Source organism: Rhineura floridana, chromosome 2 (genome assembly GCF_030035675.1).
Source record: "Rhineura floridana isolate rRhiFlo1 chromosome 2, rRhiFlo1.hap2, whole genome shotgun sequence".
NCBI classification, from domain to species: Eukaryota; Metazoa; Chordata; class Lepidosauria; order Squamata; family Rhineuridae; genus Rhineura; species Rhineura floridana.
Genome location: NC_084481.1, coordinates 144,309,081 through 144,597,438, shown reverse-complemented (window position 1 = coordinate 144,597,438; position 288,358 = coordinate 144,309,081). Strand labels below are relative to the sequence as shown.

Genomic DNA, 288,358 nt, shown 5'->3' with positions numbered 1-288,358 from the left:
TCCTTTTCAAAAAGCCAGTCTCTAATATTTTCTCTGTTCCACATACTAAGTTCTCCCAGAGATGGTAAGGAATATGTTTGTAAAATGGGTGACAAAAATTTGGTCCACTGGTTTCCAGCTGTGTAATGGAGAAAACAGAGTTTGGCAAGATGGGATTCTTGGAGGTTTTCTAATTTCCTATAGTGGCCCAACAATGCAAGATGTACTCTAACAGCGATGGAAGGTAGGCCTACCTCCATCCTTAAATAGGCAGCAGGGATAACCTGGGGGAGGCCCAAGATCTTCCTTATAAAGTTATTTTGGACTACTTCCAATTGGGCTATGACCTTCTTGTCCCACCCCCAGATCTCAACCCCATACAACATCTGGGCTATCACCTTGCCTTGAAATATTTTAAGTGCAGGGGCTACCAATTGTCCTCCCTTAGCATAGAAAAATGACAAAATGGCACCTACTGTTCGCTGAGCAGTTGCCAAGACATTAGATAAATGTACTTTCCACAAAAGGGACTTATGAAAGGTGATGCCCAGGTATTTAAAGGAAGGACACTGCTCAATTAGTTGGGTATTAATTGTCCATCTATGTTTAATATTACCTTTGCCAAAAATTACTACTTTAGTTTTGTTGTAGTTTATCTTCAATTTTTCCATTTCACAGCATACAGCTAGTCTGGCCAATAAACTTCTGAGGCCAATCTCAGTATAAGAAATAAGAGCCATGTCATCAGCATACATTAATAATGAGATTGTTTGTCCGTTAAGTGAAGGGGAGAAAAAACTTTGTGACTTCATGGCCTCTACAATATCATTAATACAAAAATTAAATAAAAAGGGAGCAAGTAGACAGCCCTGTTTTACTCCTCTCTTCAATAAAATGGGGTCTGACAAGGACCCTTGTGGGCCCATTCTTACCCTAGCTGTAATACCGGTATATAATTCTATAATTAATCTAAGAAGGCGCTTATCAATATCTGTCCTAACTAATTTCTCCCATAATCGAGGCCTATCAATGGAATCAAAGGCAGAGGTAAGGTCAATAAAAGCAACATAAAGATGTTTTGTATACCCATTTGTATATTTCTGAATAAGGGCCTTCAAAATGGCACAGTGATCTATTGTACTATGTTCTTTTCAGAACCCTGCCTGTTCTGGATAAAAGAGTTGTGTTTCTACCTCCCAATCTTCTAATTTATTCAAAAAATGTCTAGCATATTGCTTAGAAGAAATGTCTAGCAAACTGATTGGGTGATAATTAGCAGGTTCTTGCCTATTGCCCCCCTTAAAGATTGGGTATATTATACTTTGTTTCCAATGAGGGGGTACAATACATGTTTTATCTATTTCTGAAAAGAGTCTAGACAGGATAGGGACCCACCAAGAATCATTCATCTTGTATACCTCTGGAGGAATCATATCTTCTCCAGGAGCTTTTCCAAGGGCCAGGGCTGAAATCAGCTGCTTACACTCAGATTTTGTGACAGCTGGCCACTCTGGCAAAATGCTTAATTCAGTAGAGACTGTTATTGTCTCAGTATGTGGACAGCTATAAATGGAGGGAAAATATCGGGTCCAACTTTGTGCTGAAATGCATGCGTGAGGCATGCTGTATGTGGACATACCACTAGCCACTAATTCCCAAAATTTCCTCTCATTTTTTTGAATTAAGCTTAGGCCAAGCTCCCTCCATTGGTCCCTATAATAAGATAGCTTCTTTGTCTTTAACAGTTCCTTATATTGGGATCGAAATTGGATCAATAACTGAATCGAGGAATCTGTCCTTTCCTCTCTAACTTTCCTCTGTAATTTTCTCAAAGCTTGTCTTTTGTTTCTGCAGTCTTGGTCATACCATCCCTTCCTTACATTATTATTCCTTCTAGGATAACAGGTAGTAGTAAGTTGAGAGCTTAACGCACTATTGATTGAACTGAAAATATGATATACATTGGAGTTGGGTTGCAATGCGAGATGCCTTTGATTGAGCATCTGTGGGGTGTTTAAGAAAGCAAAGATTTTCTCACTGAGATTAAGGCTCCATCTAAGATGCTGTTTAGCCTGAATACCACCAATATTAAAGTGCCTCACAAGGGGTACGGCCTTAAAGGCCAAAAGGGTCAAAACCAAGGGTAGATGGTCACTCTCCATTCTATTGTGAACATCAAAGGAGCTAATCTGAGAAAGAAGTGCAGAAGAAACCAAAATGTAGTCAATGACACTGGCACCTAGTGAGCTTAAAAAAGTATAATGCCCATTAGAACTATCAAAGTTGGAGCCATGGAGGCTATACAGCCTATGCTTAAAAGCCAGATTCAATAAAGATACCCCTTTTTTGTTTAATAATTTGTCCATGGAGGACCAGGACAGATACCATTCATCTTCTGGACTAGATTGCATCTTCCTAACATAACTACTTATATCTTTCCCAATTCTGGTGTTAAAATCACCAGCCAGAAGGATATTTGCATTTGGCAATATTTGTTCAGCTTTATCCAAGAGGGTTTGCAGGGAGGACCAGACCTTAAGCCGCAGATCTGGGTTCCGACCTGTTGGAAAATAAACATTAATACAAAGAATTAACCCAAAATATTTGCTATCTATCTGGACTGCCTGGATATGATCACAGTCTGACCAATCCCTTTGTTGTATAATTCCTTTCATATCAGCTGAAATCAAAATTGATAACCCACCACTTGCTCTTCCATACGAACCTAGTTTAGTGGCAGGGATATTATAGGAGCAAAATCCTGGCAAGAAAGGAGAAGAAGTATCCGGGCACCATGTCTCCTGTAATAAAACAATATTAAATTCTGACAGATACTGTTCAAAACAGGTATCCATCAATTTATTATGCCACCCAGCAATATTCCAAGAAATGGCTTTTATGAGACCTGAAGCCTTAGAAGCGAGTCAATTGGTGGTGTTCAAAATGCTGTTTTCTTGTCTCAGGGCAAGAAGACATGCTGAAGATGTTGAGATGCTATTCTCATCAAGATGAAAATCATTAGCAGGCAGCAATTTTGGGCTAACAATTAATTTGCAGTCTCCGGGTATGGCTAAATTTGCAGGCTGAGGATCTTGATTAAAATATACTCTTGTTACGGCTTCATTCTGTCCAATTTTCTGATCAGGGTCCTCAGGCAGTACAGAGTATAGCAAGTTGTCATTGTCTGGAACGGAACAGGATGGAGTCAATTTGGGCTGTTTTGGAATGGAAAGGCATGTGAGTTTACTGGAGTGTGGGTTGTTTTCCTTCTTTAACGAAGTTGTTTGACTGTCAGATTCAGAAGATTTATAAAAAATTTCTGCAGAGTTGCTGTCAGGTAAAAAGTCCAAAGATGTCATGTCAATCAGAGGTTTGGCTGCTGCTCGGGTTAGCAGCAGTGTTTGTTTTAGTTCATCCAATCGTCTCAGTATTTCTTCTTGTTCACAATTTGGTAGGGCTTCAAAAGAGTTAATTAGTCCTGTTTCTGAAGCTTCATAGAATCATAGAATCATAGAGTTGGAAGGGGCCTTGTAGGCCATCGAGTCCAACCCCCTGCTCACAGCAGGAAATCCACAGCTAGAGCATCTCCCGCAGATAGCTGTCCAGCCTCTGCTTGAAGATATCCAGCGAAGGGGATCCCACCACCTCCCTAGGCAGTCGGTTCCATTGCCGAACTGCCCTTACTGTCAAGAAGTTCCTTCTAATGTCCAATCTGAATTTACGCTCCTGCAACTTAAAACCATTAGACCTAGTCCTACCCTCTGGGGCAGCAGAGAACAAATCTGTACCCTCCTCTATGTGACAGCCCTTCAGGTACTTAAAGAGTGCAATCATGTTGCCCCTCAGCCTTCTCTTCACCAGACTGAACATGCCAAGTTCCTTCAACCTTTCCTCATAAGACTTGTTCTCCATACCGGCTATCATCCTCGTCGCCCTCTTCTGAACCCGCTCTAACTTATCTATATCTTTCTTAACATGAAGCGCCCAGAACTGAACGCAGTATTCCAGATGAGGCCTGACCAATGCAGAATATAGTGGGACTATTACTTCCCTCGACCTGGAAACTATAGCTCTGTTTATGCAGCCCAAAGCCGCGTTTGCCTTTTTTGCCACAGCATCACACTGCTGGGTCATGTTCAACTTACGATCCACTACAATTCCAAGGTCCTTCTCACACACACTACTGCCGGGTATTTCCCATCCTGTACCCGTGCATTTTGTTTTTGTGGCCTAAATGCAGAATCCTGCATTTGTCTTTATTGAATATCATTTTATTAATTTCAGCCCAATTTTCTAGTCTATCCAGGTCCCTTTGGATTTTATTCCTGTCTTCCATTGTGTTAGCTATCCCTCCCAGTTTCATATCATCCGCAAACTTCATAAGGCTTCCCTCCACCCCATCATCTAAGTCATTGATAAAAATGTTGAAGAGTATCAGCCCCAGGACAGAACCCTGTGGCACTCCACTCGAGACCTCCTTCCAGTCCGAAGCAGAGCCACCGACGACCACTCTTTGAGTACTGTTTTCCAACCAGTTGTGAATCCACCTGACAGTATTTCCATGTAGTCCGCATTTGACCAGTTTGCTAATCAAAAGGTTGTGGGGGACTTTGTCAAACGCCTTGCTGAAATCTAGATAGATGACATCTACAGCATTTCCACCATCTACTAAGCTAGTGACCCGATCAAAAAAAGAGATGAGATTAGTTTGACAGGATTTTTTCTTGACAAACCCATGCTGGCTCCTTCTAATCACAGCATTGTCATCTAGATAGTTGCCAATGGACTCTTTTATTATCCGTTCTAATATCTTTCCCGGTATTGAAGTCAGACTGACCGCCCTGTAATTCCCCGGATCTTCTTTTTTACCCTTTCTAAAGAGCGGGACGACGTTTGCTCGTCTCCAATCCTCCGGCACCTCTCCCGTTCTCCAGGATTTCTCAAAGACGATGGCAAGAGGTTCCGAGAGTACATCCGCAAGTTCCTTCAATACTCTGGGATGCAGTTCATCATGCCCTGGAGATTTGAACTCATTTAGGTTAACTAGGTATTTCCTGACTATCTCCTTATCAATCTCAAACTGCAGTCCCGACCCCTTACTGAGATTGCTACCGATGCAAGGTTGCACACTGTTCCCTTTTTGGGAGAAAACGGAGGCAAAATAGGTGTTGAGCAGTTCTGCTTTTTCCTCGTTATCTGTCAACATTTTGCCATCTTCATTGAGCAGCAGTCCCACCGTTTGCTTGGTCTTTCTCTTGCTTCGAACATATCTGAAAAACCCCTTTTTGTTGTTCCTCGCTTCCCTCGCCAGCCTCAGCTCATTCTGGGTTTTAGCTTTCCTTACGCTATTCCTGCAAGCCCGAGCCGCTCGTCGGTACTCTTCCTTGGTGATGCGTCCTTTCTTCCATTCTTTATACATGCTCTTTTTTACTTTTACCTCCTCCACCAGTCTTCCGTGTAGCCACATTGGCTTTTTCCGATGTCTTCCATTTTTCTTCCTCTTTGGAATTGTTTGCGATTGCGCTTTTTGTAATATGTTCTTCATGAACTCCCACGCTTCTTGGGCTCCTTTTTTCTTTACTCTATCTAGCCACGGGATCCTACCCATCATTTCCCTGAGCTTGCTAAAATCGGCTTTCCTGAAATCCAAGGTCCATGTTTGACTATATTCTTCTTTGGCTTTCCCCAGAATCCCGAATTCCAGCATTACGTGGTCACTTTCCCCCAAGGTACCGACCGCTTTAATTCCCGTGACCAATTCGTCCGTGTTAGTTAAGATCAGGTCCAGGATTGCCGATCCCCTTGTTCCTTCTTCTACTTTTTGAAAGAGGAAATTCATCAGTGCCAATTATTTCTTGCATCGTTTCAATATGTGTATTTAAGCCATGTCTTGTCAAGGACGCTAAAGGTGCTGGGTTACTGTGGTTTTTATCATTTGGCATGTTGCCCGTAGCATAAGGCAGAGTATCTGCTTGAGATGTTAAACCAAGAAGTGCAGTCCTTTTTTCATCTCGGAAAACACACAGTGGGTATATTTGAAAAGTAGAAAGAAAAACTTTGATTTTGAGCAGCATGCAGGGAATGGTGGGATGGTTAAAAGACAATAAAATTCGTTTGTAGCCTGTGATACTAGGAAGCCATTCAGCTACACTCAGGTCAATTGAATAATGCTGGCATCGAAGAAGTGAGCTAAGTGATAAAATAATTGCTCTTTTAGTAGACCAGCGTCCAGTGTTAAATCTGTTGAGGTTAATCCTTAAAACAACTTGGTTTGTTTGAAATATGCGGTTGTGCTTGTATGGGCTTGTCCCTTTAATAGGAGGTAAGACTGTACGCTCTGCCTGTTTTTGGTTGACCTTGGCAATCTTAGTTTGTTCTTCTGAACATTTTTGTTTCCTTTGATTGTCCTTAAACAAATTCGAGTTGGTGCCGATATTTTGAGTTACTTTAAAAGCTGCTAGCTTGTCTCCATAACTTTGCACAGAAGATTCAAGGGCTGTTTTTAAAGAGTCCACCTTTGTGTTAAATGGAAGTTAGATATTCAAAAATTGAGATTACAGTTTGTGCAGTTAGTAAACATTGTTTAGCTGCAAAACCTGTTGTAAATTCCTTTAGTGATTGCTTAACTTGCTCTTCTCCCATCAGAGATGTATTAGCAATGGGGGAAGGTAGAGAAGACAGAGGATCAATCAGATGGTTTGATTCCTCATACAAAGTAAACTCTAATAGTTGTTGTTTTTCAATTTCTGTTTCCAAATCCCAGTTCAGAGCATTATAACTGTTGGAAGTGGGGATGGAATAGAGAGGGTCTGTTTTGTTATTATTTTTACTCACAATTTTCTTGTCCTTCACATAGTCCTCAATTTTTGGCTGCTTTGTAGGTTTGGATAGAATGTGAGCACCTGGGCTGGTCCTGTTGCGTTTCTTGTTTTTCCCCATTGCTTCAGCGTTGAGGTGTCGTAGCTAAAGCCGGTATAATGTTTTTAGAACTTAGTGTTCAAATTTAGAATATCTCTTGCAAGAAATGTGTTTGTAAAATAAAACTAGATAAAATTTAAGGAGTGTAGCTAGGCTATTTGTAAAATAAATAAAACATTTAAAATCTCATGTGGAGCTCAGTAAAAAGCTGCTGCTGCTCCGTCGCCATCTTCTCCAGCAGTCTCTTCTGGAAAGGGGAGTAGCAGAAAGCGACAACTGATCACCCACCCCAAATATGCCAAAACAAATTGTCTGTGACCATGGGTAGAGTGGTTTGGGGCCTGATTTCCTCCAAACTTATTGGATTATCCCCATATCAGGTAAACCTGAATTTACAAATCATCAGGACTGGTGTTTGAGGGTAATGTCATGTGGACTACACAAATTAAATGGGAACACAAACAGCTGTGAACACACAGTAACCTCTAGAGTAGACAAGCCCAAATAGTAGGGACCAGGGACAAAGTTCTATGACTTAATAGAGGAATTAAAAACTGACAAATCACTGGGTTTGGAAAGCATCTATCCAAGACTTCTTAATGAACACAAATATAAAATTGCTCATAATTTTGAGCTTGTTCATAAATTATCTGGAGGTGGCTCCAATGACACAAATTGTTCAGGGTGGTAAGAACAAAGAGGGATTTCAAGGAGCTCCAAACTAGGAGAATGGAATTAAAATGGCAGTTCAATGGAAACAAGTGTGAATAGATGCACTTTGGGGCAAAAACATTATGACCTCACATATATGCTAACTAAATCCTCCCTCTGGAAGCACCCTATCCATATGACTACTGGTCTGGAGTGTTTGCACCTTGTGTTGGGTCAGCGGGACAGACTGGGGATTCTGTTGGTGTACCACCCACCCTGCTGCCCAACAGACTCCCTAGCTGAGCGGACAGGGGTGGTCTCAGGTGTACTGTTGAGATCCCCCAGACCAGCCTTTCCCAACTAGTGGGCCACCAGATGTTGTTGGACCACAATTCCCATCTTTCCTGACCATTGGCAATGCTGGCTGAGGCTGATGGGAGTTGTGGTCCAACAACACGTGGTGGCCCACTAGTTGGGAAAGGCTGCCCCAGACTGTTGGTTCTGGGGGATGTCAGCATCCATGCCGAGGCCACCTTATCTGAGGCGGCTCAGGATTTCATGGTCTCCAAGACAACCATGGGACTGTCCCAATATGCCATTGGCCCAACACATGTAGCAGGGCATACTCTAGACCTGGTTTTTGCAACTGGACATGGAGATGGTGATCTGAACGGGGGGGGGCTTACATCAGTCCCTTTGTCATGGAGAGATCATTGCTTGCTGAAGTTTAGACTTAGACTGCAAGGGCGGGGGATCTATTAAGTTGGTCCGCCCCCAGAGACTAATGGATCCGGATGGTTTCCAAAGGGCTCTGGGGAGTTTTCCGGCTGATAGGGCTGGCGCTCCTGTCGAAACCCTGGTTGAACTGTGGAATACAAAAATTACCCAGGCGGTTGACATGATTGCTCCTGAGCACCCTCTCCTATGTAGAGCTCGTACGGCTCCATGGTATACCCAAGAGCTGAGAGTGATAAAACAATATAGGAGACTGCTTGAGTGCAGATGGAGACGAACTCCTGGTGGATGCAATTGCACACTGGTAAGTGCCTATGGTAAGCTGTATTTAGGGGCAGTGAGGGCAGCAAAAAAATAATATTTTGCTGCCACTATCAAATCATCAATATGCCACCCAGCGGAGCTCTTCAGAATTGTCCAGGGGCTATTACATGCTGCCCGTAAGGACATGGTAGAACCATCAGAGGCCTGCTGTAATTACTTTACTAGGCACTTCCAGGATAAAATCTTTAGCATCCACCAGGACTTGTCCAGTGTTATAGCAGGTGAATCAAGCGAGGTATCCAGAGCACAGCCCTGTCCCGATTTCTTGGATGAGTTTCAGTTGGTGCAGCTTGAGGACGTTGACAAGGTGTTTGGACAGGTTCGTGCAACCACTTCTGTGCTGGATCCTTGCCCTTCTTGGCTAATAAAAGCTAGTAGGGATGGAACAGCTGGCTGGGCCAGGGAAGTGATTCATGCCTCTCTGCGAGAGGGGGTGGTCCCTGGCTGCCTGAAAGAGGCAGTAGTGAGACCACTCCTGAAGAGGCCCTCCCTGGACCCAGAAAATCTTAATAACTCTAGGTCGGTGCCAAATGTTCCATTCCTGGGCAAGGTTCTTGAACGAGTGGTTGCAGGCCAGCTCCAGACACTCTTGGATGAGACTGATTATCTGGATCCATTTCAGTCGGGTTTCAGGCCTGGTTTGGGCACATAAACAGCCTTGGTCGCCCTGTAAGATTACCTCTGTTGGGACAGAGACAGGGGGAGTGTGACTCTGTTGATTCTCCTTGATCTCTCAGCGGCTTTCGATACCATTGACCATGGTATCCTTCTGGGAATACTGGCTGAGTTGGGAGTGGGAGGAACTGCATGGCGGTGGTTCCGCTCCTACTTGGTGGATCGGCTCCAGAAGGTGGTGCTTGGGGAACATTGCTCAGCACCCTGGACTCTCCAGTATGGGGTTCCACGGGGTCAGTTCTGTCCCCCATGCTGTTCAACATCTACATTAAACCGTTGGGTGCGGGCATCTGGAGCTTTGGAGTGCGTTGCCATCGGTATGCTGATGACATGCAGCTTTATTTCTCCTTTTCATCTTTTTCAGGTGAAGCTGTCAATGTGCTGAAACAGTGCCTGGCTGCGACAATGGACTGGATGAGGGCTAATAAACTGAGGCTCAATCCAGACAAGACTGAGATGCTGCTAGTGGGTGGTTCTTCTGACCGGGTGGTGGATGTCCAACCTGTCCTGGATGGAGTTGCACTCCCCCTGAAGGAGCAGGTTCATAGCTTGGGGGTTGTCCTAGAACCATCTCTGTCACTTGAGGCTCAGGTAGCCTTGGTGGCACGGAGTGCCTTCTACCAACTTCGGTTGGTGGCCCAGCTGCGCCCCTATCTGGACAGGGATAACCTGGCTTCAGTTGTCCATGCTCTGGTAACCTCCAAGTTAGATTACTGCAATGCGCTCTACGTGGGGCTGCCTTTGAAGAAGGTTCGGAAGCTGCAGCTTGTGCAAAATGCAGCAGCCAGATTGGTAACAGGGACCAGACAGTTTGAATATATAAAACAGATTCTGCCCTGCTTGCACTGGCTGCCTGTATGTTTCCGAGCATGATTCAAGGTGCTGGCTTTAACCTATAAAGCCTTACACTACTTAGGACCACAATACCTGATGGAACTCCAACACAAACCCACTTGTACACTATGCTCAACATCAAAGGCCATCCTCTAGGTGTCTACTCGGAGGGAAGCTGGGAGGCTGGCAACAAGGGAGAGGGCCTTCTCAGTGGTGGCCCTGAAATTATGGAATGATCTCTGTGATGAGGTGTACCTGGTGCCCACACTGTTAACTTTTTTGCGCCAGGGATGATTTTCCTCTTCTCCCAGGCGTTTTAGCATGTGTTCTTAAATTGCTTAAAAAAAAATTTTTTTTTAAAGAATTTTGTATATTTGTTTTTAATGTGTTTAATTGTTGTAAACCGCCCAGAGAGCTTTGGCTATGGGGCGGTATATAAATGCAATAAATAAATAAATCCTACTCACAATGGACCCATTGGAAATCATGAACCCAAGTAAGTCATGTCTATTATCTTCAGTGGGTCTACTTTGAATAGGACTAACATTGAATAGCACCCTATAACCACCAATATCATAATGCCATTAAATATCTTTAAAGGAGATTAGACAAGTTCATGGAATATCAATGGCTAGTAATCATGATGGCTGTGTACTGTCTCCAGTATTACAGACAGCATACCTCTAAAAACCAGTTGCTGAGGAACAGGAGGTGGTGGTGATGGGGGACAGTGCTGTTGCACTCATGTCCTGCTTGCAGGCTACCCGTAGGCAGCAGGTTGGCCACTCTGAGAACAGGATGCTGGAACAGATTAGCCTTTGGCCTGATCCAGCAGGGCTCTTATATTGTTTTGGTTTTCAGTCGTTTATGGTCCACAGAAGTGCAGATGATTTACAATAAAAGACTTCATTTACCAGGTGACAAGTTTAGAGAAACAGGAAATTTCTGTGCATTTCCTAAAATAAAGATTAATTGCAAAATCCAAACCCTTCATTGTTAGCTAAGTGATTGAATTACCTGTAACGCTGCTCATTCCACCTGGGAGCTTCTACTAATTAAAGGCAATTATAAAAGAACTGGCAGTTGCTACACTATGGAGAATAAGAGAAAGGAACAGATCCCTCAGGACTTTCTGTGGTATTTATAGAATGCATTCACTAATAGGCAAAAAGCCTTGTGGTTTAAGAACGTACCTATAGCCCACAGATATTTCTACCAAACTTTAAAAAGCAGAGAAATTGGGAAGGAGCATATTGAAGGGGGGCAAAGGAAGGGGGAGGGCAGGGCAGGGCAGATTTGATGATTTGCATGCTTATAGAGTTCAATGGTATGTACTTCCGTGCAATCCTGCTTAAGGTAGGTAAAACTGACCATGGGGAGGAGGAAGAGGAAGGGGAGGGGGAAGAGGAGGGGGAAGGGGAAGGGGAGGGGGAAGGGATGGGGATTGGGATGGGGAGGGAGGGAGGGGCAAAGGAAGGGAGAGGGAAGGGTCAAGAGGGAGGGGATAGGAGGAAGGAGAAGGGAAGGTGGGTTTGATCATTTGCATACTTTTTGAGTTCAGTGGGATTTATTTCTGTGCAGTCATGTTTGAAAAGGGAAATGGACAGCCTTCAAGTCAACCAGATTTATGGTGACCCTTTGAATAGGGTTTTCATGGTAAACGGTATTCAGAGGTGGTTTTACCATTGCCTTCCTCTGAGACTGAGAGGCAGTGACTGGCCCAAGGTCACCCAGTTAGCTTCATGGCTGTGTGGGGATTCGAATCCTGATCTCCCAGGTCGTAGCCGAACACTGACCCGGGGAGGAGCAGAGAGGTTGGGGAGGGGAGGAGATTGGGTGGGTGGGCTCTGGGCAGAGGGGAAACCGCTTTCTTTTCCAAAAGGAAAACATTGTGAACAGTATCATTGCTTTTCAGTGTTTCCCCCACCTTTTTATTCTACAGCAGGCACATGTAGTCCCTCCCACCCAAATTTAAACCAAAGTTGTTCCTGGCCACATCCACACCAGGACTTTAGTTCACTTTGGACAGTCATGGCTTCTCTCAAAGAATCCTGGGAAGTGTAGTTAGTGAAGGGAGCTGAGAGTTGCTAGGAGACGCCCTGTTCGCCTCACAGAGCTTCAATCATAGTTGCTTACTGTTAAACCAATCTGGCCACTGGAGCTCTCTCAATGGAACAGGAGTCTCCTCTCAGCATCTTTCACAAACTACACTTCCCAGGATTCTCTGAGGGAAGCCATGACTGTCTCAAGTGAAATCAAGTCTGGTGTGGGTGTGGCCCCCTGATTAGCCAAGCCCAGCAACTGTGAGGCTTTTAGAACACTGACAGTTGATTCTTACTGAGCATGCCTGATGTTATAATTGCGTTCCAGCCAACATTTATTAAATTAATTAAAAAACAGCCAGGCATTTTTTAAACTTTTAAACTGCAGAAGATGAAGGTCAGAGTATGGGGCAAGGTCAGTATTAGGATTACAGGTACTCTGAGCATGGCTGATTTTTAATGAATCTCAACAGATTATAAGAACTCTCAGAGAAAAAAGTCCAAAAGGGCTCTGGGTTTTTTCCCTCTCTTTTTACACTTTGAACTCTGTATCCTCTCTGACTTGTGTATCACCATGAAAATTGAGAGGGTTGTTAAGCAAGCGTTTCTGAGTTCACGACTGTAAGTTTAGTATGGTTTTGTTTTGAAATGAGCTTATGGGAAGCATCAGAATGGCATGGGGGTATTTTCAATTTAACATTGAGGAATGTGAAAAATCCACGCTGGCTAAACCTCGTGGCTGTATAATTTGCTTGTTCTGAAAAACACAAAGAAAGAAATCGGTAGCCAGCTACATGATTCTGTGTGAAGAAGTAGAAGAAATTGGCAATCATAAATAATTAGAAGATGTTGTTTAGTCTTCCAAAACCCATAATTATACACTCATAAGGGAATTGCATCTTGCTCAGAAGAAGTCTAATTCACATCATACAGCCTACAGCAAAGCCATTTGTGGTTCTGAGGCAAAAGACCAAGTAGCCACAGAAGCTTGAAAACCAACCACCACACTTCTTAAAGCACACACCATTCTGATATATATTAGATTTGCCAACTTTTCATCCTCTGGTCACCTTTGCAGCTCTGCCTATAATGAGGACTGGCTGACAGTAGCCAATGTTAATGCTGTTTCACCTGTTGATTTCAAGCCATTAACAGGAAGAGCAAATCAGGCCGTGTTGCTCTGATAACTTTGTCAAGAGGTAAAGCAGTCATCAGTAAAAGGAAATCAGATAACAATCACAAGAATATTTTGCCTGATGACAATACATTGGTCCTATGTCAGATCCTAATACTGCTCTTCACTGATAACCTCACCATGACAGCTGCCAGGACACCAGTTTCAAAGATGGGAATGCCCAGGAGTCTCAAGCAGAACAGCAGGGGAAAGCTAAAGAGGAACAGCCAGAGACGCTGCTGTCCCACTCCCTCTGTATCTACTGTCACCTCACTCTGTCTAATAGTAGGGCTGGCCCTGTGCTCCCTTCCTCAACTTCTTCTGTCCATTTCCTTCAAGTGCCTGCCTTCAGCACCTGCTTTTTCCACAAGAGTTTTGTCAAGTCTATCAGTATAGACAGCACAGGCAGACATTCAAAAGAGCAACAATTAATATACGGTAGTAGGGTGTGCTGGCTCCATCCCTGTGCCTGCTAAGTATGTGTGTGAGCCCTTGTGCAGGTGTAATGGGTGGAAGCAAGGCGTGGCCAGGGCCAGATAATACAGTCCCAGTGCCCACATACCAGGCACATACAGTCACATAGTCAGAATGTCTGCATAGGGCTAATGAATTCCGTGCCAGCACCAGTCCACTGCGGGCCCCTGCCTCCTCCCTATGTGTACCTCCGATTGCACCACCTTGTGAATCAGCACATATGCCTACCATCACCCAAGATGGCAGTGTGGGCATGTTGATGCCCCTGCCACCATCTTGGATGATGGCAGGCATGTGTGTTAACACACGAGGTGAAGGAATCAGGCGCATTTAAGCGCCCACCAGCTGCACACGTGTGAGGATGATGTTGGCTGGGAGAGTGGAGCTTCTGCTCCACAATCTGTGCCACCATCCAGTCGCGGCCCATGACCCAATGCTGGTAGGCATTGCGGAGTGCAAGCACTACCCTCCCAGCCACAGGGACCCTTGGCTAGTGGCAGGAGCCCTGAGCCAGCTGCAGGGCCCTTGGCCAGTGCCTGACCTGGCATCCACTCGCGCTGGGTCTGAATGTATTCTTTCCTCTTTGTCCTGCAACTACACTGACTTCATTTAACGGTCATCTACACGTGGTTTAGTGTGTGTTTTGTGCTACTCACATCTCCTTTAAATTTACATTGTTCACATGATGTTACTGGCAAACAGAAGCCATCATGCAGTTTCCCCCCCGTAAATCTGTACTAACCCAATCCTCTGATAATGTGAAAAGGAAAGAAAAAAAGTCTTCATTCCATATCTCTAGTGCTTGCAGACGCATTGCTCTAACGCTTTTACGTAGGTGTGTCAATTGTTCCCCTCTCCATACCCATTTCCTCCTCCTCCTTTCATTCATTTTATTTCCTGCAGGCTGACAAGCAACTTTGGGCTGCTCTCCCCTGTTCTGCTAGCCTTTTTTATGGTGCTGCAAACACTTTTCTCTCTAACTTGTGCACAAAAGCATAACACTGCTCAAACAGAGATTTGTGTTACAGCTGTATTGTACCAGTGAAAATACAAATTATCACAGGGTTGTTTTTTAAAAAAATGAAATTTACTGGTAGAACAAACTAAGCATACTCAGTTGCCAAGTAACCAAAGTGAGTGGAGATGTTAAATTAGAGGGTGTGGTCATTAGGAAACTGCATGATTGATCTTTCCACTCAATGTGAATAGAAAACAATATGCTTGTAGCTGGAATTCAGCCCTTACTGGGGATGGTGCAAATAGAAAACAAAGGTAAAAACAGCAGTTTTAGCATATAGTTATGCTCCCATGTGGAAAAGCCCTTAGATGTTTTGTTCATTCAGATGATTATTTTTGCTGTTACAAGAATGTACTTGGTGCATGCTGTCCCCTTCCCTTCCTTTGCATGTGATAGGATGAAATATGATATTCTATTAATGGTTGGTGTTGTTTTTAATATCCTGGATTATCATCACACTATGCTTTGCATGAACCACAATTTCCTGCATTTGGACAAAACAGGAAACTGCTGTTTGTTACAAACCATGAACTGAGGCTTCAAATTTCCATTCCTTGAGCTCAAAGGAAGGGGGGTGCATGATCCAGAGGTTCAGTGTAGTGCGTCCTTGTAGCAACAAACCATATTACATCTGAATGCATCCCTTGCCGTAAACCAGGGCCCTCCCTTTACTTAGTTTCACTAGCCAGACATCTCTTCCAGTCAAACTGAACTTTCATTTCCCTCATAGATTCTACATTATTTGTCAGCAATTGCTGACATATTTGCCCTGAAGAGGTGTCATGAGATGTTCACAGACATACTGTCACAGCAGCTCAGCTAACGGCAGGGTCTCAATGAAGTTTGCTTCAAATAAGGATATGCAGCTTCTTAATTTATCATAAATAAATATGATTACTGGTAGAACTGACAGTTGGTACAGCCATCCGGAAATATGAGCATACAAACCACAAAAAAATCAGAAAGATTTAATGCTTCCTGTATCTGAACACAACAGTAAAACTAAAAGAATGAACTAAATAAAGGCTAATTTCAAAGATAAATATGTTTTTCAGTTTCCACATTAGCCCTTATTATCTTAAGCTTTTAATTTTTAATCTCTAATTTTTAGGATTTTGATTATGTCTATATGGAATGTACTTGTGTTTGGTTGTAAGTCGCCCAGAGTGGCAGATTAACCTCTGCCAGATGGGCATCTAACAAATCTCATAAATAAATAAATAAATAAATAAATAAATAAATAAATAAATAAATAAATAAATGAGCCTCTGTTTAGGTTGCTTGTCAAAATCAATGAAGTTGAGCAAGTATAAAGTGAGGCTTCTGGTTACCTCCAAAAAGATCTTGGTAGAAACAAACTGGAGTTTCAGGCACTTAGGCCATTTGATGCCACAAGCAAAACACACATGTAATGTGTGGAAAAGCTACAGATTCAGCCAAAACTATGGAGTCTGGTCCTATCTGGAAGACTGTTGTGAGTGCAAACTGGTCCAGCCTAGATGAACAACTACTCCAGGGGTTGCCAACCCTTTTGAATGAGAGGGCACATTTCAAATGTTGAAGAGTGCTGGGGCAACAGTCACAAAATGGCTGCTATGGTGGCTTGGCATAATACAAAATGGCTGCCATGAAGTGTGGCAAAATACAAAATTAGAGAATAGTCATGGTGAGGCTTTCGCATTATTGGATTTCCATAGTAGCAAGGGCTTGACCTGTTGAGTTTCTGCCTGCCACATAGCTGTTAAAGGCAAAATAACCCTGTTTTTCCCTAATGCCAACCCTAAACCAAAGCCTAAGCTGTCATCCTATACCCACTTCCTGGACATAATCCCCACTGAACATAAAGAGACTTACTTCTGAGTAGACATGTATACCATTGTATTGTAAGTTAACTACACAGTGAATTTTTAAAGAATCCCTGGTCTTTAGCTCCTGCAAAGCTGGAGACATGCCTAAACCTCTTTGCAAAGTTTTTGCATTTGCCATTTGGGATGAAGGGAATTCTTTAACATTCATTCACACTTACTGAGTACCAGTATTTCCACAAAATAATTTCTAGATGGTAGATATTATTCTACCCTGTGAACCCAGCACAGAAAAGATGGATCCTGGTTGCTAGGGTAAAAGGAAAAGTAAATGATGAAGATTCCCAGAATATATAAGATAATATTCACTAATAGGCAAAAAAACCTCACGGTTTAAGAATGTACCTATAGCCCACAACTATTTCTATCAAACTTTAAAAAGCAGAGAAATTGGGCAGCTATGGTGAATGCACCAGAGGAGCAGGAGACATGACCTCCTCTCTGAGATATTGTACTGCCCCACAAATTTATCAAAATGCAAACACTATTTGGGTTGGTCTTTCACAGTCCAATCCACATGCTGTGTAGCTTGCAAGAATTTGGTAACATGTGCCTCTGAGCATATGGTGAGTGGTGGCAACACCTGCCATCTCCAAAGATGGAGAATTATATTTTTGTATGTTTGTTGGTGTTCTTCTTACTTTGCTTCTTTCCTGTGTTACTAATGTTTCTACAGAGAATCTAAACTAGAACATTTTATTTCCCTCATTATTCATCCTAGAGATCTGTGTCAAATTTATTTTTTATTAATTTCAAAGCCTTTTTATTGGTCAATGTCATATGATGGTGAAGACAGCATTTTGTGTTTCAAATTGGAGGTTATGTTCTATTTCTATTTTGGGTGCCTTAACAGTGGAATCTGAAACTGCAGTTTGATGTAAAATCAGACAGATTCCAATATGTTGCTACTTCAGCAATGACTCTAGCTGTTGGAAAAAAAGAGGATGCATGTTTTCAGCCTGCTATGTTTAAACCACTTCATTTAAGGCAAGGTGGGCACGGTCAATTAAAAACATAGAGCACACCTAGCATTTTGCTAGAATATATTTCACCTCCCACTGTTTTATCTTGTGCAAATTGAGACTGTTGGATGTTGGATCTGGCGCAAGCAGATGCCCAGGATGCAGAACAGTATAGTGACAGGCTAGATGCCAGTTGAAGGAATGAGCCGGACAAGCAATAAGTTTTAAGAGTTACTTTACTGACAATATATCACAGCTCTCTCTGTACAAACTCCTTGACCCCCACACTCACAAGTGTCTGCTGGCCCTCTATATAGATAAGGCCAGCTGCCCGAGCCTAGGTTGCTTAGCAACGTGTCCTTGAAGATGGCTCGAGCTCTGCCAACTTTCGCTGCTAAGTCACGTAGCTCACTTGTGGAAATTTAACCTCTGCTTTCTCGGTTTAATAGCCAACAGAGACACTCCTGAGGTCCACTGGAGACTATTCTGCAGAATAGTCAGTGCCATTATTCCACAATTATGTTTGGAGTTTTTTTAGTGTAAATTTTGCAAAGTGTTGCTGTACTTCACATATTCACAGAAATAGAAACAAAAGAAAATGATTTCCTATAGGAAACTTCACTAAAATTGCAAAGGAAATCAGACATATTTAAAGTGACCATCTGAACTATATCAACTGTCTTAATAATGTTGCTTCCTCCCTGCTAAAACAAGATCAGCATAGCACATGTCTTCTTTCTATTATTTGGGCTGATTGCAGGTGTTGCCACCACTCACCATATGCTCAGAGGCACATGTTACCAAATTCTTCCAAGCTACACAGCAAGTGTATGTTTTAACCCTTTTTAAACATTTTTTTTTAAAAATGTTATTAACGCTGTTTTATTTTAATGTATTTTAAGATTTGTTTTTATGATGTTTTAAAGTGTTTTTAGTGCTTTGTTTGCCACCCTGGGATCCTGCTGGGAGGAAGGGTGGGATACAAATTAAATAATAAATAAATAAATAAGTAAGTAAGTAAGTAAGTAAGTGGATTGGACTGTGAAAGACCAACCCAAATTGTGTTTGCATTTTGACAAATTTGTAGGGCAGTCCAATATCTCAGAGAGGAGGTCAGGTCTCCTCCCCCACCGGTGCATTCACTATAGCTGCCGAATTTCCCTGCTTTTTAACCCAGGAGGAAACAAATGGGATCCTGTGCAAGTTTGCTGAGAATGGATTGATCATTTGCATGCTTATTGAGTTCAATAGGACTTACTCCCCTGCAATCATGCTTAGGATAGGTGAAACTGACCACAGGGGATGGGGAGGGGAGGAGAAGGAGGCAGGGGAGAAAACACAGAGGGGAGGACTGGGAGGGGAGCAGGCAGGATGGGGAGGGGAGGAGAAGGACAGGTTTGATCATTTGCATGTTTATTGAGTTCAGTGCGATTTACTCCTGTGCAATCATGCTTAGAATAGGTAAAACTGACCAGGAAAGGAGGGGTGGAGTGGGCAGGGGAGGAGGAAAAATTAAGAGGGGGAGGAGGAAGGGAGAGGAGAAGGAGGGGGAAAGCAGGTCTGATCATTTGCATGCTTATTTAGTTCAATGGGATTTACTCCTATGCAATCTTGGTTAGGATAGGAAAAACTGACCATGGGGGAGGAGAAGTGGGAGTGGGAAGGGGAAGGAGCATATTGAAGGGGGGCAAAGGAAGGGGGAGGGGAGGGCAGGTTTGATCGTTTGCATGCTTATAGAGTTCAATGGTATGTACTTCCCTGCAATCATGCTTAAGATAGGTAAAACTGACTATGGGGAGGAGGAAGAGGAGGGGGAAGGGGAAGGAGGGGATTGGGATGGGGAGGGAGGGGCAAAGGAAGGGGGAGGGGAGGGGATAGGAGGGGAGGGGATAGGAGGGAGGAGAAGGGAGGGAGGGTTTGATCATTTGCATACTTCTTGAGTTCAATGGGATTTATTTCTATGCAATCATGTTTGAAAATGGAAATAGACTGCCTTCAAGTCGATCCCCACCTATGGCGACACTTTGAATAGGGTTTTCATGGTAAATGGTATTCAGAGGTGGTTTCACTATTGCCTTCCTCTGAGGCTGAGAGGCAGTGACTGGCCCAAGGTCACCCAGTCAGCTTCATGGCTGTGTGGGGATTTGAATCCTGGTCTCCCAGGTCATAGTCCAACACTGACCCAAGGAAGGGGCAGGGAGGGGAGGGGGAGGAGACTGGGTGGGTGAGCACTGGGCAGAATGGAAGCCCTTTTCCTTTCCAAAAGGAAAACATTGCGAACAGTATCATTCTTTTTCAGGCTTTCCCCCACCTTTTTATTCTACAGCAGGCACATGTAGCCTCCCACCCAAATTTAAACCAGTGCTTTCCCTGCCCACATCCACAGCAGGTCTTTATTTCACTTTGGACAGTCATGGCTTCTCTCAAAGAATCCTGGGAAGTGTAGTTCGTGAAGGGTGCTGAGAGTTGTTTAACTGATAGGGTTCAAGTATATATCCCTAGACTGAGCATTACATAGGATATGGTTCCACCACTGGAAAAACCCTGCCTCTAATGCCCACTGGTAAAAGGAGTAACCTGCACCACCTAGCAGATAAATTTAACAGCCATTTCTCCCATTAACTTCTCAGGCAGCCCCACCCTTATATACATTGGGGAAAATAGGAGGCTGGCTCAGGCTTGATTGCAGAAGGGAGAAAGGGGGCAGCAAGCATAGCTTCCAGACACTACCACTTCACTGAGCCCTCCACTGAACAGCTGAAGCTTCATATAACAAAACACAGCCTTGTATCAGTCACACATGGAAAGTAAAGGGTTAAAAAGAGTTCCTTGGCATGAGTTGCTGCCATTGGTAACAGACTCGGGCTGCCCATCCAGCAGTCCTGATCTGAAGATAAGCCAAAGAAGCATCCTTTAATTTATTTTACAACAATTTTAATGTTGCATTCCTGATGTAATTTCAAACAATTTTTTTAAATAAAAAAAAAATGAAAGCATGGAAAACGTTTGAGCATTTTGCTTTCTTTGCTGTAGGCTCTGAGGACTTGTGGTTTTTTCTTTGGTTTCCCTTCGTTTTCAGCGTTGCTCAGTGCAGGCGCCAGGCCTCCCTTTCAGAAGGTACTATGTAAATACAGGTTTGCCTGTTTGGCCTTTCAAATTAACTCTTTGGAGACATAAACATCATTCTAGAGACCAGCAAAGGGAGCTTCACTCTATATTCTCTTATATTGTGTGCACAGCACTCACTGTGCTTAAATAGCTCTTGAGGTGGTTATAATTCTGTGCAATAACCTGTTTGCTTTTTCAAAAATTTCTAGTTTCTTCAGAAAATGTCTATAGCCTATGCTACTGTACTGCCTATGTTACTTACATATCTCCTATTACACATTTAAATTACAGATTTAAATTGGAAATGTACAATAGTTACTGCAAAGTTATTCTCTCAGTTTAGAAAGAAAAAAGAGACTGATGCCTAAAATCCTAGCTTAAATCTGAGTTCCTGAAAATCTGGTTTCATGCTGGTTGGATATTTGTAAAGACTCATTAGTCTTTATGCATGTAAGCCCATGCCAATGCTATGTCATTGGGCAGACGCCTGTTGAACCCAGCAGCAGGAAGAGTTGGTGTAGTCCATCTTCCCCACCACTAACTCTTAGGAACATGGGAAGCTGCCTTATCCCAAGTCAGACCATTGGTCTATCTAGCTCAGTATTTCTTAACCTTTGGGCCCTCAGATGTTGCTGGGCTACAGTTCCCATAATCTTTGACCACTGGCCATGCTGGCTGGGGTGATGGGAGTTGTAGTCCAGCAACATCTGGGGACCCAAAGGTTGGGAAAGGCTGGCCTACACTGACTGGCAGCGGCTCGCTAGGGTTTCAGGCAGGAGTCTTTTCTAGCCCTACCTGCAGATGCTCTACCAGTGACCTACAGGCCTTCACTCTTGTCCAAATTAGTCTACTGATTTGCTTACTGAGATTCTACTGTAGAAATAGCTGCTAATACTGTGCCAGCAAAATTCTATTGCCCTTTGTGGAAAGCAGTCCAGCCTGCCTTGGGTAGAACATTCAGAATAACAGTTTCAATTAAAAATGAAAACAGTGCTATTTGTATTCAACTTGACCAAAAGAGAGAGAGAGAGAAACTTTGTGCAAAGCCAGATGTGAAGACGTTTTTATCTACTACACCTCAGCCAACAATCCCGCTATTTGTGTCTCATTGCAAATTGCTGACTAGGCATTTATAAAGATTAATTCAAATCTAAAACCAACAGTATAAAATATCACTCACTGAACAGGCTTCTATAAATAAGTACATTCAGAAAGATAATTGCATACATATGAAGTGTGAACCGATAACATGCATGGGGGATATTCTGGAAAGAGGCCAGCTGCCTCCACATCAGGGGTAAATGTACAGAAGTTTACAGTAGGAAACCCGATATCATAATGCCTACATATGGAATTCATTTGCTAGGACCAGCTGCATGCCGAGACATTTAAGCTGATGTAATTCACCCTAACAAATAAATGGGGTTAGCAGTTCTCTGCCATGGAAAGAGGTAGCACTTCCCCCACAAATGAGGCAGGACTTTATCTCCATATGCGAATTACACTATGATAATGTACTAAAATAAATTCCAGATGTCATGATGTAATCTCCTGCAAAGGTCAGGAATATTTCTTCCCAATCTCCCCACATGCAGTTTCCGGAGAAAGCATTTTGGCATTAAGCCGAAGCACACTCACAAGTCAATGCACCATGATTTCCTTCCAGGTATGTATATTTAGAATCATAAACTTTGTTTCTTCCTTCTCCTTGTGAAGAGAAAAGGCCATTTAGGTTAAGCTACTAGTCTAGGTGCAGACCTTTGATACTGTGCTCTCCCGCAGAAACACTAAAAAGTTAACCAGTGGCTGTTTGCCAATATGCAAGATGGGTCTTGCGATAGTTTCCCATCTCAGGTTTCATAAATGGTAAAAGTAAATTAATTAATTTTTATAAGGTGTTTGTATATTAACTAGAACAGTGCTGATTATACACATACAAATCAATCAACCATAGTGTCTAATCTACACAATTATTATTTCAGCATCCATAATAAACAGAGAGGTGTCATGTCTAAGTTGTCACAGCAACACCTGAGTTATTCTGATCTCTCTTGTTATGACATTGGCCAGTCATTTCCAATTTGCCTAGCTGTAAATGAGTGCAAGATCCATTAGATTATCCACTGAACTAAAGAAAACCTTAGCTTTCAATAAATTAACTCATTAAGCTACAAAAACAATTATGCAGGTAGAAAGCCAGCAGGGGTATCGGGGCTTTCCAGTGTTTTGCATTGTCTGTAACATGTACGACTATCTATCTGTTGAACAAAAGTTGTGGGTGTGCCCTCAGTGCAATGAGCTCCTGACACTCCGGGAACAAGTTTGTTTCCTTGAGGCCAGGATGGCTGGCCTGGGGAACCTGAGAGAGGCAGAGAAGTTTGTGGATGAGGCCTTTGGGGACATTATAAACATTATCAGACTCCCAGGATGATAGCTCTCCTGTTATGGAAAATGAAGTCCTCAGGGAAGGAGAGTATCTATCCAGAGAAGAGGGAAACAATCCCTTAGAAGGAACCTACTCCTTAGGAGACAGGCATATATCCTCTCGTGCTGAGGATATTTCTCTGGGTGCATGGGGTGGACGGAACCGAGTAGTGGGTGATTTGATCATTAGGAACATGTATAGTGGGGTGTGTAATGAGTTTCCAGGGTGATTTGCCTGCCTAGTGTAAAGGTTGAAGAACTTGGCCATCATCTAGATAACTTGATAGATAGTGCTGGGGAAGAGTCAGTGGTCTTGGTGCATGTTGGCACCAATGACATAAGGAAATGCAGAGATGAGGTCCTGGAAACAAAATGTAGGTTGCTTGGTAGGATGCTGAAAACCAGGACCGCCAAGGTGGCTTTCTCTGAAATGCTACTGGTTCCACACGCAGGGCCAACTAGACAGGCGCAGCGTTGTAGTCTCAATGCATGAATGAGATGTTGGTCTCAGGAGGAGGGGTTTGGATTTGTTGGGCAATGGGGAACATTTTGGAATAAGCCAGGCCTGTACAAAAGGGACGGTTTCCTCTTGAACCAAGATGGAACCAGACTGCTGGTGCTTAAAATAAAAAAATGTGGCAGAGAAGATTTAAACTGGTGCGGGGGGGGGGAACCAACAGGGGCTGAGTAGGGTCCAGTTCAGAACAAATCTCCCCCTAGGACAAAGACAAAAAAAATGAAAACTTAAATGGGGTAGGCCTAGGCACTGTGAGTGGAAGGGCACAGGTTAGCAATCCAGACAGGCAAAAGTATTACAGGCCAAACCAAAAGTGCCAAAGACAGTTGAAGAGAGAGACTGAATACAAGTGTTTATATGCTAACACTAGAAGCCTCCAAGCCAAGATAGGAGAATTGGAGTGCTTGGTCATAGAGGACAACATCGATATAGTGAGCATAACAGAAGGTGATTGGATATATACTATATTGGAAGAACAGGGAAGGAAATATTGGAGGTTGTGTTGCTCTATATGTGAAAGAGGGCATTGAATCCAGTATGCTAGAAACCCCAAAAGAGGTAGAATTCTCCACAGAATCGTTGTGGGTGGTGATACTAGGTCCCAAGTGTAATTTAGTACGATACTGGGGACATTCTATTATCCCCCTGATCAAAATGCTCAGGGAGATCTTGAGGTGAGAAATGAAATCGAGGAAGCATCAAAACTAGGAAATGTAGTAACAGGTGACTTCAACTACCTTGACATAGACTGACTACATGTGTCCAGTGATGACAAAGAAGTAAAATTTCTAGATACCGTAAATGACTGTGCCTTACAAAAGTTGGTCATGGAACTGGGTGAGGGGTGGGGCAACCCTGAATTTAATATTAACAGGCACCCAGGACCTGGTGCGACATGTAAGTGTTGTTGAACTGATTGGGAGCAGTGACCATAGTGCTATTAAATTAAGCATACATGTAAATGGCCAATTGCCAAGAAAATCCAACATGGTCACATTTGACTTCAAAAGAGGAAATTTCCCAAAAAATGAGGGGATTGGTAAAAAGAAAGTTGAAAGACTGAGTCAAGAGGGTCAAATCACTCCAAAATACTTGGGAGTTTTTAAAAACACAACATTAGAAGCTCAACTGGAGTGTATACTGAAGATCAGGAAAGGTACCATCAGGGCCAAGAAGATGCCAGCGTGCTTAATGAGCAGAGTCAAAGAAGCTGTTGGAGGCAAGAAGGCTTCCTTCAGAAAATGGAAATTTTGTCCAAATGAGGAAAATAAAAGGGAACACAAACTCTGGCAAAACAAATGCAAAGAGACAATAAGTGATGCTAAAAAAGAATTTGAGGAGCATATTGCAAAAAACATAAAAATCAGCAAAAATTCTTCAAAAACATTCAAAGCAGGAGACTATCTAAGGAGACAGTTGGACCCTTGGATGACAAAGGAGTCAGAGGTGTACTAACACAGAATAAGGTAATTGCAGAGAAGCTAAATGAATTATTTGCATCTGTCTTCACAGTAGAAAATATAGGGCAGATCCCTGTACCCGAACTAACTTTTGCAGGGAGTCTGAGGAATTAAGGCAGATAGTGGTGACAAGAGATGAAAAGTTTAATAGACAAAATAAAAACTGACTAATTGTTGGGTCTGGATGGCATCCACCCATATGAGATTGCTGATCTTCTTACAAAAATATGTAACCTGTCCCTCATATCCACCTCCATACCTGAGAACTAGAAAGTGGCCAATGTAACACCAACTTGAAAAGGAATCCAAAGGGGATCCCAGAAATTAGAGGCCAGTTAGCTTAATGTCTGTCCTGAGAAAGCTGGCAGAAAATATGTTAAAGGTAAAATTACCAAGCATAGAACAGGCCTTGCTAAAGCAGAACCAGCATGGCCTCTGAAAGCGTAAGTCTTGTCTCACCAACCTGTTGTAGTTCTTTGAGAGTGTCAACAAGCATACTGATAGAGGTGATCCAATTGACGTAGTGTTCTTATTTGTTTGTTTGTTTGTTTGTTTATTATCTGATTTATATCCTGCCCTTCCTCCCAACAGGAGCCCAGGGCGGCAAACAGAAACGCTAAAAACACTTTAAAACATTATAAAAACAGACCTTAAAATACATTAAAACAAAAGAAAAACATTAAAAAAGCTTAAAAAACATCTTTTAAAAAGGGTTAAAATATATTATTAAAAAAAACACATATTAACAAGCAATTGCACTTTCAGAAAGCGTTCGATAAGGTGCCTCATCAAAGGGCTGGTTCACACGGCAAGTTACTGTGAGATTGGTGCTACTTGCATCCCCGTTTAATTCACAGGGTTCACATGATGTTGCAGGCAAAGAGAAGCTAGGATGCAGTTTTTCTCTTTAAATCTTCATTAAACCAATCCGGGGATAATGCAAAAAGTGAAGAAAAAAACCTCTCGGCTTCGCAGCATTACTCCATGTAGGTGCTTTGCTCCAATGTTTTTTGCTGGGAGGGTGGATCATCATTTTCAGATATTCCCCTTTCTCCGCCCACTAAACTCTCCATGAATTCCACTTTGTTTCCAACAAGCAACTTCCAACTGACTGCTTCTGAACTGCTGCAGCCCTTTCTTTAGCCTTTTCTCCCCCAGTAAACTGCCTTCCCTCACTCCTGTTTGTTTTCTTTCTTTCTTTCTTTCTTTCTTTCTTTCTTTCTTTCTTTCTTTCTTTCTTTCTTAAACTTTGGCATGGTTTGAACTCTTTCCACCCAAACTCCCTCAGGCTTTGCAAGTGAAGCTGAACTACCCCCATGACTTTCCCACACAGCGCCACTGATCTGCAGGAAGGAAAGGAATGTTGGGCTGCGAAGCGTGTGGTTGCATCGGCAAATATGACCTGGCGCGATAGAAACGGGGCAGCCCAGAGTGCATAACATATTCCTCAGAAATCACTTTTATGACCCAGGCTAACAACATCGGCAGCTGCACACGAGGCACTGATTTTCCCTTCCAGTTTGCTGCATGCCACCCCAGTGGAGGGGAAAAGGAGCAACTCCGGGGTAGCCTGAGCCACCTCCACATCTCCCCCAAACCTATCTGCCAATTACCAGCGATGTGACAGGAGGCACAGTCTCTCTCTCACACACACATACCCCCTCTGTCTCCAACTAGCTATTTTTTTTAAAAAAAAAGGGGTTTTACTTGGAATAGGAGGGGGGGTCTAGTCAGTGTCATGTCAATTTCATGCCAAGGCATTCTTCCCACTTCAGCCTTGAAGTCCTAACAGTCATGGGGGTTGTAATTGTTTTTTTCAAGGCAAGGGGGAAATTTTACAATGGAAAAAAAGGGACCTCAAAGAAATGGGGGGCAGATGATCCCACTTCTTTTCAACTGCCAAACTTCCAGAAGAGGTTGGGGGCAGGAGGAAGTTGAAATACTGCCCAGGTGAAGAATTTTTGCACATGCCCAGTAACTGAGCAACCAGAGGGAGTACATATGTAAAATTAGAGGGTGGGGCCAAAAGGAAACAGTGATACTAAGCCTTTCGAGAGGGATGTCGACTAGTGTGAATGGAAAGCAGGAGATTGGAAGGTAGAAGTGTGAACCTCGCAAATCTATCACGATGGCAAAAGCTGTGTCTTTAATATGAAGTTCAGCTCCCATGTGAATCAGCCCAAAGATTCCTGAATAAGCTTGGCAGTCATGGAATAAAATTCTTGTGGATCAGGATCTGATTAAGCAGCAGGAAGCAGATAGTAAGAATAAATGGACAGTTCTCCCAATGGAGGGATGTAGAAAGTGGAGTCCCCCAAAGATCGATCTGTACTGGGACCTGTGCTTTTTAACTTGTTCATAAACAATCTAGACTTAGGGGTGAGCTTTGAGGTGGCCAAGTTTGCTAACAATATTAAATTGTTCAGGGCTGTTACAAAAGGAGTTCTACAAACTGAGTGAATGGGCAGTAAAATGGCAAATGCAATTTAATGTGAGCAAGTGTAAACTGGTGAATGTCAGGGTGAAAAATCTTAATTTTCAGAGCTTGGAAAAGTTACTTTTTTAAACTACAACTCCCATCAGCCCCAGCTAGCATGGCCAGTGGATTGGGCTGATGGGAGTTGTAGTTCAAAAAAGGTAACTTTTCCAAGCTCTGTTAATTTTGCATATATGCTTCAGGGGTCTGAACTGGCAGTGACTGACCAGGAACGAGACCTTGGGGTTGTAGTGGATAGCTCAATGAAGATGTCGACCCAGTGCAGAACTTGTGAAAAAGGCAAATTCCATGCTAAGGATCATTAGGAAAGTTACTGAAAATAATAATTTGCTGATCCCCAGCCCCTTTCCCTTGTATTTTGTATCTATGAGTTATATACAAATTAGCACTCAGTCATGGTCCTGCCAGTGCAAAGATTTCCACTTGCGCAATGGGATTTTCGCCTCCTCTGCTCTCCTACAAATCAGTTTTAGGAGTTCCTCCAACCCTCTTGAGCAGATTTGGGGCAAGCACAGGGAGAAATCCTTGCGGTGATGGGATGCGTTAGTTGGATACTACCCTTTTAGACTGTAAGCCTGAGGACAGGCTGATTTTGTAAGCTGCTGAGGGGGCCTTGTTAGCTAAAGTGCAGGGTAAAAATGTTTTGATTAAATAGCTAAACAAGCATGTATGACTAGGACAACATGGCATTTCTTGTTTCTGTAGGCATGAATGCTTGGTCTAACATCACATCCCTGGCTAAAAATCAGAGAGAGAGAGAGAGAGAGAGACTGCTAAATTAGGGCTGCTGAGAGAATTTTATGTCCTTCCTTTCATCTTCAGACTTTGAACCTGACCAGGGTTCTGATGAAACAAGTCTCAGTGAACTGGACAAGTATGCCAGTGCCACCTGTTCAGTTTGAGGAACAATGATTCTTCAACATCATCATCTTTCCTCTCTGCATCCTTGGCAAAATCTCTGGTTCATGCACTGGTTATATCTTGTTTAGATTACTGCATTTCCCCCCCTGGTCTTCTGTTATCTCACCTTGGTCCTCTCTACCTTTAGTACTCTGCTGCCAAAATCATTCACCTCTCTTGCATTCTGATCCCATGACACCCATCCCCCCATTAAATTTACACACTGACTTTCTGTCTGGTCCTGGAGACAAGCTCCTTGTCTTTACTGTCAGATCCTTCCATATACTTGCCCCCCCTTTCTGTTTTTCTATCCCAATACATCACTTTGCATCTTCAATCACTTTTGCACCACAACCATTTGAAGATCTCCTGCTCCCTCAGAAGAATCTGCCCTTTTTCCTTGCTGTTCTGCTGAGCCCTCCCAAACATCTACTTGATGCCGCCTCTCTTACTACTTTCAAATCTCTCCTTAAAACCCACCTTTTTGAGGGTGTTGGGTCAACTCCCTAGTTCCCATGCCCTGCTGTGCCTCTAATTAAACCTAAGGATCACTTATTGCTTTCCTGTTTACTCTTTCCTCCTCTTTCCTCCCCTTCCTCTCTGGCTTCCCCAGTGTTGAGGTTTAGATTGGAAGCTCCTCAGGGCAGGGACTTCCCTCTTATACTCTGTAAAGCACGATGCAGTCTAATGGCCCTTGATAAATAATAAATAAAAAATAAAATAAGGAACAGGTGGCAAGTCTAATCTGGACCCTTATCATATTAAGCTGCAATCCTATACATACTGACTACAGTCTAAGTCCCACTGAACTTAGAGGCCCTCATTCTTGAATAAACCTGCTTAGGATTATGTGTTGGTTTCCTTTCCCTTCCCTCAGAGACCCAGGTCACTTCCAAATTACTTGTTTATTGAGTATTCATCCTGATTTGTTTGCATAAAGTTAGCAATTGTTGGCTGCTTATTAAGCATTTATTCCAATTTGTTTGTCGGGGAGTTACAGTACATTGCATCAGGAAATTGTTATCCAAGTCTCCAGTGCATTTTCCCTTCATTTTCCTTACTGAAAAAGGCCAGTTTGAGAATGGGTGGATGGGAAGCAGGTTTGTTGTGCAATTATGCGACCTGAGTTTGCTGGTATGCAATTGAATCCCACACACAGAATAATGACAGTCTTGAAGCTCCCCCCGTTCTTATAAAACAGCAGGTAAGTTGGCAAACCTGTGTCTGGACTGTTTCACTTTAGACTGAAGGTGAAGAGTAGAGTACTATGAAAGGTAGAAGCCATCCTTTAAAGGCAGCAGATGCCCAGGGATCCTTCACATACAATGGTGGAAGGTGGCAGTTCTGTTTAGCTAATATGCTGGAAGGTTTCATCCGAAAAAATGTTCTGTATACAAAGACAGGAAGAAGAGTAGGTAAGAATTCTTTTTCCTGACATCTAGATTTCTATGTGGTGGAGGCATTTTTATTTTTTATTAAGGAGTAGAATTCAGTCATGTGTTCTACCATCCATCACTCATAAAGGGAACCCATTTGTATGGCAAAAATCTTGCTTCATGCCATAAACTATTTGCATTCAGCTAAAACATCATCAAGTCACAGTAAGAATTTCAGCACTTCCTAAGAGCAGCTGCTGATGAATCATCAACCTCAGCGGTTTCAGAGAACCAAGTTCTGCTTTCCAGTGGTCCGAGTATCAATTAATCAAAGAAGTCAACCAGAAAACATATCACTTCCCTTTTAGTTCTAGATGTAGAACTCAAAGAACTTTTGTTTACTATAAACGGTGTACAGCCAGCAACAGTATCCAGGGATGACAAATAGCCAAAACTGTGGTACAAATCATGCACATCATGATTTAAGAAAGGGAAATCCCAAAGTTATATGAGTAGCTTATGAGGAATTAAAAACCTATCCTAATACTCCTTCGTTTTCTTTATTAAAAAGTAATTCCATATGTACAGTGTGCTTTTTAACTTGATCCTGCTAGTTAGGAAGAAAAACAGTTCTTAAGATAGCTCCCCCCCTCTAGGATGCACACCTTAACGTGGTGAGGGGGTTTGAGAGTATTGAAAAAGCTAAGAGCAATGCCGTCAGGAGTCTAGACCAAGAGGCTAGACTCCTAGCAGGGGCACCCAAGGGGGAATGGTCAAAGCTGAAACACCAGATGCATCCAAACTCAGGAAGGCAATGGTAAACCAGCTCTGAATATCTCTTACCATGAAAACCCTATGAACAGAGTATCCAAAATGGAACAAGAGATAGTGCTGGAAGATGAGACCCCCAGGTCAGAAGGCACTCACCGAGCTACTGGGGAAGAACAAAGGACAAGTACGAGTAGCGCTGTAACTAATGATGCAGCTGGGTCAAAGCCGAAAGGAAGCCCAGAGGCTGATGTGCACAGATGCAAAAGGAGAGTCTGGAGTTGTACGACACACACAAAGGAACATGGAATGTGAGAAGCATGAACCAGGGAAAGTTAGAAATTGTCAAGCAAGAAATGGAACTCATCAACATTACAATACTTGGTGTGAGCGAACTAAAATGGACGGGAATGCGACATTTTCAATCAGGCAACTACAAAATATTATATGCAGGAAATGAGAAATTAAGAAATGATGGGGTTGCTTTAATAGTGGGAAGTGATGTAGCAAGAGCAATTAGGAGCTACAATGCAAGGTCTGAATGAGTTATATCAATGAGAATTAAATGGGAAACCTATCAACATAGCCATCATCCAAGTCTATGCTCCGACAGCAAATGCAGAAGAAGAGGAATTGGAGAGATTTTATGCAGAAGTACAGGAAGAAATTGATCACACACCAAAATAAGATGTGCTGATAATCATGGGGGATTGGAATGCAAAAGTAAGGAACAGAGAAGAATTAGGAATTGTGTGGAAATGGGGCCTAGGAGACAGAAATGAAGCAGGAGAAAGACTTATTGAATTCTGTGAAGCCAATGATTTGTTTCTTGCAAACACATTTTTTGAGCAACCGAAAAGACAACTGTACACATGGACATCACCAAATGGTCAATATAGAAATCAAATTGATTATATAATTGGTAGCAGAAGATGGAGAAGTTCCATACTTTCTGCAAAAACAAGACCAGGAGCAGACTGTGGTACAGATCATGAACTGGTCATATCAAAAATCAGAGTAAAGCTAAAGAAGACCAAAAAAGCAATCATAATGCCAAAATACAATTTAAACAACATTCCAGAAGCATATAAAGATCAAATAAGGAACAGGTTTGAGGCTTTAAACTTAGTTGACAGAGAATCAGAAGAACTATGGAATGAAGTCAGAGATGTTATCAGGGAAGAATGCAAAAAGACAATATAGTTAAAAAGAGAGAAAGATCTCAATGGATGACTGAAGAAACTCTTAAAATGGTTAAAGAGAGAAGGAAAGCAAAAGCAAAAGGAGATAGAAACATGGTTAAAACCCTAAATGCAACAATACAGTGACGAGTACGTAGGGACAAAGGGAACTATTACAATAGTTACTGTATAGAAATAGAAGATGACAACAAAAAGGGTAGAACAAGAGCCCTGTTCCAAAAGATTAGAGAAATGAAAGGGAAATTTAAACCAAGAGTAGGGATGTTGAATAATCAACAGGAGAACACACTGACTGACCGAGATGAAATAAAAGGAAGATGGAAGCAATACACTGAAGAACTCTATAAAAGAGATGCCAGGATGACAGATTCATTCACGGAGGAACCATATGATGAAGAACCAGAAATTTTAGAATGCTGCTCTTAAAATACTTGGAAGAAACAAATCACCAGGAATAGATGGCATACCAATAGAGTTGCTACAAGCTACTGAGACTGAATCTGTCCAAATTTTGACAAAAATCTGTCAAGAAATATGGAAAACTAAACAATGGTCCACAAACTGGAAGCGTTCAATATACATCCCAATTCCAAAGAAAGGGAATCCCAGGGAATACAGTAATTATCGAACTATCGCCTTAATATCCCATTCAAGTAAAGTAATGCTCAAGATTCTACAACAAAGGCTCTTACCATATATGGAGCGAGACATGCCAGACGTCCAAGCTGGATTTAGAAAGGAAAGGCACCAGAGATCATATCACAAACATATGTTGGATAATGGAACGGAGCAAGGAATTTCAGAAGAAGGTGCTTTATAGATTACAGCAAAGCCTTTGACTTGATGAAAAACTATGGAATGCTTTAAAAGAAATGGGGGTGCCACAGCATCTGATTGTCCTGATGCGCAACCTATACTCTGCACAAGAGGCTACTGTAAGGACAGAATATGGAGAAACCGATTGGTTCCCCTTCGGAAAGGGTGTGTGTATTTTATCACCCTATTTATTTAATCTATATGCAGAACATATCATACGGAAAGCAGGATTGGACCAAGATGAAGGAGGTGTGAAAATTGCAGGGAAAAATATCAATAATTTAAGATATGCAGATGACACCATACTACTAGCAGAAACCAGTAATGATTTGAAACGAATGCTGATGAAAGTTAGAGGAAAGCACAAAAGCAGGACTACAGCTGAACATCAAAAAGACTAAAGTAATGACAACAGAAGATTTATGTAACTTTACAGTTGACAATGAGGACATTGAACTTGTCAAGGATTATCAATACCTTGGCACAGTCATCAACCCAAATGGAGACAATAGTCAAGAAATGAGAAGAAGGCTAGGACTGGGGAGGGCAGCTATGAGAGAACTAGAAAAGGTCCTCAAATGCGAAGACGTATCACTGACCACTAAAGGCAGGATCATTCAGACCATGGTATTTCTGATCCCTATGTACGGATGTGAAAGTTGGACAGTGAAAAAAGCGAATAAGAGAAAGATCAACTCATTTGAAATGTGGTGTTGGAGGAGAGCTTTGCGCATACCATGGTCTGCGAAAAAGACAAATAATTGGGTGTTAGAACAAATTAAACCAGAACTATCACTAGAAGCTAAAATGATGAAACTGAGGTTATCCTACTTTGGACACATAATAAGACATGATTCATTAGAAAAGATAATAACGCTGGTAAAAACAGAAGGGAGTAGAAAAAGAGGAAGGCCAAACAAGAGATGGATTGATTCCATAAAGGAAGCCACAGACCTGAACTACAAGATCTGATCAGGGTCGTTCATGACAGATGCTCTTGGAGGTCGCTGATTCATAGGGTCACCTTAAGTTGTAGTCAACTTGGAGGCACATAACAACAACAACAAACGTATCTCCTGAAGCAACAGCTAACAGGCAGAGGAGGATATTCAGCAAAAACTCACGTACTCCAGAGAAAGCTTCCACTGCAATATAAAGCACAATTCAAGGAATGCCTTCCATTCATTGGAAGAGAGGTCCTCCATCCCTTGATCTGTTTTGTTTAGCAGAAGACAACATGTACAAGCCTGACTGCTCTGGATTTTGCACTGTCCTGAGTAATACCAAGCTCTTCCATACTCATTCCGATTCTGGATGCACCCCTTATGTCTACTCCAGCTTTCCCCTTCCCACCCAGATCAACACTGCAAGCATCTGTGTTGCTTTGCCCTCATCAATTTGCTAGATTCAAAAACAGAGTTGCCAACTCTCACTCTGACCCAGCCCCCCCCCAGGTCCTGCTCCTCCATTTCTGACAGCAACCAGTTAGGCATGTGTTTCTTGGCAAGGAGATAAAATAATGGGGGGAAACTCTTCAACAAATATATAACTAAAGTGGTGGCATGAGAAGGTAATGTAAGACTTGTTCCAAGTCTTTATTTATTTTTATTTAAGATGCTTATTATATATTATATTATATTAATTCATCATTTTGTTACACACAAGTGTCTCAAAGTGACTTACAATATAAAAATGAGACCAGACCAAACCAAGATTAAAATAAAAACTTAAATACTCACCCATGCATATATATATAGAAGAAGAAATACAACAACCCCACCTAGAAAGATGAACACAAAAAGAGGACACAGACATACCCAAGTACCTCCCAAATTAAGGGCCAAAGGCCTGGGAAAATAAAAAAAACACCCTCCTCCTCCTGCCTCCCCTCTGCCCTCCCCCTCCCCCATGGTCAGTTTTATCTATCCTAAGCAGGATTGCACAGGGGTAAATCCCATTGAACTCAATAAGCATGCAAATGATCAGATCTGCCCTCTCCTCCTCCTCCCTCCCATCACCTCTTTTTGCCCCTTCCCTCCCCCTTCCTTCACCCCTCCCCAACCCCTTTCAATCCCCTCCTTTCCCCTCCCCATCCAATCTCCCCCTTCTCCCTCCCCCTCCTTCTGCTCCCCTCTCCCCCCTTCCTCCTTCCCTCTACTCTCCCCTCCCTCCTCCCCCATGATCAATTTTACATATCCTACCCATGACTGCATGAGAGCCAGTGTAGTGGTTAAGGTGCTGGACTATGACCTGGGAGACCAGGATTCAAATCCCCACACAGCCATGAAACTCACTGAGTGACCTTGGGCCAGTCACTGCCTCTCAGCCTCAGAGGAAGGCAATGGAAACCCCCCTCTGAATAGCACTTACCATGAAAACCCTATTCATAGGGTCGCCATAAGTCGGAATCGACTGGAAGGCAGTACATTTTTTAGCCATGATTGCACAGAAGTAGATTCCACTGAACTCAATAAGCATGCCAATGATCAGATGTGCCTTTCTCCCCCTCTCTTCTCCCTTCCTCCTCCCTTTTCCCTCTCCTTCCCTCTTCCTTCTTCCTCCTCCCCTGCCCACTCCAGGCCTCCCTCCCCATGGTCAGTTTTACCTATCCTAACTATGACTGCACGGGAATAAATGCCACTGAACTCAATAAACATGCAAATGATCAAACCTGCCCTCCTCCTTCCCCTCCTGCCTGCTTCCCCTCCCCCTCCTCTCCTCCCCATCCCGTGATCAGTCTCACCTACCCTAAGCATGATTGCAGGGGAGTAAATAGCACTGAACTCAATAAGTATGCAAATGATCAATCCATTCTCAGCAAACTTGCACATGATTTCTGTCAAACTTTAAAAAGCAGGGAAATTGGGCAGCTATAATGAATACACCAGGGGAGCTCAATTCCACAATTGTTTTTAGAGCTTTTTTTTAGTGTTGCAAAGTGTTGCTGTACTTCACATATTCACAGAAACAGAAGCAAAAGAAAATTACTATAGGAAACTTCAGTAAAATGGCAAAGTAAATTTAAAGTGACTATCTGAACTATATAAACTGTTTTAATATTGCTGCTCCCTCCCTGCTAAAACAAGATTAGCACAGCACATGTCTTGTTTGTGTTTTCTGGGCTGATTGCATGTGTTGCCACCACTCGCCAGAGGCACATGTTACCAAATTCTTCCAAGCTACACAGCAAGTGGAATTGACTGTGAAAGACCAACCCAAATGGTGTTTGCATTTTGACAAATTTGTAGGGCAGTACAATATCTCAGAGAGAAGGTCAAGTCTCCTGCTCCCCTGGTGCGTTCACTATAGCTGCCCAATTTCCCTGCTTTTTAAAGTTTGATAGAAATATCTGTGGGCTATACTGCAAGGTTTTTGCCTATTAGCGAATTAGTCATGCTGTCATTTCTCCCACCACTGAGTTAACTGTATATTCCCCTTCCTATTCTTCTGCACCCCTTCATTCTGGCTAGAACCTGGGATCGGTTTTGCTGCCAGTTTTTTATCATCTATTGTGGAGGCTTTGAACATCACTGGCTACTGCTTGAACTCTGCTGCCTTTGCAAACCTGGAAAGAAAATTTAATTCAGTTGTTTCTCTTGGATAGCTCATAACAAAAACATGAAGTTGATTGGTCCAATCACTCATGGAGGCCAGGGAAAGAAAATGCCATTATTGGATAGACAAAAACCCTGAGAAAGCCATAATTAGAGGCTCACATGCCAGTTGTCCATAAAGAAACAAAAAGGCATTTTCAAAGAATGAAAAAGAGAATGTGGGGGAGGTGGAACTAAACTTAAAGGATGAAAAATTAATGTCCAAGAATGAAAAATAATAAGGAAAAAGAAGGGAGAGAAATGATGTGGAATGTACATGGGGAAGACAGAGGAGAGACAGGAAAAGGAAAAGAAAAATGAGCGAAGATTAAACAGTGCATTTTGACAAGGCAAAGGCACTGTCGCCAGTAATGAAATTTTTCTGATTTGCTTCCTTCAGGTTTTATGAGCAATAATTAAGGTTTTCCATCTTTCCTCCAGCCTGGACTCTAATTAGCTGGCTGGCCCAACTCCAGCAAGGGGGGGGGCTATCCAAATCCCCACAGCAGTTATTGTAAATAGGATTAACCCTTTGGTCACTGATAGCCAAAGGAAAATACCGGGTAAATGCCTGTATGGTATTTTGGACTACGTTTGTTTCTCGTAAAACAGGGAAACAATTCCTAGCATGGGTATAGCTCTGGTATAGCTCCCAAACCCAAGCATGCCCTTATTAGCTGCTTTCCCTTATGCAGGCTGTGACACAGGCAAAGGACTCTTTCCCCCGTTCTCCCTAGAGTAAATAGCAACAGCAGCTTTGGAAGAATTCTCTAAAGTCCAATGTACATTGATGACCCTGAATAAAAAAGGAAGAATTCTTCCCTTATTTACCTATTGTACTTTTATCCTGCCATTTCTCCTGCCTGCCTGCTGCCTTTCCCTTTCCCACTGTATGTAGACTCCCATCACAAACCAAAATATTCAACACGGGAATCTACTGCTGCCATGTATGAGGGTCAGTTGAAGCACTGCTGATTATGCTGGGGGAGAAGGCATTAAAGAACCCTTTCCCTTGGGGTGAGAGCAGATGAGGTACATAATAAGGTAGGCCTATGCAAAAGCCTCTCTTGTTGTTCATGATGGTTCACATGATGTCTCAGTCAGTAGATGTTCTTGGTTCTTCGGCCTTGGCTCAATTTAAAATGTGGCTCTTGCGAAAAGTCAGCATGTGAAGATGCAGTGCATAGCGCCACACACTGTAGAAGCAGGAATATCATGCTCAGAGCAGACTGTTCTCCTCAGAAGTCTGGAGTAGGAATAGCATTACATTCCTGCACCAGCTTCCTCCTTTCATTTTCACAAGATGATTCCTGTTGTCTTCGAAAAAAGAATCAGCCGGCCACTATCACAACGAAATATTAAGAAACTTATACTCTGGGTCAGACAGTCTGAGAGGTTCTGGCCCTTCCCTTTCTGCTACCAGACGGAGCATGCTTGTGGAGAGCACAGCTGCGAGACTGCCCACTAATAAATGACACAGGCATCTGAATTGTGGAAACATTTCCAAAAGAAGAACAGCAATGCATGGGACCAGAACATAAACAATCACCACTACACAGAGTAAAAGAGGGTTTCTGTCATTGAGCTAAAGAGCTGTCAGGATAAGATTAGATAAGAATGTATAAAAAATTTGTAGCTCGTGAATCCAATAAGATTACTTCATAAGTATGTGCAATAATCCCTCCTTTTAGTTCTTACAATCTTTTTATTGTTATTAAAACTTCATTTGTTTAATTCTCCAACAGTTTCAAGACCACAAGGAACATGTACCAAAACAAGTTTCTCTCTGACTTTTTCTCTCTCCTACATTTTATAGCATTATTAAAGAAAGGAGGAGAAGAAGAAGGCTAATGGGTACAATGTTGATGACCCTAAGAACCAGGTAAAGCGTAGAGACATTCAACCAGCAGGTAGAGACATTCAACCAGGTTGAATGTCTCTGTTTTAGGAACATAAGAAGAGCCCTGGTGGATCAAGCCAATGGCCCATCTAGTCCAACATGCTGTTCTTACAAATGCCTATGGGAAGCCTGCAAGCAGGACCCGAGCACAACAGCACTTTCTCCACATGCAATTTCTAGCAACTGGTATTCAAAGACATACTACCGCTGGCGATGGAGGTAGAACTTAGTCTTATCCTCCACAAATTTGTCAAATCCTTTTGCAAAGCAATCCAAGTTAGTGGCCATCACTACATCTTGTGAAAGCAACTTCCATAGTTTAACTTTGTGCTGTGTGAAGAGGTACCAAATCTTCCAACATTCAGCTTCATTGGATGTCCCTGAGTTCTAGTATGAGTTTTCCTGAGGGAGAAAAATCTTCTCTATCCACTTTCTCCACACTATGCAAAATCTTATACACCTCTGCCATGTCTTCTTACCATTTTTGTCAACAAAAAAGCCCCAAAACCTTTCCTCGTAGGGGAGTTGCTCCATGCACTTGATCATTTTGGTTGCCCTTTTGTGAAGCTTCCCCAGCTGTACAATATCATTTTGAGGTGAGCTGAGGTGACCATAACAACATATAGTATTTTGAATTCACCTTTTTCAATAGGCATGAAAGCGGAAAGTGTTAGCTACTGAGAAGAGTCTTTTCAGTGGATGACTTGCCTCCTTTAATTCTGATTGGCTCCAATCAACAGGAAAAAGACAAGGAAGCATGTTAGAAGACTCTTCTCAGTGGCTAACACACTCCTCTTTCATGGCAATTGGCTCATAGGATGCTAGAGACAGAGACCCTGCTGGGACCCTGTTCCCCAAAAAGGTAAGGGGTCTAAGATCCCCTGAGACCCTGGATGACTACACCCATGCTTAGAAATCTGAGCTTAGTGTACAGTAAATTCAACTGAATCTATTTGAGTGAAGCCAAAAGCAGCAGTATAAGCCATCTGAATGCCAGGGGAATGACTCTGCAATGATACTAACTGCAGAAATGTGCCATAGCAAGTTAACAATTGTTCTTAAAGCTCTGGGAGATGGGGCTTTCAGGTCCACCTACCTCAGTGATGATACAAAATAAAGGATATTTTAACTACTATGTGTACTATTTTTACAAGAAGGTAAGGGCCTCCTGCAGATACCATCTTATCAGGAGGTCCATTCTGCACAACATAGGAAGCAGACCTTTAGTGTTGTGGCACCTACTCTTTGGAATTCCCTCCCCTTAAATATTAGATAGGCATCATCTCTGTTATCTTTTTGGCGCCTACTGAAGACCTTCCTCTTTCAACAAGTATTTTAAGTAGAGACCTTATCCCAGTGTGTCTGTGTTGTAATTGCTTTTTAATATGTTTTAAAAGCTTTTAAAAATGTTTTTAAGGATGTTTTGTTTTAATATATTTTAAAGCCTGTTTTTATGATGTTTTAGAGTGCTTTTAGTGCTTTTGTTTATCACCCTGGGCTCCTACTGGGAGGAGGGGCAGGATATAAATCTAATAATAATAATAATAATAATAATAATAAATTCCACAAAAGTATGTTCAGTACTTGCAAGGATTCAATCTACACCTACACTTTGGAACTGCCTGCCTGCTTATGTTAGGCAGGTGCCTTCATTGTACTGTTTTTGTCTGCTAAACACTTTTTTAAAAAAGAAAGCCTACCCAGACATGTAAAATTAACACACATTTTAATATGCAATGTTATTTTATAATGCGTATTTTTAAAACTATTTGATTTTATTTGAACATGTTTAGGCTAACTTGTTTAACATTTTCTCTCTTTTTCTTAAAGTTATAGATACATCAAAAGCTGTGTGGCTCATTAACCTCTCTATGCTTTCTAGAAACTTTTGCCCTGAACTAACACTAACTAAGCATGTCTTCGCAGCTCTCAGATGTTGACTCAGCAACTATCCCCTCCCCTGAGTCAACTTAAGTAGGCTTGGCTTTCGCGCATAAACAAAGGCTTCTCCTCAACTCCATCCGTTGAACTTCCTCCTCTGAACCCTCCAAGCGCAGGGCGATGCAGGTTGGATCTCAGCTTCCCCCTCCAACTGGTGGGGGCTATCTGTCTGCTTGAGCGCGAATTTGTGGAACACTCAGCTGGGGAACGTCAGGTTGCCAAGGCAGCATCTCTGGTGTGGGTGACGGGGAGTGTCTTATGGAGCAGTCTTTAATGGGGCAGTCTCTGATAGTTCAGGTTGCTCTTCAGCAGGGGGGTCAGGATCGGGGGGAGTTGAACTGACAGGGACTCTGGGCGCGCTGTGAGCTCTTCTCGCTGCTAGTCCTTTCCTCCAGCTCTTTGACCCAGTCCTCAGAGTCGGTGTCACCCTCGTCCAGAGCTTGGAAGTTACTTTTTTGAACTACAACTCCCATCAGCCCCAGCCAGCATGGCCAATGGATTGGACTGATGGGAGTTGTAGTTCAAAAAAGTAACTTTTCCAAGCTCTGCGGGCCTCGTCTATGCCTCCCCTCCCAACCTGGATCACAACAACATCTGATTTTATCTGTAATTTTAATGTATGTTTTATATTTTATGTGAACCACTTGGAGGTTTTGATGATTAAGCAGGATATAAATCCTGTTAAATGAATAAACGAAGCAGCCTCACCCAATAAGATGTCTCCACAGCAAAGAACTAGATACTGTGCTTCTTTCAAATTTAGTGGCCATTAAAATTATTAGTGGACTTGTATATTGTATCCCACCCTTCCCCAATCTGGTGCCCTCCAGGTGTTTTGGATTACAACTCCCATCCCCCTCACCATTGGCCATGTTTGCTGGGGCGGATGAGAACTCTACCCCAAAACACCTGAAGGCTGAGGAGTGCTGTATACGTACTAGAGATGGTAGGTTAGTAGTCTGTAGGCCAGCACCCAAAGCATTTTTCTCCCTTAGTGGTTCTAAAATGTTGGAAGACTCAGGACAGAAAATGCAGTACCTCCTGACAGCACATAGTTAAGCTATGGAATTTGATCTCACAAGATGTACTGATGGCTACCAACGTGAATGGCTCTAAAACAGGATAAAAATAAATACATGGAGGATAAAGCTATAAATGGCTATTAGCCATGGTGGCTATGTTCTACTTCCAGTGTTGGAGGCAGTATGTCTCTGAATTTCTTGGAAGCAAATGGGAAGAGTGCTGTTGTGCTCAGGTCCTGCTTATAGGCTTCCTGTGGGCATCTGGTTGGCCAACTGAGAGAACAGAATGCTACATTAGATAGGCCTTTAGCCTGATCCAACAGGCTCTTCTTACGTTCTTAACTTGTGCTGTGATTTTTCTGACCATTCTCCATCAAAAGAGAAAAGAAACTGCATTCAAAAATTATCACAGGGGAGATAAAATTTCAGTGAAACTGTCATAGGTAGGGAGCAGGAGAGAGAAAGAGAGAGAGTCCTTTCTTTCATTCCACAAGTCATCTCACCAGTGGTCTGCACTCTATAGCTTTCCAGGATGCCCACGCTTCAATTAGAGCCCAGAGGAAGACATCTTGAGGTATCTTCTCCCATAGGTCCTTTCAGATCAGAAAGTGTGGACAGGCAGGAAGGCCTCAGAGTTGTTCACTGGAAAGAAAAACATGCACACCTGCCTTGGAATGATAAAAGAAGCTCAAAACCTCACACCCACCAAAATTCTAAAAAACTTTTAAAGGTCCCTGAATATGAGCCAGGAAAAAGTGGAAGGTTTTTTTTTACAGGAGAATAAAAGTTTATAGAAATTTGAGGACAGAATTTGGCACAATCTAATCCACACAGTCGCTCAGCCAGCATCACTCATGCTAGTCTTACTGAGAAAATCAGTCAGCCTAAAACACAAGCTATGAAACTGAGAACAAGGCAGGGCAAAAACACAGAGCACTGATCAGAAATCCTGATGAGCCATTACACATGGTTGTCACTTCTCTAACATACCATACTATCTTCAATTTTGCAAGAACCAGCATCTGCAGGAAGTAAAGGTACACTTTTGCATCTACATTCTGCCAACTAGGCCATGTGATTCAAGACAAATTCTGATTGGTGTATCTAGTTTTTAAAAAATGAGGTGCTGGTACTCATACCTTGGTAAAGGTGGTGTGAGTGCTGTCACAAAATGGTTGCAATAGAGAGTAAAAATAAGAGATGCTGGTACACCATATTGGTGAGTTCCATCACAAAAAAGCACTGGATGTATCACTTTCAGGAGCCACCTTTTTCATTGTACCAAGAATAAAAATGGCATCATCGTAACGTGTCTAATACCCACTTCAAAATAGTCCATTCTTCAACGGCAAGGCACACATGGACATGGTCAGAATCCCTAGTTCTTTGAGCAAGATGTCATAAAACAATCCAGATCATTTCTCTCATGCATGACCATATCCAGGATGCTAGATGTTCTACCAGGGACTACTGGCATTTAAGTACAGCACCTACAATGCAGAGAGTAATTAACACATCAAGGGTCTCAATGGTTGGAAAGAGGCCTGGAATGGAGGTGGGGGGCAGAACTCATATAAACTCCTCTCCTCAACTGGCTTGATTTCACCCAAGCGCATGCCTTCAAATCATGCCAAATCAGTTCCAGCTTGCTTAGTGCACCAGCTGTAGCCCATCTTGAATGATAATGACTTGGCTACAGGAATGGTGCTGTAGTAACCTTGATATTGGGTTTTTGTAACACACTGTCAGGGACTTTTTTGTGACACTCTGCTGCTGCCCAAACTAAGACAATAAAGCTGCCACCACACACACATCCACACAGCTGCTAAAGAAGAGCCATGCCCAACCAAACAGCAAGTGGAATTTAGCAACCGGGACACAAGAAATCCACAAGGGTGCAAATGTGGCTGGGAGGTGCCACCTCTTCTGGCTAAAGGCCCAGATGTCACACTAGACAGAAGCAAGGTTACTAGCAAGACTTCAGAACACACACACACAGCCTGCACAAACCCTGCATTTGAAGAGCATTCTAAAACTGCAGATTATTCTAAATTTAGCAACTAGGTTTTAACTGGTATTGGCCATAGTGACTGCAAAACATCGGTCCTTAAAGCAACCTTCCCCATCTTGATGCTGCCCAAAAGTTCTGGACTACATCTCCTATGAGCCCTAGCTAGTGCAGTATCTAGAGGATACCAGGTGGGGGAGACTACCTTAAAGCTTAAGCTGGGTTAACAGTCCAATGGTCTGGGTCATGAATACCTGAAGGACTAATCCTGTATCTTTAGGAGAAGAGAAAGTCAGCCAAGTGCAGATGTTCTTGCAACACTGTAATGAGAAAAACCACAAGATGGAATTCTCCCTTCCAGATACAGGATCAGTCTCAGGCCACAACCTGGCAACCCTAGTCTTCTCCCAAGTGCATCATTCATTCATTCATATCCCGCCCTTATTCCTAGAAGGAGCCCAGGGTGACAAGAAGGATCATCATCATCTTATATTACCTGCCCTTCACCAACAGGACCAGGGCAGGTTACAGCAATTTAAAATTCAGTATTAAAAACAAGAAAAACAAATTATAGGTCCTGAAAACATACATCTCAAGTGCCAAAGGCCAGGGTAAAGAGGAGCCTTCTGTAGGATGCTCTTACCCTGTCTTAAGATAGTAATATTTCTTAATGCTATTACTGCAGTAACAAGTTAGAATATTTTGCAAAAGCAAGATGAGCACCATTTACCCCACAGGGATTGCATCAATATTAGCCACACTGGGAATTGCCAGGAAGGTTCCTGTGATGCTTTCATCACAGTTGGATTAATCATTATGCTAATTATGCTACAGAGTAGAGCCCAAACTCAGATGTGGCCTGCTGTTGTATAACTGTGTGAGAGTGATTCCATCAGATTTGCAGCCAGTAGTTCTCCCAAAACCAGACCTGTTATTGATGCTCAGATAGACTGAATGCCTCTTACCAGGTTCACTTGGTATGCTAGCTCCAGAACTTGCCCACTGTGACACATGCCCAGGTAACTTTGAGACTGGATAGCTGTAGCAGGCTATAGGTGGGAATGCCTGTAGTTTTTAACTCTTTCCCTACATAGCAACTATACAACCTAGATTCTTCAGGTAGTGTATTGATTTGTTTGTTTAAAACATTTATATCCCACCTTTCCTCAGAAGATTTAGCAAGAGAGGTAACAATACAAAATAACATTTTAAAAGATCACTGATAAACAAACATTAAAACATCAAAAATACCAAAAATAAAATCATATAAAAACCAGAGACAGCTAAAACAAATTCAGTAAAGCAACCATTTACAATTCAAAAGTCTGTCTAAAAAAAAAAGAAATGGTTTCATTAACTTACAAAAGGCCATTGAATAGGGGGAGAAGTTGATCTCTCTTGGAAGGAAGTTACGTTAGGCCTAATTTAAAGTGCAGTTTGTTTGTTGTTTTAACATTTAAAGGCTTAAATGATCTAGTTTCAAATTATCCATAGGAAGACCTCTGTCCCACATTTGCTTCTGCTTAAAATACAAGAAATTTCTTGCTTGTTTGGATAGAATACCACCTAGACCAGCATTGTTTGCAAGAATTCCAGCAGGCATTGGTTTCCAAGAAATCATTGGTCCAATATGGATTCCATCTTTTCTCTCCACCTCCTCCCACTTCCTGCTTTAAACAACAGTGGAGTCACTGTTTGCATAATTGAAATTTATCTGTGGTGGATTTACATGCACCCCCCCCTTCTGAACAGCTCTCCAAGATACACAAATCGTATCAAGATGTGGACCCAACATTCCTACCAAAAGCAATCAGAACAGATTTGAACTGCAGTTGCTACATATCTCAACATATATTTGTCTGTACACTGCACACCAAGGCAAGTAGCATTATTTAATAACAATAAAAACAAAGTTTAAAGCTTTGATTGAAAATAGAGCTTCTGCTACCTTGTGAATTTCTTTTGCTTAGACCACATCAAAGTGCCCTCTTGATAGTCTGTAGTGTAATGTATGGCAGTTAGATGAAGATGACACAGGGCAAAAGGAGGGGAATAGGAGCAGGAGGAAATGTAGTGTTCTTTAGTGCTGAAAGGGTTGTCTTCTTTTTATTAAATGTTTAGTATTAAAGGCTTCGTTGTTTTCCATCAAGCAGGCTGAATAACTCCTGGCTGAAATCCCAGACATGAATGATGCCAGCCCTGGCACCAAAATCTTTTATCCCCACCCTGCTGAGCAAGGATACAGTCAATAGAGTCCATCTACGAGATCCAAAGCCCTCATTGTGTTGCAAACCAACTAGACTAAGAATTAAGGCTGTTTTGAGAACTTTAACCTTTAGAGAAATTATGCAGGCTTCAAGAGTTGTACAGGACCTTGAATTCAAAGCTTGCTTACATTGGTCAAGAGGCAATAGGGATCAAGGCTACCCTCTTAGATGATGACAATCACCTATGCCTAACTTCACCATCACCACCCCATCCCAAATTGGTTAAGAACAGAATGTGCCATTAGTCCCAACATGTGAGAGTTATGTTCTAAACCACTGGAAGAATTGTAGCAACATGAACTGTCTGGTCACTGAAGGCACTAGGAATATGTAGGGATATACAGTTCTGTCTCTCCAAGAAATTGCACTGAAATTCTGTGTCATAGATACCAGTATGGCCATGACAATCTGTTCCTTCACTTGTTCTCTAAGTGAATGTAATAGTTTTAAGAAGGCCTGATGTGAATCCTGCATGCATTTGTCCCTGTCAAAGGAACTGGAGGAAACACCGCTTTGTGTAGAGCCTGGTCTCTTATTAGGCAGTGTAAGTTAGCTCATTTTAGGGACTGTGAAAGGGCAGCAAATTGTTATTTAAGTTATTAATATTATATTTTTGCTGCCAGGGAAGGGGAGAAGCACTTACGGGATTCTTTGCCTCAGGTGTCAAAACAACTTGACCCATCTTGGATACCACACAGGGTATTTGCTGTTCTGCCTCAAGTAGCAAAATGTTTTGAGCCAACCCTGGCCTGACTGTGGACAACGGACTGTGTGGTGTGCTGCTCTAGATGGTAGCTGGAAGAAAGCAGATAAGCACAGCAGTTATGCAGTGGTGTTTTTATACCCCTCGCATAATTTCATTTTGAGTAAGATTCAGAAACTGAACTTGCTGGACAGGGTGGGACAGGGTTAGATTAATGGTGGAATAGAAATCATTCAAATCACAGTGGAAAACTGCTGTGAAGAGAAGAGCCACTTTTCCATGGGTCCAGATGATGCAGATGTCATCAATATATCCCAAGGAGAGGAAAGATATCTCAGAATAGCAGCTGAGGAGCTCAGCCATAAAATATGTTGGCATATTATGGAGCCATACAGGCACCTAGAGAGAAAGGCCATTGATCTGAAGATGCAAGATGTCTCTAAATCTGACACTGTCATTGTAAGGAAACATTGGCAAAACTGAGCAGCCAGGTATACCAAAGCACTGTTCTGATGACTGGTAAGTAAATCTTTGCATGGGATGTTGGTAACTGGGGTTCTGTGTCCACAATTACAATTTCTGGGACAGAATGGACTGTAGTCTGTTCTCCTGCAGATAACTAGGAGTGCTGCATAGCACCCATGGGACAGAGCCGCCCGGGGCTCCTACTGGGAGGAAGGATGGGATATAAATATAATAAATAGATAAAATAATAAATAAAATAGAGTTGCCCATATATAGGCAGGCATCATTTTTCTATCAAGGAGAAAATATCAGGAGTCGGGCTTTACAACCATTGGACTGAAAGACTACAGTCTACGTCCTACACAGACTATGACTAGGGATGGGGCTATCCTGTCCCTTAAAGAAAACAGTGGAACCATCTGTTCCGTAACAGCAAGAAAGAGAAACTGCTGCCTAGAAGAATACAATGTGTATGTGAGCACTGCTTTATAAGAGCTGCTTTATTGATCCTATGATCCTGTATCCTGCTTCCAGCATCTTAGGAGGAGCTCTGCTTAGTTCCTGTGAGAGGCCCTGCTGACAGTGTCCTCATTGAGTATGTTCTGGGGCCATAACACACATTTTTCTCAGCAGTGGTGCCATTTATGGAGCTCCCTCTCTGTACAGATCTGATTACCCTCCACATTATATACATTCAGGCACTAATTTAAAATGTATTTCTTTATGTTGGCTTTTGAAGCATAGCAAGATGTCTTCATAGATTTATTTTTATTGTGTTGACCTCTTTATTGGTGGTAATTGCACTTTATGCTAATTCATATTAATATTGTAAGAGATAATAACAATTTTAACTGTGGTTTTATAATTCAATTTTATGATAACACAAGTCACCTTGGAAACTCTTTAGATGTAAAAAGGAAGGATATCAATAATCTGAAGTATTTAAATACAGGAAAGACTTCCATATCATGTCGTATGAGCCTAATTTTAACATAATGGCGTAATTGTAAAACGGATGTTTCAAACATTTGTATACTTTTAACTGAGCAATTGTGTATGCAAATTGGGGTTGCCAACTTTTTTCCTGCCTGTGTCCTTACCAGTGCAGCCTTTCTCAATCTTTCGGTACCCGATGTTGATGGACTAGAACTCCCATCGGCCCCACCCAGTGTGGCCAATGGTCAGGCATTATGGGAACTGTAGTCCAGCAACATCTAGGGACCCAAAGGTTGGGAAAGCCTGTGTAGGGTAAGCAAAAATTAAATCAATTCAGCTTTGGTTATAATTTCACTGGCATTTATAGCAGTCTGATCCCTGCCTGCCACATAGCTGTTAAACGCTGGAAACCTTTAATGAAAAGGCTTCAATGAGTTGACTCTGAAGACACCACTATACTGTACTATTCTCTTGCAAAACAATCCATTTAACATGTACAAGCATATCTTACTCTTCTTAATCATTTCTATCTGGGGTGGGGCTACTTATTATGGAGAACAGTTTTGCTATTATTGCTAAACATTTGTTTCTTTCTGGGTAAGGATTAGACCTACAGCAGTTTGGTAGATTTATAATCCTCGTAGGTCTTTTGTGGAAAGACTGGAATAGCTAATTATTCCAATATGGAGCGCTGCTATAATACCTGCTTTTATAGGGATCGTTTTTTATTTGTACAGTGTAGTAGGCTGAACATTTTTTCAGAATGTGCAGAGGGAAGGGCGTTATTTATTAGAAATAAAACACCAACATGCTTGTTATTCACATTTTTCTGTTTTATTGATAAGATTTATCACTGCAGGTCCTTCTGATTTATGGTAGAGTTAAGAATAATAAAAACTGGAGAGTAGATGGCTAGAAGACAGGTAGTGCTCAACTCACACCAAGAGGCTCAAATTGTGGTGCCTTTATTTACTGCTGCAACTGCATTAATAGAGCTATTGGGGGTGATGAATAGACTGGTGAACCTAGATTGTCTGGACCTGGAAACTGAATCATTAGACTTTCACAGTGAGGATTTTTATACCTGCTTTGCATAGAGTAGGAGTTAATTGTGTTGGGCTCAACTTGGGATGGCCAGTTTAGAAACACTTTTTTTTTTTAGATCTCTTAACATTTTAGACCCTCCGTGGTGCAGAGTGGTAAGTGGTGGTAACGCAGCCGAAGCTCTGCTCATGGCCAGAGTTCTATTCCAATGGAAGGAGGAAGTCGAATCTCTGGTAGAAGGGGTCGAGGTCCACTCAGCCTTCCATCCATCCGTGAGTACCGGGTAAAGAAAAGGCCGAGGAAGGAACTGGCAATCCCACCCCATATATACGGTCTGCCTAGTAAACGTCGCAAGACATCACCCTAAGAGTCGGACTCGCACTATAAGTGCGGGGACACCTTTACCTTTTGAAACATTTTAGAGATAATTATAATCAAACTGGGGACTGCTCATAAGCAGGGTCATAAAGGTGATAGCCATTTTATGTTGTTTGAATAAACGGTGGAAGGGCTATAGCTCAGGGGCAGAGCACATGCTTTACATACAGAAGGGTCCAGTTTACAATACCTCAGTCTATAGCACTTTAATATGTTCAGCTAGAGCAGCCTTCTTCAACCGTGGGCACTCAGATGTGGGTGGATTGCAACTACCATTATCCCTGACCACTGGCTCAACTGGCTGGAGACTGCAGTCCAACATTTGGAGGGTTTTTGATAGTTGTTGAAAACTTTTAATTTGTAACAGCTCTTCTCAAATTAGCCTATTTTATTTCTGCAGATTTTCATTCTTGTTGGTTTTCATGTCTTAGTACTGATTTTAATGATCTAGAATATGTTTTATATTCTGTTTCTTTCCTCCACTTTTTGTGCTGCCTTATTATTTAGTTGTAATGTATTTTAGATTTTTATGTATTGTTAGTTAAGAGTTGGCATTTATTGGAGATTGTAAGCTGCTTTGTGGAGGGAGTTCATCAAAGAGAGGGGTATACATTTTTAAATAAATAAAAATCTGGTGACTTAAGGTTGAAGAACTCTATGTTAGAGCGCAACCTGAATAGATTTGCATGTTTGTTCAGTTACCATGCTCATAAAATAAGTAGGTATGTGGATTGGAGTGTCAGAACTCACCAATGTTCTGTTGCTACGTTATTTGCAAATGAAAAGCCTCATATTTGACTGATTTATAGAACCTTTTTTAGCCATTTGAAAGTATGCAGTTTGGTATACATTTCAGAATTCAGTCTTTTTTGTGTTTATTCGTTCAGTCATACACACCAGCTTTCCCTAACCTGGTGTCATCCAGATGTTTTGAACTACAATTCATCTATTCCAGTGTGACTACTGAGTCAGGAATGAGGGGAGTTATAGTTCAAAGCATCTTGAGGGCATCATTAGGTTGCGAAAGGCTAGCAAGTGCAATAAAACTTTTGAGTTTTAAGTGCTTCCATGGTAGAGATGTGCTAGAATTGTGACCAATTTGGATTTGGCACTGAATTTTTCACTTATTCTTTATAATTGTGAATCAGATTTTTATGAAGTGAATTTCTGTGACTATTTTCAACAATGGATTTAAATTTAATAAAACCTGCCCCTAATATATTGATATTTGCTTTGATTTATCAATATTTTCTTTAAAAATATAATCAATTTTTTTGTGGAGAAAAAAATGAATCAGTAAAAGCAGTGGCTAAGGAACAAAGAACAAACTCAAATTGATACTGGCCTGTTAGCTCGACAGAATGCTTTTGAACTGGCACCAGCTAATGAATCCCTATTCTGTGGTGCACAAAACAGATAATTTACCAAGTAGTCACTTCAAAATACATGAATTAGGATAGGTGGAGATGCAACGCCAAACATGAGTTTGATGCTGAAAATTGCAGGGGTAGACCAGGAGTAGCCAATGCAGCACTGTCCATATCTAGTGGACTACAACCCACATTAGCCCTGAGCATCAGCCATGCTTGCTGGAGAGTATCATCTGGAGGGTTTCACATAATGTACTCCTGCCCTAGGTCTCTTATTCTTCTTAAGTTTATTTCCTGAAATGCATGATGTCGGCACATTCGATACTGGCAGCTTTTGCAGTTGACCACATACGGTTTACAGAGACAAGTACCTAGAACTGTTTTAAACAGCTTAGTACAAGGGATTCTTCTGTTCTACTGCACAAAATTGTTCCTCAGCACTGCTGTCGTCTTTTCTAATACTGTGCCAGACGCTTGCTTGCTTGCTTATTTGTTTAATTAGATTTATATCCACCCTTCCTCCCAGTAGGAGCCCAAGGCGGCACACAAAAGCACTAAAAACACTCTAAAACACAATAAAAACAGACTTTAAAATATATTCCAACAAAATATCCTTAAAAACATATTAAAACAAAACATATTTAAAAACATATTTTTTAAAAAAGCTTTAAAAACATATTGAAAAGCAATTCCAACACAGACGAATCTAAAAGGAGGCTGAGGAAAATCCACTTGACTTGATGTATTTATTCTGAAACTAGAACTTTTTCAATGCATCATGTCCACCTATTCTAACAATCACATTTTTTCCAGTTAAGACAAGCATATGCTTAATGTAACCATCTGCCTGGATGATTCATAGTAAGCCAATGTTCCTGCTAAAGGTTGTACTAGCAAATTCAAGTTGCCTGCTTAGAATTACACTTGAGAATATTTTTCTATAACTACTTGGAGAGGCTTTCTAGCTCTTATATATAATTACTAGTCAGCATCTCTGATTTTTAAAACTGTTGAAACTACAGTGGCCAATACCAAAGATGGAATAATAATTTAATACGAAGTGCAGTTTAAAAGAAGCTTCCCTGATGTTTCTACTTTGTGAAAATCAGCTTCATTGCCTCAAGTGGTATAAAATCTATTTGAAACCTAATCAAAGAATGAATCCCTCCCCACGCAGCCTACAACTTTTGCTTTCTCGTACTGGGTTCAAGGATTTCCATTAGCAGGAGCAAAACAATTTGAATGGATGTACTAAGACACATATAAGACATGTTTCTCACATTATTCTCCTACACACCATTACAGTTAAATGCAATTAGTGTGCCTTCTGGATATTTTCAAATGCGATTCCATCGTGTTTATCTTTGACTTTGATTACAGAAATACAAAATAGATAGAAATCTCTTTCACATGACCAGCTAGGTGACAGAAATGCTAAAAGAAACCCAACCTTTAAGCATTCACATTGCATACAGTCTATCTCATACAATATATATTGATGGCTTAAATCAGGCGAAACAAAGTACTGACAAATAAAACAAATGGAGCTTAGAAGTGCTTAACTTTGGCTGGATCATGCCCAGTTTTACTATTATAGCTACGTTTACATACTTTTATGTTTGATGTTTATATGCCTTTATTTTGTACGTCACTCAGAGTGTCTGGGTTTCCAGCCAGATGGGCGACAAATAAATCGAATAAAATAAATAAATACGTAAAGTTCTCTGTCTGCAGTGTAAGAGGATTTTTTTTTTTAATTGCTTAGGCAAAGGAACATGGTGATAGTGGTGGGCCATATTTGCTGCCTGCACTCAGGAAACTGGTTTAGGAGGGAAGAGAGAAGCCACAACAAACATGTCCTGTGTGGACTGCAGAGGCAAGGCTGTTTTGGCAGGGCTAGCAATGCCAATAGCGATGGGACAAGAAGCTATGATGAAGAATGGGAATGGCATCCCTTCATCTCTCTCCTGCCCATCAAAGCTGATGAACCTTTAACTGGTTACAAAAAAATAAAAAATAAACCCCAAACTCCAAGCTTCAAGTGTCAAATTCCACAATCAGCAGAATTTAACAACATGGATCAAATTCACTGCTTCCAAAATCTACCATCTTCTACCCTTCAGAAAGGCAACACAAGATTTCTTTACATAGCATTTTTATGAATAAAGAGTTTTTTAAGTCTTCCTAAAACTGAGGAGACCAGCAGGATCTTTGACCTCTTCTGGCACTTTCAAGTAGTGCAAATATTACACAAGCTGGTTTTTTTTTTTGAAGGGTTATGGTAAGGGGTGGCTTTTGGTTTGGTTTTTTTAAATAAAAAATAATAATAAAATTTAATTTTTGTGTCGCCTATCTGGCCGAAGCCACTCTAGGCGACGTACAAACTAAAATTCAGTAAAATACAATACAATACAGATAAAATACAATGAAGTCATTAATCACATCAGCATGAGATCAGTTACGGCAATCAATAGATAATAAGTATCCCAAAAAAGTTAGCCCTCCCCGGAAATCCTAAAGGCCTGTCCAAAGAGCCAAGTTTTTAAGGCCCGGCGGAATGTATCCAGGGAAGGGGCATGGCGAAGATCGAATGGGAGGGAGTTCCAGAGAGTGGGGGCCACCACTGAAAATGCCCTCTCTCTAGTCCCTACCAACCTAGCCGTTTTTGTTGGTGGGACTGAGAGAAGGCCCTGTGTGGCTGATCTGGTTGGGCGGCTTAATTTGTGGTACTGGAGGCGCTTCTTCAGGTAAACTGGGCTGAGACCGTATAGGGATTTAAAGGTTAATACCAACACCTTGAATTGGGCCCGGAAAACAACTGGAAGCCAATGTAGGTGAAATAATACTGGCGTGATGTGATCACGGCGGCAGCTGTTTGTAAGCAACCGCGCCGCCGCATTCTGCACCAGTTGTAGTTTCTGGACCATTTTCAAGGGTAACCCCACGTAGAGCGCATTGCAGTAGTCTAATCGAGAGGTGACCAGGGCGTGTACCACCAGTGGGAGCTGATGAATAGGGAGGTAGGGTTGCAGCCTCCGTATGAGATGTAATTGGTACCAAGCTGCCCGGCTCACTGCCGAAATCTGAGCCTCCATGGACAGCCTGGAATCAAGAACCACCCCGAGGCTGCGGACCTGATCTTTCAGGGGTAAACTTAACCCATTAAACTGTAGGTCAACAGCACCCAACCTCCCCCTGTCACCCACAAGTAGCACCTCGGTCTTATCAGGATTGAGCTTCAGTCTGTTCCTTCCCATCCACCCACTCACAGATTCCAGGCACTTGGACAAGGTCTCCACAGCCATCTCTGGTGAAGATTTAAAGGAGAGATAGAGCTGCATGTCATCAGTATATTGGTGACATCGCAGCCCAAAACTCCTGATGATAGCTCCCAGCGGTTTTACATAGATGTTAAATAGCATGGGAGAGAGGATAGAGCCCTGTGGCACTCCACATGTGAGGGGCCAAGGGTCTGAAACCTCATCCCCCAATGCTACCTGTTGATGCCTGTCAGAGAGAAAGGAACGGAACCACTGCAAAACAGTGCCTCCTATTCCCAATCCTTCCAGGCGATCTAACAAGATACCGTGGTCGACGGTATCAAAAGCCGCCGAGAGATCCAGGAGGACAAGAAAGGTGGATTCTCCCCTATCTAATGCCCTCCTCATATCATCCACCAGAGCGACCAAGGCTGTTTCAGTACCATGTCCAGTCCTGAAACCCGATTGGTATGGATCCAAATAATCTGTTTCATCCAAGTGTGCTGACAACTGGCCAGCCACCACTCGCTCAATGATCTTCCCCAAAAATGGCAAATTTGAAACGGGGCGAAAGTTGTTCAAGACTTGGGGATCCAAGGAGGCCTTTTTTAAAATAGGTTTTATAATTGCCTCCTTGAGGGCTGGTGGCAATGCACCCTCCTTCAAGGATGCATTTACCACCGCCCTGATCCCTTCGCCTAATTTCTCCCTACATTTCATAAGAAACCATGATGGGCAAGGATCAATCAGACAGGTGGTAGGCTTTACCGTTGAAAGCACCTTGTCCACATCCTCAGAAGGAAGAGGCTGGAACCGATCCCACTGAACCGGACTGCAATTGGTCAACTCTGGATCCTCCACTGCATACACAGCGTACGGAATCGAGTTCTTCAGGTGCTCGACTTTATCAGCAAAGTGCTTTGCCAATTTGTCACAGGAAGCCTTAGAGTGTTCCAAGGGTTCCTGAGCAGCTGGACCGACCAGGCTTCGGACCACTTTTTGGTCCATATTGGGACATGCTATGCTTTGATCACATTCATTTTCCTTCCTTCTCCCTCCCACATATGTAGCATTCCCTCTTCTCATGTTACCTTTCTGTAAATCTAAAACTAACTAGAAGCCTGAAACCAAGGAATTTGTCAATCAGTTAAAATAAAACATGTAGAATTAAACTTCCACTACCATATTCACCTTCTTCTTGGTCCTCATCACTATAGACGTGAAGTCCCAGAAAAACTAGGGGAAACATGGGCTTTCCCCCCAGTGAATATTCCTATTTTTTCCTGGAAAAATTGAAAAAAAAAACCCAGTAAAAATCGGGGGGGGGGTTGTCCCTGAAATTTCCCAGATTTTTTCTGTGCCTTCTTATCGCTACTCATCACACCTTTAGCCACAATATGGCAATGATAGCAAAATTCCCCCTACTTTTACTTCTCAAAGAAACAGCAGATCCCTCAGGATTTAGACCAGCCTTCCTCAACCTGATGCCTGCAGATGTTTTGGGCTACATCTCCCATCAACCCCAGCCAACATGGCCAGTGCTCACAGATGATGGGAGCTGAAGTCCAAGCATCTGGAGGATAGCTGATTGGCGAAGGGCGGTCTAGCCTGTAGACCTGGTAACCCTATGCTCCTTTGGCTCTCTGGTCCACAATTTTCAATCCTCCTTTTCTTTTCTTGTATTATTTCATTTCATTTCTAAACTGCCCTTCATCACACAAATAAACCCAGGGCAGAGTCCACCAAATGTAAAATTTAACAAAAACACAACAAAGTACCGAAACAGGCAAAACTTACAAGCTTTGCCTGTCTGCTCTTTTCTTGCCAATAATGCACAACCATTCTTGTTACTGGGTGCCTGGATGCACCTTTCCTCAATTCTCTCTCACCATAGTTTCCTCAGCTTTCTGAATGTTCAACCTGTCTAATTTGACCCACTTCCATCAGACATCTTGTTTGCTGGCCAGATTCCCTAGAACTCTTATATAAGAACATAAGAACATAAGAAGAGCCTGCTGGATCAGGCCAGTGGCCCATCTAGTCCAGCATCCTGTTCTCACAGTGGCCAACCAGGTGCCTGGGGGAAGCCCGCAAGCAGGACCCGAGTGCAAGAACACTCTCCCCTCCTGAGGCTTCCGGCAACTGGTTTTCAGAAGCATGCTGCCTCTGACTAGGGTGGCAGAGCACAGCCATCATGGCTAGTAGCCATTGATAGCCCTGTCCTCCATGAATTTGTCTAATCTTCTTTTAAAGCCATACAAGCTGGTGGCCATTACTGCATCTTGTGGGAGCAAATTCCATAGTTTAACTATGCGCTGAGTAAAGAAGTACTTCCTTTTGTCTGTCCTGAATCTTCCAACATTCAGCTTCTTTGAATGTCCACGAGTTCTAGTATTATGAGAGAGGGAGAAGAACTTTTCTCTATCCACTTCCTCAATGCCATGCATAATTTTATACACTTCTATCATGTCTCCTCTGACCCGCCTTTTCTCTAAACTAAAAAGCCCCAAATGCTGCAACCTTTCCTCGTAAGGGAGTCGCTCCATCCCCTTGATCATTCTGGTTGCCCTCTTCTGAACCTTTTCCAACTCTATAATATCCTTTTTGAGATGAGGCGACCAGAACTGTACACAGTATTCCAAATGCGGCCGCACCATAGCATAGCACACACATCATAGCATAGCTGCCTTCCTGACCTTAAGCACTTCAGGGAATTCTTTAAAGCCTGTTACACTTCCTTAGTGAATATTCCAACAGCGTTAGTGTCTGGACAGTTGGAATGCTGTCACCTGCTCAGCTAACCCCTGCCAGAAGCTTCATTGCAACAAGCATAATACAATTTAGATATGCTTATGGTGGCTTACTTCTGGTGTTCCACTCTCAACCTGCCAACCTGCCTTGTATTTTTCTGTCTCTAAAAGGAGACTTAATTGGTTTGAATGTTGCAATTGAAAGATTTTCAGAATGTATAGTCATCCTTTCTATGTCAACTGTACTGAACATTCTAGTTTGATTTCCATTACTTCTGTAATGGTTCCTGTGGGCGACAGTTTGGACCGTTTGGTAGGGGGTGGGGAGGGAAGATGCACAATACCAATGCCATCCTTCTTATCTTCCCTTTATTTTGTATGTCTATCCATGTTGCAACAGGAAGCACATTGGAGGGGAAAATCTCTCATGTCAGACTGTCTGTGCTGACTCACACACTGACCAGGCATGAGTAACCAAATACAAAAAAAGCAAAAAAAACCCCAGAAACAGAGTGGTGAAAATATGCTAGAAAAAGACCTAACAGATAAAATTGCAAGGAAGCAAACTCCTTTCCCCCCTAAAAACGCCACCACCAAAACACCACTAGAATTAAAAAAAGAACAACATTGTGGCACCGTAAAGTCTAATACAATTATTATGGCAAAATGTATTGATTTGCATTTTTGGTCTGTTGTGAGCCACTTTGAGCATATTTGTATGGAAGAGCAACATACACATTTAAATAATAAATGTGTTAATCTTTAAAGTGTCACAGGACTCTTCATTGTTTGTGCTGCAACAGACTAACATGGCTACCCCTCTGGAAAATGTTAGAAAAGTAAAGGCTTGGTCTAATCAGTGTCGAGCATGAATCATATCACAGGGTGTATTCAACATAGCCCTAAGGAGAGTATTCCATCAGTGCAAGCATTTCTGCTTGCCCAACTGAACATTCTTCTCCCCTTCCCCACATGCACTGTTCTGGGGATTCTCCCAATCCTCCACAGAATATTTGGAGAGGGCACAGGGCATGGAGAAGTCTCGTTGTGCTAGTGGGAATCCTTGTGCTGGCTTCTGCTATTGCAACAATGTCTTTGACTACGGCCCATAGATTTTAATGGAGGAGTTAAGCACACGTTTAGATTTCCCCCTCTAGTTCAGTGGTCGAGGACATGCTTTGCATCCAAAAGATCCCAGGTTCAATCTCTGGTGTCTCCAGGTATGGCTGTGAAAGGCTCCTGCCTGAATACCTAGTCAGTATTGACAATACTGAGCTAGGTGGACTAATAATCCAATTTGAAAGAAGGCAGCTTCCTATGTTCCCACTGCAACTGGACTCACAGCACAACCTTATGTTTACTCAGAAGTCCCACTGAGTTCAATGGAGCTTATTCCCAAGTAACTGGACAAAGGATCATAGTCTTTAAAAAGTGTTTACATTTGGCTGCAGAGAGCCACTGTGGTGTAGTTAAGGTGTTGGACTACAACCTGGGAAACCAGGGTTTGAATCCCCACACAGCCATGAAGTTCACTGGGTGACCTTGGGCCAGTCACTGCCTCTCGGCCTCAGAGGAAGGCAATGGTAAACCCCCTCTGAATACCGCTTACCATGAAAACCCTATTCATAGGGCCACCATAAGTCAGAATCGACTTGAAGACAGTCCATTTCATTTCACATTTGGCTGCAGCGTGTCCTGATAATACATTTGGTTACAGAGAGGAGTAACTATTCTACGTTCCTGTAGTTGCTAACAAATTACAAATATATGTCATGTGATCAGAACAAGACCAAGGTATTCATTTTGTTGTAGGATTGAAAAAATAATGTATACAAAATTAGACACACACTGAAGAATGAAGCTGGTCTAAACCAGATAAGCTCAACTCAGAAAATGATATTGTGCAGCTAAAACAAAAAGCACCCCCTACTTCACCAGACAGGGACTCAACCTATAGGCAAGAAGGTGTCAGTGATAGTTTTGTTTATATCATTACTCTGCTGATGCACCCCAGATACATGCTACAATCTAATTAAAGATGATTTACTTGCAAGATTACAAAGGCTGAGCAGCTGCAGGATAAATAGCATGTTATAAAATGTACTAGTGGAGAACAAACGCAATATATATATATATGAGATTAAACAAGACAGAGAATGAACATTCTGCTTTTTTTGTTTAGGATATCCAAAAGGCTGCCACCAAGGGGGTGGGATGATTAAAAAAAAAGAGCTGTAAAAATGTGATGACTTAATCAATCATGTAACATATTATCATTATCATTAAATACCCTTATATACTCCGTTGATCAATGCACTCTGCAGGTGAGGGCTTCCTGCAGATACCATCTTATGAGGAGGTCTGTTCTATACAACATAGGATGTGGAACTCTAGTGTTGTGGCACCGACACTTTGGAATCCCCTCCCCTTAAATATTAGACAGGGACCATCTCTGTTATCTTTTCAACACCTACTGAAGACCTCCCTCTTTCAACAAGCTTTTTGACTAAAGATCTTATCTCAATCTGTGTCTGTGCTGGAATTGCTTTTAAAGATGTTTTTAAAGCTGTTTTTTTGAAAGATGTTAAGATATTTTGATTTAATATGCTTTCAGGTCTGTTGTTTTTAGATGCTTTTAAATGCTTTAAGTATTTTTGTTTGCCCCTGGGCTCCTTCTGGGAAGAAGGGTGGGGATATATAATTTCTATAGCACCATATGCACATGGGGCTTGAACTACAATTCCCATCAGCACCAGCCAACATGGCTACTGGATTGGGCTGATGGGAGTTGTAGTTCAAAAAAGTAGCTTTTCCAAAGCTCTGGGCTTTCCAAAAAACAAGATTAATAGGTCTCTGTTCCAAGGAATTTGTAATCTAAAAGTGGACTAAGGTGAACACTAAGTTGAACATTCCATCAATGCAAGGATTTCTTGCACAATGGAACATTCTCTCCCTCTCCTATTCCCACTTTCCCCCTAAATCTGTTCTAGGGATCTCCCCTAACCCTCCACAGCAGATCTGAAGACAGCACAGGGCAGGCATGTTGTTCTGCTTGCAAAATTATTTAGCTGAATACTGTCCATGAAACAACAAAGGAGGGGGGGAGATGGTGGCTGGGCTAAACACGGGAAGGATATATCATTATTTGTGTTACATGTATTTCAGCTTAGTTACAAGAGGCTATTGGGACTATAGAATTGTCCCAAAGGTTCCCTAGGAAAAATAAAAGTACAGATATACAAAGTGTGTCATAAATCTATAAACCAAATTCATTTCCTTCTATTGATTTATTGCTACCATCGTTGAGCCTTTGGGAACTGGAACGCTAGAACATTCAACCAATGTATACATGAGTTAGAGGACAATTGTGGGATATTTAGAAATTTGCACACTATTTATGGAGATGGCGGGACGATTGGTGAAATACTGTACAGTGATGTGAAAAAAATACTATCAATAACAGAAGGAAAATAGTTGGGCCAGCAAAAGGGGATGTTGACGCAGAACCAACAAAGATTAAATGGTGGAGGTGCTCTGCATTTGTGAGCTGTCAGCCAAATAAGAGGGACAAGAGAAAGCAAGAAATGTACTTATGTCCTTCCAGTAAAGGTATATTGAATGAGCATACCAAGAATCAAATACCATGCTGTGACTTTATATTTCAACCAACTTTTCATCCTAGCTGTCTCTTATTCATGGTCTTTCTGATCTTCTGGCAGTTTTTATGGATTGCCTTAATTTCAGTGTTAAACAGTGTGACTGGAGGGGCAAATTTGTTCCCATCTACCACACAATGTGTTTTTATCTCTGTATCCCTGCAGTCTCCTTTCATTAGAGGGTTTTTTCAGGTGTTAATAATATAGGCTCACCAGCAATGAAATTGCCCTCCTTTTTTGTAGAAATTAAAATAATTTGATTAATCAAGGCCAATGACATGACCTTGAAATATAAATGAAAATGAAGTTGGAAAAGATGAACCAGAGCTTGGATTGCAATCAATCAGAGGGATGGGAATGAGGCTGAAAAGCGATATAGTAGACTATGAGTAAGTCACAGAATTTTCTGCTTCTTCAGATCCAGCATACAATCGATTATGAGGCTCACGAAATTGTCTTAAGTTTGAAGAACCACCATGAGTTGACTTTCTTGCACAATAGTAGAAAATAATCTTGCAGTGACTCTTCCATTTTTTTCAAAAGTTGCTGTGCAAGCACTCTGGAAAGCAATAATGAAAGCAAGATAGCTGGTGGCTCTGGCTTCTTCCAGAATATATAAAGGAGAGAGGATGTGTGCCATTCCCAATAATGGGGACATCTGGGAGCTCTAAATGAGCACTAGGGTTCATGCATCTCACACTAGATTAGACTCTTACTTGGCACTTGAGAGGAAGGAGACTCAGTTATGCTTTCCATACTTCCTTGTATTTTAGGGAATAGGTCAGGGCTGCAGAATTTTTTACCAGTTTCTTAGTTGAGCATATGTTAAGTACACAACCAAAATTGGACACAATGGTTTTTGTGTTTTTTTGCACACCATCACTCTTTCCTTATGTAGACTGTATTATCTATGCATAGACCTGCATTTCCTATACTGGTCTGGGCACATGCTGGATCTATGTAGGTTATATACAGGAACCAACTGCTTTTGAATAATCACAGTCTAGACACACCTCTACCTCTTCTCCCCCGCCATTGTGCATACTTTATCTAGGTCTGAGTTTTAGTGATAAAACTTAGTGCAGGACCTGCAGGTATACTCAGGCTAAATCCCTTAGCAGGCGTCCCTCAGTATAGACCTGTTATGAATATGCCTTTCTTCATAACAGTTGACATATACAGTCATTATATTTCCAAAAATCCTCTCAGTCTAAAATTGCCTGATGAAAATAATGAGTGAGATCCAGTGCTGCCTTTCCACTTGCAAAATGCTTTTTGATTCATCAAAGGAGATGGGGATCTTCACTGATTCCTCTTCGTATTGCAGTCGCCTATGCCACCCATTGTCCCAGAGTACCCTCTAGAACAGCATGCAAGATAGTGTAAGTAGCACGGGGTGGAAGAGTAGTGGGAATCCGTGAAAATCTGCTCCGCTCCTCTTACATTAACAGATATCTCTGCTGGGTCAAAAGGCATTCTGCAAGTGGAATTGGCTTTTACCCATAAGTTAAATGTCAGTTACATTTAATTGGCTATATTCTGTCATTAACAAAGGAGTCCATAATACTAACCATTTGTACTACTTTTTTTGAAAAGAAAATACAGGGTATCATGTTTACTACAATCATGCATTTTTAAAGAGTTGAGGGAGTAAACCTTGCTGCTACTCTGACATTCTAAGGATTGGATGAGCCCAATGTCCAGCCATTAATGATGTAAGAGTATTTTTTCCTCATGAAGCCTCTTTACAGTTCAAATGTGTTTGAAATTGTTGCTTCACAATTAACCAGGCATAATTTCTGGTAATAACCATGGGCTAGCAGCAGAAATCCGTAAAGAACAAAAGCTATAAAATAAATAATTGGACTGCTCAGATTGCCCTCTGCTGGTCTAACCCTACACTTACATGTAAAAAGTCTTAATTGTATAAGTTTTGAACAATTGCAGATGAACTACCAAGGTTTTAATCATCTAGCCCTCAGCTGAAGAAGTACAGGTCTTTAGAACGTGGGACTCTTAGAACAGGGATCTATGGGTTTTCTTTTCCTACCACTAGCTTTAATTAAAAGTAGAGTGCACTTTCTTTTGCATTTCTTTTGACAGTAAGAATTATAGGCAACTGGAGCCAGCAATGTTCAGTTAAGCCACTGTTTTTGTCTGTATCTTCCACAATACCACATGAACCTTGAAGTTGTTTATTTTTATAAATGTGTGGGTGTTTTATTCTAACAGGGAATGTTCCATCTTACAAAATTTGATTGATTGATTTGTTTATCCAGATTTATACACCCCTTTTTTTGCCCAGGCATCCAAGGGGGTTTACAAATTGATAATGCTAAAACAAATAGATTATATAGAACGCAGAGTGACAGAATCTTCTCAAGCCAACTGGAAGCTGATGGCACAAGCACCCTGGCCTGGGCTCTCTTGCTTCTCCTTTCCCTCAGGCCACACAGAGCTCTAGGGAAGATAGGGGAGGGCCACCTCAACAATTCTGCTAGGCCATGGATGATTCTGTCAGGAGTTGATGGAATGTATGCTCCCTGGCCTGGGCTCCTCGTCGTTGTGGATGCTGGGCTGGTTCCTTAAGTTACATAGGAGAAATGAGGGCATGAGGGCAGGGCTGGTGATAAGTGCAGTCGGCACAGTCAAGTCATCAATTTTTTCAGGGTGTAGGTTGTGGTGGATGCATGTTTCAACATCCCCATAAAAAAAGACCTCAGGTTGACGAAGCTCATTATGGTGTCCACCCACCTGTATGACGGCAAAAGTAGCAGACAGCAATGAGTGAAAGCTGTTTAATAAACTGTATCTTCTTACATGGATGTTTACATGCTTCAAAACAGCAACTTCAGTTGGTTTTGCAGCATTTAACTAGTTAAAAGTTAAACTAGTTGGTTCATCACAGTTTGGTGGGTAACTCAATACTGATGGAAGTATAATTGTTAACAGTTAAAACAGAAGTGGTGAATAAGGAAGGTGCTGTCTCAAAACAAAATAGGTATCTTTCTATCCTAGCTAGAACTTTCTGGATATGACTCTGAAAGAGAAACTGATCTCACTATTTGGAAAATCTTCTTTTGGACATTTCTCCAAAAATTGGAGAATTCTGCAGTCCTATCCATGTCTACTGAGAAGTAAGTCCAAACTGAATCCAGCTGGGCTTACTCACAGGTAAGTTGTTGCTATTGGACTGCACACCTCAGATTGTCATCTTCTCTAGTTAGGCAGCAAAGGCCCTGAGCAACCATAATTCTTTAGTGTAGCTAAGCCAGCTAATTGAATATAACTCTACTGTACATAGATCTCTGAGGCCTTCCTTCTGAATGCTGGTTACAAAAAATGCCTGTGCAAATAAACCATTCCCCTCAAACCAGATGTGAAAATCCTAAATGCTGATTACCTCTAGGAATAGAGGAACTGAATCAGAGATTGCTGTCTGCAAGCCTGGGAAATCAATGGCACAGTTTCCATTGATTTGTGTAGATTCGGACTGCTGGCAAAGGGCATTCCTCATTTGTTAATGAGGTCACCCTAGTTTAGTTTGTTATGGCCTGTGGTCAAACAAATAAATTATCACTTTGCCTCAGTTCAGTAGTCGTGCTGTGAAGACTCTAAGAGACTCCTAAATCTATTGATACACCTATGCATAGATAGCAATTGTTCCATTCATTAAGGTATTGTTACATCACGACATCTAGATGGGTGTAGATGCAGATGAAGATCCGTAGAATGCACTAGTGTAATTTCAAGAGCAAGAAATGTGGCTGTATAAAGCTAACCAACTTTCACTCCACACACATCTGTGGGGGCAAATCAATGCACAAATGCTGAACAGAATGCACTGGAAAGTTTGTCTGCACAAGCCCTATTTAAACAAATAAAAGGAACACAAGAACAACTGTGCTGTAGCGTCAATCCCATTGTTCCAATAGGATATGGTGAACTGAAGTAGAAGCTACTTGACTGTGGATGCCTGAATGGGGAAATGTTATCAGAAGTTATTGATTTCTTTCACCATTCTACATAGTGGTTATATGTGTATAGATTGTATTTGCATTATACTTGCCTATTGATCCCACTTTACCCACACTCATTAATATAACAACAGTAAGAACAACTACTGTATAAGAGATAATGCACTACACAACATTATTACCTAACTGTTCTTATTCTGAAAATCCCTGTCATTATTACGTACTCTTCTGAGAGTTTAGCCTGAGTTCAAGACAGAAGGTGCAAACCTATTTAAATCTGTGAAGGAGAAGCAAAAACATGATTTTAGTTTTTAGCCTACCATATGCTAAAGAGAAGGGATTTACATTGGCTTCAACTCCACAATGAATGAACCTAAATGGGCTAGTGATTATGTTATTAGAACCAATGTTTTCTGATGATATAAGCTGATATATGCTGCAGCAGATCTTACTTACAAGTAGATGTCTCTAGAAACAGGATGTTCAGTCAACAAAATTGTTTGAAAGTTGCACAGAATGCAATACAGATGGCAGACGGAGTAAGAGATTAATAGTAACAGTGGACAATCTCTAGCATGTTTTTTTAAGTAATACATTGTAAGTAAATGTATCAACCAGCTTTTTTTTGGCAGCCAAGGTAGCCGTTAAAATTAGTAAAATGCTTATTAAACATCTGTTCTAATGTGTACATTAAGTAGTTTTTGGTCAAAAAAAGAGTTCCATGTTCTCTGTATTGAAGAATTCTTTATATATTGGGAGGGTGGCTAAAATATTTTTACTTAAATCGTTCTTTTAAACTTCACTTATGCTTGACTTTTGAATGTTGGGTCCTAATTGTGCAAGTACAAAACAGCAAAGAGGCTTTTGCTGGGAGAAAGACTTAAAGGAATTGGCCAGAAATGTTTGATTTCTTTCATGAATAATTAGCAAATGAACCTAAGAATTAGCCATCAACATGTAAAAGTGCCCATTAGCACATTTCAAATGAAAAATAAATTTTACTGCAAACAGCAAAACATTCTTAAATATAATCTTCAAATATTAGCAACGTTTAATTATGCATTAGCTAGGATTAACTTGAATTAAGTCATTTTACAGGTAGTATCTTCCAGTGCTTATATAAATGGCTTTTGAGACACAGAGGGATTTTTATTTGTACAGTAAGCACATGGCCTGCACAATAAGGGACTTTGCATTCTCATAATATCCACAGTGTTAAGACTTATTAGATTTACGATATCATGCAAATTGATACACAAATGCTTGAAGCCCTGCGGACTATTCCCACCAAACCAATGATCAGTTCCCTTGAAAGCATGACATCAGGAGCTGGTAATGGGATTGTACATCCACAGCTAGAGACTTTGTCAACCTGGTGCCCTCCAGATATTTTGGACTACAACTCTCATGAGCTTCAGCCAGTGCTGCATGTAGCTTGTGGGAGTTGTAGTCCAAAACATCTGGAGGACATCAGGTTGGCAACAGCTGCAATATTATATATAAGCAAATCAGCACAATACAATTACCAATTCTTTGGTATACTGTTTTACTGTACAGTTGTTTAAACATTTTTTTTTATTATTTTTTTACTGGCATGATTATATATACGAAGTTCAATAAAAGAAAATTTTCACTGTCTGCATTTCTTTTCTGGCCATTATTATTATTCGTTTCATTTCATGATTATTACTGAAAATAATTTTGTCGTATGGAGGAAGGGAGGTTTAAAAAATGATCTGTTCCGGGTGTCAAATATGCTAGGTATGCCACTGCCAAAGCTGGAGATTAATTTAGGTGGTACAGTAGATACAACTCAAGTTCGCTAGTATTATTAATTAGTGGTTGGAGAGCATGTAACCCACCCATCTAACGAAGGAATAAAACACAACCTGATATTTTAGAGTCTAAAAAAGGAATAGGGGAGGGAAGATACATCTGCAACAGGCTTAAATTATTTTCTCTCTCTCTACTAGAACCTGTTCCTTTGTAGATATATTGGGTCCAGGCAAAGCAATGCTAGTAGCATAGCTTCTTCTGCGTGATTACCAGCCATACTATTCTGATTTGCTTTTCCACATATAAAGTGCTGTATTGTTCAGAGTCAACAGGGTAGTGGGACTTGGGACTTTAAACCCCAACTCAGCTATCACTGAGGGTCATTTGTAAAACAGGAATAGTGACCAATTGCATTTCATTGTAGTTTGAAGACTAAGAAGCGCCTTCTTGGTGGTGGTTCTCCATTTGTGGAATGTTATCCCTCGTGAGGTGCATCTGTCTCTATCATTACGGACATCGAGGAGAAATTTAAAAACAATCCTGGTGAGCCAGGCACGTGACGGCTGAAAAGTACCTGCCATAGTTACCTTCAAATTAGCAACTGTGAGGGTACTTGTTTGCTTTTAAATGTTTTTAGATATTCTAGATGTTTTTGGTTGGTTTTAAAGTTGTTTTTAATCATTTTAAACATGTCTTTATTTAAACATGGTGTTTACTGCTGCAGGCTCCTTTGGGAAGAAGGATGGGATAGAAATTTAATAAATAAGAAAGGAATTGTACACTAACACATGAATTTTAGTGTATTAGGCTTTATTGACCTTACATGCACGTTCGGTTCTGAGGGCCAGAAGGGGAGGTGGGGGGGGGAGGAGAAAAAAACACACAATTTCAGTGTAGCTTCTGGGAACAGTGTGGACAATACATTTTGCAACATGCTGCCATAACCATTTTATGAAATATCAGGTCTAACTCACCCAGTAATCCAGCATCCTGGCTTCATGAGCTAGCAAAGTAAAGCAGATACACAAGAATTGCACCATTTCTGAGGCTAGGCTGTGGAGTGTACGATGACAACGGTCAAGGTTTTCTGCAATTACTGAGGGCCAGTGTCATTGCCAGTAATAAAAACCCATACTAATTGCTAGAAACTCTGGGAATCCCCATCTGCTCAGAGGCACGTTACCAAATTCTTCTAAGCTACACGGGAAGTGGATTGGACTGTGAAAGACCAACCCAAATTGTTTGCATTTTGACAAATTTGTAGGGCAGTACAATATCTCAGAGAGGTCAGGTCTCCTGCTCCCCTGGTGCATTCACTATAGCTGCCCAATTTCCTTGCTTTTTAAAGTTTGATAGAAATACCTGTTGGCTATAGGTATGTTCTTAAACCACAAGATTTTTTGCCTATTAGTGAATTTCTCTGCTTTTTAATCCGGGAGGTAAAAAATGGGATCCTGTGCAAGCTTGCAGGGAATCTGTTGATCATTTGTATGCTTGAGTTCAGTGGGATTTACTTCCCTGCAATCATGCTTAGGATAGGTGAAAGAGACCACAGGGGATGGAGAGGGGAGGAGGGGGAGGGCAGGTTTGATCATTTGCATGTTTATTGAGTTCAGTGGGATTTACTCCCGTGCACTCATGCTTAGGATAGCTAAAACTGACGATGTGGAGGGAGACCTGGGATAGTCAGCGGAGGAGGAAGGAAGGGGGAGGAGAGGAAGAAGGGAGGAGGGAGATGAGAATGGAAGAAGGGGAAAGGCAGGTCTGATAATTTGCATGCTTATTGAGTTCAGTGGGATTTATTCCTGTGCAATCATGGCTAGGATAGGTAAAACTGACCATGGGGGAGGAAGAAGGGGAGGGGAGAGTAGAGGGATGGAGGAAGTGGGAAGAGGGGATCAGAAGGAGGGGAGGAGGAAGGAGGGGACTGTAAGGAGAGGGGAAGAGATGATGGAAGGGGCAAGAGGGAAGGGATAGGAGGGAAAAGGAGGGGAGGGATCCAGAGGGGATCCCGGAAATTACAGGCCAGTTAGCTTAACTTCTGTCCCTGGAAAACTGGTAGAAAGTATTATTAAAGCTAGATTAACTAAGCACATAGAAGAACAAGCCTTGCTGAAGCAGAGCCAGCATAGCTTCTGCAAGGGAAAGTCCTGTCTCAGTAACCTATTAGAATTCTTTGAGAGTGTCAACAAGCATATAGATAGAGGTGATCCAGTGGACATAGTGTACTTAGACTTTCAAAAAGTGTTTGACAAGGTACCTCACCAAAGGCTTCTGAGGAAGCTTAGCAGTCATGGAATAAGAGGAGAGGTCCTCTTGTGGATAAGAAATTGGTTAAGAAGCAGAAAGCAGAGAGTAGGAATAAATGGAGAGTTCTCCCAATGGAGGGCTGTAGAAAGTGGAGTCCCTCAAGGATCGGTATTGGGACCTGTACTTTTCAACTTGTTCATTAATGACCTAGAATTAGGAGTGAGCAGTGAAGTGGCCAAGTTTGCTGATGACACTAAATTGTTCAGGGTTGTTAAAACAAAAAGGGATTGCGAAGAGCTCCAAAAAGACCTCTCCAAACTGAGTGAATGGGCAGAAAAATGGCAAATGCAATTCAATATAAACAAGTGTAAAATTATGCATATTGGAGCAAAAAATCTTAATTTCACATATACGCTCATGGGGTCTGAACTGGCGGTGACCGACCAGGAGAGAGACCTCGGGGTTGTAGTGGACAGCACGATGAAAATGTCGACCCAGTGTGCGGCAGCTGTGAAAAAGGCAAATTCCATGCTAGCGATAATTAGGAAAGGTATTGAAAATAAAACAGCCGATATCATAATGCCATTGTATAAATCTATGGTGCGGCCGCATTTGGAATACTGTGTACAGTTCTGGTCGCCTCATCTCAAAAAGGATATTATAGAGTTGGAAAAGGTTCAGAAGAGGGCAACCAGAATGATCAAGGGGATGGAGCGACTCCCTTACGAGGAAAGGTTGCAGCATTTGGGGCTTTTTAGTTTAGAGAAAAGGCGGGTCAGAGGAGACATGATAGAAGTGTATAAAATTATGCATGGCATTGAGAAAGTGGATAGAGAAAAGTTCTTCTCCCTCTCTCATAATACTAGAACTCGTGGACATTCAAAGAAGCTGAATGTTGGAAGATTCAGGACAGCCAAAAGGAAGTACTTCTTTACTCAGCGCATAGTTAAACTATGGAATTTGCTCCCACAAGATGCAGTAATGGCCACCAGCTTGGACGGCTTTAAAAGAAGATTAGACAAATTCATGGAGGACAGGGCTATCAATGGCTACTAGCCATGATGGCTGTGCTCTGCCACCCTAGTCAGAGGCAGCATGCTTCTGAAAACCAGTTGCCGGAAGCCTCAGGAGGGGAGAGTGTTCTTGCACTCGGGTCCTGCTTGCGGGCTTCCCCCAGGCACCTGGTTGGCCACTGTGAGAACAGGATGCTGGACTTGATGGGCCACTGGCCTGATCCAGCAGGCTCTTCTTATGTTCTTATGTTCTTATGAGGGCAGGTTTGATCATTTGCATGCTTTTTGAGTTCAGTGGAATTTACTCCTTTGCAATCATGCTTAAGATAGGTGAAACTGACCTGGAGGAGGGGCAGGGAGGGGAGGAGCAGGGCGGAAAGGAGGAAGGGGGAGGGTAGGAGATTGGTGGGCACTGGGCAGAGGGGAAGCCCCTTTTCTTTCCATAAGGAAAACGTTGTGAATAGTATCATTGTTTTTCAGTGTTTCCCCAACCTTTTTATTCTACAGCAGGCACACGTAGCCTCCCACCCAAATTTAAATCAAAGCTGTCCCTGTCCACATCCACACCAGACCCTTATTTCACTTTGAACAGTCATGCTTTCCCCCAAAGAATCCTGGGAAGTGTAGTTAGTGAAGGGTGCTGAGAGTTGCTAGGAGATGCCCTGTTCCACTCACAAAGCTTCAATCACAGTGGCTGACTGTTAAACCGCTCTGGCCACTGGAGCTCTGTCGGGAATAGGAGTCTCCTCTGAGCACCCTTCACAAACTACACTTCCCAGGATTCTTTGGGGGAAAGCATGACTGTCTCAAGTGAACTCAAAGTCTGGTGTGGGTGTGGCCTCATGATTAGGCAAGCCCAGCAGCTGGGAGTCTGGCTTTTAGAACACTGACAGTTGGTTCTTACTGAGCATGCCCGACATTATCATTAAGTTCAATGGTAAATTTCTTAAATTAATTAAAAACTTTTAAATAGCAGAAGATGAAGGTCAGAGTATGGGGCAAGGTCAGTAACAGGAGTACAGGTACTCTGAGAACATGGCTGATTTTTAATGAATTTCAACAGATTATGAGAACTCTGACAGAAAAAAATCCAAAAGGGCTGTTTTCTCTCTCTCTTTTTACACTTTGAACTCTTGATTCCCTCTGACTATTTGTGTATCGCCATGAAGATTTAGAGGGTTGTTAAGCAAGCGTTTCTGAGTTCAGGACTATAAGTTTTGTAAGGTTTTGTTTTGAAATGAGCTTATGGGAAGGATCAGAATGGCATGGAGGTATTTTCAATTTAACATTGTGGAATGTGAAAAATCCATGCTGACTTAGTATACAGCCACTCTTGTGTCTGTATAATTATATTTCTTAAAATGATGCCAAGCACAATATAAATTTCAAACACAAATGCATTTGTTTAAAGTTTAACAAAGGGCAAGCATTCCAAAATCCATATTCAGGCATTACCCTTATCAGGCCAATCAAACTGTCACAAAATAGTGTGCAAGCTTTTGCGTTCTCCAGGACTCTTTACCAGGCTAGATGGTTAAAAAAAGGAAAACAGAGGGGGGGAGGGGAGGGACAAATTTGCTGGTGTTGAAGCCATCTGTGCCTACATCTGGTAAGTCTTAAGACACATTGTGGGAGGAGGTATCAGATACTCTCATGTGGCTCTATAGGTGCTGTGCAGGTATCAGGTTGCCCCAAGGCTTCCTGGGAAGGACAAACACATAAGAGCAGATTCCCCACCTCGAGAAAAACAACAATTAGCTGTTACTCAGTTCTCTCTCCATACTTAGGCAAAACACACAGGTTCCTGGGTAGGAGAAGAAATGGAATAAAAGGAAACTAAGTGGTCATATTAACAAAGGTAGACATTATTTTTAGATGGTGTACTAGGATTAAAAAAAGAAAGCAAATTTGAGAGCTTCATCTAGCAAGCATACCATTCTTCCTTGAAAGTTTTCTTGTAGTATCAACACTTTGTTGAAACATTCTTCAGTGTTCCATTCTAAACCCCTCCCCCCTTTTCCATGTCCACCAGTTTTGTTTTTGCTTCTGTCAGGAGAACTGTCACTGGAATTTTCACAAGGAACAGATGAAACAGCTTGGTTTAAAGCTCATTTTATTTAAAGTATGAAGTTTGTTGTACCTTTAACCATGACAGACATTTCTGTACTGTCTCATACCTTAATATGTGAAATGAGGAAATATTTGTTCTGGAGATTCTTGTTGGGAGTCCATTAATTCCATCTGAAGGCATGGGAATGGCAGCCCTGCAAATGTTTGTAGGCCAAAACTGTTGGGGATCTTTACCTATGTCTTCTGCTTTTGGGGGAAACTGTGTCTTATGACAGGGCAATGCCTGAATTTTCTTGAATAGTTCATCTTTGCATTATGAGCTGGTGGAACTCTCCCTAAATTTCTTCAGTCAAAGTGGGAGATCCCCTTAATTTAACTCATCTGCAGACCTCAGAGGAGCCCCAAATTTGGCTCTGAGCAAGCCACCTCTAAGGACACAAGGAATCTCCTCACATTTGGCCAAGCTGGGGCCACCATTTGATCAAAGTTCAGATCAAAAGGAATTCCCTTTCAAGAGATTTATTTTTGGGAGGTAGGGGAATTGCCACTAGTCTAAAGCACATAGAAAAGCTGTACTGGAATTGTCCCAATTTCATGGGTAGCCATGAAACATAGGTTGTACCTAAAATATCATGCTGTTTATCAGAACCTGTACACATGTTGAAGCACTGGCCAAGTTTCATTACATATATGTTATCTGCTATGTCTGATGGAAAACTAACACATAGCTCAAGTCAACAGCAAGAATACCATCAACAGATATTCCATCTGTCATCATATTGTATAAATTTTTGCTTTGGAAAGTGGCAAATCTTCAGCAGTGTATGTTTGCTCTAAGCTCCTAATTTGCAATGCAGTCATGAGCATGTATCTTTAGAAGATGCCCTATTCCAAGTGAATATACTTTCAATTAATAGTTTAGAATGAGAGGGCTAGTCATTTTTTACTTCAGCACATCTAATGTTGTGCAGATACATGGCTAACACACTGGATTTCTGTGATGTTCATACATATAATAGGGTTGTAATCAGGATAGACAAACGGTATGGTGATGGTGCCTCAGTTATTTGGCCAATTCCATCCTGTTTAATTTCATAATTTTCAGCTGAGCTAAAGACCGGCAAGAAGCTTGGTCAAATGTAATTTACAGTGCTGTATACTGTTTAATATGAACAGAAAGATTTGGGATGATATCTAATGCTACCTGCTCTGCTGATGGAAAACTGATCAACAGAAAGGGGAGAGAGGCCATTTTCAGTTGTCCCGTCACTCCCTGAAGCCTCCCGCACACCCTCCCCAATCTTCTGCAAGTATAGGCATAGGATCTTCGTGATTATATCAGAAGACTCCTAAAGGTTCCCTCGATTTCTGTAAATGGATTGGTAGAGAGAAGTACCTCTAAGTACCTGTAAGTACCCATATACATCTAAAAAATGACTCTTCCTAAATTTATGATAGCAACTTTATGTATTTGACCAATGTGCAAAACTGCAGTGAGTGGTTAATGCAGCCTATGATTCCAAACCATGGTCTCAGGCTGGATGGGGCTCCTGGTGGGCTCCCAGCTTGGCTAGGATAACGTGGAACAATCAAGTGGCCCCTCACATGGAAGCTTTATATATGGCTGTAGTGATCTGTGTGACTGTGGCAAGTTTTTTTTTTAAGAAATGAAGATAAAGGGAGGTCCTCATTGTGCACACACACAGGTTCAAAAAAGAGTAGAAGCAATCTACAGGTGCAACGCAAAACAAGTCTTTTGAACAGGGTTATTCTAATTTGACAAACTTGCTTCTCCTTGAAACTACTGACTGATTTTCTGTTTTTTGGACCCTTTCCCAAGGCACTATGACGCTGGCTGTGACCCTGTCAGTAGCCTACAAGCACCCCTGGAGGCAACCATAAGGAGATGCTAGCTAAACAGCCACATAAGAAACCAACATCAGCACTCCCATCATGAATTAAGAACATCTTGGCAGGTGAAATACATCAGTTATCGCTAGCATATATTAACACCACAATACAGGTTTTAAGGCAAAGTGAAGAATGTAATTGTGATTTAGTAGGGCAGCCAAGATAAAGCTACCTTAATTACAGTGTGAAAATTTGAACTTAGCAGTGAGTATGTAAGAACAGGTTATATTTCATCAGTAATTATGTAACTATGGAGATCAAAAGACTTATGGCTAGGCACTGGAAGGATTAGTGAGAAAGTTGTTTTTGTTTGGGTAATTTGACAATTGCACTGTGGCTGACAGAGCAATCCTACATGTCTCTACTTAGGAGTGAGTCCTATTGAGTTCAATGAGGCCTACTCCTTCATAAGTGGATATAGAATTGCTACTAAGATTATTGTTTTTCTATCGGAGCCATTCATACATGTTGAATTTCTGACAGGTCACTTCTATGCATGGAATTCTGTGAATCCCACAAGCATTATGTTATACGTGAAGGATAGACATGCCTTTTGTAACGTATACATAGGGAAAGACATACATATGTGTTTATCACACATGAAAAAAATATATTTGGGATGCATGCACTTTTACACCCAGACACAACTATGTCAGAAATGTAGTGTGTGAAGTGGCCCTAATACAAAATAAATCATTATGAAAATTTAGCTATATTTAAAACATACAAATGTAATCTGTGACAAAATGATGGATTAAGTATTCCCTAATTTATTGTAATTAGAACTATTAGACTTGTATTATTCACCTGAAAATACCTGACAATTCCTTATACCAGGAATGGAACCTGACAGACTGCAACTCCCATCACAGATCATGCTTGACTGAGCTGATGGAAATTGGAATCCAGCAACTGAGGGGCTACAGGCTCCCCATTCTTGTTTTCAAAGTATCCGTGTAATTTATATACAAAACCTGACTTATACTGCTGGGTACAATGAGCACCTGTGAACTGTAGGCTTTGACGGTTCTAGCTTGCTATGATTTGAATTTAGTCTGCAGAAGAATTGGAAAATTCAGCCTTTTCATTTTGAAAGACGTCAGTGTCTGCAGAATTAGGTTATGCTAAAATTTGTAGTCTTGCATACAGAATATCTGCTTGAGTCCCAATCAGTTTCACATACATTGATACAGGCATAATTGTGGGCAGGGCTGCAGCCAATGAACATAATTATCAAGTTTATCAAGACACTACAGGCAGACAACAGGAAGAACTCAAAAGGAAAAGAAGACCTTAATATTTGTTGTGTTTTTAATACAATTTGTATTTTGAAATCAGCACTAGACATTAAATTGTTATAAATAATTATACACATTTTCCCTGTTTGTATTTGTTATACAAATTAGACTTGGCCCACTATTATCCTTAACTTCTCATAACTATCATATAAGCATTACATCCATTATGTATACAGTATGCAAGGAACCAGCATAAAAAAATTCCTAGCAAAGTTCTCAGATTCACATTGCTGAATCCTAGTTTTCATTGGAACACTCTTTTTCCCTATTAAACAGCAGCATAATTGACACAGACTAATTGCATGCTGATTTCTAAGGCTGGCTAGACTTAAAAGACATTTGAAAATGTCTTCTACTTTCTTTTCTCTGAAAAAAAGTTTAGTCCTGAAGAAAAGGATAGTTTTGTTCCTTCTTACACAGATGTATCAATTCAGGCTTATTTAAGACATCTACATCTGATATAGCCATCTATTAGAGTACACTTAGCAATTGCTCTTAAACAGTTTGATATATCCAATATGTTCAATAACAGTATTTCAGTATATAAAAGCCAAGAGCTGGAAATCTCTAGAAGTCTTTCAAGTCAAGTCAAATAAATAAGCCATTTAATTGTCCATCTCACACTAAACATTTATCTTCTTATCTTTTGTACCTGGTTTTCTTTCATCTCCTTTTCAATTCCCATATCTTACCAAGATGAGGACCAAATTTTGATAATTTTAACTCAAGGCTAGGCTGACTGGATTCTCCAAATTAGCTTTAAGGCTCTCCAGAAATTTTGAAGCTAGTTCATCATCCACTACTCGACCATCACTTGACAGTGTCACGGTCATGAGCTGCTGTTGCTGAAGTTTCTCATTCCCTTCGTCATCCACAGTAATGGCAAGTTCTGTCCGAGCACGTCCCACAGCTAAGATACAGGCTTGAGGAGGGTTTATGACAGCAATGAAGCTACTGATGCCAAACATGCCTAGATTTGAAATGCTGTTGTAGGAAAAGAATGAGACAGAGAGACACACATGGAGGAATAAGTATGAGCAAGGCTTTTTGAAAACATATCTAGGAAATTTCTAACGATTAATTTGAACACAGAAAAAGTATATGCACTACAATAAACATTTGGTTTTAGAAATTTAGCCTAATGACTTACAGTAAAGCATTTAGACTAAAGAATTAAAATGAATAAACACACACACATAATAGAAATATTTCAAGAGGCATCAGGAAATTATAATTATTTGTATAAACTTGGTATCAGTATCAGCTTGCTTTTTTGTGTGACAAGCTAGAAAGAGATAGTTGGATATTATTTTTTACAATGTTTTCAGTCTGCAAAGAGTCACATCCTCTCAAGCTTCTCCCATCTTGTAACTTGCCACTGGATACCTCTCTCTTGCTCTCATTGCTAGCTAAGAAAGCAGAGGCGAGCCAGGGCTCAATGTGAACTCAGTGGGGTTTACTTCTGAGTAGAGATGTATAGGATTAACTGAAAAACTGGCCATGGAGTGCTGATACTGTACAGCAAACAAAGTAATTGTACTGCACAGTCTCTTATAGATTCTGAAATATCATGGATACAGAAAAGCACCTAAATGACCAATCTCGGACCTGACTTTGAACCCATTCATCGTTATTCACTACTGTGAATTTATCTATTTATTTCTTAAATTTATATCCCGCCTTTCTTTCATTATAGAGCTCAAGGCGGCATACATGTGGTTACCACGCAGTCTCCCATCCAAGCACTGACCAGACCGAGACCTGCTTCGCTCAGCAAGGTGGTGGCCTCATGCACCTTCAGACCATAGCCTGGGATCAAATCATAGGATTTAAGACTGTGGGATATAATTATGCCCGTTATATATGTTATTTGCATTTTGGGGAAAACAGCAATACATTCTTAGAAACATAGGCATTGTGGTTTTGCATGCCTACTCAGCCAAAGAAACATCAGAATGAATCCAAGAGGATATAAAGCAACCTTGGCAGCTCCAGGGTGGTATAAGTAAAACTGGGAAAATCTGGTAAAGTGAGAAAAATGTTTCATGGCTTCCTATGTAGGTATTCAGCAACTCTGATTTAATAACTTTTCCCTGCTATAAACTGAACATGACAGCTTTGGGGAAAAATGCTGTCGCTGTTATTTCCTTTAGCAGTTTTGCAGGACATGATGGTCCTGGAAATTATAATAATTATAATTATAATAAAATTTGTACTGAGCAGCTGTAATGAGGTTTACATACAACGAATATACCTATCATCTCTAGGATTTCTCACAAAGATCCTCAGTACAGAAAAGAAGAAAGGGAAATGGAAGCAAATAGGAAATAAAAAGCATTTTTCTGAAGGCTCAGAAGGATCTTTTTCAGGGTATAATGTTGACCCAACATTATATACACAACTTGTATTCTGTGCTAAGAAAAACAACCAGTTTCTGTTTTGACAATATATCAGATGCTAACAAGAACAGGCTCTTCCCTTCTGTAAACTGGAAAACTATACTATACATAACATTTAAATGGATTAAAACATCCACTCTACCCACAAGCAGAAAGATGAAAATATTGCTGCCTTTTATCACCCTAGCCACACGTACAAGAGTGAGTGAAGGAGTTAAGGGGGAAAGTAATCCCATTCATGTTTAGTCACAACTGTCTCTATTCTGATTTTAGTTGGTCCCTCTGGCAGAAATGACAGTGGCTCAAGTTTACAATAATTATTATATATTTAGCATTCTGTATGTGCAGCAACCTACTTGGATAAAAGAAAATACCAAGGCCAGCCTTCCTTATTCCTAACTTGTCTCTGGTTATTGTAGGGAGAGTAGAGAAATCAAGACAGGGGAGGTTCCACGGCTTATAGTCACAAAATGATTGACCAGACTCATTTGAAACTTGGCAGTTAGGAAAGGTAGGTTTGGGAGTGGTCCATGCCGAATTTGGGGTAGGAAAGAAATGGCTTATTTTGAACCATTTAAATGTTTGACAAGACACTCTGGTATGCTGATAGGCACTGTACATTTCCCCCCCATAGACTTTGTTGGAGTGTTTTTTCTAGAAAGATTTTTCTAATTGTACTGTGTTTTTTGGGTAACAGGATACCTCTTTAGATCAAGGAGACATATATGCTTTTACTCGTCAGTTGTGTAACATTTTTTTAGTTTTATTTTTCAGCTTAATGTCAATCAATACACTTGCTTAATATGCTGTTGCTAGGGAACAGTTTCTGGCCAATCCTAGCCTCTGAAAATATAGCATCCTGCTGATGCTAGGCAAGATTCCCACAGAATAGGCCTCACCCATGCAGAATTTACAGTTCAGGTTCAGGTAGGCCAGGAGGTTAGAAGCTGGGATGCCACACAGAATCCAAGGCAGAGGTGAAGCTGGAACTAACCACAGGAAAAGATACCATGCCATGTCAATACTGCCTAAATAATGTGTCTCTTAAGGGCATGGCCCTAAACAGCTGAAATTTCATGGAATCTTTAAAGCTCTTAAAATATGTTAGACCAAAAATGTTTTGTTAATTAAATATTAAACCCACTGTATTGCACTATTAAATTTGAGAATAAGCTGATGATGGACTTTTCCTCTTCCTGGCCAATTTTAGGGGGACACTAGTTCAGATACAACATAATTCTTACATTCATCTGACACATCCCTCTTCATTAAAGCTTTTCCTCCCAATAAAGGCCTATATTCTTGCTCTTCTAGGTCCCCATTAGCCTTTAAAACCTTACTAAAATGCTTGATTATGACAGGGAGAAGTTTTCTTGTTTGCTATCTCCTAATAATAAAAGAAATGACTGATCTGCTTTACAGGACTGTATCCCAATTAAGCAATATATATTAGCAGGTACCTTTATCATGAGAGCATCTTAGACATGGTTGGAGTCATCAATTATTCATTATACAGCTACAGGGTTGAGTTCAAGAATATATAAATCACTTCTCTGACATGTTAAGTTTGAATTTTTAAAATATCCATACAAATAGTTATCCAGAGTCAGTGAAAAACAATGAACAGATTTATTGTGCAATACTGTTACAACTACTAGCCACAGGACTAAAACCTGGAATGCACATCATATTTTTGTGTCAGTACTATTGCACAGCTCTCTATGTTGCTATGCTATACTGCTAAGGGGTAGGGATGTAGCTCAGTAGCACAACATCTACTTTGAAGGAAGAAGGTCCCCGGTTCAATCCCCAGCATCTCCAGGTAGGGCTGAGAGTGTCCCATATCTGAAACCCTGGAGAGCTGCGGCCAGTCAGTGTAGACAATGCCGAGCCGAGCTGTATAGACTCAGGAAGAGGACTGCCATATGCAGAAATCGCAAACTAAGGTTATGCCAAGACAATTAATTTTAGCAAAGAGTGAAATGTGAAAATGCACCCAGTGTGTTTGGGGCAGACAAATAATCTTCTCCCTGGAACAAGTTCAAGGACATCTTTTTCTTCTAACTTGCAGTACAAGGGCCTAGAGATGCAGCTTATCAGCTAGTCTTTGTGACAATCACTTTAGACACCTTTGCCTCTCACCCTGCCCCCCCCCAACAATGAACAAACCTTTAGTTCAGGGCACTTGAACAAATAGTTTAAAAAAGTCCTGCTCCACTCGCCCGTGCACAGCCTGGATGGGCAGGGTATATTTGCGGCTAAGGGGTAATGGCCACCATTTTAGAGAGGGCAGCGGTCGCGGGTCACATACAATGTACATGCACAATGCACTGCATGAGGGGGTGGAGCGACGGGCTTATTTAAGCCGGCGCCTCCCCTTCCATTCCTCCTCTTGGCGCATGACGGGAGGTCCTGGCTCGCTACCAGGAGCAGGAGGTGGCTTTGCAGGGGACCTGCTCCACAAGGAGACTGAGCTGTGCTGCCTCTGCATTGAGCTGGAAGTGCTGCGCAGGGTCTCAGTGCTGCAGGAGGAGCAGGCGAGCTGCCTCTGGGAGCTGCGGGAGGTACAGGTGGCGGCATGAAGCAGCAAGTGCAGCGCCTGCAGGCGGCCCACACCACCTTCCTGCAGGAGAAGGCGGCTTGCGAGCGAGACGCGCAGGAGAAAGCAGGGAGCTGCAGGCACACAAAAGCTGGCTGTAGGAACAGGTGCAACGGCTGCGGCAGCAGCATGACTACCTGTGCGACTTGGCACGCAATGAGGAGGCAGCATGGCATGCATGTGGAGCGGCGGACTCAGTGCGGGCTTCCTGGCGGGCCTTCCTGGGCCTGCATGGTTTGAGGGGGCAGCAGTTGGGCCTCTTCCCGGGGCTTCTGAGGGCAGCAGTGGCCTGGCGGCTGTCCCGAGAGGGGGATGGCATTCTGCCTTTGCTGATGGCCATTTGTGCTTTCCTACCAATTTTAGGTGGGTTTTTTCTGTAGTTGCATATACTAGAAGCTATTCTGCATTTGTGTCCATATGACACTCCCACACAGATTTATTACATTTATATTACACCTTTCCATCCCTCCCCATTTTACCTCGCAACCCTGTGAGGTAAGGTTAGGTTGTGAGATAGGGGTTGGCCTAGGGTTACTCAGTGTGCTTCATGGCTGGGTGGGGATTCGGGCCTTGGTCTTTCAGGTCGTAATCCTAACCTCTGACCATTTCACCACACTGTCTTACGGCTATACAAACAGTTTGCATTTTCTTAAGCATGCATATTACAGTCTAAGTTGCATTGCACTATGTGAGATACTGGCTATTCTCATGAATAAACGAAAGAAAATGTTTGTTGCCCTAGCCCTATGTCTTGGGGGCAGTGGAGGCAGCCTTTGGACCGGGCGTTGCATTTCAAGCCACCCCCACATGCCCAGGGCAGATTGTATGAGAGAAGACGGCACAGGCCTTTTGGGCCTTTGCCCCTCGATAAGGCTAGATATTAGAGTGGAAGTTTCGGCCTGTATTGGTTAATTCAACTGATGTAATTGCTTATTACTTATTGCAGATATATACAGTAGAGAATATGGGATTATCCTGTCCATCTCATTAGTTAGGCTTACAGCCTCTTGCTAGGCCCAGGCATATTGAGGTACTTCAGTCCATTACTATTATATCACACTGTGGCCTTTTGTGGGGCCTGGTGAGCTTTTTGGGCTTTCATATTTGGATAATAATAGTATGCAGAGATAACGGTTGGCTAGAAAATGTCTAGATTGCCGTATTTTAAGTGACAGTGATCCTTTTAACTTTGACTCCGACGATGCATTTATTTGAATTTTGTCTCATAGCAAAACACAGCATATGGCACTTTTATATTGAAAGGAAGTGGGTAGGGACTAGAAGGTTTAACTGGATTATAATGTGATTTACTTGGAGGATGGGAATAAAGAGGAGAGCCAGTTTTACCTAATGGGCTCTTACTCATATTTGACAGAATCTTACACCCTTATTGATCAGAGGGTCCTCCTCCGTGCCTGAGGACTGGAAAGTGGCAAATGTAACGCCAATATTCAAAAAGGGATCCAGAGGTGATCCCGGAAATTACAGGCCAGTTAGCTTAACTTCTGTCCCTGGGAAACTGGTAGAAAGTATTATTAAAACTAGATTAACTAAGCACATAGAAGAACAAGCCTTGCTGAAGCAGAGCCAGCATGGCTTCTGCAAGGGAAAGTCCTGTCTCAGTAACCTATTAGAATTATTTGAGAGTGTCAACAAGCATATAGACAGAGGTGATCCAGCGGACATAGTGTACTTAGACTTTCAAAAAGCATTTGACAAGGTACCTCACCAAAGGCTTCTGAGGAAGCTTAGCAGTCATGGAATAAGAGGAGAGGTCCTCTTGTGGATAAGGAATTGGTTAAGAAGCAGAAAGCAGAGAGTAGGAATAAACGGAGAGTTCTCCCAATGGAGGGCTGTAGAAAGTGGAGTCCCTCAAGGATCGGTATTGGGACCTGTACTTTTCAACTTGTTCATTAATGACCTAGAATTAGGAGTGAGCAGTGAAGTGGCCAAGTTTGCTGATGACACTAAATTGTTCAGGGTTGTTAAAACAAAAAGGGATTGCGAAGAGCTCCAAAAAGACCTCTCCAAACTGAGTGAATGGGCAGAAAAATGGCAAATGCAATTCAATATAAACAAGTGTAAAATTATGCATATTGGAGCAAAAAATCTGAATTTCACATATACGCTCATGGGGTCTGAACTGGCGGTGACCGACCAGGAGAGAGACCTCGGGGTTGTAGTGGACAGCACGATGAAAATGTCGACCCAGTGTGCGGCAGCTATGAAAAAGGCAAATTCCATGCTAGCGATAATTAGGAAAGGTATTGAGAATAAAACAGCCGATATCATAATGCCATTGTATAAATCTATGGTGCGGCCACATTTGGAATACTGTGTACAGTTCTGGTCGCCTCATCTCAAAAAGGATATTATAGAGTTGGAAAAGGTTCAGAAGAGGGCAACCAGAATGATCAAGGGGATGGAGCGACTCCCTTACGAGGAAAGGTTGCAGCATTTGGGGCTTTTTAGTTTAGAGAAAAGGCGGGTCAGAGGAGACATGATAGAAGTGTATAAAATTATGCATGGCATTGAGAAAGTGGATAGAGAAAAGTTCTTCTCCCTCTCTCATAATACTAGAACTCGTGGACATTCAAAGAAGCTGAATGTTGGAAGATTCAGGACAGACAAAAGGAAGTACTTCTTTACTCAGCGCATAGTTAAACTATGGAATTTGCTCCCACAAGATGCAGTAATGGCCACCAGCTTGGATGGCTTTAAAAGAAGATTAGACAAATTCATGGAGGACAGGGCTATCAATGGCTGCTAGGCATGATGGCTGTGCTCTGCCACCCTAGTCAGAGGCAGCATGCTTCTGAAAACCAGTTGCTGGAAGCCTCAGGAGGGGAGAGTGTTCTTGCACTCGGGTCCTGCTTGCGGGCTTCCCCCAGGCACCTGGTAGGCCACTGTGAGAACAGGATGCTGGACTAGATGGGCCAGTGGCCTGATCCAGTAGGCTCTTCGTATGTTCTTATGTTCTTATAGTGTCCAGACAGAATCTTCACCCTTTCCTGACAATCTTGGCAACAACAACAAAACCTTCTTTATTAGGACTCCTGATATCCTTTACCTGAAGTCACATATAGCATGCCATTATGCATTGCCACATCTATTCTGATATGTGTTGGAAACCCACTAGGAGAAATTGCAACGGTAGGGCCAAATATTGGTGACAGCAGCATATTCTCAGCATTAGTTGCTTTAGGAATTATGATATCATTTACCTGAAATCAAATATAGCATGCAAATTTTGCATTTGCACATCGATTCTGATAACGGTTTTACAACCCACCAGGTTAAAATGGCTACAGTGGGGCCAAATATTAGTGAAAGCAACATTTCTTCAGGATCAGTTGCTTTAGTGGAACTCACTGAGGGGCAATAAAATAGTAGCTGGTAAAATATACAGTAGAGTCCCACTCATACGGCGGGTTAGGTTCCAGACCCCCGCCAAAAAGCGGATCAGCTGTAGTGTGGAGGTCTGGAACCTAAGCTGTTGATCGCACCAGAGGAGGAGAAGATCAGCTGTAGCACGTGATCGGCTGTAGTGCAGGGAGCTCCAGCCACCGTGCTGCAGCTGACAGCGGTCCCCGCGCTACAGCTCATCAGCTGTAGCGCGCAATCAGCTGGCGCTGTATTAGCAGAATGCCGAAAAGTGGGGTGCCAAAAAGCAGGGCCCTACTGTACTTACTTTCTTTCTCTACAGAAGGATGTGTGAAAAATGAGGGATGGGGCCAGGGACCTTCAAAGGGGTAAGAAGCAGCCCCCAGCAGAAGCTTCTCTGGGAAAAGGGTCCCTCCCCAGTTAAGCTCGAGGTACTATGAACTTTGCTTACAGGCTACCTGGTTTATGGGGAGGCTCGTTTTGTTATGGGGTTTTCCTTTGGTTTCCGGATCCTATACTCCAACCCCTGGCTGGCCTTCACGGCCTGCAATCTTATATCTGTCTTAGTCATGGCAGCAATTGTCCAGGGGAAGATTGGTAAAGATGTACAGTGGGGCAGGGTTCTTGGCCCCTTCCTGTCACCCCCTACCTCTGCTCTCGGAATGCCACCCCGTTGGTGTAGGACTCAAACAGGCAGCTGGTGGATTCCACCTGATTCACCACCTGTCATATCTATCAGGTCAGGCAGTAATGGTTTCATACCAGATAGTCTATGAACAGTGCGCTACACTTCATTTGACATGGTGCACATCTGTGGCAGAGGTGCCTTATGGGCAAATGTAACATCTAATCTACCTTTTGTCTCTGGCTGGTACACACGGCGGATTTTGAGCTACTGGGTTTTTGCCTTTTAGGTCAATTCTATGTGGCAGAGTATTACCTATTGGCGGCTCTATTTCTCGCATGGAGCTCTTCACCTCCTTCTTGGATTCAGGCAGCAAGTGGGCTCAGAAGCAGTGGGGCACTATCTGTATGATCTGCTGTTCATAGGTAGGGCAAATTTTGGGGTGCATGTTAGCCACAGTTTATAGCCTGGCTATGTAACTGGGGGGTTTCCCTTGGCAAATGGGAAAATGGAGGATCCTGCCCCAGTGTTAACCTTCCTGGGTATCAAGATTGATTCTGGGGCCCAGGGCTGCAGGCTGCTCAAGGAAAAGCCTGAACTGTTGCAGATCAAGATCCTGGAGTTTTCAGAGGCCAGGAAAGTTTTCCTTCTGCCCTCCAGGCATTGGGGGTCTTTGAAGACAGGTTTATGATGTTATGACAGGGCTTTTACAGCCTTACCACAGGTTCAGGGTTATGGCTGCCTTATGCGCTGACCTGGCTGTGTGGCTCTCTTTCCTGTAGGGCTTCAATGGTGTTCCATCATTGGAGGGAGGATCAGCCCCGGGAGGTAGAATGGCAAGTCCATTCAGATGTGTCGGGGCATTTGGTTTTGGGGGTTGTCTTTGGGAGTTCTGGGTGCAATGGTTGCTGACCGCAGGCCTGGTTTCAGGAGGGATTGACTAGGGATTTTGCCTTTCATTAACTTTTTCCAAGTGTGTTGGAGGGTGACTTATGGGCACAGAGGATTTGAAACTCTCCTGTCCATCTTTGGTGTGATAACCATGGGCCAGGTTCGTAACTCCCTTATATCTCGGAACACTAGGGTTAGGGCCCTTGTCTGTTCCTTTGTTCTCTGGTGACTATGTTTTAATGTTCACTTTTGGGGCATGGTATGTGCAGGGTATTGGCAACAGTGTCATGATGCGCTTTCTCGGAGTCAGTTGGAGAGGTTTTGGCAGTGCGGTACAAACCGCACATTAGGGGATTGGGGAGTGGAGCCGGACCATAAGTCTATTCCTTGCCCCAGCGTACTCACCAGCTATCAGAATGCAGGAAGGGCTATGCAAAGGAGTTCAGAGCCAGTGGGGACTATGCAAAGGTGTGACCTATTCCATGAATCATGTGCCGGAGTTCCTTGTGGATGGTAGAAGTAAAAGCCTGTCTGTCAGTGCACTACGAGGTAAGCTGGCGGGGATGTCCTTTAAGGCCAAGGCAGGGGGCTTTCAGGATCATTCGGACAACTTTAGAATATGTCATGTGCTGGCCGGCTGGGAAACACCCACATACCCCGGATCCTCATCCCCTGTCACCTGACCTGCTACTGGGATTGTTAGTCAGGGGGTGCCCTGTAGTCGTCACCCTTCGAAGCTCAGTAGTTGCACACAGCGGCCCCCACACTAATTTTGAGCCTTCTGGATGGGGGAGGGGGTTGCTGGGTACAGGTACAGGTCTTCCCCACGAGCCTTCCTGTGGTCCGAGGTTAGTTTTGAGGCAGACCAGTGGTGCAAGGGTCGCACCATCATTTTATGCTGCCCCAAGATGGGACACCTACCCAGTGAGGGCGTTACAGTGTTTCTTGGATACCTGAGGCTCCAGGCTTGGTTGTTTGTTATTCATGAGGAGAGATCTCCCCTCACAAAGTTTTGGCTTAGCACCGCAAGGTCTGAGAGCAGACCCCACAGGGGTTTTGGGACATTTTCCTCTAGAATTTGAGTTGCCTGCATGGCAGTGGAGTTGCCTACCCGGCTCAGTCTATCTGGACCCAACTGTTCACAATTGTTTGTTTTTGGCAGGTTGTTGGATGGGGATGGAGCGGATGCATAGCCTACTCTGCAGCCATGGCATGATCTTATAGGCTGGCCTTGGGGCCACAAACTCAAGTTGGTTTGCAGCTGGGTCTCAGATGGTGGGCCACGGTTCAGTGGCTGGGTTAACAGAGTATGTGCTGTGATGGGCTCCTACCCATGTGTTTCCAGCAAGGTTTGGTGCAGATGGCTCCGCATGAGGTGGTCATTCACCTGGGTGGGAATGACATCAGTTACTTAAGGGCAAGGCCCTTAGTTTGTGAGGCAACGATGGTCCCTGGTCATCTGATCTGGTCAGACATACTCCCTTGCTGGATATGGCGTTGCTTGGGGGTCCCTGGGGGTGACAGTAGAGCCCGCAAGAGGGTCAACCAGCAGCTTTGGTTGGCCCCTTTTGGCGCATGGGGGGTTGGCTGATATAAGGCACAGGTGGGTTGAACTTTACAGGGCTGATGGAGTTTACCTGACGGATGCAGGGAATGACGTCTTCTGGGGAGACCTGCAGAGGTGTCTGCAAGATGTGCTTCTCAGCAGTGGGGTAAAGAGGGACTAAATAGAGATTTGTCCCCCTTTTGTGGCAGTAAGGTGCAGGAAGGGAAGTAGGTAAGGACAGCTAGGTGGCCTCCTTAGGCACCTTTGGAGGTGACTGGTGGTTCTGGAGGCCTGTCTGTCAGGGCTTTATGGCCTGAGGGCAGGATATGGGCTGCTTTTGGGGTTAACTTACCTATCCACCTGGAGTTGTATGGCCCCGGGGTGTGTGTGAAGGCCCCCTGCTCACCTACAGGGTGTGGCCAGGGTAAGGGGTAAGAAAATGGGCTTGCCCTTGCCCCAGCAGGGGCTGGTCGCCCGAGAGCTGTATGGCAAGCTGCTAGCTTATAGACAGTCCCCACACCTATGTTTCCCCTCAGCAGGTCACTTTAAGGGGTTTTGTTATGGATTTAATAAAGTGGCCCTTTGTTCAACCTAAACTGCTGTGTCTGTGTCTGATTTCACCCCTCGGCCGCAAAAGAGGCAGTCAAGCTTCCTTAGGCATGGAGGGAGGGGGTGAAATGGAAATCAGCACTGTATTCTGAACAAATATGAATGTTATTGGAGTTAAGCTGGATGGAAGCTAAGCTCATTCTGCAGGGGGGAAAAACAGATGTACTATTTGTAGGTATATCTGAATGCAGTCTATGAAAAACGTAGATAACCCAGATTCAGTACTTTACTTACACACTAACAATATTCTAGAACACAGATATCCAACTTCACTTTATACCACTACATTTTTAGTGATTAAAAATACATTTGAAATACCTAAAAGATCCTCCTTGGTATTCTTCTGGCAGCAATTTTCCATCTCTTGCTTTCTTAGCTAGAGCCTATGAAAGTCAAATCCAAACAAATTTATTAAAAATATGTTTATGTTTTAGCAAAGTAAATGTATTTGTAAAAATAAGTATGTTCTCAAACATATTTTGCTTATACATTTCCCCCCAGAAATTAATGGGTGGGGGGAGAGGTCAATTAATTCAAACAGATGCTGTAATTTGGGATGGTTAGCAAAGCTCTTAAATTTGTATCTTCTGGGAATAGGCCTTCAATGTGGGAATAGATATTTGCGTGTAGCAGAGAATTTTCCATGGCGATCCCTCAATTAGCTTTCCTCTTAAAATTCCTCAGCATGCTTTAGAATTACCTTAGTCAACATTTTGCCTTATGGACAACTTGTGTTGGTTATTCAACTGTTAGCACTGCTTTGCTTACATCCTGTAGATGTAAATAGTCATTGATTCTAACATTGATAGGAAAACTCACCAAACTATTTTCAAACCAGAAATGAGAGGAAAATATAAGACCTGCAATATGAGTCACAGCTGATGGGTGGGGATAACACAATGTCAAATCATTTCTAGTCTGAGGAATTGTGGTTGCCTTATCAGCCAGCCCTCAGGTCCGCGGCTGCTGCTATTGAATGCCAGGTTGGTTTTAAATAAGATCTCCCTTATCCATGACTTGATTGTGGGTGACGCGGCCGACATAGTCTGTATTACCAAGACCTGGGTGGGTAAGCAGGATGGAGTGGGTCTTACCCAGCAGTGCCCACCTTTGTACTTGGTTCAGCATCTGAGGGTCAGGGAGGGGGGTTGCTGTGGTCTACAGGAATCTATTCATTTCAGTGGGGAACTAAAAGGTTTGTAATCAGGACAAATTACGGATTCTGCTGGTTTACTGCCTGCCTCGTTGCCCAGCAGTCTCCCTGCCTCAGCTGGTAGAGGTGGTCTCAGAGACAGTGTTGAAGATCCCCAGACTATTATTTCTGGGGGATTTCAACATCCATGCTGAGGCCATTAATTCTGGGGTGGCTCAGGACTCCATGGCTGCCATAACAACCTTGGGGTTGTCCCAACATGTCAACGGCTCAACGCATGTGGCAGGCCACACTCTGCATCTGATTCTCTCGACCGGGCAGGACGACAGTTATCTGACCGTGGAGGATATTAACATCAGTCCCATGTCATGGTTGGATCACTTCCGCTGAGTTTTAGGTTTTCAGCACCTTCTCTCCTCTGCAGAGGCAGGGGACCTATTAGGATGGTCCGCACTCAGAGGCTACTGGATCCAACTGGCTTCCAGACAGCTCTGGCAGATTTTCCAGCTGATATGATTGGTGCTCCTGTTGAAGCCCTGGCTGATTTGTGGAATATGCAAATGGACTGGGCCATTAACATGATTGTCCCTGAGCAGCCTCTCCCACTTTGTAGAGCCCATTTAGCACCTTGGTGTACACAAGAGCTTAGAGCAATGAAACAAGCTGGGAGATGCCTTGAATGCAAGTGGAGGAAAACTCCAGATGAATGCAACCAAGCACTAGTAAGTGCTCATTATCGAGCCTACTCAGTGGCAGTGAAGGTGGTGAAGATGACATACTCTGCTGCTTCCATTGCATCCTCACTGTGTTATCCAGCAGAGCTTTTCCAGGTAGAGTGACGCCTTTTACAGTCTGACCTGAAGAAGGTGGTGGAACCGATGGTGGCTCGCTGTGACTTGTTTACAAAGCACTTTGAATATAAGAACATAAGAACATAAGAAGAGCCTGCTGGATCAGGCCAGTAGCCCATCTAGTCCAGCATCCTGTTCTCACAGTGGCCAACCAGGTGCCTGGGGGAAGCCTGCAAGCAGGACCTGAGTGCAAGAACACTCTCCCCTCCTGAGGCTTCCGGCAACTGGTTTTCAGAAGCATGCTGCCTCTGACTAGGGTGGCAGAGCACAGCCATCATGGCTAGTAGCCATTGATAGCCCTGTCCTCCATGAATTTGTCTAGTCTTCTTTTAAAGCCATCCAAGCTGGTGGCCATTACTGCATCTTGTGGGAGCAAATTCCATAGTTTAACTATGCGCTGAGTAAAGAAGTACTTCCTTTTGTCTGTCCTGAATCTTTCAACATTCAGCTTCTTTGAATGTCCACGAGTTCTAGTATTATGAGAGAGGGAGAAGAACTTTTCTCTATCCACTTTCTCAATGCCATGCATAATTTTATACACTTCTATCATGTCTCCTCTGACCCGCCTTTTCTCTAAACTAAAAAGCCCCAAATGCTGCAACCTTTCCTCGTAAGGGAGTCGCTCCATCCCCTTGATCATTCTGGTTGCCCTCTTCTGAACCTTTTCCAACTCTATAATATCCTTTTTGAGATGAGGCGACCAGAACTGTACACAGTATTCCAAATGCGGCCGCACCATAGATTTATACAACGGCATGATGATATCGGCTGTTTTATTTTCAATACCTTTCCTAATTATCGCTAGCATGGAATTTGCCTTTTTCATAGCTGCCGCACACTGGGTCGACATTTTCATCGTGCTGTCCACTACAACCCCGAGGTCTCTCTCCTGGTCGGTCACCGCCAGTTCAGACCCCATGAGCGTATATGTGAAATTCAGATTTTTTTGCTCCAATATGCATAATTTTACACTTGTTTATATTGAATTGCATTTGCCATTTTTCCGCCCATTCACTCAGTTTGGAGAGGTCTTTTTGGAGCTCTTCGCAATCCCTTTTTGTTTTAACAACCCTGAACAATTTAGTGTCGTCAGCAAACTTGGCCACTTCACTGCTCACTCCTAATTCTAGGTCATTAATGAACAAGTTGAAAAGTACAGGTCCCAATACCGATCCTTGAGGGACTCCACTTTCTACAGCCCTCCATTGGGAGAACTCTCCATTTATTCCTACTCTCTGCTTTCTGTTTCTTAACCAATTCCTTATCCACAAGAGGACCTCTCCTCTTATTCCATGACTGCTAAGCTTCCTCAGAAGCCTTTGGTGAGGTACCTTGTCAAACGCTTTTTGAAAGTCTAAGTACACTATGTCCACTGGATCACCTCTATCTATATGCTTGTTGACACTCTCAAAGAATTCTAATAGGTTACTGAGACAGGACTTTCCCTTGCAGAAGCCATGCTGGCTCTGCTTCAGCAAGGCTTGTTCTTCTATGTGCTTAGTTAATCTAGCTTTAATAATACTTTCTACCAGTTTTCCAGGGACAGAAGTTAAGCTAACTGGCCTGTAATTTCTGGGATCCCCCCTGGATCCCTTTTTGAAGATTGGCGTTACATTTGCCACTTTCCAGTCCTCAGGCACGGAGGAGGACCCGAGGGATAAGTTACATATTTTAGTTAGCAGATCAGCAATTTCACCTTTGAGTTCTTTGAGAACTCTCGGGTGGATGCCATCCGGGCCCGGTGATTTGTCAGTTTTTATATTGTCCATTAAGCTTAGAACTTCCTCTCTCGTTACCACTATTTGTCTTAGTTCCTCAGAATCCCTTCCTGCAAATGTTAGTTCAGGTTCAGGGATCTGCCCTATATCTTCCACTGTGAAGACAGATGCAAAGAATTCATTTAGCTTCTCTGCAATCTCCTTATCGTTCTTTAGTACACCTTTGACTCCCTTATCATCCAAGGGTCCAATTGTCTCCCTAGATGGTCTTCTGCTTTGAATGTATTTATAGAAATTTTTGTTGTTGGTTTTTATGTTCTTAGCAATGTGCTCCTCAAATTCTTTTTTAGCATCCCTTATTGTCTTCTTGCATTTCTTTTGCCAGAGTTTGTGTTCTTTTTTATTTTCTTCATTCGGACAAGACTTCCATTTTCTGAAGGAAGACTTTTTGCCTCTAAGAGCTTCCTTGACTTTGCTTGCATCCGCCAGGACCTCAACTCCACTGTTATAACAGATGAATCCCAAGAGGTATCTAGAACACTGCCTTGTCCTGTTGTGTTGGATGAGTTTCAGTTAATAGGGCTTGAGGACATGGACAAGGCACTTGGTTCAGTCCAGGTGACCAATTGTGCTCTTGATCCTTGCCCCTCATGGCTGATAAAAACTAGCAAGGAGGAGATAGCTGACTGGGCCAGGGAGGCAATTAATGCCTCCTTGAGAAAGGGAGTGGTCCCTGCCTCTTTAAAGGAGGCAGTGGTAAGACCACTCCTTAGGAAATCCTCCCTGGATTCAGAAAATCTAATTACTGACCGGTCGCTAATCTCCCTTTTTTGGCAAGATCCTTGAGTGTGTGGTAGCAGGCTAGATCCAGGCTCTCTTGGATGAAACTGATTTTCTGGACCCATTTCAACTGGGGTTTAGGACCAGTTTTGGCACAGAAACTGCCTTGGTCGCTCTGTATGATGATTTATGTCAGGAGAGAGATAGGGGGAGCGTATCCCTATTAATCCTCCTGGACCTTTCAGTGGCTTTTGATACATCAACCATGGTATTTTTCTGGAATGACTATCCAACTTGGGGGTGGATGGCACTGCTCTGCAGTGGTTCCAGTCCTACTTGGATGGTTGTTTTCAGAGGTTGTTACTTAGGGACTATTGTTTAGCCCCATGGAGCCTTCAATGTGGGTTCTGTAAGGTTCAATTTGATCCCCTATGCTTGTTAACATCTACATGAAACTGCTGAGTGGAGTCATCTGGAGATTTAAAGTTCGTTGTCAGCAATATGCTGATCACACACAGCTCTACTTCTCTTTTACAGCTGCAGGTGTGGCAGTGGATGTGCTAGATCGATGCCTTGCCTCAGTAATAGACTTGGAAGAGAGCCAATAAACTGAAACTTAGTCCAGACAGGCATTGTTAGTGGGTGGTTTCCTAGACCGGATGGGTGGGACATGGCCTACTCTGGATGGGGTTACACTCCCTCTGGAGGAGGAGGTAAGTAGCTTTGGGGGTACTTCTGGATCCATTACTGCAGAATTTGGCAGCCAGATTGTTAACCAGCATAGGACGGTTGGAACATATAATACCTATTCTGGCATGATTGCACTGGCTACCATTTAGTTTCCAGGCTCAATTCAAAGTGCTGGTTTTGACCTATAAAGCCTTATATGGCTCAGGACCCCAATACCTCAAGGTCTGCCTCTCCCCACATGAACCAATCTGGACTCTTGTGTTCTTCATCTGAGGCCCTTCTCTGTGTGCCACCTCCAAGGGAGGTGTGGAGGGTGTAAGAGAAGAACTGGCCTTTTCAGTGGTGTCTCCCAGCTTGTGGGAGGGACACTTGGCACCATCATTATATATTTTTAGGCACCAGGCAAAAACTTTCCTTTTTACCCGGACTTTTGGCCCTTAATTTGAAGGGCTTTAGGTATGAATGGACTCTTAACATAGCAGATCCTGCAAGACCTGTCTTTATTTGTACAGATCTGCTGTTTGTTGTTCTGATGGGTTTGTTACAATTTGTTTTAATCTTATTGTTGTAAGTCACTTTGGGTTGCTTTGCAAGGAAAGCGACTATCAATAATAATAATAATGACAATAACAACAATTTCTTCAATGAGTCAACAAAATTCATTAAAAATTACCTGTGATTTCATATAACACATTTGAATACTAGGGGCTCTGCCCCTGCATGCTTTGCACGCCAACCCCTTACCCAAGTTGGCAAGGCATGTCCCCCCTCATCTTATCCCATGTCACCAAGGCACTTTTCCCCTCCCCTTCCCCAGATCACTAAGCCCCACTCTCTCCTCCCCTCCACAGGAGCCACACTCTTCTCCCCTCCACAAGGTCCTCCCTTCCCCCAGGGGCTGCCAGGCTTCCTGCTTTCCTCTCCCCTTTGAGCGATTGTGAAGCTGCCTCCTCTTCCCCTGCCTGAGATGGGTTGCCAAGCTTCCTTCTCTCCTCTGGCTCCCTTGATAGGTTCTTCATGTCCAGGTGGTGCAGTAGGGATGCTGAAGCCTGGGGGTGGGGTGCACCCACCTGTTTATTTATTTTATTTATTTAATTTAATTTATATACCGCCCTAAGCCTGAAGGCTCTCTGGGCGGTGTACATAAAAGATAAAACAAGCGCAGTGTAAAAATACAATAAATACAATAAATCAAAAACCAAAAACAAACAAACAAAAAAGAACCAAACAACGTCCAAAATGCAAAATAATAGTGAAATACAGTTAAAATACACTTTAAAATGCCTGGGAGTATAAAAAGGTTTTCACCTGGCGCCAAAAAGATAGTAACGTCGGCGCCAGGCGCACCTTATCGGGGAGACTGTTCCACAGTTCGGGGGCCACCACTGAAAAGGCCCTGTTTCTGGTCACCACCCTCCGAGCTTCTCGATGGGATGGCACTCGGAGGAGGGCCTTAGATGTTGAGCACAGTGTACGGGTAGGTTCATATTGGGAGAGGCGTTCCACCAGGTATTGCGGTCCCATGCCGTGTAGGGCTTTATAGGTCAAAACCAGCACTTTGAATGTAGCCCGGAAACAAATAGGAAGCCAGTGCAGATGGGCCAGAACAGGTGTTATATGAGCAGACCTTCTGGTACGCATCAGCAATCTGGCCGCTGCATTCTGGACTAGCTGTAGTTTCCAAACAGTCTTCAAGGGCAGCCCAACGTAGAGCGCATTGCAGTAGTCCAATCTAGAAGTTACCAGAGCATGAACAACTGAGGCGAGGTCGTCGCCGTCCAGATAGGGACGTAGCTGGGCTACCAATCGAAGATGGTAAAAAGCATTCCGTGCCACCGAGGCCACCTGGGCCTCAAGAGACAAGGAAGGATTGAAAAGAACTCCCAAGCTACGCACCGGTTCCTTCAAGGGGAGTGTAACCCCATCAAGAACAGGATGAACATCCACCATCTGGGCAGAGAAGGCACTCACCAGCAGCTTCTCAGTCTTGTCTGGATTGAGCTTCAGTCTGTTAGCTCCCATCCAGTCCATTATCGCGGCCAGGCAACGGTTTAGCACGTTAACAGCCTCACCTGAAGAAGATAGCTTTCCTGATGGCTTTCCTGCTTGCTCTGGTAATCTCCTCCCCCTCCCACAGGTTGCCAAACTTCCCAGACACGGGTCAGCAAGCTTCCCCACCACACATACACAGGTCACCAAGCTTTTACTCCTGCACATGTGCTGCCAGCTTTCCTGTTTAGCAGGACTCACGGTAGTGATGCCATGGCCTCCCAGAGCTGTCCTGGCTGGGTGCTCCATGACTCCCTCAGGCTGCTGCCTGCTGCTGCCCAGTCATTCACTGCCCCACTCTCCACCACCCAGGTCATCACACTGCAGTTCACAGCCCCACAGACAACAGTGCCACCTTTCTGTGGAGCTGTGAACTGTGGCGTAACAGGTTCAGGGCTTACAAATACATATATATAGGAAGACATGAAAGATTTACACATGACATCACTGTCTCAAAATGCATTTTGAAAAATAAGACACTGACTAGATATGCTCGGAATGGAAATTTCAAATGTTCAAAGTTTCAAATTTATGGCAATTAACAAATAGGTCTATATTTGTGAGGCAAGTGTCACTGAGAATTTACAATATTATATATATATATATATATATTTTACTGACTTGTCATCAAGGCCATTGCAGTTTCAGTATAAAATAGCAGCATACATAGAATTCAAAGATGATATATACTACGTATCTATCTCAGTTTACTAAAACAGAATGAAATGAAATCAAAAAAGGTACCAGGTAGAAAAATACTCCAACCATTCTACAGAAACAGAAAGTTTAAGCTAGCTCCTGGAGAAAAAACCCAGCATTCTGAAATGTGCTAAGCTCTAACAAATCATAGTAGTGAGCACTGTGAGAGCTACTTCTTCTATGTGCATATGACAAAGATCAACAGAAATTTGATTTTTCACAACTTTCCCTTAAAACCTTATGTTCATTTTTTCAAAAAGAGCAGATACTCTGCCTTTTTTGTCCATTTTTTTTCACTAACCCTCCTGAAAAAAGTCATCACAGGGAGCCCAAATCCCCATGCAAGTTACATCAAATACACCTCAAGATAAGTTCATCCAATCCCAATACACATCTTAAAAAGGGGGAGTTGCTTCTCAGCACTGGAAGATCTAAACAAAGGAAAAAGCTGCTCATCTTTTCATAGGACAAATGTAAGTTCCTGGTCTACCCTCAAAAGGACCTGGCTCAGGCAAACCTCCTGGCCTCAAGTCAGAGAGAATTGAGAAGTCCCCCTATGCTAATCTCGAAATACCCAGCTTAGAGGTGAGCTGAGGTTTCTCCGAAGACATTTTTTTCTAAAAAAAATTGACATTTTGCTTTTTCTCACTTTCCTAAAATGAAGGCCACTCTTATTATTGTTGCATTTGGTGGCAGCTGCCATTTTCCACCTAATGCCCTGGAATGACACTAGAGTTAGGGCATTATGGAAGATCCAAAATAGTGGCTGTAAGATAGAAAACTTAGGGAGAAAATGAAGCTGTGCAACTAGCACTATTAATGGTGAACCCCATCTTGGCACTAAAAGGTTGGGCAGCTTCTTCCAGATTGTTCCTTAAACACTGCACAATTGCAGGAATCCTATGCATGCATTACTTGTACATGTGTACAGACATGAATGGGGCCACACTTTTAGCCCTGCACAAGCAGGTGTCTTGATTGTACAGTGCCCCTACACACAAGTAAGAGCTTGCGCACTGACCTTTCTATACAATCACACGCACATAAAGATGATATGGCATCAGGCACAAGGCTAAATGCACAGTCCTAACTCTGTACTCTAATATGCCCTTCACATTAATAAAGTGCGCACAGGGCTTCAGTTGAGGCTGAAAAGCTTCCCTAATCTTTTTTTTTAGTCACTGTGCAGGCACCAAACAGTTCCTTCAGCTGTGGATACAAAGTTTGTCTGCATGTCCTTTAGGGTTTAGGTCATGACAATATTGAGAGGGATAATACATACTTATGTTCAAAGCAAAAATATTAATCTTCACAAGCATATATAAACACAGGGGTGGTAGTGCACCTTTTATTTGAGAAATACATCTGACAGTAAAGGATGTCCCAGTAGTATTAAGATCGGATTGGAATAATAATAATAAATAATAATAATAATAATAATGATGATGAAATGAAATTTATTGTTACAGTCATTTGACCATTTCAGACAGACAAGATACAAAGACATATGTCAATAGAATAAAATGGGTACAAATAATTTCAGTATTTAGTTTGACAATAAAATAGTTAATAATTGATTCACATTAGGAACTAGTATGCAGCTATATGTTTCACCATTGCTTTCCTACGTTGAATAGAAGCAGCACTAAATTTGGCGACTGCAAATGTCACCTCAGGTGAGTAGTCTCCTAGTAAATAATCAAGATAAAATGATTCAGGTCTGCCTGGGTAAGGCAATAAAATAGGTAAAATCAATTGCTGTCTTAAATCACAATAATAAGTACATCTAAAAAAGACATGTTCATTGGACTCAATTTCTTCACCAGCACATGGGCAAAGTCTCTCAGGATATGGGATTTTATTATATCTGCCCGTAAGCACAGCGGACGGCAAGATGTTTAATCTGGCTAACATAAAAGCCCTGCGATAATTGGGTAATTCCAGGGTCGAAAGATATGACATTAAAGTACAAAACTTCGGGTTGTGTCTTTGTTTTTTAATGAGCAATAGATGGTTCTGGAAGTCAATGTCATTAAGCCGTTGTTTAACTGTCCCACGAGCAGATTCATAACCCAATTTGAGAATATAGGATAACGAGAAACCTAAAGTTAATAACTTATCATGTATAAGTTTTCCCCAAGGGGAATGAAAGTTATCAGAAAGGACATGGGGAGCCAACCCAATAGGGTTGAAAATCAGTTTCAGCCATAGAAAAATTCTCAGCTTCCATGCACAGGACTCTATAGATGGAAGTCCACATTCTAACCTCAGAATATGATTAGGGACACAAGTGGGTACACCTAATATAGTTCTTAGAAAGGAGTTTTGAATAGCTTCTAGTTTTGAGAAATTAGTAAATGTGGTAGTTTGAACACCATATAGAAGTTGCGGTATAATTTTTGCAACAAATATTTTCTTGGCCGGGAGGATGAGTTGGCCCCCTTTCGTGTAAAAAAAAGATATTAAGGCCTTTGCTGTGCGTCTAGCATTCAGCAGGCTAGAGGTGATATGCATCTGTTGTGAACCTGATGATTGGAAGATAACTCCAAGGTATCTGATGGTTTTTACCTGTTCAATAGAATGAATACCTATCCTCCAAACATGTTTTATCTTTTTTTTAGTAAAGACTAGGGCTTTGGTTTTCTGATGATTAATTGTTAGTTCCTCCTCTAGGCAAAATGATGTTAATGTCGCCAACAGTCTTTTGAGGCCAATAGGTGTCTGCGAGAGCAAGACTATATCATCCGCATATAATAAGCAGGATCTTGGAACGTGGCACAACATTGGTGGGTGTGATGAAATAGGTGCAAGTTTGGTAACTAACGCATTTATATAGATGTTAAATAATAAGGGTGCAAGAACGCATCCTTGTTTTACTCCCTTTGAGGTAAAGATTTGTTTTGTTAAATGGCCTTTGTTGCTACAGCGGACTTGTACAGAAGTGTTATGGTGGAGCCCTTGGATCAAAGTTAATAATCGCTTATCTATTCCCAAATTTTCTAGTTTTAGCCAAAGTCTTGATCTAGATATTGAATCGAAAGCCGCTTTTAAATCAATAAAAGCGGTGTATAAGGAACAGCCATTGATGTTACTATACTTAGTGATTAAATGCTGGAGAACCAGAGCATGATCACCTGGTGATCGTCCTGCTCGAAAGCCTGCTTGCTCTGGTGCTAGGAGGTCGATTTGGTTAACCCAGTCTAGAAGTTTCTTATAAAGGTAGGTGGCATAGAGCTTGCTTATTATATTGAGCAAACTTATTGGTCTATAGTTTGCTGGATCTAAATATGATCCTTTTTTATGGATAGGTATTATAATTGCAGCAGTCCATCCTTCTGGGATGACCATGGAGGTGTTGATGTTGGTAAATAGGGCCGCCAAGATGGGAGCCCACCAATTTGCGTTTGCTTTGAAGACCTCTGAAGGTATATTATCTGGTCCTGGTGCCTTATTTAATTTAAGAGTGGCTATAAGATCTAGAACTTCATCAATGGTGACAGATGGCCATAGCGGGAATTCCATTTGCGAGTCTATAGAGGCTTTCGCCATCGTGGTACTATTATGGTATAAAGTAGCATAGTACTTTCCCCAGACTGCTGGAACAATGGCACAATCCAATTTAAAGTTGGTTTTAGGCCACTGTTGGTCTATTATATGCCAAAACAAGGTTGAGTTTTTTAATCTGGAGGCCTGGATAAGACTATGCCACGTTTGTCTCAGTGTGAGATTCTTTTTTGTTTTTATTAGTTGCTTAAAACTTTTCCTAGACTCCCTAAATTTATCTAAGCATTCTTGAGATCCATATAGTTTATATATTTGATGCGTGAATTTAACTTGTTTCCTAAGTTCAAAGCATTCCCGATCAAACCAAGACCTCTGTCTGTAACTAGAGCTGGCTGGTATTTCAGTTGAGTTCCTCTTAATCAAATCTTGGATCTTAGTAATCAATTGGTAAAAGTGGTGGTAGTAAAGAGTGTCATGGGAAGCTGATATAAATTGGTTTTTGATGGTCTCTATTTCTAAAGAATTGAGACCATCTGAAATCCCCTTCTGAACTTTAGGAACCCACTTTAACCGAGGTGGGCGTATTTCCACATCCGTTATATCAAATGTTCTTTGAGTCAAGAATGGAGATTTGTTGTTACCATGGATTGTAAATATTACCAGAAAGTGATCACTTTCCGGTCGAGCCAACACTTTGCAGCAATCAATTAAAGTAAAGAGTTCCTGAGAGATGAAAATCATGTCTATAGCAGAAGCTCCCTTAGCCATAAGATAAGTTAGTTCCCCTTCTAAATCTCCTTTCGTTCGCCCATTTAGCAGTAATAAATTTAGTTTCACTGACAAAAGCATTAAATACATTCCCGCGTAGTTTATTCCTTTGTCCTTAGAGCGTCTTGTAGGGACATTCGGTGGTCCATCAAGGATGGGAGGTTCTAAATGGAATTTTGCATATAGCTCATTATCCGAGTAACCCATTCTGGCGTTAAAGTCCCCAGCTAAAATTAATACAGCTTCTGGGAATGATTCTGCTAAATTAAGCAAGTAAGCCTCTAGTTTCTTAAATTGTTGTTTGGTATAATTTTTATCTTTGCTAGGAGGGATATAGGTATTTACAATTAGATAAGTAAAACACGTGAGTTTTAATAATACTGCAACTGCTAAGCCCGAAAGGGGACTTGGGCTAAACACTTCAGCTTCTAATCTGGTGGTAACTAAGGTGCACACACCACCTTTAGCTCTTCCTCCACTGGTACTCGGGTGTGCATCAAGCGCGAAGGCTGAGTAGCCATCCAGATGTATTTCTCCTATTGCCCAAGATTCCTGTATTAAAATAATGTCGTATTTAGATAAAAAAGGTTTAACAGTTGGTAATTAAATTTTGCTCCACCATCCGGCAATATTCCACGTGACCAAATTAAGGTTCCAGTTTGGAGCAAATTTTCTTGGTCAGTTTGGAAGAGGGCATTGAGGGCTAGAATTGGAGATGGGTAAAGGTTGGGACGTATCCACTGGGAGTCTCTGCAATGATTGAATGTTAGTGTTCTCAGAAGTGGTAGTCCTATCTTTGTCTATTCTGGTTGAGCTTGATTTGATGTTTTCGTTGCTTATATCTCCCAAGGACTTTTGTGTCAATTGCATCTTTATAGTCCATAATAAGTTTTCAAGATTTGTAACTATTTCCATTTTGGCATCCATCGGCAAGGAAGAAAGTGAGTCAAGTAGTGATAGTTCTTCTGGAGTTAATTTCTCTTTATCACAAGTATATATATCTTGCGTTCCACACAAATTTGTTGGAGTCTGGTGGGTTAGTTCGGAAGGCAATACAGGTATATCAATATGTTGCGAATTTTGTCGATCTAAAATATCCAGTTTGTTTTGCACAACAGAACTGGATCTACCTAGAGCGTCCGGTATCAGACATTGTGGGGGGGGGGCACAGTTTATAAAGACCCTAGAAATTAACAAGTTATATGATAAGAAAAACTGTCTTCTGCTATAGAGACATTTTGCTATGTTATCATCATATTTTATTTTATTTATTTGTTTCATTTATAGACCACCCATAGCGAGTGGCTCTCTAGGTGGTGTACAAAAAGGTTAAAATACAAAATATCAACAATAAAATCAGACAACAAACAATAAACACAAGCAGCAACTAAAGAAAAAAATAAAAAATAAAAAATTTAAATTATAACATAAATGCTTAAAATGCCTGGGAGCATAGCCAGGTCTTAACCTGGCGCCGAAAAGATAGAAGCGTAGGCGCCAGGCGTACTTCTTCGGGGAGGCTGTTCCACAGTTCGGGGGCCACTACAGAAAAGGCCCTAGATCGAGTAACTGTCCTCCGGGCTTCTCGATGGGTTGGTACCCGGAGGAGGGCCTTAGATGCTGAGCGAAGTGACCAGGTAGGTTCATAGCGGGAGAGGCGTTCCACAAGATATTACGGTCCCACGCCGTGTAAGGCTTTATAGGTCAAAACCAGCACCTTGAATCTGGCTCGGAAACAAATAGGTAGCCAGTGCAAATGGGCCAGAACAGGTGTTATATGTGCTGACCGGCTGGTCCTCATCAGCAGTCTGGCTGCTGCGTTTTGCACTAGCTGAAGCTTCCGAACTGTCTTCAAGGGCAGCCCTATGTAGAGCGCATTACAGTAATCCAGCCTAGAAGTTACCATCCAATATCATATCATAGAATGATATTAGGGCTCTAGCAGAGACGTAGTTGTGAAAAAGATATTTTACAGAAGTAATCTGATGTACCTCTATCACCCCAGGGATTATGGAACCCAAAGTATCACATAGGTGTTGCTTTCGTGCTTGTTGGTTTAATGAACCCCTGGGTTTTGGATAGTTTGTTATGGCTATCGTATTTCTTTGTCGCACTAAGTTCCATCCAGTATTTTTAATGATAGGTACAGAAACAGGATTCTTTAGTATTTGTGGGTCTTGAAGTTGTTTTCCTTCCTCCCCGGAAAGAGGAAGTGACATTGTATTGGTATTAACAGTGTTTGTCAAAGACATAGGGTCTGATATAGCTATTTGAGGTGCAATTGGGGTAGCTAGATTTTTCTTTTTCCTCTTCCTCTTTTTCTTTTATTCTTTAGCCTTACGTCTCGGAGGATCTAGGATTTTATAGAGTTTTTTAAAGTTCATGGTATTATTACGGTGCGTTTTTGATATCTTCTGGTTTTTAGTTTTCTTGATTTGGTCACACCTACAAAGCTTTTTAGGTCTCCTGGAATTTACATTTATATCCAGTAGATGGCAGTGTTGTTCGTCCGTGGTCTGCGTTGCCCCAGGAGCTGTGCTGGCTGGTTCATTTTTGTTGTTTGTTATTGTAGCTTTATTTAACAATGAGGCCGTTAAGGTGGTAAGTAATGCGTTTGATTCAGCCACGAAGTCTGCTATCTGAATTAGCATTTGAGTAGTTGTATGTAGCCAATTTTCTTGTAAAGGAGGAGATTTCCAAGATGGTGATTGAGGAATTTCAAAGTCCTGTTGGTGAATGGATTCAGCTGGGCGACTTAGTTTTACTGAGTCATCACAGTATGAAGATTCCAAAGATGGCATTGAAAGCGAGATGCTGGAAACATTTAGTGCATTTCTTGTAGATAACAATTCGTCTTTCGAAGAAGGTCCTATAACTTGAGCTAATTCCTGGGCTAAGTTTAGGAATCCCTCGTCCTCTTTCTCTTTCTCTTTTTCTTTCTCCTTTAACATCAAACATGGGAGGTTGGAAATTGTCCAATTGTGTCCGATAGGAACAGCTAGCGGCTTCGACCTTAATAAATCAGCAAAGTTAGGTTCTATTGATGGGCAGCAGAAGTTTGTTATCTTCGTCTGCTTTGTCCATTTCACCGAGGCCGAAATTGCACTATCATCAGCCACTGGTGTAAGACCCAATTCTTTATAACATTTTCTAGTAAGAACCATTTTTGTAATCTCCTCTCATATCAGATTCAGCCTTTAGAAGTTTTATATAGGCATTGGGTTCGGAGGATAGTCCTTTAATCCAAAATGTAAAAGTATAACTTGAAAAGTAAAACAATTCAGGAGAGGAAACTTACTGCAGTCAGCTAGAGGCAGCCATCTTCCCCACCTCTAATAATAATAATAATAATAATAATAATAATAATAATAATAATAATAATATATCTCACCCTTCCTGCCAGTAGGAGCGCTGGGCAGCAAATAAAAACACTAAAACATCATAAAAACAGACATTAAAATATATTAAAACAAAATATCTTTAACATCTTTTTTTTAAAAAGCTTTAAAAAAGCTTTAAAAATATCTTAAAAAGCAATTCCAACACAGATGCAGACTGGGATAAGGTCTCTACTTAAAAGGCTTGTTGAAAAAGAAAGGTCTGTCTAATATTTAAGGGGAGGGAATTCCAAAGGGTAGGTGCCACTACACTAAAGGTAACTTTCCTATGTTGTGTGGAATGGATCTCCTGATAAGATGGTATCTGCCAGAGACCCTCACCTGAAGAGCGTAGTGATCGACTGGGTATATAAGGGGTAAGAAAATCTTTCAGGTATTCTGGTCTCAAGCTGTATAGGGCTTTGTACAGCAAAATCAGAATCTTAAACTTAGCTTGGGAGCTAATGAGCAGCCAGCATAATTCTTTCAGCAGTGGGGTGACATGTTGGTGATACCCTGCCCCAGTGAACACTTGTGCCACCACATTTTGCACCAACTGCAGATTCCAGACCAACCTCAAGGGAAGCCCAACATAGAGAGCATTACAGTAATCCAACCTGGAGGTTACTAGTGCGTGGACAACACTGGTCAGGCTATCCCAGTCCAGAAACATCCACAGCTGTCTTACCAGCCAAAGCTGATAAAATGAACTCCTAGCCACTGAGGTCACCTGGGCCTCTAGCGACAAAGAGGGATCCAGGAGCACCCCCAGCCAACAAACCTACTCTTTTAGAGGGAGTACGACCCCATCCAAAGCAGGCAACTGACAAATTATCCAAACTTGGGAACCACCAACCCACAGCACCTCCGTCTTGCTAGGATTCAAACTCAGTTTATTGGCCCTCATCCAGCCAACCACCGAGTTCAGGCACCGGTCCAGAGCTTGCACGGCCTCTCCCAATTCAGACGTTACAGAGAAATAGAGCTGGGTATCATCAGTGTACTGCTGATACCTCGCCCCAAATCTCTTGATGACAGCTCCCAAGGACTTCATATAGATGTTAAACAGCATCGGTGACAAGATGGTACCCTGCGGTACCCCACAGCACAACTGCCAGGGGCCCGAAAGACAATCACCCAATGCTATTCTCTGAAAACAGCACTGGAGATAGGATCAGAACCACTGTAAAACAGTGCCTCTGATACCCATCTCACCAAGTCGGTTCAGAAGGATACCATGGTTAATGGTATCAAAAGCCACCAAGAGATCATGTAAAAATAACAGGGTCGCACTTCCCGTCCTTCTCCTGATATTAGCCATCCATCAGGGCAACCAAGGCCGATTCAGTCCCATAACCAGGCCTGATCCCAGATTGGAATGGGTCAAGATAATCTGTTTCATCCAAGAGTATTTGCAATTGCTGCACCACAACCATCTCAATCATCTTTCTAAAGTGGGGGTATTTGTGATCAGGTGGTAGATGTCACAAACCAATGGGTCCAGGGTGGGCTTTTTAGGAGTGGTTAGATCACCATTTCTTTCACAGCAGCTGAAACCACTCCCTCCCACAACGACATGCTGATCACACCCTGGATCCACTCAGTCAACCCCCCTTGGCAAGCTTTAATAAGCCAAGAAGAGCAAAGATTGAGAGGACACATTGCTAGATGCATCGTCGCAAGCACCTTGTCCACATCATCAGGCGACATCAACTGAAACCAATCCCAAAAAGTTGCAGCAGACATTGCACTAGACATCTCGCTGGGGACTACATTAGATGTGGAAGGGGCATCGCTACAGAGGCAAGCAACTTTACCCTCAAAGTGCCTTGCAAACAATTCACAGTGGGCCTCCGAAAGGTCTAAAACTGCATTTTCCGGTGTTGATGTCAACAGACCCCTGACAATATGGAAAAGCTCCACTGTACGGTTACTTGAAATGCGATGGAAGTAGAGAAGTGGGCCTTCTTTGCCGCCCTCACCGTCACACAGTAGGCACGGTTATGATGCTTTACTTGTGCCTGATCAGCCTCACAGCACGTCTTTCACCACTTATGCTCTAGCCATTGTACAGCCTGTTTCATTGACCTTAGTCCACTGGTGTACCAAGGTGCAAACTGGGCTGCACAATGCTGGAGAGGGTGATCAGGGGCAACAGTGTCAAGAGCCCAATGTTCTGTTAAAGATATTAAAAGCAAAGGTCATTGTTATAAAGTCTCAGATTTTTGCAATCCATCCATTATCTTTATGGAAATATATTGGCCTAGCAGATACTTTGAGATTAATATTATTATATATGCTTACTTCCTGCATTATATTATGCAATATATATTATGCAGTACTACTACTACATTATGAGATAAGATTGTTCAGTTTTACATATACACAGGAGAAAAACAACTGCAATCGTTTCATTTCAGATTATGCTCCAGTGACTCATTCTAGATGGTGACAATGAGCCTACAATATTCTTCATGGATTAAGATAGCATGCATAGTTTAATAGAGAAGTGGAACACTATTAAATGTTTATCAAAGAAGAAGAAAGAAAAATAAAAGCACATGGCCCTATGGTAAGAGGTAATGAGGGCAAAAAAAATTGAACAAGACAAGACCTTCAGAACAAAATGGTCTACATTGGTCCAACTGGCAATTCATACCAAAGCAAAACTTGTCCATGCCTATTAAATTGTTTTGTTTATATTTGCTGCCCTAGATTCCTTTGAGAGAAAGGGTGGGACATCATCATCATCACCACCACAACAACACTATTATTATTATTAATTCATTTCCAGTACTAAATCTGTAAATCCATAATCATGGGCAAAGATATTCCAAAAGGTTATAAAAGGTCCCTCAGACTGGCTCAACTGGCGTGCTAGGCCAGCTCAGCTGAGCCGGGACCCAGTAGGCTCAGCTGAGACAGGCGCAAGTGGAGCCAGGTAAGCAGGCTTAAGGCCCAAAAAGGGGGGGTGCCAGGGCCATGTCAGGTGAGGGGCTTAGGCCACATCCAACTTGTGTTCAGAGCACTCCTGCAGGTCCCAATCCAGGCAAAAGTTACACTGGGAAATAGGTTGTTCTAACAAAATAATTACAATACAAGTCAATGAAGAGGGTTTACTCCCCAGTAGGGCTTTTGGGAGAGCAGGCTTTTACTTTCTTGTGTTCAGCCAGCATTCAGCCAACCCAGAGGCTTCTGAATTGCAACTGGATGCAGTGGAACTTTACGCTGGCTCCTCTTGCTCCAGCACAGCTTACACTGGCTTCCCCTGAGTTGGACTGCTCTGCCCATTTTTAACCTATCAACTCTTATTCTTGTTTCACTTAACTTGACCCCCCCCATCATTTTTTTCATTAATACAACTGTCAAAAGCTTTTCAACCATTATTTTACCTATGGGTCCTTTCCACTCATATTCATGCTGCTGGCAACAAATACTGAGCAAAATCATAGTGGTTTTTTCTTAGTACCTTAGGAATATACCTCAACAAGACTGTATGGTTTTCTAGCAGATTGTGCCCCATGATATTGTGTATCATATTACAAGATGGCCTTATTTCAGGGCAATGCCACCATACAAGTCAGTAGATTCTCCTGAGACTGCAAGTTTTCCAACAATAACATGAACCTATATTTGTGATTCATGTTATTACCACCTGGAAATTATCATGATACAATAATCTCTTAAACACAAAGTGAGAACATGAAACCTTGATTCCAAATTTTATTTCAATACTCCTTTCCAGTTGAATGCTATACCACACTCTTCTCTTGTTGTATTACATGCCCCTGATGTTATAGAATGTTAATATTCTTCCTCTGCATCCTCTTTTTTCAATAATTTGAGTAATTCAAGGAATACTGAGCTAGTACTTGTCTTGAAGATTACCAATGTACAAACCCTTGATTTCAACTGAATCAACTGCCATTATCATCCAAACACAAATGATTATAGTTGATAAACTAATACTTTTTCAAAAAGTCTTAACATCTCATTATTGATAGTCCATTTCGTTTAAATTAGTCACACATAAAATATCGCAGATGGAATTCTCTTGAGAGCAAGGGATTGTTGCTAAAAATGCAGGAAAAGGGATTGCTGCAGATTTAAACTTGTTCAAAAGCTTTAAGATACTGAGAACATTTCTGAATTCAGACAATCTCTCTCTTCTTAATAAACAAAGATGTAAACAAGCCTTGTGACCATGCTCACAACTACTTCTTTCTCAGTGCATCTGAATAAAACGTGGAAGTATCAAATTTACATAAGTTTACCTTTTCATTCAAACCAGAAATAACGGTTACAAGCTTCAGAACAAGCCCAGATCCTAAACTAGTTTTAAATTGGTTTAAGATCCTGACTTGTTCCAAAGCTGGCAAGCATATAATGTTAATTTGGATGAAGTGGGAAGCTGCAGATAATATAATATTATGCAGATAATAACTGAAAACCTCTGCACTGCGTTCAAACACTCCATGAAAGGAGAAGAGAAAAGGAACCATTTGTGGGCAAAAGACTCATTACTCTCTCACAGCTTAATCCTAACCATACTCAGAAGTGAGTCCTACAGGATTCAACATGGCTTATTGCCAGGTAAGCGGGGTCAGGTTTGGAGGCTTGGTTCTGAAACGGATATATTATTGTCTTAAGAATTCCACAAATTTTCCTTCTGTCAGCTTTTGTGAAGTTGGTGTAGTTTAGCAATATACCAAACAATATATCAAAAAGAACCTGGTGTAAATCTCACTATTCCAGTGAACTCACTGGGCAAGCCCTAGGCAAGCTTCTCTACCTCTGAGCATCAGCTTCCATCTGTGGAATGGGAATAATACTACTGACTTACCTTAAGGAATAGAATGTACAGTCTTCAATTTCTACAACAGTACTCAAAATTAGCCTCTCTCACAGGAATAAATGTAGGCCAGAAACAAAATGTATTTGTTGACTTTAATTTCACTTAAAATCCCTGAATGCCTGCCAGAAAACAAAACACAGTAATTCCTGTGGAATGGGACATCATCGCAGATGTCTCATATCCAACAGAAAGCATATCTAAAAGACACAATGTGTGTGTGTTTTGAGGGACACTATATCTTTGGCTGCAGATCTAAGCACTACTACACTCCTAAAGATTACCATGTATGGGGAAACCTACCTTTGCAGAAGCAGCAATTTCCTGAACTCCCTTGGCTACAGCATCTTTTATGATTGGTGTAATGAGACCTCGGTCTGTTGCCACAGCAATAGATATGTCTATAGATTGCAGCTGCCGGGGGCCCTCTCCATCCCAGGTCACATTTACATCTGGCATTTGCTGGAAGAAGGAAACAGAGGGAGACGTAGCTGTAAAAAAAATAATGGTGCAACAAATTACCAAGAAAAAAGAAAACGCTTTTAAATTTGTGGTGATGGAGGCATTCACATATGTGGAAACGTTTGCCTTAAGCAAGACAAGGTTAATAATAACAAAAGATTTGCCATGTGAGTCTAAAAATAGACCTATCTTATTAGCTAGCATCTATGTATACCTACTTTGTTACAAAGCGTGACTGTATACTGGAAATTGCACAGCTGCAGGCAGCCAAGAAACACATGATTTCTGAGCTGCTAGTAAATTATTAACAGACCCCAGTCCCATTGGATATCAGCCCTCAACTTGCAGATGCCTGGGAAACAAGAATTGTGACCACTGCCCCAATTGTAAGGAAGTACATATAGATTTTCTGTTCCCTTGATTCACAAGAAAAAATATGAGCTCAACATTAAAAAGGAGAAAAACTCCTATCAACTTATCCATGTTAGCAGTATCTGCCCTAAAAGCAAAACAAAATTTTTCTAATTTGAAACTTAATTTCAGAATAAAACCTGACATTAGAAAATTAGATTTCCACAGTTCAGTATTTTCCTACATTTTTTTTGTTCCTATATCCTAAAAAGCATATATAATTCCGATGCTGAAAGATGTTCTAATTAGAAGCATATACACTATTGAGTAATGGATATTTTGTTTGAGGATTTTCTCATTTTCCCCCTGCTCTGCTGCTCATGGCTTTTATCAAGCTAATGCAGATAATTTCTTTTAAAGCTGTACAGTTTTGAATTTTGATGAGTTCTACTTGTAACATTTTCCCAGTGCTGATCCCACATACGGATTGATCAAATTATATGTGTGCTTCCATTAGCAGTATTCAGAAGGAAGAACAGGATCTACTAGTAGATCTCCAGGTGCTTTGCAGAAGATTGGCAAGCATTTCTGCCTCCCAGTCGTTTAACGATTGCAACAACAAAATTATTTTCCCCACCAGTAGTGGATATAGTGTGTGGGAAAGAGTGATGAGCTTCATTCAGTTCTGATATTCAACAAATTCCAGAGCTCAGAATATTTTAATTCTAGTGTCTTTTGCACCAGGCTCTGGTTGAAGGATCTTGGCGGTTCTAGTAAAACATAAGGTAGGTTCCACAAGCCTGAAGCCTGTTCATTCCTTGCCTATAGCATGTCTATATGCATACCTAGGAGTCGCCATTGCCAAATTTCCCCTTCCACAGATAGTTCACCTTGCTCAGAACCCCCTCAATCGTATATTGTGTGCCACGTTTGAGGGGGTTCTGAGCCAGGATGTTGACAGCTGGTGCTCTTGATAAACTGGGAGATATGCATCTGGCTGTTCTAGACAGTGCAGACAGTGAAAGTTTCCAGTTTGGTTATGTTCTTAATCTAGCTTACCACCTGGATAAAGGAAGCCAATACAGGAATACCCTGCATTAACGTACGCAATGGGTCCAGAGGAAGTACGTAAACCGAAAATGTACTTAAAGTGAAGCACTACCTTTTTTCACTTGCGCCGCCACTGTGCCACCTCTCCTTCACGCGGAGCCTCAAAGCCCCGCGCTAAAGCCTCTGCTGCTGTGCTGCCGCACCTCCCAGCTGATTTGCAGTCATGCGGTCGCATCTCTTTCCACCCCCCACTGAAAGAACAGGCCACAACCAAAGGTTAAGTGTCCGTTCTTGCAAAAGGAAGTACGTAAACAGGGGAATGGTGCTACTGTAAGTATGCCTGTACTCGCGAGTGTCCGTAAAGTGAAGGTCCATATAGCAGGGTATTCTTGTAATGCTTTCTAACATCAGCTGCACTTTGTCCCAGAGGATATTGACTTTGCTACCACCCTGCAGCCCTCAGCAAAGTCTCACTTGGATTACTCTAAGGCACTCTCTTCAGAGCTGCTCTTGGAGAGTTTAAAAAGCTGCGACTAGTACAGAATGACCTGGTTTTTGACAGATGCTAACTGGTAGTAGTTTTATAAAGCCTTACACAGCTTAGGACCACAATACCTGCTGGAATGCCTCTCCCAACACGAATCCACCCGTACACTACACTCAACATCCAAGGCCCTCCTCTGGGTACCTACTCGGAAGGAAGCTGGGAGGCTGGCAACAAGGGAGGGGTGATGGCCCCCAAATTTATGGAATGATCTCCCTGACGAGATGTGCCTGGCGCCACCACTGTTATCTTTTCAGCGCCAGGTCAAGACTTTCCTCTTCTCCCAGGCATTTTTGCGTGTGTTTTTAAATCACTTTTTAAAAATGTGTTTTTAAATTTGTATATTTGTTTTTAATGTTTTTAATTGTTGTAAACCACCCAGAGAATTTCGGCTATGGGGCAGTATACAAATGCAATCAATCAATCAATCAATGCCCAGGGTCTGCCATTAAGTTTTGAAGCCTGACTTGATCGTATTCTAAGGAGCTTCTCCTTCTGTGTTGGCCCTATGCTCATTGAGAACGTTAAGACAATTCTTGCTTTACATAACCTCAAGTTCATAGAATCATAGAACAGTAGAGTTGGAAGGGGCCTACAAGGCCATCAAGTCCAACCGCCTGCTGAATGCAGGAATCTAAATAAAAAAAATCCCAACAGATGGCTGTCCAGCTGCCTCTTGAATGCCTCCAGTGTTGGAGAGCCCACTTCCACTCTAGGTAATTGGTTCCATTGTCGTATGGTTCTAACAGAAAGCTTTTCCTGATGTCCAGTCGAAATCTGGCTTCCTGCAACTTGAGCCCACTATTCTGTGTCCTGCACTCAGGGACGATTGAGAAGAGATCCTGGCCCTCCTCTGTGTGACAACCTTTCATGTACTTGAAGAGTGCTATCATATCTCCCCTCAGAGTCTTCTTTACTCCAGGCTGAACATGTTTATACTATATGTTCAGGGTGCCACATCAGCTGCATTTCTTGTTGGGATCGTAATAAAATTTACCTGTAAAAGGTAACAACAAAAAGAGATGCTAATTCAGGCTTGTTCCAGTTCTCAAGTCAGCTACAGTTTTGCGGTGTTGTTTTGCTTTCCTTGGCCTATCCAACAGAACTCTAGGGGAGGGAGGGGGAAATGTTTGTGACTATTGTGGCTTTCTGCTTTCAGATGTTGGATTATCATCCTTGCATCATTTACCTTTTAATTAAATCATTACAATTGCTGTAAACTGCCCAGAGAGCTTCGGCTATGGGGCAGTATATAAGTGTAATAAATAAATAAATAGATAAACATGCCCAGTTCTTTCAGTCTCTCCTCATAGGGCTTGGTTTCCACTCCCCTGATCATCCTTGCTGCCCTCCGCTGAACCTGTTCCAGTTTGTCTGCATCCTTCTTGAAGTGTGGAGACCAGAACTGGACGCAGTATTCAAGATGAGGCCTAACCAGTGCTGAATAGAGGGGAACTAATACTTCATGCGATTTGGAAACTATACTTCTGTTAATGCAGCCTAATATAGCATTTGCCTTTTTTTGCAGCCACATCACACTGTTGGCTCATATTCAGCTTGTGATCAATGACAATTCCAAGATCCTTCTCACATGTCGTATGGCTGAACCAAGTATCCCCCATCTTATAACTGTGCATTTGGTTTCTTTTTCCTAAGTGTAGAACTTTGCATTTATCCCTGTTGAATTTCATTCTATTGTTTTCAGCCCAATGCTGCAGCATATCAAGGTACCTTTGAATTTTGTTTGTCTTCCACGGTATTAGCTATGCCCCCCAATTTTGTATCGTCTGCAAATTTGATAGGCACACTCTGTATTTGATAAGCACACTCGTTGTTAATAAAAATGTTGAAGAGCACAGGGCCCAAGACCAAGCCCTGTGGTACCCCACTAGTTACTTCCACCCAAGTTGAGAAGGAACCACTGATAAGCACTCTGTGAGTACGATTCTGGAGCCAACGGTGGATCCACCTGATAGTTGTTCTATCCAGCCCATATTTAGCTATCTTGCTAATCAGAATATCATGGGGCACTTTGTCAAAAGCTTTGCTGAAGTCAAGATATATGACATCCACAGCATTCCCACAGTCTACCAGGAAGGTTACCCAATCAAAAAACGAGGTAAGATTAGTTTGGCAGGATTTGTTCTTCATAAATCCATGTTGGCTCCTAGTAATCACCGCATTGTTTTCAAGGTGCTGACAGATTGACTGCTTTATAATCTGCACCAGAATTTCCCCAGGGATTGATGTTAGGCTGACTGGTCTGTAGTTCCCCAGATCCTCCTTTTTGCTCTTTTTGAAGATAGGGACAATATTAGCTCTTCTCCAGTCATCCAGCACTTCACCAGTCCTCCATGATTTCGCAAAGATAATAGACAGCGGTTCTGAGAGTTCTTGAGCCAGTTCCTTCAATACTCTAGGATGCAGTTTATCGGGCCCTGCTGATTTGAACTCGTTCAAAGTGATTAGGTATTCCTCAGAGCTTAGAAAAGTTACGTTTTTGAACTACATCTCCCACCAGCCCCAGCCAGCATGGCCACTGGATTGGGCTGATGGGAGTTGTAGTTCAAAAAAGTAACTTTTCCAAGCTCTGGTATTCCTTGACCATTTGTCTATCAATCTCAAGCTCCAATCCTGCCCCTTCTACTTCATGTTTCCTAGGAGGGTCACAGACCCTTTTTTGGGAGAAGACTGAGCTAAGTAGGAATTGAGGACTTCTGCCTTTTCTTTGTCATCCGTTATCATTTTGCCATCCTCACTGAGTAGCTGTGCCACCATTTCTTTTCTCTGTCTTTTACTATGGATGTACTTGAAGAAAGCTTTTTTGTTGCTTTTAGCATCTCTCGCTAACCTCAGCTCATTCTCAGCTTTAGCCTTCCTGAGACCATCCCTGCAATGCCGTGATACCTGCCTGTACTCTTCCTTTGTGGCCTGGCCTTCTTTCCACTTCCTGTATGTGTCCTTTTTTGTTTTCAGGTAATCTCTAAGCTTTTTGTGAAGCCAGATTGGCTTCTTCTGCTGTTTCCCCTCTTCTTTCTTTGTTGGAATTGCTTGCCATTGCACTTTTAGAATTTCCTTTTTTAGAAACTCTCACGCATCTTGGACTCCTTTTCTCATTAGGGTCGCTTGCCATGGAACTGTACTTACAATTGTCCTGAGTTTATTAAAATCAGCTTTCCTGAAGTATGGCTACTCTCAGCTTTTGCTTCTGTTAAAATCAAGAATTCAAGTATGGTGTGGTCACTTTCCCCCAAAGTTCCGGTAACTGCCACTTCATTCACCAAATCATCTCTATTGGTTAGAATCAAGACCAGGATAGCTGATCCTCTGGTTGCTTCCTCCACTTTCTGTAGGAGAAAGTTGTCTCGAAGAGACTGGTGCCATTTGATGATTTGGGTTGGGGCAGTCAGTGGTGGCTGGACTAAAATCCACTCTGAGTAGCATGGTATTGCTAATTCATCATCTCAGTTGTCATGGAGAAAGGATCTCTCCTCCAGGTCTTTCCCGTCAAGATCCATTCCTTTGGACTTCTCTTGTGCCCATCCTTCTCACCCACATTTATTTATTTATGTATTGCTTATTGTAAATTGTATTGTTTTTATTGATGTATTTTGTATTTGTGTTTTTTGTAAGACGCCTTGGGGGCCTTTTGGCCAAAAGGTGGGGTAGAAATAAACAATAATAATGATAATGATAATAATAATAATCTCCAACACAAGTCAGAAATTTCTTGGAGGGGCTGTGTTGGGCAGAATTTGTCTCCCAGCAGACACCAGGATAATTGAAGTCCCCCATTAGTACTACATCATGCCTCCTTGAAACATTGGCAATTTGCTTTTCAAAAGTTACATTCTCGTCTTCTCCTTGATTGGGTGGTCGGTAGTAGACTCCAAGCACCACATTCCTTTTATTACCTGCCCCATTAATTTTAATTTTAATTTAATTTTATGTTCACCGCCCAGAGAGCTATTGCTAGTCGGGCGGTATATAAGTTTTAAAAATAAATAAAATAAATATAAATCCAGATACTCTCGGTGGAACTACCAAGCTCATCTTCCTGTATTTCTGTGCAGGGATATATATTTTTAACGTATAGCGCAACTTCAACTCCCTTTTTATTCGTTTTTGAACAAGTTATATACTTCAATTACTATATTCCAGTCATGGGAGTCATCCCACCAAGTCGTAATTACCCTCCTGTATTAAGAGTTCAAGTTTGTCCTGCTTGTTTCCCATGCTCTGCGCATTAGTATACAGACATCGAAGACCATGTGATTTGGGGCTTGGCTTCCTTACTACATTTTTCTGAGGACTGTTACTGGGCCCTATTAGAGCCAATCTCGCTGTTCCTCTTACTGTGCACAAGCCTTCATCAGTTGTTATCACCAAGTTTATGTCTCCCTTCCCCTTAGGATTCAGTTTAAAGCCCTTCTGATGAACTTCTCCATGCTGTGGCCAAACACATTCTTCCCAGTCCTTGTGAGATGCAACCCATCACTTGCCAGCAGTCCATCTTCCAGGAAGCTTAGCCCACAGTCCCAGAATCCAAATCTCTCACATCGGCACCACCTTCATAGCCATTCATTCACACGGAGTATTTTTCTTGCCCTTTCTACTCCTCTTCTAAGTACTGGAAAGATGAATGAAAAAACTGTCTGGGCCCCAATGTCCCTGAGTTTCCTTCCCGGAGCTTCAAAATCTGATGTGATTTCTTCATAGCTCCGTTTGGCAGTATCATTTGTTCCCACATGGATGAGAAAGGGATATCCATCGGTGGGCTTGATGAGTGATGGCAACCCTTCCATCACATCTCTAATCTGTCCTCCTGGTAGACAGCATACCTGGCGACTCCACGGATCGGCTTGGTATACTTGGGTTTCAATCCCATGCAGTAGGGAGTCTTCCACTATTAGTACTCTTCTCTTCTTGTTGTGGGGTGTGGTTTCATTGCCCCTGCTTAATTGAGCTTTAGCCTCTTGCTCGTTGTCACACAGGGTCTCCTGTAATTCTTCCACTACAAGCTATTCTCTAGTCTCATCCTCAAGTGGTTAAAAGCAGTGCCATAGTTCCACTGGGGAAGAGTGTCTTCTAGCTCTTCTGCTCCTGTCACCCTTTCCCATGGAGTTTCCTCTACTTCGCTATTCCTCTGCAAAGCAGTCTCCTCTTCTGCTACCACATGCTGTTGCTCTTCAACCTCCACGTCTCTTTGCTGCTGCTGTTCCAGTGTTCTGTCTAAGAACTCCTCATCTTCTCTTATAGTCCTCAGTGTGGCCACCCGCCGTTCCAGGCCTCTCACTTTTTCTTCCAATGCCACGAGTTGCACTTGTTGCACGTGTACGCCATGTTGTTCTCGGGCAAGAAAACAAACTTGGCACACACCTTGCAGGTCACAACCACTGGAGTATCCTTCCCATTCATACTCTCTTCTACCTTTTGTTTCTTTCTAACTACTTGTTTTGGAGTGGCCTATGCTTTGTCCTGTCCTACTTCAGGGTAAACTTGAGAGTCCCACTGGTATGTGGTGCACTGTACAAGGAGAATTAGTAATTTATTTATTTTTAGGGACCTCCCCCTTGACCTCCCCTGTTGAACTCCTTTGTCAAACTCCTGTTTGGTCGCTCTGTTCGCTCTCTCTCTGAAAGCTGGCTTGCTTATATCTCCTCTCCTGCAGACCAGCTGAGACAGTTCCCTCTGCTCTGCTCAGTTAGGAGTCACGAAACAGAATGAATGAAACGGATCAGAGGATAGATTAGTGGATGCACCTTTAGAAACTCCTTCCTAGGGAGATCCATCCAGCCTCTTAATTTTTAGTGGTGGTCTTTTTATTCTGCCACGTTTATAGATTTTGGTTTAGGTGATTTGTCACCTGCTGTTTTTATACTTGTTTGGATTTATGCCTTTATTGTTTGTTATTAATAGCATGCATATTGAAATTTGACAGCAAGCTGCTCTAATTTGTTCTATTTATTTTCTACAAACTGGCAGTCAAAGCAGCTTCCTATGTGGCATGAAGGCAGATGTTCACAGAGGAGAAAAGCCAAGTACTCCATTAGATAGGAAGTTCCCTGGACTCTGGTCCAAAATGCATTAGGTCAAATTGGTTTGAAGAGAAAGAAACTTGGGAGCATGAAGAAAGGAAATTAACTGTGGAGTCATGAATGTTTGCATCATAAGATCTGAGGGATATCTGGATTAAATGGAATCCTTCCTAAGAACCCTCCCTAAGAGCCATTCCTAAGAAGGTTGTCAAAACAATCTAGAGCTGTATGACATAAGAACAGTATTAATACAAATGGAAGCAACATAGAGAACTATACCCATTAAGTTGCCTGCAAATTCACAACAGTAAATAGAATACTCTGATACACAAAACAACTCTAAAACCAGGAATTATTTAGTTTCAAGGCATTGTCCACTGAGAAAGCTTATTTTAAAAGAAAAGTAGCAATTATTCAAGTAGCAAAGCTACACATAAATGCCACTTCTACAGGCAATTTAAAAATCATTTCCAACTGTCTGACCACATTACAGTGTGAATGTATGAACAGTTTGATCTATTTTTTATTTAAATTTATGAATCGCTTCCTATGAAATATCTCAAAACAATTTAACAATAAAAACGACAACAACTTCAAAATCCAATGCAGATACAGGCTGTGATAAAAAAATGTCCACATAAAAAGCTTATTGAAGAATGAACCTCCTGATGACTTAGTATCTGCAGAAGGCTGTCTCGCCCAGAGCACAGTGATCAGTTGGGTACATAAGGCAATGTTTTAGCTATCTGGTTCCAAGCTGCATATGGCTTTGTATACCTGTAAGTATACCTTGAACGTAGCTTGGTAGCTAACCAGTAGCCAGTGCAGTTCTTTCAGCAGCGGTGTAACTGGTTGTTGTGCTTTCCTAGTAAGCAGTTGAGCTGCTGTGTTTGGTACTGTGAAAAACTAACTAGGCACAGGGTTGCAGACCCTCTATAAGTGTTGCATCATTGAAATACAGACCTATGCCTAATTGCATATATATGCAAGTCTAATTTAAGAAGCTGTGGACCTCGGCAGATTTTTGAAATATTTGTAAAACTTTTTTTTTTAGCAAACCCGAACCACATAATATCCTATGAAGTCAATAATTATGGGGTCAATTCTCTCATGATGCTCACCCCCTTTTATTTTTTTTCAAAAAAAGATGCTTAACTTACTAAGTTAACAGCAGTTCAATTTATTCCTACAGAAATGAATAAAAGTGAACTTGCATACCAAATGCTGAAGCTAAATGGATTCATTCTATACCCCCAGACTTTCTCAAAACTCTAGGGGGTTAATTCTCCTCCAAATTGGCGTTATCTTGAATTGTGTGTGTGTGTCTGCTATGTGCTTTCAAGCCAATTACGACTTATGGTGACCCTATGAATCAGCGACCTCCAACAGCATCTGTTGTAAACCACCCTGTTCAGATCTTGTAAGTTCAGGTGTGCGGCACAACTGCTGACATGAGTGAGACCCTATCAGCACATAATACCTCTGCTTTGAAATCTGCACTGGTTGCTGATTTGCTACAAGGCCAGGTTCAAGGTGTGCTCTTCATGTTACGGGTGCCACATTACTTCTTCTGCTCTTGTAAGAAATCAGTCCTTTAGTGTGGCAGCACCTACGCTTTGGAACTCCCTGTCTATTGACAGTACACAGGAACCTTCATTGTACTCTTTTCAGCACCTGCTAAAAACATTTTTGTTTAGGCAAGCCTACCCAGGCATGCAGAAGCTATTGTGTTTTTTATCGGTTTTTAACTAATTGTTGGTTTAATTATTTTGAATGTTTTTATATGTGTGGGTGTACTGCCTTCAAGTTGATTCCTGTCTTTATTTATTTATTTATTACATTTATATACCGCCCCATAGCCGAAGCTCTCTGGGCTGTTTACAGCAATTAAAAACATTAAAAACAAATATATAAATTTTAAAACACAAAAACAATTTAAAAACACAATTTAAAAAAAATTAAAAACAATTTAAAAACACATGCTAAAATGCCTGGGAGAAGAGGAAAGTCTTGACCTGGCGCCAAAAAGATAATAGTGTTGGCGCCAGGCACACCTCATCAGGGAGATCATTCCATAATTTGGGGGCCACCACTAAGAAGGCCCTCTCCCTTGATTGATTGAAACTTTATTTTTACCCCGCCCTTTTTCCAAACTGGAACTCAGGGCGGCTTACAAATAAAACTACATGTAGTTAAAAACATAGAAAAACATACAATTAAAATACAATTAAACTATGCACATCCTTAAAACCATAAAAGGCACTTAAAAATCTAAAAACAATTTAAAATAATACAGATAATGTAAAACAATAAAACAAGCCTTGTAAAGCCCAATTCTAAATACCTTATATCCCAAAGGCCTCTCCCTTGTTGCTATCCTCACAGCTTCCCTCCAAGTAGGCACCCGGAGGAGGGCCTTAGATGTTGAGTGTAGTGTACAGGTGGGTACATTTCAGGAGAGGCATTCCATCAGGTATTGTGGTCCTAAGCCGTGTAAGGCTTTATAGGTTAAAACCAGCACCTTAAATCGAGCTCGGAAGCATACAGGCAGCCAACACAAGTGAACCAGACTGTTGTTGCCAATAATTTTATTGTCTTAATTCATTTTGTAAACCACTTTGAGATTTTTTACAATAAAGTATATAAATGTTGTAAATAAAATTGTTGTTGTTATGTGCCTCCAAGTTGATTATGACTTATGGTGACCCTATGAATCAGCGACCTCCAATAGCATCTGTCGTGAACCACCCTGTTCAGATCTTATAAGTCCAGGTCTGTGGCTTCCTTTATAGAATCAATTTGTCTCTTGTTTGGCCTTCCTCTTTTTCTACTCCCTTCTGTTTTTCCCAGCATTATTGTCTTTTCTAGTGAATCATGTCTTCTCATTATGTGTCCAAAGTATGATAACCTCAGTTTCATCATTTTAGCTTCTAGTGATAGTTCTGGTTTAATTTGTTCTAACACCCATGGTCCATGGTATCATTAACCATTTTAAGAGTTTCGTCAGTCATCCATTGAGGTCTTTCTCTCTTTTTACCTAGAGGTAATGTCTTTTTGCATTCTTCCCTGATAATGTCTCTGACTTCAATCCATACTTCTTCTGGTTTTCTGTCAACTAAGTTTAAAGCCTCAAATCTGTTCCTTATTTGATCTTTAAATTCTTCTGGGATGTTATTTAAATTGTATTTTGGTATTATGATTGCTTTGTTGTTGTTCTTTAGCTTTAGTCTGATTTTTTATATTACCAGTTTATGATATGTACCGCAGTCTGCTCCTGGTCTTGTTTTTGCAGAGAGGATGGAACTTGTCCATCTTCTGCTACCAATTATATAATCAATTTGATTCCTATATTGACCATTTGGTGATGTCCATGTGTCTTTTCGGTTGCTTGAAAAATGTGTTTGCGAGAAACAAATTATTGGCTTCACAGAATCCAATAAGTCTCTCTCCTGCTTCATTTCTATCTCCTATGCTCCATTTCCCCACAATTTCTAGTTCTTCTCTGTTCCCTACTTTTGCATTCCAGACACCCATGATTATCAGAGCATCCTGTTTTGGTGTGTGATCAATTTCTTCCTGTACTTCTGAGTAAAATCTCTCCAATTCCTCTTCTTCTGTGTTTGCTGTTGGAGCATAGACTTGGATGATGGTTATATTAATAGGTTTCACGTTTAATCTCATTGATATCACTCGCTCAGACCTTGCATTATAGCTCCTAATAGATTTTGCTACATCACTTCTCACTATTAGAGCAATCCCATTTCTTCTTAATTTATCATTTCCTGCATAAAATATTTTATAGTTGCCTGATTGAAAGTGTCCCATTTCCATCCATTTTAATTCACTCACACCAAGTATTGTAATATTGATATGTTCCATTTCTTGCTTGACAACTTCTAACTTTCCCTGGTTCATGCTTCTCACATTCCATGTTTCGATTGTGTACGTCATACAACTCCAGACTCTCCTTTCGCATCTGTGCACATCAGCCTCTGGGCTTCCTTTTGACTTTGACCCAGCTGCGTCATTAGTCACAGCGCTACTCGTACTTATCCTTTGTTCTTCCCCAGTAGCTTGGTGAGTGCCTTCTGACCTGGGGGTCTCATTTTCCAGCACTATCTCGTGTTGCATTTTGGACACTCTGATCATAGGGTTTTCATGGTAAGAGGTTTTCAGAGGCGGTTTACCATTGCGTTCCTCTGAGTTTGGATTAGTCTGGTGTCTCAGCTTTGACTATTCCGCCTTGGGTGCCCCTGCTAGGAGTCTAGCCTCTTGGTCTAGATTCCTGACGGTATTGCTCTGAGCTTCTTCAATACTCTCAAATCCCCTCACCACATAAAGGTGTGCATCCTCATAGTGCAAACTTGTAACATCGAGATCCTAGTATTTCACCAAGGCACTTTTTGGTTTCTATTTTGCTTTCTCTTCTGGATCTCTATTGGGATTCATTGTACCACAATAGCTTCTGTGTTAGACTACTTTTTAGACTATGGTATCAAAACGTTTTTCAAAATGGAACCATTTTGGGGAAAAAATCATAACCTTGGTTTCTATTTAGGACCCAAGAGCAGTTTGATATTGAAAAAAAATGGTGGAGAAGGATTACAGGCAGGTCCAATAAATCAAATGCTTTAGGATCTTTTCCGGATAGAAAAGCTCACTGAAATAGAAAATGCCTCAAGTCTGCAGTTTTACCTCATTACTTATATTAGCAGTACTTGTGTGATAGGCATGAAGCTGGATTCTAAAAAGAAAAGGAAAAAAGAAAACACTACCAAAAACAGTTATCACTGATGGGACAGAAAGAAATATCAGGCTAGGATTTATTAGTAGTTAAAGGACAAAACAAAAATGTAAGAGAAAAATATCTCAATGTTCAGTTTTCTCTACCTATTAGACATATGGAAGAAGACCCCTTCACTTATAATGCTTCTTACATGGATGACAAATAGAACTACATCTTTCTTTACAGGAGTCAGTCAGCTGTCTTAGATGAAGTGAACTGGAAAGCCCAAATTAATGCTAACAAAATATATGGAGAAATATTTTTTTTGCTTCCTCTAAGCAAGATGTCACATCATTATGAACATGGTATTTATTGAAGACTCTATGAATCCTATTCAACAAGATATTACCCCACATATGATTCAGCTTGCATAGCACTAGAACTGGGCAACAGGGAAGCATCAGAAGATTTGGCACTTGATGCTACTATGTGAACATAAATCAATGTTCGAACTGATTTGGGATGGGAGGAGAAGCATTCATTCATTCATTCGTAACTGGCTGCACAGACAGATTGAATATAGGCTACTAAACTGAGGCTTAACAGAGGTAAGACAGAGCTGCTGTTGCTCAGTAGAAGAGCCAAACTGGGAGTGGGGTCCTGTTCTGTTCAAACGCTGCTCCTGGATCCAGCTTTGCTCCTGGATGCCTAGGTGACAGCAGTGAATAAGAGTGCTTTTATGTCACTCTAGAGCAGCCTTTCCCAGCCAGTGTGCCTCCAGATGTTGTTGGACCACAACTCCCATCAGCCTCAGCCAGCATTGCCAACGATCAGGAAGATGGGAGTTGCGGTCCAACAACATCTGGAGGCACACTGGTTGGGAAAGGCTGCTCTAGATGGTGTGCCAGCTTCAGTCATTCCTGAACAAAGTAAGTTTCCTTGTCAGTGGGATGCTTTTCTGCCCCGCAAGCACTTTTGTGCCTTATGAATTCCCAAGCACCTCAGCTGTAATTTTGAAAATGACTGGTCAAATTCTAATACAGAACAGTTTTAAATCTCCATTACAGTCAGAGAGTTGGAGCAGAGAAAGAGTAGGATTTTAATTTGTTGGCATTTTGATAGCAGCAGCTCAAGTTACACAAATATTTGGGGTGGCTGCTTAGAAATGCACCATGTATTAAATATGGCCTGCTTGAAATACCATTGCAGGCTTCAGTTGTTTCATGAGTTAACTATCACCATGCCCATCAATTCCCCCAAATTTCTATATGCAGCAGAATACAATATATTGTTAAAGAATGGTTACTTACTTTGAGGGTAACTGCTGTTGCCTTTATAATAAAGTCATTCACTGATACTTTAATATTATCTGTACAAAACAGAGAGAGAAATTAAGATGTATAGCTTCAAAGTAAACAGGTTTCCCCCCAATTTGTACTATTGATACTAGTGTTTGAGATAGTCATTAGAAGAACAGAATGACCTCTTGAAAAACAGATATTCAAAAACCTTTAGCAGTTCTAATTATTTATTTTCATAGTAGGAGTGCTTGTTTTAAAAAAGTAAAGGTGTCCCCGCACTTGTAGTGCGAGTTGTTTCCGACTCTTAGGGTGACGTCTTGCGACGTTTACTAGGCAGACCATATATATGGGGTGGGATTGCCAGTTCCGTCCCCGGCCTTTCTTTACCCCCCAGCGTATGCCGGGTACTCATTTTACCGACCACGGATGGATGGAAGGCTGAGTGGACCTCGACCCCTTTTACTGGAGATTCGACTTCCTCCTTTCGTTGGAATCGAACTCCGGCTGTGAGCAGAGGTTCGGCTGCGTTAACGCCGCTTACCATAAATCTGAAACTCAAAGCATATTTCTGCCATTGCTATAGGGAATTAGCAATTTGGAAATGATATGCCTTTAAACTGAGAGTATATAAAGCAGAATACTTGAATCCTCCATGGCAGAGGTAGTCAACATGGTACCCTCCAGATGTTGCTGGACTCCAACTCCCATCAGCCCCAGCCAGCACACCTAACGCCAAGGATTATTTATTTATTTATTTAAATATTTATAAATTGCATTTTTCATAAAAGTATATCAAGGTAGTATACATAGGGAGGCACGGAGAACGATGACTAGAGCTAGGGCCTTCTCAGTGGTGGCCCCCGAATTATGGAACGCCCTCCCTGACGAGATACACCTGGCGCCATCTCTGTTATCTTTTCGGCGCCAGGTAAAGACCTACCTCTTTGCCCAGGCATTTAAAAAATTTTAAAAATTGAATTTAAATTTGAAAATTTTTTAATTATGTTTTATTGTGTATTGTATTTACATCCACTTGTATTTTAACCTGTTTTATTATGCTGTACACCGCCCTGGGAGCTTATCGCTATAGGGCGGTTTAAAAATGTAATAAAATAAATAAATAAATAAAACATGATACAATTAAAAACCAATAAAAACAATAATGAAAGCACCATAAGTACTGCATCGGTTGGAAAAGAAAATTTATATTAAAAGGCCTGTTTAAAAAGCTCAGATTGCGGGAGATGCCTGAAAGAAACAAGAGGTGGTACCTGCCAAACCTCTATTAGTAGGGAGTTCCACAGGGCAGGGCTTGTCACACTAAAGGCTCAGTCCTTGGTGGAGGCCAACCAAACCTCAGGGGCATCAGGAACCAGTAAGAGTGCTCCATCAGAAGATCTCAGTGATCGAGATGGAACATAGGAAGTCAGGCGCTCCTTAAGGTACTTTGGGCTCAAGTTGTTTAGGGCTTTGTAAATTAACACAAGTACCTGAAACCTGGCCTAGTAGTAAACTGGCAGCCAGCACAGCTCTTTCAGTAGTGGGGTAACATGTTGCAAGAAATCTCCTGTGAGCAGTCTGGTCACTGCATTCTGCACTAGTTGCAGCTTGAGCACCAGATACAAGGGCAGCCCCACATAAAGGGTATAATTGAGTCTTGAGGTTACTAATGCATGGACCACTGCAGTGAGGTTATTACGGTCCAGGAAAGGTCGCAGTTGGTGTACCAGTCGAAACTGGCAGAAAGCACTCCTGGCCACAGAGTTCACTTGAGCCTCTAGTGACAAAGATAGATCACTCCCAAGCTGCCTACCTGCTCCGTCAGAGGGAGTGCAACTCCATCCAGGACATGCAATTGATGTATCTCCCAGACATAGAAACCACCCACCCACAAGGCCTCCATCTTTCCAGGAAAGAAATTAAATGTTTGTTTATGACATAGCTTAGAATACATGACACATACAAAGGAAGAGTAGTGCTGAAGTGTAAAATGGGGGAAAGGTACCGGTCATTCAGAATAAGGAATACTGTTATACCAGGATTATTTATAGCAATCATATTAAAAATAAACATGATCTTAAATGGTCAAAAGCTTCAAAGATACTGGTAGATTTGTAAAGCATTTTGAAATACGGTTACATGCAATGGTGCATATGTAGAATTCTTCCTGCACAACTGGACTTCCTCTTCGTCTCCTCATGTGCCTCCAAAATATGCTCTGGAGGATCCTCCAACCCTCCACAGCAGATTCTGAGGGAGTGGGGGAGGAAGTAGTGGTAAGTTCTGTCGCACAAGGTGAAGTCTGTTGTGCAGGGGAAGCAAAAGTGTTGAATACAACCCAAAGTAATGTACCAAGTGTATGTGTTAGCCATAAAATATAATGTATAACAGCATTCTGGATTAAAGCAATAAGAATTCTCGACAAAATATAGCACATAAATCACTTCATATATGTCTCTAATAAAACACGGTTGATGTGCATACTCTTTTGTAACAGTATAGAAAAATGAAATATCATTGTATTTAACAGAGCAGAAATTGATATAATACTGCCATGAGTTCAAATATTTATGGTAACATCAGGACAAATTTTATCCATATTTTTTCTCTCTCTTTCTAGTAATGATTAAAGTCTATCCATACCCATGCTTACTGAGCCAAAAACCACACACACAAAAGCAAGGAGTCAGCAAACTCAAGGTAACCCCAACCTTTGCAGATTGTCAAAAAATATTTTGGGGAGGTAAACTAAAGGACAGATTCCCCCAAAACAGCCCTGCTAAGAAGTTAGTGGCATGGAATATTGAGCTCCAAAAAGTACCAAACCAAAACAGAAAAGGTTCTCAAATTATGGAAAAGCAACAAACAAAATCACAGGATCCCCCCAAACACTGAAAATAGTGTATGATGGGCTGGACATTCAAACGGGTGACATTTATTGTGATATATACTTAACATTCTTTTTATTCCATTTCTTAAGTGTAAAAATCAAATTCTTCAAAGAAATATAGATATCTACTACAATGTACTAACATATAGCTTGTATACATATATAAAGGGGGAAAACACACCAACACAAAAAATAAAAAATGTTTTTAAAATATAATAATATTTTTTAAAAGGAGGATTAAAAAAATTGGAGAGTTACTGAGATTATTGTAAACTTTAAAAAGCACAGAATATAATACTGTTTAGAATATAATTTCTAAACAGAGATTTAGACATTCACTTTTGGTAGAAGGGTTTAGCTACAATAAATTCCAAGTACCACGTAAAGACATCCCTCCATAAAGAGACATGAGTCGATGATGGATAAAATTATGCTTATTCGCTGCTACATAGCTTATAAATATTTTTGAAGATAATCTGTCTATAAAATTCTGCTCAACAGTTTTGAAAAGCCAAACAAGAGACTATAAGACCATCTACAACTGCCATGAGTGAGGAATTCTCCATTTGTTCTGATTAAGCCTGAAACAGCATGAAATCCAGGGGACCTCATCATAACAATTTGTAGCATCTGGATATATTGTTGTAATTGTTGCACAACACTGGCTACAATCTTTGTGTATATATATGTTTATTTCACATATAGTTTTGTCTTGCTTTTTCATAAATCATTTTTATATATGATTTTCATGAATTTTATTGTTTTGGTGTTCCTGTGAGTTTGTTACTTTTCCATAGAATGTTGAATAACCGGAAAAAGAACACTTGGCAACTGGAATGGAATAGCTGAAAAGAGAAGAGGAATCACATATATTTTTTAAAAGGCAGAAAGAACCATATTGTTTTCTGGATATGTCACTTCCTCGTTTATACTGCAAAGCTACTTTAAAATGTTCCCATGAACAGAAGTGAGAGCTGCCCATATATGTCAATGGAGAAATCATAGATTTATATGTACCTGAAATTGGGCATACACATGTGTCAACCCACTCCTCCCCACAAAAAAAGCCAACGAAGACTGTGACTACTGACTGGCTGATGCGTGTGTGTTGGGGATGGGGTGTGCGTGGGTGAGAAACTGAGGTAGACTGAAAATGGAATTATGTGTCAGGAAGTCTGAACAGAAACACTCCACACTACAACATTTTGTCTGCAGGTCCCTGCTTGTATCAAATCCAGAGCAATGACAGTTTTCAGTTTTTCAAATGTTTGGCTTTAGAACTATCTTAACCCTTATTACAACTACCATAGATAGGAGTAATAGAATTGAATTTGCATTTAAAACAATTCAAGTGTGTTACCAAGGTGGCCAAAATAATAACTAGTTAATATTTAGGGTTCCCAGGTCAGAAGCATCCCAAATCCTGAGATTTCAGGGGTGGGCCCGAGTGATGTTACAGGGGCGGGCCCGAGTGATGTCATCAAGCATGATACATTAAGCATCAACCACAGTTGCTTGGAGCATACAGTTCAAACAAAAACATTTCTCTGATTGGAAATTAAGTCAGAAATCTTAGCTAAAAGATGGAGCCTGGGTAGGGAACATTTAATTTAGCCTACTTGCTTCCGGCAAGAAGGGTTTAAGTGCCCTCAGGCCAGGCCAGTCACCAGAAGGCCATTGTTGGAAGAAAGGAGCCTAGTGTTGTGGAGAGGCTAGATGGGAACACTCAGGAGTAAAGATGGATGCCCCTGAAGGCTGCAATTCTAAACACACTTACTAAAGGACTAAGCCCCATAGAACTCAGTAGGACTTACTTCTGAGTAGATATAGTTTGGATTGTGCTGTTGGTAAGACTAGGGATCCTCTGCAAAGATGTACATATCCAAGCAGGGTTGGCAACCCCCTGCCTGGAATTCCCTGTCCCTATCTTTTAACATGGCTGCTCCAAGCTTCTTTACAGATTTGACCCTTCACTTCAGAAAGAAGTCTGAGAAATGAGTAAGAGTAAGAAGATTCTCCACCTTTTTCTATCTACCCTGTGGGCTGCTATAAACTCACCTTGACAGCCAACCCAATTCCAGTGAATAATAATTGACAGAGAGAAAACACACACGGTTTGCTCTACCTTCATAGGCAGTGGTTTGGGAACAACAACAATTCCAGCCACACTTCCCAGTATGTGAATTCTCTTTTACCATTATTGGACAAGAAACAAACCATCATGCAACCAACAAGGTGCATCATCAGTGGGTTTAAGGGGGTTGAGCTGAGTGCATGTAATAACCACTGTTGTTGCTTCTATGATGTAAGGAAGTGAGGTTAAAGATAAATGAAATGCAAATCGAAAAAGAAAAACAAAAGTCTATGATTTCCTAAACGCAATACCATATTAACCACAACAAGATTCCATTGAATAAGGCAGAAAACTCAGCATCCCATAATCAGTCAGGATTCCTAACCAAAAACCAAAACTAAAAAAATTCTGGCAGCCAGTCAGCCAAGGTCATAGCAATCCCCATGCAGCACAATCTGACCCGGGGGCTGCAACTAGTGAAGAATGCTGTGGCACAACTGCTGACACAAGTGAGACCCTATTAGCACATAACAGCTCTGTTTTGAAATCTGCACTGGTTGCTGACTTGCTACAAGGGCAAGCTCAAGGTGTGCTCTCCATGTTACGGATGCCACATTACTTGTAAGAGATCAGTCCTTTAGTGTGGCAGCACCTACACTTTGGAACTCCCTGTCTATTGACAGTACGCAAGCATATTCATTGTACTCTTTTCAGCACCCGCTAAAAATATTTTTCTTTAGGCATGCCTACCCAGGCATGTAGAAGCTATTGTGTTGTTTTTTTATCAGTTTTTAACTCATTGTTGGTTTAATTATAATTATTATTGAATGCTTTTGTATACCTGTCTTTAACTGTTTTTGCCAATAATTGTATTGTCTTAATTCCTTCTGTAAACCACTTTGAGATTTTTTACAATAAAGTGGTATATAAATGTTGTAAATAAAATACATGAGTCACTGTGACCCTTGTGCTTCCTTCCACTTTTAGGAACAAAGCAATCTGCCTTTTACCGACTCAGGCCATTCGGTACCATCTAGCTCTGTACTGATGACATGGACTCGCATTGGGTGTCCAGGATTCCAGGCAATTCAATAAACAACTGAAGCACATGAATCACACCACAGAATCATGGGACCTGTAGTCTGTTAAGGGTGGTGGGAACCATAACTGTGAGGGGTAAACTACACTTCCCAGGATTCTTTAGGGGAAGTCATGCACTTAAATGTGAGTTGGATGTCTTTTAATTGTATTGTGTGGACCTACTTAAGAAACTTTGCCTGCATGTAAATTGTTTTAATTAATTTTGTAAAATGGAAGTGAGCTATGAAGTTTACTGGGTGACAATGGGCTACTCATCATCTGTCAGCCTATCTGCCCCTCCAGATAAAAACAGAGGGGAACCACGACACACACACCCAAGGAAAAAGGGCACACTTAACATGTACAGGAAATAATCATGCACAACCATAATGTGAAATCAGATGCATACTGGGAAATAGTATGAAGAAATATTTATGTAAGTATGACAGTCAAAGATGTTTATTACAGTAGGGCCATGCTTCTCAGTGCTATGCTTTCCAGCGTTCCGCTAATACGGCAGTGCCAGTGGGGCAATCAGCTGTAGCATGGGGAGCTCTAGCCACCACACTCCAGCTGACAGCGATCAGCTGGAGCGTGCAAGCTCCCGCACTCCAGCTGATCGCGCACTCCAGCTGACAGGGATTGCTGTCAGCTGGAGCACAGTGGCTGGAGCTCTCCACGCTACAGCTGATTGTGCGATAAGCTGTAGGGTGGGGAGCTCCTGCGCAACAGCTGAGTAGGGCCCCACTTTCTGGCAGTATTCGCTTTTTGGCGGGGGCCTGGAACGGGAACATAGGGCCATATGAGTGGGGCCCTACTGTATTTACACAACCTGTAAAGATATTTATAGTGCAATCCTATGTTTGTTTACTCAGATGCAAGTCCCAATGTATTCAATGAGGCCTATTCAAACAGGGAATCATGCACAGAACTACAACCTCAACTGATAAGGAACTTCAGTCATCCATCCCAAAATTCAGAATCATCCCACTTTAAGCTGCTTTGCAACTGTTTATACTTGTTTTATGGTTATTGGATTTTAAAGGGATTTATTTTTTATTGTCAGCTGCCTTGGTTTCCAGTCAGCAACCCTACCTCACAGGGTTATTGGAAAGTCTCCATATATGCACACACTGAAGATGTAAAAATACATACACTCCATAGAATAGTCTATTGTCAAAACCAGTTGGTCATTGCAAAACATTTTTTAAAAGAGTAAGATCAGTACTAGTTTCCTACATAATAATAACCTGTGATACGTTAAGTAAAAAATGGAAAAAAATGGAAATGGACTGCCTTCAAGTCGATTCCGACATATGGCGACCCTATGAATAGGGTTTTCATGGTAAGCAGTATTCAGAGGTGGTTTACCATTGCCTTCCTCTGAGGCTGAGGCCTGCCTAATTGCTTTAAAAATAGGATTAGAGGAGGAGAGAAAGGTTTACAACACAAACACAATCCTTTGCTATGTTCACACAAAAGTCCCATTAGTTTACAGCACAATCCTAACCTTGTCTACTCAAAAGTAAGTCCTATTGAATTCAATGGGGTTTACTCAGAGTATGTGGGATTAGCATTGCAGAAAAGCGAGTATTGGATTAAAGCTTCATATTGGGAAGGTTTTCAAAACACTGTCTTCTTCAACACTCCAGGAAAATTTAAATTTGTTTGACTCCTGTACACAGAAAAAGACTGAAAGCTATATAATTATTCAATTTATGAGATTTTCAGATAAGCAGGGAAAAACAATAGTTTTCTGGCTTTGCAGTGGGGTCTAGGTACTGCCTGGAGGTCAACAAATCACAACCCTGACTTCACTTATTGGCTACAAACCTGAAAAGGTGGGGTTAGAGCAGCCAGGTACGAGGTCATTTAACAAACGTTGCAGGGGGTGGCGGCTGACATTTTGATGTATATCTCATGAACCAGATCACCTAGAAACTTAATTTTGTTTTAAATGAAAGCTGAGAGTTTGGAGATTAAGGTGACTCACCCGGAGAGGACCCCAAAAATCCAGAGTCTCTGAGCGAAAACCAGAGACCTGGCAACCATATTAATAACAGTTTTCAAACATGAGTAATAATGAGTAGAAAACAATAAATCTTATCATTAACACCAGTTCAGATACTTCACTTACATAAATATATAGATTCCCAAACCTGCCTTATCCTTTCAGGTTTGGATAACATAGGGCAGCTCTAGTTCTGGTTACATGTACTGAATAAAAATGGGTAGCTCAAGTCTACTAGACCTGTTTGGATCTGTACAAAATCAGGATTACTGTTCAAAATACCAACTCTATACAAAAGAATGCAGATTGCAGTTACCACCACACCATCGTTACATTATGTATAATACAGGCAGGTGGATAAACTGTGATGGATTCACTAATAGGCAAAAAACGTGCGGTTTAAGAATGTACCTATAGCCAACAGATCTTTCTATCAAACTTTAAAAAGCAGAGAAATTGGGCAGTTATAGTGAATGCTCCAGGGGAGCAGGAAACCTGACCTCCTCTCTGAGATATTGATCTGCCCTACAAGTTTGTCAAAATGCAAACACAATTTCGGTTGGTCTTTCACAGTCCAATCAAGTTGCTGCGTAGCTTGGAAGAATTTGGTAACATGTGCCTCTGAGCATATGGTGAGTGGTGGCGATACCTGCCATCTCCAAAGATGGAGAATTACATTTTTGTATGTTTGTTCTTACTTTGCTTCATTCCTGTGTTACTATTGTTTCTACAGAGAATCTAATCTAGAAAATTTTATTTCTTTCATTATTCATCCTAGAAACCTGTGTCAAACTTATTTTTATTAATTTCAAAACCTTTTTTTGGTCAGTGTCGTATGATGGTGAAATTGGAGATCATGTTCTATTTCTATTTTGGGTGCATTAACAGTGGAATCTGAAACTGCAGTTTGATGTAAAATCAGACTGATTACAGTATGTTGCTACTTCAAGAATGACTCTAGCTGTTGGAAAAAACAAACTTAGGTTGCCCAAGATGCATGTTTTCAGCCTGCTATGCTTAAACCACTTCATTTAAGGCAAGGTGGGCATGGTCAATTAAAAACATAGAGCACACCTAGAATTTTGCTAGACTATATTTCACCTCCCACTGTTTTATCTTGTGCAAACTGAGACACTCCTGATGTCCACTGGAGACTATTCTGCAGAATAGTCAGTGCCATTGTTCCACAATTATTTTTGGAGTTTTTTTAGTGTAAATTTTGCAAAGTATTGCTATACTTCACATATTCACAGAAATAGAAGCAAAAGAACATGATTTCCTATAGGAAACTTCACTAAAATTGCAAAGTAAATCAAACATATTTAAAGCGACTATCTGAACTATGTCAACCGTCGTAATAATGTTGCTTCCTCCCTGCTAAAACAAGATCAGCACAGCACATGTCTGCTTTCTATTATTTGGGCTGACTGCAGGTGTTGCCACCACTCACCATATGCTCAGAGGCACATGTTACCAAATTCTTCCAAGCTGCACAGCAAGTGGATTGGACTGTGAAAGACCAACCCAAATGGTGTTTGCATTTTGACAATTTGGTAAGACAGTACAATATCTCAGAGAGGAGGTCAGGTCTCCTGCTCCCCTGGTGCATTCACTATAGCTGCCCAATTTCCCTGCTTTTTAAAGTTTGATAGAAATAACTGTTGGCTATAGGTACGTTCTTAAACCACAAGATTTTTTGCCTATTAGTGAATTTCTCTGCTTTTTAATCCGGGAGGTAAGAAATGGGATCCTGTGCAAGCTTGCTGAGAACGGATTGATCATTTGCATGCTTATTGAGTTCAGTGGGATTTACTCCCCTGCAATCATACTTACGATAGGTGAAACTGACCACAGGGGATGGGGGGGAGCAGGAGGGAGGGGATGAATGGCAGAGGGGAGGAGGGGAAGGGGAGCAGGAAGGAGGGGGAGGGGAGAAGGACAGCTCTGATCATTTGCATGTTTATTGTGTTCAGTGGGATTTACTCCCGTGCAATCATGGTTAGGATAGGTAAAACTGACCATGGGGGAGGAGCAGGGGGAGGGGAGAGGGACAGAGAAAGGGAGAGGGAGAGGGGAGGGGAGCAGAAGGAGGGGGAGTGGGAAGGAGGGGATTGGAGGGGGAGAGGCAAAGGAAGGGGTAGGGGAGAGCAGGTTTGATCATTTGCATGCTTATTGAGTTCAGTGGTATTTACTGACGTGCAATAGCACTTAAGATAGGTAAAACTGACCATGGGGGGGGAGGAAGGGGAAGAAGAGGATTGGAAGGGGATGGGGAGGGGATAGGAGGGAGGAGAAGGGAGGGTAGATTTGATCAGTTGCATACCTTTTTATTTCAAAGGAATTTTATTTCTGTACAATCATGTTTGAAAATGGAAATGGACTGCCTTCATGTTGTTCCCGACTTATGGAAACCGTATGAATAGGGTTTTCATGGTAAACGGTATTCAGAGGTGGTTTTACCATTGCCTTTTTACCATTGCCTTCCTCTGAGGCTGAGAGGCAGTGACTGATTCGAACCCTGGTCTCCCAGGATGTAGTCCAACACTGACCCTGGGGCAGGGGCAGGGAGGGGAAGACCCTTGCCTTTCCAAAAGGAAAACATTGTGAACAGTATCATTGCTTTTCAGCATTTCCCCCACCTTTTTATTTTATAGCAGGCACATGTAGCATCCCACCCAAATTTAAACCAAAGCTGTCCCTGTCCACATCCATACCAGACCTCTATTTCACTTTAGACAGTCATGGCTTCTCCCAAAGAATCCTGGGAAGTGTAGTTAGTGAAAGGTGCTGAGAGTTGCTAGGAGACACCCCGTTCCCCTCACAGAGCTTTAATCACAGTGGCTGACTGTTAAACCACTCTGGCCACTGGACCTCTGTAAGGAGAACAGGAGTCTCCTCTCAGCACCCTTCACAAACTACACTTCCCAGGATTCTTTGGGGGAAGCCATGACAGTCTCATGTGAAATCTAATTCTGGTGTGGGTATGGCCCCCTGATTAGGCAAGCCAAGCAACTGCGAATCTGGCTTTCAGAACACTGACAGTTGGTTCTTACTGAGCATGCCCGGCATTATCATTCAGTTCAATGCAAAATTTATTAAATTTAAATAAAAATCAGGCAGGCATTTTTTTAACTTTTAAACTGCAGAAGATGAAGGTCAGAGTATGGGGCAAGGTCAGAGTATGGGGCAAGGTCAGTAACAGGATTACAGGTTCTCTGTGAACATGGCTGATTTTTAATGAATTTCAACAGATTATGAGAACTCTCAGAGAAAAAAGTCCAAAAGGGATCTGCGTTTCTTTTCTCTCTCTTTAGACTTTGAACTCTCAATTCTTTCTGATTGTTTTGTTTATCACCATGAAAATTGAGAGGGTTGTTAAGCAAGCGTTTCTGAGTTCAGGACTATAAGTTTAGTAAGGTTTTGTTTTGAAATGAGCTCTTGTGGCTGTGTAATAATCCTTCTTTAGATTATAGTGAACTTCATTATGTCCTGCTTATGTAAAAGATTTAGGCTGAAATCCTATACACATTTACCTTGCAGTATCTTCCACTGAATGCAAAGAGAGTTACTCCTGAGCAGTCACCCAAAGGATTGGATTGTTAAAGTATGTTTCAGACAGTATTTGACCTGCTTTATTTTGAGAGTATCATTTTCTGTGTAAATCAATAATTTGGAACAAGGAACATAATTTCCCAGCATATCATAAGAAAAGAAATAGGAAGGTAGCCTTTAAACAAGCACACATAGAATAAAACAGGAAAAGCAACATACAATTGTTCTACCAAAACATAGTTGACAAAGGCTCACACCTCACATGTAATTACCATGTAGTTTCCCATTTACATTTCCTTTGGGGGGCTTGGGGGAAGCATTTAAGAATCACAGAGGTATATAATAAACAATTTATATTAACCTTAATCTTTTCCAGTTACCCATGACCTTGTTCAAGCTTCCTAATAATTCTTCCAGTTTGCCCCAACACTAGCAATAAGAAAAACTAATATAACTACCATGCTATAGAAAAGTTCTTATATATGCCACAGAAATGTCTTGCTGGTAACCTGAAATATGGAGCTCGCTCTCTCCTTTCCCCCATTTATAATGCTGTCAAGTGTCTTGTTACAGGAGTTCAAAAACAAAACAGAAACCTCAGTAGGGTTAGCTTTATATTGGAAAACCAGAATCACCATATGAATAAACTGTACCTATTTAGAATTCTAATGGAAGACTTTGGCCTTCGCACAATCCAAGGCAGCTAATTGAAAAGGTAACCTTGAAATTCTTCAGCCAAAAAGCAAAGCCAATCATGTGACGAACTTCGCATTGGATCTTTTGGATTCTTGTTGCAGTTGGGAATATGGCAATATCAAAGCATTTTAGCTCTTTGCAAAGGCAAAATCAGTGTTTCTGTAAAATTAAATCAAAACCCTTTGCCTGTGACATGACATCTGGATGACCCTGTTGACCATCAAAATTAATATAACCAAGATCAGTGCTAAATGCCAGATTGCAAGAGATACACACACACACGAAAAATGTAGCTTTGTAATTTGCTTCTCTAAGGTTTAGAAGACAGAATTTCCCTAGGCACCCAGTCTCCCTCAAAGAAGAAAGCTACTAATTTAGATCAATGCTGCTGACACTATTGTACAAAACACTTTAAACCAGAAAAGTTAAATAGTAGTAGGAGCATGATAACTAGGGTGGTATTTGTATCTAATAATTAGCTCAGTTCCACAAATATAGACAGCTAACGTTGTGGGAGGGGGAGATCTGCATAGGCAGCCTAGTAGAAAGAAAGCGTAGCAAAAGAAAAACTTCCAAAGTGAGCCCAGCACACAGGAGATCTATCACAGAACCATAGAATAATAGAGTTGAAAGGGCCTATAAGGATGCAGGAATCCAACTAAAAGCATACCCGCCAGGTGGCTGTCCAGCCACCTCTTCCATCATCCTTCACCAAAGGGGTTACAATAATATAAAATACAATATTAAAAGCAGTTTAAAATAAATTACAATCACAACCAGAGAAGGCCTTAAAATGTATTACAGTAGGGCCCCACTCATAGGGCAGGTTAAGTTCCAGACCCCTGCCGAAAAGCGGATCAGCTGTAGTGCAGAGGTCTGGAACCTAATCTGCTGATCGTGCCGGAGGAGGAGATCACCTGTAGCACGCTACAGCTGATCTTCCCCTCCGGCACGATCAGCTCGAGCGCGGGAATCTGATCGCACCAGAAGAGATCAGCTGTAGTGCGCTACAGCAGATCTTCCCCTCCTCTGGCGTGATCAGCTCGAGCGCAGGAGTTTGATTGCACCAGAAGAGGAAGAGATCAGATGTAGAGCTCTACAGCTGATCTTCCCCTCCTCTGGCGAGATCAGCTGGAGCGCGGGGAACTCTAGCCCCCCCTCCAGCTGATCGCCCCGCTGGCGCCATATTAGCGGAACACCGAAAAGTGGGGCGCCGAGAAGCAGGGCCCTACTGTATCTCAAGTATCAAAGGCCAGGGTGAAGAGGTTCATCTTCAGTATATGAAAAAAAACTGCATAATGAAGGTGCGAAACACACCTTCATGGGGAAGGAATTCCACAACTTAGGGGCCAGCACCCAATTAAGCTGTTTTAAATAAGGATTATATGATATCTAAATGGAATTTCAGCCAATAATTTGGCAGCTGTAATTTGGACCAGTTGAAATTCCATGTACAGAAACAAATGTATTCAACATAAGTCCAACGTCTTTCAGATCATAGCACTTCGCCAGTGACTGTATTCAGGAAAATATATTTGCTTGACTCTCCTAATATTATGTATTCAGATATATAGTCCCTCTGATGGTCCATTTGTTGTCCAAAACATCTTGCATTTTAGCTGAACAAAAATTGTCTCTGTAGTATTCTAAGGTGGCCTTTGCCTTTCTAGTGTAATGTCTGTACATAAAACATAAAACACCAGCCTCCAGAGAACGGGAAAAAACCCTCTGTGTGTGGAGCTGGGGAGGAAGAATAAACCCACAACTCCCAACAGATCAAGTGGAGGGAGAGGAAGAGGCTTGGTTTGTTTCTGCACCTGTCTGCTGAGTAAACCCATACATCTTGCGTCCTGTTCTGAGTGGGAGATTGAGGCAAAAATATGGCTCTCTATTTGTGCCTGGCAAGTGCCCAGCAAAGAGAAATTTCTGGAGCAGGAGTGGGGTTTATCCCATCTCCTCTTTGGCTCTAGATTCAGAGGAAGTCTCAGGCTCCTTTCACTCACCAGAATCTGCATCCCCTTGCCATTTATTTATTTATTTATTTATTTATTAAATTTATATACCGCCCGACTAGCAATAGCTCTCTGGGCGGTGAACATAAAACAGCATAAAAATACAATAAATAACAAAACAATACTAAAATACAAGCAACAATCCAACACAATAAACATTTTTAAAATTAAATCAGTGTAACTTAAAATGCTTCAGAGACATGCCTTGCCTTGGGACACAGCATCTTCATGAGAACCAACTCTGTGAAAGACTCACAAGTCTTCCTCAGGAAGGCAGAGAAGGTACTCTGCTCCAAGAGACTAATACATCTCCCTCTCCTTCCTCCCATCATTCATATATATAAAAATCACTCTTTCCCCTCTCCCTAATAAAGAGTATTAAGTGGGCAAGAAGTTTGCTTAGTTCCAAGATACGTTTTTTCCTCTCTCTCCTTCATGGAACAGCTTCAAGCAGTTGCATTCATCACCTGTTATACTGTAACCAATCAGAGCCATTAAGATCCAGATGCTTATTCAAGCACATACATTTGTCTAACGTGTGACACTGTCAAACGTGTGACGACTCAGTCTGCATTCTGAAATCTGAACATTTTTGGTCTTGTATTTTAAAAAACACTGCTGTTGCCCAGAAGATTCTGGCTTATCACCTTTTACAAAGAACCACATTCCCTCAAGGCCTACCTTCCATGGGGTGAATGCCAGAGGTGGCCAGGGCCATAACGAAGTGGGCATGTCCAGAGCTGGTACTGGGATATTAACAACTCACACTCTCAGTGCACCTGTACATTTCCCCCTGGCAAGCAGTGAGGCTTGAAAAAAGGCCTTGTATTGGAGTGTGTGTGTGTGTGTGTGTGTGTGTGTGTGTGTGTGTGGCAGCAGATTGTGAAGCATAGTGAGCCTCATCGAGCCCAAAGGCTAGCATTTCTACATCCCTCCACATTTCTTCACAGCATGCAAACCTTTTAATTTATGTCTAATTTATATCTAAAATGTTAACAGGTAATTTTGAAGTGCTTAGTCCTTTTTTAAACAGGGCATTTGAAGTAATACTCTCAATCAGGGAAGCAATTTTATCCTCTGTGTTTAAAGTATTAAGTAATAGCAGGGATGCAGCACTTCCAATTTCTACAGAAGATTGTTACAGCTAAAACAGAATTAAGAAATCAAGGCAGCTGAAATGGAAATATGGGGAAAGTGAAATTGTTTTAATCAATTCAGTGACTTGCAGTGTGACAGGCTGTAGCCTGCACTGTGAGAAGATGCAAGCAAACCAGCCTTTTCTTTCTGTTAACGTCACCACTGCCACCAAGTGGATATCTTTTATCTTCTGACTGCCTCCACTCAATAGCTCGTTAACCATTTGGACTTTTAACCGCCCCAATCTACTCACTCTTATCAAGGAGAGTGGTGTAGCATTTCGGCATGCGGTGAATAAACCAGCCCTTAGAGCATATTTTTCCAAAACAAACTATGCTTTTACTGAAGGTTTTAGTAAGCAACAAGTTAAGAGCTTTAGAGCTAAATGTTTTTGGGGAGGGGGACCCCTAGTTTTACAGTGACCCATAAGAGCAAAGAGAGATTCAATCCAGCTAGACTATTTCCCTAACTAAGCCAATACTTTCACATTTGCATCTCTCAGTACAGCTTCTGCGTCCCTTTTCTAATCACGCCTTTCTCTTGCAGTGTCCAACTGTGCTCGCTAACACTTTCCAGTGGTCCAGCTCTCTTAAAGTGTTTCAGCCCTATCTCTCTCTCTTGCAGTTCTTCAACTTGTCAGGTCTCTAAAGCAATAACTTAACTACCATATTTTCTAGCTTGACTTATACACTCAATCCAAAAGCCTTTTTAGCTAATCAGGAGGAGACTAGACCCCTGGTTAAGTTCCTATTTCCTCTTAATTGCCAGGTTTATTTATTTAGACTATTTCTCATCTGCTTTTTATTTCTGCATAATCCTTAAACAGGGTACAATTTAAAACCACAATACAATAAAAACTCAAATCAAATCTGCTGTGCAGAAGAACTTCCACAAAAGGTAAGTATTTTATATCAACTAAACAGAAGGCCAAGTAGTGAAACAGTTTCATTCCTTCACATGATGCATGGATAAAGGTTAAATTAATTGAATACTACCAACTTCTAGCCAGGTTGTTAACGGAACATATAAATACCATCCATCCACCACAGAATACGTAGAGCAGCTGAACAGATAGGAGATCAGGATAGGATAGGATCGGATCAGGATAGGATATTCATAGAATATGAAACACAACAGTTTACAAACAATAATAATTCACCTTTTGCCAGTGCTTGCCTTAGTTTCATAACAGCACCAAGGTCACAATCTGCAGTTGCATATGCATGAGGTACAGTAGTTTTAGATTCTGTTAATCTCTTAGCAATAACTCTTCTAATATTGCTAGCAGCGACTTCAGTGAATGCGCCCTGCAATAAAAACCACACTGTACATATTAAATTAAAGGAAAGCAAGTTCAATGAAATATATTCATGACAATAAATGACAACCTTTAAAAATGAAAAAAGATGGATGGTGAAAGTTGGGTTGATCTCATCTACCCCAAACAATCTCTATCATAAGGGTTTTTTTCAGATGAATTCTCAGGTTTTTGGGGTTTTTTTGCTTGACACACATTTTCTTTTTATTGTATACTGCTGACACAACCAATGGGTGTCTTTCTCCTAAAGGTGTTCTGAAGCTCACCCCCCTTTTTGCTAGTCTATTTGTCCCCTGCAAAAATGGGGAGAAAGTTTCAGCAACAAGATTCTGTGTCTCCCACATGCTGTTTTTCTTTTCTTTTAGTGCAATTAAAAAATAGCCTCATGGCTCCCAGTGGCTTCTCAGTCAACCCTATGTGTTTTCTGGAGTGTCTGGGGTGTGTGTGGATTTAGTTACAGAAAGCCATGAGGGGCTTTTTTAATAGCAGAAAAAGAAAAACACTGGGCATGGCTAAGAGTCATGAGGTTCTTTTTAAAGTGCCTCCATCCCACCCACCAAAAAAGGAGGGAAAGAGAGGAAAAAATGCAGCAGGATTAGGAAGCCTTGAGAACTGCAACGCTTTCTTAAAAAACTGCAAAATAGGGGGAGTAGATTGGGACCTTGCCCACCTCATAACCTTTGCCACAGTTCTACTCTTAGTTTCTTTAGGAAGGATGCTGCTATAGGCAACATGTTCTGCCTTCCTTCAACAGGGATGTGATAAGAGTCTCTCACAGATTATGTCTCTGATTCTTCCTTGGCATCTCTTGAATCTGAGTTTGGTACTAAAATTATTTATCTATTTATCTATCTTCTTCCTGTTTCCCATCTAAGTCAGCTTGCTTACTTAATATTGTGCAAACCTATGGAGTACTCAGGATTAGTGTGCTGTGGTACGTCAGCTATTTGTCCAGTTCTTTCGGAGAGGGAGCCGCTTTGTCCATGTGGGTGACTACTTTGTCTTCAGCTCTCATCTGTGTGGGAATATGACACAAACAACCCACTATCCAATCCTCTGTCCAACTATATGAAGAAGATACTGTAATCTGAACATGAAAATCCCTTCAGTAACAACCTGCCTCTTATTTTAACTCACATTACCATGTTTTTTTAACATATATGAAAAGCGAAGGGAAAAAAGTAATCCTGTCATAATTATTACCATGGAAGCAGGTCGACCAGGGACAGAAGTGGCTGGAGCTGGAGGACGTGAAGCAGAAAGAGGTGTGGTTGCTGATGGTGGGGCTGAAGGTGCTCCAGCTTGTGGAAGGAGTGAAGACACCACCGGCTTCACTTCCACAGGTTTCCCCTTCTGTTTCTGCTCTAAAAGCTTGAGGGCATCCCTGTCATTTAAATGACAAATAGGTTTAAGATACATTTTGATCCAATAAAATGGGGAAAAAGATGAAGATTAAAACAAAATCTACAAACATAAAACCAAATTAACCACTCCAAATTAAAAATTAACCCTCTGATGCTAATGAGGTTGCTATTAATCCCAACAACTGTTTGAAATATTTGTAAAACGTTTTTAGCAAACCAGAGCCACTTCCTACTCTGTATAATCCTCAACAATTCTGGGGTAAGTTGTCCTGTGATGTTTCATCTCCCTCCCCCAATTTAATTTTTTTTTAATTTACTGAACTATCAGCATTCTGATTTACCCCTATTAAAATAAATGGGAAAGTGAAACTACCAAACACCCAAGCTTAAGCAGGGGTCTATTTAATCCCCCACAACTTCTCAAAATAGAGAAAATCTTAGCACTTTGCCTGTATTATACATTCAATTTTTAGAAATGTTACAGTTTTGTAAAACTATTCTGTACATTCCTGAACATAAAGAATTTTTTTTTGTGATGCGGGGCTTTGGGGTGGCACTTATTAAGTTTAAGAGATGACTAAGAGGTATTCTTGCTTTCACTCCCCCTCCCCCCAAAAAACCCTTGTGCAGCTCTCTGCAGTCTCATCGGTACTCTGTGCTTCAATGTATTCTCCAATGGCAGCATCTCTAGACAGTCAGCGAGGTTGCTTTTGCAGCACCCAAGAGCAGCATTACCGTAAGTCCTTTTAACTTAAAAAAAATGTTTTGCTGCTGTCTATGTACTCCAAAGGCAGTTTCTCCCAACTGTCTCTGGGTTTTCCAACTGGGAAATGCATTCCAGGTAGTGCTGGCAGTGGTTGAGGCTGCACTGAGCCATGCAAGGATCATGGGTTTTTAAGTTAAAAGGAAGAATACACACACAGCTTGGCAATCTCGTACCATTAATAAGGTGAGCACCACACCAAAACCCCAAAATGTTCACTATAATTTATTCTCCCTGTCATGGTCTCCCACCCCTACAGGCACGGAGACCCTTACCCTCAATGAACACACCAGGTTAAATAGAAGTAGCTTTATTAAAAAATATAAGTGCACATCAAAATATAGCAGCAAAACAATCCCTCAAAACCACACACCCAAACAGGGGTTTAGGTATACATAAGAGAATTCACACACACAACAAGAAAATAACAACCTAGCTAGCCTGTCTACTTACTTAGGAGGTAGTTGGTTGTAATCTCATCTCTCCTCAGAGATAATAGCATCAGAGACAAAACAATGAAACCCTACGTAGGTGACCACCAGCAAGATGGACACCCATAGGCATCATCCAGGGAAACCTTCCAGAGGGAACCTCTCCAAGGGAACATTTCAGAGGGAACAAAGGCTATGGGTCTCAAACCCTATACTTAGGGAAAAAGAAACCCAATGGTCCAGAATTAATTAACCAATCAGGGGCTTTCTGATGTAATCCCTTCTCGATGCTTCTTCATTTTTTCGCGCCTTGCAGGCCCCCCTCCCAACTGTGTTCTTAACCTTCACTGGCCTGCATGTCCTTGAGTACCAGGCTCTCACTGATTAGCAAAGATAACCAGGTGTTTCTATTCAGGCCTCCCTAACTGCTTTCAGCTGGAAACGAAACTTAACGTTTTTGCCTTTCCAGAGGCCTGTCTTCTGACAAGATGTAACTCCCAGAGTTCTTTGTACTGAGCCATGATATTAGAAATTAGATTTAACAATTCATAAAAATTTACAATTTCATGACACTCCCCATTTTTATTAAGTCTCTTGAAAGCAATCTCTCTTTACTCTCCTATTTCAAAGGAGATTGCTAAAATGCTAAAATGGGATAAGAAAAATAAAAAAGAAGATTTTTTTTTAAAAACATTTAAATCAAACTGTGGGGATCAGAGGGAACTGTCTCCCACGGAATTACTTTCCTTTCCCCTAGTGCAGCCTTTCCCAACCAGTGTGTCTCCAGATGTTGTTGGACCACAATTCCCATCTTTCCTGACCATTGGCAATGCTGGCTGACGCTGATAGGAGTTGCGGTCCAACAACATCTGGAGGCACACTGGTTGGGAAAGGCTGCCCTAGTGAAAGCCAAAAAACAAAACATCAGCTGAAAATATCAGAACATCACTAATTCTTTTTGGGGGTATGCTGACCCCTTTCATTATTTACAACAATCCTCATTTAGGAATGTTTTGGTTTCTGTTTTGTTTTCTCTTTTGTTAACATTGTGGGTTCCACAGTCCCTCAATACTTTGTGTGTTAAGACCATGGTTTTGGAATGGGATACTAATCTTTTTTTTTCTTATGTGGAAATCATTTTGATATCAATTGTAATCTTTATTTTCAGTTAGGACTTTACAGAGCGGTCCATTGGATCCCAGTACAGATGGATTCTGTCGAAACCATGATGGTGGAGGGTTAAATTTGTAGGTTGCACCCGCAAAGTCATTGCATGAGTGAAATGGAACTTCCTCTCCCTCTTTCCCTGCCCCAAACCTCTGCATCCCCCTCAAATCTGCTCAGGAAGGTTGGAGGAACCTTTAAAATTCCATATTACAACTCCATGCAGTGACTTCAGAATGCCATCTTCATTTGCAGAGGCATATATGTGAAACAGCCAAACTCCAAGCTTCCACATCCAAGTTGGGGGGAGGGGAAGAGTAGAAAACACCAACATTTCATGTACTTCTTCCAACCCCTGCATGGAATTTTGTTTTCAGATTTTCATTTAGCCCTGGAGGTATATGCTTCAGACAAACCCCATCTCATATGAACATGGGAAGTTAATGCATGCCAACTTCTTCACCTCTGAGTGAAATCCATGTATAAATTGGGTTGGGAGTGAGGGGTTGGCAAGAAAAAAGCTGAAAATCTCACAGTGATGTAAGTTAGTATTGCAACACTGTTTTAAAAATGTAAGACAAAAAGAACAGCTGGCAGCTGTTCCGACTGTGGAGTCGGAAGCAATTTTGGGTGGAGTCGGAGTCGGTAGAAATGTACCGACTCCAACTCCAAAATAAATTTTGATTGACAATTTTTTTTAAAATATAAATTCAAAATGTCAAAGAAGCTTCCCATGAAGTCAGCTGTAGTTGAGCATTTCACCATAACTCAAGATGGAAAACATTTTGTGTGTCAGTGTATGACACAGGACCCAGATGAAGACAAATGCTGTGATGCCAAGATCAGCGCATATTCAGGCAGCGATAAAATGCTCCTATGAGAGCTTCCAATTTAAAAAGACATTTACAGCCCTTTCCAGGGCTGTGGAGTTGGAAGCAATTTTGGGTGGAGTCGGAGTCGGACAGTAGAAAAATAGAGGAGTCGGAGTTGGGGTCGAAGGTTTGGTGTACCGACTCCACAGCCCTGGCTGGCAGAAGCTCTGCTTTTTATATCATAAGACTTAATACTTATATAAAAAAGTCCTGGATTAGAAACCTGGGTGGAAAGTGAACATACTTAATCCACGACTAGAATTTATTAAATAGGAAATGAACACATTTTTTCATTTCCTGTTCAAGAAAAGTCTCCTTGCCCTGTCAACACTTTTTCTAGACTTTACTATTATTCTCTCCAGGAATGTAATACAATATATGCAGAACATATACTATGTTCAGTACAAACTACTGGTGAAGTCCCATCAGAGAAGAATAAAATCGCGAGGGAGATCTATGCTGCCAGCAAATGTACTAATGTCATTTTCATGGTTAGAAAAGCAGAACCACCTTTTCTTTTTTGGGGGGGGAGTTTTATCTTATTCGTTATTTAAAAAGACTTCAGATGTACAGAATTTAAACAGGTATTTTAACAAGTTAAAATATTCAAATATGATTAATTTTATTTATAATATTAATTTTATTTTAATATTTATATTAATCCAAGGTACCATAATTTTGCAACTTACATGAATGTCCTCTACCATAGGGTGGACAGACTTCATACTTGTGGGATGTACGTTATTTACTGGAACACAGAGATTCGGCTGGTGCCAGGACCAAAATAGTGGCTCAGAAGGGAAGAATTAAGAAACAATGGGTCTCTTTGCATGGCTCAGACCAGCAATTTGTTTTCTGTACCAAAGTGAATTTGCAATCCTTTCACACACAAATCCACTCCTGTTTCCCATCATCCCTGGCCATTGGCCATGCTTGCTGGGGCTGATGGGAGTAGTAGTTCAGCAACATCTGCAAGGCCAAAGGTTCCCCACTCCTGAAGTAGATGAAGAGTTACTGAGGCAACCTGAACCACTGTTATTCCCTCTCTACACTGAAACAGTCTTAAGCTTTCTAAGCTTACATCCTGGTTTGGATGTAACACTGAAGTCACAATCATAGTTAGTTTCCTCTGTGCACTAGCCCAAAAAGATGCATTCATGGTAAACCATTAACTATGGTTTTCCATGATGCGTGTGAATTGGGCCAATCTGTCTTATCAACAGCTACCAGTGATGGACCCTCAGTGTGCAGAGGCATTTACTTTCAAGTATCAGATACTAGAAATAAACAGGAACAGAGTGTTGCTGGCTGTAGATAGCAACAGACCGCCAGACTAGATAGGACTTTCCTTGATCCATATGTGTTCTTAAGGCAACTGTATTTTTTTCTTATTTTGCTCTGCAGTACATTCAAGTAAGTCAAGCCACCATACAACTGTATTTGTTAAAGTTGTCAGTGGAAAAAAATGTTCTAATTTACATAGTTTTATTTTGGTGGGTAAAGAACTAAAAGAAGCGCAAGCAATTATATTAGAGTGTTCCTATTATGGAATAATGGCTATTTCAAAAGAATGATATAATAAAGCCATAAAATTTTACAATCTTCAATTTTTTAATTTAAAAAGCCATAACTATTTGAACAGAAAAAATGAGCAGCTTAAAATAGCTGTTAGAAATTTTATAATGTTAGCTGTATTATTAATAGTTTTTTTTATTCATACAGATTTGCAAGTTGTGGTTGAAATGGGTTTACAACCTCATTTTCATTCTATAAAATACCATTAACAACTCTTTCATACCATTACCAGCATCAATGACTTTAGAATAATTAACATATTCAAAGCACTATATAAAATCTTAGTAACAGTAATAAACAACAGGGTATAACAGGACAGGCCATTTGTCAGCCATGAAGATGCCTAAATGCACTGAAAATATACAGCATATATACATCTTCTTTTAGATGCTACAGTCACCCATAAAATTTAATTGCTTCCCCTGCAGCTTGCATGGATAATATATGGCTGGTAGTTATGAATTAATTTATTTGTGACATGCAGTGCTTTAGTTAATAATTATGGGAGCAGATCTGGCCCATTAAAATCAATAGGGTTTTGCCACCAATTTCAATGAAGTATGAAGTTCAGCTGTAAACAACATCTGACCTGCTATGTGCACTTATTTTTGGCAATTCTTTTCTTTACAGAGAAGTGCTGCCTTTACAGTGCCTTTTATCAGATGTTCTCCAAGTATGCTCTATATAGTTTAGCTTTAAAAAAATTCTACATCAGCAACAAAAAACCCCCAACTACACGTCTTCCTTGTCAATGCAAAAGGTGGGGTTATAGCCTAATACTTGGGGCTCAAAAAATATGGAATGCACATTCTAATTTTGTTTCCAAGTTCAGTTGGTTTCCAGGGGTTCTTATATAAAGAGGGCAAAGGTCTTCTCTGCTTTTTAACAAGACAGAAACCGCTTTTCCTGAAAACATAGCTTAGAATGGACAGATAATGGACGTATTTTCCAATCACAGTAAAACCCAGTATTATCAAAAACAAACACAAGATCACATTAGTGAAGACTGCGTAATAATGTGCAAATGAAGGCTTCACATGGAATCCAGTTCCATTTCCAAAATTAATTTGTGAGATTCAATACAAGAGGTTTAGCTACATGCAGTAGTTAAGATGTCACAGCCTATAATTCAGTTTCATTCAAAATTGTGTCTTACTGCCACCTGCAGTTCTCAGAAAAACCAGGCTGGTAATTAGCTACACCAACAGGCCTATGTGACTGTTTTTTTAAAAAAAAATTTTTTAGTAACCAGTCATTTTAATGATTGTTTTGTATTGTTTTTAAATGTTTTATACCAACCTGATGTTTTGCAAGTGGGCAGTATATAAATGCTTGTATAAATATATAATAAAATGATTATCTAGCAAAATACTGTCAGTAGGATTAGCAACGTAGTGTGAACAGAACAACTAAGACTGTCGTTTTAGGAACATAAAGAACAGAACAGACTGCAGGTCACCAAACAGGAACCCAGTAGTGGAGCTTTTATCACACTGAGCTACATTTTCATTGCATTCAAATAAACAAAAAAAGGTGATATTTGCCTTGAATTCTAACATTTATACCATCCCCCCATTTTCCCATTATTTAAAGTGCATCTGGTCTTGTCCACAAATCAAAAAGCCACAGGCAGACTTAAACTCTTCACACAACTACATAAGCAAACAGCCTAAGGTAAGCTCACAGCAGTTTCTGTTTGGATGCCAGGCTAGCTGGATAGATTTTCCAAGTCATAATTAAGTCATACAGTAGTTTACTTCAGGCAGTAAAGCAGTATCACCCCATGTTTACACAATTAACAAATTCCCCCATTGTTACCACACAAGTAGTAATTTTACTATTGTCAACTGAATATACGGAAGTTAGAAAGGTATCACACTAACTTCAGTCTCCTCGGCATCTTCAACCAATAACATTTAGAGATCTGAGTACAGTACCAGCACAAAGACTGTGAACTGGATTCTGTAAACAACATTCAGGCAGTAGAGAGCTGTTACTGCTATGGCTACTGATTCATGCATGTATTGTGACTCACTCTCAAGTAGGCAACTTTGCCCACATTTTATGTCATTTATTTTAGGGTTCATATCTTTTCCTACCAATAATGTCTTACTGAAAGCATAACAATTCTCTAACCTATCCAAATAAAATATTTATTGCAGATCCTCTTTATAAGAAGTTATACACCAGATCCATTTACTAATAAACTCAGATACACCAGATCCATTGTTTTAAAAAAATCAAATACCTATTCCTTGCAGTACAACTAGATGTGAGAAAAAAGTTGAAAAACTATATAGCCCTTCCAGACTTTGTCAGGTTTCCAAGGATCACGATTGATACATATTACTTAGTCCAGAAAAAAAACCATGGTTCTTATTATAAAATATCCAAGTATCACCTGTATTCATATTAAGACTATGACCAGAGTCTAAAGCACTGTGCAATTAATTCCAATCACACAAGGGACTTTCAGCTTGCATTTCCCAAAGAACAGATCCCCTTGCCATGCAAAAACCTACGAAACTTTCAAAGGCATTTTATGATAGAGCTGACAAGGGATGGGGAGCATGGAGGAGGAAGAGAGGCTATTAAAAGTGCAATAACGATAGAAAGAAATCCCCCTACCCATGCTCAAGACATTGGTTGCATCTAAAGCAGCTTTTTAAGATCATATATTAATCAATTATAGTTCATATATTAATTATGTAAACACTGGATAGCTGATCAAAAAGAAAGACTGCCAAAAATTCTAAATAAAGTAACATTGCCCAATTAACAGAGGAAACTTTGGGGATTATAGTCTGGTTAAAATGCAGATAAAATATTTGAAATACTTTAAAGTCTACTTAAATGTGCACAACAAATAGGCAAGATCTATACCAAATTGATCAGGGTATTATAAACAATACATTAATTTCTGTTTTTAACAGTGTTGTAAATTGCTTGGAGACCTTTGGATAATAAGCAACTAACAAATCAAATAATGATGGATGATGATGATGAAAGAAAGAATTGTATGCCTAATTGTATGCTTCACCTGTTGGGTATGCTTTAACTTGGATTCCTGCACTGAGGAGGGTGTTGGATTTGATGGCCTTAGAGGCCCTTCCCAACTCCTATTCTATGATGCTAATTCCTAGATACTCCCCAGGAAATGGTCTGGACATGGTAGTCCTTTGAGTTTTGGCAGCCCTTTGAGTTTTGATAAGGGCAACCAAGGCAAAAATAATTGTTAAACGTATCAGAATTTGAGTCATTCCTTATCAATAATGCCCACATACTATACTAATATTAACTACCATTATCAAAATAAATGGACACAGTTTAAGAAATTATATAGCTTTATATACTACATAAAACACTGTGTCCACTAAATGAGAAGTTAATTGTGTAACAATATGCTAACAGATCTAGCAACCTGAAGGAGGAACAAGAACAAGACTTGATAGTAACAATGATGAATCAAGGTTTTTGGCAAAGGCCAGTATGAATATATTTCAGTGAGCATCATTCTCCAGGACAGAAATAAGAACTAAGCTGTCTGAGGCAGCTGCCTTGCTATGCATAGTGGTAAGGCCAGCTTTGAGAAATATTTATCCTGGATCAGCAAAGTACTATGTACAGGCATATCCCACTTAACGTTGCTTCACTTAACGTTGCTTCACTTAACGTTGCTTCACTTAACGTTGCCTCGCTGTAACGTACATGCTCCATACGTCCCCATACCCCGCTTAATGTTCACGCGCTTGCAATAGCGTACATTTTATTGGCATGACGCTGCTGCCATCTAGTGGTGATTGCGTGCAGTACAAGTGAAGACAATTGCTTCACTTAAAGTAGATTTTATTTATTTATTTATTTTATTTATTAAATTTATATCCCGCCTTATGGCCAAAAGGCCCTCAAGGCGGCTTACAAAAACACGAATATAACACATCATAAAGCATAAATACAATAATGCAATTCTCAAAATTAAATAACAAATAACATTATTAAAAGAAAAGAAAAAACATTTAAATGTGTCACAATAAGAGAACCAAACACTTTATAAAAAGGCCTAGATAAAAATCTTCAATTTCCCAGCAAATAAGTAGCATTTTTATTTTTAACATATAAATATACACAGTATATAAGTAGCCAAACAATAATAATAAACAACAAACTAATGAGAACATCTCAATAAATATACAATTAAACAATCCCCACACACTTCACAACAGTGTTTAACAAAAATATGCGATAGTCCAAATAACAGCAAAAATGAATCTCCAAAATTAAATCTTGACCCCCAAAACAACTAAAAAACAACTAACCCCAGTAGTCTATAGACATCCCGAGCAGCAGGTTCACGCACACATACACACACACACGGTCTCTGGCCCCTTCAGCAGTTGCTGCTTTTGTAACTGGAGAGACAGGGCCACGCCCTTCCAGGCCAGGTGGAAATCAGCCAGAAATGCAGGGAGCAGGTCTTGCAGAAACTCACACAGGTAGATGGTCTCTGGCCCCTTCAGCAGTTGCTGCTTTTGTAACTGGAGAGACAGGGCCACGCCCTTCCAGGCCAGGTGGAAATCAGCCAGAAATGCAGGGAGCAGGTCTTGCAGAAACTCACACAGGTAGATGGTTTTCACTTAAAGTATACTCTCCGGTCCCATTGCGAACATTAAAGTGGGGTATGCCTGTACTTAGATATGGTAAAATGCAGCCTATGTTATTTCTAAATCTCTATGGAAAGGAATCCTAGACCACTTATAGATAACTCAGTCTTACTTATTTAATAGCATTTAATACCACCCTTTGATTTTACCTGCACGGTAAATATCTTTCCAGCCAACATTCAAAGTGGTTTATCCAAACAGAAACACTAAGCTAGAAATTTCTGCACACTGTTACTTTTTAAATGGTAGCTATCAGTCAATGTGTCCCTCTTATTTACCACAATGTGTAATTTTACAGTGATGATTAAGCAGCAAGTTCCTCTTTTTAAATGGACTATTCCAAGACAATTTATTCTGCCCAAAGAAGTAATAAGGGTAGGTGTTTGCATGTGTTTGTTTTAAAGGCATTTCTCTAGCTGCACACATTTCCTCCACTCCCGTAGCAAAATGTGTGATACATCTCCATGGCTACTAGGAAAAGTTAATAAGATACCTTTGTGACCTAGAGGGTTCCCACCTGCCATGAACTAGTTACATACCATAATTTACAGTTACACTTACCTAAATATTAAGCTTCCTGATAATGAGCTGCTATTACAAATCCACACAGCTCACTGTTCTGTCTAAATCAGGTCACAGTGTGAACTAAACAGAAGCTGCACTGTTCTTCATTGTTTTTGTTTTAATGTATATACTACTAAACCATTTAAATCTAGGCCTTGACTTAGTATAGGGCAGTTTAAAATTTTTTTAAACTTTGTGCGTCAAGAAGCAGACAATTTATTAAAGAGAAGAAAAAAGAAGCCTTAATGGCTTCCTATCAAGGAAGCTGTAATAGATCTCCTGCATCAGAAGTGGATTGGACTAGGACTTCCCAGGAGGATCCCTCCGCCTGTGCAGCCTCTGAGACGGCTCCCGTCTTGGATGAAACTTTTTCAGTTTTAAATCCAGTCAGAAGGGTCTTTTTTGACGGGATAATTTCTTCCGGATAAGGAAGAAACGTGAGATTTCCCACACAGCTTTGTTGTGATTGTTGGAGACTGGAACTCGTCAGAATTGTCTGTGAAAGAAGGTCTTCCAGCAGCTCGGACGGAGCGAGGATTTCCAGCTAGCTCAGCTAAAAAAGTGACCCTTTTTTTTTCCTTAAAAAAAAACGGCCTAACAGGCAAGTATTCTCCTGTCTACACTTATTCCTTTCTTATCTACACAGCTAAAGAGATTTGTCAAGGAACCAGCAATTAAGAAAACCTGGGTGAGCCAAAACTTTCCTTTTCTTTTACTCACGGAACTAAGGGGGAAGAAAATAAAAATAGCCTATCTTTTTTTATTGCAAAAAGCTGACATGGAAAATAGCATTATAAAGATTACAACGGATGAGGGTTTTCTTTTTGATTTATAAGACTTTTGTGTAATATATGTCTGGGACTATTTTTTCTGATCTACTTTTCTTTTTGACGAATCTGCTCATTTTTTCTGCTACTAGTTATTTGGACGCTGTGAACTAAAGCTGTTTTTGCACTTCTGGGCATATAAGAGATAAGGGCTGTCTAGAGTGTGACGCCAGTTGGTTTGAAAGATTAACTCCTTTGTAACTGGATAAAGAAATAAACTGCTCTTTGCTTGGGACATTGAAAATTGAAGGAGTTTTGTTCCTTTGGCTTTAAGAATGACAATTAAGAAGATTATGGATGTACTTTATCTTTAGACATGTTTCAGAAAATAATGAATGGGATTAACTCAATAAAACAACAACTGAGAAATAATAGTCAAGCGTTGAGAATTGAATTTGATGAAATGAGACAGGAGCTGAAAGAAATTCAGGATTCTATGAGAAAGGAGAATAAAGATGGATCTGGAAAACCAAAAAAGTATGAAAGAGAAATTAAAGGCAAGGTTCAAACTATGGAGATTGGATTAAATATGGATATGGAAAAAGATTTGGATTTCCTGGCTGTGATGGATCCTGGAGACAAATATTACGGTTTGGAACTCAGCGCTGTCCCTGAAGGAATTGAAGAGATTGGAGATAAAGATATTATCGGTTCAAAAAAATTCCTGGACTGGAAGGATTTGATGGAACTTGAAATGGAGAAAGCTAACAGAATCAATCCCTGTTTTGTGTCAATGGAAAAATCTTCAAGAGATGTGCTAGTGTATCATATAAAAAAGAGGAACAGAGATGCGGCTTTGCAACAATACTTCAGTGATACGTTCGGAACTGATGGCAAGAAAATATCTGTGAAAAAGGAAATTCCTATCAGACTCTTATTATATGACTATGACAGCAAGATTATTGGGCGCGTAAAGATGGAAGATGGAACCAATACGGATAATGGAAGAAGAGCGATTTGAAATTACTGGATTTAGTAGACTTGATGAGTTGGATTAATTGACATGTTTATCTAGAAAAAAATTGATGGACATATATCTCAAGGAGTGGAAACTTCTCTTTGACTTTTTGTGGAAGAATAAAATGATATGATGTTAATGAGATTTGTAACCAATTAAGATAACCGCTGGAGGAAGGTGATTTTATAATCTATCAAGATACAGGCTTGTTATATATTATAGACTTATAGCTGAACTACGACAAATCGGAAGTCAATTTTTTATATATATATATATATATTTCTTTTTATTGTATTAGTTATGGATTTGTGTTTTTTCTTTTTGTATTGTTTTGGTTTTGAAAATCTGAATAAAAATTAATTGAAAAAAGAAGAAGGGGATTGGACTAGATGTCCTTTGAGGAACCTGTGATGTTCCTGTATTAGTGTAAATAGGGTAAGTGCTGTTTGTATAGGAGATACATGGTAAGTAGAATGAAAGAGGAAGGGGGAGTGAATGGGCAGTAGAATGCTGGATGATTGGCTGAATGTTTAAAATGGCTGACAGTATAAATGGAAGGATGTCAGGTAAATCTGGGTGGATGTGAGGTGGACGTTGGTGAATGTTAGTGGGTTGTTTTGGTGGGTTTTGAGAGGAGATTGTGTGGAGAGTTGGTGGATGTGAGGAGAGGGTGGAGTTCGGATTAATACTAAGACCAGTACCTCAGGAATAGATGTAACCATATGCTTAAGTGCCTTTTAAAGTAATCTTGTTATCTTTGTTATTCAATAAATACTTTTGGTTTACCAAAGGCCTGATCCTTGGCTGGGGTTCCACAGACCAGAAGGGAGGGTAAGGTAAATACCAAGGCTGAAGAGTGACAAATGGTGGCAGCGGGGAAGGGAAGAATAACACCACAAGTATTCAGAGCAAACCAGGATTATCTGCATTGATACAAAGGGATTGGGACAGCTTAAGCATGCAGTTACAGAAGTAACCTGATAGAGAGACTCAGGCAGAGTCTCTGGGAATACTGGTTATCGGACGTGACTGGTGGTGCTGCCTAGCAGGGGGATCTGTTGAGGTCTATGCTAGAGCGGGGAGAGAAACCATAAAAAAGGACAGTCCGGACTGGTGGAGTCCCTGGTGGTGCCTAGTGACAGGCAGTAACCACGAGCAGGTAGGAACCTGACAGGGAGAGCCAGGGAAGGGCGTCACAGGTGGTGGCAGTAGCGGTGGGATACGAACCAAAGAGAGTCCCAAAGACACGTGGTGACAAAGGAGACTACGTCACAGGTGTTGGCTGTAGCGGTGGTACGAATACTAGAGAATCCCTAACAGTGGTGTGGCTAACAGAAATAACAAAACAAGATTATTTGTGAGAGTGACTGGCAAAGAGTGTGTGGCAAAGAGTGAGTGACCATGGCTGAATATATAAAAATGAAAAGAGAGGAGCTGGTGGAGAAGTGTATAACATTCAATTTACCTCACAAGGGTAAAGGGGTAGATGAATTGAGGGTAGCACTTATAGGATTTGCAAATGCCCAGCAAAAACAACCTGTCAGGGAAGAGACCCCAGAAGGATACTTAAGCAATCCCGCTTATATAGAGTACTTGAGAGAGAAGTTGAAGATGGAAACTGAGAGATTGAGGATGGAAGCTGATGGGAAAGATAAACAGCGAGAGTTAGAAACTGAGAAGTTGAAGATGGAAACTGAGAGATTGAGGATGGAAACTGAGAGAATGAGAGTGGATGCGGAATTACAGGCAGAAAAATTAAAATTGGATAGAGAGAAATTTCACTCTGAGGAGACAAGGAAAGACAGAGATGGAGCAAAAATAAAAATTACTCCAAAGGACTTTGCTGTGTATGAGCCTGGTCAAGATCCTCAAATTTATCGCACAACCTTTGAAAAGGCAGCTCAATTGTGGGGGCTACCTGAAGATAAATACATGCAGTATTTATCAAACTTGATCAAAGGGGAATTGGCTGAGGTATACCAATATTTCCCCTCAGACAGGCCCGTCACCTATGCTGAGTTTAAAGAGGCAGTATACAAAAGGTTCAGACTGGGACCTGACTACTTTAGAAAATTATTCCGAAACTGTCAGATCCAAGCAGGGAGGTCTTTTGTTGAACTGGGAGCAAAGCTGATGGATATATTTGGGAAGTGGATGAGTAGTGCCAAAGCCCAGTCAGTGGAAGAGGTGAAAAGCCTCATGATACTGGATCAATTATACCATCAGTTACCACCAGAAATAAGGCTCCTGGTCAAAGACCGTTCCCCTACATCGGTGCAGGAGGCTGCAGAGATGGCGGATCACTTTGCCTCCAATAGAACTGGCTGGGTGGGGAAAACATCAAGAGATTTTAAACCCAGACTATATAATGCTGGCAGAAGGGATGTGGTACCACAGCGAGTGAGTCCTCCAGTAAAATCTGAAGGGCACAGGACACCCCAGAGTGGATCTGTGTACCCTAAAACAGAGGAGAAACTATGCTACAAATGTGGTAGACCGGGGCACCTACGTTTTCAATGTGAGGTTGCCAACCCCATTAGTAATCCTGCTCAGGCAAGGGCAGTAAAAATAGAACCAAAAGATTTAACCACAAAAAAGGTTCAGTTCTGCCAGATAAACTGGACAGAAGTAACAGACCTTGATTCAAGTCTGAGAGAGGAAGTGAGTGTACAAGGGGCAAATTATTGGGCATTGCTTGACAATAGTGCCGCTCAGACGTTACTGAGGCCAGATTTAATAAAATCTGAAGAAATATTACCTCAGGAAACGGTGAATATCCAAGGAGTGAGGGGTCAACCAGAAAGCTTGCCTGTGGCCCTGGTGAAAATGGCGTGGAGAGGCCGAGAGGGCAGATATAAAGTAGGCATTAATGCCCAACAACAAGAACCAGTGATACTGGGAAGAGATGTTATGGGGGCACAAGGGAAAATATATGTGGTGACCAGACAGCAACTTGGCAGAGAAACAGAAGCCATGTTAAGGGGGGCTGAAACAAACAGGGTGGAATCTGTTTGTGAGCCTCAGGTCACCATAGCAACCCTTGGAAGGCCTGCTGAAGGAGACAAACTGTATCAACTGGTCTCTGGGGAAGAGACAGAGCATTTCAGAGAAGAACTAAATAAGGATACCAGTTTGAATCAAATAAAGGAGCAAGCCCTGACCCAACAGATTCCTTTCACTGACAAACTGAGGAATCAAGTTGTGTGTGAAAATGGGATTTTATATAGACTGTGGATGCCTGCTGAGAGAAAGGATGAATGTGAACCAGTGAAGCAATTGATAGTACCTAGCAAATACAGAACCAGATTGCTAGAGGTAGCCCACGATGTCCCATGTGCAGGACATCTGGGAATAAAAAAGACCAAGAGGAGATTGGCTGCACACTATTATTGGCCAAACATCTCCAAAGATGTAAAACAACATTGTCTATCTTGTGGTATATGCCAAAAGGTGGGAAAAAGTGGAGTAAAGACTAAGGCACCCTTAAAGCCCCTTCCCATAATTGGACAACCCTTTTATAGAGTGGGAATAGATTTGGTGGGCCCTTTTTCCAAACCCACAAGGCATAGCAAGAAATATCTAGTGGTGGTGGTGGATTTTGCCACCAGGTACCCAGATGCAGAGGCACTAAGATCTGTAGAAGCCCCTGTAGTGGCAGAGGCTTTATTAAAAATCTTTATGAGGCTGGGTTTCCCTCATGAAGTGCTGATGGATCAAGGCAGTGTATTCATGGGAGAAGTGATGCAATGTATGTGGAAATGTTGTGGTCTAAAACATCTAAAGACCACTACTTACCATCCCGCCACTAATGGGCTAACAGAGAGATTCAATGGGGTTTTGAAGGGCATGATAAGAAGCTATAAGAACATAAGAAGAGCCTGCTGGATCAGGCCAGTGACCCATCTAGTCCATCATCCTGTTCTCACAGTGGCCGACCAGGTGCCTGGGGGAAGCCCGCAAGCAGGACCAGAGTGCAAGAACACTCTCCCCTCCTGAGGCTTCCGGCAACTGGTTTTCAGAAGCATGCTGCCTCTGACTAGGGTGGCACAGAACAGCCATCACGGCTAGTAGCCATTGATAGTCCTGTCCTCCATGAATTTGTCTAATCTTCTTTTAAAGCCGTCCAAGCTGGTGGCCATTACTGCATCTTGTGGGAGCAAATTCCATAGTTTAACTATGCGCTGAGTAAAGAAGTACTTCCTTTTCTCTGTCCTGAATCTTCCAACATTCAGCTTCTTTGAATGTCCACGAGATCTAGTATTATGAGAGAGGGAGAAGAACTTTTCTCTATCCACTTTCTCAATGCCATGCATAATTTTATACACTTCTATCATGTCTCCTCTGACCCGCCTTTTCTCTAAACTAAAAAGCCCCAAATGCTGCAACCTTTCCTCGTAAGGGAGTCGCTCCATCCCCTTGATCATTCTGGTTGCCCTCTTCTGAACCTTTTCCAACTCTATAATATCCTTTTTGAGATGAGGCGACCAGAACTGTACACAGTATTCCAAGTGCGGCCGCACCATAGATTTATACAACGGCATGATGATATCGGCTGTTTTATTTTCAATACCTTTCCTAATTATCGCTAGCATGGAATTTGCCTTTTTCACAGCTGCCGCACACTGGGTCGACATTTTCATCGTGCTGTCCACTACAACCCCGAGGTCTCTCTCCTGGTCGGTCACCGCCAGTTCAGACCCCATGAAAGTATATGTGAAATTCAGATTTTTTGCTCCAATATGCATAATTTTACACTTGTTTATATTGAATTGCATTTGCCATTTTTCCGCCCATTCACTCAGTTTGGAGAGGTCTTTTTGGAGCTCTTCGCAATCCCTTTTTGTTTTAACAACCCTGAACAATTTAGTGTCATCAGCAAACTTGGCCACTTCACTGCTCACTCCTAATTCTAGGTCATTAATGAACAAGTTGAAAAGTACAGGTCCCAATACCGATCCTTGAGGGACTCCACTTTCTACAGCCCTCCATTGGGAGAACTCTCCGTTTATTCCTACTCTCTGCTTTCTGCTTCTTAACCAATTCCTTATCCACAAGAGGACCTCTCCTCTTATTCCATGACTGCTAAGCTTCCTCAGAAGCCTTTGGTGAGGTACCTTGTCAAACGCTTTTTGAAAGTCTAAGTACACTATGTCCACTGGATCACCTCTATCTATATGCTTGTTGACACTCTCAAAGAATTCTAATAGGTTACTGAGACAGGACTTTCCCTTGCAGAAGCCATGCTGGCTCTGCTTCAGCAAGGCTTGTTCTTCTATGTGCTTAGTTAATCTAGCTTTCATCATACTTTCTACCAGTTTTCCAGGGACAGAAGTTAAGCTAACTGGCCTGTAATTTCCGGGATCCCCTCTGGATCCCTTTCGGAAGATTGGCGTTACATTTGCCACTTTCCAGTCCTCAGGCACGGAGGAGGACCCGAGGGACAAGTTACATATTTTAGTTAGCAGATCAGCAATTTCACCTTTGAGTTCTTTGAGAACTCTCGGGTGGATGCCATCCGGGCCCGGTGATTTTTCAGTTTTTATATTGTCCATTAAGCTTAGAACTTCCTCTCTCGTTACCACTATTTGTCTCAGTTCCTCAGAATCCCTTCCTGCAAATGTTAGTTCAGGTTCAGGGATCTGCCCTATATCTTCCACTGTGAAGACAGATGCAAAGAATTCATTTAGCTTCTCTGCAATCTCCTTATCGTTCTTTAGGACACCTTTGACTCCCTTATCATCCAAGGGTCCAATCGTCTCCCTAGATGGTCTCCTGCTTTGAATGTATTTATAGAATTTTTTGTTGTTGGTTTTTATGTTCTTAGCAATGTGCTCCTCAAATTCTTTTTTAGCATCCCTTATTGTCTTCTTGCATTTCTTTTGCCAGAGTTTGTGTTCTTTTTTATTTTCTTCATTCGGACAAGACTTCCATTTTTTGAAGGAAGACTTTTTGCCTCTAAGAGCTTCCTTGACTTTGTTCGTTAACCATGCTGGCATCTTCTTGGCCCTGGCGGTACCTTTTCTGATCTGCGGTATGCACTCCAGTTGAGCTTCTAATATAGTGTTTTTAAACAACTTCCAAGCATTTTCGAGTGATGTGACCCTCTGGACTTTGTTTTTCAGCTTTCTTTTTACCAATCCCCTCATTTTTGTGAAGTTTCCTCTTTTGAAGTCAAATGTGACCGTGTTGGATTTTCTTGGCAATTGGCCATTTACTTTTTTTTTTATCATTAATTTTTATTCAAATTTTCAAAGACAAAAAACAAAACAAAACAAAAATAATTAAACAATGAAATAAAATGTTGACTTCCGATTTGTCGCAGATCAGTTATAGGTCTACAATATATAACAATCCTGTCTCTTAGATTATATTATAAAATCACTTTCCTCCAGTAGTTATCTTAATTAATCATCAAATCTCATAAACATTACTTTATTCTTTCCACAAAAAGTCAAAGAGAGGTTTCAATTCCTTGAGAGAGAGATCTTTCAATTTTTCTCCAAATAAACATGTCGATTAATCCATCTTGTTCAAATCTGTTAGGTCCAATAATTTCAATAGCCATTCTTCCATTATCAATGTTAATTCCATCTTCCATCTTCAATAATCCTGTTAAGTCCAGTAATTTCAGCAGCCATTCTTCCATTATCAATAATCCTGTTAAGTCCAGTAATTTCAGTAGCCATTCTTCCATTATCAGTATCCCATAATAATCTTGTTGTCATAGCCATAGTCCAAATAAACATACAGATTAATCCATCTCATCAAACCTGTTAGATCCAATAATTTCAATAGCCATTCTTCCATTATCAATATTAATTCCATCTTCCATCTTCAATAGTCCTGTTCAGTCCAGTAGTTTCAGTATCCATTCTTCCATTATCAGTATCCCATATTAATCTTGCTGTCATAGCCATAGTCATATAATAAGAGTCTGATGTGAATTTCCTTTATCACAAATATTTCCTTGCCATCAATTCTGAATATGTTGCTGAAATATTGTTGTAAAGTCATATCTCTGTCCTTCTTTTTTACAAAATGCACTGGCTCATCTCTTGAGAATTTTTCCATTGTCACATATCTGTAGTTAATTCCATAGATTTTTTCTATGTCAAGCTCCATCACATCATTCCAGTCCAGAAAATTATCCAAGACATTGATAACTTTATCTCTAATATCTTCATTAATTTCTTCAGAGACAACGTTGAATTCCAAACAGTAAACTTTGTTTCTATTATCCATAAACTCCAGATCTTTTTCCGATTCCACATTTGTTCCAATCTCCAGGGCTTGTATCTTCCCTTTAATTTTTCTTTTCTCATCTCTAATCTCATCAGTCTCCTCTCTCACAAGATCCCCTATTTCTTTAAGCTCCTGTGTCATTTTGCCTAATTCAATTTTCATCTCCTGTCTACCCTGTCTCAGGGTTTGTTTCGTTATCTCAATCTCATCCATTATTTTCTGAAACATAATTTCTTCCATGGTCTCAGCCACTTTCCTGATTGCCATTCTTAAAACCACAAAAACAAAAATTATTTCAGCCACAATTGGGTTAATATTCCAGGCTTGATGACATCACAGTGTAGACAGTACAGCCTGCCTTAGCTCTTATTTGTTCAGGAATACAAAACAAATTTAGTTCCCAGCTTCAAAACAGTTAGTGGCGTCGTGAACAAGTAGATTCGTCAAAATGAAATAGACCAAAAAGAAAATAGTCCCGGACATATAATACTCCAAAGTTCATAAATCAAATTTATTTGTTTTTTTTCCCCTCCTCGAAATAGAAATCCCTCTTCCGTTTGTATCTTTAGAATGCACTTCCAGGCCAGCTTTTTGCAATAAAAACAAAGATAAGCTTTTTCAATTTCTTTCCTCCTTAATTTCGTGAATAAAAGAGAAGAGTTATAACTCACCCAGAAATTCTTTATAGCTGATTCATTGACAAATCTCTTTTTGCTGCAACGATTTAAACCAAGTGAAAAAAAAATAGAAAGAAGGATGCTTGCCTGTTAAAGTCCGTTTTTCTTTGAAGAAAAGATAAACGTGTCGCTTAATCAGTTAGAGCTTGTTGGAAGTCCGTCCGGCATTTGCTGGCTGAACCTTCTCTCATAAATTAATGAAATCCAGTCCTCCCAACAAAAACAGGCTTTTGTGGTTAATCTCTACGTTTCTCCCTGCCCGGGAGAAAATCTTTACCAGTCAAAAAGAATGTTCTGACTGATTTTAAAACTGAAAAAGCTTCTTCTGAGATGAGAGCTCGTCTCAAAAAGCAGGCACAAGCGAAGTCACCCTTCCCGGAAGTCGGCAATTGGCCATTTACATGTATGTTTAATTTAATAGCACTATGGTCACTGCTCCCAATCGGTTCGACAACACTTACATCTCTCACCAGGTCCCAGTCCCCACTGAGGATTAAGTCCAGGGTTGCCATCCCTCTGGTCAGTTCCATGACCAACTGGTCTAGGGAATAGTCATTTAGAATGTCTAGAAATTTTGCTTCTTTGTCATGACTGGAACACATATGCGGCCAGTCTATGTCTGGGTAGTTGAAGTCACCCATTACTACCACATTTCCTAGTTTGGATGCTTCCTCAATTTCATATCTCATCTCAAGGTCTCCCTGAGCATTTTGATCAGGGGGACGATAGATCGTTCCCAGTATTAAATCCCTCCTGGGGCATGGTATCACCACCCACAACCAGGCCACACATCTCCCCATATCACACTAGAGTCCCTAATTAACTAAACTAACTCTCCTGGTCTCATTAATAGACTCAATAGTGTTATGTCCTTGTCTTTTCACAAAGGTAAAAATTGCACAGCCCCCATGCCTTTGTTCCTCAACACAGCAGCAATATATGAGCAGGGACTAGATGGTGTGGTCTTTCATTGTTCCTCTGTTGCCCCAGTTGTTGGACTATTCTGCTGCCCTGCACCTGATATTTCACATGCCCTGCTCTCTCTCATTCTGCTACAATTCTTAAAAGCTCTGAGAGTAACAGACACATGGGGTGGGGTGGGGTTCATCTGTGCTCAGGATAATCCTGTCATTTCTGTAGTGCCTTGAGCAGCTACAAACACTGACCTGCCCTCGCTAGAAATTAGGTATTTAACATTAACTAACTAACTAACTAACTAACTAACTAACTAACTAACTAAATTTATATCCTGCTGTTCCTCCCAGAAAGAGCCCAGGATGACAAACAAGAACACTAAAAGCACTTCAAAACATCTTAAGAACAAAATACTTTAAACCATTAAAACAAAACATCTTTAAAAATGTATTAAAAAGTAGTTCTGACACAGATGCAGATTGGGATACAATCTCTACTTAAAAGGCTTGTTGAAAGAGGACAGAGTTTAGTAGGCACCAAAAAGATAACAGAGATGGTGCCTGTCTAGTATTTAAGGGGAGGGAATTCCAAAGTCTTGGTGCCACAACATTAAAGGTCTGCTTCCTATGTTGTGTGGAACAGACCTCCTGATAAGATGTTATCTGCAAGAGGTCCTCACCTGCAGAGTGCAGTGATAGACCGGGCATATAAAGGGTAAGATGATCTTTCAGATATCCTCGTCCAAGCTGCACAGGCTTCGTACACCAAAGCCAGAAGCTTGAACTTGGCCTAGTAGCTACTGGGCAACCAGTGCAATTCTTTCAGCATCAGGATAACATGTTGGCTTTACCCTGCCCCAGTGAGCAGTCACACCGCTACATTTGCACCAGTTGCAGGTTCCAGACCAACCTCAAGGGCAGCCCCACAAAAGCAAGGCTCCACCTTAGTTTCATGTTAAAAACTAATCTCCATTAAAGGCAACACAGAATGTAACTTATCTCAGAGTTCAAACATGGCAGAATCTAATAACTATTAGAAATATTTCCAAAATAGCTTTCAATATCCATTCAATTAGGCATCAAGTCAATCAGAACATCTACCTAGCACTAACCCTTCCCACGAATTGGATGGAGAAATACAGAAACAGACAGAGAAACGGGTGAACAGATGACATACTCTTTAGTGAAGATGCTTCGAGGACCTGAGGGTGTGCAACTGCTTGCATCAAGTCCGTGTCTCTCCAGAATGTTGCGAGCAGCAGGACTTAACCGAAACCTAAAGACAAAGCAAAAAGTGCATTAAAGGGTCATGTAAAGGAATTTATATACCATCATCCTATATTCTATTTCCAGTTCAAGCCTATGAGTGCTGTCACTTCTGTAATCCAAATTGTTCACCGCCCAGAGAGCTATTCGCTATGGGCGGTTTAAAAATGAAATAAATAAATAAATAAAATTAAAATAGCAACAGCTATGCACAAGAGGAAAGTATCAACAGACTCAAGTAAAGTAGCCCTGAGGTTTGCAGAAGTCCATATACACAAAAAAATCTTTAGGACCCCATCCCCTAACAGTCCAATGAGTGCTGACTGCCTCTTGTGGGGAGGGCTGCAAAACCAGGGAGAAGGGGACATGGAACGGTGTGGCTGGAAGCCTGAACAAAGAACTTCACACTGCGACATCTTATCGCAGAACCCATTTGTATAGCCTAGATCTGACTTTTGATGGCAGTTCATTCTAGACATTCTTAAAGTGTCAAAATATTCCACTTAATTGTTAAGAGGTTTGTTCAGGTTTTTCCACTTTGCAATAGCACAGCCTGAATACTAAACATATTTAATGTAGCACCCAACAAGGAAAATATTTTATCAACTTGTTATTTACATATAAACAAACTTTAGAATTCCACCAATACTTGGATCATCTTTGTATATGGGGACCTATTTCCAGATGAACGGATTCCTAATTTTATAGCAGGGAACTATCAAGTTTTACGTCCCTTGCTATGCCTAGTTTTGAATATTTAGGAGTTGGTTATTTTTGCACAAATAATTACACCACCACTGGCCAAAAAAAAAAAGGGGGAAAAAGGAATGACTAGTAAATGAACAAAACTCACTATGCATTTCCAGCCCCTTACAAGGTCAAAAAGTTGGGAGTAAGTAATATAACTTTAAGAAGACCTACCATCACAACCATATAGCTGATATTTTAAAATGAAGAAAATAATAATGGGCAACGTCCCTTCCTTAGAGAGTTGCTGCCAGTCAGAGCACACAATATTGGGCTAAAAAGACAGCTTTATTTGCAAGTACCAGGTTTAAAATAAGGTAATTCTACCTCAGGAAACATTTTAAAGCAGCCCTGAAGTTTTAAGCTACCCTGTCCAGTGACTGCTCTATTCATCTTTTAAAACGTCACTGTGCCTTCTTGCAGGCTCACTCAATACAATATCTATACTGCCATTCCCTGCAATGTTTGATCAACCAAATGTCAGATCTCAACTCAAAGAAAAAGTATATCTTTGTGTCTCCAAGTAATTCCAAAAAGATATAAACCCTTCACCTCAAGGACCCCTTGACATTATAGGATGCCCCATCATGAAGAACATCAAAGCCCAATTACAATATAATTGGTCTCTTATTTCAATGCCTTCTACCATTTCTTCTACCTCCATAATTCATGGTAGACATCCTCCATTTCAGAATGTAAAGTCTTCCAATGTCATGCACAGTTACTAGATGTTCTACAACTGTAGGATTATTTTCCTCTCTCTCTCTCTCTCTCTCTCTCTCTCACACACACACACACACACACACACACACACACACACACTTTGTGTAACATCTTGCCTGATGAAGAGTACTGGAGAACTTGAAAGCTTGCCTCTATTTTATGACATTTTGGTTGGTCCTAATAAAGGTACTGCCCAACTGTGAATTTGAGCGGTTTTTTTTCTTATGGACTGACCCAGCTACCATTGCTTTTTATATTACTCTACTACAGCTAGCACTACTAATACCATTGTTATTGCTGAAAGTTTATAGCTCCATTTAAATGTAACTGGTCTTGTTGTGACTCCCACCAGGCAAGAGTGGACGGGCGGGGGTGAGACAGAGGATGAGGATGCAGACTGGAACAAATCACTTGAGATTGGCGGCGGAACAGACTTAGAGGGTGCCCCGACAGCACCCACAGCTCCAAACCCCCCTGCAGGAACTCAGCCAGGCCCGTCAGACGCTTCCCAGCGGGGAACACCTCCACCTCCCCTGCCTGAACTGTCAGTTAGCAGCCCCCCTCCTTCGGAGGGGGAAGTCGAAAGACTGGCCAAAGCTTCACTCTTGCTCCGCTCTTGGAGACAGTCGAGGTGGGAATTTCAACAGACTCAACTAAGGAGAAGCCTTTGTTTGTGTGCGCACTCCCAAACGACTTAAGTAGACTCAGGGAGGAACCCAGTTGCTGACTCAGTGTCTATAGTCGCAAAGTCATGCTTAGCTAGTGCTCGAGAGGAACTAAGTTCCTAGAAAGAGTAGTTAGTTTCATGAGGCGCTCTGCTTTGCAACTGTCTATTACTTTAATAGAAAGAGAAAACACTACTGTCGAGTCTGAGTGTCTCAACTTCGGGCAGGACAGGTCTCTTATTTCAGGATTTAAACCAACGATTCTTGGTTAAGGATTCCTGCATCTTCATTCACAAGTTGTATACATTTCCCCTTTTTATTTATTTATTAGATTTATATCTCGCCCTTCCTCCCAGCAGGAGCCCAGGGCGGCACAGCATGCAAGTCTACTCTTTTTGTTATGGCTTAGTAGCAACCCTGTTAGAGGACACTAAATTTTGTTTTCCTCAAGCACTAACTTTCCGTGGGTTATAAACTAGCAGTGAAAGCATTGGTTTCAGAAAGTATACAGAAACTCACTGTAGTTTTCCAGGATGGTGTTCTACTTTTTGCACCAATGATACAGAAGCTCTCGGGGTGGGAAAGGGAGCTGCTGTTGCTGCTGCTGGTGCAGACAAAGAAGGTGCATCGCCTGTGTCACTTGGTATTTCAACTTGCTTCCAGTCTTGTCCTTCTTCTACCAGCAATCCAATTAGTGCACCCAAGTGGACATTTTTACTGCCTTCTTCCTTCTGAAATGGAGGGCGGAAAATCAGGCTGATGTCTATACCCTTACACATAATGTAAATGTTTTCTGCTCTAAAGAGAGAAATATGCTCCTTCCACCCAGCAGTATCACCATCCCAAATACTCATTGAAGTGGGTAGGATTGCCAAGCTCTGCTGGCTATCCAGTAAAGGTGTCAGTCTTACTCTAAAAGCTAAGAAAGCCAAGTATATTCTTTAACAATGAACCCAAATTCTGCAAGAGAGTCTCATATTATACAGTTAGTGTTAACTACTGCATGCTCCTCAAGTTAGTTATCAAGTTAATTATTTCAGGCTGCAATTCAATACATGTCTACTCAGAAGTAAGCCCCATTGGGTTCAATGGGACTCACTCCCAGGTAAGTGTGTATTGGATTGCAGCCTAAGCCAAGAAAAGCTGTAGCATGGATGCTTTTACAAAGAAACCCATTTCAGGCTGCAGTTCTAAACATGTTTATCCCATTAAACGTATCCCAGGTCTCCCACTAAACTCAGTGAGACTTACTCCCAAGTAAACCTGGTTAGGATTACAGCATCAGACATCCAAGACAAGCTTCACTGATAGTCTCCAGAACATGCTTACTGAAATTCATTGTGACACAGTAAGATCTACTTACATTCTAGGAAGTGCTTTTATCTTGTCCCCAGAAATAGCAGATAAAGTGGTAAACCTGTGTCTGGGCTATACCATATTACATATTGATGTCAGATGATTGATAGGTGGTCAGCCCAGCCCACCTTTCACAATTGGCCTGCAAGAGGTAGGAGGGACGAAAGGATCCAGTCCACAGGGGTGATCCAGTTCCCCACCCAATATATAAGAAAGTCATTTGGCAATACGTCATTTGAAATTAAAAGGAAACAGTCCTCAAAGATTAAAAAAACTATTCACCTTAACAGTACTTTCACTGGCACTTTCACATGGCATAATAGTAGGTATGTGTATCATGAGAAAGAAATGTAGTAGAGATTCAACTGATTAGTCAGCTCATATGCCAAAGGCATATGGAATAAGAAAGTTATTCCTACCATAATTTTAGCCAATATGCCATCATCACTTGACTCCATGGTAACCACTGCTTTATCCGTTTCAATTTCACACAATGCATCTCCAACATTCACTGTTTCGCCTGTAAAAATCAAGATAATTCAAGATTTCTGATCAATTTATTTCAAAGCACTGAGGGGGGGAAATTATAAAACCATATGGCGTAACAAATTTAGAAGCAGTGAGATTTTAAAACACAGTCAAGATATAATAAAAATGTCAATACTAGTAAGAAATTATTGGAAAGTTCAGGGAAACTCCATAATATACAGTGAGCTATAAAAGCAGTTGCAGAGACTTATTACCCGTTTTTACTGATGTCAGCTTAAATCAAAACCAATCCATCTCCCATTATAATCTAATGTTATTTATTTATTTAATTGATTTATATCCCGCCCTTCCTCCCAGTAGGAGCCCAGAGCGGGAAATTTTGTATATTGGGAAAGTGGCGAGGGTTATAGACCAAGGCCTGGAGCTGCAGTAAATAGGAAGAAACTGAGCACCCTCATTGCCCTGATCAGTTGCAGTTTTAGTCTTTGCCAAGTCCACAATTTTGACAGTTTCCAGGGAAGAACATCAAGTAACAAGGTGGTAAATCTACATAGGAAGAGGATGACAACATGGGAAGTTTCAAAAGCTAGATGGTAGTATGCACGAACTAAAAAGATGAGGGGAGCGATTAAGGTGCAAATCTTTTAAAAAAAAAACAGTTAAGGATAAGGTAAGGGATATGGACCACTAGCCGATTCAGAATAAGCCAAATTCAAGATTGATTACAAACCTAGACCAATCCAGACAGGTTAAAGGGGATTAATGGCTCCATCTGAATTAGCAACAAAAATGTAGGCAGAGAAGCCCAGAGAACGTATTAAAAAGGAACACAAGATCAATGACTAGCAGGAAAAGAGAAAGAAACCACTGTAGGCTCAAGGGCCACGATCTCAAAGAGAGAAAGAGACTGAAGTTGTCAAGCTTGCAGATCCTGACCTACATGTTGAAGGGCCACTATGAATACAAAATGTCTGGGAATAGTGAAGGATTCATGAGGACAACACAACAAATTACTATCAATGTAGGATCCCAGGGGACCTTCCTCCAGTAACAGGCAAGATATTCTTTAAGTGATACATTATTTTGAGCAGAAATTTCAAACGACTGATATTTTAACTCATAATACCATTTTTAGATAAGCAATACTCCTGTGCGATCCCCCCTCCAAAGAGAACAAATGGAGGGCGCCGGTATTTTTCAAGCTCAGATTCTTTCAACATCTCCTCAACCAAAACAAGTTGTCCTTTTAGAAATACATCTTTCATTTTAATAATGAAAGTTTGTGTGTGGCAGTAGAAGCTTTCATGTATCTCTGAAATGGAATAATTTAAATCAGCATTTTCTTCTCAGTTCAAGAAGATCATGTCTGCTGCGTTATGATAACAGACCTATGAACTCAGATTCCTTTGTCTATTGAAGACCAGCTGGATGCCAGCCATTAAAACTGGATATAGCGGGAACCTGTAGAGGTTCTTGGACAATTCTAGGGCCAAAACCATCCAATACACACCTTTTCTTTACAGCACTGAAGAAACAAAGGCTTGATTATATTACAACTTTGCATGCAATGCAGTTTTCATTAATATATGAAAAAGACTTTTAACAGACAAAGGAAACAAAGTGACTTGCCTAAGCCTTAAATTGGGTTTGTCTTTCTTTCTTTATGAAACACTTAAAACACTGAGCAATTATGGTGGCAGTGTAAAATAACTGTGCTGCTGAAATGAAACACACACGTGTCTTTGTCTTTTGCTTCCTCTATTACGTTTATGAAAAGCACAAAGAGAGGATATTGAAAGAGTGTGATGTCTGTATTTCAGGTGCCTTGGGCAACAGTTAAGCAGCAGCCACATGCAAACTTCTTTCGGTATTTGGTGTCTGCAAACATTTCATTTCAAGGAAAGGAATAATAGTCTACTTATCTGCTCAATAAAACACCTGTAAATGCCCCCCACCATTTCTCTCTTTCCTTAAATGGAGCCTGAGGAATTTCAGAGATTTTACCATTATTTTAATACATTAGCCTCATATATCAAAACAAAAATTTTATTTATTTATTTATTGAATTTATTAGTTGCTCATCTGACTGGCTGTCCAGCAACTCTGGGCGACGTACAAAATAGGCATACAATACCTAGACATTAAAAATCTAAAAACAATGAAGATAAAATCTAGCCAACCCCAAAAGCCTGCATTTATCCAGAATGTCAAACAGAAGAGATGTGCACAGATCTGTGGTATCCTTTTGAAATACAGATAATGCATACTTGGAGAACACATGTGGAACCATTTCAGATGCATTGCAAGCATTTACACTAGAGGTTTAGAACTATTTTATATAATACAGGAACAAACTGAGAAGGTACTGTCATTCTGTACTACAACTACAAAGGCAGTCAATTTTAGAAAGATAAACAAGAAAATTCCCCACTTCCATAACAGAAATTGGGGTAAAAAATCTGAACAAGTTATTGCTAATCAATAACTTGATCAACAATAAATAAGTTTCTAACTCCTTGGTTACCTTATTAAAAATAGCAAAAAAAACATGTAGCTGCCTTTTATAAATTAATCATGTTAATACAAATTTTAACAGACCAAGAGTTCAGACTATATTGGCGTTTTCCCTCCATTAAGTCCTCTTTAAAAATATAAGTGAACTACACCGATTGAAAGCCTTCAACATGTCTTAATAAAGAACAGCTATCTTTAGGTGACAAGGATCAGGAAGAACAGTGGATAATGTATGACCCCAAATATCATTTTGTTAAAAAGTTAGACAGTCTTTTTTTAAAAAAAAATTCCTAATTTAGAGATGGCACCAGCAAACTGATAGAATTTTTCAAAAACTAGTTAGCACTAAGGATAAGTAGTTATTATTAATAGCATATGCATGGAATAGGCTATTAGAAGCCGAAAGAATTCATGCTAAAAAACTATAAAAAGGCAGGTCAGATTTTGTCATTCCCTGCATTTAAGAGATACCTCTTCCTACCAATTGAGACCTGATCTACACATGCTGCATACCAAGAAGGACTGATATGGTAGAGTCCAGTGGTGGAATGGGCAGAACCAACTCAGAATAGACATGGATGGAAAATCACATTTTTAAATGCTTCTTCATCTAAAAAATTCCCTGTAAGATTTTTTTTTTAAACCTCTAGCACAACCTCCCTCCCTAGTGTGTTAAGCGTTTTACTTGCAGGGAGGGTGGTTGTTTTATTTTAAACGTAAGAGTTTTCAAATATGGTATCTCAGGATTCTACCATCTGTCCTGCATGTGGGTTGGAGCCCAAAATTCAGTTAAGTTGGTCTTGCAGGTAACCAGAGCTAAAGCAAATAGCAGTTGCCTCTGAACAAGTAAAACAAAAGTGTGTGCGTTATGTGCCTTCAAGTCGACTTCTGGCGACCCTATGAATCAGTGACCTCCAAGAGCATCTGTCATGAACCACCCTGTTCAGATCTTGTAAGTTCAGGTCTGTGGCTTCCTTTATGAAATCAATCCATTTCTTGTTTGGCCTTCCTCTTTTACTACCCCCTTTCGTTTTTCCCAGTATTGCCTTTTCTAGTGAATCATGTGTTCTCATGATATGTCCAAAGTATGATAACCTGTTTCATCTTTTTAGCTTCTAGTAATAGTTCTGGTTTAATTTGTTCTAACACCCAATTATTTGTCGTTTTCACAGTCCATGGTATGATCAAAGCTCTTCTCCATCACCATGTTTCAAATGAGTTTATTTTTCTCTTATCCGCTTTTCTCACTGTCCAACTTTCACATCCATACACAGAGATCGGGACTACCACGGTCTGAATTATCCTAACTTTAGTGTTCAGTGATACATCTTTGCATTTGAGGTCCTTTCTAGTTCTCTCATAGCTGCCCTCTCCAGTCCTAGCATTCTTCTGATTTCTTGACTATTGTCTCCATTTTGGTTAATGACAAGTCCTTGACACGTTCAATGTCCTCATTTTCAACTTTAAAGTGACATAAATCTTCTGTTGTCATTTCTTTAGTCTTCTTGACATTCAGCTGTAGTCCTGCTTTTGTACTTTCCTCTTTAACTTTCAACAGCATTAGTTTTAAATCATTACTGGTTTCTGCTAAGAGTATGGTATTGTCTGCATATCTTAAATTATTGATATTTCCCTCTCCAATTTTCACACTATCTTGATCCAAACCCGCTTTTCGTATATGTTCTGCATATAGATTAAACAAATAGGGTGATAAAATACACCTCTGTCTCACGCCCTTTCCGATGGGGAACCAATCGGTTTCTCCATATTCTGTCCTTACAGTAGCCTCTAGTCCAGAGTATAGGTTGCGTATGAGGACAATCAGATGCCATTTCTTTTAAAGCATTTCATAGTTTTTCGTGATCTATACAATCAAAGGCTTTGCTGTAATCTATAAAGCACAGGGCAATTTTATTCTGAAATTCCTTGGTCCGTTCTATTATCCAACGTATGTTTGCAATATGATCTCTGGTACTTCTTCCCTTTCTAAATCCAGCTTGGACAACTGGCATTTCTCACTCCATATATGGTAAGAACCTTAGTAAAACAAATTCACTCAGTAACAGTCCAAAGCCTTAGGCCAGAACAGGCCTGAAGGGTCAGAAGAGCAAAATGTGTAGCAGTTTTGGTAGCCTGCTAAAGGCTTGCAGGCACAGTAAGCTTTATTTAGGTATAAATCAAAGTGTTTTAAGTTGTATCCAACCAATGTATACATCTTTCAATAGAAAATATCTGAAGCGCAAATGGAACAATGGAATTTAATGGATCTCTCTTTTTCGCAATGTATATCACCCTGATTCATATTACAACCACAGCAGTCACTAGACATGATGCTGGAAATGTTCCAGAGTGTTGATAAAACTATGAATGCTAAAGCCCTATAGTAACAGTAATGATGCAATAGTAGTAATAGAGAGCCACCGTGGTATAGTGGTTAGTGTAAACTAGCACTGGGAAGACATAGGCCACATTCACACTGTACATTTATTCCACTATTGCTCCACTTTAAACAGTCATGGTTTGCTCCAAAGAATCCTGGGAAGTGTAGTATGTGAAGAGTGCTGGGAGTTGTTAGGAAAGCCATATTCCCCTTACAGACCTGCATTTCCCAGAGTTCTCTGGGAAGAAGGACTGACGGTTAAACCACTTGGGGAACTGTAGCCCTGTGAGAATAGAGATCTCTTAGCAACATTCAGCACCCTTCACAAACTACACTGGATTCTTTGGGGAAAACCATGACTGTTTAAAGTGGAATAGTAGTAGAATAAATGAACAGTGTGAATGTGGCCCAAGGTTCAAATTCCCATTCAGCCATAATGTTCACTGGGTAACCTTGGACCAGTCACTATCTCTCAACTTAGCTTACCTCACAGGGCTGTTTTGAGAATACAATGGGAGGAAGATAACTGCCCTGGGCTCCTGCTGGGAGGAAAGGTGGGATATAAATCAAATAATAAATAAAATAAATAAATAACCGCATATGCCACCATGAGCTTCTTGAATTAAAAAAAAGAGGATATAAATGTATAAGTGTAATGTACTGCTATGATTAGTTTGTGGTAATTCTTTTTGATGTACCAAGAAGGTGGCAACCGACAAGGCTGAAGGAGACAATAAATGCAGGTTTCAGCACTTAAAAATGACATTCACCTTCCTTTTTCAGCCATTTCACTATGTTTCCTTCTTCCATTGTAGGTGATAGCGCAGGCATGAGGATTTTAACAGCAGGGGTACCTTGAGAGAGAGAAAAAAAGATATCAGTCTTGATGGTATGGTTGTATTTTATTGGCATATCAGATGTAATTATACAGCCACAAGAGTGGCTGTATTCTATAGTCAGTAGGGATTTTTCGCGTTCTACCATGTTAAATGAAAATACACACACACAAACCTTTCTGGTGCTTTCTATAGTCCCAATTCAAAACAAAAACTTACAAGTCTTATACTGTTGGATTCAGAATCGCTTGCTCTACAACTCTGAAAGTTTTCTTGGTGATACACAACCCCCCCACGGAGAATCCACAAGTTAAAGTGAAAAATGGGAGAGAGAAAGACAAGAAGCCGTTTGGACTTTTTTCTTGAGAAGCTGTCATAATCTGTTGTCATTCATTAAAACTGAGAGATGACTGTAAGGTATCTGTAATCAAATCCCTGAGCTTGCCCCAAACACAGACCTTCATCTTCAGTAGGGTTAAAGTAAAAAAAAAAGGCATGGTTTGTTTTTAATTAATAGATAAAAAAATGCACTACCGTGGGTGATATCACGCAGGCGCAGTAGAAACCAGGAGTTCTTTTGTTTCACTCTCCCTCCCCCCTCCCCTTCCAGTTACTTGGAGGAAGCAGGGGAAGTCTTCTGCTCCTGTGATTGGTGGTCCACAGACATGTGACTCACACTGGCCTTCTGCTCAGCTCCCTCATGCTCTGTGTGAGGAAGCACGAGGGAGAAAATGGAGAGCCAGACAGTCGGGGGGGGGGGAGAGAGAGGGAGAGAGGGAGAGAGGAGAGAAATGGACGGTGGAGGGAGAAAGCCACATGGCAAGGATGATGGAGAAGGCAGCAGCAGAATGGAGGTGAGTGATGGTGATGTGTGTGTGTGTGTGTGTGTGTGTGTGTGTGTGTGTGTGTGTGTGTGTGTGTGTGTGTGTTCCCACCCCCGCTGTCTCCCGCAGCCTGCTCTTTCCGCTGGCTCAATCGCCCTGCCACCCCCACCCCCTATCCTTAAATGGGTTTATAAATGACAAAAGCTCAAATACTTCTTGTTTGCAGTACGTGTGGCTGTTTGACCTGTGCTCATAACATTGTTGTAGTTATTTTGAGATTGTATGAGACTCTTTGTTGCCACCACTCACCATATGCTCAGAGGCACATGTTACCAAATTCTTCCAAGCTACACAGCAAGTGGATTGGACTGTGAAAGACCAACCCAAATGGTGTTTGCATTTTGACCAATTTGTAGGGCAGTACAATATCTCAGAGAGGAGTTCAGGTCACCTGCTCCCCTGGTGTATTCACTATAGCTGCCCAATTTCCCTGCTTTTTAAAGTTTGATAGAAATAGCTGTGGGCTATAGGTACATTCTTAAACTGCAAGGTTTTTTGCCTATTAGTGAATAAATCTTTAAGCTGTGATCCTATGCATACTTACTCCTTTAAGCCCTGCTGAACTCCACTCAGAGTAGGAGGACATTGCCAGTGGCACCAAAATCCACATACCCAGAATGCAGGTTGATTTATGCTCATGGTAAAGTTGTTGTGTAAAGCGTTTGCCACAAGCGTAACTTGTAATTTGTACTGTCACAAAATTGCCAGAGGGTTGAAGGATATCACAGTAAATGTGGGCCAAGATTAAAGATGTGCTCGTGGCTGTGCCATAAGCTCAGTTCAGTAGTTATATAAATTTACCCACACCAGTTTTGGTCTAAATAATTGGATCTCAGTATATCTTTAACCTAACAACTCCTTCATAGACAACTAAAGAGATAAACTAGTATAAAAAGAGACACACAAGCACAATATTAAGTTATGCCTGCATAGTATCAAGCAATTTCTTGCTATGATCCTCTAAAGTTCCCCAAGCTTCTCTATTGTAGATTTGACATGGGGATGAGAAACGTATACATTAAGTATAATACCAAACAATATTACCAAGAAACTGAATTTTGCAGATTACATACTATTTCCTATTATGTTAGAAGTGTCTCATATATTGCTCAAACCCTGTCTAGAATCTACCCTAACTTCATTTCAACAAGTTTTAGATAAGACTTTCCCATTTAACCTAGCCTGTCAAAATCACCACTAAGTAATCATAAAGAGCTAAGCATTTTAAAAGGTTTTTTGTGGCACTGCTATGATTTTGTGTCTCATACTGATTTCAGACTGGACTTGAGCAATGCATGGAAACCCCCCCTCAAATTATACTAATTTGTGAATGATAAGAAACCACAGTGACCTGCCTGTGAAGTAATTTGACTGAGTTACAACATGGTTATCGGAGAAATTCTAGAAGTGGATCATTACATATTAAGCAAGAAGGGTAATTTAACAAGTTGTTGCAAAATCAGACCACACTGTGAAATGTGGTCTCATTTAAAAAAAACAATAATACTGGGATCAGGCACTATTTGGGTGAACATAGGCTTCTAGTAGTAAGACAGCTTTACCTACCTGATAAAGGCACATATTTTCCAACTATTGTAACAGATGGGATTTGTACATGCATACTAGCAAATTTACAGGCATTTACACGATAGAGCATAACGAAGAACTCCCCGAAGTACCTGTGGTTTATTTCATATTGCCAGTGGTCCCACACAGCACAGAAAGGTATCCTGGCACATAAAATCTAGCACAATTATACTGCGAATATCCTACACTTTAAATGCTCACTTCATAAAATGGATGCTTCTTGTATAACAATGTGGATTTGGCCATCTATCACATAGACCTTTGTAAACAAGGATTTCTAAATTTAGTAATCTGAAAGCATCTGTTGCTCATACAGTAACTCAAGATGGACATTTAAAGAAAAAGACCACTTTAAGTCAATTTCTTTGTGGCATGATTCATATGCTAGCTTGCAACAAAACAAATACTTTATATAGACATAAAAGTTTGTATCCAAAGATGCTGTTCTGCAAACAGAAAGTGTCTTTTGCTCACAAAAGGGCTTTTTAAAAAAAACCTAGTAGAACACTTCAGGAGAAAAACACATTCAAATCAAGAAAAGTTTGTTTGCACATGTACTTTCAAGACCTTTTTATAACCTACTAGAGGTTCTTCATTTTTATTCAAGTTTCCCATAATATAATGCAACTCCCAATAAAAGGAAAAGCTTCCCTACTTCCTAGTACTAGCTCTATTGTGCAAGAATTCACAGAACAATACTAGTACATTTTCTCTTTCCATTCACAGTTCTTTGGATCAAAGCAAGTTCTCCACCCTGCCCTAGATGGAAAGTGGGATCTGGTTGTAAATTATGTTAAACGCCACCAGGGTTTTATTGTAGACCAGACGTTCATATTGTGACAAATGATTTGCTGGGGTTTAGCTGCGTTATGGCTATGGTTGGTGGGAATGGTCGAGAGTAAGGTTTGTATGTGAAAGAGTGCAAAGGATGAGTTTGGAAGATGTTACTGTGGGAGAAGTATGGATGCAGCTTCTACTTGGGTAATTTTGTTTACAGTGCAATCCAATACATGTCTGTTCAGAAGCAAGCTCCATTGGATTCAATGGGACTTATTCCCAGGTAAGTGTGTACTGGATTGTAGCCTTAATCAATAATGATGCTTTATATGTGGACTTTTTCTAGTATTTCTGCATTTAATTTTTCTTGTAATTATTTCTTTAAGAGTACATTTTGTTTTCTTGTTATTTATGCTACTGTATTTGATTCTCACTTGTATTTGATTTTCATTTGCAGTTTTTTATTTTGATATTTTGTGACAGGTTGTAAACTTCGTATGAGACTTTTTCGGAAATGTAAATCAGTATAGATATGACTAAATAAAACAAACAGCGCAATTCTAACCATGTTTGCCAATAAATAAGTCCTATCAAATTCCCAGATAAGTGGGGTTAGAATTGCATCCTAAATCTTGCTGTTGCACAAGAACAAGAGGGAAAGCCCAATGACTGCCTTAATTTGCCAACCAGCCACATGAAGCCACTAGACATCATCAACAGACTACAAGAGAGGAAGGGGCCTGCCTTTAATTTTCTATTTATTTTAGTCAGTCCTTGTAGCAGGTTTGATTCTACTAGCTATCTTCAGCACTAAAATCCAACACCATAAATTCTGAAATTTTCCAAGAGGGAGAAGAGATTGACTTGGGCTTACATTGGATATTATTTATGTGTAGCCTATGAATGTGTCCTGCTTTACAGAAAACAGCCCTATCTTTTGGCAGGGTCTGTCTGAAGATGTTCTCTATTTGAAAGGCTGGCTGGTGCAAGAATGAAGAACCCTAAGAAGTAATAGCACAGGCCTTGAAGTTAGTTGTCCCTGAGCACCTGGACTGCAGGCTCAGCAGGTATACAAGTCATCTGGTCAGTCTTCCCAACTATGAGATGTATTGTTTTTCTATTTAAATTATAATTATTTCAAAAATTAACATCTATAAATAGCATGTGCAAATTTTATACAAATCATCGTCTTCTTTTCACCACTTTTTTGTTACGCAGTTTTGACTTCTGGCAATGTGTAAATGGCCATCCTATCTATGAAAGTATATATGAATGTCTGCAGATGCTGGAGGTGAGACAGATAAACACAGTGGAAAGGCACAACCTTTCTCCCCTATCTCATGTAGTTGACAGTATATATTCCAAACTTGAGAGTTAGGCCTTTGGCTCACCAGGGCTACAGCTTTATAACAACTTATTTGGGAAAAAGAAAACAAAATTTAATGTGTAACATTGCATTGCTAGTTTAGTACTGTCTCTTCCAATATGCAATGGATCTCCAGGGTCTCAGGGAGAGCCTCTCTCAGCTCTGAGCAGCCACTCCAAAGTGTTTTCACAGCTGTCAAGAAGCATGGCAGCCATGGGTGTGATGGAGCCCTTGTCTTCCCTGGCACACAGGTAGCCTCTGAGCCCCCCCTCATGCCCCCTTCATCATGAGATGGTGAGGTTACCTTTTCTCCATTAAAAGACATAGAGCTGAACAAGGAAGTTGCAAGAGTGACACTCTTTTCCACTTTCTCTTTCAGTTCTACGTGTTTTTCGAGGCTCAGGTTAATTCTATTGGACCCAACTTTTACCCAGTTCTGACTTTTACCCAGATCCTTTGGAAAAAAGAGGTGTATGCATATGCATGCTTCTTACCCAGATCCTTTGGAAAATAGAGGTGTATGCATATGCGTGCCTTCTCTCTCTCTCTCTCTCTCTCTCTCTCTCTCTGAGTGTGAGTGTGAGTGTGTGTGTGAGAGAGAGAGAGGAGGTTGATCCAGTAAGGGAAGAGAGAAGTGATCAGAGAGGGTGGTGCCCACAGCTCAAAGATCGAGATTTGCCCGCAGGGCTAAAAAGGTTGGCAACCCCAGTGAAGAAAATAAGCTGGAAATCCCCCATTTCAAACTTCATCCAAGATTTAATGTGGCCTTAGGCAAGTTATTACCTCAAACCTCCAAATGTAATGCATCTTTGTTTTTAAGTATTTGCCTGGCAGCCCTAAGCAACAAGGAATTCCATGCAGGCGACTGAGCAGGCTGGAAGAGGAGGGATGGGTATCTTTGTCCCTCTGCTGTGCTCAAGTGGGCTGACAGAGAAGGGAATCCCCTGCCTCTTTTTGCCACCTCCAACAAAGAAATGCATTGATCTGGCAGCTGGACAGCCATCTGTCGGGAATGCTTTGATTTGGATTCCTGCACTGAGCAGGGGGTTGGACTTGATGGCCTTAAAGGCCCTTTCTACTTTTCTATGAAGAAACACAGCTTTTGGTCTGTTCTCTGCCAACAGACTAGTATTTTTTTTTTTTGCAGGCTAGTAACATTTATAAGTCCTTTGTGCAGTGCTTCCTTAGTGCCCAACAAGCAGCTGTTGGGAATTTGGGAAGCAAAGAGCTTTGCAAACCCTGTGCTCAGTGCTTCCCAAATGTAATCACAGGGCTGGCAAAGCGCTTTGTGCAGCGGTCCCCAAGCACCCAACAGCCAGCTTCTCGTTGGGCACTTTGGAAGTACTGTGCAACAGAGCTTTGCAGGCCCTATCAATTGGGAATGCCTGCAAAGCTACTTTCAACTAAGTCCCGCATTACCTGCCCCGCATCTGACATCATATGTGATGTCAGGTGTAGGGCAAGTGCAGTGGTTTGCCTTAAATGGCCTCTTGGGCCGAATGGGGAGGCCTGACTGGCTCGATCAGGCCTGCAAGCTGGAAGTTCCCCACTTGGGGATAAGGCATCATGCAAGATAATTTAATGAGTTAACTAGAACCCAGGATATAGTGTTTCAATATAGCTGGATACATGATACAGCTCATAAATGCAAACTAAAAATAAAGTACAATTTATAATGTTTACATCATATTTACATGGCCCCCTTCCCCTAAGGAACTCAGAAAGATGTATTGTATCATTTTATCAGTTTTCAGAAGTGTTCTACAACATTCATCCACATATGAATGGCAAGATAAGATGCTTAATCATTTTTCATTTTAAGGCCCCTCCCCTTCCCTTCTCTCTGCTTCAGTTATGTATCTATCAGCTAGAAAGCAGCAGTTATGTTAACCGTACAGGAATGCTTGAATATATACTTCTGCCACCTGCAGGTTAAAATTAATGTAGATGCTGATATCACAGGCAACACTACAGCAAGATTACAGACAAGATACGTTAATGTTTAAATTAACACTTCTGAAAGTGATGTACCTTGCTCTTAACTGATAAAATTTGCTTTTTCTAAGAAATATAGCAGTTTGGCTTTACAATAGGGTTCAAAGATTGTCAGCTCAATTCTATGGCTTTTTGCATCATCAAAACAATATTGAGGATTGGAAGCAGTAACTGCTACTATCAATATAGCCTTGCTCATTTGTTCTGTATCCTACTTTTCCTCCAAGGAACTCAGAGCAATTTACATAAAGCAGTTACAGAACTTTGGTTTGTTAGTTCTTCACAAGAATCCTGGGCCATTCAAGTCAAATCTTACAAGAGGAACTGCTTGGGAGACCTGCTGCAGTCCATTACACATAAAAGGTGAGATTTTCCAGCTGCTCTTCCTCTCCAAAACCTTGTAATAGGGACAGTCAATGTGGTGCCCGCCAGATGTTTTGAACTACAACTGCCTTCATCCCTGGCTATTGGGAGGGCTGATGGGAGCTGCAGTACACAATTACCTGGAGGGCACCATGTTGGCTGCCTCTGCCTTATACAGAGCAGGATTAGTCCTGGTCTCTTTTCACTATTTTGAAGGCCTAGGTTTTTGCTTTTCGGCACAGAGAAAAATACATTTTGGTTTTTTAGTTTTAAATATTTGTTTTAAATTCAGTTCTAAGTTCTACTGTTTGAATTTGTATTTGTACTTTGTGAGCTGGCTCGGGAGCCTTTTTAGGCAAAAGGCAACATAGATATAAACTGTAATATAACAGCAGCAAGTACAGACACATCAAAAAACATACTCTACATTAGTAGAAGGTCATTAGGCATGTTAATAACTTAAGCTGCGTTATTCAACAGTAAACACAGACACCTGCGACCCTCCCAATCTCTTCTACAATCCTAATAAAACAAACATTCTCTCTCACTCTCACACACACACTTCAGGCTCATCCTCTGATTTCCCCATTCAATAGCATTGCCCTCTACATCACCTACTCACATCTACTACCAAATCCCAAGATCTACAGATGACTAAAAAGGGACTTCATCTGTAATTCACCAAATACTCACCCAGCAGCTTCTGGGTCTTGTGCAGAGACCGCCAACCCACCACATAAGGCAGGGAACCAAGAGACCCCCGCGGTACATTCCGGCCGAGCAGCAGCTTCACCGCTCCTCTGCTGCTACAACTCAGGAACAAGGAGGCTGCCATCTTTTCCCTCTTCTCCCCCTCCCGCACACCAGAGCTGTCTCCGTTACTGCCTGAACAGAAATACTCCCACTACGGCATGATGCCCTTTACTGCCTGAACAAAAATACCCACGGAAATAATTCCTCATCCTCATACGTTAATATGAGACTCCTTGGACTGAACGAGTGTTGTACGACACCGTAGTATTGATTTGCTATAATTAAAGAGCCAGGGAGAAGCTAAAATTTCTCCCTCTGAAGTAGATTCGCCTCCTATTGTTGTTACTTTGCCTTTAGCAGCTGCGTAATGGGTAGACAAATAACAGGTGAAACTGTTCCAATATTGCGTTTCCACGCTACATAACGTTGTGCCCGTTGATGTTCGGACTGCAGTGCAATGTTTTGTGTTTTTTTAAAACATTCAAATAAATTTGGCTGCCTCCGAATCGCAAATACTCGTAAATCGAAAAGCACATTTGCAGGTAGAAAACAATTTATTCTGAATGCTCCTATATGTAAACAAATTCATTGCAAGTAAACACATCAAGGGGAAAGATTTTAATCCAACCCGCTCCTCCCCTGCATGTTTTTTTTTTTACTTCAAGCAATTTTTGAAACGTGATTCCCAACCTGTCTTCAGAAGTGGGGCAGTTCATTCTACAGCCTCGTTCCGATTCTTGTGTTCGAACACAGCCTTACTTCATATCCTTCAAGATTGCACAGAGAAAAAGAACACTTGTGCATCAGTAACAGCTGTTTTACACCAAGGCTCATTACTTAAACTCCATCTCACATCTCCAACTGTTGTTGGATTCCTTTATAATAAAATCCTATTCTGCACTGGTTTCAGAAGCAGGGTGTATCAACAACAGTTTATTTTTAAATGAATCATAGAAAAGTAGAGTCGGAAGGAGTCAACGAAGCCATCAAGTCCAACCCCCTGCTCAATACAGGAATCCAAGTTAAAGCACACTCAACAGGTGGTTGTCCAGCTCTCTCTTGAATGCCTCCAGTATTGGAGAGCCCACCACCTCCCTCGATAATTGGTTCTATTGTCTTACTGCTCTAACAGGACATTTTTCCAGATGTTTAGTCAAAATCTGGTTTGCTGTATCTTGAGCCCATTATTCCACGTCCTGCACTTAGGGATGACCAAGAAGAGATCCTGGTCCTCTTCTGTGTGACCTTTCAAATACTTGAAGAATGCTGTCATATCTCCCCTTGGTCTTCTCTTCTGAAGGCTAAACATACCCAGTTTTTCCAGTCACTCCTCAAAGGGCTTTTTCCCCCAGTCCCTTGATCATCCTTGTTACCCTGCTGTGAACCTGTACCAGTTTAATCAAGTTAAGGAGATGTTTCATCTCAGCACTGATTATCTGCTTGTAGTTACTATAGCAGCCCATCTGGCACCTACTCCCTCCCTACAGCAGCCCATGTGGCACCTACTTTATCTTTTAGTTGCCAAATATGTTTTTAATTTCCCAGACTTCTGAAATAGCATTTAAGTGTTTTTTAAGTATATCAGTATGACTGATACTTTGAGAGTTTGTTCCTGGTGTTCAGTCTGGTTTGGATGCTCATGATGTATTGCATATTATTTTGTAAAGCACAGTATATTATTACTATTATTATGATCCATATTTATAATCCACTCTTCACTAATTATTTCATTCCCAAACCACCTAACAATGAAATAAAATAACAGAAAAAATGTATACAATATACAAAATTACAGAATCCATAAAATAAGTGCAGTAAGCAGCAACAAATTATCATAAAACAAAACTAAAAACCAACAAGACCAATTGAAATGGAAATGGGCTGCCTTCAAGTTGATCCCAACTTTTGGCAACCCTATGAATAGCGTTTTCCTGGTAAGTGGTATTCAGAAGTGGTTTACCATTGCCTTCCTCTGAGGCTGAGAGGTCCAAGGTCACCCAGTGAGCTTCATGGCTATGTGGGGATTCAAAGCCTGGTCTCCCAGGTCGTAGTCCAACACACTAACCAATTAGAATTTCCAACTGTGGTTTAAAAAAATAGGATATCCCAACCACAACCAGCAAATAGTCTTAGCAATAGTTCCCACCCTATTCATCACCTGGGGCAGCCCACTAACTCCTGCTCTGCCTCTTACCCAGAGGGCCCCACAAATCTTTTTTATGTAATACTATTTTACGAAGAACAGGTATGATGACAGGTCCTTATCCCAAGAGGCTTACATTCTAAAATAGACATGGTGAAATGAAGGCATGGATAGGCAGTTCAGTTACCCATACTTTGGGTTAGTGATGATATATCTTCTGTTATACGTTATAGGAACTAAGGGGATAGGAGAACAGCAAAGCCAGAGGGAACAGAAGAGAAGGACCAATGATTAGGAATATTAGGAGATGGTAGCTGTTATGTGCCTTCAAGTTGATTTTGACTTATGCCACCCCTATGAATCAGCGACCTCCAATAGCATCTGTTATAAACCACCCTGTTCAGATCTTGTAAGGTCAGGTCTGTGGCTTCCTTTATGGAATCAATCCATCTCTTGTTTGGTCTTCCCTTTTTTCTACTCCCTTCTGGTTTTCCCAGCATTATTGTCTTTTCTAGTGAATCATGTCTTCTCATTACGTGTCCAAAGTATGTTTACTTAAAGATTTTTATAATGTATAAATCTTTAAATAAACAAATAAAATGGAAATGGACTACCTTTAAGTCGATCCTGACTTATGGCAGTTTACCATTGCCTTCCTCTGAGAAGCAGTGACTGGTCCAAGGTCACCCAGTGAGCTTTGTGGCTGTGTGGGGATTTGAACCCTAGTCTCCCAGGTCATAGTCCAGCACCTTAACCACTACACCACACTCTCAAGCAACCCAGCATAGACTCAGCTGTATTTATTATCTGGATAGGTGGCTATTCAGGGTATGTGGAAGTGCAGGAGATTAGTACTTGTGCCTGTAAATCAGGGATAGCAAAGTGGTGCCTTCCAGGTGTTGCTGGACTCCAGCTGCCCTCATGCCAGACCATTGGCTCAACAACACCTGCAGAGCTGCAGTTCCGTATCCCTGCTGTAGGTTTAAGATTCATGGGTCACTCCCAACTCGTATTTATTTATTACATTTATATCCCACCTTTCCTCCAAGTTCAAGGTGGCTCATATGGCTTGCCCCTCCCTATTTGATCCCCACAACAACCCTGTGAGGTAGGTTAGGCTGAGAGAGAGTGAGTGACTGGCCCAAGGTCACCCAACGAACTTCATGGCTGAGTGGGGATTCAAACCATGGTCTCCCAGGTCATAGGCCAACAGTGGAGTCATTACACCACACTGACTCTCTCTGTTTGCACATCTAGGCTCTGAAGAGGGGGCAGAAACCTAATACACGTGTATGCACTCTTAACAAAACTGTAAAAAAGGTATCACAACACATGCTAAATTGCAAATTATCATCATAATTTATTACCTGCTCTTCTCACAAAGATCCCAGGGTGGGTACAACAATTTTAAAATATGACAAAGAAAATTAAAAAAAAACAGCCAAAAATCCTAACGTAGGGTTCCAAAATTAGTAACAGTAATTACTTGGATTAGTTACCCGGAAAAACATAATGTCCCTGTTACACAGCGACACTTGGAGCCTTACGGCTGCATTCTTATGCATGCTTTCTTGGGAGTAAGTTCCAACGAACTTAGTAGGGCTTACTTTTGAGTAAGGACACAAAGGCTCAACATGTAAAGCCTTCTACTACTAAAGCATCTTATGGTGGTTGAGGGCTGAGATCAAAGGCTGCCGACCTCGAGCTCATTGTTCTTCCCACACTACTCCTCCCGGTCGGCTTCAGCTGTTTTTGCAAGCAGCTCAGTAAGGCTCCTCCCTGCGCCGAGAGCGGGCAAGGGCCCGGGGTCTTTCTTTTTGTCGGGTTAAGTTTTCGTTTAGCGATATGGCTGAGACGCAGAAGCGAGGGAGCTGTGGCTGTCCGTGCCGGAATGGCCTGGATAAAGCGGAGGTAACGCGAAGAGCCAAGGAGCTCCAGTCTCTCTCCTCGCGTAGAGGAGTAAGGCGAGTGGTGGGAGGGGAAATGCGCTCTTCGCTGAAGCTCTGACCACTTTGGGAAGGGTCATACGTAGCTCAGTGGTAGAGCAGAGGGTCCCAGGTTCAATCCTCGGCGGCTCCAGGTAGAGCTGTGCGTAAACGTCACCTGCTAGAAACTCTGGGGAGCCGCTGCCAGCCAGTGTGGATAATATAGAGAGGTTATGGACCAGCGGCAGCTTCCTATGTCCACTTCTACAGTTTAGGTTGGGACATCAATCTGAAAAACAACCAAAAACCGTTGATGGAAGTTTCCTTACTGTGGCTTTAACGACTTGCATGACAATCAGAAATCCAGCAGATAAAGCGTTAATCATCAGGCTAAAAAAGACTGAATTATTATTTTAAAACTATTGTCGTTATTATTGTCAGATATTGGCATATGCCAATCAAAAGAGAAAGGGGAGAAAAAGAGATGGAGGCTTCATCAGATGAATTTTGGGCGATCATGTACAGTAGGGCCCCACTCATATGGCAGGTTACGTTCCAGACCCCCGCTGTAAAGTGAAAACCACTGTAAAGCGGAACTCATTGAATAGAATGGTGCACGATGCCCAAAAACCACTGTAAAAGAGGAACAAGCGCCATATGAGTGGGGCTTTAGTCTAATTGAGACTGCTGTATTGGCGAAGCGCTGTAAAGCGAAGCGCCGTAAAGCAGGGCCATACTGTAGCTGTTTAAAAATGCTCTACCTAAAATGAATCCAAGTTCATACCTGCTGGCTGAAAGCCCCAGTAGGGGCGGCAAAGGCAATGCGTAGCTGCTATTGTGGCTGATAAACGCACAAATATTTTGAGAGTGTAGAATCCAGCTGTGCCTCCAGTGTTAGTCAGGGGTGAGAATAAGATTATTTGGATATACTCCAGCACTGACAAAGCACCACCAGTGCCCCACCCCACATTGCTTAGAGCAGCACTTTTTCAGACCCAGACTCATCTTTTATCCAAAAATGCATTTGGGGACCCATTTCTTATTTTTTACTATATATTTGTATGGTGGTAGTGCTGCTGTTGGACCCACCTTAAATCTGTCTGTGACCTAGTAATGGGTCCCGACCCACCAGTTGCAGACCAGTGACCTAAGAGAAACAGAGCCTAAAACCTGAGCATTCCCAAATTCTGCATCCTGGGTTCTATGCAAAATGAGAATGCTGACAGGACCAAGAGCCTTTTCCTAATCTTAGGTCCCTGCCTGGTAAATGAATGGAACTTTGTCATCTTCTGGAGTCAACCCTCGAGGAGGCCAAGGGGGCTTGGGGAAGGACCATAGCTCACTGGTATCTGCCTTACATGCAGAAGGTCCCAGGTTCAACCCTGACATCTCCAGGTAGGGGACAGACTCCTTTCTGAAATCCTGGAGAGCCACTGCTAGTCAGTGTAGATACTGAGGTAGATGGACCAATAGTCTGATTCAGTATAAGACAATTTCCTATGTTCCCTTACTCAGGTTTGAGTTTTTATTCAGCTATGAAGCTTACTAGGTGGCCTTTGGGAAGTCACCAACCTACGTAGCAGGTTTATTGGCGAGTACTTAAACACTGCTGTAAGTTCTTATTTTCCATATGAGTCTTTAAACCACATTTAAAATGTGAATGCAACATGTACCATTTAATCAACACTTAGCGGATGTGCTTATATGAAAGATGCCTACAATCTGTTTTTTTGAAATGCTTCCTAATCAAATACAAATAGTTCCGTTTAAGCAGATTGGTTGTTTATGTTGCTTCTCATTCTGGGGCTGGGTGGCTTTAGGTTACAACCTTAGGCTCTCCGCAACCATGGAAGCTAAGCTAAAATCATGTCAACCTAGTGCTTGATTAATGCAGTTGGACAGACATTTCTAGCTGTATTTCAAATCATAAATGTAGGACTTCATGGGCTTTAATACTTTTATTTATCAGTGCTTGCTCATTTTAGTGTTCATTTTCATTTGAAGTGGGTTCTTCTGAGCACTATTTTTCGCTTGAACATCCTGTGCAGCTGAGGGCAAACTATGCATTTTACTCAGAAATAAAGTCCCACTGTGTTCGATGGGACTAACATAATTAAATGTATAGTATTTTTAAACATAGCAGTCAGCATAAGTGATATTCTGAAAATGCCTGAATACAGTAATTCTGTTCTGAGAAGGCCAGCTGCATAGGAATGGGCTTCAAGAATCTTAGGGCTCATCCAGACGACTGTATAATCTGTGATACGATCGCTTTGTGTGTTCATTAATTTTCCATGGTCCATACGACATCACCTGTTAAAGTGGACTTTCTCGATGTTAAATCCGCTTTGGCATTACTGCAAAAAATGCTATTTGCTTTTTTAAACCAGGAATCATCTGCTGTACCTTCAGGCGCTAGGATGCAATACCGCGGACTTTAGAGCAGGAGGCGTTCTGTGGGCGGTGCTTGGGCATTTCCCCATACCCCTTCTCTCATTCACAGCCAATCATGTATTTCCACTTTTGCGCATGTTCGAAAATGACCAGGGAAAGCCTGGGAAAACTGAACCAATCAGAGCAATGGGGTGGTGTTGGGGGGGGGGCTCTGCAACTTCTACTGCACAGATGCAAAAAAGCGCATTTGCGCAGAAGCAGCTGTTAATTTTTAGCCAGCGTGCGAACTGGGCGGCAATTGTGGTTGTTTGTAAAGACTCCCTTTTCCTGGCTGGTCTCACTCAAGTGCGACTGGTTGGTGCAGGGAGCTCGCTTTGCTCTTTCCTCCTTGCTCAGAGACAGACAGACACGCACAGGCACACACAGCGGAGAAAAGCGAGAGCCTGGCACTTTGTACAGGGCCATGGGAAGGAAAGGGAGAAGGAGGGGGGTGAAGGCAATGGAGCATCAAGTTTTGTCCAAAGTGGTTGGGAAGCCGCTCTCAGTAGCTCTTCCCTGATGCTGACGACGCCTACGCGGAGAGGAAGAGGCCGGCAGAAAGAGAGAGAGAGAATGGGGAGGAGCTGTTCTGGAGAAATAAGTGGAATTGCCAGCCGTGTTTATCTCCAGAAACGTTAATATGCATAAAGGCAGAAAAGCATACAGTTGGTTTTGCGAAATATCACAAATACAACCAAAAAACCCACAGGAATTATTGGCATATAAGTGGTTTGCTAGATGGCCACCCGCAACCATCTAAGGAGGCTGTGGAAGGAGAGCGGAGGAAGGGGTTGCTGGTGGCGAGGGCCAGCTGGGGAGACAGCGGGCAGTGATGCCAGCCCAGCTGATCGGGAAAGAGCGAACAAACAGGCAAAATGAGGACTGTCAGATGACGAACCGGTTATGGAAAATGTGGATTATCCCGCTCCGTTTGGATGAGCCCTTATTCTAGCTCTGTACTCAGCCACAGATCCAGAGTGGGCAGAACTTTTGAAAGCAAGCAAGCATTTCTAATCCAGAAAAGGATGAGTCATTTCCAAGTCTGTTAAGAAACAAAAGTTGTACCACTTTTTACTTTCATGATGAGTGGGAGAAATCATTGGTGAAATTAAAGTGTGTGTGCATGATCTGCCACTTCAATGCAGCAGCCAAAAAAATAATAAAAAAATCATAGAATCATAGAGTTGGAAGGGGCCTTGTAGGCCATCGAGTCCAACCCCCTGCTCACAGCAGGAAATCCACAGCTAGAGCATCTCCTGCAGATAGCTGTCCAGCCTCTGCTTGAAGACATCCAGCGAAGGGGATCCCACCACCTCCCTAGGCAGTCGGTTCCATTGCCGAACCGCCCTTACTGTCAAGAAGTTCCTTCTAATGTCCAATCTGAATCTATGCTCCTGCAACTTAAAACCATTAGACCTAGTCCTACCCTCTGGGGCAGCAGTGAACAAATCTGTACCCTCCTCTATGTGACAGCCCTTCAGGTACTTAAAGAGTGCAATCATGTCACCCCTCAGCCTTCTCTTCACCAGACTGAACATTCCAAGTTCCTTCAACCTTTCCTTATAAGACTTGTTCTCCATACCGGCTATCATCCTCGTCGCCCTCTTCTGGACCCGCTCTAACTTGTCTATATCTTTCTTAAAATGAAGCGCCCAGAACTGAACGCAGTATTCCAGATGAGGCCTGACCAACGCAGAATATAGTGGGACTATTACTTCCCTCGACCTGGAAACTATAGCTCTGTTTATGCAGCCCAAAACCGCGTTTGCCTTTTTTGCCGCAGCATCACACTGCTGGGTCATGTTCAACTTGCGATCCACTACAATTCCAAGGTCCTTCTCACACGCACTACTGCTAAGCCGGGTATTTCCCATCCTGTACCCATGCATTTTGTTTTTGTGGCCTAAATGCAGAATCCTGCATTTGTCTTTATTGAATGTCATTTTATTAATTTCAGCCCAATTTTCTAGTCTATCCAGGTCCCTTTGGATTTTATTCCTGTCTTCCATTGTGTTAGCTATCCCTCCCAGTTTCGTATCATCCGCAAACTTCATAAGGCTTCCCTCCACCCCATCGTCTAAATCATTGATAAAAATGTTGAAGAGTATCGGCCCCAGGACAGAACCTTGTGGCACTCCACTCGAGACCTCCTTCCAGTCCGAAGCAGAGCCACCGACGACCACTCTTTGAGTACGGTTTTCCAACCAGTTGTGAATCCACCTGACAGTATTTCCATGTAGTCCGCATTTGACTAGTTTGCTAATCGAAAGGTCGTGGGGGACTTTGTCAAACGCCTTGCTGAAATCTAGATAGATGACATCTACAGCATTTCCACCATCTACTAAGCTAGTGACCCGATCAAAAAAAGAGATGAGATTAGTTTGACAGGATTTTTTCTTGACAAACCCATGCTGGCTCCTTCTAATCACAGCATTGTCATCTAGATAGTTGCCAATGGACTCTTTTATTATCCGTTCTAATATCTTTCCCGGTATTGAAGTCAGACTGACCGGCCTGTAATTCCCCGGATCTTCTTTTTTACCTTTTTTAAAGAGTGGGACGACGTTTGCCCATCTCCAATCCTCCGGCACCTCTCCCGTTCTCCAGGATTTCTCAAAGATGATGGCAAGAGGTTCCGAGAGTACATCTGCAAGTTCCTTCAATACTCTGGGATGCAGTTCATCAGGCCCTGGAGATTTGAACTCATTTAGGTTAACTTGGTATTTCCTGACTATCTCCTTATCAATCTCAAACTGCAGTCCCAATCCCTTACTGAGATTGCTACCGATGCAAGGTTGCACACTGTTCCCTTTTTGGGAGAAAACGGAGGCAAAATAGGCGTTGAGCAGTTCTGCCTTTTCCTCGTTATTTGTCAACATTTTGCCATCCTCATTGAGCAGCAGTCCCACCGTTTGCTTGGTCTTTCTCTTGATTCGAACATATCTGAAAAACCCCTTTTTGTTGTTCCTCACTTCCCTTGCCAGCCTCAGCTCATTCTGGGTTTTAGCTTTCCTTACGCTATTCCTGCACGTCCTAGCCGCTCGTCGGTACTCTTCCTTGGTGATGCGTCCTTCCTTCCATTCTTTATACATGCTCTTTTTTACTTTTACCTCCTCCACCAGTCTTCCGTGTAGCCACATTGGCTTTTTCCGATGTCTTCCATTTTTCTTCCTCTTTGGAATTGTTTGCGATTGCGCTTTTTGTAATACGTTCTTCATGAACTCCCATGCGTCTTGGGCTCCTTTTTTCTTTAGTTTATCTTGCCACGGGATCCTATCCATCATTTCCCTGAGCTTGCTAAAATCGGCTTTCCTGAAATCCAAGGTCCATGTTTGACTATATTCTTCTTTGGCTTTCCCCAGAAACCCGAATTCCAGCATTACGTGGTCACTTTCCCCCAAGGTACCGACCGCTTTAATTCCCGTGACCAATTCGTCCGTGTTAGTTAAGATCAGGTCCAGGATTGCTGATCCCCTTGTTCCTTCTTCTACTCTTTGAAAGAGGAAATTATCAGCAAGGCCCATCAGGAATTTGTTGGAGGCTTTGTGCTTCGCAGAGTTTGTCTCCTAGCAGATATCCGGGTAGTTGAAGTCCCCCATCACTACTACTTCTTGCCTCCTTGAGATTTCGGAGTTTTGTTTGAGAAAGACCTCGTCTACCACCTCTTCCTGGCCAGGGGGTCTGTAGTAGACACCTACTACCATGTCGGTTTTATTTGTTTCTCCATTTATTTTTACCCAAATGGTCTCTACCTGACCATATATAAAGGTGTTTCAAATCCCATCACAAAAAGTACCCAGAAAAGAGTGAACGTCATAAGGTCAAAGGTAGGGAGCTGAGATCTAGACTGAAAGTTAAACAATTAGTTTCAACCAAACTTGTGACAAAATCAGAGTCATCAATAGTGAACTTCATTGGAGGCAAGTCACATCCTAGCCAAACATTTTAAAAAGCCATAATGAGACATGATTAAAGAGCCATTCCTTCAAGCAGCTGATTCAGTACTAGAAAGCTCTAAATACAAAGCTGAATTTCTGTCATCCCTTAATGATCTACAGCTATCACAGAAACTTGGAGTCCAGAAGCCATGAACTCTGATTTGACTGACCAGCTGCAAAATGATATTGGGACATGCATCTACTTTTCTCTCCATCTTGATGAGTCTACAGATACTTATTTATTACACAAATTTATTTACTGCTTAACACACAATACTGAAGTGGTGTACAACATAAAAATACACTATATCATAAAAACAATATAAAAATCTCGTTTTAAAATTAATCCACATTGATCAATGGTACATACAGCTGAGGTGACACTTCAAAAAAACCCTATATGAACAAATAAGTGTTAAGCAAGCATCTAAAATTAATTACTGTAACTAGTAATTATTGTAACTAGGGTATTGTTTTGCAACTAGCTTTCTCCCCCACAACATTTGCAACTGGTAGTGAATGATTGAGGGGGGGGGAGGGAAAAGTAGATGCCCCAAGCCAAAGGTCTGCTTACTCTGTTTTATTGACCCATTCCTGTTAATACTTTAGAGTAGATCTGCACAGTGTGTGACTTATCAAGCTGACCACAGCAGTCAGATAAATCCAAACCTCCAATCCACCATGGGAGTGGATGGGGTGGAGGTGTCCCTCTGCCCAGTCCTGCCCTGGAGCCTAACTACTGAAGAGCACCCAATGCACTTGCTGAAATGGCCAGCAGGTAGAGCCTCCTGCCAGCAGTATCCTTGCCTGGACTAGCCAACTGACACCTCTGAAAAGGGGCATTCGGAGAGAGGAGAGGGGGTGGATCTGGGTTGGCACAGGATCCACTGGATCCTGAGGTAGCCTTGCTACCATCAAGTGATGGCAATGGACCTGATCCAGGCCTTTTCACTGTGGCAGCCTGGGAGCTGATGTAGCAAAATCACTGTTTTCACCCTGGCCAGTGCAGACAGTTTTCTGTAGATGAAGCAATGGTTATACCACTCCTTTAAGCCCCAGCGCTGCTTGCCACAGGATTTGGATTGTGACCTCAGTCTGCCACTGTGGCACCATACATGGCTGGTATGGTAAGCTGTGCTTGGCGGGCCATATGTTGGCCAGCCTTTACAACTTGAACAGTAACTGTAGTGCAAGAAGAACAATCATTAAATGAATGCATTGTTATCGCTGAACAGTTTCTGTTGGATAGATTTTATGTTGAGTGTGCTTTGCGGATTTGTTGTTTGCATTTTAATGATATTGATATATCATATATACACACACACCCCAGCAAACTGGATACTGGAACTTGACCAAGCCCACATCTTCACCACTACCAGCCATATATGCTGATGAAGTTGGAAGCGGAAACGTTTTGTTAATACAATAAAAACCTCTGTTTTGTTAATCACCATTATGTTCATATATATGGCTGGTAGTGGTAAAGATGCGGGTTTGGTCAAATTCCCATCTCCAGTTTGCTAGTAAAGCCACAGATACCATACTGTCTAAATACAATAACAGTACAATAACAATAATACATAACAGAATTAAAATATCACTGCAATGCTAGTAACTCAATAATTAACAGCTCATTTAAAATATATTGAAAAAATAAACATAAAGCTTACTAATAGATCTATTGACAATACTTGACACTTTCACATCCCTAATTAACCCAAAGCTGATGGATGGCATTAGTGCCTCTAAAACTTTTATACTGAGCCCCAAGAGGCCAGAAAGCCCCCTCATACTTCTTGTCCATGCAATGGGCTATCCACACTGCTGCTGCCAAGATCCTGGTCCCAGAGGAGAGAATAGCCAGCTGACAAGCAAGCCTCCACTGCAGGGTGGCAGTGGCAGGGGAGAGAGGAACAGCAGTGAGGGACGACAAGTGGTGGTGGGAGTTACAGCAGAGGGGGAGCGTGGCCAGGGGAGGGGGCCCACGGAGCAGACGCCTTGTTCAGGGCCCTCTCAAATCTGACAGTGCCACTGTCTGCGAAACTTGCACTTTAGTTTTATAGGGTTAGTGCAAATCAGGTTGTGGGGGGGAGTTGACTGATACTGTTTCTCACGTACATAAGTGTAATTTTGTGGGCTTAAATTACTAACGTTATCAGCACAGCTGCTTTATCTATTGTTACTTCCATGGTTTATTAATGCTTCTCATTCTTGTAATAAAAAGAACTGAAAGGAGAAAAGCCCAAATTCTATTTTGGAATTTTGAAAGTTGCAGAAGTTCTGACTACGTATTGGTTATAGGTTCTTCTCTATAATTAAGCTGTAATTCATCCCCTTCCAAAAATAAAACTCGAAATTATATATCATGTGAATTATTTTGATACATTTTGTGCAAAACTAGCTAATTAAAGGTTCTTTTGTTGCTATTTTTATCAAAGCAATATAAACTATGCATTATTCACAGCATTATTTTAAATGGAAATTTGCTTATTTGGGAGTCATGATAGAAATAAAGCAGGGAGGGTGTTTGATGAACAAAGAAATTAATTGCCATCTTTTAAGCTAATATTATCCTTAATATCTGTTGGCTCAAGGTCTGCTTCAGATATTGGAAGATTATACAGTGATCACTTCCAGTTATGATTTTTATAATGTTTAAAGCACTGAGCTACACCCTTTCATATGAGAGCATATTTCCAGAAATAAAGGAAAATTGTTGTATGTGGCATGTGCCACTCCTTACTTCGTGCATTTAGTTGGTATATGTCAGTCGGTATTGCCTTCACTTTCCAGTTATTAGATTGGAAACTAAAGGCCTGTCTAATCCAGCATCCTGTTCTTGCAGTAGCCAATCAGACAACTATGGAAAGCCCTCAAGCAGGACATGAGTGCAATAGCATTCTTCCCAATTGTGATTGCCAGCAACTGGCAGACAGGGGCCAACTGCCTCTCACCGTGAGTATAGAACATAGCCACCATGGCTAGTAGCCATGAATAGCCTTATTGTCCATGCATTTCTGTAATCTTCCTTTAAAACCATGTTAAGTTAGTGACCATCACTACCTCTTTGTAGGAGCAAGTTCTATCCTCTCACCCATGCTATTTAACATCTATGTAAAGCTGCTGGGAGAGATCATCAGGAGATTTGGGCTGCAGTGTCACCAATATGCGGATGACACTCAGCTCTATCTCTCATTTAAATCTTCACCGGAGAGGGCTGTGGAGACCATGTCCAAGTGCCTGGAATCCGTGAGTGGATGGATGGGCAGGAACAGGTTGAAGTTGAACCCTGATAAGACCGAGGTACTACTTGTGGGAGACAAGGGAGGGTTAGGAGATGTTGACCTGGTGTTTGTGTTGGTCAGTGACGCAGGTTGTGAGACTCACAGACAAGGTTTTTAGCAGAGAGAGAGAAACCTGAAGCAGAAGGGTTAAGCTGTGAGAACAGAGTTCCAGACAATCAAGGTCAGTGTGGCTGGCTGAGAGTGTGATAAGGTGGGAACTGGCAGGAACTCAGAGTGGGGGAAGAAATGTCAATGGAGAAAGATGTGTCTAATGTCTTTGCCTAGTAAAGACTCTTACATGAAACTTGCCTGGCCTGTCTTATTTCTGTTCTAAACGGCTTTTGGATTCAAACCACGTCTGACCTACACACGCACTCGCCAACAGGGGTTATGGGCCCAGATTATCAGGCGTGGTAGCGGGTTCGAGAGCCAGTGAAGTGGCGTTGTTGCAGAGAGAAACAAAGCGCAAATAAGAGGCAAGTAAGAGTGGGCAAAATGGCTGTAAATCTGTCTTCCGGGATGCCGATGGAGAGGCTGAATGCTGTAAATTACTCCAGTTGGAAGTGGAGAATGAGAGCAGTTCTGATTAAAGAGGATTTGAATGATGTCGTGGAAAACCCCCCTCCGGCAGCTCCTTCAGCAGCGTGGCTGAAGAAAGACGAGAAAGCGAAGGCTTTTATTACTCTGGGGCTATCAGATTCACAACTGTTGCTGGTGAGTAATGAGCTGACTGCTAATCAGATGTGGGAAAAGTTAAGAGCCGCGCATGTACAGCAAACTGCGGGAAGCAGGCTGTGTTTAGCACGGAAGCTATATCAGATGCGTTTTACAGATGATGTGACTATGGAAGAGCATTTGGCTGAATTTCGTAGATTAAATGCTGAGCTCCAAGATCGAGGCGTTCATCATAATGACTTACAGATGGTTTATCTCCTGTTATCTTCATTTGATCAAAAATGGGACGTGCTGGTCTCTGGTCTGGAAAGCCAACCTGACGGGACTCTAACTTTGGACTTTGTGGAACAGAAACTTCAACAAGAGTGGAATAGGAGGCAAGAGAATAAGAAAATGGAATTAAAAGAGACTGTGACTGTGTCTGTACAACAACGAAATCAAAGAAGCAGGGAAGAGACTAAAACATGTTATTTTTGTGGATCACGTGGGCATATACAGAGACATTGTTTAAAGAAGAGGAATAACAGAAACTTTGAAAGTCAGAGAGCAAGCGTGAACTTTGTTTCTAAGGAGAGCAATAAACTGATTAACTCTAAATGGCTTCTTGACAGTGGAAGCGTCTAATTGCCTAATCACAGACTCTAGTTTATTTTACACTTCAAAGCCGACGCAGGAGAAGCTTTATCTGGCTGACGGATCGACTCAGGACGCGACTGCGAGAGGAATGCTGAAGATGGGTAATTTGGGGATTGTAACAGATGTATTATTGATTTCTGGTTTAAAATATAACATTCTATCAGTGAGAAAATTGGCTCAAATAGATTGTAAAGTTACATTTGAAGGGGATAGATGTTTTGTGAGAAAAGATGGTGAAATATGCATGCAAGGGAAATTACAGAACAATATGTTTATGGTTGAGTGCAAGCTTGATAAAGACATGTGTGCTTGGATAGCAGTAAATAAAGAGAAACATGATAATTGTGTCCATGAATGGCACAGAAAACTGGCACACACCCATTTCCAAAAGATACAAAACACCCCAAAATATAGTCAAGATTTGAAATTAAAACACTGTGAGCATGTGGATGAGTGTGAGGTATGTTATAAAACAAAAATGACTGTGAATCCAGTAAATAAGAGCTGTGAAAGCACGACTTCTGAACCATATCAGCTCATACATGTGGATTTAGCTGGACCTTTTCAGTGCTCAAAAGGTGGAGCAAGGTTTTATTTAGTGATTGTGGATGATTTCTCCAGATTTACACATGTGTTCTTATTGAAAAAGAAAAGTGATGCAGAAGAGAAATTAAAGGCATTCATACAGAGAACAGAAACACAACATGGGGTTGTTATCAAAAATATCAGATCAGATAGAGGTGGTGAATTTACCAGTAATTCATTTCAAACATATTTGGAAAAGAAGGGGATAATTCAAAGTCTAACTGCTCCCTTCAGCCCATCCTCCAACGGAACGGCAGAGAGGAGGAACCGGTCATTGCAGGATTCAATGAGAGCAATGCTAGCAGATGCAGATATGAATCAATCTTATTGGGGTGAATGTATTCTGTACACTGTTTATATTCAGAACCGCCTAATGCACAGAACAATAGGCATGTCTCCCTATGAGAAACTGACTGGAAGAAAACCCAGAGTGAAACACATAGAACGTTTTGGGGCAAGATGCTGGGTACATGTTGCAAAACAGTCAAGAGAGCAGGCAGGACGCATTTTGGGATTTCAGAATTCATATTACAGAGTTTGGTTGCCTGAGAAACAACAAGTAGTGTTAAGCAGAAACATAAAGGTGATAGATAAACCTTGGAGAGACAGTCAAACAGTGATCTTAGAGAGTGAAAGCAAACAGGAAGCTGCTGATGTTCCTTTCAGGCAGCAAATACCATTAAAAACTGCATTAAAAGATTTAATGCATAGTGGCAAACGTACTGTTAAAAGACTGAGAGGTGAAGACATAACAACACATGATACAGGAATGCCAAGTACTAGTGGTGCTGGTCCGAGTAAAATTGAAAGCGAAGAAGAAATGGAAATAGATATTGTCAGGAAATCAGAGAGAAAAACGAAAGGTAAACCTCCTCAGAGATTTGCATTTAATGTTACACAACAGAATAATAAAACAGATGAAATTCCAGTAGAATGGGAAAAAGAGGGACCAATAGATAAAGAAACAATGGATCTAATGTGGAAGTTTTGTGTTGAAGAATGAAATGTAATTGTATTATCAAATAAAAGTGAACAAACATGAATCTGTGAAACTTGTGTAAATAAAGAATAAAGAGAAACTGAACTGAACTGAAAATGTAAATAGAAACTGTAAGAACACAAACCATGTACTGAAATGTATTTGTGATGAAAAGTTAATGTTGTAGAAAATGTAATAATTGTAACATGAAGTTTTGTAGTCTGTAAGTCTCAGGTGGGGGCTGTTGGTCAGTGACGCAGGTTGTGAGACTCACAGACAAGGTTTTTAGCAGAGAGAGAGAAACCTGAAGCAGAAGGGTTAAGCTGTGAGAACAGAGTTCCAGACAATCAAGGTCAGTGTGGCTGGCTGAGAGTGTGATAAGGTGGGAACTGGCAGGAACTCAGAGTGGGGGAAGAAATGTCAATGGAGAAAGATGTGTCTAATGTCTTTGCCTAGTAAAGACTCTTACATGAAACTTGCCTGGCCTGTCTTATTTCTGTTCTAAACGGCTTTTGGATTCAAACCACGTCTGACCTACACACGCACTCGCCAACAGTTTGATGGAGTGAAGTTGCCCCTACAGGACCAGGTCCGCAGCCTCGGGGTTGTTCTTGATTCCAAGCTGTCCATGGAGGCTCAGATTTCGGCTGTGAGCCGGGCAGCTTGGTATCAATTACACCTTATACGTAGGCTGCAACCCTACCTCCCTGTTCAACAGCTCCCACCAGTGGTGCATGCCCTGGTCACCTCTCGATTGGACTACTGTAATGTGCTCTACGTGGGGTTACCCTTGAAAACAACCCGGAAATTACAACTTGTACAGAATGCAGCGGCGCGCTTACTTACCAACAGCCGCCGCCGGGACCACATTACGCCAGTATTACTTGATCTACACTGGCTGCCGGTTATTTTCCGGGCCCGATTCAAGGTGTTGGTATTAACCTTTAAAATCCTGTACGGTTTCGGCCCAGCTTACCTGAAAGAGCGCCGCCACCGCCACCAATTATGCCGCCCAACTAGATCAGCCACACAAGGCCTTCTCGTAATCCCGCCAACCAAAACAGCTAGGTTGGTGGGTACTAGGGAGAGAGCCTTTTCTGTGGTGGCCCCCACTCTCTGGAACTCCCTCCCATGTGATCTTCGACATGCCCCTTCCCTAGAGGTATTCCGCAAGGCCCTGAAGACGTGGCTTTTCCACCAGGCCTTTGAGGTCCTTGGGAAGGGTAAATCTCCATGATTTTGCCATCTATCATATGCTGCTAATATAATTGTTTTTATATGTATTGATGACTGTCCAGTATTTTTATCTACTGTTATTAATATGACTGCATTTGATATTGTTGTATTTTATCTTATTTTAATGTAGCCTAGAGTGGCTATTTGCCAGATAGGCGACAAACAAATTAAATATTATTATTATTATTATATTCTCTAGTTTAACTATGTGCTCTTTTCCCTGTCCTAAATCATTCCATTTAATTGGATGGCCCCAGGTTCTAGTATTATGAGAAAGGAAGGAAAATCTTTCTGTCCACTTTCTTCACACCCTGCTTAATCTTATACTCCTTTATCCCTCCTTACTCACTTTTTTCCTAAACTAAAAATCTCCAAATATAGGCACTTTTCCTCATGGGGGAGTTGCTTTAATCCCTTTATGGTGTTGGCCACTCTTTTCTGGACCAGCTATATAATATCCTTTTTGGGGTGAAGCAACCAGTCTGAACCCTGGGAACACGAGAGTCTTTGTGGATGAGCGGTTCTCGAATCTGTGAGATAGGTCAGTTGCCTGCTCTGGATAAGGTGCACTCCCTCTGAAGAAAGTATGTAGTTTGGGAGTACTCCTTGAACCATTGTTGTCATTTGAGGCGCAGGTGTCCTCTGTGGCTGGGAGTGCCTTTTATCAGCTTTGTCTAATACGTCAGCTACAGCCATTCCTAGTGACCACATGATCATTGTAGTTCATGCATATGTTCTTTGTTTTAAATTTCTGAGGTTGAATTTGTTTTTAATTTTGTACAATATATATATTTATTTTGTAAGCCTCTTTAAGACCTAGATGGTGAAAAGTGGGATATAACATTTTAAAATAAATAAAATCCAACAGCATTATGATATTGGCAGTTTTATTTTCAGTTCCTTTTCTAATTATCATGGCATTTTCCTTTTTCACAGCTGCTTCACACTAGGTCAGCAACTTCATCGAGCTATCTGCCAGGACCCCAAGGTCTCATTCCTGGCCATTTACCACCGGTTCAGACCCCATGAATGTATATGTGAAATGAGGACTTTTTGCCCCAGTGCCCATCACTTGACACTTTTTATAAATAAGAATTGGTTGTTTGAGGGACAGGAAATCTTGTTCAGGATGTAGTGACAAAGCCTGATAGAAAGCTTCAAGGAGTTATTAAAATGGTGTTAGATTAACTGAAAGCATGGTGCAGGCTGTCTTTGTGTGCAGAACACTAAGACCAACACCACCTTTCATTTTGGGAAAAAATGTTTCCATGATCAGTAAAAATGGAAATTACTGCTTGGTAAGCTTTTCATTTGATGAAGTTATTTCATGTGCGCTCTGCAGATATAAATGTCTTTTGCTCTATAACTGCTGTTCACACAGTCAACTTAGCTCATGATAAACGTGACACTGTGAACCTGCCTTCACTAATGACCTCTGTTTTAGAATAGATGCCAGATTTATCTGTACTTTAAAAATAAGGATTTCAGGTCTGTATTGCATAATAGCAAGGACAATGGATAAATGCCTCCACTTCCCTTCAGACGTTAGAGCAAATTGGCATTTTTTCCCTCCATCAATGTACTTCAGTCATGTTGGCTTAACAGTAACTCAATAAATCCTTGGTGAATCCTTTTGCAAATGTCTGGTATTATGTTGATATTTACTATAAGATGAAGCTCATCCTGAAAGATGTTCTGGTAAGATGAAACTTACTTTTGGCTTATGCAAAAGTATATCATTTTTCTTTGCAGTAAATAGTGTATATAAAAGTCAGCCTAATATAATATGGAAGGCTTCAAAGGGACTTTGATTTCATAGCAAATTCTAAAACAGTAATGATTCACAACATTAACTGGTGTAAACCCGCATAGTTGCATTACATTCAATAGAGATACTCCTGTTTGCATCAACTGTAAAGCTGTCTTGGCATCTGCTAAAATGTGGTAAATGGAGAATGACGAATTGCAGTTGTTAATGGTAATTTCAGCAAAACTCAATTTGAAAGCTATCTTTTAACTTCGGTTACTGATGACAGTTTTACTCTATCAAGCTGAATGAGTTTCATAGATCTAATTTATTTTTTCCTTCAATTTAAATGTAAATATTTAGGGAATCTTGTCAATAGTCCTCCTTTGGGAGAATATATAGCACCTCAGTTCAATGAAACACAGGCTGTGCATCATAAGAAGCTGTATTCAAATCAACCTTCTGAAATCTCTGCATAAAAGTAATAGATAGCTACTGCGATGTCCTTTGAACAGTATATCACAGGCACAGGAAACCCTCACATTTTTACCTGAAAGCATTGCAGGGATGTGTATTAAATTCCTTGGGTTTCTGTAGGCCCAATAGGTATCATGCAACACTGTTCTTCACCATGATGACTAGTACAAAACAAATGCTTTTTGTGCAGCTCTTTTCACTGTGCTGGGTAGAGTGTGCATTTGATTGGACTTTGACTATTGGTCAACAATCAGACATATGAACGCATGCGCCTCTCTTTTTTTACAACAACAAACAACAAATATGGCGGCTTAGGCTTAGGCGAAGGAGCTGGTGTTTGGAGCTCCCGCCGTACATTATTATTTTAACATCTGTTAATACTTTTAAATGCCATCTGTGTCTGTATGGGAGTGTGTCGGAGCAAGAGGATGGGTGACTGTGTTTGGCGTTACCCACCTCGCCCCTGCCCTACTAACAGAGGAATAGTGGAGCAGCGAATTGTATCGCGGATGCTAAGGGCGGCTGGAGCTGGAAGTGGAAGTGGGAGAGGTAAAATCGAAGCCGGGGACGAGCAAGGCCTTCTACCTCTTTGGTTGGTGCTGTGCTGTGCCTCGCTGCGCCTCCCGCTGCCGCCATTGCTGCTTCCCACCGCGGCTTGGGCGGGTGTTGTCTGTGGCTGCTGCTGCCTGCCATTGCCTGCCAGCGTGTGCCTGCGTTGCTGCACGCTGCCTCCGGTGCTGTGTTCTTTTCTGCGGCCTTTGTTGCTGCCGCCGCGGCGTCCTCTGTTGTCGCTGTGTTGTTGTCGGCGCTGTGTTTCCGTAGACCGCTGTGACATCGCTGGCTCTGTCGTCGGGCTCTGCTTCTTGCCTCATAGCCTGAGTCGCCTGTCGCTCGCTAGGGGTGTGGCCGGTCGTTGCTGGCGGTGGGCTTTTTTCCCGCTGTCGTTGCTGCGGCTGGTGTGTCCTTCATCGTGGGCATGGCTGTACCCTTGCTGCTGCTGCTGTCGCTGCGCTTCTCTCTGCTGTGTTTGTGCTTCATCTATGCCACAGTGGTTTGTGCTTGCCTTGGCGGCCTATGCCCCTTTGTCATCGTTAACATCTGGACTGTTCGAGGGTGGCGTTCTTTGTGGAAAGAAGAGAGGTTCAGAGCTGACGTTTGTGCGCACAGAGTGCGGGACTATGTCTGTTGTGAGAGTGTGAATTGAATGTGTGGGTGTCTGTATGAGTGTATGTTATGAGTGAGTGTGTATTTTTATCTACATGAGTTTTTATTTTTGAGTATTTTTATTCTGAGTTTTTTTTGCATTTATTATTTACAATGTGCCTGGGGAAGAGACCTTTCTATCAAGCGGGGAGACTTGAGGGGGCCCCAATTGCCGTAGTGACGGGCAGAGGGAGGTATGGTGTTATGAGAAGGACGTGCCAGGTAAGGGGAACGCGGCCCAGACATGTAGTGGCTGTGCCACGTTCTGGTCCTTCTCATACCCGCAGGGTTGTTGGTTGTCCTCTCAGCCAACCCTCAGATCTCCAGTTGCTGCTTCTTAATGCCAGATCGGTACAAAATAAAACCTCCCTCGTCCATGATTTGATTATGGACGAGGCAGCCGATCTGGCATGCATAACCGAGACCTGGGTGGGCGAGCAGGGAGGAGTTAGTCTCTCCCAGCTCTGCCCTCCAGGGTATTTGGTCCAGCATCATGGTAGATCTGAGGGTTGGGGAGGTGGGGTTGCTGTGGTCTATAAGAGTTCCATCTCACTCACCAAGCACCATGTCCATGCAATTACTGGTCTGGAGTGTTTGCACCTTATGTTGGGCCAGAGGGACAGACTGGGAATCCTTTTGGTGTACCGCCCACCTTGCTGCCCAATGGCTTCCCTAACTGAGCTGACGGAAGTGGTCTCGGAGGTATTGTTGAGATCCCCCAGACTATTAGTACTGGGGGATGTCAGCATCCATGCTGAGGCTACTTTGTCGGGGGCAGCTCAGGACTTCATGGACGCCATGACAACCATGGGGCTGTCTCAATATGTTAGTGGCCCAACACATACATCGGGGCATACTCTCGACCTCATTTTTGCTACTGGACATGGGGATAGTAATCTGGATGTGGGGAGTCTTACATCTCTCCCTTTGTCATGGTCAGATCACTGCTTGCTGAAGTTTAGACTTTCAGTGGCCTTTTCCCTCTGCAAGGGTGGGGGACCTATTAAAATGGTCCGCCCCCGGAGACTAATGAATCCTGAAGGTTTTCAAAGGGCTCTGGGGGATTTTCTGGCTGATAGGACTGGCGCTCCTGTCGAAGCCCTGGCTAATCTGTGGAATACAGAGATGACCCGGGCAGTGGACACGATCGCTCCTGCGCGCCCTCTCCCTTGTAGAGCTCATATAGCTCCTTGGTATACTCCAGAGCTAAGAGCAATGAAACAAGATAGGAGACTGCTTGAGCGGAGTTGGAGATGAACTCCCGACGAATGCAATTATGCACTGGTCCGTGCTTCTACCAAGCTGTATGTAGGAGCGGTGAGGGCGGCAAAGAAACAACATTTCGCTGCCACTATTAAGTCATCTCTCTCCCGCCCAGCGGAGCTTTTTAGAGTCGTCCGAGGGCTACTCTATTCAGGCCCACAGGACATGGCAGATACATCGGTGGCCCGCTGTAATGAGCTTGCTGAGCACTTCCAGCATAAGATCTTACGCATTCGCCGGGACTTAGATTCCCATTTTATGACAGTTAGTCCTAATGAGGTGTCTGGAGCCCAGTCTAGTCATGTTTTGTTGGGTAAGTTTCAGTCGGTTCAGTTCGAGGACGTGGACAAGGTGCTTGGACAGGTACGTGCAACCACTTCGGTACTAGATCCTTGCCCCTCTTGGCTTATAAAAACTAGCAAGGAGGGAACAGCTGGCTGGGCCAAGGAAGTGATAAATGCCTCTTTGCGAGAGGGAGTGGTCCCTGGCTGTCTGAAAGAAGCGGCGGTGAGACCACTCCTGAAAAAACCTTCCTTGGACCCAGAGGACTTTAACAGCTATAGACCAGTGGCAAATGTTCCATTCTTGGGCAAGATCTTGGAACGAGTGGTTGCTGACCAGCTCCAGGCGCTATTGGATGAAACCAATTATCTAGATCCATTTCAGTCGGGCTTCAGGCCCGGTTTTGGCACTGAGACGGCCTTGGTCGCCCTGTTTGATGACCTATGTCGGGAGAGAGACAGAGGGAGTGTAACTCTGTTGATCCTCCTTGATCTCTCAGCGGCTTTTGATACCATCGACCATGGTATCCTTCTGGAGAGGCTTGCGGAGTTGGGTGTTGGAGGCACTGCTTGGCAGTGGTTCCGCTCCTACTTGGCGGGCCGTCTCCAGAAGATAATACTTGGGGAACATTGTTCGACACCGTGGGCTCTCCAATATGGGGTCCCGCAGGGTTTGGTTTTGTCTCCCATGCTTTTTAACATCTATATGAAACCGTTGGGTGCGGTCATCCGGAGTTTTGGAGTGCGTTGTCATCAGTACGCTGATGACACGCAGCTCTACTTCTCCTTTTCATCTTCTTCAGGTGAGGCGGTCGATGTGCTGAACCGTTGCCTGGACGCGACAATGGACTGGATGAGAACTAACAAGTCGGGCGGTATATAAGTCTAACAAATAAATAAATAAATAAATAAATTGTACTGTTTAGAAAAAACTGTTGGGGTCAAAGGTCTCTTATATTCATTGGCCTCTCCTCTCCATAGGAATCATAGTGGACTAGGTGACAATCACAATTCCTGGGTGCTTGTGACTTGTGCCACTATAATTACTTACGAGTGGGTTGACTCATTCATAGCCCTAGTGCATTGTTTAAATAGGTAGTGTGAAAGGGTGTGCGACTGACACTATTCTCTTTCTGGTCAAGAGGGTTCTGGGCAGCATGGTGATGTATAGACCATGTTCAGATACCTCACCTTAATAAACAGAAATATGAATGAAGCCTTTTGCCCATTCACACAGTCCTTTTTCTCACTTTGCAATATGGCAAACAAACTAGGAGGCCTTCAATTAACTATAGTTTCTCCTTTTGCCTGAATCAGAAAACCAGCTTAAGAACAAGTCAGGACATTAAACCACTGTTTGAAGTTGGTTTAATATCTTGGCTCGTTCTGAACCTGACAACCATAGGTTCTGATGAAACAGGAAACTTTGGTTAATTAGCAACCCCTGCCTGATTTAAATCACAACTCATGAGTGAAGAGAAAAATATCTGCTTGTGCAGGCAAAAAAAAGTTGTTCTGAACCCAGCTTATTAAACCAAGATATGATAATCGAAACCATCTCATTATCAACCTTTATTTTCAAGCATAGGTTAAAATATACAGGGGGAGAAAAATGAGGGAAGCATTTTGCAGTTCTTTGCAATTCAAAATGATATTTGCAGAGATGACAAATCTGTGGTCCTCCAGGAATGACTAAACTACAAGTCCTGTCATCCCTGAACATTACCCCTGCTGGCTGGGGCTGATGAGAACTGGACCTCAATAATATAATATCTGGATTCTACCATGTTGACTTCCCTTGAGCTAAAGGGTAGGTGGTTGACCATATCTGAAATATTACCTCATGCAGTGGAGTTTAAATAGAGTTGCCATCCACTTAAAGAAATCTTTGTAAATTAATCATGCAAGTTTTGATTGAGCAAATGCTTATATATGCATGTGAACAAATAGTAATTTTGAAGAAAAAGCATTCTCTTTGTTTTTATGTAATGCCCCATGTGTTGTAGATGGATGAAGCGTGCTCTCTTGGCTGAATGAGAAGGGTGGAAGTCTCTTCAAAATAACACTGCCATTTGCAATTTCTCTAAGTACTTCTGTTTAAAGCAATTCCTTTTTTTATTTTAGAAAAGAAAGTATTCTGCCTGATCAACTGGAAACACACTTTTAATCTATCAGCTTGATCAGCTAAACACTGCAGTCTTCCTTTCTTTAAAAAAAAATAATTTTAAAATGTGCCATTTCTTTTTGTTTCCCTGTAGGAGAATCTGCATCCAAGGAATTTGATCCCAGAGCTTTGCCGCCAGTTTTATCACTTAGGATGGGTTACAGGGACTGGTGGTGGAATCAGCATGAAGCATGGGTGCGTGATGTGTTTGTGTCTCTACTTAATATCCTCTTAAGCACAGATTAACATAAGTGGAAGTAAAATGAAAGATAAAATACATGTTGAAATGCAAAGTCAACAATTAGTTTGATATCATTGCAAGAGAAGGCTGCTTAAGTCCAATACAGCAGTTCAAGAACTCTGTGGGTCCAGAAAAAAAAGCTGTCATTCTTGTATTTTTTAAAACAGTATTCCTCATACTGTCTCAGCAGTATATAAATAATCTCCACCAGCTGACAAAGAGAATATAAAGTGAATGATTCAGTGCAGGTGCATTGCTGTAAATAGATTTTCTAAAGTAACATGCACATGAAATGTTTGGCTACCTAAATTGTTCTGAATATTTGTATTTGTGGATAGCTAGCTCCGCTTAGTGGTGAAAAAAAGGAACAACAAGTAATCCGTTCCCATAAATCATGCAAGATGTGCTTGTCTGAACAAAGTCATTTTATAACGAAACATCTTTTGTCACATGGGCAGCCAATTTCTAGCCATGGGAACACATGGATTCAAGCAGATAGATACTGAGCAGTTCAAAAAAGAGTTGGCCAGTGATAGATTGGCAGTTGCCATTTCCCTCCTGCATACAGCCTTTATTGGACTAGTAGGGCTTGGAAGAATAAATGGGAAAGCCCCAGTTGTACTGGTCGCAGGGGTGGAGATAGAGGAGGCAGAAGGGGAGTTGTATTGAAAAACTGCATTCAAAAGCCATAAAGCAGCATCCCTCCAAGCATAAGTACATTACACAGAAATAAATCCCATTGATTTATGCTTTCACATGTTTGTTTGTTTATTAAATTTATAAGTCTGTAAGTTATGGTTGCTGCCTTATATGTTATGTGTACATATATGTATATCAAAAGCACTGTGTTTCCATTGCTGACAATTCTATACATGTTTACTTAAAATCAAGTTCCATTGTGTCAAATAGGACTTATTCCCTACAAGCATTTTTAGGATTAGTGCAGTGAATTATTTTTTTAATAGCCCTGAGAAATGAAATGCAAATTTGTGCTAAATTATGCAGCTAGTATGAATTAAGCAGGTGATACTTGGTTCTTAGATTTAAGAACTGTGTTATTAGATGCCTGATCATTCATCATCAAAGTGGTAACATTCTTTGATGCACCAGCTCAGTTTGGACAGTCATATCTCAGCTTAATAAGCTAAAATTGCTCACTCCTTGATGGTCTTCCGGAAACTTGTAAAAACTATTCTGCTCCGGAGAGCCTTTGGTTGGGACTGACAGTTCAGCCTGACACTGTTTAAAGTTTTTTTATCTTTTATTTTTATCTTTTAAGTTCTTTTATTCTCACTCTCTTATATGTGTATGCACATATATACATGTATGTATGTTTGTATGTGTATGAATAATGCATTTTATGTATATATGTGCATAATGCATTTTATGTATTTTAATAGTATTTTATGCATTTTAATTTACTGTAATGTTTTGTGTTTTTATTGTGTATTTTATTATATATGCCTGCGATTTTATTGTAGCCACCCTGAGTGCCCAGTTGTAGGGTAGAAGGGCGGGATAGAAATATTTTAAATAAATAATAAATAAATAAAATATGCACCATCGTTTACCTGTGCCCTCTGTCCCCATGCCTCCTTTCTTCTCAGTGTACTGCAGTAAAATAGCCTTCATTTAACTGTATTTTCTGTTACGTCTGAACCAGGAAACTATTGTTACAAGACTTGGAAATAACCAAGATCTTAAACCACCTTCAATCCATGGTTTAAGATCCTAGCTTGTAACTATAGTTTCCTGGTTTGGACATAACAAGAAACTATGGTTAATTGAAATATTCCAGGATTAATTGTTGTTTGCTGAAGAGAGAAGGGGCTGCAAGTTTCATTAATAAAATAGCTTATTTAGTTGGAATATGATAATCTGAACGCCTGATTAGGTAACTTTGACAAATTATTCCATTATTATTGTATTTTTAAGGAAAAGGAGAAATAGAGATCATGTGATGCCAGTGGGTATGAAAAGGCAGCTATAACTGAGGTCTACAGGGAAGAGAATGAATTAAGAGAATGAATTTTGAAGCTGCACTCTGACTCCAGTTGTGTCTGTAAAAAGGAAGGATCTGTCTATTCAAGTTAATTTCTCTAATTATAATATCTATTCACTAATAGGCAAAAAACATTGCGGTTTAAGAATGTACCTATAGCCCAGAGATATTTCTACCAAACTTTAAAAAGCAGGGAAATTGGGCAGCTATAGTGAATGCACCAGGGGAGCAGGAGACCTGAACTCCTCTCTGAGATATTGTACTGCCCTACAAAGTTGTCAAAATGCAAACACCATTTGGGTTGGTCTTTCACAGTCCAATCCACTTGCTGTGTAGCTTGGAAGAATTTGGAGGGAGAAATATCAATAATTTAAGATATGCAGACGATACCATACTACTAGCAGAAACCAGTAACAATTTGAAACGAATGCTGATGAAAGTTAGAGGACAGCACAAAAGCAGGACTACAGCTGAATGTCAAAAAGACTAAAGTAATGACAACAGAAGATATATGTAACTTTAAAGTTGACAATGAGGACATTGAACTTGTCAAGGATTATCAATACCTTGACACAGTCCTTAACCAAATTGGAGACAATAGTTAAGAAATCAGAAGTCTAGGACTTGGGAGGGCAGCTATGAGAGAACTAGAAAAGGTCCTCAAATGCAAAGATGTATCGCTGAACACTAAAGTCAGGATCATTCAGACCATGGTATTCCTGATCTATATGTACGGATGTGAAAGTTGGACAGTGAAAAAAGCAGATAAGAGAAAAATCAGCTCATTTGAAATGTGGTGTTGGAGGAAAGCTTTGCGGATACCATGGACTGCAAAAAAGGACAAATAATTGGGTGTTAGAACAAATTAAACCAGAACTATCACTAGAAGCTAAAATGATGAAGCTAAGGTTATCGTACTTTGGACACATAATGAGAAGACATGATTCACTAGAAAAGACAATAATGCTGGGGAAAACAGAAGGAAGTAGAAAAAAGAAATGGATTGATTCCATAAAGGAAGGCACATACCTGAACTTACAAGATCTCTACAGGGTGGTTTATAATAGATGCTATTGGAGGTCACTGATTCATAGGGTCGCCAGAAGTCGTAATAGACTTGAAGGCATATAAGAACAAATGTGTAAGTATGCTGGCATAAGTGCAATTTAAGGAACAGTCACATTATAAGTTGTTTTTCTGTCAAATGTGCTGCGATAATAAAATGCATTTTGATTAAGCAAGAATATTTTTAAAAATCATAACATTCCCAATCAATATATAATGTGCTTTTTATTTTGTCTGCAAATCCTTGTCAGTTTAGTGATCCCATGGAGTCTTACTCATTCATAAATGTACAATCCCCCCACCCCTTTGTTGTCTTTTTCATTAGATAAATAATAGCACCTTCGCTGTGTCTTCAAATACCACCTGGGTGTTGCCTGGCCCATTTAACCACTAGGTGTCTCTGCTCTGCATGATTCCAAGAAAGAGCACCAAAGTATTGCACCAATATTGTTAACAACTGCAGCTTTTCTTGCAGCCTCTGCTACACCTTCTCCTATACCCACAAAGGCTACACAAAGATTTGTGCAATATTAATTCATTTTTATTTATTTTAAATCATTTTATAGTCCCAGTGTTCCTCCCTAAGGAGATCAGAACAGCATACGCTACAAGCAGTAACATATAAACAAACAATAACAAACAACAAAACTCACAGCATGTCTTTATCTCTTCCGTTCTACACCCCTTTATTTGGACAAAAGCCCCCTGGGTGTCAGAAAACTTTGCTCCAACTTCATCTTGCTTTGAATCACAGCTTCTGTTAAGTTAACCCAAGAACATAGCATTTCTACAGCTGCTTTATGCCTACACCTAAACTTCTATAATCCCACAAACATACACACACAGTATAGATATTTATACCTGTGCAAATTAAAAGGATTGTCATGTCTTAAAATTTGTCTTAAAATCACAAAAAGAGCATTTGATATAGAGCATTAAGGGCAACCACAAGTAATAACATCTCCAAGCTTTGTCAGTACTGGGTGTTTTAGGGCTAGCTAAACCTGTGGCAATAGGTTAAACGCTGCTGCTGAGATGAAGATCATATAGAGATGGAAGAAATTATTGTACGTTACGTTGTGTCTGTAAATGAAGCCATATGCTTCATGCTGCTTTATGCCTACAACTAAACTTCTATAATTTCCCTCCCCTAGCAATGAAATATATATTGCTCCCTCTGGTGTCCAAAAAGAAAGAATTCAGGTAGGTATTTTTACTGCTGATCTCTTTCTTGAAAATAAATCTGCAGCCTTATCCTATCCATGCTTTCTTAGAAGAAAATCCCAGTGAGTTACTCCCAGGTAAATACGTATAGGATTGCAACCACAAATATGTTTAGACATTCTTATTAGTAAGAAAAAATTTCAGACACTTTCTTTTCTCATTCGTTCTGGTGGTAATTCTCTGGCCTAAACAGGCTTTTTTGTAATTGATTTAGATGGTTAAGGTATCCTCAACTAAAGAGAAAACCTAGGAGGCAATGGAGATGAATGGGACAGAGAGGGTACAGTGCACCTTATATACAAGGGAGAGGTGATAGAGAAGCCTTTATTTCTGTATGGAAGAGTAGCCATTCCTAGGACTATTCAGAGGCAGCCAATGTGACAGTCTAGTGCAGGGAGAAACCTCTTGAAGCATCATAACCAAGACACACATGTATACCAAATTGTCCACTCATTTCTCCTTTTTTTTCATGCATAGAAAAAAAATCCTTTCTGTTTATTGGTCCTTTGTCATTGACACCTCACCACTATGGACAGTCAAGAACAGTAAGGTTTTCTTCTGTGCAGCAAATTCTGTTTTCCACGTTCATTTGGCAAATGGCAGTGAAGGACCCTACCCTACTTGCCATTAATGTTATTGCTGTTGGTCAGGAACAAGAGCAGGCTATTTTACTCTTTGACTTTATATTGGAACACTGTCAATAGGGCTGATTAGGAACACTCCTTTCAGCCAATGACAAAGAAGGAATAGCCACCAAGAGAAAATCAATTCTATAAAGCACTCTTTTTCTTTACCTTGGAGGCAGGGTGCAAGAGCTTCTCCTATCCATCCAGAGTGCTGGAATGTCTAAAAAAACTGGGAAGACAGTGGCAGCAATGTTTCCTGTGATAGAAATAGGCCTGTGTTAGATTGGTCCATATCTTGTATACCGAAATGAACAAATAGATTTTAAGGAAATGTTTTTGTACCTATTGGCCTAGAAGCTTTATCTATGAACATAGTAATTAACAGAAAGTATGACCAACACAGTAAAATAATTATACAGCCATGAGAGTGACTGTATACTATAGTCAGCATGGATTTTTGGCATTTCGCAATGTTAAATCGAAAATACCCCCCATGCCATTCTGATGCTTCCCATAAGCATATTTCAAAACAAAACCTTACAAAAATTACAGTCCTGAACTGAGAAACTCTTGCTTAACAGCCCTCTAAATTTTCATGGCGATACACAAAACAATCAGAGAATCGAGAGTTCATAGAATCATAGAATAGAGTTGGAAGAGGCCTATAAGGCCATCAAGTCCAACCCCCTGCTCAATGCAGGAATCCAAATCAAAGCATTCCTGACAGATGGCTGTCCAGCTGCCTCTTGAATGCCTCCAGTGTTGGAGACCCCACTACCTCTCTAGGTAATTGATTCCATTGTCGTATGGCTCTAACGGTTAGGAAGATTTTCCTGATATCTAGTCGAAATCTGGCTTCTTGCAACTTGAGCCCATTATTCCGTGTCCTGCACTCTGGGACAACCGAGAAGACATCCTGGCCCTCCTCTATGTGACAACCTTTCATGTACTTGAAGAGTGCTATCATATCTCCCCTCAGTCTTCTCTTCTCCAGGCTAAACATGCCCAGTTCTTTCAGTCTCTCCTCATAGGGCTTGGTTTCCAGTCCCCTGTTCATCCTTGTTGCCCTCCTCTGAACCTGTTCCAGTTTGTCTGCATCCTTCTTGAAGTACGGAGACCAGAACTGGATGCAGTATTCAAGGTGAGGCCTAACCAGTGTTGAATAGAGGGGAACTAATACTTCATGCGATTTGGAAACTATCCTTCTGTTAATGTAGCCTAAAATAGCATTTGCCTTTTTTGCAGCCACATCACACTGTTGGCTCATATTCAGCTTGTGATCAACGACAATTCCAAGATCCTTCTCACATGTCATGTGGCTGAGCCAAGTATCCCCCATCTTATAACTGTGCATTTGGTTTCTTTTTCCTAAGTGTAGAACTTTGCATTTATCGCTGTTGAATTTCATTCTGTTGTTTTCAGCCCAATGCTCCAGCCTATCAAGGTCCCTTCGAATTTTGTTTCTGTCTTCCATGGTATTAGCTATGCCCCCCAATTTTGTATCATCTGCAAATTTGATAAGCATGCTCTGTACCTCCTCATCCAAATCGTTAATAAAAATATTGAAGAGCACTGGGCCCAGGACCGAGCCCTGTGGTACCCCACTCATTACTTCCGCCCAGTTTGAGAAGGAACCATTGATAAGCACTCTTTGAGTACGATTCTGGAGCCAACTGTGGATCCACCTGATAGTTGTTCCATCCAGACCACATTTAGCTAGCTTGCTAATCAGAATATCATGGGGCACTTTTGTCAAAAGCTTTGCTGAAGTCGAGGTATATCATGTCCACAGCATTCCCACAGTCTACAAGGGAGGTTACCTGATCAAAAATTGAGATAAGATCAGTTTGGCAAGATTTGTTCTTCATAAAAGTGTTTGTTGTTGTTATGTGCCTTCAAGTCGACTATGACTTCTGGCAACCCTATGAATCAGCGACCTCCAATAGCGTCTGTCATAAACCACCCTGTTCAGATCTTGTAAGTTCAGGTCTGTGGCTTCCTTGATGGAATCAATCCATGTCTACTTTGGCCTTCCTCTTTTTCTACTTCCTTCTGTTTTTCCAAGCATTATTATCTTTTCTAATGAATCATGTCTTCTCATTATGTGTCCAAAGTATGATAACCTCATTTTCATCATTTTAGCTTCTAGTGATAGTTCTGGTTTAATTTGTTCTCATAAAAGTGTAAAAAGAGAGAGAAAACAGACCTGTTTTGGACTTTTTTCTGTCAGAGTTCTCATAATCTGTTGAAATTAATTAAAAATCATCCATGTTCACAGAGTACCTGTAATCCTATTACCGACCTTGCCCCATATTCTGACCTTCATCTTCTGCAGTTTAAAAGTTAAAAAAAAATGCCTGGCTGATCTTTAATTAATTTAAGAAATATAGCATTGAACTCAATGAGCATTGGGCATGCTCGGTAAGAACCAACTGTCAGTGTTCTAAAAGCCAGACTCACAGCTGCTTAGCTTGCCTAATCAGGGGGCCACACCCACCCCAGACCTTTATTTCACTTGAGACAGTCATGGTTTCCCCCAAAGAATCCTGGGAAGTGTAGTTTGTGAAGGGTGCTGAGAGAAGACTGCTGTTTCCCTGACAAAGCTCCAGTGGCCAAAGTGGTTTAACAGTCAGCTGCTGTGATTGAAGCTCCATGAGGGGAACAGATCCTCTCCCAGCAACTCTCAGCACCCTTCACTAACTACACTTCCCAGGATTCTTTGGGAGAAGCCATGACTGTCTAAAGTGAAATGACAGTCTGGTGTGGATGTGGTCAGGGACAGCTTTGGTTTAAATTTGGGTGGGATGCTACATGTCCCTGCTGTAGAATTAAATGTTGGGAGAAACACTGAAAAGCAATGATACTGTTCACAATGTTTTCCTTTTGGAAAGGAAAGGGCTTCCCCTTTGCCCAGTGCCCACCAATCTCCTCCCCTCCTCCTCCCCTTGCAGCCCCTCCCCCAGGTCAGTTTCACCTATCCTAAGCATGATTGTACAGGAGTAAATCCCACTGAACTCAAAAAGCATGCAAATGATCAAACCTGCCCTCCTTCCTCCTATCCCCTCCCTCTTGCCCCTCCCCTCACCCTTCCTTCACCTCTCCCTTATATATTAAAGGCAAGTCATTTTGTAGTACTATGATCAGTTAAGGTGTACCTGCCCTGTTAGTAGCTGTGGTGGGATGTTGTTAAGGAATTAATTTACATGATGAAATACCCATTTAATATTTTAGGAGATGTGCTAGAAATGGGCAAGGCAGCTTTTAAATATGACATCTGCTAATAATTATAGAACAAGTAATTAAGAACCACCAAGTCGGCAAAACACTCAATAATATAATCGATGAGCATAACAGATAATACAGGCCGATCCACTCCCACTTGTCAGAGCGCTTTCATTTACTTCCAATTCCTACTGATAAGTCGCACTTGGACTTGTTTCTAAGCTGTTCAGGATTTCATACTGGTTGGGAAAAGGAACATGATTCCTATTCCTGTTTCAGATAACAAGTGTTATCTGAAAAAAATCTGACAAAAGTTCACAAGGATTCCCAAACTACTCCTTCAATGTTAAACCATCAAACCCATTAAAGACTGACATATTGAATCTAATGCCCGTGTATACATTCACTCATAAGCTGATTAGATGCCAAATGGAACTAATTCACACAAAGACTGAGATTGGTGGAGCTGATTGGAGAAACTGAATGATAATTATAAAATTGACCCCTTCCACAGATGAAATTTCAACAAAAGTATGGATGAAAGAACTATCAGCCAAACATCAAAGCCACTGAAACGCAAAATTATAGAAGCATCTTATCGCTACCAACAAAGCATGTCATGTGATACAAAAAGAACAGAAAAGACCACTTGGCATGCTACCTCTTGAGCTTTTATAAAGATAGTCTCTATACTTTGATTAAAGTCGCTTATAATTGACATGCAATCCTTGAGAAAATAAGGGTGAAAATAGTACTTGTAATTATTATTATACAGCCACGCAGCATGGATTGTTTGCATTCCTCAATGTAAAATTGAAAGTACCCCCATGCCACTCTGCTGCTTCCCATAAGCACATTTCAAAACAAAACCCTACAAAACTTATAGTCCGGAACTCAGAAACACTTGCTTAACAACCTTTTAAGTTTTCATGATGATACATACAACAGTCAGAGAGAATGGAGAGTTCAAAGTGTAAAATGAGAAAAAATCCAGACCCCTTTTGGACCTTTTTCTGTTAGTAGTCTCATAATGTGTTGAAATTAATTAAAAATCAGCCATGTTCACAGAGTACCTGAAATCCTGTTAACCACCTTGCCCTATACTCTGACCTTCATCTTCTGCAGTTTAAAAGTGAAAAAAAATGCATGGCTAATTTTTAATTAATTTAAGAAATTTAACATTGAATGCTATGATTATGTGGGGCACGCTCAGTAAGAACTGTTCTAAAAGCTAGACTCAGAGCTGTTTGGCTTGGCTAATCAGGAGGCCACACCCATGCCAGAACTTCATTTCATTTTACATAGTCATGGCTTCTCCCAAAGAGTTCTGGGAAGTGTAGTTTGTGAAGGGTTCTGAGAGTTGTTAGGAGATCCCCTGATAGAGCTCCTATGGTCAGAGTGGTTTAACAGTCAGCCCCTCTTCTGGGGATTCTTCTCAGCTTCTTTGACACTCTCAAACCCCCTCACCACTTTAAGGTGTGCATCCTAGAGGAGGGCTTCATTGCTTAAGTAGCAACATATTGTAATTAGTCTGATTTTACATCAAACCTGCAGTTTCAGATTCAACTGTTAATGCACCCAAAATAGAAACAGAACATAACCTCCAGTTTGAAACACAAAAGGCTGTCTTCACCATCATAGGACACTGACCAATACAAAGGGTTTGAAATTAATAAAAATATATTTGACACAGATTTCTGGGATGAATAATGAGAGAAATATAATTTTCTAGATTAGATTCTCTGTAGAAACAGTTGTAACACAGGAAAGAAGCAAAGTAAGAAGAACACCAACAAACATACAAAAATGTAATTCTCCATCTTTGGAGATGGCAGGTGTTGCCACCACTCACCATATGCTCAGAGGCACCTGTTACCAAATTCTTCCAAGCTACATGGGAAGTGGATTGGACTGTGAAAGACCAACCCAAATTGTGTTTGCATTTTGACAAATTTGTATGGCAATACAATATTTCAGAGAGGAGGTTAGGTCTCCTGCTTCCCTGGTGCATTCACTAGAGCTGCCCAATTTCCCTGCTGTTTCAAGTTTGATAGAAATATCTGTTGGCTATAGGTATGTTCTTAAACTGCAAGGTTTTTTGCCTATTAGTGAATAATGTTACTAGGTTGAATTAGCTCAGGCTCCCTCAGAATGTATCATAAGACTTAACAGTGCAATCCTATACTTGTCTGTTCAAAAGTAGGCCTCATTGAGTTCAGTGGAGCACACTTCCAGCTAAACAGATATAGGATTGCAGATTAAAGTATGGGCATTTCTGCTGCAACATTATCATACATTTTCTGATTAAGGGTGCAATTCTGTACCCGTTTACCTGGGTGCAAGCCTATTGAATTTCATGGTATTCACTTTTGAGTAAGTGTATGTATAGGCTTCTACTGCAAATATTTAACCAGAGCTGTATGTGTTTTTTGCATATGCCAGAATTAAAAGATGTATTCAAGGGAATCTCAGTCTCAGCTTTCATTTGTTTGCCTTTAATCCTTTGAAAAAGAGAGGTTTGAAAACTGATGGCCAAGCTCAGATTGTGGTAATTGCAAACAAAAGGCACTCCCTAATTGGCACACTTTTTAAAGTCAAGCCACAAAAAATGAGTTAGGTTTGGCTAGGGATTCAAATAAAATACAACCAGTATTGTATAGTAACTTTTTATAAAAGGCTGACCACACAGTTTCCCCAATGAAATCATAAATTCGTTCATGGGGATACAAATAATTACAGACATTTAGGGTCAGAGGAGGCAGTGGTTCACCTCTACACTCCTGGCATTAGCAAGTTACAAGAGGCGGAGGGGTGAGGCAGCGCTGTACAGACACACCAGCCAGAATGCTGAATTGGCTTTACCAGTGCCAGGAAGCCAGGTGTGTGTTGCCGCCCCTCCTGGCTGGCAAGTCCTGGTTAGGATATGTAAAAAAATAACTTTAAACAGCACTTTATTGGGGGGTTTTGTTCTGTGAAGCATCCTTGGCATCCCCCTGGCTTTAGAGCATTTAAAGAACATATTTATCAGAGTGTCAAATGCTGATCTCGGTCATATAGTACATCTCCCCACACTCGCACACCCCAGTTTCTCCAGGTTGTCTTGAGGCAGCATGAACTTTTATTTATTTAAATGCACTTTCACTTTATTTTGTTTTTAAATGGGAAATGCATTTACAAAGAACTGCCAAACTGCTCCAGGGATACAGGAAAAGGGGGATTCCAAAATCACAAGTGTCAGCCAATCAGTTCTGTTTTCAGCAAACTTCTGCTGCACACTGGGCGAACTTGTTTTCCCCTGAGTCTGATCCTGGACAGGGAACTATACCTCTGTGTACTACAGTAAGCACTTTCACAGTAGCTCAGTTGCTTACTGTACATGCCCATTTTTGCGTCCCCTCAGAATCTAATTATATTGAATGTGTTTTATCAACATTATCATATTGTTCTCTCTTGTGGTTGTTCAACTTGTAATACACATTACTTTAAAAACATCTCTCTATGCCAATGACCTTTCAAACCTTCATAATAATAATTCATAAAAATATAAACTCTTGCTGAGAGGTGTGTATGTGTGTGAATATCCCATCTCAGTGTCTCCAATTCTTTCACTGTAGCCTGAAGATCTGTTTGTGTGTGACATCAAAGAACAGGACATCAGTGGACCTCCACCACACAAGAAACTAAAGAAGAGTCAATGTACACCTCTCTTCATGAATGCTTACACCATGAGAGGTATGCAACAAGTAGTGTTGATAAAAAGGCAGCACTTCATATGTGGAAGAGTGTATTCCATTGATGAAACTGAGATTTGCGGCCGAGGGGCAAAATAAAACACAGACAACAGCAGTTTTGGTTGAACAAAGGGCCACTTTATTAAATTATAACAAACACATTAAAGTGACCTGCAGAGGGGAAAACTAAGTGCGGGAACTATCTATAAGCAAACAGCTTGCCATACAGCTCTTGGGTGACCAGACCCTGCTGGGGCAAGGGCAAGCCCCTTTTGCTTACCCCTTGCCCCGGCCACACCTTGTAGGTGAGCAGGGGGGCCTTCCCACGTCACCACCCCCTGGGGCCATACAACTCTGGGTGGATGAGGTAAGTTGGCCCCAAAAGCAGCCATATTCTGCCCTCGGGCTGTAAAATCCTGATAGACAGGCCTCTGGAACCACCAATCACCTCCAAAGGTGCCTAAGGAGGCCACCCAGCTGTCCTTACCTACTTCCCTTCCTGCACCTTACCACCACAAAAGAGGGACAAGTCTCTATTTAGTCCCCCTTTACTCCACTGCCGAGAAACCTCTCGGAGACACCTCAGCAGGTTTCTCAAAAGATGTCATTCCCTGCATCCATCAGGTAAACGCATCGGTCCCATAAAGCTCAACTCTAGAATGCTGTATGTGGGGTGAGGAATAGCCAAACACCCCATGTTCAAGAAGAGCCAACCAATTCTGCTGGTTGACCTTCCTTCATTCCTGGTCCATCCCCATTGGGTCCCTCAGACCACACTAATCCCCGCGTGGGAGCACATCTGACCACAGCAGACAACCAGAGGCCATCGTTGCCTCAAAAACTGCATGTCCTCACATGTCTGCAAACTGAGGGTCTTGCCCTTAAGTAACCAAGGTCATTCCCACCCAGAGGAACCATAGGAGCATGTCTGACCACAGCAGACAACCAGAGGCCATCATTGCCTCCCAAACTGAATGTCCTCACATGCCTGCAAACTGGAGGCCGTACCTTTAAGTAACCGAGGTCATTTCCACCCAGGGGAATGACCACCACATGCGGGACCATCCGCACTGAGTCCTGCTGGAACAACGTTGGTAGGAGCCCATCCCAGCGCATACTCTTGTCAACCCAGCCACCAAACCATGGCCCACTGTCTGAGGCCCAGCTGTGAACCGACGTGAGTTTGCGCACCCAAGGCCAGCCCATAAGATCATGCCATGGCTGCAGAGTAGGCTCCACATCTACTCCATCCCCATTCAGCAATCTGCCAAAAACAGAAACAATTGTGAACAGTTGGGTCCTGGACCTTCAGGCTCGCTCCAGGGGTGAATGTATTCTATACGCCCCATAATTCCACCTTCCAATGGCCTGCACCTGTGTTTACCAAAAACCCAAGATCAACTGTGCCCCTGCCGTGTAGGCAACTCAAATTCTGGAGGAGCATGTCCCCAAAAACCCCCATGGGGTCCGCTCCCAGGCCTTGTGATGGTAAACCAAAACTTTGTGAGGGGAGATCTCTTCTCATGAATGTCAGACAACCAGGCCTGGAGCCTCAGGTATCCAAGAAACACTATAAAGCCCTCACCGGGTAGGTGTCCAGTCCTGGGGCAGGATAAAATGATGGTGTGACCCTTGAACCACTGGTCTGCCTGAAAACTAACCTCGGACCACAGGAAGGCTCATAGGGAAGAGTCTGACCAGGACCTAGCAACCCCACCCCTATCCATAAAGCTCCAAAATTAGTGTGAGGGCTGTTGCATGCCCCTGCTGAGCTTCGAAAGGTGATAACCACAGGACACCCCCTTGACTAATAATCCCAGGCGGGTCAGGTGAAAAAAGGGGTGTGAGGATGTGGGTGTTTAAAGGCCCAGCCAGCCAGCACATGACATATTCCAAAGTCATCCGAATGATTCTGAAAGCCCCCTGCTAATCCCCCAATGTGCGGTTTGCACAGCACTGCTGAAATCTCCCCCAACTGATTCCGTGACAGCATATCAATCACACTATTGGATTTGCAGTTCTACCTCCCCGAGTCAGTCCTTCCTTTGCAGCCCTGCAGGAAAGAGGGCCACACAGCCAGGTCGGCACATAAGGCAGCCATAACCCTGAACCAGTGACAAGGCTGTGAAAGCGCTGCCATGGCATCATAAACCCACCGTCAAAGACCCCCAGCACCTGGAGGGCATAAAGGAAACAATTTCCTGGACTCCTGAAAACTCCAGGATTTGATCTGCAAACAGTTCAAGCTTTTCCCCCAGGCAGCCCTTAGCCCTGTGCCCAAGAGGCAATATCGATATCCAGGAAGGTTAACACTGGGGCAGGATCCTCCATTTTCCCAGCAGCTAAAGGAAAACCCCGGATACATAGCCAGGCTATAAACTGTGACATCGGGTGCAAACCTGCACCCAAAATTCTGCCCTACTCGTAGTGCCCTACGGCTCCTGAGCTCTCTTGTCTCCCGACTGCCCCCTCCAGGGAGCTGAAGCGCTCCATGCGAGAAATAGAGCAGCCCATAGGTAATGCCCTGCCACATAGAATTGACCTGAAAGGCAAAACTCAGCAGCCCTGAAGTGTAGTGCACTGTTCATGGACTATCTGGTATGAAGCCATTACTAACTGACCCTGTGGGTATGACAGATGATGACGTAGGTGGACTTCACCCTCTGCCACTTTTGGCACTATACCAGGGGGGGGGCTCCTAAGGGCAGAGGTAGGGGATGATGGGAAAGTGCCAAGAAACCTGCCATACTGTATGGCTTTATAAAACTGTCTCTGTACCAGTGCGTCCATGCCTAAAACAGATTTAAGATTGCCGGCCATGACGGCTAGCTATGGGCCACAGGATAGGATCCAGAAACCAAATAAAACCTCATAGCCAAAAGGCCTCATAACAAAAACGAGACTCCCCGTAAACTGGGCAGTCTGCAAGCAAGGTCCATAGTACCTCAAGCTTAACTGGGAAGGGACACTTTCCCTGGGCAGTTTCTGCTGGGGGCTTCCTCTTATCCTATTGAGAACCCCTGGCCTCATATCTCACTGTTTCACATATCCTTCTGTAACGAAAGAAAGAAAATCATGTATGAGTAAGTACACGTTGCCAACTACCATTTCATTGCAGCTAACCCAGTTCCCTTAAAGCACAGAGACTGAGGCTATGTTACTGTCACCAATATTTGGCCCCCACTGCAGCAGCTTTCTTCCAGTGGGTGTTGGAACACCTATCAGAATAGATGTTCAACATGCAAAATTTGCATACTATATTAATTTCAAGTAAGTAACATCATCATTCCTAGAACAACAGATGCCGAAGATGTGTTACTGTACCCCTAAGCGGCCCCACTGTAGTGGAGTACTGTGACGCCCTTCCCTGGATCTCCCTGTCAGGTTCCTACCTCCTTGTGGCTACTGCCTTTCACTAGGCACCACCAGGGACTCCACCAGTCTGGACTGTCCTTTTTTATGGTTTCTCTCTCCGCTCTAGCACAGATCTCACTAGATCCCCCTGCTAGGCAGCACCACCAGTCACGTTCTATAACCAATGTTCCCAGAGACCTTGCCTGAGTCTCCCTCTCTCCGGTTACATTTGTGACTGCGTGCTTATGCTGTTCCCAACCCCCTTGTATCAATGCAGATAACTCATATAACTTGGGGTTGCTCTGGATACTTATAATGTTATTATTCTCCTCTTCACCGCTGCCACCATTTGTTACTGTTGCCCTTCAGCCTTGGTAATTACCTTACCCTCCCTTCTGGTCTGTGAAACCCCAGCCAAGGATCAGGCCTTCGGTAAACCAAAATAGTATTTATTAAATAACAGAAATAACAAGATTACTTTTCTAATGGTACTTAAGCATATGGTTTCATCTATTCCTGTGATACTTGACTTATCATTAACTAGAACTCCAATTCCCTCTTTCTCCACACTCTCCTGACATCCACCAACTAACACCCACCAAACACCTCCAAAACAACCCACAACACCTCTCAAACTCCTTTCAAACACCTCAAAACTCCTCACAGATTCAGCTGTCATTCTTCCATTTATACTCTCAGCCATTCAAACGCTCAGCCAATCATCCAGCATTCTACTGCTCATCTACTCCCCCTCTTCTTTCATTCCACTTACCATGTATCTTCTATACAAACAGCACTTACCATATTTACATTAATACAGGAACATCACAAGTACTCCTTGTGGGTTTTCCAATGCCAAAGTTGCATGCTATATATGATTTCAGATAAATGATATCGAAAGTCCTAACAAAGCAGGTTTTGTTGTTGTCGCTGTAAAATCATCAGGAAAGGGTTAAGATATTGTCTGGACCCTAAAAGGCAGCCTCTGTGTCAATAAGAGTCTAAGATCCTGTCAAGGCAGCCTCTGTTTCAGTAAGAGTCTAAGATCCTGTAAAATGAGGATGAGAGCCGGCTTTCCTCTTTATTCCTGTTTGCCAATTAAGCCACATTATCATCTGTTAGACCTTCTATTCCTTGCAGAAGTTTGCATGCTTTTCTTTAACTATAAAATGCCATATGCTTTGTTTTGATACGAGACCAAATTCAGATAAATGCATCTTCTGTCTCAGAGTTAACAAGTAACGTGGAATTGATACTTGGAAAGGAAAAGGATCGCTGTCACCTAAGTGATGGTGATTTAGACCTTTCTAGCCAACCTTGTTATTTCTGCACGGCAGTATCCAAATATGAAAAGGCCCAAAAGGTTCCCCAGGCCCCACAAAAGGCCACAATGTACTAATAGATCACCTCAGCCTAATATATGCCTAGACCTAGCAAGAAGTCGTGAGCCTAACCAAAGAGCTCTACCCCCCACACACAATGCAATCACCATGTAATAAAATTAATAAAGTACCTTAACCCAATACAGGCCCGGGTCTAGCAAGATGCCGTAAGCCTAACCAAAAATGCCCCGCACAATGGCCAATAGAGGCTGCCAGGGCCTCACCCATATCCCTCCCCGTTCTGTGCACCCTACCTAGGCTGAACTCACACCCAGTCTTGGTAACCACAAGGGGGGAAATAGGGCCTGTGTCGAAAAGCTTGAAAGGCCTGTGCAGCCTCCTCTCCTATAATCTGTCCTGAGCAGGCAGTGACTGGCTGAAGGTCACCCAGCGAGCCCCATGGCTGTGGGGGGGGACTCAAACCTGGGTCTCCCAGGTTGTAGTCCAACACCTCAACCACCACAGAATGGATTTTATTTATTTTTATTGCTTATTTAATTTCAATTATATATATATATATATATTTTCCCAGGGGTGGCTAGGCCACCCCAGCGAATCACCCCCAACTATGGGGGGGATGGGTAGCTGACAACACCCCCGACTGGCTTGGCCCCCCTAACGAGGCCATACCACTGCTACCCCTCCAAATCGCCGCCCATGCAGCTGCCCGCTGTCGCCCTCCCCCAACTATGAGGGTGTGTGAGCGCAAAAACCAGGCCGGTGCGAAAACTGGGCCTCAGCTGCCACCCCCTCAACCACCTACGGGGGATGGGCATGAAAACTAGGCCGACTAGGCCTCCACTGTCGCCCTCCCCCAACCGCTTGCGGGGGGGACAAAAATAAGTCCAACTTGGCCCGCGAACACGGCCTTCTCGCCACCACTACAGTGCCACAACGTCCAAGCGCCGCAAAACAGCGCTGACCACGCAGCCGCAATAAAATGGCCACCGCAGCTCGCTGTCTTGTGCTGCTCCATCCTCTGTTCAGCCGTCGCGAGCCAAAGAGGAGGAGAGAGGGGTGGTGCGGGCTTAAGTAAGCCCCTGGCGCTCTGCCCCCTCTCGCAATGTGTCACACGCACACATTATGTGTGACGTGCAACACTGCCCTCCTCCGAAATGGCGGCTGCAGCTTTGCCCCCTAGCTGCAACTGCACTCCCCCCCGCCCAGGCTTCATGCAGGCGAGGGGAGTAGAATTTCTTCATTGAAACTGCAGCATAATTGGAAGCAACTCCACTGTAGTACAGTGCAATTCTTGCAGTAATTAGAATAACAGCTAAAACTTCTCATTCTTTTAATTATTTCATTTACAGTGTTTATGGGTCTCTGTGGTCCTAACATTGTTGAGTGCTGGTGGTTGATATATGAATGGCTGGCTGTTATTTTTGAGGTAGCAAATTATGGTAGTGGTTGTATGGAATGGATGGTGAGTGGTTGTACGACTATGTGTTATGCTGCTTGTTATTTACGTTATACTTCCTTGTAATACTCTTTGACTTGTATATTGTGTTTATATATGTGGATATTGTTAATGTATTTTGCTTTGTAAATTAATTTGATTTGTTTTTATTGTGCTTTGTGTATTCTATTGTAAACTGCTTTAAGATCTTTCAGACAGTAAGCAGTCTACAAATTTGTCGGAAGGCAGAGCTGGGGTCCCAATCCCGGGAAGCTGGATCCCGGAGAGTTGGGAGAAGAGTATTCGGATGGATGGCAGAGGGAAGGGGGAGGAACTTCCCCCCTTTGGAGCGAAGACGAAACAGAGGAACTGCCAGTGATAAGGTCGCTTAGCGACAGGGAGCCTGAGCCCTCCCTGGACATTCTCACGCCTCCCCCTCTTTCAGGCTCAGAGCAAGAGGGGAAAGAGGGAGGGCTGCTCACAGCCGAAAAGCAGGGAGGCAGTTTACCATCAGCCCCTCCCCTATCCCCCATCCTGGAATCGGAAACTTCAGAAGAGGAGGGGGTGATGCTTCCCCCCTCACCGCGCACACGCAGACAGCTGAAAAGACAGGAGAGAAGGGGGGGAAGGCGGGCAGTACCTGAGGGGCAGTTAAGGAGGAGCGAAAGATTGCGCGCCTGTTTGGCCCCTTCTTAAAGAACAGGTGGGAAGAAGTCCCTTGCTCTGTCAACTTTCTCCCAATGCTGCAGGACCTGTATCCCTGTATTGCTTCATGAGAAAACACAGTCTTTGTTTGGACATTACCCTAATAAAACACGAATTAACTACAGCCGTTGGTCTGGTTCCTGAGTCACATCCTGGGCCTGACAGCTTGACAGAGCCACCTAAATCACCCTCAACGCTCTCTTCACTTGACTGGGACAAGATGTCAAAGGGAGCAGTGGGGGGGACGAACCCCACTTCTGAGATGGAAGAAGTGGAACTCTTGAGGACTAAGGTAGCTGATTTGCAGACGGATGTTCAAGCCCTGCTAGCAGCAGTCAAGGCGCTGAAGACGGATAATCAAACCTTGAAGGCCACGATAGACCAGATGCGAACAGCCCCTCCAGCTGCCATAGTAAAGGTTCCCATTGGATTGCCCCCAAAATACGCGGGACAAAGTGATCAGTTGGCAACCTTCGTGGCTCAATGTGAGTTATATCTGGATGTCAGGCGCACGGAATTTCCAGACGATGGGGCTAAAGTAGCTTTTGTGATTAGCCTCCTGGAGGGAGAAGCTGCAAAATGGGTGACTCCGTATCTCGTGAGAAAGGATACTGTCTTAGGAAGGTACAGAGGATTTATACAGGAGATGACCGAGATGTTTCAAGACCCGCAAAGGGCTGAAACAGTAGCGCGGCAACTAGGCGCTCTGAAGCAAGCTAAAGGGACTGTTTCTGAGTACACTAACGCTTTTAAAATTCTGTCCCAGGAAACTGGTTACAATGACGCCGCCCTGATGTTTATGTACCGGAGTGGATTAAATGCTGAAATCCTGGATGAGTTGGCCAGGACCTCCCCCCCCCGCTGACCTATCAGGGCTCATCCGGCTATGCCTACAGATAGATCACCGGATGGAAGGAAGGCGCCTGGAAAGGAAGCAGGAGGTCCCGAGATACTCAGCCTCGGCATCCCGCAACAAGACCCTTCCCACTACAGGGATGGCAGGTAATGCAACTGAGGGACAGGGAGGGGCTAGGCCAAGACTGTCGGAAGAAGAAAAGGAAAGACGACGCCGGGAACGTTTATGCTTTTATTGTTCAAAGCCGGGCCATGTGGCCAGAGACTGTGGACTGAAAGGGGGGAAAGCCGAGCCGTCGGGAAACTAGAACACCCAGTCCACGTGCAGGCCGGTGGACTGGGGGCAGCGTTGTATAAAGGCCCCCCAACAATCCAACCTCCCTCAAAGGGGGTGTTGGTCTTGCCTATTCGGATTACAACTTCCAGAGGAGTGGTGTTTAATTCCACTGCCTTAATTGACAGTGGAGCCTCCACAAATTTTATTGATGCAAAGTTAGTCAAGCATCATGGAATTTCCCGGTGGAAACTGGACGCTCCCCTAGCTGTGGAGACTATCGATGGGAGACCCCTGAAGTCAGGAGGGGTGACACAAGCCACAGAGGAAGTGAAACTTCAAATCCCTGGGCACAAAGAGTTCATTTCGCTATACGTGTCAGATCTCTCGAACTTTGAGGTGATTCTGGGAATGCCCTGGCTAGCAAAGCATGAACCCACAATAAGTTGGAAGGAGGCGGTGGTGTGGTTCACCTCACAGTATTGCCAGGAGAACTGTCAACCTGAAGGAATCAAGAACACCTTAGCGGGGGCAGTGCAAGAGATCGAGCAAGTGACCCTGCCGCCAAAGTATGAAGAATTCAAAGATGTGTTTGATGAAAAAGAGGCAGAGACTTTACCCTCCCACCGCCCTTACGACTGTGCGATTGACCTAGTGCCAGGAGCCAGCATCCCATCAGGGAGAATCTACTCTCTCACAGAGAATGAGAGGGAGGCCCTGAAGGAATTCCTGGATAAAAACCTGAGGCGAGGATTCATACGCCCCTCACAATCCCCTGCTGGAGCGCCACTATTGTTTGTGAAAAAGAAGGGGGGGACTCAGACCCTGTAACGACTATCGCGCATTGAACCAGATCACCATCCCCAACAGCTACCCGCTGCCCCTGATCTCAGAGTTGCTGGACCGACTGCGCTCTGCAAAAATCTTCACGAAGTTGGATTTGAGAGGAGCGTACAATCTGATCAGAATGAAGGAGGGAGATGAATGGAAAACAGGATTCTTGACCGCTTACGGACAGTATGAATACCTGGTCATGCCGTTCGGGCTTTGTGGAAGTCCAGGAATTTTTCAAAAATTCATGAACGACGTGTTTAGAGACTTGTTGGACACGTATGTAATCTGTTACTTAGATGATATCCTGGTGTTCTCAAAGAACCAGGAAGACCACGACCAGCATGTGAAGACGGTGTTGAAGAGACTGAGAGAAAATCACCTGTATGCTAAATTAGAGAAATGTGGATTTGACCTCAAGTCTCTAGACTTCCTTGGATATCGAATCTCAGCGGAAGGCGTGGAGATGGACCCAGGGAAAGTAAGCTGCATATTGGACTGGGGCCAACCTGTCACCAAAAAGGATGTACAACGGTTTTTGGGGTTTGCCAATTATTACAGAAAGTTCATTCCAGGGTTTTCCAAATTAACAGCTCCTCTGACTGACTGTTTAAGGGGGAAGAAGAAGTTTCAATGGACAGAGAATGCCACCGAGGCCTTTGAGGAGCTGAAGAGAAGGTTTGCTACTGAGCCCATTCTGCGCTTTGCTGATCCGAACCGCCCTTTCGTAGTGGAAGCAGATGCTTCAGATTTTGCCATCGGGGGGGTCCTGCTACAATTAGACCAAGAAGGGAAGGAGCTGCACCCCTGTGCGTACTTCTCTCGGAAGTTAAAGCCTGCAGAGAAGAACTACACAGTTTGGGAGAAGGAGCTGCTGGCCATCAAAGACTCTTTTGAAAACTGGAGACAATACCTAGAGGGGACCTCTCATCGAATTGAAGTGCGCTCTGACCACAAGAATCTTGAAAGCCTCCAAACAGCCAGAAAGCTGAACCAGAGACAGATAAGATGGTCCCAGTTCTTCACTAGGTTTAACTTCCAGATTACTTACCATGCCCAAGCCAAAAACCAGAGAGCGGATGCCTTATCCAGACAGCCACAATACAAAGAAAGTGAATCCGAGGACCAGCCTCAGTACGTAATCCTGCCAGAGAAATTAACGTTGGGAGTATGCCAGCCTTCATGGGAAGAGGAACTCAAAAAGGCACAACAAGAAGATGCAGACATGCTAAAATATCAGCAGGAGACGGGACAAGGTCAAGACTCAGAAGTAACCTTTCACTGGAGAAATGGACTGTTATGGTTCAAAACCGCCAGATATGTGCCAGAAGGGGAATTAAGGCTCAGAATCCTACGCCAGTGTCATGATTCCATCACAGCGGGACACTTTGGGATTTACAAGACCATTCAGAACGTGGCCAAGGACTTCTGGTGGCCTAAAATGCGTCGGGATATTGAGAGTTATGTAAAGTCCTGCTCTGTCTGTCTGCAGACAAAAACACAAACAGGGACACCAGCAGGACTGTTACAACCGTTGCCTGTCCCACACGAACCCTAGAAGGACCTCTCCATGGATTTTATAACTGATCTACCCAAGTCCCAAGGAATGACAGCCATCTTAGTAGTGGTGGATCTACTTACCAAAATGGCACACTTTCTTCCTTGTGCAGGGGCCTTAGAGGCTAAAGAAACGGCCAAGTTATTCATAAAAGAAGTCTACCGGCTGCATGGATTGCCAAACAGCGTAGTCTCAGACCGAGGAACTCAGTTCACAGCCAAATTTTGGAGAGCAATGTGGAAACAGTTGCAGATGGAATTAAAACTCTCCTCCGCCCATCACCCCCAGACAGATGGGCAGACGGAACGCTTGAACGCCGTTTTGGAAAGATATTTACGAAGTTATGTGTCCTATCAACAGACTGACTGGGTATCATATTTGCATTTTGCAGAGTTCGCCTACAACAATTCTCTGCACTCCAGCACTCAACAAACCCCGTTCTTCGCTAATTATGGATTCCATCCTAAAGCCTTTCCAAGCAGCTCAGAAGGAATGCTGGTACCGGCAGCTGAGAACTTCCTTAAGGAATTGCAAGCAGCGCAACAGACACTGAAACAGCAGTTAAACGAAGCCAAAACGGAGTACAAGCGAGTTGCTGACCTGCACAGGAAGGAGGGCCCCCCCTTCAACCGGGAGACCAGGTATGGCTGTCCACCCGCTTCCTCCAGATGCCGGGCAAATGTAGAAAATTACAAGACAAGAGGGTGGGTCCTTTCGAAATAGAAACTCAAATCAATCCCGTGGCGTACCGACTGAAGCTGCCTGACACATTTACAATACATCCTGTGTTCCATCGATCCCTCTTAACGAAAGCCGCCCCTCCCAGTGAGTTACGGCCAGAGGAACCTCCCGGAGCTCCACTCCTGGTAAATGAGCAGCTTGAGTTTGAAGTTGAGGAGATCTTAGATTCCAGGATCAGACGCCACAAGCTGCAGTACTTGATTCACTGGAAAGGCTATAGGGTGGCTGACAGATCATGGGAAGATGCAGCTGATGTGCATGCTCCAGAATTGGTAAAACTTTTCCATCAACGTTTTCCCCACCGTCCCAAGCCAGACAAGGGGAGGGAGCACAGCCTGGGAGGGGGGATGGTGTCGGAAGGCAGAGCTGGGGTCCCAATCCCGGGGAGCTGGATCCTGGAGAGATGGGAGAAGAGTATTCGGATGGATGGCAGAGGGAAGGGGGAGGAACTTCCCCCCTTTGGAGCGAAGATGAAACAGAGGAACTGCCAGTGATAAGGTCGCTTAGCGACGGGGAGCCTGAGCCCTCCCTGGACATTCTCACGCCTCCCCCTCTTTCAGGCTCAGAGCAAGAGGGGAAAGAGGGAGGGCTGCTCACAGCCGAAAAGCGGGGAGGCAGTTTACCATCAGCCCCTCCCCTATCCCCCATCCTGGAATCGGAAACTTCAGAAGAGGAGGGAGTGATGCTTCCCCCCTCACCGCGCACACGCAGACAGCTGAAAAGACAGGAGAGAAGGGGGGGAAGGCGGGCAGTACCTGAGGGGCAGTTAAGGAGGAGCGAAAGATTGCGCGCCTGTTTGGCCCCTTCTTAAAGAACAGGCGGGAAGAAGTCCCTTGCTCTGTCAACTTTCTCCCAATACCGCAGGACCTGTATCCCTGTATTGCTTCATGAGAAAACGCAGTCTTTGTTTGGACATTACCCTAATAAAACACGAATTAACTACAGCCGTTGGTCTGGTTCCTGAGTCACATCCTGGGCCTGACAAAATTGAATTGTTGTTGTTGTTGTTGTTGTTGATGATGATGATGATGATAATAAACAACCAAGTTGTCCTGGTGGCTTTACAAAATCATCCCAAAGCAGTCTATTTTGTAACAAATAGTGCAAATAGAGCAATTTTATTTAAACTAGTCTCTCTGTATGTGTACATACACACAGTGGCTCATTTACCAGTGTGCTGAGGGGAAATTCATAAGTGGCAGAATCAGGAATGGTCCATCCATTAGGCAAAATGAGACTATTGCCTCAGGCCTCAGGCGGTGTGGGTGTGAATGTATTAGTGCCCCCAGGCTCCTGCCTGTTTGACTCATCCACCACAGCTCCCCCCTTCATCACTTTCAGTGTGTTGCTCCCACGAATGTGGGGGCGGCTTACCTTCCCCTCCTCACTGCCTTTACTCTGAGGAAGGAAAGGGGTATTCTGAGAGAGGTGACTTCAAAGAATGCCTCTGCCTCCCCTGCTTTTCCAGTGTTTTTTTTTGGGGGGGGTGCTAGACAATATCTTTAAAATAATTCCTAACCAACCCGGAAAAGCAGCAGCACCACAGGCATTCTCCCAGGCCACCCCTGCCAGAATGCCTGGCTGTGAGAAAGTACCCCTTTCCTCCTCAGAGAGAGGCACAGAGGTGTGCTGCTGTGGCAAAACACTGAAAGCGAGGTGGAGGGGCAGTGTTGGGAAAGGAGAGGCAGCTGTGGCTCATCTCATGCAGCACCATTCCTTGTATTAACCACAAGCAGAATGCTGAAAATCAGTGAGGCAGGAAGACAAGAAAGCAGGAAGGTTCTGGAGAAAAACCTTATACTGTGTCTGGACAGTGGTCTGGGTGTTCTTGATGGAAATGAATGTAAAAAGATGAAGGCTGAATTTCATAATTCAGTTCAAATAAGACAAAATACTTGCCTGCAGGATTCTAGTCCTAATAATTAGCACTAGAATATGATCCTGAAAATATGCCTGTAGCGTTATTGACAAGAGATCTATGAAAACAAAATCTTTGGAATGGGTTGAGGACTAATTCACAGGTTAAACTCAAAGGACTGAATCTCTGATTATTAAACCAAATCAAAATCTTATAGAAACAACTGAGGAAGTAGTTTTAGGTATTTCAGTCTTGATGGGGTTTGTGAATTTTTATTTTTATTATTTTTGCCTTATGGGGCATGTGTTTTAAATGTAATCAATGCCCCCTCAGGTGGAGAATGTGGTTGAGGTTCAAATAGAGAAAGATAAATTTTAGATTATTATTTACTTCCTTTTATGTTTCTTCCCCCAAGGGATACAAGTTATAAATACTAGAAACTATGATATTGCAACTGTTCCACCTCTGCTCTACTTAGCTAGTGGCAGCATGCCAGTATTAAGATATTGGGGAGAAATTAGTATAGAACTATTGTAATTGGCATTAATTATGTGAATATGATTTTCTTAAAAAAGATTGTTCTGTTATCACCTAACAAATAACCATTGCTTATAGCAGGGGTCACCCATGGTGCTTGCAAAGGCCTTCAGTGGGACCCCCACCAGGTAGCCTAGAATCTGAGCTTTCATTTTAAAAAATTAAGTTTCTAGCCCTCCTAGAAAGAAAGTTATAGAGCAAAGTGTGCAGATACTCTTCCAAGCAATTTCTGTGAAATAAGCCAGCTTGGCTGCTCCTGCCTGTCAGTGTTATTAGCCAATGAGTGAAGTCAGAGCTGTGATTGACCAGGCAATAGGAATCCCTGGGGTTCTAAAGAGCCACTGCTTTGCTCTCCCTTTTAGTACATTTTTTTTCCCTAGTCCTTGGAATCTCCATAGTTTGCTATTCTTTTTTCCTAGCAACCAGGATGCATCTTTCCTGTGTTGGGTTTGCTTGAGATCAGGTACTGCCTAGAAATTATTTTCTGCAAATACTAGTGCACAATAAGTGTGGGTGAGTGTTAAAGAATTCCCCTCCCCACAAAAGGGAAATGTGAAAACTTTGCAAAGAGGCTTAGGCATGTCTCCTGCTTTGCAGGAGCTAAACACCAGGGACTCATTAAGAATTCACTTTATTGTTTACATACGGTAGAATAGTATACGTCTCCTCAGAAGTAAGTCTTTTTGTGTTTAATGGGGTTTGCTTCCAGGTACAGGATAGCAGCCTAGGCTTTGGTTTAGGGTTGGCATTAGGGGAAAAACTGGGTTCTTGTGCCTTTAACAACATATGGCAGGCAGAAATTCAACAGGTCAAGCTTTTCCTAGAATGCAAATACAATTATGTGAAAGCTTCACCATTCTCTAATTTTGTGTTATGCCATGCCCCACAAAATTATGGCAATCATTTTGTGACTGGTGACCCCACCATTCTCAAAATCTGAAATGTGAGCTCTGGTCAAGAAAGGTTGGCAACCACTGTCTTATAGTATGTGCAGTAGCAGCCCGTGTGATGAGGCGGATCCATCCTCCCAGCGCCGGCATTGTAGCATCTTACCTGGAAAAGGGTGGGTAGGGTGGTGACACGGTTGGGGCTGTGTGGGCACACTGGTGGGACTGCCAAACTAGCTCTGCCTGTACATCTGCACAGCCTCAACCTGGTTACCACCCTGCCCCATCCCTGTAAGCTGCAGCAAAGCTAGTGTCAGGAGGATGTCTCTGGCCTATCACAGGGACCGCTGCTGAGTATGTGCCACTGCTCCCACACACACTCTTCCATTTCTGTGCTCATATTCAGTGCCACTGTTGGAATGCGTGGAGCATTCTCTTGAGCCCTCAACTGCAAATGAGCTTTTAAAAAAAATTAATTTCTGTTTGATAATATATTGTAGAGAAAGCATGTAGGAATATGTCAAAATAGCTTTATTGTTTGGTGGCGCATAAGAAGTTGGCTGTACTGAGCTAGTGAAACTCTGAAGTAACCTGTACATTTCTCTCAGGATTACAGAGTGTAATGCTTTCTTTCGATTTAAAGAAATGCTTTTTTTGTCTTTTAATTTACCGTATCAGTATTAGCAAAAACATTTAGCAAATACCATAAGCTTATACACCAAGAGCATATGGACAAAAAAAGGACCTCCAATGGAATAGTGATGTATGAGTCGTGTTTTCCATTTAAAACAACATAGAGATTTTCTCACTCTTAGGAGCAGGAGCTGTAATCCATACTCACTCCAAAGCTGCTGTGATGGCCACTCTTCTCTACCCAGGAAATGAGTTTAAAATTACTCATCAGGAGATGATAAAAGGGATCAAGAAATGTACAGCCGGAGAATATTTCAGGTAATTTTCCAGTGATGAGTTTTGGGGCTCATGTCATATTTTCTCCCACTCATGCAACTTTCACTGATTTCAAAAGGATATCTCTTGTTCACATTTCAGATAATCTGAAATGATCTCCTCTCTGTTTTCCTGGTTATCTGTCTATCTGAGAAACATTAAGTGCTTTCTTTTTATTCAGTGTTGCAGTGTACAGTTTCTTTTCTGGTAGCTATGTAGAAATTAAAAGAATTTATACCTGATAATTTTCCAGAAAATATGGCTGAAATCCTATACATAGTTACTTGGGAGAAAATCCTATTGAACTCTGTGGAACTTACTTTGGAGTTGACATGTATATGATTCGGTTGTAAAAGACACAGTTCCTCTCCTGCCTTTATAAATCTTTGTTAGTAGAAGCAGGAATATCTAATACCTCCATAGAATCTCTGAAGTTCTAGGATACTATTACAGATATCCTTAGAAAATTGGATAAAGTGGGGTAGACATCGTTGATTGGAATCCAAATTCCTGTAGTTGTTGGTTTTTCAACTACTTAGTACATACCTTACACATTAATGTAAATATATCTCCCATATTTTTGTAATAACTTGTCTTGGGTAACTTGTGAACCAAATTCAAGCTTTCTAGCTAGTCTAGAAAAAAGTAAGTTTATAGTTTGATCATTTTGAGGCAATAACATTAATAGTGCTTAACATTTGTTTAACACTTTCAAGTGTTCAAAGCACTTCACAAGTATTATTCAGCTGTAATATTTACAGCAATGCTGTAAGGTAAGTCAGTATTATTACCCCCATATTGCAGATGGGGGGATTGAAGCTGTGAGAGAGAAGGGAAACAGTATACTTCTGACTACCAGTTGCTAGAAAGTGCAGGAGGCAAGAGTGCTGTTACACTCTGGTCCCGCTTGCAGGCTTTCCATAGACATCTGGATGCTGGATTAGATGGGCCACTGGCCTCATCCAGCAGGCTCTTCATATGTTCTTATGGCTTGTTTTAGGCCACCTAGTGCATTCTTGCACTCAAGTGCATTCTTGTACCTGGGGACTTCCTGATTAATAACTAAGGCTCTAGTACTAACCTTTTTTACCTGGGAATAAGCCCCATCAAATTCAGTAGCACTTCTGAGTAGATATAGTTCATTTGCACTGTCAGTCTCTTAGCCCCCCATTTTCTGGATGATATATACACATAGTCCCCTTTAAGATTTTTCCTGGTAATTGGTATGTATTGACCTATATGTTATCATATTTAACCTTTCTGGGTCATGTGGAAGTATCCTAACAATAGTGACAACTCTGTGAGTGAGAGATGTCCAGTCATCTTTAGATATAATGAAATATACTTAACACTCATATTTTATTTTAGAAAAAAGTTCAAACATATATTTGTTTGAAAATCATGGCATCTTTAATTTATGGTTTCTGTCATGTTTCAAGCACTACATAGTTAGTACCCTGACAATTTTAATTAACTTGGTTAAAACAATGCCAGGTTATCTTAATCCCACTTTAGTATTCATAGTGCAAATTCTGTGAGGAATATGCCCCACCTTGTTCACAGATAAGATTCTCAGAATATTATTGAATAGTACAGATAATCTGCTAAAACTTCCAAGCAAACAATTATACTGGGAAAGTAACATCAGCTCTTGAAATTCAGATGGCATTTTGTCTTCCCACTCCCTTCAAAAGACAAGAATTCAAGATCACCCAGTGTAACTGATAGGCAGTGTGATGCTTACACAATGCATAATTAACTTCTGAAATTCACTGCTATAGCATTTTATGATGACCACTACCATAAACAGATTTTTAAAAATGATTATATTTATGGACGTTATGTCCGTTGACACGACTTATTATAATGGGAGTATAACTGTTGCAGTGCTTGTGCACTTTGGTCTGAATTCTGGTTGGCCACTATATAAAAACAGATTACTGAACAGGATGGACCGTTGGTCTGTCACAGCATGACAAAGTCCCTTTGCTGTTAGTGAATAAAGGCAAATATACACAAAATCCAATACAGTTGGCACAGTCCAGCCATAACTGAGTAAAGTTTCAACTTTGAAGTCATTGAGACATGCAGTGCAGTCCTATGCATGTCTCCTTAGAAGTAAGCCTCACTGAGTTCCCTTCTGGAAATGTGTGTATGAGATGGCTGCCTTAAATCTCATCGTGCCCATTGATATTATGCACCCAAATACTCCTATCATGCCTGAACGCTGATGCCCAGCTAAACATATGGAAACATAGGTGGGATGATGTCTTCGAATAAATGTTTGTTTCAAAAAGTCGTTAGTATGAAGAAGCTTGTTGCTGTTGTCATTGTGTTAAGTGATTTAGGCTGCAGTCCAAACCTTCACTCATCGGTGGGGTTTTCAGAATGACAGAGCCACTCAGCATTTGTAGCCCTGAGGTGGGGAACAGTAATATGGTGCAGCGATTTATTTATTTATTTATTTTTGAGATTTGTTAGACTGCTGGCCATCTGGCAGAGGTTAATCTGCCACTCTGGGCGACTTACAACCAAACACAAGTACATTTCATATAAACATAATCAAAATCCTAAAAATTAGAAATTAAAAATTAAAAGCTTAAACATTTAAACCCCCCAAGAGCTGCAATCTGCCAGCCTAATCCCCTTCCCACACCTGGGTAAAGAACCAGGTCTTCAAGGTCTGCCGAAAGCATAGCAGAGAGGGGGCCTGACGGAGGTCAGTTGGCAACAAATTCCAAAGCGTAGGAGCCACAATAGAAAAGGCTGTAGACCTTGTCCTCACCAACCTCACCTCTTTTACTGGAGGTATAAGAAGTGAGCCATTCAAGGACGATCTTGTAAGCCGGCACCCCTGGTGCGAATGAAGGCGACTCTTTAAATAGATTGGGCCCAGGTCAGGCTTGATGCCATCACATGGCAACAGTGCGACCAGCTTGAGATCCAACAGATCCTGGGCCAGCTCAGCCTCTCCCCACCTCCCAGAATACCCCACATTTGGGCAGAGCTTGGAAAAGTTACTTTTTAGAACTACAACTCCCATCAGCCCCAGCCAGCATGGCCACTGGATTGGGCTGATGGGAGTTGTAGTTCAAAAAAGTAACTTTTCCAAGCTCTGCATTTGAGGCCTTCTGCTGCCTGCTGCTGCCTGGCATCTCACCAGCGGCATTCCTGCACCTGTAGCAGGCAGAAGGGGAGTGCTGCACTGATGGCCAGCAGGAGGTCAGCTGAACTGGGAGAGCTGGGGGGTGAGGATTACTCTGTCCTTGATGTACTGGATGTTGCTTGTTTTAATTCACTGATAGCCATCTTGGATGCTTTATAGCAGACATACGGGACATAAACATTTCATATAAATAAATCAAGAAGTAAAACAAATATTTTGTGCCAGCTTTTGCTAGACAGCAGAAACACAATGATAACCTAAAAAAAGGAACAAGTGTCCCACTGCCACAATGCCATCATCTTTTCAGATATGAGGATACCTTAGTGGTTCCTATTGTTGAGAACACCCCTGAAGAGAAGGACCTGAAGGAGAGAATGGCTCGGGCAATGACTGATTACCTGGACTCCTGTGCTGTGCTGGTCAGACGTCATGGAGTTTATGTTTGGGGAGAAACTTGGGAAAAAGCCAAGACAATGTGAGTACAACTAGGAAGAAGTACAATGGTAGCCCTCTGTTCCTGCCAACATATACTATTGTACATTACAATCCTGCACAACTAGAGAATGCATGTCATTTTCAGGTGAAGCCACCACCACTTCCACTCTCGCCCGAGCTTTTCCTTTTAATCGTCTAGGAACTGAAAACAGCCCTCATATGCTCAATTGCACATAGTGAAGATCCCTGGAAATACAGTTGCCCTTTTACCAATACTTCCAAAAGCATCCACTGGCACAGTTACAAGTTTTGCCCGTTTTAACACAGACTTGGGAGAAATAATAATAATAATAATAATAATAATTATTATTATTATTATTATTATTATTATATTTTATTTATACCCTGCCTTTCAGCCAAAGGCCCTCAAAGCGGCTTACAAAGAAAAATAAACACAGGTATAAAAATACAATATAAAAATACAATAAAAGCAATACAATTTACAAAAATTAAATTAAATAACAAATAACATTATAATAACAAATAAAATTAAATAACATTATCATTATCGGCACCGCCAAGAAAGAGGAGGTGGTGTTAGCGGTGGCGGCAGCTCCCGAGAGGCAGAAGGGCAACAGGCATTTGTTACAGCAGAGCTGTGCAAGAAAAGTTTGTCCTTTCCTAAGGTGATCAGATGCTTCCATTTCAAAGGAAAACAACTTGTCCTCTCAGCTAGCATACAGTACAAATCAAACTGTTTCTTAACACCTCTGCTTGCTTTTCCCGTTCTGACATGTGCTAAAGTTCCAATATGCACTTGAATTCCTCCTGCAAAATAGTGACAGTCGGCACATACCCACAATGGTGGAGGTTATTATGGTGAAGCAGCTCTTTTGGACCCTGTCCATGGTGCTTCTTCTTGGTCACTGGTGGTCTTTCTGTCCCCAACGGCAATGTAAAGCCTCTGCAGCATTAACTATGGCATCAATCTCAAGCACTGTGATGTCACCTCTGTAGAGGGAGACTTTCTCAGCTCATCTTTATCAGCTAAGCATAATAAAAACTACTTCCACCCTGGAATCCTAGTGGATATCTCAATGAAAACGCTAACCACTGTACAGCAACTGTGAAAAGGCAAATTCCATGATAGGAATCATTAGGAAAGGGATCAGAAATAAAAATTACTGAATCTAGTTCTGTTCACCACACCTCAAAAAGGAGAAGATATAGAAAAGGACAACCAAAATGGAGTGGAGCAACTCCCCTACAAGGAAATGTTAGAATGTTTGGAGGTGTTTAGTTTAGAAAAAAAAGCAGACAGAGCAGGCATGTTAGAGATGTATGTAACTATGCATGGCATAGACAAAGTGAGTTTTTTCTTCTTTTCATTTAATATTAGAACCCACGGTCATCCAGTGAATGGTGAGAGATTCAGAGCAGACAAAGGGAACTATTTCACACTGCACAGAGTTAAACTAAGCAGTTTGCTTCCACAAGATGTGATGATGATTGACAACTTTGATGGATTTAAAAGGGAATTAGACAAAATAAATGGATGATAAGACTATTAGTGGCTACTAATCATGATAGTTATATACTAGCTTCACCATAAGCAATCCCATGCCTCTGAATACCAATCACTCAGGATCAATATCAGGAGATGGCTCTTGCCCTCATATGTGCTCCTTGTGGGCTTCCCAGAGGCATTTTTTTAAAATAATAGATTTATCACCCACCTTTCACCAGAAGGTCCCTTCTGTTTCACCACTATGGGAAATGAGATGCTGGACTAGATGGCCCTTTGCTCAGATCCAGCAGGGCTCTTCTTATGTTCTTATTGCTAACTATGATAGTGTTTTTGATGTGAGGGAAGACATTACCAAGATGATGTTGCGCAAGAACAAAAGTATTCATTCTCATGCAGACATATTGCTACAGGTAATGGTAAATCAACTTTTTGTTTTATATTTCAGGTGTGAATGTTATGACTACCTTTTTGATATTGCAGTACAAATGAAGCAACATGGACTTGATCCTACCACAGTGCCAAATGAAGAAAATGGGATAGTTTAATATGTCGACATTTCTTTCCAAGTTGACTATAATGTGTCAATGCAATATTATCAAAAGGCTTTAGAGTTCACGTCTAAGCAACTGTGAAGATCTTGCAAAACACGTGATTATCCGTTTTAGTGCCAATTTGATATCAAATACAGACCATTTCATGCTGTTTGTTTAAATCCTAAAAGATGCTCAAGGCAGTCTGGACTCCCAGCTCTATATATTGAATTACATAGGAGTTCTTTTGCTTTCATAGTACAACTGACATTTTGCTTTAGGATCTTCCTTGTGGTTCATATTTGAGTTTTTTTAAAAAGTATGGCATTATCAGCATGTGAAGGTCTTGTAACTATTTGAATTACTCTTAGGATTTCTTAAATAAAAGTTGTGTTGTATTCTGAAAGCCTAGTATGGCACCTAATGGAAAAGATGTTCAAAACAGCTTTAAACTAAATCAACAAAGAGTGTACTGGAAAAGCTAGAAAATGTTGAAAGAGTGCCATGTATAAAAGTATGCCAAAATGAAACATTGGCCTTTTCTTTTTTAAAAGTATGATAACAATAATCTTTTTCACTACCCTCTTTGTCTCACTAACCTTTAGGTTGGAATATATGTTCCCATGCACTATTTTCCTCCATTAATCCTAAATGCCTAAACGTGTCTTCTTTACAAGCTAATCAGAGGAGCATTTGTATCACAAAATTATAGGAATCGAACTAGGAATGAGAATCAACCTACAAATAATATGTGAACATGGAAGGAGACTTTTAACATTCACTTTAATAGTAAATGTTTTAGGGATAAAATCCAGCCACTTGCCAATGTTTAAAAATGCATTTCCCTTCGTAATTGTATAATATTTTAGCAAAAGCTAAGTCAAGAATACATTATTATAATTTACACCTTAGTAGTATTTGCGACCAAGAGGTCTTCTGTATCCTTAAAAGTTGTGCAGGGGGAAGGGAGAATTCCACCTTGTGGTTTTTCCCATTACAGGGTTGCAAGAACACCTGCACTTGGCTGACTTTCTCTTCTGAAGATACAGGATCAGTCTCAGGCTCTGAACCTGGCAACCCTAAACAGCACAGTCCTAACTATATCTACTCAGAAGTAAGTCCTATTGAGTTCTGTGGGGCTTAGTCCCTTAGTGTGTTTAGAATTCTAGCCTTAGGGGCATCCATCTTTACTCCTGAATGCTCCCATCTAACATCTACACAACACTAGGCTTTCTTCCTACAACAGTTTTCTGGTGACTGGCCTGGCCTGAGGGCACTTAAACCCTTCTTGCTGGAAGCAAGTAGGCTAGAATAAATATTCCTTACCCAGGCTCTCTAAGCAGGTGAGAAGGAATGAGCCCATCACTTCAGCTGGAGCTGGAAACGCCCTAATTTAGCTAAGATTTCTATCTTAACTTCCAATCAGAGAATTGTTTTTTATTTGAACGGTATGCTTCAACCAACTTTGGTTGATGCTTAATTTATCATGCTTAATGACATCACTAGGGCCCGCCCCTGAAATCTCAAGGTTTCGGATGCTTCTGACCAGGTAACCCTAGTTAGTAGCTGCCTGTGAAGTTATAGCCAGATGTTGGAAAGATTTGTTGGGGGCATCAGTAGACAGATGGTATGGAAAAACATAGCACTGCTAGAAAAATTAACACAGAAACTGAAGATGAGTAAAGGATTATAAAAGAAACACATTCACAAAATGTTGGCAGCCATGTATTCTGTTCACATCAAGGGCTGATAGACAAAGAATAATACCTATTCCCTTTATGAAAGTGTGGAGATCATGGTTACTTTCTGTATGTATTATGAAATGAGTGAGAACGGTAATGAATTATGCAGTGCAAAATATAAGGTTATCAATAAATAGATATTTAGAGCAATGTATGGTGGGTGGGATGAGGACAAATGTTATGTATAAGCTATATAAAAATCATTTGGAAGACAATTCCTGAAACAGGCAGAAAAATCAGTGGTCCACTAAGACCATCAGGAATTTTCAAGTGGTCCGTGGGGGGGGGGGGAAGCCTAGGAACTGCTAGTCTACGCTGACTGACAGCAGGTCCAGGATTTCATAGAATCACAGAATAGTAGATTTGGAAGGTGCCTATAAGGCCATCAAGTCCACCCCCCTGCTCAGTGCAGGAATCCAACTTACGGCATACCTGAGAGGTAGCTGTCCAGCTGTCTCTTCAATGCCTCCAGTATTGGAAAGCCCACCACCTCCTAGGTAATTGGTTCCATTGTCGTACTGCTCTAACAATCAGGAAGTTTTTCCTGATGTTCAGTTGAAATCTGGCTTCCTGTAACTTGAGCCCATGATCGAGAAGAATTTTCATACAAAAATCTCTTGAACACAATAGAAACAAATACATGCTTGAATCACCCTAATTACTCCTAACAAAGTCTTCCAAGTATTTGTTTCAAAATACTACATAACTGAACCTTACATTTTCATTATTGTTTCATTGATGTATTAAAGAGTGGATTCATTATTGAGGTCTCAGGATACTTAAAAAGTAAATTTGGACACCACCTTACCGAAGGCCTCATCAAAACTTGCCTGTATTAACTATCTAGTATGAGTTACAAAAGTGTGACAAATTGAAGGTAATATTAGCGATTGATTTAAAGTCAACATGAAAGCATCATAAATTGCATATATTCACAAATTGGCAAAAAACCTATAGCCGTACCTATAGGCAACAGATATTTCTATCAAACTTGAAAAAACAGGGAAATTGGGCAGCTATAGTGAATGCACCAGGGGAGCAGGAGATCTGGCCTCCTCTCTGAGATATTGTACTGCCCTACAAATTTGTAAAAATGCAAACACAATTTGAGTTGGTCTTTCACAGTCTAATCTACTTCCTGTGTAGCTTGGAAGAATTTGGTAACGTGGTGAGTGGTGGCAACACCTACCATCTCCAAAGATGGAGAATTACATTTTTGTATGTTTGTTGGTGTTCTTCTTACTTTACTTCTTTCCTGTGTTACTACTGTTTCTACAAAGAATCTAATATAGAAGATTATATTTCTCTCATTATTCATCCCAGAAATCTGTGTCAAATATATTTTTATTAATTTCAAACCCTTTGTATTGGTCAGTGTCCTATGATGGTGAAGACAGCCTTTTGTGTTTCAAACTGGAGGTTATGTTCTGTTTCTATTTTGGGTGCATTAACAGTTGAATCTGAAACTGCAGGTTTGATGTAAAATCAGACTAATTACAATATGTTGCTACTTAAGCAATGAAGCCCTCCTCTAGGATGCACACCTTAAAGTGGTGAGGGGGTTTGAGAGTGTCAAAGAAGCTGAGAAGAATCCCCAGAAGAGGGGCTGACTGTTAAACCACTCTGGCCATAGGAGCTCTGTCAGGGGAATAGGAGTCTCCTAGCAACTCTCAGCATCCTTCACTTCCCAGGATTCTTTTGGGGAAGCCCTGACTGTGTAAAATGAAATAAAGTTCTGGCATGTGTGTGGACCCCTGATTAGCCAAGCCAGACAGCTGTGAGTCTGACTTTTAGAACAGTTGGTTCTTACTGAGCATGCCCCACATAATCATAGCATTCATTGTTAAATTTCTTAAATAATTAAAAATCAGCCATGCATTTTTTCCCCACTTTTAAACTGCAGAAGATAAAGGTCAAGGTATAGGGCAAGGTCAGTAATAGGATTTCAGGTACTCTGTGAACATGGCTGATTTTTAATTAATTTCAACAAATTATGAGGCTACTGACAGAAAAAAGTCCAAAAGGGGTCTGGATTTTTCTTGGTTTACAATTGAACTCTCGATTATCTCTGACTGTTTTGTGTATCACCATGAAAATTTAGAGCGTTGTTAAGCAAGCATTTCTGAGTTCAGGACTATATGTTTTGTAAAGGTTTGTTTTGAAATGTGCTTATGGGAAGCAGCAGAGTGGCATGGGGATACTTTCAATTTTACATTGAGGAATGCAAACAATCCATGCTGCGTATAGTGTACAGCCACTCTTGTGGCTGTATAATAATTACAAGTACTATTTTCATTCTTATTTTCTCAAGGATTGCATGTCAATTACAAGCGACTTTAATCAAAGTATAGAGACTATCTTTATAAAAGCTCAAGAGGTAGCATGCCAAGTGGTCTTTTCTGTTCTTTTTGTATCACATGACATGCTTTGTTGGTAGGGAGAAGATGTTTCTATAATTTTGTGTTTCAGTGGCTTTGATGTTTGGCTGATAGTTCTTTCATCCATACTTTTGTTGAAATTTCATCTGTGGAAGGGGCCAATTTTATAATTATCATTCAGTTTCTCCAATCAGCTCCACCAATCTCAGTCTTTGTGTGAATTAGTTCCATTTGGCATCTAATCAGCTTATGAGTGAAAGTATATATGGGCATTAGATTCAATATGTCAATCTTTAATGGGTTTGATGGTGTAACATTGAAGGAGTAGTTTGGGATTCCTTGTGAACTTTTGTCAGATTTTTTTCAGATAACACTTGTTATCTGAAACAGGAATAGGAGTCATGATCCTTTTCCCAACCAGTATGAAATCCTGAACAGCTTAGAAACAAGTCCAAGTGCGACTTATCAGTAGGAACTGGCAGTAAATTAAAGTGCTCTGACAAGTGGGAGTGGATCAGGCTGTATTATCAGTTATGCTCATCGATTATATTATTGAGTGTTTTGCCAACTTGGTGGTTCTTAATTACTTGTTCTATAATTATCGAAAAATGGAAATGGACTGCCTTCAAGTTGATCCCGACTTATGGCTACCCTATGAATAGGGTTTTCATGGTAAGCAGTATTCAGAGGGGGTTTACCATTGCCTCCCTCTGAGACTAGCCCCCCCCCAGTTGTCTGGGCCTGCTCAGCTTGCCACAGCTGCACAAGCCAGCCTCTTCCTTGTCCGCAACTGCCAGTTGGGGGGCAACTGGGTTCCTTGGGATTATGCAGCTTGCCCACGGCTGCACAGGTGGCAGGGCATGTAACCCCTGAGCCACTCACTGTGGGGGTGATCTTTAGCTGGCCCTTTACAGTCAGGAGACACAAGCAGGGATTTGAACTCACAGACTCTGGACTCCCAGCCAGGCTCTCCTCCCCACTGTGCTATACCAGCTGCTTTCTATAATTATTAGATGTTAAATTTAGAAGCTGCCTTACCTATTTCTAGCACATCTCCTAAAAAATTTAAATGAGTATTTCATCATACAAATTAATTCCTTAACAAACATCCCACCACAGCTACTAACAGGGCAGGTACATCTTAACTGATCATAGTACTACAAAATGACTTGCCTTTAATCTATAAGGATATACATATTCCATTGACAGGAAAGGGGTCAACAGGTAATGGAGGAATGGAGAACCAGCGGCCCTCCAGTTGTTACTGTATCACTACTCCTATCATCCCTGATAATTCACGGTGCTGGCTGGGGCCAAGAGGAGCTGGCATCCAACAACCCTGCTCAACCTCTGATTTACTACATTACAGTTAACTTGATAACTGGATTAAGCCTTTTTGTGTTTGCTGATAAATTTCTTAATAACAAATCCTACATATTTTTGCTTCTTGCTTTTTATTTTTTTTTTATTTCTTCAAATTGGAATAAAGAAATTGGGGAAAAATCTTCCACATCTAGTCTCAAATCTTCTGCAGAAACATTGTATAACAAGAGAGGGTGTTTTTTCTTCTGATTGAGCTCATACATAAAGTTGTGTGTTTCTGTTCATTAAAAACATGATAGTGAATGACAGTGTTCAAAACTCAAGAGACGTCACCAACCACAATTGCATTGTTTTCCCCTAGCTGATACTTCTTTAGAAGCAGATGTCTCAGGCATTAGAATGATACAATGGCATAGCTTTTAATCTTCAGAAACCTGTCCAACAAGAATGTAAACCACCAAGGGTAGTATAACTCTTGAATTAGTGGCCTTAAAATTCAGGGTGGTACATTATTAATTATAAACATACCATATTTTTATAAAGTGAAGAGGCAGGCTTATGATTAAAGTAAACACAGTTGAAGGATTTTATTCCCGGCTACTCAAGATGATTTAGGATGTTGGTCTAAAAGTGGTGCAGAAAGTACTTTCATCTGTTCTGCTGAAAGGTACTGACCTGGTTGACTGGAATGCCTGTACATTTTGCCAAAATAAACACTCCAGGCGTGGCTAATGCCCAATTCATACATTATCACTGTGGCTATCAGTGAGAAACTGCTTCCACATGATTGTAACTCCATCTCACAGCAGTGGAGACTGCATTTCAGTCCATGAAGAGCTGATTTAAAAATGTAGAAAGTATCATGGTTCTTTCTGATGAAGCACTTAACATCTTCTAAGCACTGTACAGAGATTTAGAGGTAAAATGCCAAGATGGTATAATAGATATAAAACAAAAGGGAAAGGGAACAGAGACAGGAGGGGAGGGGAAAGGAATCAAATCCAGGTACTAATACTTGAAGTTACATAATGTCAGAAGTATCATCTGATCTGGACAGGGATTAACTGCTTTTAAGTACACATAGATACACAACCTTGCAGCCCTTAGTCCTCTGGCTAGTGATGGGGGCCAGAAAGTGCTTTTCTTCAACTGCAGTTGCAGGGGAACTAGTATATAGAGCTCAGTGTGCTGTCTGACAGGGAGGGGGAGAGCAAAACATCTGTTTTGCATGCAGAAAGCCCCCAGCATCTCCAGGTAAAGCTTGGAATGTCACCTCTCTAAAATCCTGGAGAGCTGCCATCAATAAGTATAGACAATACTGAGTGGATAGACCCAATGGTCTGACTCCTCTAGCTATCAGATGGAGCTATGCTGGACTTCCTCTAGCCATTATTTTCTTCCTGGGAGGCAGGGAGGGCAGTCTCTCAGTGGCCTGTGGTGCTCCAGCTAGTGGCAGAGACCTGAGAGTGCTTCCCTTTGGTTGTGGAGTGCCAAAACAATACCAAGTGGAGCCTTCAACCTGAAGTGCACCATGTTAAGTTCAACCCAAACTGCAAATTCCCTAGTTAGGGCAGAAGGATTTTAGCCTAATTCTCCTCCCTGATGTATTAGCTTTCTATGTGCAGTGAGTTTTTGACATACTAGAACACTCAATTGTGAATGCCCTCACATGAATCTTGAAGTACCAGAAGCTTAGTGGTAGAGCATCTGCCTTGCATGCAAAAGGCCCCATGTTCAGTCCCCACATCTCCAGGTGGGGCTGGAAAAAATCCATGCCTGAAGCCCTGGAGAGCCAATGGCAGTCGGTAATACTGAGCGAGATGGACCAATGGTCTGTCTCAGTATAAGGCAACTTCCTATGTTCTTAGGACATGAGATCCCCCTGCATTGCTGAAGCTAAGCAGGTTTGCATCTAGTCAGTGGTTGTATGGGAGACCGTTTAAGACCTCTATGTACATTGCCTCAAGCTCTGTGATGGAAGAAAGGTATACAGAAAGAGAGAGATCTGGGAGGAACATTTCAAGTGCTTTTCCAGCATGTTTATGGTTTTATATAGTCAGGGTTTGGTCCATGAACCACCAGTGGTCCACAAGCTTCATTAAGATGGTCTACAGCATGTCTGTGGATTTGTGTTTGAAGATGGGAGATGACACATCCCTCACATTGGATATGCATATTGATTTTTAATTGTATTTTATTGCTTCTTTTATTTCTTATATTTTAGTGCATTATATTACAATCTGAATTCTATGGAATTACAATTGTTATAGCAGGCAGAAAAATCATTAAGTGATCTGCCAAAACCCTCAGCAATTTTCAAGTGGTCTGTGGGGAGGAAAGTTTGGGTATATAGTGATATGCCTCTGATATGGTGATGTCATTGCTACTGAATTTTGTACACTGCCTTCTGAGGGCAACGTGCCCTGAAAGGTAGTCTAGACCTATTTAAGCATACAATAAAACCTGCATCTTCAAACAGGCCATTTTATCCCAGGCTCCGATAATAGCTTATAAACAGTCTCAGGTTAACATCCAGTTTGAAGAGGAATGACTATATAAAGGCCTTAGTTATGTAACCCTTGATTTGAAATAGACATTGTACAAAAGTCACACAGAAGAAAGAATATGCTAATTCATTTGCCCCAAAGATAGAGTCCTTGATAGCTCAGTCTAATATTGCATCTGTGTCAAGTTATTTATCACAAGTCAGCACAAAGGCATGATATCACAGATCCACACACTCCAAATTATATTCAGGCTTTTGGGCAAATCTTTCCATGCACACGCACACATACATGGGAGAATACCAATAGCAAAAGTTCAGTAAGTTTTACAGAGTTAATTCTGTATTGCATCCAATGCAACTAGGCAAGTATACCCAAACATTTTTTTAGATTACTATTTGAAGAGCAGCAGAATTAAGCTGCAATTCTGTACATTGAGGGTAGCAAGCCTTTTTTGGCCAAGGGTCATAGTGACACATGTTTAAGCCTCTAGGAGCTGTATGTCAAAGTGGGATGAGCCAAAGTGTAAAAGTGCACATGGCGAGAAGCTCAAGTGATCGCAACAGCAATTACATTTTATTTTAAATCATTTGCAGCATTCCCATCAGCTACTGTACTCTATTTAAAATCATTTTAGCATTCTTTATTATTAAATTCAGTTTAAAAATGTGTTTAAAAATTAAAATTTGACACTTTGGGGGGCACAAATATCATCACAGCTGAGGACTCACAGGAGCAGTAACTATTAAAAAACACATTTAGGGGATCTTGGGGAGCACTAAAAACTTTTTTGGAGGGCCTTATATGGCCCACAGGCCACAGGTTAGTCACCCTTCTGTACATACTTACCTGGGAATAAATGTCATTGAACTCAAAGGGGCTTAACTTCTGAGTAGGCTTGCATGGGATTGCACTGTTAGTGTCTCAGAAGTTCTTATTTTTTCAACTCTGCTTTTCCTATCCTCAAAATGACCCCTTCCCAAACTAATGAATTGTCTTTCAGACCCACACATGTTCAATGAACTCCTATTGTGAATTATTTTGTAGTTTGAAAAATACTTGTTTTTCCCCATATAAGTAGCCACCAGAAACAAAATGCACACTGCATTCTCCATATGTATTAAGTCCATAATGCCAAATCATAAGCTAGGGCATGGGTAAGCTCTAGTTCATAGTAACATACTTAACATTTTTAATTAACTTTGTTTGAGGCAGCAGCAAAAATGGCTGTGCTGGTGCACATGATGCACCAGCATGCACATAATTGTGCCCGTGTAGTCCTCGAGAACATCAGATCTACATAAGTAGTTTTCTGGCACATGCTCCTATGATGGTGATGCAGTGATAGGAGGGAAGGAGAAGGAAGAAAAAGCTAGCATTGTGTTGCAGTTTCAGGTGGTAGTTAAGGTCTTCCATTCTATTGAGCAAATCATAGTGGCAATCCAGTATATATGTAGTTAGAAGTCTCATTGGGTTGTATCCAATATTGCAAAAGCAGAAGGCAGCGTGCACAGCCTTGCCCTCTTCTCCCCTGCCCTGTATTCCGCTCACATGCCTCACTAGAGGGTCACAGAGGACCTACCAAACACTGGCTGTATTGTCCAGTACTGCAGTGGGAGAGTGGAATCACCTGAACTCGGGTGGAGCAACCTTGAGCTCTGCTGGCACAAGATTCCCCCACCTGATTCTTGCTTGTGCAACACTGGATACAATGAATGGAGTGTAATGGGAGTTACTCTCAAATAACTGTATATAGGAGGGGTGGGGAACCCCAGACTTGGGGCTGAATGTGGCTTTCTAGGCCTCTCTATGTGGTCCTCAAGACTCCCACTAGGCCAGCCTTTCCCAATTAGTGGGCCACCGGATGTTGTTGGACCACAATTCCCATCTTTCCTGACCATTGGCAATGCTGGCTGAGGCTGATGGGAGTTGTGGTCCAGCAACACCTGTGGCCCACTGGTTGGGAAAGGCTGCACTAGGCCATGTTTCATTCCCAGACATACCCACTCTGAGAAAGGGATGAATTTATCCATTTCGCTTCTCTCTGTTTCTCATTTCTCCAATCTTAAATTCAGTTCTCCACATTTCTGTAGGAATTTGTGATTTTTTATATAAAAAAATCCTCATGCAAGTTTGTCAATACTGTAGTACATATTTCTCCTAAAATACACATTTTTCTAAGTAGTTTTGCCAAATGTTCACATTTTTGCAAAGCAATTTTTCCTAATATAATGCATTCTTATATGTTATGTTCACAGATATATGTACTTATATGCATACTTTACCCTAATATATGTGTTTTTGTACACATTGCTTGGCTGGAGAACTGCATTGCAAAATTGCCGTGCCTCAGTCCCACATTGTTTTGGAAAATGCAAATAAGGTAAGTTTGCCTTCAAATATGAACTGCATCAAATTTCTCCCTCAGCCCTGCCCACTCTCTCCAGGCCACATCCTTCACCAGCTCTGCTCTGTGCCCTCTTGGAGTGCTTCTATCTGACTGGAATTTGTCCTTGGGCTGCGGGAGGCAGAGAAGAAACCTCTGATTTTTTTGTAGCTGGAACAGAGCCTACATAAAGCCTGTAGAATGGTAAAGGAACATCCATTGATCTGTCCATGTTTGCTTCTGGCCGAAGCCACCACTGGCATGTGTGGTCCCCAAAAGTTTTCCCATGAGGGAATGTGGCCTATAGGCAGAAAAAAATTATCAACCACTGGTTCATAGGATTTTGGCCTCCGTTTAGCCTGAGTAGGATAAGAATAATAAATAAAGCTAGAAAGTATATTGTTGTTCCCTACCCTCATTATTAGTGCAATGGTAGGTAGTTTGTTTATGAACACATTCATAACTGTGACTATAGTTTCCTGTAAAAGGTTTGCATAGTTATGATCTGAGAATCTAGAATGCAGAGCTGTCACTCTGATGTTAGAATAGGGATCAGCACGTATAGGGTTGCCATATTCCAGTTCCACAAATCCGGGCAGGCTATTTGCTAATTATGTAAATTAAACATATTTAAGGTTGCATTGTCCAGTTGTTTTGTTTTTGTGCCTAGTAATAACAACCCAAAATTGGGGGGAGGATGTGAGGATTTTTAAAAAAATTTAATTTTCAGCCTTAAATTCCTGAACTTTCCAATGCTATGGAATAATTATTTATTAAGAGGATTTATATCCTGCCCTTCCACTGTTAAAAGCAGAGCTCAACGCAGCTTACAAACATAATAAAAATAATAAAAATACACAATCCATGTAAAAACATAATAGAAACACAAAATAGAAACAAGCATAAAATAAGTCAATGCAGCAGTATAAAAATCCATCATAAAACAAAAAGCCAGCAAAGCATCAATTAAAAGCAATAATGTGACTGAGAGGTTGCCTGTACCAACAATTAGGAATTGTGAAATGAACACACTGCTACAAATTGTAGCACAGATAGAAATCAAGATTTCAATATTATCTGTTCAATCATCTTATCTAAAGAGAGTAGCGCTGAGCATGTGAGAAGTGTCTTTAGTACGCTGATTCTCACATACCAGATTAGAGAGAGAGAAAATGTGACTTTATGATAAAGGCTGTAACTTGATAGAGAATTGAGTGCTGGCACCTTTAAAAAAATGCAATGAATTCTAGAGACCTGGCAAGCATTAGACAGGGCAGCTGTTCCATTCCTATTGGTCTTCAGGAGGGAAAAACCATTCTTGTTGGTCTTAAGGGTGGGAAGGTTACACCCCCATTGCATTGAATATGTGTATATAGTTTTGTGTGTATATATATACATATGTACATGTATGTGTGTGTGTGTGTGTATACACACATACACATTCATCCATCCCTGGGGAGGAAATAAAGTAGGTGATCTTTCATGGGGAGATGCCTGCTAGGCATTTTAAAGAATGATATGTATTAAAAATATTTTAGCCTTTTCTGAATTACTGAACAGAGGCTCTACCAGGCAAGAGGGTGAGTGAGGCTGCATTCCAATGCAACTTTACTTAGGAGTAAGCATCAATTAGCAGGGTGGGGACAGGATCGGAAAATGCAAATACTAATACCTCAGCCTTTTCTACAGAGAGGTTTGCTTTTATATCTTATATTTGTTCAGAGGAGGGAGCATTTGGTGGATTCAAACCCCTTTATTCCATCCTCCATTACGGCAGGCAGACCCTCCCATTGCATTCACCACTTAAGACACATCCCTGAAACACAGAGGCAATTGAAATGAAGGCTGCTTCTCATTGCTGACTCAACCAGAAAATCAAGGAGCGGAGCTGCACATGTTGATCAAGTGAGCATGTGCAGTTTCTGCATATGCAGCAGGCAAGCAGATTAAAATTCTTGATTTTTCCAGGATAGCTGTAGTGTCCCTCATTGGCTAACAACAATGGAAGGTGGAAGTAGGCTGATTTCTCACAAAATGGGCAGAACCTCCACATTTTGCCTTGTATCTCTGGATCCACAAGGGCTAGAAACTTGCTTTTTTAAAAAGTGAAAGCTGGGAATCTGGGCCACCTAAAAGGGTAAGCGGGCACTGAGTAGCCTGACTAGAATCCGGTAAAACCCCGCTAACCAGGCAATATGGCAACGCTAAGTACGTAGAGACCTGGGAGACCAGGGTTTGAATCCCCACACAGCCATGAAGCTCACTGGGTGACCCTGGGCCAGTCACTGCCTCTCAGCCTCAAACGAAGGCAATGGTAAACCCTCTCTGAATACCGCTTACTAAGAAAACCCTATTCATAGGGTCGCCATGAGTCAGGATCGACTTGAAGGCAGTCCATTTCCATTCTTTCAAGTACGTAGAACTCTGAGGGCCAAAGGAAGCTCATCTGAGGAATACTAGCTTCCAACCCAGAGGCAAAAGGGTGGTGTTAACACAGTGGTAGCAAAGAACTTATTCTGAGGGGTGGGGGCAGGGATCTGGTTCACGGGCCCTTTATAATCGCTATCTCTGTTAAAATTAGTTGTAGACCAGAGCTCCAAACTCTCTTCTATTGGAACTTTTAGGATTAAAATATGGGTTAGAAGAAGAAGAAATCACACATTTAGGTTTATACTAAGCAATAAATCTAGTAGTTTGCATGAACATGCTCATGACTATGACTATAGTTTCCTGTAAAAGATTTGCATAATCATGATCTGTGAAGAACAAGGGAAAACCTGAAGGATAATTTGGTTGCCAAGCCCCAAAAGTAATTTATATGAGTGAAAGCTTTTCATTAGTATCTCAGAATCCTGGGTAATTTAGGACTATTTTGTAGCAACCAGGTCATACTCCTCCTAGTTAAGTCACTATCCACAAAGGCATATCAAAGGATTACTATAAATTTGCCTTCACAATGGATGCATTTTAAGCCATTCAGTAAAAATCCAATCCCTTTGGGGTGTCACTTCTCTCAAATGCCATAATCTGTGCTGCAATATTTTCTTGGGTCAAAGCTCTATTATGTGGATCGGCCGTCAGGTTACAATGACGTTTGATACGCCTCTCATGCTACAAAAATAAAAATGCCTGTCTATACCTGGGAAAGATCTAGCCAAAAAATGAAACAATAAAATTTCACAACATGGCTAGGTGTGTTTTACTCGGTTTGTCTGTAAACAGAGGAGTGCCAGTGTAGCAGGATAATAAAGAATGACTCAAGAAAAAAATGCATTAGTAATGAACAACTTCATATAAATTCATGTGAACCAATTAAAAAAAACTGAATCACTGGCTGTGGCAATGACTGAGCTGTGCTTTGAATCAATATGACTTATCAAACCAGGACCTCACTGGCAAAAATAAAAGGTATGTGCTTAGGAATTATCCCTAGACTATCCTATGGGAGAATGACTTCCACTGTGAGGGCCAATATGGAAGATGATTCCGTCCCAAAATTACCTTGATGCTGAGCTTTTTGTTTTTGTTGTATAACTGGGCTTCTTTGGGGAGGAATGGCAGGAACTAAATTTAATAAACAAATAGAGCTCAGGGTTTGAGGAGAGAAATGTAGTTTTTTGATAGATATAGGTTTTGAATGAGGAGGTACCAGAGTCAAAATCTCTGGCTTCTCGTGGTGTGTAGATGAGATAAATGCAGCTCCAGGACTTTTTTCAGAACAAAATAAATATCATAGATCTCCAGGGTAATGGATGGATTCTCCTTGCTCTGACATGTGAATTAGAGGGTAATGATGCTTTCCAGTTGGTTTGTGACAATTTAGCATGGAGGAAGTCATAGAATATTAGAATATTAGAATAGTAGAGCTGGAAGGGGCCTATAAGGCCATCAAGACCAACCCCCTGCTCAATCCAGGAATCCAAATCAAGGCATTCCCAACAGATGGCTGTCCAGCTGTCTCTTGAATGCCTCCAGTGTCAGAGAGCCCACTACCTCTCTAGGTAATTTGTTCCATTGTCGTATGGCTCTAACAGTTAGGAAGTTTTTCCTGATGTCCAGTCGAAATCTGGCTTCCTGCAACTTGAGCTCATTATTCCGTGTCCTACACCCTGGGATGATTGAGAAGAGATCCCAGCCCTCCTCTGTGTGACAACCTTTCATGTACTTGAAGAGTGCTATCATATCTCCCCTCAGTCTTCTCTTCTCCAGGCTAAACATGCCCAGTTCTTTCAGTCTCTCCTTATAGGGCTTTGTTTCCAGTCCCCTGATCATCCTTGTTGCCCTCCTCTGAACCTGTTCCAGTTTGTCTGCATCCTTCTTGAAGTGCGGAGACCAGAACTGGATGCAGTATTGAAGATGAGGCCTAACCAGTGCTGAATACAGGGGAACTAATACTTCACGTGATTTGGAAAGTATACTTCTGTTAATGCAGCCTAATATAACATTTGCCTTTTTTGCAGCCACATTGCACTGTTGACTCATATTCAGCTTGTGATCAACGACAATTTCAAGATCCTTCCCACATGTCGTATGGCTGAGCCAAGTATCCCCCATCTTACAACTGTGCATTTGGTTTCTTTTTCCTAAGTGTAGAACTTTGCATTTATCCCTGTTGAATTTCATTCTGTTGTTTCAGCCCAACACTCCAGCCTATCAAGGTCCCTTTGAATTTTGTTTCTGTCTTCCATGTTATTAGCTATGCCCCCCCAATTTTGTATCATCTGCAAATTTGATAAGCATGCTCTGTACCTCCTCATCCAATTTGTTAATAAAAATGTTGAAGAGCACTGGGCCCAGGACCGAGCCCTGTGGTACCCCACTTGTTACTTCTGCCCAGTTTAAGAAGGAACTGTTGATAAGCACTCTTTGAGTACGATTCTGGAGCCAACTGTGGATCCACCTGATAGTTGTTCCATCCAGCCCACATTTAGCTAGCTTGCTAATCAGAATATCATGGGGCACTTCGTCAAAAGCTTTGCTGGTCAAGGTATATTATGTCCACAGCATTCCCACAGTCTACAAGAGAGCTTACCCAGTAAAAAAATGAGATAAGATTAGTTTGGCAGGATTTGTTCTTCATAAATCCATGTTGGCTCCTAGTAATCACTGCATTGTTTTCAAGGTACTTACAGACTGACTGCTTTATAATCTGCTCCAGAGTTTTTCAGGGATTGATGTTAGGCTGACTGGTCTGTAGTTCCCCGGTTCCTCCTTTTTGCCCTTTTTGAAGGTAGGGACAACATTAGCTCTCCTCCAGTTATCCGGCACTTCACCAGTCCTCCATGATTTCGCAAAGATAATAGCAGTTCTGAGAGTTCTTGAGCCAGTTCCTTCAATACTCTAAGATGCAGTTTATTGGGCCCTGCTGATTTGAACTTGTTCAAAATGATTAGGTATTCCTTGACCATTTGTCTATCAATCTCAAGGTCCAATCCTGCCCCTTCTACTTCATGTTTCCCGGGAGGGTCACAGATTCTTTTTTGGGAGAAGACTGAGCCAAAGTAGGAATTGAAGACTTCTGCCTTTTCTTTGTCATCTGTTATTTTGCCATCCTCACTGAGTAGCTGTGCCACCATTTCTTTTCTCTGTCTTTTACTGTGGACATACCTGAAGAAAGCTTTTTTGTTGCTTTTAGCATCCCTCACTAACCTCAGCTCATTCTCAGCTTTAGCCTTCCTGAGGCCATCCCTGCAATTCCATGATACCTGCCTGTACTCTTCCTTTGTGGCCTGGCCTTCTTTCCACTTCCTGTAGGTGTCTTTTTTTGGTTTCAGGTCATCTCTAAGCTTTTTGTGAAGCCACATTGGCTTCTTCTGTTGTTTCCCCCCTTTTTTCCTTGTTGAAATTGCTTGCCATTGCACTTTTAGAATTTCCTTTTTTAGAAACTCCCACCCATCCTGGACTCCTTTTCTCATTAGGGTGGCTTGCCATGGAACCGTACTTACAATTGTTCTGTGTTTATTAAGATCAGCTTTCATGGAGTCCAGGGTGCACGTATGGCTACTCTCAGCTTTTGCTTCTGTTAAAATCAAGAATTCAAGTATGGTGTGGTCACTTTCCCCCAGAGTTCCCATAACTGCCACTTCATCCACCAAATCATCTCTGTTGGTTGGAATCAAGTCCAGGATAGCTGATCCTCTGGTTGCTTCCTCCACTTTCTGTAGGAGAAAGTTATCTCCAACACAAGTCAGAAACTTCTTGGAGGGGCCATGTAGGGTAGAATTTGTCTCCCAACAGATATCAGGATAATTGAAACCCCCCATTACTACTACATCAAGCCTCCTCGAAACATTGGCAATTTGCTTTTCAAAAGTTACATTCTCGTCTTCTCCTTGATTGGGTGGTTGGTAATAGACTCCAAGTACCACATTCCTTTTATTACTTGCCCCATTAATTTTAATCCAGATATTCTCGGTGGAGTCAGAGAATGAGGACAATAATCAAGCAGAGGCCTAAATGGTAAAACATCTGCAAGATTGTTTACATTTCTAATTAAAGCCTTGTTTTACAAGTTGAACCTATACAAGTAAGAAGTAACTACCACAGAGATCATATATAGAATCAATCAACACAGCTGCCTGCATGTTTGACTCTCCTTGGAGACAAGGTTGTGGGGGAAGCTGTTATGATGACCTCCTGTTCTTCAAAATGTAACAATGTGCTTCTCTAGTTAATGGGATGAGGTAGAAGGTGAATGAAAGACTGGGACCTTGGAGAACCACTGCCAATCAGAGTAGACAATACTGGGCTAGATGAGCCAGTGGTCTTACTTTGGTATAAGGCAATGTCCTATGTCCCTGGTGCCTGAAGACATGAAAGAGCCAAGCAGCAGCCACTCAACCTTGGTCATTGTGGGAGATGGTTTCCACTAGCTCCAGTGTGAGTCACAGCTGCAGGAGGTGCAGATCAAGCCTGGTGGAATGCAGAGAGCAAGTGTTTGTGGAAGGATAAGATGAGGCATAGGGCATTTTCACAGATAGGGTTGCAAGGTCTCCAGGTTTGCCAGGAGACTCTGGTTTTTAGGGGTTCTCTCTGGGTTTCCAGGTAAGACACCCCAATCTCCAGACTCTTAGCTTTCATTTTCTAAAAAAGAATTAAGTTTCTAGGTGGTCTGGTTCAAAAGATATACAATGCCAGCTGCCTCCCCTCCACAACTTCTGTTCGTACCAGCTGCACAAGCCCCCACACTTTCAGGTTTTTAGCCAATAAGTGAAGTCAGGATTGTGATTGACAAGGTATTTGTTGACCTCCAGGCAATAACTAAACCCCATTGCAAGTTCTAAAAACACATCAGGAATGCACATCAGGAACTCAATAAATTTATAGCTTTCAGCAGCATCAAGAGTATTTTGTCTATGCAGGAGATCTGAATACTTTGGGACTTTCTTCTGAGTAAGCGTGCACAGGATTGCACTATAAATATCTTTACATGGTGTGTAAATAATAAGCATCTTTGACATTCTTGCTTATATAAATATTTCTTCATACTATGTTACATTATGTATCTGATTTCACACTATGGTTGTACATTATTATTTCCTCTACATTTTAAGTGTGCCCTTCTTCCTTGGGGTGGTCATGGTGCCTCTCTGTTGTTTTCACCCTGAGGAGCAGATTTAGGCTGAGGGTGAGTAGCCCATGGTCACCCAGTAAACTTTATAGCTCATTTCCATTTTAAAAACTAATTAAAATGTTTTACATGCAGGTAAAGTTTATGAAGCAATGTAGATCCACATAGTACATTTAAAGAGAATTACTTCCTCCAAAGAATCCTGGGAAGTTTGGTTCCCCCCTCACAGTTATAGTTCCCACCACCCTTAACAAACGACAGTTCCCATGATTCTGTGATGGAATTCATGTGCTTCAAATGTATGTTGAATGTGCTTTGAATGCATGGTGTGGGTCTGCCCTAGTATTCATTCATTAGTGAACTGAAAAGAACAGTTTTAGAAGATGCTTTTTTAAACAGGGCTGTAACTCAGTGGTAGCGCACATGTTTTGCATGCAAAGGTCCAAAATTCAATCTCTGAAAAAGACTATTGCCTGGAATCCTGGAGAGCCAATGTCAGTCCATGTTATGAGAACTGACCTATGTAGTACCAAATGGCCTGAGTCAGTATACGGCAGATTCCTTTGTTCCCAATTCAGTGACTCTGAATTTTATTTATGTATTTTATTTGCGACATTTATATACCGCTTTATTGTAAAAAAATCTTAATAGTTTACAGAAGGAATGAAAACAATAAAATTATTGGCAAAAAGTTAAAGACAGGTTTTTGAAAACATTCAAAATAATAAAACCAACAGATTTAAAAACAAATAAAAAGCATAATAGCTTCTACATGCCTGGGTAGGTTTGCCTAAACAAAAATGTTTTTAGCAGGTGTAGAAAAGAGTACAATGAAGGCGCCTGCCTAATGTCAATAGGCAGGGTATTCCAAAGTGTAGGTGTTGCCACACTAAAAGATCAATTTCTTACAAGAGTAGAACAAGTACTATATGGCACCCATAACATGGAAAGCACACCTTGAACTTGGCCTAGTAGCAAATCGACAATCAGTGCAAATTTCAGAGCAGAGGTATTATGCGCTGACAGGGTCTCACTCATGTCAGCAATCCTGCTGCAGCATTCTGCATTAACTGCAGCCTCCAGGTCAGCTTTTGCTACATGGGGATATCAGTGACCTTGGGTGATGGGCACCAAGTTGTTGTTTTTTTAGTTTTGATTTTTGGTTAGGAACCCTGAGTGGTTGTGGAATACTCAGTTTACTGCCTTACTCATAGGAATGTTGTTGTGGTTAGTATGGTATTGTGTTTAGGAAATCATCACTGCCTTTTGTTTTTGTTTTTTGATTTGCATTTCATTTACCTTTGACCTCACTTCCTTACATCCATGGAAGCAACAACAGGGGTACCATGAGCTCAGCTCAACCTCCTTAAACCCACTGATGATGCACCTTGTTGGTTGTATGATTGTTTCTTATCCAATAGTGGTAAAAGAGAATTCACATACAAGGGAGAGAACAACTGCCAGAGAGTAGGGAAGAGAGCTCCCCTTCATAAGAGCCACCTCTAGCCAAGGCAAGCCCTGAGGAAGGTGAGAGAAACCCAGCAGAACCTACATCTTGCTGCTGTGGCCTCCTGCAAAACTCCATCTGCAGGCTTCCTCAGGTGTCAACTGCTACTCCCTGCAAGGCCTTGAGTGCCAGCTGAAGCCAGTTGGGGCTAATGAGGGAGAGAACAACTGCCAGAGGGTGGGGAAGAGAGCCCCCCTTCATTAAAGCCACCTCTATTCATTTGTTTTAACTTTTTAATTATTTTTCAGTGTCAGGCTCCTTTTAACATGTGTCGGGGTAGGAGTAGTTGGGGGCCTGCCATTGAGGTAATATTGGGCAGGGGATGTAATAGCAGTGGGAGGCAGACTGACCATTACAGGGAAAGGGATACAAGACACCTTCATGCTTGCATCCCTTCTGGTTCCCCTTCCAACCCTTGGGACACTGGTAGCTATGCTGGGAACTCCCTGGATCTGACTGTCCTGCTGATGAATGCAAGGTCAGTGACTAATAAAACCACTTTAACTCAGGATTTAATCCTAGATGAATGTGCTGATCTTGCCTGTATTACCGAAACCTGGCTAAATGACCAAGGCAGAGTAGGTCTCTCCCAGGTATGCCCACCAGGTTTTGTGGCACTCCAGCAGCCTAGATCCAGGGGACAGGGAGGTGGGGTCACAATTGTCTGCAGGAAATCTATCTCTGTCAGGGAGACAGAGTGGGGATTCTGTTGGTGTACCATACATCCGCTGCCCAACAGTCTTCCTCCCTGAGCTGGTGGAGCTGGTCTCGGAGTTGGTGTTGGAGTTCCTAAGGCTGATTGTCCTGGGTGACTTCAACATACATGCTGAGGTTAGACTCACAGGTCCGGCTCAGGACTTCATGGCTGCCATGACAGCCATGGGGCTATTTCTAATATCATCTGGACCAACGCATGTGGCAGGACACACATTTGATCTTGTGTTTTGTTCGGGGCAGGAAGAAGGTGATATGAGGGTGGAAGGGTTCTTAGTGACTTTGTTGTCATGGACAGATCACCACCTGACAAGGGTTAGACTTTGTGCCCCCAGTAACTTTCGCAGGGGTGAAGGGCCAATTAAGATGCCCCACCCCTGGAAACTCATAGATCCAGATGGTTTCCTGAATGCTCTGAGGGATATTCCCAGCATGGCTGGTGATACTGCCAAACTCCTGATCAATCTCTAAAATACGGAGGTGACCTGGGTGGTGGACACTATTGCTCCAAAGCACCCTCTCCCACCAGGAAAGGCCCATAATACACCTTGGTTTACTCAAACCTTGGGCCTGATGAAACGATGGGGACAACAGCTACAGCGACGATGGAGAAAAACTCAATCTGTTTCCGACCGAATACAGGCTAGAGCACATTTTTGAGCCTATCATGTGGGGGTGATGGCAGCAAAGAAAGTTCACTTCTCTGCCACCATTGCATCTGCTCAGTGTCGTCTGGCGATGCTTTTCCAGGTGGTCCGGGGTCTTTTGGGCTCTGGCCCTGTATTAGACTCTGAGCCCTCAGTTGCTCATAGTGATACGTTTGCGAGGCACTTTGCAGACAAAATTGCTCGCATTCAGACTGACTTGGACTCCTCATTAACTACAGTTGTGCCGGATGTCCCCGAGGCTTCCTCTGGTCATTTTTCTATGGATACTTTTCAGCTTGTAAAGCCTGAGGATGTGGACAGGATTCTGGGAGAATTGAGGGCCACTACTTGGTCTCTTGACCCATGCCCATCCTGGTTAATCAAATCTGCCAGAGTGGGAGTGGCTGACTGGTTGGCATATTTAATTAACACGTCCCTGAGGGGAGGTTCTATGCCAACATTGTTGAAGGAGGCTGTGATAAGACCTTTGTTAAAGAAGCCTTCGTTAGAAACTGTGGATCTTAACAACTTCTGCCCATGCTCTGATCTCCCCTTTTTGGGCAAGGTGAATGAGAAGATTGTGGCTGCTCAGCTCCAGGTTTTCCTGGATGAATCAGACTATCTAGACCTTTTTCAGTCAGGCTTCAGGCCTGGTCATGGGACAGAGACTGCCTTGGTCACCCTGCTTGATGACCTACACTGGGCATCAGACAGTGGGAGTGTATCCGTGTTGGTGCTGCTGGACCTCTCAGTGGCCTTCAATACGATCGACCATGGTATCATTCTGGGTCGTCTAGTTGCGATGGGATTGGGAGGCACTGTTTTATGGTGGCTCCGGTCCTACCTGATGGACAGGACCCAGAAAATGGCGCTGGGAGACTACTGCTCGTCCCCCTGGCCATTAGTCTACGGGGTACCACAGGGTTCCATTCTGTCTCCAATGCTGTTTAACAGTTATATGAAACTGCTGGGAGAGGTCATCCAGAGATATGAAGTACAATGTCATCAATATGCTGATGACACTCAACTCTATCTCTCCCTACCACCTGATCACAAGGAAAGAGTGCTCATCCTAAACCGGTGCCTGGAGGCTGTGAAGGGCTGGATGTGGGCTAACAAACTGAAACTTAAAGACAAGATGGAAGTGTTGCTGGTCAAAGGGGAAACTGCACCAGGGATAGGGTTGCAACCTATTCTGGATGGGGTTCCACTCCCCTTGAAGGTGCAGGTCCACAGTTTGGGAGTCCTCCTGGATCCTGCCCTGCTGCTTGAATATCAGGTGGCTGCGGTAGCCAGGAGTGCATTTGGCCAGCTCAAACTGGTCTACCAGCTGCGTCCATTCCTGGAAGCAGTTGACTTGGCCACAGTGACACATGGATTGGTGACATCGAGGCTCGATTACTGTAACGCACTCTATGTGGGTTGGCCTTTAAAAACTGTTTGGAAATTACAGTTGGTTCAAAATGCAGCAGCCAGAATGTTAACTGGAGCATGGTGCAGGGAGCATATCACCCCTGTGCTTTATCGACTCCACTGACTCCCAATTTGTTTCCGGGCCCAATTCAAAGTGCTGGTTCTGACCTTTAAAGCCCTAAACAGCCTTGGACCAATGTACCTGAGGGACCGCTTATGCCCATATGTACCTGCCTGGGATTTAAGATCATCTGCCTCTGGTCTCCTCTGCGTGCCTGGAGTGAAAGATGTTAGATTGACAGGCATGCAGGAGAGAGCTTTTTCAGCTGTGCCCCCCAAGCATTGCAATACTGTACCCCAAGAAGCCTGCTCTGCTCCCTCCCTGATGGTTTTCCAGAGACGTCTGAAAACGATCTTGTTCCAGAGAGCTTTTGGGAGGGACTGAGAGTAGAGCCTGATACTGACTTTATGCCTTCTATGTTAATTTTTACCTCTGTAGTCCTTTCAGTACCACTCCCTATATACATGTATTTTACTTAATTTTACATAAGAACATAAGAAGAGCCTGCTGGATCAGGCCAGTGGCCCATCTAGTCCAGCATCCTGTTCTCACATTGGCCAACCAGGTGCCTGGGGGAAGCCCGCAAGCAGGACCCGAGTGCAAGAACACTCTCCCCTTCTGAGGCTTCCGGCAACTGGTTTTCAGAAGCATGCTGCCTCTGACTAGGGTGGCAGAGCACAGCCATCATGGCTAGTAGCCATTGATAGCCCTGTCCTCCATGAATTTGTCTAATCTTCTTTTAAAGCCATCCAAGCTGGTGGCCATTACTGCATCTTGTGGGAGCAAATTCCATAGTTTAACTATGCGCTGAGTAAAGAAGTACTTCCTTTTGTCTGTCCTGAATCTTCCAACATTCAGCTTCTTTGAATGTCCACGAGTTCTAGTATTATGAGAGAGGGAGAAGAACTTTTCTCTATCCACTTTCTCTATGCCATGCATAATTTTATACACTTCTATCATGTCTCCTTTGACCCGCCTTTTCTCTAAACTAAAAAGCCCCAAATGCTGCAACCTTTCCTCGTAAGGGAGTCGCTCCATCCCCTTGATCATTCTGGTTGCCCTCTTCTGAACCTTTTCCAACTCTATAATATCCTTTTTGAGATGAGGCGACCAGAACTGTACACAGTATTCCAAATGCGGCCGCACCATAGATTTATACAATGGCATTATGATATCGGCTGTTTTATTTTCAATACCTTTCCTAATTATCGCTAGCATGGAATTTGCCTTTTTCATAGCTGCCGCACACTGGGTCGACATTTTCATCGTGCTGTCCACTACAACCCCGAGGTCTCTCTCCTGGTCGGTCACCGCCAGTTCAGACCCCATGAGCATATATGTGAAATTCAGATTTTTTGCTCCAATATGCATAATTTTACACTTGTTTATATTGAATTGCATTTGCCATTTTTCTGCCCATTCACTCAGTTTGGAGAGGTCTTTTTGGAGCTCTTCGCAATCCCTTTTTGTTTTAACAACCCTGAACAATTTAGTGTCGTCAGCAAACTTGGCCACTTCACTGCTCACTCCTAATTCTAGGTCATTAATGAACAAGTTGAAAAGTACAGGTCCCAATACCGATCCTTGAGGGACTCCACTTTCTACAGCCCTCCATTGGGAGAACTCTCCGTTTATTCCTACTCTCTGCTTTCTGCTTCTTAACCAATTCCTTATCCACAAGAGGACCTCTCCTCTTATTCCATGACTGCTAAGCTTCCTCAGAAGGCTTTGGTGAGGTACCTTGTCAAACGCTTTTTGAAAGTCTAAGTACACTATGTCCACTGGATCACCTCTATCTATATGCTTGTTGACACTCTCAAAGAATTCTAATAGGTTACTGAGACAGGACTTTCCCTTGCAGAAGCCATGCTGGCTCTGCTTCAGCAAGGCTTGTTCTTCTATGTGCTTAGTTAATCTAGCTTTCATCATACTTTCTACCAGTTTTCCAGGGACAGAAGTTAAGCTAACTGGCCTGTAATTTCCGGGATCCCCTCTGGATCCCTTTTTGAAGATTGGCGTTACATTTGCCACTTTCCAGTCCTCAGGCACGCAGGAGGACCCAAGGGACAAGTTACATATTTTAGTTAGCAGATCAGCAATTTCACCTTTGAGTTCTTTGAGAACTCTCGGGTGGATGCCATCCGGGCCCGGTGATTTGTCAGTTTTTATATTGTCCATTAAGCTTAGAACTTCCTCTCTCGTTACCACTATTTGTCTCAGTTCCTCACAATCCCTTTCTGCAAATGTTAGTTCAGGTTCAGGGATCTGCCCTATATCTTCCACTGTGAAGACAGCTGCAAAGAATTCATTTAGCTTCTCTGCAATCTCCTTATCGTTCTTTAGTACACCTTTGACTCCCTTATCATCCAAGGGTCCAATCGTCTCCCTAGATGGTCTCCTGCTTTGAATGTATTTATAGAAATTTTTGTTGTTGGTTTTTATGTTCTTAGCAATGTGCTCCTCAAATTCTTTTTTAGCATCCCTTATTGTCTTCTTGCATTTCTTTTGCCAGAGTTTGTGTTCTTTTTTATTTTCTTCATTCGGACAAGACTTCCATTTTTTGAAGGAAGACTTTTTGCCTCTAAGAGCTTCCTTGACTTTACTCGTTAACCATGCTGGCATCTTCTTGGCCCTGGCGGTACCTTTTCTGATCTGCGGTATGCACTCCAGTTGAGCTTCTAATATAGTGTTTTTAAACAACTTCCAAGCATTTTCGAGTGATGTGACCCTCTGGACTTTGTTTTTCAGCTTTCTTTTTACCAATCCCCTCATTTTTGTGAAGTTTCCTCTTTTGAAGTCAAATGTGACCGTGTTGGATTTTCTTGGCAATTGGCCAGTTACATGTATGTTTAATTTAATAGCACTGTGGTCACTGCTCCCAATCGGTTCAACAACACTTACATCTTGCACCAGGTCCCGGTCCCCACTGAGGATTAAGTCCAGGGTTGCCGTCCCTCTGGTCGGTTCCATGACCAACTGGTCTAGGGAATAGTCATTTAGAATATCTAGAAACTTTGCTTCTTTGTCATGACTGGAACACATATGCAGCCAGTCTATGTCTGGGTAGTTGAAGTCACCCATTACTACCACATTTCCTAGTTTGGATGCTTCCTCAATTTCATATCTCATCTCCAGGTCTCCCTGAGCATTTTGATCAGGGGGACGATAGATCGTTCCCAGTATTAAGTCCCTCCTGGGGCATGGTATCACCACCCACAACGATTCTGTGGAGGAGTCTGCCTCTTTTGGGGTTTTGAGCTTGCTGGATTCAATGCCTTCTTTCACGTATAGAGCGACTCCGCCACCAATACGTCCTTCCCTGTCCTTCCGATATAGTTTATATCCAGGGATAACCGTATCCCACTGGTTTTCTCCATTCCACCAGGTCTCCGTTATGCTCACTATATCAATGCTCTCCTCTAAGACCAAGCACTCCAGTTCTCCCATCTTGGTTCGCAGGCTCCTAGCATTAGCGTACAGGCACTTGTAAGCAGTGTCTCTCTTCAAGTGTCTTTGGCACTTGTGGTTAGGCCTGTGGTAATTTTGCTCTTCTGAATTTATATCCTGTGCCCCTGCTCTCACAATGCCTACTTCTAGGCCTACCCCTTTTAAAATTTCATCATTTCTTTGTTTTTTATCCCAGGGGGGGGTTTATTCCGAACCGGACCTTTCTCAGCTCCTGTCGGGTTTCCCCCCTCAGTCAGTTTAAAAGCTGCTCTGCCACCTTTTTAATTTTAAGTGCCAGCAGTCTGGTTCCATTCTGGTTCAAGTGGAGCCCGTCCCTTTTGTACAGGCCCGGCTTGTCCCAAAATGTTCCCCAGTGCCTAACAAATCCAAACCCTTCCACCCGACACCATCGTCTCATCCACGCATTGAGACTGCGAAGCTGGGCCTGTCTGGCTGGTCCTGCGCATGGAACCGGTAGCATTTCAGAGAAAGCCACCTTGGAGGTCCTGGCTTTCAGCATCCTACCTAGCAACCTAAATTTTGCTTCCAGGACCTCACGGCTGCATTTCCCCATGTCGTTGGTGCCAACGTGCACCACGACCACTGACTCCTTCCCAGCACTGTCTACCAAACTATCTAAACGACGGGCGATATCCGCAACCTTCGCACCAGGCAGGCAAAACACCTTGCGGTCTACACGCCCATCACACACCCCACTGTCTATGTTCCAATGATCGAATCACCCACTACAAGGATCCCTCCACCCCCTGGAGATATATCCTCGGCACGAGAGGATAGCTGCTCATCCCCCAAGGAATGGGTCCCTTCTAAGGGATCGTTTCCCTCTTCCTCAGCTGGATGCTCTCCTTCCCCGAGACCATCGTTCTCCATGATAGCAGGAGAGCTATCATCGCTGGAGTGGGACAAAGCTATAACGTCCCTGAAGGCCTCCTCCACACACCTCTCTGCCTCTCTCAGCTTTTCCAGGTCCGCCACCTTGGCCTCAAGGAAATGAAGTCGTTCCCGGAGAGCCAGGAGCTCATTGCACCGAGAGCATACCCACGACTTCTGTCCAACAGGCAGATAGTCGTACATGCTGCAGGCGGTGCAAAACACTGGAAAGCCCCCACACCCCTGCTGGCTTCTTACCTGCATAGTTTTGTTTAAGGTTTATTACGTCAATGGGTTGGAGACTGCGGTTTAGTTGAGGTCAGGGAACAGACGGGCAGAGTGGGGGGCCCTGGCCTCCTCACCCTGCTGCCGAACTCGCTCTGCTGCTTAACTCGCCTTGATGCTTTGTCAGCTGGGGCTCCCTCTAGCTCGTGGAGCAGGCTCCCTCGCTAGGGTGCTCTGACTTTATATGTGTCGCTGGTTCCTCCCAGCTACTGCTGCCAGCCAATGATGTGTTACTTGAGGCTGATGGCTATCAGCTTGGGCTTAACTCTTTAGTATTCTCTCAGGCTTCCTTCCTGAGCGAGGGGCGGGGCTGTTTAAGCTTTTGGCTGCTTTTAATCTAATCAAGGGGCTGCGCCTTCCAGGCAAGTCTTTTGTGTTTGTTGTTTTCCCACCTAGAACAGCCTGACCTTTCTTTAACCTAGGGAAACAGAGCTTGTGGTTGTGTTTCAGGAAGACTGAAGCTGCCCTTTTTAGCAAGGACTGAGCTGACTCTCTCCCTGTATGTATCGGTGGAGTTTCCTTTTCCCCCTTCTCTCCGGCTGGAATTTAGCCTTGTTTACAGTGTCCCCTGAAGCTTTCCTGCTACGGTGGTGTTGAAAACTAGCTTTCTATAGGCTTCCTTCTCCTAGGATCTGTCTCCTAAGATATAGGTTCTTTCAGGATTTGGCTCCTAGCTCAGGGTGACCTTGGGCTGCCCTTATTAGTTATTTCTCTGAGCTGTTTTACTTCAATTTAAATAATGGAATAAATGGGAGCTACTTACCCTCTTTTCGCTCTGCTGCTTAACTCACCTTGATGCTTTGTCAGCTGGGGCCTTGACGCTTCGTCAGCTGGGGCTCCCTCTAGCTCGTGGAGCAGGCTCCCTCGCTAGGGTGCTCTGACTTTATATGTGTGGCTGGTTCCTCCCAGCTACTGCTGCCAGCCAATGATGTGTTACTTGAGGCTGATGGCTATCAGCTGGGGCTTAACTCTTTAGTATTCTCTCAGGCTTCCTTCCTGAGCGAGGGGTGGGGCTGTTTAAGCTTTTGGCTGCTTTTAATCTCAGCAAGGGGCTGTGCCTTCCAGGCAAGTCTTTTGTGTTTGTTGTTTTCCCACCTAGAACAGCCTGACCTTTCTTTAACCCTCTTTTCGCTCTGCTGCTTAACTCGCCTTGATGCTTTGTCAGCTGGGGCCTTGATGCTTCGTCAGCTGGGGCTCCCTCTAGCTCGTGGAGCAGGCTCCCTCGCTAGGGTGCTCTGACTTTATATGTGTGGCTGGTTCCTCCCAGCTACTGCTGCCAGCCAATGATGTGTTACTTGAGGCTGATCAATTTTAATGTTTTGTGATCTTTATTGTCTACAATTATTATTATGTACATGTTCAATTTTATTGTAAGCCGCCCTGAGTGCCCTATTATAGGGTAGAAGGGCAGGACAGAAATATTTTAAATAAAATAAAATAAATAAAATACTGGGAAGTGTGGCTTCAATTGCTGTTGTTCCCAAACTACTGCCTGTGAAAGTAGACCAAACCATGTGTGTTTTCTCTTTGTCAATTATTACTCACTGGAATTTGGTTGGCTGTCAAAGTGAGTTTATAGCAGCCCACATGCTAGGCAGGAAAGGGTAGAGAATCTTCTTAACTCTTACTCATTTCTCAAATCTCTCTCAGCAGTGAAGGCTCAAATCCATAAAGAGGTTTGGAGCAGCCATGTTAAAAGGCAGGCAGGGCATTCCAGGCAGGAGGTTGCCAACCCTGCTTTGATATGGATATCTTTGTAGAGGTTCCCTAGTGAAGCCTTACCAACAGCACAATCCTAACCAAATCTACTCAGAAGCAAGTCCTATTAAGTACTATGGGGCTTAGTCCCTTAGTAAGTGTGTTTAGAATTGCAGCCTTCAGGGCATCCATCTTTACTCCTGAACTCTCCCATCTAACATCTCCACAACACTAGGCTTTCTTCCTACAACAGTATTCTGGTGACTGGCCTGGCCTGGGGGTACTTAAACCCTTCTTGCCGGAAGCAAGTAGGCTGGATTAAATATTCCTTACCCAGGCTCTCTAAGAAGGTGAGAAGGAATGATTCTGTCACTTCAGCTGAACCTGGAAACACCCTCATTTAGCTAAGATTTCTATCTTAATTTCCAATCAGAGAATTTTTTTGTTTGTTTGAGCGGTATGCTCCAACCAACTCTGGTTGATGCTTAATGTATAATGCTTAATGACATCATTAGGGCCCATCCCTATGACATCACTAGGGCCCACCCCTGAAATCCCAGGGTTTGGGATGCTTCTAACCTGGCACCCTAGTTAGTAGCTGCCTGTCAAGTTAAAGCCAGATGTTGGAAAGATTTGGTAGGGCCATCAATAGATAGATAGTATGGAAAAATATGGGAGACAGCATTGCTAGAAAAATTAACAGAGAAACTGAAGATGAGTACAGGATTATAAAAGAAAGACACATTCACAAAATGTTGGCAACTATGTATGCTGTTCACATCAAGGGCTGTTAGACAAAGAACAATACCTGTTCCCTTTATGAGACTGTGGAGATCATGATTACTTTCTGTATGTATTATGAAGTGAGTGAGAACGGTAATGAATTATGCAGTGCAAAATATAAGATTATCAATAAATAGATATTTAGAGCAATGTATGGTGGGTGGGGTGAGGACAAATGTTATGTATAAGCTATATAAAAGTCATTTGGAAGACAATTCCTGAAACAGGCAGAAAAATCAGTGGTCCACCAAGACCATCAGGAATTTTCAAGTGGTCCATGGGGGGGGGAAGCCTAGGAACCGCTAGTCTACACTGACTGACAGCAGGTCCAGGATTTCATAGAATCATAGAATAGTAGAGTTGGAAGGTGCCTATAAGGCCATCAAGTCCACCCCCCTGCTCCATGTAGGAATCTAACTTATGGCATACCTGACAGGTAGCTATCCAGCTATCTCTGGAATGCCTCCAATGTTGGAGAGACTACCATCTCCCTAGGTGATTGGTTCCATTGTCGTAGTGCTTTAACAGTTAGGAAGTTTTTCCTGATGTTCATTTGAAATCTGGCTTCCTGTAACTTGAGCCCATTATTCTGTGTCCTGCACCCTGGGATGATCAAGAAGAGATTTCATACAAGAATCTCTTGAACACTATGGAAACAAATACATGCTTGAATCAGCCTGATTATTCCTAATAAACAGTCTTCCAAGTGTTTGTTTCAAAATACAGGAATACCTCGCATTAATGTACTCAATGGGACCAGAGTGAGTATGTAAACCGAAAATGTCCTTAAAGTGAAGCACTACCTTTAAAAACTTTTTCCCTCTCCTTCATGCGGAGCCTCAAAGCCCCACCCTAAAGCCTCTGCTGCTGCGCTGCCGCACCTCCCAGCTGATCGCGATCGTGCCTCCCAGCTGATTTGCGGTGGCGCGATTGCGTCTATTTCCACCCCCACGCACTGTTAAGTGTCCGTAAGTGTGAAGCAAGCGTACATAAACGGGCATGGTGCAGTATGGAGTATGTCTGTAAAAGTGAGTGTACGTTAAGTGAAGGTCTGTATAGCAGGGTATTCCTGTACTACATAAGTGAAACTTACAAGCAGCTTACGTTTTCATTATTGCTTCACTGATGTGGATTCATTATTGCGTTCTCAGGATACTGAAAAAGTAAATCTGGACGCCACCTTGCTGAAGGCCTCATCAAAACTTGCCTGTATTAACTATCTAGTATGAATTACGAAAGTGTGACAAGTTAAAGGTAATAGCAGCAACTGATGTAAAGTCAACACGAAAGCATCAATACTTATAAATTGCATATATTCACAAACAGGCAAACAAAACCCCTTGCAGTTTAAGAACATGCCTATAGCGAACAGCTATTTCTATCAAACTTTTAAAAGCTGGGAAATTGGGCAGCTATAGTGAATGCACCAGGGGAGCAGGAGACCTGAACTCCTCTATGAGATATTGTACTGCCCTACAAATTTGTCAAAATGCAAAGACAATTTGGGTTGGTCTTTCACAGTCCAATCCATTTCCTGTGTAGCCTGGAAGAATTTGATAATGTGCCTCTGAGCATAAGGTGTGGCAACACCTGCAGTCAGCCCAAATAACAGAAATAAGACATGTGCTGGGCTGATCTTGTTTTATCAGGGTTGGAAGCAACATTACGACAGTTGATATAGTTCACTTTAAATACGTTTGATTTATTTTGCAATTTTAGTGAAGTTTCCTATAGTAAATAATTTTCTTCTGCTTCTGTTTCTGTGAATATGTGAAATACAGCAACACTTTACATAATTAACACTAAAAAAACCCTCCAAAAACAATTGTGGAATAATGGCACTGATTATTCTGCAGAATAGTCTCCAGTGGACATGAGGACTGTCTCAGTTTGCACAAGGTAAAACAGTAGGAGGTGAAATATATTCTAGCAAATTTCTAGGTGTGCTCTATGTCTTCAGTTAACCAATGTTTTTAATTGAGGAAGCACAGGGGAAAGCTAGGAGGGGGAGGGGAGGAGGAGGGGCAGAGGGGATCAGGGGCAGGGGAGCAGGTAGGAGGGGGAGGGGAGGAGAAGGGCAGGTTTGATAATTTTCATGCTTATTGAGTATAGTGGGATTTACTCCCATGCAATTATGCTTAGGGTAGGTGAAACTGACGAGGGTGGGAGGGGGAGGAGGAAGAAGGGAGGGCTGGAGGGCTGGAATGGTTAGGAGAGGAGGAAGAGGGGAGAGGACTAAGAAAGGAATAGGAAAGGAGAGTCAGCGGCATCACTAGCTGGAGTGCAGGGGGGGGTGCAGACCTCCGGCACGTGCCCTCCCAGGGCATGGATGGGGGTGGCTGGTTTTGCGCACGTGCGCACACACACTCCTTCACCACGCGCTCCAGGCTGGTGGTGGAAGGCCCATCCCGGCTTCACCACCAGCGAGCGGGTGCCTGCTGTCAGTCTCGCCCGCCCGCCTCTGAGGAGGAGTTGGCTGCGCCGACCCGGAGCACTTCTCGGCTCCTTTGCCGGCCAACGGCGCGGGGCGGGGCGGCTCTGGGTGTCACCCCCCTCAGGGTGTCACCCGGGTGCGGTCTGCACCCTCTGCACCCCGGTAGTGATGCCCCTGAGGAGAGTGGAGGGAGAGGGTGAAAAAGAGGAGAGAGGGGGAGGGGAAAGGCAGGTCCGATCATTTGCATGCTTATTGAGCTCAATAGGATTTACTCCTGTGCTTTCATGCTTAGAATAGGTAAAACTGACCATGGAAGAAGAGGGAAGAGGAGAGGGAAGGAGGAGAAGGGGAAGGAGGGGGAGTGGATTGGCAGGGGAAGGGAGGGAGGGGTGAAGGAAGGGGCAAGAGGGAGGAGATAGGAGGAAGGAGGCTTGGAGGTCAGGTTTGATCATTTGCATGTTTTTTGAGTTCAGCGGGATTTACTCCTGTACAATCATGCTTAGAATAGGTGAAACTGACTTGGGGGAGGGGCAGGGAGGGGAGAGGGAGGGACAGGGGAGGATACCCTCATTTAGCTAAGATTTCTATCTTAATTTCCAATCAGAAATTTTTTTTTTAGTGGTATGCTCAAAACATCTGTGGTTGATGCTTAATGTATCATGCTTAATGTATCATGCTTAATGACATCAGTAGGGCCCACCCCATGACATTATTGGGGCTTGCCCCTTAAATCTCAGGGTTTGGGATACTTCTGACCTGGCATCACAGAGGTTGCCCTTGATAGTTCCATATGCAACTTACTTGAATGCGGGTTGCCCAAGTGAAACACAAATTAGAAAAAAGACATTTGTCATTATAACGAACATTCTGCTAGATCTTACCTTCAAGTACACAAGAACACTTTTAGTTAAGGAACCCAACACTGAGCCATTAACTGAAACAACTATGAGAGAGAGAGGGGTGTGTGTAGAGGATGCTACTGAAAGATGTTCCGGAGTTTAGCAAGTCCCAAGAATGGGTGGATTACTTATTCCCTTCTTATCCCACCATTCTTACAAGGACGTCCAGGCGATCTGCATGGCTCCCTTGTTTTATCCTTACTCTGAGGGAGGCCAGTTTCAGAGACAGTGATAGGCCCATAGTCACCAAATTTGTACACAGAAGGACAGCATTCTTAACCCGGATCCCCTGGTTTATGTTCAACACTCTACCAACTACAATACATTGGTTTTCTCCAGAACCATGGCAAGAACTGTCTGGTCCAGAAGTCCCAGGTCTTAAATGGTGGAGTAAAGAGTGTCTTTTTGATACTATGCCTAAGGCCAACTCTGTTCAAGCCAGCCTGACATACCCTGGAGTAACAGGTGCACAGGTAAGACCCCCTCAGAACAGCAAGTACTTCCATGAGTAGGGTAGCCATTTCCCCCCACTTCATGGTTCCTACATCTTCAATAGCTGCATGACAAGTGGAAATTGAGCAGGTGAAACTTTTTTCACTGCTGCAGAAATTAACTCTTGTGGCACAAACTAGGGCTCCTGCTGGGAGGAAGGGTGGGATATAAATCAAATAATAAATAAACAAAATTTTGTGGGAAGCTTTCATAGTAAACATGGTGCATCATATGCACATTTTGCCGGATCAGAACCTTAAGAAAGCAAAGTTTCAAGTGCAGTGAAACAAATGTTAAACAAGTACTGTTTTCTGAATGTAAACTAGAGCTTAGAAAAGTTACTTTTTTGAACTACAACTCCCATCAGTCCAATCCAGTGGCCATGCTGGCTGAAGCTGATGGGAGTTGTAGTTTAAAAAAAGTAAATTTTCCACGCTCTGATGTATGCCACTACTGTGCTGGATACAAGTGTGCGTTTGGTGAAAACAGTGGCTTGATCCTCAAAAAGGTAGTGGGAAAGTACCTGAAGAAATAAGTATTTAGCTTTCCAAGTCTACAAATTTGTCTATGCTCAGAAGTGGTCTACATCTAGTTCCTTTTCTGAGAAAGCTGGCAGATGAATTCATCAGTCATTTATTTTGGCAAATCCCCCATTTTTTTTCATTCCAGGCACACACCCTAACATTTGCATTTATAATCCCTTTCTTGAATAATAAGAATTGCTGCAGAAACACGTCTAAAAGGATGCTCTTCTACCACACGGTATTTATAGTAAGTGCCATTGCAATGACCAGGAAGCCTCAGTGGTAAAATACTTCTTATGTCACAGGACATATTACTTTCCTCACATATTTCATTATGTTTCAGTGATTACCTGCAAACAGAAGAGAGGCATAATGTAAGTTAGTGGAAGGTACCTTACCACCACCACTGAAAACCAGAAAATCTCTTTTGTCATCATGAGCTTCGTGTACCTACATTTGACCTCAAGTTGACTATAGCCTTATGGTGCAATGGAGCATTTTGGCATCCACCAGACCAGATCATGTCTGGCACATTCTAAGGGCTAATTCACACATGCATGTTCATCAGTGATGTGTTCAGGCATTTACCTGCACATACAAATGGGTCCGAGCAGGGGCAGTGGCAGGAGTGGGGACATGCATGTAAACCCCACCCCCTACATCCTTGTATGTGCCCTGCCCCCATCCCCAACTTTCTCCATGTTGTGGTGGGTGGAGCATTCATAGGATTGTCCCATTTTTTAAGCAGCACGGTCCTGTGCTTTGACAACTTGGCCCTATTAAGCATGTAGATACACAGTAAATTGTTTTTAATTGTATGATTACATTGCTTACAGAGAAGGGTAGGTAGGTGAAAAATCTTATAAATATCTTCAAGGTGCTTTTTTAAAAAAGGGCAATTTGAACAGTTATAAGACACAACAAAAGAACACTTACACAGACAAATTTTCACTGACTGTATAATTCCCAATCAAATTACTGTTTGCTGAAAAGCAATTTGCATTGTTTTTTCTCAATAGCTATGCAATTAAATCTTCCCCTTGTGTTATTTGAAAAGTACAGGTGTGCTGTACTACATACCTCAGTGGGTTATGTAATCCTAGTGCTCTGTCTAACATGGTATATCTCAGGAGGATTGCACAGCTTCTTGCAGACAGAGAGACGCTCCCCCTAGCCATGTCAGCAAAAGAGAATAATTGGCATGGTCAATAAATTAGGGGTACAAAAAAAAGAGAGGCAAGCGAGGAATCAAATGGGCAGATGGGGAGCAAAGAAAAGAGAGCCTGCCTTCAGAGCAAGTTAAGTAAAGGAAGTGGGAGCTGTCCTTTGACAAATGCATGCTGTCTTGTGCAGAGCCAAAGGCAGAATAGAAGAATCAAACTGCAGGAAAATCTCCCTAGGAACAGTTCAGTTCCTGTTTTTCTGATCAAGTGCAAATGGTCAAGTTAATACAGAGCCACCATGAGAGCTAAACTAGATGTACGTTAATTGCCTTCATTCCATTAATGTCACATGTATTTTTTTTTAAAAAAGCTCCATGTATTTTCAATGTGTGTTTTTTAAAAATGTAATCTTTATTGTATTCTGTATTTGATTTTTCATTTGCAGTGTTTTATTTTGATACTTTATGTTGTTGTAGTTGATGTTTTAAGATTACAAATCGCTTAGAGATTCCCCCACCCCTGGAAATGTGACGTGGTATAGACATGAGTTAAACAAACAAACAAAGAAGCCTGTAGGGGCCCTGAGCAGCATAACGACTGCAGTGGGTGGGAAGGTGGGAAGTTTAACCCTTCTCCTCCTGCTGTGGTCCTGATAGAACCTCCCACCTTACCCAAGCTGTCTTGATGCAAATGGCAGCTGCAAATGATCATTTTTGGTTGGGGTTATGCTAGGGCAGCCTTTCCCAACCAGTGTGCCTCTAGATGTTGTTGGACCACAACTCCCATCTTTCCTGACCATTGGCAATGCTGGCTGAGGCTGATGGGAGTTGTGGTCCAACAACATCTGGAGACACACTGGTTGGGAAAGGCTGTGCTAGGGGAACAAAGAGCTATACTTTCCCTCCTCACCTCCTCTGGCCCCTGATCATACTCCTCCCACACTGTTTTTTTACACTTTTTAAAATGTGCACATTAATTGCATTTACGCAACTGGCATCATATCTCTTTTGTACCTAAGAGAGACAAGAAAGTTCCTGGACCCAGGGTTGATTCTAGTTGCCCAGATGTCATATGTGGCCAGGAGTGCCTTTGCCCCGCTGAGACTAGTTCACCAGCTACACCCATTCCTGGAGAATTCAGATCTGGACATGGTGATATATCCCTTAGTTATATCATATCTGGATTATTGCAATGCACTCTATAAAGGACTGTCTTTGAGAAATACTTAGAAGTTACAGCTGGCCCAAAATGTGGCCGCCAGATTCTTGACACACAGATAGAGAACATGTGGTTTCCTTATCATAGCCACTTCATTAGCCTCTGGTTCGTTTCCAGGCACAATTCAAAGTGCTGGTGATGATCTTAAAAGTTCTAATGGGTATCCAAAGGGCCACCTTGTCCCCTATTAACCTTCCCACCTATTGATATCAGTTTCAGAGGTCTTCGTCTGTGTGCTGACATCCCCTGAACTATGTTTAGTTTTGACTTTTCGGTGGCCTTCCAGAAGCTAGTCAAAACGTTCCTTTCTAAGAAGACTTTTGAGATGGATACACCTGCTTTATTGTATTTGTTGTAATCTGCTCAGTGCTGCTGTGGGTGTGATGTTGTTTTTAAACTGCTTTAGTATCTTACTGTTTTTAGAAGTTGATATTTAACCATTTGAAATTATGTTTTGATTTTGTTGTTAGTCACCTTGAGCACTTATAAGGAAAGGCAAGGAATTTTTTTATTTATTTAAACAACCCAGGAATCTGAAGATTGGCAATCTCATCAACTTAAAGTACAACAGTGCTAAATAGGTGTAACCATTGCAGGTAAACACTAAGAGTGATATTCAACTAAGTCATACGCAAAGTAGACATTGATTTCAGAGGAACTACCCTGAGTATGTATAACATTAGATATAACCCTGAATATGTACCTAACATTGAACATGAGATTGCAGCCTCCAACAAGGCTCCAGTCATACAATGCTCCTTAGGCTGTGTCCCAAATACAGTTACTTTAGTTACCATTCAAAATGAATTTGATGGAATGGAGACCAAGGGGCAGGTGGAATGGAGACAGAATGGAGACACAGCTTAATGTATATGAGCAGTAACTGTGACAAATGTAGAATGTTAGAAAAGAATATATAATTCATACAAACATGCACACATAACAATGCACGAGTAGAAACAGGGGGATAACTGCCTAACAAACAGCATTCATAAGTTGTTTGAAGCTGTAATTGGATGCACGCTAGTCAAGGAGTAAGCCTGATTGGATACAATGGAGCTGACTTCTAAACAAACATGCACAGGATTGTGTTGCATGAAATTATCTTGGATGGATGGATGGATGGATGGATGGATGGATGGATGGATGGATGGATGGATGGAAATTATTTTAGTTAGTTAGTTAGTTAGTTAGTTAGACAGACAGACAGACAGACAGACAGACAGACAGACAGACAGACAGACAGACAGACAGACAGACAGACAGACAGACAGACAGACAGACAGACAGATAGATAGATAGATAGATAGATCAGGGCAATTTAGGTGAATAAACAGAAACACTTTGGAAGTTACACTGTCCAACGCTATGCAAGTTACACTATCCAAGCACTGATTATGTGTAGTTTCAGACCATGCTTCAACAAGGATTACAAACTGAACATTTATTTATTTATTTATTTTCCACTCATCCTCCCAGTAGGAGCACAGGGTGGCAAACAACACTGAAAACACTCTAAAACATCATAAAAACAGACAAAATATATTAAAATAAAATACCTTTAAAACATATTAAACAAAACATATTTTTAGAAAAGCTTTAAAAAGATCTTAAGCAATTCCAGCACAGACACATATTGGCATAAGGTCTTTACTTAAAAGGCTTGTTGAAAGAGGATGGTCTTCAGTAGGCACTGAAAATATAACATAAATGGCACCTGTCTAATATTTAAGAGGAGGGAAATCCAAAGGGTAGGTGCCACTACACTAAAGGTCCGCTTCCTATGTTGCGCAGAATGGACCTCCTGATAAGGTGGTATCTGCAGGAGGCCATCACCTGCAAAGCATAGTGATTGAATGGGTATATAAGGGGTAAGATGATCTTTCCCAAGCTGGTCCCAAGCTGTATGGGGCTTTGTACACCAAAGCCAGAATCTTGAATTTAGCCCGGTAAGTAATGGGCAGCCAGTGCAATTCTTTCGGCAGTGGGGTAACATGTTGGTGATACCCTGTCCCAGTGAGTTGTCGCAGTGCTGCATTTTGCACCAACTGCAGCTTCCAGACCAATATCAAGGGCAGACCCACATAGAGGTCATTACAGTAATGCAGCCTAGAGGTTCATTGGCGATCACTCATGGCCTATAAGATTGTCTTCCAAGATAAGGTCTTTAACACTGGGTCCGTAAGTGACTGTGGAGGCCAATTCTGGATCCACACAGCCTCCCACAGTGAGGACATAGGTTTCCAGATGGAAGATGGTCACGATGAGGATTTCTTTGACATGCCTTCTGCTTAGCTCGTTTGTCCCGTCCGCCCTGTATTCGTGCTTCTTCAAAGTCCATAGCACCTTTGATTATAGCCAACCTCCATTTGGGACGTTCATGGGCCAAGACTTCCCAGTTGTCAATGTTCATGTTACATTTTTTTAAGATTAGCTTGAAGAACATCTTTAAACCTCTTTTGCTGTCCACTGATGTTCCATTTTCCATCCTTAAGTTGGGAGTAAAGTAGCTGCTTTGGAAGACTGTGATTAGGCATTCGAACAACATGGCCGGTCCAGCGAAGTTGATGTTGAAGGATCATTGTTTCAACACTGGTAGTCTTTGCTTCTTCCAAAACTCTAACATTAGTCCATCTGTCTTCCCAAGTAATTTCCAGAATTTTCCGGAGGCAGCGTTGGTGAAATCTTTCAAGAAGTTGGGAGTAGTGTTTATAAATGGTCCATGTTTCACAGGCATACAGTAAGGTCGGTAGTACAATGGCTTTGTAAATAAGCATCTTGGTCTCCCTGTGAATATCCTGATCCTCGAACACTCTACGCTTCATTTGGGAGAATGTTGCACTCACAGAGCTCAGACGATGTTGAATTTCAGAGATGGCTGCCGAGATAGGGGAAGTGATTGATGTTCTCCATCACACCATTAAGCTGGATCGATGGTGCTACAGACGGACTAGTTCGCACCTGTTGATGAAGCACTTTGGTTTTTTTAATATTAAGTGAGAGCCCAAACTTTCCATATGCTTCTGCGAAGACATTTAGGATAGTTTGAAGATCTTTCTCTGAATGTGCAGAGACTACATTATCATCGGCATATTGAAGTTCTACGACAGAGGTTGACATTACCTTACTTTTTGCTTTCAGCCTACTGAGATTAAAAAGCTTTCCATCTGTTTGATATATGATTTCCACACGAATAGGAAGTTTCCCCTCAATAAGGTGTAGAATCATAGCAATGAAGATAGCAAATAAGGTAGGAGCAATGCCGCATCCCTGTTTTACGCCTGATCCGACTGTGAATGGATCACTCTGAAAGCCATTGTTATCCAAGGTATACCGAAGATGGCGGCTGCAGCCGGTAAGCTATTCGAGCTGTCCTGCTTCCTATTTTTAACTTTTTAAATTTTCTTTAGACCTACCGGCCTCTTGATTTTGGAAACTTTTTTATCTAAACAACTTAGTTCGATAATAATTTTGGTTTATTTGGTTTATTTTATTACCTCGTGGAGGAGTCCCTATCTCTGTTATTTTCTTTTTGTTTAGACCAGATGAGCTTCAAGGCCTTTTAAAGCGTAAGAACTTTATCAGCCTCTGCCTCTGTTTAATACATTTTAGCTTTTATATTTTTAGTTTATCTCGAACTTGGAACTTCTTTTTTGTCCTACTTTGTTTTATTTTTGCGGTTGTTTGAGGAAATATGGTGCTAACTAGGAAGAACTATAAGTCTCTGGGCTTGGCTCCCACGGATCCTGAGTCCCTCCCTGGAAAACTTAAACAAACTAAGATTGTATCCTTCTTTGGCTCTAAATCAGAGGTAGAGCCGCCTGACGAGCTGGGGATAATTTCTTGCCCAGAAAGAACCGAATGCACGGAGGATTATATGCAGGGGCTCTCTAAACTTGATGAAATTGGATCTTTTGCATTGTCATCGCATCCTGCACTTTCATCCTCTCAGCCAACGGTCCCCATCCAGGCAACTACTCCCTTAGATTGGTCTCTGGACCTAAATGGAATGCTACAACCTAGCCTTCAAGAGCCAGCCCAGTTAAATTTAGCCTTAGAGATTGAGGAAGCTGAGAACCGGATCCAGCAAGACACTCCGTTATCGTTTGTTGTCCCTCAGGAACCTGAGGGGAATCATCAGGAATTCCCTAATCCTGTAAATTTCCAGCCTCCAAATGGATCACCTCCTCATTCTACAGCATGCACTCCTTCTAATTTTTTAAATGACAGCAGTGGAATTTCCTCGCCTAATGCCATTCCGATCGAGTGCTGGCTTCTTATGATGGCCAAGGATCTAGACTATATGAAGACGTTTTTGGCGGAATTGAATATGCTCCTCTCTACTTTAGTTGCAGTGGCTAACAAACTTATTCGTCGCCCGGAGACTGTTTCTAGGGACTTACAAACTGCTCTAGGGAGATGTAGGAATGGAATTTTGTCACGTAATAAATCAAAAAAAGGTCCCAATTGGCGGCTCCTGGGCAAGAAGACGTCTCTTACAAAGAAATCTAAGAATATTAAGCGATCAAATTTAAAATCTTCTAACAAGATGAATTTCTCTAGACTTTTTTTCCCAATGGTTTCTGGCCATAAATCAAATTCACGCCCAACTCTTGCACTGAAATCACCCAAGAGGATAATTTTATCCTTCTTAGGTATCTCTGATAAGATGGTGTCCAGCTGGGTATAAATTTTTTTCTTGATGTCTTTATCAGCATCTAATGTTGGTGCATAAGCACTTACAACAGTTGCCTGCTGGTTTTTGGCGAGTTTTAACCGGAGAGTTGAGAGTCATTCATTAATGCCAATAGGAACTTCTGACAAGAGCTTCATAAGATCATTTTTAATAGCAAAGCCTACTCCATGTATTTGTCGTTCTTGTTCAGGCAGTCCTTTCCAGAAGAAGGTGTAACCACCTTTTTCTTCCTTCAATTGTCCCTCTCCTGCTCTTCAAGTTTCTTGGAGTGCTGCTATGTCAATTTTAAAACATCTCAACTCCCTCATGATGATGGCAGTCCTGCGTTCAGGACGTTCACTATCTGTATTGTCCAGCAATGTCTGTATATTCCATGTTCCAAAATTGAATTGTCTTTTGCGGCCGCTAAGTGGTGACCCCACTGGATGCGGTGATCCAGTCAGGGAGAGAGATGAGGCAAACTATGTTTAGGGCACCTTTTCTAGCCCCCTCCCCATATGGAGTGAGCAGAGTGGATCCTGAATAGGACTGCTCAGTCGTGGCTATAGCTGCTGAACTACTCAACGGCCTTAGTCCTTGAGCCAGGACAACTGAGTCTGCATCCACTGCTCAGGTGCTGGTCCATGACTAGGGGCTTCCGGATTTCACAGTCCTGCCCCCACCATTCGCTGATCGCCATGGGACTTTTGTTTTGTTTTGCTTGGAAGATGTCTGTGCATGAATTTGTTTTATGTGGGGAGATCGGTGCATGACGATCATCACACAATCTTGACAGAAAAAGGCTTTTATCCAATGGCCTGGATACCGCAACGATTGGAAGTCTTTTATCTGCTGCAGCCTTCATCTGCTTTCACAGTTGTTGTAACATATACATTGTTATCCTCCGCCTGTTCTGCCGTTGAGGACATTCTTGGATCGTTCTTTGTCTGGTTCCTCTCCCTTGACCTTACTGCCATGCGTGACCCTGCTGGGAGTACATGACTCCTGATGGCGTTGCTCATAGGGTTCATTGGAACACACAAGCCCACTCACCACTACAAGGTGACAATCCAGCGATGGGAGCCTGGAGGTTACCAGTGCATGGACAACAGTGGTCAGGCTATCACTTTCCAGAAATGACCACAGTTATCTTACCAGCTGAAGCTGGTAAAAGGTACTCCTTGTACCTCCTAGCCACTGAGGTCACCTGGGCCTCTAGTGACAAAGATGGATCCAGGAGCACCCCCAGACTATGAACCTGCTGTTTCACAGCGAGTATGACCCTATCCAAAGCAGGCAACTGACCAATTATCCGAACTCGGGAACCACCAACCCACAGAGCCTCCATCTTCCTAGGATTCAGACTCAGTTTATTGGCCTTCATCCAGCCCACCACCGAGTCTAGACTGGTCCAGGGCTTGATGGCCTCTGCTGATTCAGATGTTACAGAGAAATAGAGCTGGGTACCATCAGCGTACTGCTGACACCTCGCTCCAAATCTCCTTATGACTGCTCCCAAGGGCTTCATATAGATGTTAACTGGAGACAAGATGGTACCCTGCGGCACCCCAAAGCACAACTGCCAGGGGGCTGAAAGTCAATTGTCCAATGCTATTCTCTGAAAATGACCCTGGAGATAGGATCGAAACTACTATAAAAAAAGTGCCCAGGTGTGTTTTGCAGGAGGGACATGTTGGGACTTCGTCCTGTTACTTTTTCCACTGCCGACCCCCTCCAATCCAACACGCACACACACACACAGGGCAAAGGGGGAGGCAGGAGGGGAGGGGGCTCCCCAGCCAAACCATACAGTAGAGGCTTCTGCAAAGCTTCTCCAAACAAGTGGAGGAGGAAAAGGAAGAGGAGGTGCAACAGCACGGGGCAAGAGACAGGCTGCCAGAAGCAACCAATGAAAAATCTGCTTAATTCCAGGGTGGTGGTGGAATTAAGCAGATATTTGCCCACCCCATCCTACAACCTGTCTCTTGTCCCGCAGTGTGGCTCTTCCTCTTCCTCCTCCCAGGGCTGGAACTCCTGGGAAGGATATTGCTGCGGCCTCCGCTGTATGGATGTGGCTGGGGAGGGCTCCTACCTCCTCCTTTTGGGTGGTAGCAGGGATGGCAGATCTGCAGCAGCACAGTGTATGTGTATGTGTGGGAGAAGTGGCATTGAAGGACGCTGCACTTGAGAGAAGGAGTTTACACTGCAGAACGGTGGCGAGGATGGCGAAAGGAAGAGAAGAAGTTTACACAGGGAGCGGGAGGGTGGAAAGCACTTGCAAAGCCAGGGATGACTATTTTGACTTCAGATCACCCAACCTAGGAAGGAACTGGATGTTGAGCTTGCTTCTTAGGTTTTTTACCCTCTCCCAGAGGTGATGGAACAGTTCAGGATTCAGAAGAGGAGGAGGGGCACATTAGTTGCAAAGCATTCGGAAGGGATGAAGAATTGTGCCCTTTCTTTCTCTCTCTCTCTCTCTAAAAAAGAGGATTTTGAAGTTTGTGAGATCTTCCCGCCTTCTCCCCCTCCGATCCCCTTTCCCCCATGCATCTGAAATATTCCTGACACAAAGAGTTATAATTTGCAAACGCAGAAGGAAAATGGGTGTTCCTTGCCGCAGTTTGTTAAATGAGCAACAGATTATTCAAAGCAATGTCTTCCCTCCTCTGTCAAACTCTGCCCAGACAAAATCCAGTCTTTCTCCCTGTTAACAAATTTAGACTGCAATCCAATACACATTTACCTGGGAGTAAGTTCCATTGAATCCAATGGAGCTTACTTCTGAGTAGACATGTGTGCATTGCAGGCTTAATCTGCTCCCTGTGGGGAGTGGATGCTGCTGCTGTGGGAGGAGTGAACGAGGAAGCAATTTTCTCAGCTAGGAAGGCAGCAACACCAACATGTTAAAGCTAACTTGGCTTACTTGGGAGTAAGCTTCATTGATCACAGTGGGGCTTGCTTACGAGTAAACATGTAAATGATTGGGTTGCATGGTGCTATAGCAGATTTATCTTCATAAAATAGGTTGTTAATTTCTTTCTTTGGCTAGATTGTATGACAAGCTTAGAGATAAGGAGAATGATAGCTAAATAATTCATGTGAGTGAAGGTTGTTTTATTATTCTAGGTACATAACCTTGGGGTGGAGAAAGCATGGAAGGATCTTTCAACGATTGAGCTTCTAAAACCACAATATGCTTTTTTAAAAATTCCTTGATGAAGATAGGCTTTAAATGGGGAAGGGCCGTAGCTCAAGGGCTGAGCATCTGCTGTCCATGCAGAAGATCCAGGTTGAATTCCTGGCATCTCCAGGTAGGGCTAGGAGAGACTCTTGCCTGAAGCCCTGGATTGCTGCTGCCAGTCTGTGTAGACGATACTGAACAAGATGGTCTGACTCAGCAGAAGGGAGTTGTCTGTCTTCCTATCTATCTTCCTAGACTTGCTTAACTTCTTTCTTTAATAGACTGAGAAAGAGTTGTCTTCAGAAAAGAAAAAGAAAAGTTACCTGCAGTACTCATCTGACAAAGGCAGGCAGGCCTATGAAGCCTGTGACCAAAACAGCCTGTCAGCCATGCAGGGTGGTTCGTCAGAGACTTGAGAAAACTCCTATTTGCTGTCTATATGAAATTACAAAATGCAGATTGTGAAGTACTCACAGGCCGCAATACCTGGCTGCTGAGTGTTGTTTTGCGTGCTGGGGGGGGGGAAGAGATGGTCTTGTGGAAGGCCAATGGCTAATTTTGGGGCTAAGGGAGTGTGCAAGGCACAGAGCTTGGAAAAGTTACTTTTTTGAACTACAACTCCCATCAGCCCCAGCTGTTGGTTATCTATGAGTGCTGATGAATCAAATGGGAAGGGATCCTTCTATGAGGACTGAGAGGAGAGGGTGAAGCTTCCATACAACATCATGCTTTTTTTCTTTATTGCTGTAGCTTTCCAAGTCAGTTATGCAGGCCTCAATGAGTGTCAGCGGTATAACCTTAGAAGGGGTGGCAGTGGGAGGCATGGCATTACCCACAAGGGACCCTGCACTCAATTTGCCACTACACAACTGACAGTGCCTCCAACACCCATTTCACCAACTTGACCCAGAATGATACCATGGTCAATGGTATCAAAAGTCACTGAGATATCAAGTGAGAATTGTGAGGAACAAGAATGATAAAATTCTAGTATGCTAGTAAGACAAAGAATCCTCATACCTTTCGCTTAAAGCAGAACTGCACTAAATAGAATAGAGTCTACTAGCAGTGACCCTTCTATTTTTGCTGCTTGCTAAGATTACAAAAACAATCAAGAACATGATTGGCCACAATACATGACTGAAGGGTTGTGTCTGGTTTAGTAGACCACAAGTTGTGCAGGTCTCATCAAGTACATAAGTACATCGTCATATGGAGAGAAAATAAGTGTCACAAAGGCCTACTCAGAGTCCTAAGACTAGACCCATTGAAATTAATGAACCTAAGTTCATGGTGATAGTGGATAGATCAAGATGATCTATCCCTGGAGACTTATGGAATCCATTAGATTCCTGAATACCAGGTGGGGGGGGAGGTTCCAGTAGATAGAGCAGGTGACCCTGTTGAAGCCCTTATCATGCTGTGGAACAACGAGACTCTTTGGGCTCCTGACATGGCTGCCCCTGAGCACCATCTCTCACAATGCCCTCCACATTGTGGAGCCTGTTTTGCACTTTGAAACATCAGTGAACTAAGGTCGATGAAACAAGTCAAGTGGTGGCGGGAGCGCAACTGGTGAAATGCATGCTGTAAGGCTGACCAGGCATATGTGAAACAACATAACCATACCAACAGTGTGGTAGTGACGGTGGCAAGGATGGTGAAGAAAATTCACTTCTCTGCCTCCATCGCATTCTCAAGTAGGCATCCAGTGAAGATTTTTTGTATTGTCCGGGGTCTATTAACATCTGCCGCAAGAAATGGAGCTTTAGACCCTTTGTAAGCCCACTGTGAATAGTTTGCAAGGCACTTCAAGGGTAACGTTGCTCACCTCTGTGGAAACCTTGATGCTCCATACATGTTTACTGTGGTCCCCAGTGAGGTGTCCAGTGCAATGCCTGCAGCAATTTCTTGGGATCAGTTTCAGTTGATGAAGCCTGATGACATGGACAAGGTGCTTGCAAAAGTATGGCCAGAGATGTGCCTTCTCAAACCTTACACTTATTAGCTTATTAAAGCTTGCCAAGGGGTTATGACCAAAATTTGGCTACAATAACATAAGAGTGTTGTGCCCCAGACTGAGGGGGAGCTAGGTTGGGGAGTGGAGCCAGAGGAGGACAAGGTTCCTTGGGAAGCAGGAGGAAGGGAGAGTAGCGGGTAGGCTTCTGGCAGTCCCCAAACTCCCATGCCCTGCACTTCCACGGATGCAGTTCCTGCCCCTCCTGCGAGTCCAATGCCAGAGCAGTTGGGAAGCGACTCCCCGATTGCGCCATCCACAGCCATGTAGGAATCCCTGCCAGACACTTCAAACGCTTCCCAGCCAATCAGCATTCAGGTTCCAGAGCCTGCACTGTCACCTAGAGAAGCCCCCCTGTCTGATGTGCCATCTTACACTTGCTCCCCCTCGCCCCGCATGAGGAGGCGTGGGAAGAGAGACTTTCAAAGGGTAGAACTCAGGTGGAGCTGCTGCTTGTGCACAAAAACCTTCCCTAGTTAAGTTGGTGCCTTCCAAGGCACAAGTGCTGAGTCAACTCTCCCCAAACGCTTCATTGACTGCTTAGTTAGGATAGTTAGGAAAGGTAGTGAGTCAGAGTAGACAGGTGAATGAAGTGCATCTCTTTGAATGTAACCATAACTTTAATAAAAAGAGAGAAAGACATCACCTCATCTCAGTATGAATTAGGGTTGCTAGGTTCAGGGCCTGAGACTGATCCTGTATCTTTAGGAGAAGAGAAAGTCAGCCAAGTGCAGGTGTTCTTGCAACACCGTAATGGGGAAAACCACAAGGTGGAATTCTCCCTTTCCTTTGCACAACTTTTAAAGATACAGAAGACTTCTTGGAGGCCAGGCATGGCAACCAAGAGGTCTTCTGTATCTTTGAAAGTTGTAGACTAAAACACTCTAAAACATCATAAAAACAGACTTTAAAAATATATTTAAACATCTTTAAAAACATTATTTTTAAAAAAGCTTTAAAATATTTTTTTTAAAAAGCTTTAAAAACTTCTTAAAAAGCAATTCCAACACAGAGGCAGACTGGGATAAGGTCTCTACTTAAAAGGCTTGTTGAAAAAGGAAGGTCTTCAGTAGGAGCTGAAAAGATAAGAAAGATAACATAATACTAGAATATGGGTGGCTCCCAATTAAACTGATTGGCAGAAGAGTTAGACAGAAAAATGAAAATACTTATTCATACAGTGCATAGTTATTTTATTATTTATTTATTATTGTGTTTATACCCTGCCTTTCTTCCAAGGAGTTTAAGGTGGCACACATTCCATTTTATACTCACAATAACCCTGTGATGTAGGTTGAGCTGAGAGGCAGTGATTGGTTCATGGTCACCCAGTGAGCTTCCTGGCCAAGTGGGGTTTGAACCTTGGTCTCCAAGGTCTTAGTCCGACACTCTAACCACTTTGCCACACTGGCTCTCGTTTAATTAATTAATTAGTAGGATAGAGTAGAATTCATCCTTTTTATTCTTTTTGCTGAATGGATACTTTCAGAAAGTCTTTGTTTTGTTGTATGCAACTAGTTTTAAAATGGTTGATAAACTGGTGGTATTTTTAATAGTTGCTGGTATGTTTAACAGGGCTTTTTTGCCAAAAGTGACACATAAATGCAAACAAATAAAATTAATGGTGATAATAATAATAATAATAATAATAATTTTTTTATTTTTCAGCCGCCTATCTGTCCGGGTTAGGGACACTCTAGGCGACGAACAACAAGAGTAAAACAATACATATACATATCAACATAGTCAAATTTAAACTAAAAAACCATCCATTAATTCAATTATACCATAAAAATTAATCTGTCCCAATCTTGTAGGCCTGCCTGAACAGCCAGGTCTTCAGGGCTCGGCGATAGCTGGACAAGGAGGGAGCATGCCTGAGATCCAAAGGGAGGGAGTTCCAGAGGGTGGGGGCCACAACAGAGAATGCCCTCTCTCTGGTCCGTACCAGCCTAGCTGTTCTCACCGGTGGGACCGAGAGAAGGTCTTGCGAGGCTGATCTCGTCAGGCGGCACAATCGGTGATTCTGGAGGCGTTCCTTCAGATATACTGGGCCGAAACCGTATAGGGTTTTAAAGGTCAACACCAACACCTTGAATTGGGCCTGGTAGACAACTGGTAACCAGTGAAGATCTAATAACACTGGGGTGATATGATCCCAGCGACAGCTATGTGTAATCAAGCGTGCCGCCGCATTCTGTACCAGCTGTAATTTCCGGACCGTTTTCAAGGGTAACCCCACGTAGAGCGAATTGCAGTAGTCTAAGCGAGAGGAGACCAGGGCATGTATTACCTGAGGGAGCAGATGAACAGGAAGATAGGGTCGCAGTCTCCATATCAGATAATGATAATAATTACAATGATAAGAATATGAAATAAGACTTCACTGCTACTTTACATGTCGATGGCATTGGCTCAGTTAGCTTGAGACAGTGAAGGGACAAATTCATGAAAATATGTATCTCTCTACAGCTATTAGCCACGAAACTAAACCAAACTTCCGTATTTTGACACAGATGCCAAATGACAGAGGATGGGGAAGGGCTGTAGCTCAGTGGAACAGCATCTGCTTTGCATGCAGAAAATCTCAGGTTCAATCCCCAGCATCTCCAGGTACAACTGAGAAAGATTCCCTGTCTGAAACCCTGGAGAGCCACTGCCAGTCAGTGTAAACAGTACTAGCTAGATGGATCAAAGGTCTGACTCTGTATAAGGCAGCACCCTCTGTTCCTCTGTTGTGCCTTTATGCCCTACTTGGAGGCTTCCAGGAGGCATCTGACTTGCAGTGGTGCATTCAGGTAATTTTAGACTGGACTGGACTAATGCCCCACTTATTTAGAAAGAGGTGAATGTAGAGACCCTCCTGCCATTCTGCAGGAGGAGGGGCATGGACTTCTGCCCAGATCCTGCCCCAAGTTTATCACTGCTAACTAGCCACTATAATTAGAGATGCTAAGGACTCCAGCTGGATGTCTTCATGTGAAGGGTATTTCTATCACTGATCTAGAGTCCCTCTACTCTGTTGAAATATTACTCCAGCACTTCAGCAGAGACACCAGCACAAATCTTTTAGATCGTGGGTTTCTGACCACAAGGCCTTATTTGGTATCCAAGTGCAATTACTTAAGCACAGGGCAGGACAATCCCCTGAGAACAGTGCTGGCCTAGGGAATCCAGGTATATTAAAAGTTTCTTTGTGCAAGTAACCCAATGTAAATAATCAGTCTTATAAATCAAGAGACTATCTGTGCAACGTGTACAACATTCACTGCACAACTCAAGCATGTAAACAAAATTATTCCATACTTGACTTGGGATCCTGCCACACCCAGACCGCACACAATAATGCCTTTCATGTTCTGCATGAAAGGATATATTGCAAATGAATTTTGGTACAAAGTTTAAATAAAGAATTACAAAGTAATAATTAACTCAAAGTGTCATTTACTATGACGAGATGGTGGAGCATTGCCTGTCTCTTGTTATGCTTCTAACAAAATGTACTCAGTTCAAACAGGTATAACCAGTTGGTAAGTTTCACACAGCTCCCAAAAGACACACTGTTCTCATCATCTCATACAATGTTTTACTTGATGAAGCCTGGTTTTGTCAAAAAGGTGAAATCTCATGCTATATCCCATGCTGCTTAGGCATGATGTTTGTGTCAAGGCTCCATTGTAGGACATAACTGACAAAATTGGTGAGAAATTCACAATGCATATTGTTTCAACCAGTGCCCATCAATATTCATGACTAGTGAATACATCCATAGCACCAAGCCAATTATTGTATTATATGACTGAATTCCCCCCCCCCAAGTGAAAACCTCACAAAACAAGTCACATCAGGGTGAAGACTAGCACTTTTTCTCTGACTTGCTAGTTTTTTTCATGCAGGGTTTGTTCAATTTTTTTAAAAAAAAAATGAGATGAAGCATTTTGTAACACAATTTAGACTGCTTATCTGCTGGCAGAAATAAGCCCATTTCAGTGGTGTATAATGCCTGGGATGTTATAAAAAGCAAAGGGTAGGATTAGGATGTTTGATTTTGGATTTGGTCATATAGGCACTATACACATTTTAAATGCAGATGCAGTTCCCTACTTCTGTGTTCCACCTGCTCTACTGAATGTGTGCATCAGTCTACAGAGACTATACAGCAGCAGCAATCCAGGAGATGAATACTGTTTCTTCATTTAATTTCCTGGTAGCAGATTTTATTGCCTATTTGTCCAGATGAACTTTTTCTCTAGCCTATCCTTGTGGTTTCTTTCTCTATCCTGGTGATGAAAAGAGAACGGCGTTTCAGCCCTCGGATACCTGTCATAAATTGTTCAATGGGATGTATTCAATTAATTTGTTGTGCTAGTGGAAGCCAGCACAAGGATTCCCGCTAGCGCCATGGGACTCCCCCCCCCCGTGCCCTCCCAACATCTGTTCCAGAACAGCATGCAGGGAGAGGGGAGGGGAGATTGTTCTGTTGGGCAAGCAGAAATGCTTGTGCTGACAGAACAATCTCCCTAGTGCTACATTGAATACAACCCCATGTAAATATGCATTAGGAGTAGCAGCAGCAGTAGTAGTCATAGAACCAGCTGGGAGCATTATTTCACAAATGGGTCTTTCAGATCCATTTTTTCTGTGCTTGTGATTGGCACGTGAGGCTCCACACACTCCCATTTTTTCATACGCCATATTCATTGCTATTCTTCTGCTTGCCATCCACACTAGGGTGGGCAGAGCTTGAATGAAAATATCTGGGTGTGATACTTTTGTCCCTCCCTTCAATCACTCCTCCCTTAGCTTAAACTGATTAAACTGTAGTTTATAATTAGCTTATCTTTACATATTTCCCCTTTAACGGAATTGTGCAAGATCTGTTCTGATATAAAGAAACTGGGGCTGCCAAGCACTCGGAGTGTGGGCGTGTGCATGCGACAAGATTTATGGGAATTAATATACTTTGTCTCCCTCAGTCTTCTCCAACCGATGTTCAGCTTCACCTTAAAGCACGTAGGGATTCAATTGCATTGCTGAGGAGGGGGAGGAATCAAATCACTGTATAGACATTTCTTACTCGTTTTTCCAAACCTCTCCAAGGGACTCCTGCAGTAGGGAAAAGCCCCAAAGCAGTGCTGATTCATCCTAATAGATCAACCTCCACTGAGGAGTCGTCGTCCCCCGGCCACCCTTTGCTATTTTTTATCTGATGCTGCAGGAGATTCTTGGAGAGGTTTGAAAAGCAGCAAGGAGAAGCTCACTACTGATTTGATTCCTTTTTTGCAATAACAGCACTGTGATGCAGTCACCCAGTCTCGCTGTAATTAAGGCATGGTCACTATGTCCAGTTCTGCCTTCTCTAGGAACAGCACAGCTGATGCTCCAGCGGAAGCTTGGTGTCCACAGTCACCACCTCAGCATCCAGGAGCAGAGCTAGATGAAAGAGCATTCCTAGACTAGTGAACCTGAATTTTCAAGAGGAGTTCAATCCTATACAAACTAGGCTGAAATCCCATTTCCACACAGATAGTTTACTAGCCAGGAGCACTTCATTTTGTCTGGATTAAGTCTCATGTTGTTTGCCC

General features: G+C 42.1%; 2 protein-coding genes across 6 annotated transcripts; one reads left to right on the top strand and one right to left on the bottom strand.

Moving 5' to 3' along the window:
* Positions 1 to 74,302: 74,302 nt before the first annotated feature.
* On the bottom strand, positions 74,303 to 183,077 carry PDHX (pyruvate dehydrogenase complex component X). Of its 5 annotated transcripts, none has more exons than XM_061610756.1 (11): positions 182,507 to 183,077; positions 170,966 to 171,049; positions 165,232 to 165,332; positions 163,976 to 164,187; positions 161,233 to 161,331; positions 139,247 to 139,427; positions 137,885 to 138,032; positions 121,283 to 121,341; positions 107,105 to 107,263; positions 86,679 to 86,743; positions 74,303 to 75,291 (listed from the first exon to the last, which is right to left on the bottom strand). In XM_061610756.1, exons 2-11 carry the CDS (start codon positions 171,024 to 171,026, stop codon positions 75,027 to 75,029), a joined length of 1,350 nt encoding a protein of 449 aa, XP_061466740.1. In that variant the 5' UTR covers positions 171,027 to 171,049; positions 182,507 to 183,077; the 3' UTR covers positions 74,303 to 75,026. The 5 variants fall into 5 exon arrangements, with proteins under 5 accessions (XP_061466740.1, XP_061466741.1, XP_061466739.1 ...); XM_061610757.1 differs by lacking the exon at positions 182,507 to 183,077 and adding an exon at positions 182,267 to 182,497; XM_061610755.1 differs by lacking the exon at positions 182,507 to 183,077 and adding an exon at positions 179,447 to 179,548.
* Positions 182,672 to 237,351, top strand: APIP (APAF1 interacting protein). The gene is made up of 7 exons (XM_061610759.1): positions 182,672 to 182,810; positions 203,820 to 203,920; positions 208,188 to 208,236; positions 215,720 to 215,837; positions 231,030 to 231,165; positions 234,636 to 234,803; positions 236,737 to 237,351. Exons 1-7 carry the CDS (start codon positions 182,745 to 182,747, stop codon positions 236,834 to 236,836), a joined length of 738 nt encoding a protein of 245 aa, XP_061466743.1. The 5' UTR covers positions 182,672 to 182,744; the 3' UTR covers positions 236,837 to 237,351.
* Positions 237,352 to 288,358: the final 51,007 nt, after the last annotated feature.

What these genes read in the sequence shown, in the direction of transcription:
- PDHX (XM_061610754.1), bottom strand. Translation starts at nt 178,838, where the DNA reads ATGGCAGCCTCCTTGTTCCTGAGTTGTAGCAGCAGAGGAGCGGTGAAG. An exon ending in CGAAGCATCTTCACTAAAGA is followed by an intron (nt 139,428 to 161,232) that starts GTATGTCATCTG and finishes TTTAAATGACAG; the next exon opens with GGATGCCCTCAAGCTTTTAG. An exon ending in CTGGTCGACCTGCTTCCATG is followed by an intron (nt 138,033 to 139,246) that starts GTAATAATTATG and finishes TTTTTATTGCAG; the next exon opens with GGCGCATTCACTGAAGTCGC.
- APIP (XM_061610759.1), top strand. Translation starts at nt 182,745, where the DNA reads ATGGCTGAGACGCAGAAGCGAGGGAGCTGTGGCTGTCCGTGCCGGAAT. An exon ending in ATGGCCTGGATAAAGCGGAG is followed by an intron (nt 182,811 to 203,819) that starts GTAACGCGAAGA and finishes GTTTCCCTGTAG; the next exon opens with GAGAATCTGCATCCAAGGAA. An exon ending in GGAATCAGCATGAAGCATGG is followed by an intron (nt 203,921 to 208,187) that starts GTGCGTGATGTG and finishes TCCCTCCCCTAG; the next exon opens with CAATGAAATATATATTGCTC.